This window comes from Chaetodon auriga, chromosome 6, assembly GCF_051107435.1.
Source record: "Chaetodon auriga isolate fChaAug3 chromosome 6, fChaAug3.hap1, whole genome shotgun sequence".
Classification (NCBI taxonomy): Eukaryota; Metazoa; Chordata; class Actinopteri; order Chaetodontiformes; family Chaetodontidae; genus Chaetodon; species Chaetodon auriga.
Genome location: NC_135079.1, coordinates 16567727 through 16851033, shown reverse-complemented (window position 1 = coordinate 16851033; position 283307 = coordinate 16567727). Strand labels below are relative to the sequence as shown.

The following is a 283307-nucleotide window of genomic DNA, read 5'->3' as shown; positions in this document are numbered from 1 at the left end:
GTTTCTGTGGGATACTGTGAGAATGTCAGTAACTCAACACCTCCTGCAATTCAGTTTTTTTAATCAGTTCATAGATGTCAGGAAGACTATGGTGGCTGAGCCATCAGCTAATGGGAATCGTAATGAAGAGCCAGAACACCGATCTAAATAGTGACAGGAAAGCCAATTGTGGCGCTGAGTGGTGACGCGAGGAAGGTTTATTCTTGTCCCAGTGTTCGGAGCCTCAAATGGGAGTGCAGGAGGGTTTATTTTGTTTTCAAATGGGAGGTGGACAGTAATTACATTTAGTCTCATTAGTCGTTCCCCCTTGACTGTGCATGGTCATCAAGGTAATGTATGTGGCCCTTCCTGTTTGGGCGAAAATGGATTTGTGCTGCATTAGCTGATGAGGCAGGTAAATTACATTATGTCCCCCAGTGTGATCTTAATGTCAGTGATTCAGGGATAGATCAGCCTTGTGGACAGTCGCAGACTTGTTAGCGCACTCCGTTTCAACGCTCCGTTTCTTTTTCTGCGATAACGGGGAATAAGAGAGACAGGGTTAGGCTGCTTATCCTTAAAATCCTCATTTCAGAGAACCTAGAGTTCTTGTCATTCTTTTTCAATTCTGACTTCATTTTGTGCCAAACAGGACTATTGATGAGGTATTACACAGGCAAAGAAATGACGGTCACTGAATTGCCCAGTAAAGCACTGGTTTTGAATGGTGTGACACAAAATGGGGGGAAAAAAGTCTTTCTAAAAGAGAACGAAAAGATGAAATCATCAGCTTTCATCAACCTGCAGGCTGTCGAAACCTTCCTGCGTCCCCTCACTACCTCTCACTGAAAATAGATTGAGGTTCGCTCTCCTACAGGCGTACTCTTTATATCTAACTAATGTTATTTTGTTTAGTGCCGTGTGTGAAGCATGTGCGTGTGTCTAATAGAGCTTTCCAAATGCAAAGACATGAAACAAAAGCATGTCACGTACAGCCACGCAGCCATATTCCCCTTTTTTGAAATCCTCTGTGGGAAAAAGTATCAACTAATTTTTAGCAAGCAGACTAACAGCAGCAGCTAATGGACTTTATTATTTGGCCTGACATTTATCAAGACACTGATCACTGCCCCATCTGTCAGAGCCGGGTGTTTGGGGTAATTTGGGGTTGAGCATTAACATTATTCAAGAGAGTGTGAGTCAGTGCGCTTGTGTGTCTATGCATGTGTGTGCAGTTACAGTGCAGTTGTGTTGTGCGATTAGCGTGCATGTACCCGACCAAAGACGCTAAATTGTTCATTTGGTTTGTGTTTGCCAATTTTAGCTATTGCCGTGTCACATTACCATAATCAATCATGGTCTGCAGTACAAATGCACTATGTATTCAGCAGAGATGTAGGGTGCTATAGGCTGTACTCAGCTGGTAGACCTAACATTTTAAAAGCAGAATTCAACATGCCATTAATCCACACTCGATTTTGTTGGTTTTTGTGTGAAAAGAAATCCATAGAAATGACTGCCTCTCCTAAAAAACTGAAGGCATGAACCTGGCTTCAGGCTTGGTGCAAGTCCAATACCGAGAATAGTGGAGTCCCAGTTGTACCAAGACTGAGTGAGGTCTTTTTCTTTTTCAGTTTCAGCTGATTTGTGAGTGTCTGTGAAAAAAGAATCACTCAGAGCAGTCTATCGGAGCGAAACGTGATAGAAGCTAAATAATGAGCAATTGAAACACTGGATTGACAATATTTGTTAAATACATTTCATTTTTTATTCCATACATTTTTATATTTTCTGTGTATTTTGCTTGTGTGGTATGTTCTTATCAGGTATTTTTGTTTATCTTTTATCATCTCTTGTACTTGCATTGTGCACTGCCTGGGACTACATGTACTTGTATGTATATACGACAAATAAAACCTCAAAGCTCTTGAACTTTGAATCATTTCTGAATAAGTGGGTGGTTTATGAATTGTCATTTCAAAACAAACTCCTCTAAATCAAAGTGAGTGCGGTGCACATGCTTGTTTCCAGGTTGACTACACACCTGGAAATTACAGCAACTCGTAATAAATTACTGACTTATTGGCTGCGTCCAGAATTATGCAGTATTTGACAGACTGGACTAGAACATAAAAAAACATCTAAAAATGAAAGAGTGCCCAGGCTGCTGCACACTAAAACAAGTCAGCGCAATAGGCCACACATATTTAGCACAAGCACACAGTGAACAATCTGACACATGACATCTAACAGAATCAAAACACCAAAAAGACATTCCCTCTCTGATGGTGACCAGAGGGGTCAACACGTCTGCTTTTACAGTGCACAGTATGAGAATTGCTATCTCTGCTTTTGTTTATTGGGTTTTTGATGCAGTAGTGAAAAAGACAGAACTATCAGAAATATATCAAAACACATATGCAGAAGAATATACTGTATGTTACTGTAATACTGTGGACATGTTAACGTGAAATCAGTATTTTAATGTGGTTGTTTGAGTTGGATATTGTATTCTGCAGGTAGTTTATTCAGTGTATAGCAATGCATTGTGTTTTAAATGCTCATTATGGGTTTTAATCTTTTTAAATCTTAAAATCAAGCAGTGGCTGGATAAACAGTGGAGTAAAACACTGAAATGCTCAATTACCTGCAAGTCCCTGTGAGCTGTGCTGTGTGTGTAACAGAAGTCTCCCAGCAGCCCGGTTAGTGAGTCGTATTCTCATATTAGTTAAGTCAGTTACTCTCCACCACAGGCATGCGGTAATTACAGCAAAAACACTGCTCCTTTCTGGCCTCTGGCTATTGAAGGTGTGCCCGGAAAGCACAGTTAACTGTTCGATTCTCACAAAAATCAAGCTGAGATATTCTAAAGCTTTGTGTTCTCCCAGGGGAACTATAATGTGTTTTGGCATCCTCGACTGTTTTGTTTGATTTACTTTCTGTTAGTTTCTCTTACCTTCTAGGGAAAAGATATGGGAGTGAGTAACTAGGCCAGCAAAAAGGAAAAAAAAAAATGGACTTAGTGCTTTGTTGAGACACAAAATTGTAATATATGAGACAAGACCACAGTTAATGTTTTGTTTCAGAGCCAAGGTCCTCAGGAGAAGCATGAGAAGCATAAACCCCAGAGCAAAAAGCCTGAACCAGCCTTTAAACTTACCTACCTGCCTGTACTGGGGAATGATTTCTTTCACTGAACACGTTCAGAAAACCCATCTACCCTTAGAAACAAGTCAAATATTGTAGAACTATGTGAAACTATTAGCTATAAGAGTTTTCTCCCAGACCCTCAAGGGATTACGATTGGTCCCAAAGCTTTCAGCCAGAGGTTTTCACAGCAAAAATGTACCAATTGGGACCAAACCAATGAAAACACCTGCTTGGGAAAAAGGTAATTCCTAGAGAAAATGGGACATGTAGCCGTGGGTGCTTCCACAATTCTTGAGCACTGGATGAGAAGCCAAAAATGCTGTAATTCACTAGAAGGTCGTAAACAACTCTATGAAGTAAAAACACACCGAGGAAAGAAGCAGAAGTTAAGATTTCACTAGTTCTCAAAGAAACACTGTCAACAACAGCACGAAAGCAAGCGAGCATGAGACCAATATGTGCAGACACAATGTCAATACTGATATAACCTTTGGGTTATGGTTACATAAATGATAGTAAAATCCTCTCGTGTTGACAGACAGACAGAAGCCCAATCCATTCTGATTCTTGCTGATTCGTGTTGATTCTGTTTGTCACCCACCACTCGCCATATGCATCAGCTATCAATAACACCCCATTGAGCTCTATGTGGAGCAGCAACGACAGCTATATAGAAGCCACCAGTTTGGCACACTGGAAGCTGGGTTGAGTTAAAAAGAATGACATAAATTACTGTGACATGGACCAGACCTGTAAAGTGCTGCTGTTGGCTGAAAAATACATTTTGCTATGATGAAGAGAGGCTGCCCAAGGCTTGTCCAAACCTCCAGCAGGCCCTGGCTGAGCTGTGGTGCAGGCTATAATTTTATTAAGAAAAACTATGGCTTATTACAAGCTGGATTTAGCTTTTGTTGCAGGGGACATTGGTGTGATAACAATGTACTAACCAAAGAAATTTCTGAGACATTCAAACGTAGCAGCATTGCTTATGGTAGGTCCAACAGGGCAACAAACACGAGCAGTCACATAATCATGCAAACCAAAGTGATCTTTAAATGCACAACAATCAACCCGTCAAATATAGGTTAGATTGATCTGAGTCTTTCAATGTAGGCCTGCTGTAGGCTTAGCATGCACTAACTACCAGGCTAGGACTGCATGACTCAAACTGAGATTGAATAATTAGATGACACATCCCATTTTCCTATAAATATTACTGTCATGTGTGTCTGAATTGTACATACCATCAATTAATTTGTGACTCCTATAGAACGTTGTGGAGTTGCATAACGCTGACACCATTTGTGCCTCCCACAGATGTACAACAATAGGTTAATTATACAGATGTCACTTCTTCCCCACTTACATGCTATGTTTTGAATGTTTGCTGTCATCATGTATAATTGCTGACAATACGTTCAGAAAATTATGGACCAAAATTGACGGTGAGTCATAATGCTGATAAAAAGACTGGGTCACATTTTTCAACAGAACACGGAGGTCTGACCAAAAACTGCTGAGGACAACGCACAACAGATCAATCTGTGAGCAGCTATCACGCGGTTCAGGGCCTTTTCAGAGACTGACAGTCTATGTGTGTATGTGTGAGAGGGGAAGACTTCAGTCATAAACAACAGCCTAGTGTGCACCTAACACCAGAGCAGCTGACGTAGCCTACTGACTGATGTATTTTGACGTGTACTTGATGACATAAAAATGCTGTGTGTATTTGTCTGTCACTTTAAGATCAGAGTGAATCTCAGTGTATTCTTTAAACTGATGCCATCAGACCACTAGACCAGACACTTTGTGCAGAGCTGCACCCTGTACCATTCAACCTGTGTTTTTCATCTGATAATGAGAGGATTAAATCTTGTGTGAAATAACTTTAACAAAAAAAAAAAAAAATATGAATGGTTCTGCTTAGACTGGCTGACATGTTCAATGTAATCTAATGACCAAAAAGACTAAGGACTAAGACTGAACTAGAAGAGTGCACTCAGTGCAGTGCAGGTCTTCTTTGAAGCACAGGGGTATTCAATTAAAATTCAAAGAGGTCCATTGAGAGAACATTTCCTCAAGCAAAGGTCTCCAACATCATAATGTCTGACTGGCATTATGATTCTGTGCCATATATATCACAGTAGTCTGGTAATTGTATCAACCTCCGTATGTCGTCAACAACTGACTGTCAAATCAAATTAAAAAAAAGTATAATTCAATTATATTCTAACAGTATTTACTGTCAATTTTCCCATTGAACTGGAGGGATTATAAATAAGTACTCAAATAATAAATATATCTTCTTTCCTCAACTAAATGTAAAGGGCTGTATTTAAGAATAAAATACATAAGAGACCTTTGAAAAATGTGCATCTTGAAATAAAGTGTATAAATTGACATTTCACGTTCTTTTTTCTTCTTTTTTTTTAAACTCCCTTTCACATCTTACTTTAACCAGCTCAACACGTTACCAATGGAACAGCTGTAACACTTTTTCTTTCCCTCTTATATGTCTTGTCGTGGGGCGCCACACTTTTAATAACCGCCTCAGTCCTACATCTGAGACACACTGGTTTTGAACTGCCAGTGGGAAGAATGAACATGTAAGAGTCTGTTCTTCTTGAAAAGCCTTCTTAAAGCACGGCATGACTTTTCTCTGAGTCACTGATTCCTCAGACTCTTGTCTCACGTTTCATCTCTCTCTTGTGTGTGTGTGTGTGTGTGTGTGTGTGTGTTTGCGTGTGTTTATAGCTGTATTTCCATCAATGTATTTTTATGCTAACTTTGCTAAATTCAAAAAACTTTTTTGTCTCAAAAGAGTTCTTACGCTCGCTTGAAGTGGTTTTCGCCTTTTGTCACAAAAAGAGTTAATGCTCATAACCAAACTATCGTTCAAAAGATTACGTTATGAGCATAATCTCTCAAAATTGAATTCATCTTTTCAGTCATTTTACTTCACTGCGCCCCACACACTTCTGAAACCAAAGCTACAACCTTGGGCCTGAGTCAGATATCTTATGGCCACTAGAGGACCGTCTCACTTCAACGCAAACATTTCAGGATTTCCTGAAACAACTGATGCTGACAGACAGTCAGAGATTTAAGAGTAGATGTCTGTAGAGGCAGTGCTGTTTGAGCTGGTAGTGTTTTCATGTAGAGCAACCCTTGTCCCTCATCTCACTTTGACCTTCTGAAAGTACAGGAGAGTTTCACATCAAAGCCAAAATCAGCTGAATTAAGAACTTAGAAGTAAGCAAGCCATCTGTGCTGTAAAACCACTGTCGTTCATGTGGAAAAGAGGGAAGAAAACTAATGATCAAACACTGAAGCTCCAAGCTTTAAAAAGACAAACGGAGCATAGTAAGCATACAGGATCTAAAATTATATTGTTTGTCAAGTGCTCTCTGGAGTTGGCCACACTGAACTGCAGGTGCATGTGTCTCTCAGAAATGGACAGAAAAGAGCAGAAAAGTGTATTTTTCTTTCAAGTATTCAGTTCTGCTCTCTCTTCCTTTTCCAGCTCCAGCCAAAGGAGGAAACCGGCTAGTGCACACAGGAGGGCTGTAATGTGGTTTCAGTGTCTGGGCCCCTGTGGTACAGTACCCTCAGGTGGAAAACCTCTCAGACTGTGTTGGCACATCACTCCTCCAATTATCAACAGCAGGAGTGCCCTTTCATTTCTATTACATCTTTCTTCCTTTCTTCTTACTGCACCCTTCTTCTGCTTTGCCTGTGCTCTCTTCTCTGCCCCTGGCTCCTTCACCTCTCCTCACCCCCAACACTTTTTTTTTCTAATCTTCTGTCTCAACAATCATACCTTTTTCCCCCCACTCACCACTGCGTTGTACTGCACTGAAGGACCACCACTCTCACCAAAGAATTACTTTACTCGGCCCAGCCAGGAGCTGGCCGGGAAACATCGCGCCAAATGGAAGCACAATGGACTGTGGGGATGATGAGACTGGAGAGGATCTGATCATTCGACTCATCTCTCGCAGACTATCACTAAAACACTACAGTCCACAAGAGAACTGCACCATCACGTTTAAGTTGGGAGACTAATCAGAAGACGGGTCGTATTGATTTCCCTCTCCCTGCTGTCACATCACAAGAGTCTGCCTCTTCTATTCTTTCATTGATTATCATTTTTTCTTTTTTCTTTCATTCTGGTTACTTTTTATCACATTTTTCTCTTTTCTTTCTGCCCTTCATTCATCATCTGCAACTTCTTATCTTGTATTTATTTAATACAATAACATTTTAGAGCATGAGCTGTTTGGGTTACATCGCGTTTTTAGATAATTAGCAAAGTGATAGACTTTATCAATCTTTAAATCATTTACCTTATATTGAAGGTTCAGATACAAAATGTGGAATTTCACAGTGTCTACGCTGAAGATTTCATTTGTCAGTGAGTAGATTTTGCACTGATGGTGAATGTAACAGCGGACGGATCGTAAGGTAAGTATACAAATCAGACCTCTTGCTCCCATTTCTTGCTCCGCTAAATCAGATAGAATGATCAGCATTCACATTTGTTAGAAACATTTGCAGATTCTAGTAACTGAGTTATTGGAGCATCCCGTGGTGTGGTGAGGGCTATACCCTGGAATTACCTCTAGATGCCTGTGACCTTTGTTTCTATAACCACAGTTTCAAGGTGCCATTATCAACAAGCCACTGAGGTGGAATGGGAGGTCCCTCTACGATAAACTTTACGCTTCATGTTTTCTGATAAAGTCATGAAGATAGAGCAGTGCTATAATGATTTTAGAAGCTTATATCGTAATATGATATTATTGAAGGAATATTTCCACATTTCATCCATCAGCTTTCTCGACCAGAGTTAGTACCACTCTCATGCAGTTAAGTACAGAGCCATAGAACTAGGAGGTCATTAGCTTAGCTTAGTTTAGCTTAGCTTAAAGACTGGAAGCAGGTGGAAACAGCTAGCCAGGCTGTGTCTGTTTAAGAATGTGCAAATCAGGACTTCCAAAGCTTACAAATTAATGTGTTGTATCTTGCTGGCAACCCTGTCTCCTAGAAATGACATTTATATTTGACTAATTTCCATCTGAATCACATCGCAGGGAGGTGGTCGAGCCAGACTACTGTGTGTGGTTTGGTTTAGGCAATGAGCTCTTTGATTAAGGTTAGGGAAAGATCATGATTTTAGTTAAATGTTAATAAAAAATCTCAAGTCACTGCTGCCTTTTTCTGCATTAAGACAAATCCTAATCTTAACCAAGTGCTGCCAGTGCCGAAACATAACTGTAAAAAACCTGAATATGCTGGAGGCACTGCGAGTGGGTAGTGCACTTTAAGATTACTTATTTTCATGGAACACAAAAGAAATATATTGTCAGTGAACTTTTTTACAGATACATTCAGGATCCACATTTTTGTGATTTGCCAGATATGTTAATTGACAGCTTTTCCTCTTCATGTTAATAGAAAACAGAATTCCCTACATTTCCCTCAAAATGCATTAGCTGTTGCAGTCAGGGCTGCTTGTTGGTTGAATCCATGTACAGACAGAAATGTGAAGATGGCACTGTGATTTTAGGAGGAGTTTCGTGCTGCAGCTGTTTCTTGATTAATGACAGTTTATAGATCTGACCTGCGCTTCTCCGCTGGTGCCAACCCCCAGTAATGACTGGGAAAGTCACTGCACATACCTGTTGTCTACCAAGAAACAGCTACAGCACAACAGTGTAAAACCACAAACTGTCATTTTTACATTTAAGCTCTGGCTCCAGCTCCTCATGGGAGGAGCGTTTACCTTCTCACCACTGTCTGCAAGAGAGTGAATAAGCATATTTCCCAAAGTGTCAAACTATACATGTGAGTCCTCTTTAAAGAGACACTCCATAGTAAGTAAAACTTTGTGAATTTGGCCACACCAAAGTCCAGAAAATTGATTTCAACTTGTCCAATTGGAAGAAAGAAAAAGACATAAATGAAATAACATTCCTGGAGCAAACAGTTTACTGCTTTCCTTTTTCTTTTTTCTGAACATTTCCTTATTAAAAATTCAAGGAAGTGTTATAGGCGACAAAGATACGACCTCTTTAAACATGTTGGCAAATTCAAATGTGCCGTCTTGACCGTGATTCAACGTGTGTTTGCATTACAAATAAGTGCGCCTGCTCCAGCGCTCCACTCGGTCCAGTGTCATCATCAAAGTAAACACACTTTTGTCCTCTGCACTAAAGAAAACTTTGCTTGAGTTGGTTTTGTTTAGCAAACACAATTCATCATTTCAGTACCAAATGACTGCATGCTCAGAGCAGTGAGTGATAAAATAATGAACTCCTTGTAGCTGCGGAACTAAAAGACATGATTCATCATTTTGGTGATCCTACTATATTTCTCTTTACTTGCCCGCTGGGGAGACTTTGTCTTCCCATTATAATTAGCATCAAGTCTCCCTCTGTCTAGAAGCCAGCCAGCAAGGGCACTCAGGGATGGTTGAGTCAATATGTCTTCTCTGCACTTTTAATACAGAAGTGCAGACTGACTGACAAGTCATTTCAACAGGGCTTGATTCCCAGATTCCCATCCCTTCTCACAGTGCAGTATCTTATGGAGGTAACTGACTCAAAGCAGCTGCTTCAACCTTACCTTCAACACATTTTCAAGGACTGACAAAAACTTGCCAAAGTGCAGGGGAAAATATGCATCCTTTATAGTCACAGCACTGCGCATTAACAATATTACACTCAATTTTCCATGAGTTGCAGACAAATAAAATAGCTGAAAATGGGTGTAGAGATGTTGAAAAGTTACAGATGAAAAATTTGGACAAATAATTTCATCAGTGAGAAAAAATATATCTGAAGTGACTCACCATTCAATGTAAAGTGTGTAAAAAAGAAATGTGCACTACAAAATAAAAGAAAGATGATGATGACTGAGCAAAAATAAACAGGCTCCCCCAGAAAGCTTCAGCAAATGTTTGACACAAAGTAAAAAATATATTCTAAATTAGTGCACAATAGTCATGCCCTGCGCCAGGAGGTGGTGATTGATTGAACCATGCAATGGCCCCAGAAAGGCTAAATCACAACAAAATGAGGCTTTCGTTGCAGATTGCACTGACCATGGTTGTGAAGCAGCTAAGCAATAGTCACATGTATTTGGGATACACTAGTTTTGTTGTTTTTACTATTTTTCAATAGATACATAAAGCTGAAACAGAGACGGGCAACAGACCAGGCTAAGCTCTCTTAAGACCACTTGGCACGGGGCCCTCAATGGTACATAACTCTTAACCTTAAAGCTAAAATATAATAATAATAAAAGATATTGCTTGCAAAGCCTTTCAAAGCCAAAGGTCTGTGAATTGCAGCAGTACCAACATATCTCCTTTATAAAACTAGTTTATATAGCCTAAATTTGGTTTGCCATACATTTGGAGGTATTATAAATGTAATTGCTGCCTGGATTATGTTCAATGGCAATGTTTTATCCAGGGAGTCCAACGTTGTCAGGAGAAATTTGGGGATGGAGTGGGGGATTTAACTTTCAAAGCACAGAAAAACTTTGATACTGGAGAGCAGCGTCATCCTGCATGTTCAGAGATTTAGGCCTCTAAAACACTTTGTGACTGTTTGAGAGATAAATATCAGAAAGGCGAACATGATTAGAGATTAAACAGTTAGACAACCTTTTTACTTTGTCTCTTTACAAAGCAGTGGACACTCAGGCTCACATCCTGTGTGCTCTCGACCATGATAGCAGCGTGACTCTCATGGTTGGTCAGAGTAGAATCTATTGAATGGACTGTCATGACGCTTCCTAAAGACACTGGCGACGCCCTGACTTTTCCTCTGGTGCTGATGAGCACATGTTAGATGGTAACCAGCTAAACATCAGCATGTTAGCACGCTGAGCTTAGCATTTGGCTCAAATCACTGCTCACAGAGCCACTAGTGTCACTCTCCAGTCTTTTCTGGTTACATTTTGCAGTTCACTATAAAAGTTTCCTTGTTTCTGCTCTTTTATTGAGGGAATGAATATAATCCAGACAGCATGTCACACAAACAAATATGCATCTGGTTCATCAATAGTGAGAAAATCTTGCATTGTACAATTTTGTGTGGTATTGTTATTATCTGTATGGAATAAGGTAAGCTCTTATCACTACTAAAATACAAATAGGCCTAACATATCCAAACAAAACTTATATATGTTCTGCTTCACGACACCTGAAGCAGAATCCTTCTTTTATCATCGACAAACAGAATTTTCACAGGTTTCGCAAGCGTGTCCATGATGTTACAGGGTATTATCAAACAGCAAATATGGCTCCACCTCAGTGATATGAAATTCTGAGACATTGCTGGAGACCTGTTTCCCTGCCACCTTTACAAAGACAGAGAGTTCAGACAATCACTCAAAAAGTTAGAAGTGAAATGTTAGAAGTGATTGAAACTGAACACTTTGCCCTTTAGGAGACGAATGAGCCAAAATCATAGGAGAAAAAGCAGCTCACACTTTCTTCAAAGCCACCATTAGTGATAGAATTATTATGTAGACGTGTTGCCAGGAATGAGGCCATGCCCTGTGTATTTCAGCTATCCCGCATGCACTCCAAGCCTTCTTGGTGCTGTGCTGGGCCTCACAATGCAGCTACAGTGGTGGCCCATTCCCTTTTCCCTCCACTCTGTTTTTGTCCATCCTGCCACTGTAATGTATCTGAGACTATAATGAAAACAAATAACACAAAACAGCTACTTCGCTGGAGTTGAGTAATGAGAATGGGTATAAAGGATAGGTTGGTGTAGTTGTTTAAAGGTAACACAAGTGAAGCAGCTCTTTCTTTCCCTCTGAAGGTTACAGAACAACAAGATTAAAGGAGTGTCAGTCTGTAGCCTTAAATGGCTCCAAATGAAAGCATCTCTGCGAGGAAAATGAGAGAGCGACTGGGAGAGAAAATGGGAGGATGTGCGAGGGATAGTTGAAGAGGAGGAACAATGGAGTGAATAGTAGAGAGAGATATTGGGGGAGTTTGGTGAGACATTTAGGAGGAGACGACAGTGTGATGATGGGTGAGGAGGCAAGTGATGGATGAGACAGAGAGAGAGAGAGAGAGGGAGGGAGGGAAACAGGAAGAGAGAGGGAGGACGGGGGAGAGCAATTGTGCTGTTCTTTGACACCTCCACAGAAAACACCTTGGCAAGCTGTCAATCAGACTGGCTCGCTTGATTGATTTTCTCCTCTTTTCAATCAGCATTTCACTTTGCGTCCCTCTTTTCCTTCAGAATATGCCCTGATGCCAATGCTCTGCTTTTTTTACGTCCTTTATGCTGCACGCCAGGGCCTAACGGTGACTGTCACGTCAGGTGTCCCCAAGCAGCAGCATAAATTAGGTTAGAAATTATAAGTATGGCCTTGATGGAGCTAATCAGGGAGAATTTAAACTATTTTGTATGACATGAGCTATGTGCACCTGGGAAATACTGTACTAAATACTGGGATATTCAAACTGCAATGCAGCAATGCCCTGGCAGGAAGGTTTTCAGAGCATTTGGTGATAACTATATTCAGAGATAAGTAAAATGACTCTGGAGTGGTTTCGACAGTTTGAATTCTAAGCATAGCCTAAAGCACTGACAAACCTTTAAACCACGAGATACAGTGCATATGTAATATTCCATTAATACTATATGATATCCAAAAATTTGAGTTACCAAGGGACAGGAAAGGAACAAATCAGGAACTGCCAGTTTGGCATCATTGCCTTTCCAACAGTTCCATAGGTTAATCTGTTTTTACAGTGGTCCATACTCCTATGTTTACATTAATATGTTTATTTTTTTGGGTACGACTTTTGGTCTTCACCACTTCCTGAGAGAAATGTCTTTTTAACAGGTAGATGCTGCACTGTATTTACTAGATAGTTGCAAACTTTGCCTGTTAGCCGTTACAGTGGGTCTATGCTAATGAGGCTAAAAAACCAAAACAAAGATGCTAACACTCTGAAACACACAGCTGAGAACTGCAAAGTCAGGTGATGGTTATCTGTGGGTCCGTCATTACACGTGCCCCCCTTTACATACACATTTGAGTGTTAATTATTAAATTGTTTATCATAGCAGCTTTAAGGAACTATTTGTAGATTTCCTGCAGAAACTCAGAAGCTACATGATAGTTTGCCTGTGAAGTAAATAATCAGTATGATGCACCATCATCATCAAAATAGTAACTAAGATCTAAGCAATGAGCAATTAATGGGGAGAATTATGTTTGCTTTGAGAGTTAATAAGAAACACACCGACCACTCATTAAGAAAGCAATTGAAATATAGATTTGGAGCTATTTAAGATGTAATCATTTCACATTTTTTCATTAAGCAAACATCTTGAAGTGCAACTACAACCAAATACCCACATAATACTACCACATTATGCTCTTGCATAATATATCCTTTCAAAAAATCACCCACAAAATATACTGCTGAGCAACATTACAGCATGTTTTGCAGCAGCATGACAGCACCTCCTTTTGATGGCTTAGAGCGCAAGCAGATTGCATGTTAAGTGCACCTGCTTTGCCTCTGCAAATAAACATACAGGAGAGTGTACTTATAAATCAAAGGGGGGGAAACAATGAGCAGAGTAACCTTTTCATTGCCATCTAAAAGGTTAACAAGCAGCCAATAAAGCCTGGGGCAAAGCCACTAGTCTCATTTGGAAAGGAAGAAAGGCATGGACTGTGTTGTAGTAAGGGCTATACTGTATACCTGAAAAAGCTCTGTAAAACTTCACTGCAGCCAGTCTCTCTCAGGCCATCCCCTTCATACACAGATTGTTCTAATCTTATTTCACAGTACTATATCGGAGACTGGGGATTTTCTAAGTAATAATAGACTTTTACCTTTACATGTGCTATCATATCATTTGAATTTATGCAGAGGACAGTGTTTATTGCAACAGTGGGACTCGGCGTCCCTGCCGGTCCACTTTACACTTGTGCAGCTGACTCAGACGGTGGGAAGAATTGCTGTGGTAAAAAAAGTGGACAGTGGGGGTGTGTCTGAGAGACAGAGCCCATTGATTTCCATGCGGATGGATGAATAGATCAAATGCTTTTGCTTTTTCTCCTCAATTCCCCCCAGCATCCATGAAGGCCAAGGCCAATCAAATAGCCACCAATTGTTTTGGTTTTTCAGTGAAATAGTGGGGCAAGTGGGAGCAGGTTTTATATTAATCAGAGAGACAAATGGGAGAGGGCATGTGGGAGGCGTCTTGGGAGAGAAATTCCGCAGTTATTGCAAGCGAGTGGAGGTAAAAGCTGGCAAAAAAATAAGGAAGAAAGAGGATGGGTGAAATATAAAATGACTGCACATCACATGACAGGTGCAGGTTTTAATGTAAAGGACAACCTCCCCAAAAAGCTGCTTGCAGTGCTTGTATGAAAAAAAAAAAGAATAAGAGTGACTTATAGAGAAAATACATGCACGCATTGATTTGGGGGAAAAAAAGGAGAAGACAGAGAAGGTGCAAGCGGAGAAAACGGGATATTACTCAAGGACGAGTGATGTGCAAGCCAGCCACAACAACATAATAAGGTGATAAAATCAGACAGCTTTGCTTGTTACTTTAGTGATGACATCTATCCATCATTCAACATGCATCTTCACAGCTTACTGACGTGTCAATCACTCCGTCATTCTCACTTCCCACCAGTTCCAAGACTGTCCACAAAGTGAAATCAATTATCTTACGAGGCCTTTTTTTCCCCTGTGCTCTTGACCCTGTTGCTTTTTAGCATTTACCACGAATATGAAATTCATGATGTAGATTACATTCCTGATTACAGAACTGCCGTCTTCCTTTTGCAATGTGAATAGTAGGTGGATGTAATCGGGGCCTGGTGGCAAAGGGGTCCTTATTTAGTTTGTGAGTGGAGATAGCAACAGGGAAATGAAAAAGCCTGTCTCATTTCCTGTCTGCTACAGCAGCTATGAGGTTTCAAAGCACAAAATGTTCCTCTGGTGATACATATCGCTCAGCCCTTAGACTCCAATCGTAAACCAAACACAAAATTGCTTTTTTTCCATGTTCTCTGTAGGCCACCATGAAGCCTGAGCTGAGGAGGGCTTGTGAGGGACCCATTATGCAAGGTGCTATGCATTTCACAATTTCCTTTAGTCCTCAGCACACTGACCAGCCCTGGAAGTCTTATTCAACAGGGTCGCACTGATAGCCGTGACTCCGGGCCTAATTAGTCCAGAGGAAATATAGTAGCATTTATTGCATTTTATATCCTGCCTACAACAGATACAGGCTTCATAAATATTCTAAGTTCAAGATACCCAGACACCAGACAGTTATTAAAAATGAAAGAAATTCTTGACCTCCAAACGCACCATACATTGCCCAGCATTATGCCCTGCACTGTGCCTGTGAGGGGCCTCCCTGGGACGAGAAGGATGAGCGAACCTAGAAGAGCCTCAGCATCATGTCAAAGATCCCTTGCTCCTCATTTTGCTCCGACAGACACAAGTGTTGATTGTCCTGAGCCCGCAGAGAGCCACCAGGGAGAAAGGCCAGAGATTAAGGCTGACAAGTCAGCCCCCACTTGTGAGGGGAAACATGTTACAAACATACAGCAGTGTCACATTAGACCGACTCCCTGGTGAGAAAAGAGACAATGCTGAATTGCTGAATTGTAAGGCAGCCGTGCTGTTGTGTATTGCAGCAAGTTACTGGATGTCTCATGTTACTGAGCAGGAACATATCCATGTCACACCTGCCGCCAGCCATTTAATTCACCCTGACTGTATAAATGATTGAGAGTCATTGGGAAAAAATAGAAGAAACTGCAGAGACGCACATAAGACAAAAATGTGTTTGCCCACATGAAGCAATATGGAAGAGTCTCAAATGCTCAGCAGCAGAGGCACCCATGACATCAGGCTATTGTTGGACATATCAGTACGATATTTCTAGTTAAGGTGAATTAAAACAAAGTCTGTCTTTATACATAGTATCATATGTGATGATGGGTCTGTTTCTTTTTTGAAGTGGGTGTGAGGAAGGCAGTTACACCGAGCGAGAAGTTGCCGTGTGAGCCTAATTCAATTCTCTAATGGGAGCTGTCTGCTTTATTACCTCAGTATATTACCTGCTCTCACCCTTTTGCTGTAACATTCAATCTGGATTTCTATATAGGTGTTATCTCACAGTGGCACTATAGCAACAGGGATAGTCACTGGATACTATAGGCAAGTAACAATATGAACAGAACAGAAGTCTTTCAGTTAATTGTGAGCAGAAAAGCTCAGATTTAAGTTCCAGTGCAGCCTTTTCTATCTCATAACCTTCCAGCAGTGACACTGTTATGGTAATTTGAGTAGGTTGAGTGTGTTTGAGCCTTTGATCAGACCTGGATTACAAAGGCTTCATGCACATACCTCCAGCATTTCCTTCTGTCACCAAGCTCTTACAAATGAAAACTGTTCAATTAATCAGCGTCATGTGCAGACAAGACATTGCCTGATCAACAGTGTTGGTTACAATACAACAATGGTCTACATTTGTTACATATGATGCTTGTGAAACCTGTATTTATAAGTTAAAGTCAAGTTTCATCTCAGGACCTCTGCAGTTCTGCAGAGCTGCTTTCCAATGAGTCATCAGTTATATTTATATTCCATTCACTGACATTTTAATCCAACAGTGAACTGCTAAAAAAAAAAAATCCCTGGTTTGTATGGTTATCTGTGTGCTTTTTGGTCACGCTAGCAGCATCACTCTGGGAATGACAGTGCTCGTCTGCTGGTTGGTCCACCTGCTTTGGTCCGACTGATACAGCTCAACGACTGGATGGACTGCCATGAAATCTTACACATCCCCAGTGATCTCCTGAATTTTCCTCTAGCATCATCATAATGCTGACATTTGTCAGTTGTGGTGAAATGTGTTAACAACAATGGGCTGGATGGTGATAAAACTTGGTGCAGACACTCGTGCCCCCTTAGGATGAATTTTAATATTTGATGATCCCTCAAGTTTTCATCTAAAACCACCAGCAGGTCAAAATTTTAATTAGTCCAGTGCAAATACAACTGTACCCGCAAAAGATGTTTACTGATATTTAGCAAATTTTAGCATGATAACATGCAAAACTAAGCTAGTGAACATGTTCAGCATTGTACTTGCTAAACATCAGCATGTCAGCTGTGTCACTGTGAGCGCTGTTTGCTGTCTGATGCTAGCATTTAGGTTCCACTGTCCTCGGTCCAGCCTCACAGAGTCACCATCATGGCTATAGGCTCTTGTATTGTTTATGTTTTTTTGTTTGTTTCAGTTAAGAATGCACTGGTTACTATTAGGGGGTAAAAGAAGGATGCAGATCCTGATTGTAGCTTTGACTCACACCCCTTATATCAAGCGCACTGATTCTGAAAAATGCATTCATGCATGACTGCACAAGATCAAGGAAAGGTTGTGTCATATGTCACTGCAACAACTGCCATCTAATCTCCTTTGATCCATGTTAATGACCAAACCTTATGCTTCCTATATAAAGGTCAAGTTCATTAGAAAATACAAGCTGCAATGAAAAAACCTTATACCTTATAATCGTCTGGCAAGAGCAAGAAACAGCTATTTTTTTGCACCTGTAAAGTGCTGAATAAAATCACTACAGACATTGACTTGAACTTGAAATACCCTCCCTCTGCTGCTTTTCTCCCCACTGTCCCTGTCCCCGCCAGGATTCAAGCAGGTAAAGTAGAGATGAGGAGCAGTACAACCAAATTGAGTTTTCAGCAGCATACACGGAAGTATACAGTCTGTTTGTCCCCGTAAATCCCACTGATCCACCACAAAATCCAGTCTCAACCACAGAGAGGGCTCTGTCTGGGGCCCAAGGCAAGCCCTGACAGGTGGTGCCGTCCTGTGTGCTGGCAAGGTGACTGTCTGCCACAAAGGGACAGTGGAGGTAACTCCTAAAAATATTGCTCTAGACATCCAAAGCCACACTGAACCATGTTTCTCTCCCTGTTTTTCCTCTTCCTCTCCCTGTGTGCTCATGCACTGACATGATGCTTCACTATGTGTTTTTATAACTACTCCATTACATACTAACATAAATCAGATCTGCCTGCTCCTCAAAGGTGTGTTTTGATTGGATCCAGTGGAGAGGAAATCAAATCACACAAACCTTCTATGTTCACATACATAACAACAATAGTGAGAGGACGTATCCATGAATCACAGCCACCACAGTCCATTTATCTAAAGCCTTGAGTAACATGACAGGCCAGAAAGGTCCATTATGATAATAATGCAAAGCTCACTTACACCAGCAGGGCTTCTCCTCTATCTTCAAAGCTATGAAATGTACTTACTATTGCAGCTATTTTAGACCAATTGCTTGGCTGTCTTCCTCTGTTTGTCTAAGAAGTGAAAGCAAAGCCTAAGTTCCGCCTTAACAGACTCTCATACATCGAGTGTAGAGCTCCCTGCTCTCTGCCTCAGTCCTCACTGCTGGGAATGTGCATGCTCACACATGAACAGGGAGCATGTATGTGTGTCCAGGCCATGTGTCTGAATGTGTGCGTGTGTTCAGTGTTGCAGAAATTTGGTGGTCTGTGTGCAGCCGCCACCATAACTCATTAGTGCAGTGGGACCATGGATGAGGCTCACTGCCTCAGATGTGGTAACAGTGACACCCACAGGAGGAGAAATAAACTGTCCTCGCTGCCAGAGGGAAACAAATTCCAACTCCCTTCACTGATTATACCCTGGGTACAAGCAGTTCATGGAGACATATTGGGCAAGGGTAAAATAATAAAATATTAATGGCACCATTTTTTTTATCCCTATCTTAAATTGGCCAGGAGAAAACTTTCTCAGCTAGAGTATTACAAATGGCATGATGTGTTTTGCCCGGTGTGGCTGTTCACAGAGCTGTTTGTAACTTACAGTAGTCTGTTTCTCTCTGAAAAAGCAGATCTGTTCTTTCATTTGGCATCAGGGCACCGCTTGAAGAGGAAACTCCCACAGGATGATTCCTGTTATCTCTGTCATTGTTTTACATCTGACTCATTATCCTGGGAACTATTAAAATGATCATCAGCTATAAAATATTTTTGGCTTCCAGGGGAGCAAGTGGGACAGCAGTATGTGAGAAGTGTGTTTACTAATGTAAGCTGGAGCACGAGGCTGTAAAAGAGTTAAGCCAGATCCAAAAAAGCTGAAGGTTTTGGGATTGGTCCAAAAAAGGACAAACAAATGTTTCTCAACAAACGTGGTCTCTATGTGCTCTATACTCAGTAGATATTATAGATATATAGTCTTTTGATTATTTTAATGAGCACATCAGACCTCATTAATTGAGACATGAGACACATTTAGTGAAAACACATCATAGAATATTGTCATCATTTGCCTTTTTACCAAGTTTAAGATGTTACTTTATTCTCTGTTGACGACAGAAGATCAGTTCTAATTAATTAGGTCCTTTTTGCGTGGTTGGAAACCAACTAAATACTAAATAGACTACTGTCATTCTGTACTTGTACTATACTTGTATGAATCCTACATATTTCAATGGTGAATAACTGACTTTTTACTCCATTAACAGCTATTAGAAGTAATTACCTCGGTATTAAGATTAAAAAAATATATGCCATTTAAAATATGATGCATCACTTAACAGTAAACTAGTGCTTTTTGCACATTAATCTACCAGCAACAATATAATGATGTAACATTAAGTCTGCTGCATAATGAGTGCTTTTGATATTTTATGTACATTACTTTGCCTCGGTCAAATTTTAAGGGCATGGCTATTTCTGCTGAAGTAAATGAGCTGAATCCACTCTCTCATCACCACAAGTGCACCATGCCACTGTTCAGCATTTGTACTTGTTTGTCTGTGTTATTATAGATATCAGCAAAGGATCTGGGATAGGATTAGGCACATAACAGCAAAGAGAAGATGATGTAAAGTGAATCATCTGTCACTCTGGTTTCCATCTGCCCATGAAATGGACAAATTACTCTGCCCTTCATCCAGGCCTGAAATAACACCAGTCAGGTAACTTACACTCGCCTCTTCTGTCCTCAGTGCACACATTTAGGTTCTGTATGTCATCAAAAACATTGCTTTCTTACCTATTACCATGATCCTCATCAATTACCCATCTGGCTTAGCTTAAAGTTATTTTGTTGTGAATGTCCTGCGAATGCCAAATGTTGCCTGTACAATTTCAGCTGCGTGCTCTCCAGCTGCTGTCCACTTGGCAGTACATCGAGCTTAACTGGCTAAATGGCCATGTTGCTTGGGTGGTAAATATAGTCCTGCGACAAGCCAAGGCCCAGTGTTTCTCAGTGGCAGGAAATTTAGCTGCTGTGCGTTTTAGAAAAATATTCCAGCAGTTTCAGCCGGCCGTGGAGATGATTCTAATTATATCCACAGTGTCCTGTGTGCCAGAAAATTGACAACTGTAAAAAAAAATCTTGTTATTTTTCATATGCACAGTACATCTGCTTTTCAAGCACAACTTTATTATATTATGTTTGCTGCTTTTTATCAGTTTTCTCTGTTTGAAATGGTTCATGTTTGTGTGTGTATGGGTCAATTTGATCTGATCCAGAGGGACAGATATACATTATTGAAATATTGAGTGAATCTGGATCAGTGAAGGAACAAAGAGTCCTAACAGCTATGAACAGCTGTGCCAGATGGAGGCCCCGTGTCTCTCCTCTGTTTGATTTTCTCTCGCTCAGCCTTATCACCTGGGTGTTACTGTTGGTGCCCCACTAACAGTGCACCTGCACACAGCGGCGGGAGCAGTCAGGAGCTGGGGGTGCCCTTTTATCTCAATCCTCATCTCACCTGTTGGGGTAGCACCAACTGAAAGGCTGCGGTCACGGCCCTGACTTCTCTGCCACCACAGGCAGCAGCACCACCTGGGGGGGATCAGCCTATTTATCCCTGTAGAGTCACTTTCTCACACATACAAACAAAAACAGGAGCAGGCTAATGTCTGTCAGCATTGCAACATTGGGTGTAATCAAATCTGAATATCTAATAAATTAAATAGATATTTAGCAGCCTCTTTCTCAATAAAATGTGCTGCTTTGAATCAAAGCAAAGACAGTATGAATTCATACTGTCAGATGATCTTCAGCAATGTCTTTGTCCAATTCAGATGCAAATCATACATGAATAAAATACTCATCCTAAAACAAAATGTTGGCAAAGAAATGTGTGTAAGTGCAGAGAGATTTTCTTTTCTACTGCTCTGAAAGTTGAACATGACCCTGAAAAGGTCTTGTCCTTTTGGTCTTGCTCCACTGTGCCACCCACCAATTAAATGTGAGGTGACAGGAGCAGACATTAAACATGCATAGATCAGACTCAGTACGCAAATGTGAACACATTCGTAACGTCTGAAAGTAAAGTAAACCAACATGCGTGCTGGAAAATGTGTTCCGATTTTCTGCAGTATGAACTCAAACCAAATCTTGTCACGCATGCTTAGGTTCTCTTTCTAGCACAAACATTTCATTTATTTCCCCTTCTTCTCTGCTAAGCAACACAAATACATATGCTGTAGCCTACAGGCAAGCACACTTCCTGGTACATAAGAGAACAGCATCCCGAGAGTGGCACATAAAACTGATGACACAGAACAAAGCTGGTGCAACCTGTAGCTGGCTAAGAGAACAACTGAAGGATTCTAAATAATAAAAAAAAAGTCACTGCAAAGTCATATCATTTAAGAGGCGTTAACACACAAATCTAGCCCTTGCTACATTAAATTAGCTAACACACACTTTTTGCCATCGCATCCCAGGTTTCCAGCCTTTGTAAGCCATTTGTTGCTACAGAAAGCACAGAGACACAGACTGTAGCGACATGAAGTTAATTACAGTGCTGCATGTTCACCCAGTAGGCTACAAACACTGAAAAGCTGACAACTGTACCCAGCTAACACCTTCCCCCAAAACCACACACAAAAAAAAACCACACACACACACTCCTTTTCCCATGCTGCACACTTTTGAGCTTAGTTATTAAAGGACTGTGAAGACCAACCTTGAATAACTGACAAAAATGTATTAATTTAGAAATTGCCACAAAATTTTGCAAGAAAAGACTCTCAGGAAGGATATAGTGCACATTTGGTCTTGCACCTGAAGGAATTGTTGCGGGACAGTCTGAAAATGATCTTTACCATTTTGCTCCCTAAACTTGCATTTTCACCCAATGCATGTTAGTTTTTCTTGTCTTGCTTGTTTTCCAGAGAAAAGGTCTGCTCACCAGAAAGTGGCACAGGGAAATTAATCCATGCGTCTTCAGAAAAACGTGTGGTAATGGTTTTTTATGGAAGAGGGACAAAGCGCTAACGACCTTGCTAACTGCTTGCTAAATGTCACTTAGCAAGCTTGTTAGCTCGGTCGGGAAAAAAGTTCACACAGTTTATTCAAAAGACATATCTGTCCCGTCGACTCCTGTCCCATAACTGTCTACAAACCATTCCTCTTTTGTGGAGCAATTTATATTCCAGCAGGGGAAGATTAAATAACAATGGATGGTGCATCGCAGCTAATGCAGCTTCTATTTGGACTCTCCCCTCTCTCAAAGGTCAGCACCATCATCACTGGTTTGCTAAGATGCAAATTCAGGTGTCAAAGTTCACCAAAGTTTAACTCAACCAAACAATTCCAGAGCAGATTTACCTCATCCCTGAAAACAAATCCACTAATCACAGCAAGTCCATTGGAATTACTTGATTTTGGTGCAAAATTTCACCGTTTTATATGCTGGTGTGACCAGGCCTTATATCTTTTGAAAACTTTATTCTCAAAAGCATTCTCCCATTCATCTCGACTGGCTTTTGACAGACAGGTAAGTGGTGGACATATACATAACTGCAATGAACAAATGTATTTTTGACAGAAATGCATGAACTCAAAAAAATCAAAATGTAGATTCTCTCAGAGATGGACTGTTTTTTTGTGTGTGTTTTGTTTGTGCACGCACATAAAAAGGCAGATTTTTTACCAGAACTCTTCCTCAGCTACGTTATGCAGACATGAAACTTAGGAAAAGCAATAAAAACAGATGGATGGTGTATTTTCCAGCTACTTAGCATCATAATCTCATCATTTCATCAGAAACCTTTCTGGCTGCCAGGTTTCTTTATTCCCATCAGTTGTGACATTTTGTCTCTGTCCTCAGGACCCCTGGCAGTGAGGGTCAGTCACAGCTGTGTCAGGTGAGTCAGTGCAACATCATCCTCATCTTCCTGGTAGGACACCACTAACCAGCATATAACTGAATGACGAACAAAGGACATGTCATCCTGTTGTCTTCTCTCACTTGACAGGACACACAAAAGCACTATGGCAATACAATGTGTGCACAGAAATGTAAAGGCTTTCACCTCAAGTCACTCCAGGTAAACTGACATAGTAATGAATGCTGCCACCACAGGACACTTAATTGCATTCAGACAGGCACATGGTGAGATGTGGAAAGAAAACCATTAAGTCCTTTTCCAGCTTTTCCCATCCTCGTGCTGATGCTTCACTGACTCTGCCTGATTTGGAATGACAGCTTCTCGTACCTGCATGGCAAATCTGTTGTATTCCTTAAGATTAAAATAAGTACAGCATTACACTGCAAATGATCATCTCATTGGCTTTGTTTTGTGTGATCATCAAACGCAATTCAAGAGTGTGACAATCAAATTAGTGGAAATGAGAGCTGACTCGCTGTTCAATTAAAATCAGGCTCCAGTTGTTTCTGAAAGGCTTGCATGTCAATGTAATTGAATTGTATCGCCAGGAAATCATGCATGGAAACGATAATTTTGCAAAGTAATTATTTTACCTTCTCAAATTCTCAACCAATGGACGTCGCAAGCAGTACGTTTTATAAGCTTTAGGAGTGGAAAGCGGCAGAGTGCTAGCAGGCCTGCCAAACACAACACTTTTGTTTGACGCAATCTGTCTCTCAGCTCCACCCACAGCCTGAGCAAACAGCTCTGTCTCCCTAAAAGAAAACACAGGCTTCAGCCAGTACGGCTGCACTGAAATAGAATTCCATCAAAACGAAAGGCCTTATTAGTTGTGTCAAATGCTGATATTCACCATGGCAAAGTGCACAGAATACAGATACCATTACAGGAGCATACATCATGCCATCTCAACAACTCAAGGAAAAGGACCCCAGACAATAACTTGAGGGATGATGTGATGGCAGGCATATGAAAGGCGTCATAGATGACGTCTAATCTCTATTAAAAGACCTGGGCTGGCTGTAATAACCTCTCTGTCACTGTGCTAATGGAATCCAAAGGCAGATAACAGACACAAGAGAGCAAGAAGGGTCAAACACAGTGCAACATGCACACACACGCACACAAAAAAAAAAAAAAAAAAAAAAAAAGACAGAAAAAACGCTGATAACAGCAGGCAGACAAAAACATCACAGCAATTGTGAAGGCCAAGACGGACCAGGCTGAGGGGGAAGAGAACGGAGAGCAGGAGGCAACTGTCAAAGGCAGGCTAGGGTGTACAATTATGTACTCCCCTGTGTTCATAAAAGGGAATTTCAATCAATGTGAAGGAGCTGACACTATTGAATATTGACACTCTCCTCGTCCTGCTGCTTGCCCACTAACCCTTCCTCCTCCTCAGTTGGAAGTTGCAGACATGATGTAAATCACAAAAACCCCGATTCCAAAAAGGTTGGGACGCTGTGTAAAATGTAAATAAACACAGAAAGCAGTCATTTGCAAACAAACTTTAACAAGGCTGTTAAGATTTTCCTGCTCGCCAGTTAAATGCTGCTGCTGAGAGATGTCACTACATGACTATATCATTAATGGTAGTAAACATTCAGTCAAAAACTTAATTAAAACTCTATTGAAAGAGGCTTGTTGTTTCAAGCTGAAAAATGTACCTAAAGAGCAAAAAAGGCCCTTCTTGTCTCATTGTGTGAGACCATTCCTTTTTTACTGGCAGTCAGACGGGCTGGGAGTCATTTTAAAAGGCACCTGAGCTGGCACCGCTCCTAATGAAGTCATTAAATAAGCTAAATTAAGTAGAAAACACAGCACAGTACGGAGACTACAGGCATCTGATACAGTTACTATATATTGCTGAGAAATGTTAAGAGAAAACACTTCTCCAGCCCTGGCTTTTTCTGAGGTTTTTTTTCTTTTTTTGGGGCGGGGGTTTCAAGGGATCGACAGATTGACCGTCAGTTAGGGTTTAGCAGCTGCAGCAATGCACCACGAAGGTCCAGAGAGAGAGTTAAAGCACAAAGCACAGTGCTCCATCAGCACTGCTTACCTGTGAATGTGCCACAAGAAACTGAAATATGGTTGCTTTGCAAGGTGGTCTGCCTTAGTGCTTGTGACAGGATGAGGAGGCCACAGAGGAGGTGCACCAGGAGCTGCTTATTTGGAGGAGACCCAGGAAACACAGCAGTGCAGCTCCCTGCTGGAGCATCTCTGGAGAATCTCCTGCCACCTGGAGATTCCTGGAGGAAATTGGGGAAAGGGACATTTTGCCCTCTGTGGTAATATTGATGGATGGATAGATGCGTGGGTGGATTGTGTCATGATAAGCTCAGAGTATATGCACCTTTTCACCTTGAAGTATGAAGTGTATTGTGTTAGTCTCCCCTGCCTCTTGATGAGCTGTCTGCGTTAAAAATGGCTTCCAGGCTGCTGCATCCACAGAGCCACCCCAGGCAGAAGCACAGACAATACAATAACTTCTGCTCATGTTTATTTGGTTTCGCTGTTCTTTAAACTCTTCCAGCTTTCAATCACTTTGCTGGTTTATATGCACTTAATAACTAAGCTCAGTGCACATCACACCCACTGCAAAACAACCCCAAAATGTCCTGAACATCACAGACAAGACCGTTTCTGGCATCTTTAATAACTAAAGATTTGCATGTGCCAGACTAGACAATCAGCTGTTGACATGTTTTAGTCTTCAGGTAGCTCTGCACTACATGTTTGACACCCACAACCACAGATGGGGAGGTGGGAAATTGACAGGGGGGAGGAATTGGTAGGAATTAACAGAGTCGGGAAGGAGGGAAAAGTGTCAGACAGAGCAAACTCTGACATGCTCATCTACGTGTCTGAGTATCATGGGGCATCCCTCGCTCAGCACTGGTTGTCGTCCACCGTGTCACACTAAATGGAATATCATTGTTCCTGAATCTAATTTTTATTCTCAACACATCACCCATGTACCCACACAGCCACGTCTGTCAGCACGAGCCACTTTGGGCTGATATAGCCCAGATACATCCTTAGACATCTGCATGCAATATTCTAATTTGAGTAAATGTATTTGTTAATTTTTTTGTTGCTATTTTAAAAAATGTTATTAGACTGTGTGCACCACATGAGGAAATGTACAGGTGTAAGCACTGCTTATAATTTATTGAAATAAAACGCAACACCTAAAATCTAAATCTCCCCAAATAATCCAGACATTCTGATTCATGCAGATGCCAAATGCTGAGAAGCCATTGATTGTGTGGTAGAGAGGCAATTACAGGCCACTCAGTGTCACAGAGACACAGCCACTTTCCAGAACGCCTCCTTTCACTCTGGTTTTACGCTTACAGCAGCAAATTTATAATTACACATGCTAATCAAGGTGGGAGTTCACAGTAAGCCATTCTATTCTGTCAGCATCTCTGAGTGGCAACAGAGAGTCAACAGCCAAATCACTTCTGTTCCATTTGGCAGAGATTACAGAGACGACCCCCACCACTCCACAATCCTTGCCCGCCACTCCGCTGTGACATATAGTCAACATCAGATCACACACATGCTGTTGATTGAGCAGGTCTGCATTACGCAGAACACGCATGAGCTTAACACTCACAATGAATGAATATTGTCAGGCTTTAAGTCGGTGATCAAGGTTAGAGCTTTGGTGTGGAAGGTGCACTGAGAATAAAAAGCGAGTTGAGCTGCACCTTCAACGCTAACAGCAGGACAGCTATGCAATCTGCATGTTGATTATCCATAAAAATGGTAATACAGACTATTTAAAAGGAAATTACTTCCTTAATCACACACATTATATGCATTTAATATTATCTATATCCTACTAAATTAAAGGTTGACACATAAATGCCTCTCAAAGGCTCACTGAGGAACTGTCGCGTATACTTTCACAGATTCAGAAATATTTGACTTTTATTAAGTTTTTGATTCCCTTTTTCCACAAATTGTGAAAACTCAGTATGTGTAATTTACCATCAGAACCTCGATTAAAAGAACCATTCTCCGTGAAATAGCAGCGTGGCCGTATCAAAGCCTCATATCAATAAAGCATGGCAAAATTCAACCTCTCTAATTCCAGCATAATAAGGAAAAAGTGAAGATAAATTGATATTAATGAAGATCCATGAGCACAATTAAACAACCTTATTTTCAAATAACAAGAATGTCATTACTGTGATCTTATCAAAGAATACCTCCCTTAATATGCCAATCTGAATTCTGATAAGATAGATGAAAAAGGTTTGAGTGGAAACAGAAAATTCCTCAAAGGTGGGATATTACATGGGTTAAAAACTCACCTCAATACCTGTTGGTCAAAAAAAAAAAAAAAAAAAAAAAAACAACTGTACCAAGACTAAGAGTCTGCAGCCACACCAGCAGTTCTGTTAAACTGCACTTGCTTTGAGCTTGGTCAGCATGCTAACATGCTAGCATTGACAGTGCTGACATGCTGATGTTTTGCAGATATAATATTTACCATTGCCACCATCTAAGTTTAGCATGTAGCATCCTAACATTAGCATCAGATAGTACAGCTGAGGCTGATAGGTCTGACATTAGTTTTGCATTTGGTCTTCAAGTAAAGTTCAGATGAGATTAAAATTTTAAGAATCTAAAGTTATCATAATTTATCCTGCAGTACCATAAATGCAATCCATCCATTTGTTGTCTCTGGTGACTGTAGGACCACCACACTTACTCTTTAGTTTGGTCTGCACCAACTATTTAGTGCAATATGGGCTGTTTAGCTACTGAATGCTCCACTATGTTTACCAGCTAACTCCTAACTTTGTCCGTTTATATATGGTGCTGGGCAAGTAGTGAACAGTGGGTTTATCTGAGCTTTTTCACTGGAATACTGAACTAGAACATTAAAGCTGTGTGCCATAAAACTAAAACAAAGAAATGAAAGATGTGCTAATGCTCCGTAAGTTGGGTGATATTTCCTCCAAAGATAAAAATTGCACACACATTTTGGAAATGCAGAATATATCTGAATTACATTGCAAATATTTCCTTAGTAAATAGTAGCTCTATTATACCCTGTAAATAATACCTGGTGCAAAACCAGGACCTCCAGCATCGCCTCTGGCATTGTAGCATTAATCCCCACAGCTGCTACCTGTCAAACCAGCAGCACCATCATTCATTACAATAAGATAAGACTCTCAGTGAAAGAGAGCTGTATGAGAGGAATGTCTTTCATCATAGTCTTATCGTACAGTGTACAGTGTCTAGCAGCCCATAAAATTTAATCATGATGATCAAGTGGTGTTATTGACTGTAGTTGTTACATTCAGTGTCCGATGCGTCTGGACAGTCAAGATCCCCTCATGCTGAACTGTTCTTTATGCTAAGGGATCTTGTGCTCACTCAACTGCCTTTTAATCTTAAAAATAATCAACGGCGTGATTAATTGGAAGCCAAATACGGGATCCTATCTGGGACCATCAGTTTCACAGAGCAGTTCACTGATGTATGGTATCGATCGCAACAGGGAGCCCTCTAATCAGAATCATGGTAAAATCAATAGCTGGCATTGCCTGAGGTCCTGTTCATGCTTCAGTGTACACATCTGAAGTAAACTCCCCTGCGCTGAAACAGTCTGGCCATTTGCTTAAAGAAAATCGAGAGTGACTGCAATGGGGAGGACAGCAGAGATAAACTGGAGGAGACAGACAGAGATAAAGGAGGAAAAGCACAGAGACAGGTGAAGGAGAGGAGGGGTTGTTCAGCGAGGGGATTCAGTGTGACTGAAAACTGTTCTGCAGGTTTTGTTCCTCAAAGCTTCAACCCATCAAGCTTCCAGGGTACAGCGGAGGATCAACAAGCCACTGACCTCAACCTGATCCACAGGCGAGATCCCGCCACCGAGCTGTCCTGCTGTTGTCACATCCCGCTCGCTCTGCACTCTGACCACTCTGTTCCTCTTCTGTCTCTTGATCCCTCCATCTCCCCCGGGAACGAGTTAAGTTGCAGGGCCGCAGTCATGTGTCTACTCGCGGTATTCCCTGTTGGGAGAAGGGAGAGGCAGGGTGAGGGCAGATCTGAGCTTATCAGCTTAAAACATGGCTTAAGGTTGCCTGTTCAACATATAACAGTCACAACCCATGAACTGTGACACTGTCCTGAAGATAGTGAAATGAAGCAGACCTGGAAGAGCTTAGAGGAGACATACAAAGACTCCAGGGTTTCCACCAGCATCTGGTCTGGTGCCAGGGTATCCGAGGCAGCCTGCACTCCTGGCATCCTGCCACATACCAAGGCAAGCAAACCTTTCTGCTCACCTACACAAAGAGGACAACAGAGGAGAAACACATTTGTGCAGCAGGGAATACAAGAAGAATAGGAGCAAGATGAAAGAAGACGAGGCATTTGGAACAAAGGGACAATGAGCATGGAAGGGGCACTGTGTATTCAACAACCATATTTCTTACAAAAGTCTCTTCTGTTTGAGTGATTTGCTTTGCCAAACTGTGTTTTTCAGGAAACACATCCTGCCTGGATTGTCTTAATTGACGGTGCTTTTTACAGTCCAGGATTTCAAACAGAAACATTAGTTTGAGGGTTGTCTGTGTCTTACATTACACATGCGAGTGCAAGTACAGAGGACATTGACATAAGAGATTGAGGTTTGTGTGACCCATTCCAACACATTATGCATAATATATTAGGTTTATATATTGTAAGAGTTGATGCATCCCATCTCATACTTCTAATATGGAAGTCCCCATTATCACCATTATTGCCATATTGCTTACAAATTAACCATGTTTGTTTGTTTAACCATAGTTCCATCACTGACCTGTAATTTGAAGACACATACTATGCCGGGTTTGTTTGTGTTTTGTATTATGTTTGGTTAACAATCATTTCTGGTTAAAGTAAAACACAGAAGTATTGAGTTTAGTTATGGATTTCTGGTTCAGCTCTGTGTTCCATAAGTTAATCATTTTCTTTCTTTGCTACTTACCAAGCACACCATGTGTTCTAGGGACAAAAGGAGACGGGTGCCTGAACACTTCCTGTATTTATACACTGGGTGGCATCCTCAGTGATGTCACTGGGATAGACCAAGTATGGGGGGGAGTAAATCAGGTTATGTGTTATTTATGTTGATTGTGATCTCTGTGTATGGTTGCAATTGTGTGTCATCTGGTAAACTATGTGAAGTGGTTCCACTTGGAGGTCAGTGAGATTGAATAACTTCATCCTCCTGTTGTCAGAAGAGGTTGTGCAGTCACCTGCATCATGTATGGCACAAACTAGATTGGCTCCTGCTGATGGAAGGGGCTATTTAAACAGTTGCTTCTTGGCTGTGATGGGGTGGTTGGATGTGTGTATGTGATGTTAAATTGTGTTACTATGAGTTGAGTTTTGTTCAGTTAAGACAAGCTGACTGTTCACTTGTGTCGTCTTTTTGTTCTGTGCATGTTTTTAGTGTCATGGTGTCACTCTTCTGTTGAAAAAAAAAAAAAGAAAAAAAGAAACCTGCCTGTGTTAAATCTGGACATCATCGCTCTGGTCAGGCTTCCCCACACCTATTAACACACCCAGCAAACATGGAGCAACATTGCCATTGTCATGGTCTAATAGTCACTCTTTTTTTTTTTCCTTTAGCTTTGTTTTAGTCTCCATTAAGTCCAAAAACATCTGTTTTTTAACTGCTAGATGCTCCACTATTGCTGTTTGGTGCTAGTCAGGTAGTGCACATTAAATGGTTTGTCAGCTGCCTGCTGTCACTGGAAAGAAGGTTGGTGAGACTAATGAGAGTGAACCAAAACATTAAAGCTGCAGGCTGTAAAAACAACAAGCTGAAGGATGCCAAAATGCTCCACAGAGCTGAGGGGAGCTGTGGCGTCAGGTGAAAACAAGCTGCGGCTTTGTCACTCCAAGCGACTCCTTTCATGTTACATAGTCATTTTTTCTTTGTTAATGCAAACATATTGATTAGTGGAACTTTAACCAAGTGTTCAAGTGTTTTCATTTCCTTTAACATAACCACAAAAACATTAATTAATGTTACTTTAAGCTGCAAGTTCCCAGGAGCAAATATTGTAGGAAAAACAAATCATAACAGAGTCTGTTTTGCCACACTGTGCTTTCAGTTGGCAGTGAACAGCGCTGTGCTGCAAAGAGCTGCATGAAGATACATTTAATAAAAATGTTTCCTCGTTATGTCAACAAATAGCATAAACTTGGGGGCATTAGGTTTTCTTACTAAATGAATTCACTAATGCAAATTAGCAGCATGCAAACATATCATTGTAGGGCACAGAGTTGGGATTTACAGTGTGAAGACAATGATTCTGACTGTAAAAACTGCAGTATTACAGATCACCTATCACCAGATGAAAGCCACCGTACCACAGCAATATGAACCAGTGAGGTGGAAGTGCCCCACTGGCACTCAGTACCAATCACCACAAGGGGAGCAATTACTGTAACATTAAATAGTGATAAACACCACTGCACAGTGATCGTCAGAACATCAGAGCTGTCACCGCATCATCCGTCAAAAGCACGCTTCAGGGTAGCAACAGTCAGGTAGTGATACATTACAAGGGACAGAAACAGGTGTTACCATAGATTCTAATTACTTTGTTCTATCAATTATGTACAAATCTTTGCATGGCCTGGGGTCTGCCACACACTGCTGTGCCTCCTACTCACTCTCTGCACCATCCCAGCTGCAGCTACGTATAGCAGGCAGTATACTTCTCAGCAGTGCTTTGTGTGGGTGCCTTGAGGTGACTGGAAAGGTTTATTTTTCCAAGACTGAATTCATATGTGTGGAGCAATGCTCAAAAAATAAAGGGAAGAAAAAAACCCATTCTGCATATCCCACTGACATTTGAATTCACATGTTATATCCTCTCTAGTAGGAAAAGTAAATTATTTTCTCTTCCACTCAGCCCTGTAAGCATCAGTTTAGACACACAGGTGCTCTGCTGTTTTGTGTTTTCAAGCTGCAACGGTCTTCCAGGCACTTGTGGTTTCTGCCTTTGTTTTGCACACTCCTCAAGTTTTCTCTCAGCCGCTCAGCGCACAAAAACATTATGCTAATGACTTGGTAGACATCTGCTTCCAGCTCAGTTTTTCACTCAGTGTTTAGACATGTGTGTGTGTGTGTCACCCATATAGGGGATCTGCTTTTACCTACAGGAGGTCAAATCTTTAAAATGGAGGCATATAGAGAGGAATTTCAGACTTAAGCAGAACATATTCATCATTGTTTTAGAATGATGTTTTGTCTCTCCTTTTTTTTACCCTCCCCTCATGAGGCAGCATCATGCTATGATAATGCATTAAGTTTAGTGTACTGTGTGAATTAATGGCTCACACTCCTGGTACAGCACGTCAGTTAGCACTGAAGGAGAGTGTTTATGGATAAGGCAGACTGCAACTAATAGCCATATTTGCTCAAATGCATATAGGGCTTTTTCAGTAAGCTATAAGAGCAGACTGACAGTGTGTAGAGGATCAGACCATTTTTGATGCCAAAAATAAGTAAACCCATGAGGGAAATGAGGAGGAAAAGGCAAATGTGAAGGCAAAGAACAAGGAAATAAGAGAACAGCAGACACATGAGAAAAAAAACTAAGCTTTTAGTTAATGCTACAGTATGCTACAACGCTGAAAATGTGCACGTCAGCTGCAGAACAGTAAATACTGTACACTTATGCAAAATTGGCATACTTACGGAAGAAAGTTTGAAAGGACACGCTCTTTCTCATGAAGCAGTGCTTGAATAAATATGTCTATTTTCACATTCGAAGTGGTCGCCCTTGACTTGTTTTTCAGAGTGGAGCATCAGTATATGCTTCCTCAAAATTAAACGCAAAGTTTGATCAGGCCCTTTGTGATTAAATAAGAGCTACAGCCTTGATGAACAAACTAGAACAAGTTCATTCATTACGAAATTTTAAGGAATTTCACATATTCAATTTTCAAATTAATGACGCAAGCTTATTAATAAACCTTAAGTTTAACTAAATGCAATTAAATGGCTGCATCAACATCAGTTAATACAACAACAACAGGCAGTTGAATAGGAGGATTTTTCCAAACATTGTTATTTATTTTTGTCACACAAAGTTAAAACTCTCACACTTAAGTTTGTGTGATCAACTGTGTAGCACAGAGAGCATACACACAGTGGCTTTTTATGTATTTCAACCTCATGACAAAAAATTCACATCAGAGGTGTGGCGAGAAAAAGAACAATTTGCACCACGTTGGGAAAATTCAAACATCTTGTCATCATGCATTTCCTCCACAATGCAGTTTCCCACTGTGGTTGTTATCGGGTTTAATCATTTATTATTACTGTATTGCTTTATTGAAGCCAGTTTTGGATGTGCATACCACAATTTATTGGTTCAATGTATAAATGCATTCCTTTACAAGAAAGCAATGTGGTAAAGCAGATCAAAAGTCCATCTAGCTTTTGAACTTGTTCAACTATTGGGGGGTATGAACTATGTCTGCACAGTTTTGACTTTCTGAAACTATACAACAGGTTAGACTTGTTCAAACAGACAAGAGTCTCACAATAGCCTGTTGCACCTTCTTTGGTATAACTGATATCCAGTGGCATCAATGAAGTGTCTCACTAAATGCATTCAGGCAGCACACCTGCCAGAAAGCAGCAGTCACAGACAGTTAACCTCAAGATCTGGAAGTGTTTGTGAGTCAACGAAGCTTCACAAACTCCATCGCCGTCTGCCTTCATCAAAGTTCAGCTACATAAAGAGCGATTTACGTTCATCTTTGTGACTGTATTTTCACACTTAAGTGGGTCAAGCACTGCTTCCTGGCCCTGGCCCAAAGGTAAGCAAACTATAAATTCTGATTCTAAATTAAGGGAAGAATTAACAGTTCTCAGGCTTTTTAAATCAGTATTCTGCTGCTGTTCTGTACGATAAGCTGCTGTGTAGAGTTCCCCCTGCTGACTGTAGACTGTAGACTGGACACACTGTACTGAAGTGACTCATACTGTCTTCAGCAGTATTAATGTTGCTGTTAAAGCTAATGAAATGACATACTATTGTCAGTCAGTTGAAGGGATGAAGGCACAGACTGACAGAACAAACTCTAATAGAGACATCATATCATCCAAATTACTTTAGTAATTTTGTTTTGATGCATCTTCCTTTCAGAGGTAGAACACACATCACCAATACCTGATGCACAATGCCCACGCTGTGCTATTGTCCAGTCGTTTCATAATGGTACTGACACAACAGAAAATATAACCGGTTTTTCCATGAAAATCATGCTGAGTACTGTCGTCTTGTAGGCATTTCCAGAAAGTTACTGACTCAGTGAAGCAGCTCCTGGAAGTGTTTGTTTGGGTCTCATGCTGCATTAGAGAGATAGAAGGATTGAACATGAAGTGTTGTTTGTGGCTCAAAATAATAAAGGGACCCCAAGAGGAGGTAATTTTCCTCACTTAATTGTGTGTGTAATTTTGTATTGTTGCTGACTTTTGATCTGATCCTGAAACACAGAGCTACTTTGGGCAGCATACAACATACAATACATATTTAACAATAGTAATAGTTACATAGTGGCATGTGCTCTCCATCCCTAAGATATAACATCTTGGCAAACTGAGTCTTTAAAAGTCCAGTTTACATTCCACGGTTTTTGTTATAAACTGTATTTTTATGTAACATTATAATAATAGCAATAATAATAATTAGCAGTAGAGGTAGTGGAGTATCTTTATTGTTATCATTATCATTCCTTTATTATACCATATATCTATATCATTACTGCCTAAATATTGGTAACCATTGTGATGTACATGCCACCTTTCAAAATTCAAAAGAGACAGAGAATGCCCTTGTTTACACAAATGTTTGGGGTCTGTGATGCATGATATAACTATGTGATTATGGTCCTCCAGATGTTACTGTGACAAACAGGAAGGAAAAAATTTAAACCCCCGAATGAAAACAATCAACAGGTGACTGACATATTGTGTTTGTGTGTTTATGTGCTGTTTTGACACAGGCACCTGCCAGAAAATGACCCTGCAGCCATTAAATCCAGTGAACTGTGCAAGCCTACTGCAGCCTGGCTGCTCTCTGCTGCAGCTGGATGGTGAAGTTCTCCTGTTTGGCCAGAAAGGCTGGCCCAAGCGCTCATGTCCAACAGGGGTATTTGGGATTCGGTTTAAACGTGGTGAGATGAAGTTGAAGGCCATCTCATTCTCCAATGACTCATGCTACCTTCCTCCATTACGTTGCCCTGCTGTTTGTCGCCTCGACCCCTACGACGGGCTTCCAGAGAGTTATCTCATCCATGGTGGCCGCACCCCAAATAATGAGATCTCATCCAGCTTGTATCTGCTCACCATGGATAGCCGTGGCTGCAATCGTAAACTGACCTTGTGCTGCAAAGAGAAAGAACTGGTGGGAGAAGTGCCAGGTGCCAGATATGGCCACACAATGAGCATGGTTCAAAGCCATGGGAAGATAGCTTGTGTGTTGTTTGGGGGTAGATCCTACATGCCTGCTGGAGAGCGGACCACAGAGACCTGGAACAGCGTTGTCGACTGTCCTCCTCAGGTGTTCCTGTTTGACTTGGAGTTTGGTTGCTCCTCTGCTCACACTTTACCTGAGCTCAGCGATGGACAGTCTTTCCATTTGGCCCTTGCCAGAGAAGACTGTGTCTACTTCATCGGCGGTCACTCACTCACATTGGACTCCCGCCCCCCTCGACTCTTTCGCCTGCGCGTTGAGCTTCTGCAGGGCAGCCCCTTGCTTTCCTGTGAGACTCTGGACACCGGCATATCCATCTCAAGTGCTATAATCAGTCGTACAGGTCCTACTCACAGATACATCATCTTAGGTGGGTATCAGTCAGACTCTAAGAAGAGGATGGAGTGTAGCACTGTGATTCTGGATGAGAAAGGGATCCAATTTGAGCACTTGGAACCACCTAATTGGATTCCAGATATCATTCATAGTCGTACTTGGTTTGGCGGCAGTGCCGGAGAGGGAAGCATCCTACTTGGTGTACCAACTGAGGGAAGGCCATCCCAACCAGATATGCATTACTTCTATCATGTGAGCTTCCAGACAGAGGGACAAGGCAAAGAGGAAGAGGGAATCCAGGGCTGCAGCCAGGAGTCAACAGATTATGATGACTCCACTCCTCTTGAGGACTCTGAGGAGCTCTACTTCGGTCGTGAGCCACATGAGCTGGAGGACAGCAGTGATGGAGAAGGGGATACCTACAATGAGGAGGATGAGGAGGACGAATCACAAACGGGCTATTGGATCAAATGCTGCCTGAGCTGTCAGGTGAACCCCAATACATGGGAGCCATACTACTCAACTGAGCTCCACCGGCCGGCCATGATCTTCTGCTCCAGAGGGGAGGAGGGACACTGGGTCCATGCACAGTGCATGGAGCTGTCTGAGACCCTGCTGCGCAGGCTCTCTCAGGGCAGCAAAAAGTATTTCTGCCTGGACCATGGAGGCCTACCCTACCAGGAGATGACCCCACCTCGAGAGGTCATGCCTCTAAAGCGTACCCCCATGAAAGTTAAAGACAGGAAAACCCCTCCTGCAATCAAGATATCCCCTGCCAAAAAAAGCTTTTTCAGAAGGCTATTTGACTGAATCCAGTTTTAATGATGACTCTGGTCACTGTTAAGAAGTATTTTGAGGAGATGTCTTGTTTATTATCAGTGAATAAATGATTGATGAAGAATATGCAAAGCTGATCTGCTCTCAATGTATAGAAATTTGTAAAGAGAATAAACAATTAAATTCCAACCTGATATTTCATGATTTTCATGTATTTTACACTGTTTGGCAAAGCATACATAACATTTCAGAAAGTCTACCCACAGTGTTTCTAGTTTGTGCTTTTACCAGCTGCATAACCATTGATTGTAATTTTGTGTTCTGTTAACTGCAACAAGTGTTTCATGGTCAAGTAGATCTGAATTATTTTCGGAATTCTTTCTGATATTTAAATGATGATTGTTAAATTAAAAATGGCCACTGTTAAGAATACCATGTATATTGATCAGATTCAGGCAATAAATTATTGATGACAAATACTTAATATGCTGATTTGTACTGAATGAAATCAACAATAAACTGCCTGCCTCATATTATGTGTCTTTCTTTGTATTGCCTTTTTTTCTAAATTGTTTTCACACATTTTTTATGTGACAGAAAATCTTAATGTTTAAGCACATCTCTCTGTAGTGCTTGCATTTTCATTACATTCTATTTATTCTATATAACAGTTCATTGTTATTTTGTCATCCAGGACCACAGTGAAAACCATCAGTTACAAATGCTGTCTTCCAGGACCAGCTGTTCCTGAACTCTATGTTACATTTTAATGCAACATTAAAAAACAAAATAAAATTAAAAAGAAAAAAGAAAGAAAAGATCAAGGTCAAGAAGATCAAGTCAGATTTTTATTTATTCTGTAGTGGAAACAAGGACAAAAAAGTACAAACTCCCTGCTCTGTAAACCCATCAGTGAAATTACAGCAGAAATATCTGAAAACTGCACAAATGTAAATAAGAAACCAGTGGAACTTTACTGTTACACTGTACTACTAAACATATCACCACTGAAAGTCTTCTGCAACCCCAGTAAACTGTTTATCTGATATTTAGTGTAATCTGGAAACCAGAAAGAAAAAAATATATATATATACATGGAAATACATGGTAAAATGTGAACAAGTGGAATTCAGCGAATCATCCATCATCCATTGCTTTGGAAATGCAGTTCATTATGGCAAAAAAAAAAAAAACAAATATGAGACAAGTTGCAATATAATGCTCTCTAAAACATGGTGTTATTGTAGGACTATGACAACTATCAAATGAAATGTGAATATTTCACAGCTGTCATGCGGTTAAACTTATGACAGTAAAATAAAATCAAACATTCAATCAAATAAGAAAACAAAATTGCCTGTCACAATTCAAAATTGGGAGGGCAGAAAGAGAAAATATAATCAATCAATCAAACAAATAAAGTTGCCAACAAATCAGTTTACATCAGGTCTCTCGAGCTCCCGCTCATCCCTCTCTTCTGTCAGCCATGGCAATGGAGAAACATCAGCTGAGAAAAAGAGGCAGGTTATATACAGAATTTAAGAAAAATCCCTGCCTGCTGGAGAGTCCATGGGGTATTAGGCTTTGTAATGGACCATACTGTATTTTTATGATATCAACAAAAAGGTCAGTATATGCTTTATTTTATGTGAAGAATTCGAATAAGTATCATCTATTCTCCACTGTGCAAAAACTAAAAGAGATAAAAATTGGTTGAAAGTGACCTGGTATCTATTCTGCCCCTCAGGGATCCCAAGATAAAGCACTAAAGTAATCTTTTTCAGAGGGCACTCATGAAACAAAGAACATTTGGGTGTCTGTGATTGCATTTTGCTTCAGCTCAAATGATATATTAATACAGTGGCCACAAATGTGGTCTTTTTAACACAATTTCCCTCCGTGACTTACAGCGCTTTCATCTGTTTCCATAAATATCCTCTCTATATAAATCCATAAATATGTCATATCCTTGCAATACAATAAACTGCTCCATATTTCACAGACAGTGGAGATAAAAAAGAACTTTCCTGCAAAGACCAAGAGAAAATAAAACTGTGTTACTTCTATATTCCTCTGCTGTCCCATCTTTGCACTGTAACAGCTAACAAACAAGGGCAAGGCAAATGTACACATATAGAATCTTTCAACAGCAAGGCAGTACAAGCAAAACACGTAATTAAAAACATGGTTGTGGTCAAACGATAACATTGCTTCTCTTTAAAATTTAAAAGTCAGTATGTTCAACTGCAAAAAATTGGTTATGTAATGATTAAGTCTTGTAAAATCCACCCCTAAACATTGATGTTTAAATTTGCAAAGTATTATGACACTGGCTCCTTTCCTGTAGTATTTTAAGTATCAATCAAACTTAAGAATTCATAAACAAGGTCTTATTACTGATCGAGGCAATCAAATCCATCCTGAAATCAATAAAATGTTAATGTTCACATTAAAAGACAAATCAAAAATCATTAACCTCCAGACACATATCCTCATCATCCTGATACTCTACTGGGTCAATGCTGGCTTGCAGAGCTTTGACAGAGTTTTTGTGAGCTTCCATAAACTTCTGCAAGTACTTGGAGGTGTAGAGCCAGTGATGTTTCAACACATCCTCCAGCTCAAAGGCCTTTGACTGACGTGCATTCATCTTCCGGAAGCGTCTGAACAGTTTGTTTGCGGACTCGTTCCCCTCGCTCGCCCAGGCTCCTATGGATCCATCTCTCTCTATGATTTCAGGCACATGGGCCAGGGTCTTGTGCATGTAATTGGGTATCTTTCCCTTGTACCTATATTTGAAAGTAGTGGAGAGGAGGTCAGCAAAGCGCTGGGAGTTAAAGCTATAGCGGCACAGCTGGTCAGGGCACTCCTTTGCTGGGCAGGTGGCACGCCACACAGGCTTCATCTGGAGGTAGAGCGTTATAAGCTCCCTCAGGGCCTCCCTCCTTGCCTCAGAGGGCACCAGCTCACACACTGCCTCCACAGTCTCCAGGGTCAGTAGCCGGCGGGCAAAGTTCCCATTCATTCTCATTACTGGTTTCAGCTTCACCTTCTTCCTCAGCTGTTTATCTAGGGCTGCCCTCCAGCTGCGCCGCTCCTCCCGGCTGGGGTTGACCTTTTGGTACATCTCCCCGATCTCATCCTGGAAGATTTTGTAGAACTCAGTAGCATTGCCTATGTCGCAATGTAATGCATCCATCGTGGGATGGGTCTCCATAAAGGGCTTGGAAGAGACCCCTTTGACTCTGTCTCGCAGCTCATCTGCGGACTCAGAAAAGGGGTTGGTTCTCCATATTTCATAACGTTCTAGGTTCTCTTCATGACTGCGAGTAATGGAGTGTAGTACCATGTTTTCAGAAGCTTCTGCCCGACCGGAGTCACAGAGAGTGCAGATATAGGTGGACCCTGAGGCCTCAAGGCCCTCCATCTCACGCACCATCTTCTCATCATATCCCGTGCCTCTGAAGTGAAAGCGGAAGGAGCGAAGCAGTCCACCAATGGATAGGATGAGCCTGCTCTCTTTCATTGCACTACGCTCTGCAACTACAGGCGACAGGATGGCTGTGAGTGTCTCATGGTCTGACTCATCCACAAATGTCAGGCAAAGGGGCTTACAGGACAATTCTGAGTTTGGCTTTGTCTCCGTGAAGATGGTAACCTCTTCCTCCTTGTCGGCTGCCAGGATGGAAACAGACATAATCGTGAAAGAGAAACGTACAGCCTTCTCAGGAACAACTGGTCCTCCACCGTGCTTCTCACTGACATCGCCCATGCCATCGCAAGATTCCTTGATCATGACACTGAAGCCTGAGGTGCAAGCGCTGTCTTCCAACCCACTCTCTCTCAGCCCCTCCATGATGTCCTCCTCCAGATCTTTTAATGCTGACACCAGTGCCACATCATAGCGAAACCGCCGAGTTATAGTGTCAGCCAGGGAGTCATCAACTGAGGAAGCCCATCCAGAGAGCCCATTAATAATGCCAACATTGCAAGATGTAGACACATTCTTGAGAGCAGGCTGCCATTCAAACTGGTGAAAGCCAGGGAGTAGCTCCTTCTCTGCAGCTCGCAGGGTGTGCAGGGGCTGAAAAATCTGCCGGCCACTGGTGGCTTTGACAGTCCGGTACATCTTGTGATACTGGCTGCAGCTCAGGAAAGTGTTGACCCGAATTGCCAAGCATACAGCAGGATGCAATCCAGAGCCTCTGCCTGCAGAGACAGAGAGAAAATGAAAAGAGAGAAAGTTTCAGACAGCAACAGAAAGATGCTAAATTTTAAAAAGTGAAGCAAGGAAAAAGGACTGAGACATGAAGAGAATTGTTGAACAGCAAACTGTGCAAGCCCATTTCTAGTACTTTGAAAAGAACTACAGTATCTAATATTTCCTCATTTGATATTCTGCATTTGGAGTCATTTATGTTATGAGACAAAGAGACTCGCAAATTTTACACCCAAATGTGAATGTATTGTTGTCAAAAGCCCACGAGCCCATGATTACAAAATCCAATATTTCCTAATTTACAAATGTTATAAGGGGACAGAGGGCGAACCGGTGAAGCTGGCAAAAGTGATGTATTGGCTGCAGATGAAAACAGACACCAGCTGGCTTCTATTCCCCAAAGAGGAGGATGGTGCTGTCTGTGTAATTTGCAGATACAAGAGCTGCTGATGTTGTTTTGATTCTAACAGCCCCTTCACAAGAGTTGTTATTGTGCATTACAGGGAGTGTGAGACTGAGGGACTGACAGACAAGCAGACTGAGAGAGAGAGCACAAGAGAATCAGGAGGGGTTGACCGTCTAACAGCAGTGGTTCAATAAATAGAGATGGCCAATAATGAAATGCTTTTCAATCAAAATCAAGGAAACTTTCTTCTTTCTCTTCAATGGTGAACTTTCAACTCATTGTTATTTATGAGATGGCTGTACTCCTCACAGCTAGGTGGAAATATTAAATGACCAAACACTATCATAATTTCCATTTGTTTGTGTCCCTTTTTCCTGGCTATGGAGGATTATGTTGACTGAACAAAAGCCTTATAATAGCCTCTTACCTTGCATCATGGCCTCCACCTCATCGGCCTGCCGATGTTCATTCTCAGATCTCAATGCAAGTAGAAACAGAGTCAAACACACGGACTTCAGGTCGCCACCTTCCTCCTTCTCTGCAAACACCTTCACCTGGTTCTTCAGATCCCTCAGCCGATGTTTCTGGGCACGACGGGTCAAGGATAGTAAGTGCTGACGGGGTCTTCCCCCTTTATTGGTTAGCAGGTAGTTGTCAAGTTCTGATGACTGCTTGTTTTCATCCTGATCATCTAGGTCATGGTTCAGACAATGACCTTTAAATGAGTCTAACTTTACCTGCTTGCCACAGCCACTTCTAGGGCAGAGCAGAGGCAGGGATTGCAGGGCTGATAAGAACGCTTTGGCAGGTGAGGTGAGGTCATCAGGGATACAGCGCAAGTTGCAGGCCGGGCAATGAGGTCCCAAAACGTAGCTATATTTTATGATACAGCTGCGGCAGAAGAGGTGCCCACAGGGGGACTGGACTGGATCAGAGAGCAGGTGGTCACAAACAAGGCAGGTGAAGGAAGAGAGGAAGTCTACGGGGAGCTTCTCGGAAATCAACTTAGTACTCAGGTGGTCTTTCTGGCAATGGGTGATGTTTCTCACCCATTGCTCTCTCTGTGTACTGGGTTTCCTCCAGGCCTTGAGCGCAGGACGCCTCAAAGCCCTCCTCTCACCAACACCAATGCTGTCACCTTGGTTCCACCTGGTCCTTTTTGCCAGTCTCTGGGCTCTGGGAATGGTTTTCCGCCTCTTTCTCCCAGTCCGCTGGAACAAGGGTTTCCTGGGGGAGCAAAGGTGGCAGAGGGAAGAGTGAGGTTTCCATTCAGGGACTCTTGTTCTGGAGAAGCTGCAGACACCCCCTCCTCGTATGGCAGCCATCCAGCAGCGATGGCAAAAGGAAAGAGGGTGAACAGATTCTGTATCCTCTGTCACGTCCACTTTGAAGACTTTGATGATGACCTCTGGCCAGCTTGTAAACTTGCATCCCATTTTCCGCAGGGCACCTTTGCTTGCCTCATCCAGATCCCCATGAACATCATGCACTGGTCCTTTGACTTTCCTCAGTGCCATTCCACAGAGTCGGCACAAGCATCTTTATAAAGGAAAAACAATGTTGTCAAAAACATTAACAACATTCTTAAAAAGAAATGCATATAATAAAGTGTAGTTTATATAGAATAGTGATATTTGATCACCTGAGGTGGTTCATGTGGGTGTCCATTTCCTGTAGCTTCATATCTACCCTCCGGCCTGGGCCCTCCACATTTTCCTTGCTTTTCCCCCCAAGGCACAATTTCATGACACTCCCTGGACCCACACCATCAAACTCTATATTCGGAGCTGTGGGAGGTGAGATCCCTATAAAGGCCCCTTTCTCAGGCTGTGTCTCACTGGGCAATGGTGCCTTCTCCATGGATCTCACCCTAAACAGTTTAAACTTCCACTGAGAGTACTGAGAATGGGGATGGTGGAGCTCAGCCGGCATGGATGATCTGGGGCCATCTGTCTCTGACCTGTCCTCCATCATGATGCAACTTAGACCTTACACCCTGGAGAAGAGAGGGGAGGAGAGGAGCGGTGAAAGGAGAGCTTAGTTTCATGTATCACAAAAGTATTAAAGAATATTTCAGCTGTCCATGAGAGGCACATTAATGGATGCAGAAACAAGATTTGGAGGTTGAAATGCTCAGATATCCCAAGTGCCTTCTCAGCATTGAGCCCATGACACAGTCTAACAGCTTTACTTGATTCCTGTTGAATTTATACACCAAGTATCCTGAAATCCCACTGAACAGAGGGTAGTGAGCCCTGACCTAGAGCGCTGTATTATACCATAAGTGGCATTTAGATCTTGTGTAAAATGCATGAGACAAGCATTGGGGGATCGATGCAGCACCAAAATCTTCATTTCTCTCATCTCCAATCCCATCACTCAGGGGAGCCATTGTGACTTTTTTCGTTTGACACAGCGAGTTTGCTAAATGGGCAACCCTATGCCTGCAAGGCTGTCAATCATTTATATTAGTCATTTTCTTGGCTGGAGAGAGAATTGGAGCCCTGGGAGCCTCAGACTGGCATTTCAAATGTGGGGAGAAAATCAGAGACACAGAAAACTTATTTCATAATACATAGATATTGACCAAACAGGACGGAAAAGAAAACAAGAAACCATCATATTGAATAAAGATCATAAAGAATTATTCCAAACACAACATTGTTCAATTCAGCAGCTATATTTCAACAGCCAAGTGCTCTCACAATATGGCACAGGTAAGATCAATGATACCACTGCACTGACAGACCTTATTTCATCTCCTCCCATACTATCTAGGTTCTATTACCAGTTCAGACAATAAAGCAGTCAAACAATCTTACCATTGCACACCTATAGCGCACACACTCTAACATCTTCCGTCTATCCATATTTCAGTGTTCTCGCTAGATTTTCTCCCTGGGAGGCTTGAGTCTGGCAGTCTCCTTCATTTCCTGGCTCTCCGTGTTCTTCACATGCTGAACTCTCCTTTGAGACAAACAGCTGAGCCTGTGTGCATGTGTGTCAGCTGAGTTCTTACCTTGTTTTTCAGTCTCAGCTGGCGTCAGCTCCCCTGGGGGTCTTCCTCGCATGGGAGCACAAGGGAAGCCCTGAAGCCAGGTCGTACACACTACGTACACTGTATATGTTTGAGTCTGTCACAGTCTTGGAGCATCTGTTACCAGGAGTGACTCCATACAGTGGGATTGCTCCTTTTGTCTTGTATTTATACCCTTCCTATGGTGGGATCCCAACAGTCAATTCCTGACACCTGATGCAGGCAGCTGATTTAAAAAAAAAAATAAAAAAAAAACAAGGTCAACCCCAAAGCACAGTTGCAAACATGTTTGTGTGTGTGTGTGTGTGTGTGTGTGTGTGTGTGTGTGTGTGTGTGTGCGTGTGTGTGTGTGTGTGTGTGTGTGTGTGTGTGTGTGTGTGTGCACAGAATCCAACAGCATAACCCAAACAAGCAACTTTCTACCACACCACACTGCTCCTCAGCTGGAAACACTTCTATGTCACCTTTATCTCCCCTCTCTCATATCCATCTGCCAGCTCACCTCATCCAGGTGGCCTCTCTCTGACAGAAAGACAGATACTGTTAAACTTATGAAAAGGCTACAAGTGCAGGGACACGCTGGAACATAGAATAAATGCATTTTCTTGTCACACAGACAAATAAAAGGTCCACCAAACATTGTATCACCAATAGTCTTAGAACGGTGACCTTGCAGGTTTAGAATTTGACCCAGATTTTACACAGAGACATGATAAATACATGCTCTTTGTTTAGTTGTTTGTAGTATGTGTCTGACTGTCAGTGTTGAGGTGCTCCCAAGATAAGATGTCTACAGATGATGCCAACATCAAGACAAAACAATTACAGTGATACATATGATACATCAACCAGAGAGGACCCAGATCAAGAAGCAGTAGACTTTAGTATATTAGAAATATAATTCAAGTGTAGAAATGTCATTACAAGTACACGTTTGCTGTCTGGGCTTAATTTAAAGTATGCTTGACATATATTTTTAAAAGTGTATTTCTAAATAGATGCCATTAAGTTCTACTTATGTGTGTTAAAAATTAATGTACTAATTCTGCAGTACTTAAAGAGGCATTTCAAAGTACTCATAAAAAGTGTGCTTTATTGTACATGTATTATAAATTGCACTTAAGTGTGCTTTTATAAAATGTACTAAATTACAAATACTTTCAACAGTAATAAAGTGTACTGAAGTGTATACTTACCTTCAAGCCCTTTGTTATACACTATACTTAATATTAATATTAAAGTGTACTTTAATTTCACTTTTTCCAACACACTGGTGATATGATACCTTTGTACTATAAGTGTGCTTTTTTGTGAATTGATGAGATTAATTGAGTTGTGGACTAATTATATGTTTTGCATGTGTCTGTAAGTGTGTGTGGAGGCAGCAGGTGTGACTTATAATGTGTCAAGGTGTGAACATATGATATATGAGAGAGACTGAGGTATGCTGAATGATGATTTATAAAGGGCAAAAATCAAAGAACAAAATAGAAAATAGCAGTAATTGTTTCAATAATAATGATAAAATGACTGTGTTGCCATTGTCATCCTAATTACTGTATCATTGGGACTTTTCCCCTTGCCACTTCACACACACATCTTTCAGCGTTTGTGAGTGATGCACCAGGAATTCAGGTGGTGACTGCTGTGAATCAAAATGACAAAGGCAGCGACGCAAGTGAGTCATATTAGGCTGAATACCAATTATCAGTGTTAGCTGTTAGAATCTCAGTGTTCGTCTGGCAATTAGCATTTTGATAAGTGAGTTTTCAAAGCAGCGTAAGGGAACTCACATAGATGTGCAGAGAGGCCACAGCCACTGCCTGGATTGTTCATGCAGGGGTCAAACAAACCGGAACATACCAAATTGTTCATTTTTATTCCGAGGTTCCAACTGCACTGTGTCACATGTACTGCGTGCCTCTCATCTTGTTTGCCTCTTGTGGTTCTTATCTGCAGTTCTTCTGTCTGTACAGCGTCAGCGCATTACATTAATTTCTCCAAATGCTGCCTCTCTGTCACCACTCACAATGAGTTTTAATGAGACAGCATCATTTGATGTAACGTCTCAGTAGGTACTGGGAGTATTTGCCCAAGATCATTCTTGTTTGTAATTATCCAGGGGATTAATCTGGTGTATTCACCACAGGAGCCTGTTGCTGTTGCGTTGGATTTGCCAGCCAAGTCATTAGATACACAGTCAGTGGGCACCAAACAACAGTTGGGTCTCTCCCACTCTTGTCAGCTTAACAGGGGAGGAGGATGAATACTGGCAGGCTTTGCTGCTGATATTTGGTGCGTATGGTCAAGTGTGACCTCAAACAGCAGTAGGGTTTTTTTCTTTGTTTCTTTGTGACAAGCATACTTAGTCACAAGAAATGCTGAAGAGCAAATGGTGGCAAAAACTGTTCGTTTCCAGGCCAATTCAAATCCATCAGACACAACTGGGAGATTTGCAGTATGCAATGCTTGATACATTACATATCCAAGAACAAGCAAATGATGGATTATAGCAAGATGCTCCAAGTCTATTTATAGTTGGTATTTAGATTTATGATAGCTAGCCAGCCACATGTTTCCAAGGTAAACGACACACCTAGCTCCGTGGCAGACAGGGACTGAGCTGCAGATGTCTGTCTGACAAACAAGCAGTGACCCCCTGAGACCCTCATCTCTCAGCGCCTGCTAATTGACTTGTTATTGATCAACTCAAAGACAGTCTGATTTATGGGGAAGAGGACTTGTAGAGACAGCCACCTGGCATGGAGCGGAGTGTTATGAATGTGTGGAGCACATCCTGGGGGACTAGAGGCTGCAGTTTAGGCGGACATACAGGAGTTTGCAATGCACCGGTGAACTGACACCCTGCGCTGTGTTTTTTCTAATGTGATGAATCCAAACAACATCAGAAAGCAGTGTGTGTGTGTGTGTGTGTGTGTGTGTGTGTGTGTGTGTGTGTATGAGCGTGTTGCAGGTGTGTGCAGTAGGAGGGAAGAGTGGGAATGTGGCAGGGGCATACATCTGTTTGGGGAGAGGGGAGGTGGAGCGAATAGTGGGTGGGAGGGGCTGCGTGTCTGTATTTGTGAGTCAGTGCCGGTGTGTGGATGAAGCCCAGGAAACTTCAGAATTTTTACTCTGGGGTCTGCGTGTGTGAAACAAAGAGACAGACATACAGAGAAAGGCAACAAGAGGGAAGGTGTGAGAGGTGAAAGGCGGAGAACGGGGATATAGTAGTGATCTTGTGTAAAGGAGTTGCACAGGATAACAGGCTTAGCTCAGAGTGGAGAACACAAAAGGGCTTAAGGCTGATTGCGGGCTGTGACAAGGAAAGGGGGGAAGAGATCAAGCCTTCCAGGCAGAACTATGTAAGCCAAAGGTCCAAAAAAGACCCTCTGACAGCTCAAGTCACATAGCAGCTTAAGGGAAAGTGTCAATAGCAGAAATGGGCAATGAATGAATTCCACAGCAGCGTCGGTATCTTCCTCACTGGGAATAAAATGTCAGCATCGTCCGCATTTGAATAGACCAACCAAAATTGCAGCATGATATTTCTAAATGTCATGAAGAATGTAGGCATCTTTGTGATTGTATTCAGGGTAAAGAGAGCAGTTCGCTCTCATATTTCCACTGAGTGTTAATGCAATATATTGAGCCTTCGGTATGCTAATTTTTAATTGCATTTTCATTGTACGTTCAACAACTTCTTCAGGCTCGCCCAGCCAATTCTCAGCGAGTCGCCTCCCACTGTCCACCTCTTCCATCCCTCATCCGGAAACATGATTTGGTAGATTAATGCTCAAAGAGGTAGGCTTCAATGCAGAGCTATTCGTCAAAGCCACCTGCCAGAATAAACCGCTTACTCCACTACTCAAATCCCCCCTCATACATCTCCCCCGTCTCCCCCTCTCAAAGTCTTGCTTCCCTCGTCTCGCCCCTCTCCTCTCACCCTCACCTCAGGTATTGTTAATAATCAATTATGTGATTATTCCAATGAGGTGATTAATTATTGGCTCTCCCTCCCTCTGCACCACCGGTTAGCGTGCTTATAATCACACAGTGACAGCCAGGGGACAGCTGAGTTGAGCGATGCTGTCTTGAGACCTTGCGTGACCCTGTATGACTCGGCTGCATTTGTTGTCGGCTCATCCTGACTGATGGAGCTTTAACAGAGAGCAGAGACACACCACAACATCACAGCTTCTACAAATAACACCCCCCCACAAGCTACTGACAGCCTGACACCACAATATCTTCCATGTCCAGCTATCCAAATATTCATTTTATTGGATAGTCTAGTCTTGGGACCGCATTAATTCGTTCCAAGTCTTGCATTATAACTCTCCCTGAGGCGCTGCAGAGTTATTTTGGTTTTGGATCGGTTCCATTCATCTCTTCTGTTCTGGTGAGTTAGACAATATGGAGAACAACTTAAGCTACAGCAACTGCAAGTATCCATTTTAAAGAGACTTTTTAAAAGACAGCAAATCCTATTACGGTAGCGAGATAGGCCACATAGGGGTCAGTAACATGCAGAGATTGCATAGTGTGATGGTGCTGGAGTTTACAGTATAGGCCTCCGAAAAAATAGCTAGACCTGCATCTGAGCAGACAATCCAGATGGATGTTGATCCACATGCAGTAGACCAAATGAAATTAAACCCTAAGCCGCGTTCAGGAGCACTAGAGTAGAGTGGGGAATCAAGACCACTGTCTTTAATCAAAATAACAATGCTCTTTAATTCTGTGTTAATTAAATGTAGATTTCCCTGATTGAGGAGCAGTCTCTTTGATGCCAGGGGACCTCCAGTCACATAAGCATCCACTCACTGGATTTGTGTTGTGTTTAACCATGTATTATGTACTTTCCCCGAAACTGTCTGGTGCTGGTTTACACAGAAGGTCTGTCAGCTGAGGGAAAGTAGCTTGCAAACAACTCCTCGAGATTTTCAGCCTCTTTGAAGGGAGGGTTTCTTGGCAAGTTGTTAAACACCTTAATAAGTGGCTTACACCCGCACCGTTCTCAAATGAAATGAGCGTAATAGTGAATTCTAAGAGCTAAATTTCAGACTATTTGTCTCTTGACTGGTCATTCTATGTCTTTCCCCTCCTCGCTCCCTCTCTCAGCCCCCCTCCATCAATGTAATGAGCAAATCATGGCCACTAGGGAGAGATGTAGAGAGAAAAATTGGCCCCATTATGTGTCAAGGAGTGTGAAAAGAGCAGCGCTGTTGTCTGTCAACTCTAACCCCCAACCGTCCCTGGTCTTAACTTCCCACCAAACACAAAGAGCTCTTTTCCCACACGTAGATCTGCTTATTATTTCCCTGTCTTTTAACTACAAAGTCCATTATAGGAAATGCCAGGACAGCCGTGCCCTTTTCTGCACTAGCTCTGCCAGAGCTCAGACAAGGGAACAATGGACACAGTAACACGCGGCGATTCATGCCTGATTTAGAGTGACTGGTCTTAAACCAGACTTATAGAGAATAGTAATTATAGGAAGTGAAGGGAGGGGCTGTGAAGGATGCTCTGGATAGGTGGGGGCTTGGGGAGGGAGATTGTTGTCATTTGGCAGCCAGTCCAGTTGGAGAGAGAAATTACTACTGGAGCCAGAGCCTGGGTGTTGGAGCATTTATCAACCAGTCATCGCAATGATTCACACGATCCAGTGGGGAGCCATTATTTTGCCACCCCGGTCTCTCACAGCAACCTGCTGGTGGCGAGGATGATGATAGCTATGAGCTTTATGAGTACAGGAGCAGACACATACAGTAATTGTTTGAGAACACTAGTTTTGGAAAGTCCCATCTCTTTTCAGAAATCACAGAGTCACATGTAGACTGCAGATTGGACTACACGGGGAACAGAATCGAACAGTTGAGCCCCTAACACAGGGGCATATGGCGTCTGCTCACCGCAGCAGAACACAGAGTTGCCTCAGGAAGGGACTGACAAACGTGCGGTCCCTGTTGTTGGAGGGGAGAGTAACCAGCACGGAATACATAAAGATCACAAATAAATACACCATCCACCTGCTTCGGCGAGTGCTTTGGGAAATCCAAAGGCATTGATACAGTTTTGCATTTTCTGGTCTGCCTGTACAAGCGAGTGTAACAGTCTCTGCATAAGCAAATGAATTCCTGACTGAATAGGGAATAATGAAAGAGGCAAGGGAGGCCTGTGATGGCCTTCTCATAATAACAATGATAAAAATGCTTTTCTTCTATTCATACTCCCCTCACTCTTCCTTTACCAACTTTCCCTTTTGGCTCTCGTGGGAGGCACATCATTCTAATATACACAGGTTTTCATCCCTTCCCTCTTTGTGAAAGACCTGCAGGAGAGACAGAGACAGGCAGAGGGAGAGAGATGGGGACTGTTTATTCAGTCAGATGGTCTAACGTGTGTGGAATAGATTTGAGCTGAGGAAGCTGTCTACACAATGGCAGTTGGCGTCAGTGAGTGACTGAATGGATCTGTGTCCAAAGACACTCGCTCGTTCACTCATTCACTTTATCGCCAGCACAAAATTGAGGATTTTGGACGCTTATGAATCATTATCATCGCTGACAGTGGTGTTGCATAATTGCAGTGATACATCTATTAAGGCAAAACGTTGCACTGTGGTGCATTTAGCAACTAAGATTCTACAGCCACGTTTGCAGCTCTGTGAGGCTGTGATTAAGCATAACTGTGCTTTGAGTTAAATGCTAACATCAGCATGCTAACATGCCCACAATGACAATGCTAACATGGTGATGTTTAACAGGTACGTTGTTTACCATGTTCACAATCTTATCTCAGTGTATTGGCATGCTAACATTTGCTAATTGTCACTAAATACAGACAGCTTTGAAGGTATTTAGTCGGAAAAGTATCGGATCATTTTTATTTTTGAACTGATGATGGTGGTAGATGAAAAGTCTGAGAATCACAAATATTACCAAAGTCACAGCAATCCATCCAGTAGTGGGATGTCCGCTCAAAATCTGTGCAAAACTTCATGCCAATCTAGCAAGCGGATGTTGAGATATTTCACAGGAGTGACCTGATGGCGCTAAATTCACAAGGATTCTGCAGACCAATCGATTGACAGACCGACATTATCATCCCTGGAGCCACAATGTCAGTGTGGCTAAAAAGTCGTGTATAAAAACATCATTCTTTGCTCCACGTGAGGGCAGTAAGATGTGCATGAATTTCACACTGAGAGTTCAAGTAAAAAGAAATATGGTGTACTAGGTACCAAAGAAGTGATTAAGTGAATGTTTTTGTCTTCTCATTTTCACTGATCTCCTCTGTGCTTTTTAGATTATTCACCCATGTAAAATCCTTTTCCCTCAATGACTGCAACCATGTCTCCATGTCCCTCTTTTAGACTCTTTTTTCCACAGCCTCCACTCGCTTCACTTCCTCGTGCCATTCACTGTCATTTTGAAAAGGTGTATGTGACTCTACTAGTAGAGCAGAGCCCATTATCGTAAATAGGCCAATAAGTAACTTCACACAACGTGTCTCCAAAGCAAGCACACTCTATATGCAAAGCAGAGGTGCACTGTTAAAGAAACTGGCGCCAAGTGATTATATTTGTAATTTAATTTCCTTGGTCACACAGAGATAAGAGAAGGAAGCGGCTACAGTTGGCTAGGGATGAATAGAGTGATGAGAATGGGACTACAGCTTCATTGTGTGGACTGAGATGTCCGAGACGACACCACTTACGAACAAGGGTACTGGCGGGCAGATATGGTACATACACAGAGAATGACAAGTCTAAACTCAAAGACACAAAAACAATGTTAGTACCAGAGACAGCAGAGAGAGTTCATCAACGCAAAACCTGAACTCTCAAATCGAATCCATGAATCTAAATGCAGCAAAATCAAGAAAGTCTTTTTCCCTGATGCAAGCTCTGTGTCCCCCCGTTGTGTCCTTCTCCTTCGCACTCCTTCGTGAATAAATGTAGTCAGCAGGTCAGTCTGTTTGGGATGTCAGTCACAATGACCAATGGCTCATTGCAAATTCTACAGGCGAGATGAACCGGGTCCCTGCAAGAAAGACGACTGAAGGACACAAGGTGTCCCTCTCCCCCCCGTCCTCTCTCTGGCTTCCCTCCCTCTGGCTGCTTTTTCTGAGATTGTGGGACTGCAGACATCAAATTTCCTGACTTTTCCATTTTCAAAGAGTGTCCACTTATACTGATGACAATGCAGTAGAGGGCACAATGCTGCAGTGGTCAAACTCTGATTTTGACTACATCAGAACATTCAGAGCTATGGAGAGCTGGTGGTGAGCGATGGGGAGGAAGAGGAAAGGTACAAAGTTCATCAAAATCCGCCACCACGCATTGCTGTACAGAATTCAGGGACAGTGTGAAACTATTTTGTGACATGTCAAATCCTCTCTCCCCCTTTGTTCTCTGTTCTCGCCTCCTCTCATCTTTATGTCAGTCTCTCCCCTGCTGCCTTGTCTTTCTGCGTATTTCCTCAGTGTCTTCACTTGAACCCAACAGCATTAACCTGTCAGGAAAGTTACAAATGTTCTGAGTGAATTATGTAAACCACAGAGAAATAAAACTGCAAAAAGCATGGAGTTCTCACTTTATTTCATAATTCATCATGCTCCCAGATCGGGCCAAATAAAACTTGACTTATTAAGTAGTCTGGCACATTCTGGCTCAAAATCCTCTGAAATATGCTTGAGAATATTAATCACTCTTTGTCTACCTCACAAATAAAAATCAAACACACACACACACACACACACACACACACACACACACACACACACACATATATGCATACATGCACAATTTTTTTGTGATTTCATTACTCATCAAATGGGAGCAGCGTCTCCCACATTTCAACAGATTCCACTGCAACAAGCAGAGCAATAGATGTTACACCAGCACCACCAAAAGGAAAAGCAAAAAACTGCAGCTTCTTTTTTTCTTTTCTTTTCTTTTTTTTTTGCTTTTTTTTGCTTGTCTTTTTCTCGTTTTCTTTGCCTCCAAACTTACAGTGCTGAAAATCAGATTAAGGATGCTTCGTCTTGGCAGGCAGCAAGTTTATTTATTTATCTCGATGAACACAACCACAGACACACAGGAGAGAGGAGAAACACACACTTTATACTGAGGGTTGGCGTAGTGGCAGTGCAGTGTAATTAGTGGGACATGGCTGTATAATTGGTCTCTAATTGATATGAAGAGCAGAGGTTTAGTGTCGTACACATGCTGCCAGCCGCAGGCAGGAAGCGCCGGCTCAATCTTGGTGCCATCTTCTGACTGATGTCTCTGTAGCAAATGCCCTTCAACAATCAGCACCCACAATCTCTCTGTGTCTATCAGGTCACCTGTCTATCTGTGTATAACATCTTCTACCATTCATCTGTCATTTCTTCCTTTGTGCCTAAACGCCTCACTATCTCTTTCTTTCTATCTCCACATTGATTTGGCCTGTCAGAGGCAATCTCAACCTTTGGTCTGTTTCTCTCAAGAAGGTGAAAGAGCAGCATTTGTGGTGTTGGAAAGTGAAAAGTGGAGGGTTTGTTTATGAGACACTGGCAGCCATAAAAGACTGCATGCTTTCAATGGCCCAGACAGCTCCTACCAGGGGAAATAAAAGCAACTTTAGGTGAAATCAATTTTAAAAGAACCTTTATTTACAAAAGAAAGTGGGTTACCTGCTCTCGCAGTTTAGCAAATGAGGTTTGAAGAGGCTTCTTTTAAAAATGAGAAAAGAACAATAATAGCAGTCACTGCTGAGAGGCACAGCTGGACGTGAGAGGTCAACACGCAGTGGATTGAATGGATTTGAAGTTTGGATGGGGAAGCTCTTTAGAACAATTCTGTTCATGGATCGTGTGCTGATGCAAGACGACCTTCAAGGACATTCCCCTCATTTACACAGCAATTAAGCACTACCCTGTTGGTAAATTGAAAAAGAGACAAAAATCCTCTGTGGATTTAATAACAAACTCATTACCAGGGCCCAACAGGGCGGAACTGCCTTTTAATTAGAGCAACACCTGATTAACGCCCAATTAACAGAGCCAGAGCCACTTAATTCTCCCCCACTTTGGCAGGTTGAGAGCATAAACATAAGCAGTCCAGGATCGGAGTGCTTCCTCTCCTCCAGGGAATGTGTGAGAGAAAAGTAAATAACGACTTTGGAGGCAGTCTGTTGTGTGGTGGTCCAAATGCTCTGCAGAGCTGGAAAATGCTCGAGGTAAGTGTTTCAAAAGGGAGACAGATGTAGGCCTGGATGGCAAAAACTGCTTCACTACACATCCACTCCTGGTGGGCTGATGTAGGACAACTGTCCGAGCAGTGAACCATCAAGCTGAGCCACAAAATACGAGTTCTTGTTCCTCTCGCTCTCAGATAATACCACACACTTTACCACACGCACAGTGTAGAGGATGCAAACTTAAAAGTTTTAGTGAGCTCTGGGAGGGTCTGGATGATCAGCACAGCACAATCAAACCAAGCTTATAGCTGAACATTCTGTAACTGCTGATCGGTACTAAACTCAGGGATGACTGGAAAAAGGATACCATTCATTACTCATCATCAGCAAACAGGACATTTTTTATAAGAAAACAACAAAGGAACACTGTGCATTTCCCATTAGTATTTGACAATAATCATGATGTCCCCATACATCATTCAGTAAACACTTTCCACAAATAAAACATCTATAAGTAACTGGTTTTCTTTTGTTGAGAACCGTCAAAGCGTTGCATGGTCATCACAAGGTGGCACAATTTAAACATCACTACATTACAGACTGAAGCTTTCAGCTAATGGTACAACAGACTGGGAAAGTGGTGGGATGCTCCAAAAACACCTGTTTGGAACATTTACATTTGACACAGAGATGCAACTCCAAAACTTTGTAAACACAGTTCTACACATCACGTTCATCAGAGAGCAGTTCTCAGCTTCCCAGCCAGCACTGTTGCTCCTTAGTGTGATTTAATTTCATTTCAGTCGATGCTGAAAATTAACCGCAGACTGGATACAGAAGCTTGAGCCTTCAGCCCCACTGAATCCAGCATTCAGGATCTTAATTCCTTTTTCCAACACTGGACTCCAAACACAGTAAATCATTTAGTCTGTTTAGATAAATAAAACAGTGAGAAATTGTTGGTTTCTCCGTCCGTGTAGGTAACATGTAACATACACATTCACATTCATCGTGTCTGTCATGTCCTTATGTCTGCACTCCACTCGAGGGCTGACATATAACTCTGTGGAGACATGTTGCTTTTGCTGTAACCAGAGTGATAGCTATCGCTGAAAGAGTGCTTAGCTGCCTTAAGTTGAGAGGAAATCCGCCATGACTCCACCGCCTTCTCTAAGTCTGGTAGGATGTCTGGCACAACAGCTTGTTCAGCTATAAAGACTATCGGCTCCACAACCAACAGCAGGACCCATCCTAAAGCCCCGAGCCAATAGGAGGAGCCGAGGCTGGAGAAGTCTTGACTGATATCTTCCCGGTGCTGATGGGTGAAAAGAGACCAGCTGAGGAGGAAGAAGAAACCTGTTCGACGAAGGAGAAAAACAAGTCAAATCAAGTATCGTTGAGAGGAAAAGAAAAAAGTCATTAAGGTCAATTATTACATGCCTGGAGCTTTAGAAAAGAGTTTGTATGATAATGAACTGCAATTCCGAGCAAAGTAAAAAGTCTCTTTAAAAACTGCTGCCCTGCAGGGAATGTAAATGAGGAGTACATAAAAGAATTTCTGGAGGTGAAGGTTTGACATGAACTACACAAACCAAAAGGCTACTTGCTGGTTAATTGGACACAGGGCTTTTTTTTTCTACTTTAATGAATATATTAAGACTCCCACAACAATAACAGGCTAATTGTTGTTGTGTGGCTCAGGCAAACAATTGTTTCACATAGTTTGAGACATGCAGCAGTGCTAACCTGTGGGGGCCGTGGTGAGCAGCAGCAGTGTGGTGGGGTAGAGCGCCTGTCCTGCCATGAGGAGGGAGCGAGTGTTGGAGTAGGAGCGCACCGTCTCTGATGTCCAGCAGAGGGCAAACACCAGACACAGAGCGCCAGTGCTCACTGCCATCAGGAAGGAAAGGACTGCAAACACTCTCTCTGCTTCCAAGGCTGGAAGACACAAAACAACAGACACATATTTACAGTGTCCACAGACAGGAAACTAGACTGACTTTGAACTGCCACAGTTACATTCAATTTGTACTCTAAGTGGCAGTGTTGGACCAAGTATTCAGGTAATTTACTCAAGTAAAAGTAGTAATACCACAAATTCTGCATTACAAGTCAAAAACACTTTGATTAAGTAAAAGTATGTCAGTATTATCAGCAATATGTACTTGAAACATGAAAAGTAAGAGCAGTCATTGTGCAGTAAAATGGTCCCTGTCAGTATTTTACTGATATATCTGATGTTTTTAGGAGTAATATTACAGCTGCTTGTGTATGTGTGCGTTGCATTTTACTGCTGTAGGTGTTAAAGGTTGAGCTAACTCTAACTACTTCATATACTTCTCCTAAATAGGTTATTTAGTTTGAGAGGTAGGAGGATTTTCTCGACCCGTAAAGGAACACTTGATCCTTCAGTTTATCATAAGAGTTAGAGATACATGGTTTTCACTGACAAGTACCTCAAACACGTACTTAAGCACAGTGCTTGAGTAAATGTACTGAGTTACATTATAGCACTGATAAGCAGTCAGCATGATGAAGGGAAACATGTTGACACATGCCCCTGACCACAAGTGAAACAAGAGTAAAAGCAAGAGTTCGTGTACTTTTCGGGTGGTTTTCAGGCACATGGAGCTAATTTTACACCACATTAGATTCAATCTGAAAGTGTGTTTGCATGCAAAAACGGCAGTGGGAAAACAACAAACTGACAGGGGGGCTAATGTCTTGTCTTGTCTTGATAAAACAGCCAAAGACAGGGTTCCAGCTGACCGGGATTTCAGCACATTTGCCTTCAGCTAAGTGTGAGAGCTACAAAGAATGCATTTCTCCAGAACAGGAGCGAGCTCCAACTTGTTTAGAAACTCATCTGCAACCCGCTGCATTTTCAAACGCTCCTCCTGATGTTGATGCCCTCCAGAGATTCAGAGGTGTAAAACAGTCTCCCTGAGGCTGACCTCTAGCAGAACCAACTGCCTTATCAGCACAGCGCAGCGCAGCAAAGTCATGTTTATTCCTCATTAAATATGCTGCTCTGCCTCATACATTTCGCTGTATGTCAGTCAAGCCTTTATCCTGACCCTGAGTGACAGCTTTAGAGGGATGATCTGCTGTCTGTGGAAAAATGTCGGAGGTGAATGCGGCTTGTTGCTCACCATTGAAGACGCCTTTGCGACTGGTCTGGTCACTCTTAGTGTTATTCCACTCTGTCCACAGTCCCCTCTCCTTCAGCCAGAACGGTGTCCAAACTGCGTAGCACACAAACAGGCAACCTGCCAACCCGACACAGGACTGAGAGAACCTGAAGCGACTGATGGAGTCCCCCAGCTCCAGCAACTTCATCTTTGTATACCACTGACAGAGAGAGAGAGGACAGAAGACACAGGAGGAAGCAGGTGTGTAATTAGAGTGTGTTGAAGCTGATTAACAGAAGCAAAATCTGTCTCTAAACTAACCTTGTTCAGTTCATATGAAGCAGCTTTAAGAAGGTAGAACTGGAATCTGTTGTCTTACCTTTGTTGTTGCAGAGAACAGAAAGGTGTCAGGAACAAAGCTGAGACATAAGTCTGCGTACACAAAGAAACAACGTTCAGACTACAGGCACGACTCGTGTTTGCTGCTGTACCACTTCAACTGCACAAACACTTTCATAACTTGTGCTACTCATAACCACACGCCCCCACTCGCCGATCAAACCCCTCAGCGTTACTCCGCCTCTGCTGCAATGGAAACTCCCCCAGCCGAGGGCTAAATTTCCCCGTGAATTCTCCACTGTGGTCCACCAGCTCACACTGTAGAGAAAGTGAAAGCGGCAGCAACGGCCATTCAGTGTTTAAGGAAGCAGAAGTTTGTTTGTCTAGCAGTAAGCGACGAGGAATAAAGATTAACTGCACGTTAAAGGGAAGTCAAAAAGTCTAAAATCCCCTGACAGTCCTGAGATACTCTGCAACCACTCTGACATTTGTTTATATCAAATGCAGAAACTGTGTGGGGGGTGTCAGCAGGTCATAGCATTTAAGGAAATCCCACTCTCAAGTCATCACAGTGGGGCACGATGTGTTGTGGTTGATGCCGTCTTCAACCTCAGATGTTGCTCCCCTTTCGTCACAAAACTACTCCCCCCTTCGCTTTCCTTTGCTGCAACGAAAGGGCGCCCACAGACCACCCCAAAGGAACTTTGAAAAATGTCACACTGAAATGCCTTCAGAGCACGCTGAATACAAAATAAGACAGACGACATCTTAAAAGAAACATGTACATAGAAGATAAGTCACGGTATTTATCACCGGCCGATTCAGATTTGCTCTAAAAGAAAGATTATAGCCAAACAAAGTCAGAATAATTCTTTCCTTTATTCACAGATCATTGGCTTTACAGAAAGTACACTACATTCTGATAAAATAAAGTGCATTATAATAATGTACAATTCAAATTAAGGGGAGACACTAAAGGCGAAGAGTAAAAAAAAATGTAACTAATAGATATCACCATGAAACTTGTTTACATATGCAACTGACAAACCTCCAGAACAGAAATCTAAATATTGGATCAAGGAAAGTTCAAATGTTTGGCTTCATTTTGTTCACATATTAAAGTCAAAGCTTTTTACATAGGGAATTTTGGATATCTCTTTTTATCACGCCGTAAATCAGAAAATACTGCCAACAGCCATAAAAAAAAAATCCATTTTCCCTTGTTTTTTGGACTACATTGTTTTCTAAATCAGACTATGAATGATATATGAACAAACCCTCCTGTAAAAACCTTAAGAATATAGACAGACATGGAAAGTTTGGTGCATTTAAGTGCTACTGAAGTCCTGAAGTCGAGATTTCTGGCTCAGAGGAGGAGAAACACACTTTTTTAAGACATGTCTTGTAAGATTCCAGACATTTTAAAGCAAGAAATAAGACACTACAAGTGAACAGGGTAAAGTAAAAGAAAAGACATATTATCATGAAGCTATTACTTATTTCAAGTCAATTCTTTCTTTATTCCAAGTTTTCTGAAATCTTAGGTTTGAATATGCAAAGGAGTCATTCACGATTAATAAGCACGAATTTGCATACATGTCCAGAAATCTGAACTAAAACAAACATCTAAGGTGTATTTTGTACATTTTCTTTCCACAAGTCTAAAGAAGACATGCTATGGGAGCAGAAGAGCCCAGATTCTCAAAATTGGCCAGTTGTCATAGTAATGTGTTGCCATTGTTCGTTTCTGCGAATGTTTCATATGTACCACATCAATGTTTTTACGTGACATAGTTCAGACTGCTGGTACACATGAGCTATGAGCTCATCAGAAGGAGGAGAGGATGGTGGTGGTGACGATGCGAGACGACTGCCACACAGCAGACCACGGTCTGAGCCATGTCTGCGGTGACAAAACTGGGTATTTTAAGCCAAAACATAATCTTTTTCTTACCCTGACTGAGAGTTTTTCATGCCTAAACCTGATCTAGACCTTAGCCACAGTGCTGTCACAACACAACATGGAAAACTGAAACAAAGAAACATCAAGTTTGAACATAAAGAAACATAAAGTTTCAACAGATCCTTGCTTTGTAGAAAAGGACAATGCCAACATTTCTTTTTGTGATTGAGCTGTTTCACCTGTATTGTCTCCCCTTAAGAGGCTTAATATGTCTATGAATAGAACATGGCTGATTTTGGTTCATTTACATTTGGCATTCACATAGAATTTGAGTAAGTAAACATAAAACTTTTGAGTCTGGATTAAAAAAAACCAAGGCCGTTTCCCTTAGCAGCTTAAAAATAAGGCTTCAAGATGCAGATAGCAAAGTTCTTCCATCCAAGCCTTGCCTGCATTACATTTCTTCTCCTCTCCTCTTCATCCTCTTCTCAGTTCTGTTTCCTCTTCACTCAGAAATAGGCATCAGATTTGACCTTGTGTCAGGTGTTTTTGTGTCAAGCTTCTCTCCATAAACTCAGGGAATAAGAGGGATGCTTGAAGTGCTGCCTCTTGAAATTTGGCAGCTCCGTTCGCACCAGTTTATCCTAAGCTTACTTTCTGGCTCTTTGCAGCAGGGCCTTAAATACATCAAGAATCTCTGGGTCCTCTCCGGCAGACAGCTCTGGAGTGTTTTTCTCCAGCCAATCAGAGGAGCGGATCTGGTGCCTGAGAGTCCCAATCAGAGAGTCCAGACCCTCTGCGGGCTTCGATGCTTGGCAGTCCAGCAACACAAACTCCTCAGTGGCCAGCAAGGCTGTGTCAGGAACAGGGCTATCCTTCTCTTTCAGCTGGTCGGATGACTTGCTCTGGGGTGATGATGTTGAATTGACAATCGCAGCATTGTCTGAATCTGCACTGTCCTCTTTCACTGCTTTTATGCCCTCCCTGCTGGTCTCTTTGATAGAGTGTGAATCAGGGCTGGTGCTTTTCTCTCCAATGTCTTTCAAAGCCTCCCTAATTCGCTTCAGGCCTGATAACACAAAACATCAACAGAACAAGTCAGTAACTATCATCCGATCGATACTTAGTTAAAGACACAAAGCAAGAGATGACCTGGAATAAAACAAACCATTGACTGAATAAATGTAATAATAGATATGATCTAATCAATGTCTTGTTTAATGTAGAAAATGGGAATTAAAGGAAATAACACACAATAGAGCACTAATGGAAAACCTTTTTTTTCAACATATAATTTTAAGATGGAGAGAAGCTGAACAATCGGGTGGACAGGAAGAGTTCAAAAGTATGACGTGTGCGTATATTACACCACATACTGACCCAGCTGTAGGTGGTGCTGTTGGACTGAGAAGACGATGCGAAACCAGCCAGGTGTGGAGCAGGAGAAGGCTTGACCACAGCTCAAAACCACCTTGTGTTTGAGGAAACACCTCCACAGAGACAGCTCCTCCTCAAATGACGACTCTCTGAGGTACTGCCGAAATGGAGAGACAGGGGTGACACATCAAGCCTATGGGAAGGCAAGTAAGCCCTGTGATATCAGCCCTGACATCTCAGTATCTCGGTACCTTTCTGAGGTCAGCCCAGACGTACAGTGCAGCAGGCCTGTCCAGGTAGGGGATGGCCATACCCTGCAGCTCTCCTGTCAGGTGACTGCGAGCAGCCTTCAGCCTGCATCTGTTCTCGGGCAAAAACTCCTCGTTGATCCACTCTAGAGCGTGACGGAGTGAGGTGACAACAGGCACGTGTAAATGAAATGTCACAAATCTTTGTGCGGCAGAGCCCCATGCTGTGCTGCTGTCATATCAGATGAGGCTTTAAAAAGGCACCTATCGAGAGCAGGGAAAACGCTTGGAAGCACATTTTTTGGATTGCTGAAAAGCTTGCATCCAAAATAATTTCCATCTTTGAATTTAAACCCAAAAAGCCTGCTTGCTTTGTACAAGGAGAACTGTTTGTATTAGCATGAATTCTGACTGATCTGAGGGTTATTTTCCCACTTGTGTTTACAAAAGCATGCTTGGATCAATACCTCTGTCCCGAAGCAGCTGCGCTATCTGGTGCTGGGTGGTTCCAGAGATACCATGGAATGAGCCCATCTGGGCCAAAGCCTCGACGAGGTCCCTGTTCTCAGTGTACAGGGTGCCTATTCTGATTCCTGCCATTGCAAAGTCCTAGAAACAACAAGATGATGCCAATGAAGAAGAACTGTGACAGCCAACACCCACTGAAAAGAAGTGAGATTCCACTGTTCTGTCAGCAGGATTATAAAAAGTCTCACAGCCTCACACTGTCACAGAGCTCAGCACAGTTCGTACCTTGCTCACCCCCCACATCACATGTGTCCTCTGAGGGTCGGGCAAACTGAAAATAAGAGCACATCGTTAGCAGTTAAGAGGCTGTCTTCGGCTTCGGCTGTTATGATTAAGGGTCTAATAGAGTAATCATGCAGAGGTTAGGTTCACCCACTACCTGTCTACACTGAGGACACTGTGAAAGGTGACAGATTCATCAAGGACCGTCAGCATGTACACTTCATCTACGATGGCGTGGAGCTCATTTCTAAATCGGGAAATGAAGGAAGAGAAAGTTAATGAATGTATACAGAACAGCGTTAATAAGCCTGGGCCTTATATTGCTAACGATTGTTAATGACAAAGAAAATGCAACATAAATATAAAATGCTTCCTTCAACGTCCTACATCAAGGGAAGAGCACCGTGGTTTATGGTTACAACAGCTCAGTGCCTCCAAGGGTCTTCGGAGGGAATTACTCTGGCAAGATCATTTAGAAAACAATAGATGATGCAGGAGACTCCTTGGCACATGGCTGCACTTGACAATATGCCGATGGTTAAGAGAGGTGATAAAACTCCATCAAGAGCGCTTGATATTCAACACGCAGGAGGGAGCTCTCAAGCGTAAAGTAAAAGAGTTCACACTAGGAAGTGGCAATGTGCTTAAAGGAGCCACAGGACTGCAGACCAGGAGGATTACAGTGTCAGGCCACAGAATGAGAAAGTAGTGGGGCAAACACACCTTTTGGCAAACTCCAGGAAGGCAAGCATCTCCTTTGGGGTGTAGATCTCAGCCAGAGGGTTGTGGGGGTTCATCAGAATAACAGCTCGGATGATCAAGCCCTAAAGAAGACGGACAGTTTCTAAGTAAATATAAAGTGATATACAGTATCTCCACAGCCTTTATGGAGATGAAGCTGAAAAACAAATCACTGAGAGAAACAGAGCAGCGAAGGCATTTATCTAAACTAAGACCTCTGCCAGAGCATTTTTGGAGTGGTTCGGTCTTTCTTTAAGTATTCATTAAGGGCAAGTGCTTCAGGAAAAAAATGCATTCATAAATTACCTCTTGCTTAGCCCTTTTCAGGCCTTCCTCTAGTTTCCCTACAGTGAGGTGGAAGGGTCGACTGTCTTTGCCATCGGCCTGTAAATAAATAATACAAGAAAAAAATACATCAGCATCCACACTGGACAACTGACACTGTGTGCGATCAAAAAAATGAGAGTGAATTTATACAATTAGTACATACTGAAGAAACATTTTAAACAAGCACTGCGAGTGAATCAGGCTCCGTGTTCCTACCTCACAGTCAAGAGGAACGTGAAAGAGTTTGACGTCGCTGTACAACTGTAGATCCTCAGTGATGACGCCGTAGAAAGGAGTAGGGATGAGAATGGCATCTGCAACATGAAAAACACAATGACCACATCGCATCTAAATACAAACACACGTACGTCATCTCCCTGCAAACTGTCACAACACATGAATCCTTGTGTACAAGTGCATACAAACCTACCATATATGTATTAATGGCCAATCCTCATTGACCAATATAAGCTACAATTTAGGTTATTAGTGGTTGTTTTCCGTGAGAAAAAACGGTAAATTTGAGAGGCATATTTGGACAAACGTAAGGTGACGTAAATGCATGAACATGGAGCTGCTGTTTGAGTCTGTCTAAATAATTTTGAAAAGGTGTTGTGTTTGAATAATTATGCTACAGCTTCCCCTCACTCTGTTATACTTTATATGAGGATCATTTTCAATACAAAACAGGCAAAAATGGGCAGATTTCCTGTTGCTATTGTACACACATTTGTTTTCATACAGAATAGATATGGATGTATTGTGTGTGTGTGTGTGTGTGTGTGTGTGTGTCAGTGCATTCTGAACCTACCTTTCGGGTCACAAATGACAGCAGCAATACATGAGAAGAGGGAACCACAACCATTCATCACCACAACCTGAACAAACACACACATCAACTGTGTTATGAAAGACCCTAATTAAGGCACCGAGGGAGGCCTGATAAATATGGAACAAATTCACCCACCCACTAAAAGAGCCATTCATTACATCTGCAAATTAAATTGCTTACCCTAAAAAAAGCTGCGTGAGTTCAGTTGCAACATTTGGCATCTTGATAATCATTACAAGGTTAATCAAATAAATGAATCGAATCCACCGCCTTCATTTCTGAAAATGAATGGCTGTAATCTGGAGTCTCTCCTGCAGCAGCACTATGGAACATTTTTAAAAGGCTTATTTGTTAGTACTTACACAATTTGCTGGACATCTGCATCAGTCATGAGAAGGGAAACTTCTTTACACAAATTACAGGAATCCACAGGAAAATCTACGCATTGTCGTGGAAAACGCATTTAACTTTAAATGTACTTGTATTCAGTGCTTTAAATTCATGAAGATTAATTACATCTTTTACCTGGTGGAAAATGTAACAACACACAATGACTCACACACTGTAGGCACAGTGTGTGAGTGTGTGTGTGTGTGTGTGTGTGTGTGCGCACAGTGAACAGTAACTGTGCCTACAGTGTGTGAGTAATTGTGTGTTAGTACATTTTCCACCTCTGCTGTTTATATGCTTTTCACACACTCTTTGCTTTTAATATATTACAAGCTAGACATTATTGTCACCCTCTCCATATACAATATTCAGTATTATATTATATTACATAGTATATTCAAATGACTGCACTTGGCTCACACATTCAGGGCAATAATCTTAACTCACGTTGTCAGCTTTCAGTGGGTTTGGAGAACGGCAGTAGAGAGTCAGGAACTTTGCAACCTCCTCTCTCAGGCTGGAAGAGAGCGAGGCAGAAAGGTTGGAAGACGGTTTGTGCTTGCTTGGTTGGACCTGGTTGAAATGTGACTTCACTACTTGACAAACGTGCCTCTCATTTCAAATGAAAATAAAAGCCCACTTTAATCTCTTACAATGTGTGTCCCCTCCAGTCTGAATACTGCAACAGAGATGGGTCGATATGCAGCATGTCAGGCTTGGTCAGCTGCAGCAGGAAGGAAAATGAAATTCATTTGAGAATGCAGGCACAATAATTTAGAATAATGTTACGCGGCAAACAGGTATTATAGGACACTACACTGCAGCCTTAAATCATTACCACCAGGATGTGATTGCATTAATCTTACCCGTTTATGAAGAAGGTCATAGCAAAGTTTGTTCTCACTGGTACCCATGTTAATTATACCCTGGGAGTGAGAAAAAGAGGAGGCCCTTATGAATAATCATTTTGGAGTCTGACAGATGGCTATTTACTACATGTCACGGACTCACATCAGGGTTATCTGTATCGTGGTATTTGTCCATTCCATATTGGATAAAGCCCTCCTGGAGAATGCCTTGCTGCTGTCGAATGCTGTTCCCACGGCTGGAGAGGTACAGGCTCGGGCCGGGAGCGTCTGCAGCTCTCACTGTTGCCAAAACATTCTGAGACATTTCGCAGGCTCTGGCAGATGTGGGCGGTGTAGACTTTGTTGTCTCCTGGGTGGAAGCGGCCTGCGCTGTGGGAGCTTCCGAGGGTGGCCGAGATAAAGATGACGAGGCGGAGGGGGCGGCCGTGGTCATCAGTGAAGCTGACAGATGAGCTCGGGGTGAGAAGGAGGGGTCGGCCGGCGTTGTCTCAGTGGTCGGGGCTCCCTGTCTGACAGCAACCAATGCTCCTGTGAGCATGCTGAACAGACGGAGCTCATGCTGGCGCTCCTGCTCAGCCCTCCTCTCCTCCTGCTGTTCCCTGCGCTCCTCGGCCTGCAACTCCCTCTCCAGTCTCGCCTCCTCCAGGGAGAGGAGACGCTCCTCTGCTGACTGCTGCCAGTCCAGGAAGCGGGCCAGGGCTTTATCCAGGCAGCCCTCACTGCCACATCTTGCACCCCCGTGGCCCCATGATGACTTTCCGCCCCGGCGACGCTTCCTCTGCCTCACAGAGGCTGGGGGATGACAGCCCTCCTTTCTGGGCTGCTCACATGCGTTCTGTGGCACAGGACCACCAGCAGCCTGGGCAGCTGCTGCAGCAGGACCAGAAATGTTCAGGTCACTGAAACCTGAGGACATGAAAAAGAGAAATAACTTTTCGATTCCCCCTCACTTTCCAACCTTATGTTAATGAATAATAGTAACAACAATAGTATTTGAATCGACAACCTGAAGGTGAGATTCTTGTATTTGTTGAGCTCTCTCCTCGCCCCAGAGTGTCCTCTGGCCCCAGTAGAGACTGCCCATCAGTTTCCTGCTCATCCCCAGATCCATAGTACATCTCTGGCGGTGCGACACCTGCATTCAGCATGCTCTCGTCAACATCTTCACATTTAATATCCAGCGGATCTCCAGTTTTTGGAGGCTGACCAAACAGAAAGCCACCTGAGGACACAGGACCAAAGGAGCCTGCTGGAGCTCCCTGCAGGTACGGGTCAGGCCCTCCGGGGCTCTGGAACACCTGTTGGGCTATGACAGCCCCGCCCAGGGAGGAGTAGGTGATGGCCGGTCGGTTCGCCAGCACCCTGTCCATCACATCATAGAACTTCCAAGACCTCATTTTGTGGTTGTCCTTAATGCGGCGGTACTCCAGCTTCATCTTTTTGATTTTCTCCCTGCACTGGTCACCTGTGCGGTAGATGCCCTTTTCGCGCAAGATGTGGGCTATGCGGTCAAACACACGCTGATTGCGCAGCGAGCTCTCCAGTTCGATCTGTACGGACTCATCGGACCACAGCTGGAGCAGCTCCACGATCTCCGGGTCGGTCCAGTTGCTGCCTCGCTCGTGCCTCCTGCCGCGAAAGTCCATCCTTTAAGTTATTCTGTAACACAGGATGATGAGAGGATGACACGAAGAAAGACTAGCAGCCGACCTGTGCCATCCTCACGGCAGAAACACAAAGGAACGTCGGTGCCTACAGGGCTCACGTGTATTGCTAATTGTCATACTTTATGTAAACAGTAAATATATGAGGGTTATTTTCCGCACTTGTGTTCTCTCACCGTGAATCAAAAGTGCAGCTCTTCGGAAACAGAGCTGTCACTAAGATGTGACATCCACGCAGGTCCACACATGTCACGGCTGGTTAACCCGGTTCGGACCGGTTTGGAATGGCAAGGCTTTGTCCAGCCGGTGCTAAAATATACAAATCATTCTTAACAGCAAATTTGTCATAACTTGGTGAGATGGTGAACAGGCGCGTACAAAATATCCACATCCGGGTTGACGGCACATGCGTGCTGTCCTTATTCCGGGATAACTTTGGTCCGTGTTAACGCGGAGGAGGGGGGGGGGCTACTGAAAGCGGGCTGGATTTCACTCATACCAGGCTGTAACGGGGTAGACAACCATGCGAGTCAGAGTCAAACCAAGAGCTTTGTGTTATGGCCCCCTCTACCGTACGGTGTGTTGTTTTGTCCATGTGTGTACGTTGAACACAGATCCACAAGATGGCGGTCACACACAGCGAAACAAATCAGCTACGTGGGGACTCAAGGATGCGTGTTTTTGAAATAGGCGTACCCCGGAATACATTTGTAACTATAAAATAACCATGACAGCGCTTGAAAGCAATGCAACAACCGCCCTTCTTACAAAGCGTGTTGCCTTAGCTTTTCTAACGCTATTAACTGACGTGCTGTTACTAAAGATAAGTTTCTTGATTGAATGGATACTTTTTACGGTAATTTAACATGGATATAGAAGTTTATGTCATGCCATAAATTAATCTGTTTCCTGCGTTAAAGAGGGTGAACTGTTACTGTGTAATAACAGGTGGATAAACGTGACTTTAGGTGAGGTTATTTCTGCTTCGCCCGACACATAAAACTGTGACCCGCCCCATTCAACGACGACGGTGTAATGAATCAAGCACACGCGACTGTGCTGTCGGTTCCCAACGTGACGTATTTCCTGGAGAAAAGGGTCTGTGGCAGTTTGTTGTCATCTCCATCCAGTAGTGAAACGTTATATTGTATTGGCACGTAGCCCTTCATTTTCCCTTTTGTCCATGTGTGTATTTTACTTTACGTATGTGAATTAATGTCGGCATACTTGAGCCAGCAGCCAAGCCACGAGAAATAACTAAAGAAATATCTGGGTGCGACGGTTGAAGTTAACTGGCAAAAAAAAAATATACGTTAACCATGGCGGTGGTGAAGGCAAGTTGGTGGCGGATGGCACGCAAGACGGGATAGTTGAATTCAGCGCTTCTGGAGGAGAATGGGTGTGTGCGGATAGCATTGTTATTCATCTCCCGGACCAAGTCGAGGACGTACAGCGTCAGGTTAGATGTAAAGTTGAAAGTCAAGCGCAGGAGAAAGGGGAGTCTCCACCCGGAGGGAGAAGAGGAGGCATGACGTCTCGAGTCTTGTTGGCATTGTAGTTTGTGTAAAAGCCACGAGTTAGATGTGTTCAAAGCGGGGAGGGGAGCCGTGGCAGAGTGGGTGGGAACAATGGGAGTATTTGCGGAAAGCATGAGGGCTATTTCAGCATAAAGTCTCTGCCGGCGCTGCCGACAGCTCTCGCCAGTCTCCCCAGTCAGGTAAATCCATCCCCAGTTTGGACAACAGGCTTTCTTCATCCTGTGTAGGTGGACCTTTTTTCCTTGTTGGAGGAGACATGACTTAGCCCGACATTTGACCAGCTTTGGTCCACCGCGCCTTCTCTCTGAAGTTTATTGTTGGTAAGATGACGGCATGTTTGTTGTTGTGTTTACACTGTTGTTTTCTGCAGCACGTCTCGTTGGACTCTGTATATACAGATTTATGCTCTGCTTCCCTCCTTCCCCTCTGTCTCCACTGCACCCACACTCTTACATCTTTCTTTCTTTCTTTCTTCCTTATTCACCCTGAAGCCTTCATAAACCCCTCATCAAGCGCTTTTATCTGGGTAAAGTGGGAATTGCTGTGATAAATTTCAGTTAATTCTGCTTCGGCGAGGCAGACATTCTTTAGATTTGGCTCCATTCCTGCTCACGCTGGCCTCAGGTATGTGTGTCTGTTTTCGGGAAAGCCAAGTGGTTTGAACCAACACGCAGGAAAACTAAACTTTAAGTGATCTAACTCGTACTGTCTTGTCCTCTGGTTGCCGTTGTTATGTTCCACCTTCTGTGCAACTCCCACTGGGATCTCAACGAGGGAGGAAGTCAAGGTCACCAGCTAGGCTGGAGGCTCACAGCAAGTTTCCTCCTGGATGGGATTACACTACCTCACCACAGCAAAGATTATCCCATGAAACTAATCTTTTGGATCCATATTTATTAGGCTTAAATCTTGCCTTGGCCAGTTAAGAGATCAAAGTTATTAAAAGGGTTGGTCCTGCGTTATGTTTATTATGGCTGTAACTAACGATTATTGACACAGTCAATTCATCTGTCAATGATTTTCTCAATTAATTAATCGTCTCTCAAGTTGATGTCCTTGAATATCTTATCCACAACCTAAAAATAACCAGTTTGCTCTCATAGAGGAGGAAAACGACAGAAAATATGCACACTGAAATAGCTGGAATGAGATCATTTTGACTGTTTTTTAATTACTCAAACCGATTATCAAATTAGTTGATTAATTTAATAGTGGACAACTTATCAATTAATCATTGTAGCTCTATTTGTTTTGTCTCCAGAGGCTGTCGGACCGAGCGCTCCACATACACACTTTGCCCTCGACACCACATTTCCAGCTCTGTTGATTCGTCACCAGTGCTGGGTTTAACAATACTGGTAATTCTTCAGCTGGCAGTGCACACATTTAATAAGAAGCATAAAGCAGAAATGCAGTGGAGGAGAGAGAAGTCGGTAGACAAACTTGTCAACAATATAACTCATCTATAAACTAGGGCAGAGAGTGTTGTGGATGAGAGGAGGTTTGACACAGGGAACAATGCCAAGATTCAGATGGCTGTGAAAAATTGGGTTGGATCTCTCTGTGGGACATTACTTACAGAATTGATTCTTTCTCCTGGACACATTGCTGCTGCCCTCGACAACATTTTATCAGGCTTTTCCATCTCCGCAGCTCATAGACAGCGGGAGCTAAGATGGATCGGGCTTTAGTGGTACTCGGTCACAGCGTTCTTGCTCACTTTACCGTGTGCCTCAAATGATGGCCGTACAGCTCATTTCCAGTGGTGTACCGCTGTCCTGACAGAGCACAACATGCCTGTGCAGTGCCTCTGGTCCTCCTGTCGCACTGTAACTTGGAGCAAATTTCCCTCTCAGGAGAGGATGCTTGGCTGTCAGTGGTACTTAACAAATGCTGCAGTTCTCTCCTGTGCCTTGTTTTTTTTTTTTTTTTTTTCTCTGAGAGGGCAGCCCAGAGCACATGGTGGGTGTTGATTTGGCTGGTGGGCAGCCTGAAATAGAGCTGGAGTGCTGCATATGGTCTGTCACAGCTTCGTGTGCTTGTCATTCGCAATGGAAATTGCCTGTTCATCGGCATCAAGAAAATATCTGTTATTATGTTTACCGCATATCTTGGGAGTGATACTTATGCCGAGAAAGTTAATTGAATGCACATGCTGTTTGTCAGATACCAAACATTTGCACAATTGGACATGTTCATGTAACTGTAGGCGTGTGCTGCTGTTCAGCAAGCAGCTTCTCTGGTGCTGCTGGGGGTCAAGTGGTTTCCAGAATATACACGTTTTCCACACGGGTAGGAAAATCAAACTGGCAGCTTTCTGGTCTCAAGTCCAGTTCTTTACAAGAGGTAGACCTAGTGCTGGGCTGTGCTTTTGAAATCAAATATTATGTGTTTGGCTCAGTGCCACGGTATTGATAACGTGGTAAGATTATTGGTGAAACTGATGGTGTTTTAATCAGCAGCGGAAAAGAGAGGCAGGCAGGTAGAGTCATTCATTAATCATTTCACTCAGCTACAACTGACAGATACTGGATATTTGAGGCCAATACCAATACGGGTGTTTCAGAGTGTTAGAAGAAGTAATGATATACTGACTGATCTTATTTTTTGTGTAAATTCCTTGGCGAACATCCCTCAGATTTGGTTATTAAAGCGTTATCAAAGATGTGTACTGAGGTCAAACATTTTACATTTGAGCCAGAAGCTTCATTATGTAAGATGGCAGTAACAGTAAATATAAAACTGAAGGTAAACATCATTGAAATGTAATTATTAAATTATAATGGATAACTATAAATTAAAATATGAATATTAATGAAATACAATTCAATTATCATAAAAACTAGAAGAGTGCACTAAGTAGAGTGCAGATCTCTGCAAGGCTTGAAGTCAAGATGGCAACCACTATAACAAAAATGAGGGTTTATTCATATACTGTAATGCCTAATTTAAGTGGATCACAACATATAAGGTATGGAATTAATCTGCAAATGCTCTGATTCAAGCCTTTTTATGAAGTCAGTTTCTGAGCCACGACACAGGCCAAAAGGTGGCCTGTGTTAGACTAGCTAAGCCTTGTTTTTAGCCTAGCCGACTGCCAGAAATGCCTCCTGCTGTTGTGTCTGTCAGGCTGTAGCTTTTGCTCACAATACGGTTCAAACCATTTTATCGTAGCTTGTAAGATCAGCAAAAGACAACATGTTGATCCAGAATTAATATTAGCGTATTGATATTACTGTATATCAATATTCCTCCCAGATCTTGCTAATCACTTTTCAGTTGTCTGACTCATAACAGATATGAAAAACTAGTGTTCTTCAAAGGCGCAAGCGGGTAGAATATCCAGCAGTGTCAAAGCTGTTGCCCAGGGGCTTATTGATGATATCAAGACAATAATGGATGCAGAGTGCTGACGCATTGCTGATCCATCTCCTCCTCTTCTCAGTGGAGTTGAATGGTGAGGGGGCGACACAAGACAGGAATCGCTCTGTGGTTAGTTTGTGCAACACAGTCTTGTTCTGCCGGCCACGGAGCAGCTCCACCGGAGCTGTTTGGGGGTGAACTGTGCTCCTCCAGGGCACCTCAGTTGTTGCGAGCCAGACGAGAGGATTGCTCGTTATGAAATCTCTAGACAGAACATCTAAGCAAAGTATTTTGATAGGAACAACCTGTTGTGGCTGCTACCGCTGTGCTGTTCCATCAGAGAGAGAGTGGTTTTTGAACAGGAATCTTTGATCACAATGTCTCACCATCCTAATCACCATGAGATACTGAACTACATTTGGGTGTCTGTCAATAGCTTGAAACACAAGGTGCTGAATTGGTAATCGATAGTTGTGTTATTTTAGCATACCTCAGGTCACTTTTCAACCCCTGCATATCCACTGGCACACTTACTGGAGCGTGGTACTAATGTTGAAAGAGGTTATGCAACTGGTTTTCTATTTTCATTGTAATTTAAGTTCTAAAGTGTTAAGTTCTGCCGTGGTTTGAAGGTTGGAGTTTCATCTCAGTTTTTCGCCTTTGATGTATATTGTAACAGTAAGCAGCCTCTTGTTAACTCCTCTCCAGGCTGCATTTTGAGAGGTGTTTTGGGTGTTGTGTGATTATGTGCTCGTTATTTCCCACAATGCTGTATGGTGGAGGGAAACCGCCCCTCTCTCTTTCTCTCTCTCAGTCTATTCCTTTCTCTTCTAGCCCTCTCGATGACAGCAGACCCTCTGCTCCTGTTTTTGTGACTCCAGCGTAGCATCTAATGAGCTCAGAAGAATTGCACCACGGGAAGAGTGACAGCCCCTGGTCATGTTTCCACCACCTCTCCCACTGTGCTCAAATCACACCCACTTCTAAATGTATCCGTGAAGCCACAGATGTATTCTGTGAGCTTCTCCTTTGAATAGTTTGGATGCACGTAACTCCCCAGAAGCACAGGATAATTGTTTGGGTGAATGGAGGGGAGGGCATCTTCTGTGTTGGTAAAAAGTTCCGAAACGCTTCCCTGTTTTGGATTTTAGGCAGAACTGAAAGTGAAAACAACAGCTTACCTGCAAACCAATTACAATGCAAATGCACATTGCCAATAGGTATTCTTTCCATTAGAATCAGTAGGTTTTATTTGCCAAGTCCACAAGAAAGGGACAGCTATTTAACAGGGCCCATTCTCTGTGGATAATGAATGGTAATGTGCTCACTAGAGGGAGAATTTTTTTTCTGTGAGAAGGTTAACACGATCTAACAATAAGCAGTTGTGACAGTCCTGCAGCCCGGTTTCACAAAACCTTCCCAAAAGACGTTTTTAGCTGTATTCTATGGCTGTGAAGATACTATACTTGGACAGTATCATGTTATCATCCCTAAACTGTTCCCTAGAGTGACTGGACTGTCTGTGTGGCCATGTGCCACCTTTTGTTGTTTTCAGCTGTAGTTACGTGCCATCTATATCACCAGTACAATAGTGTTGGGAGGCGAGCAGACTTCTGCTTTCAGACACTGCCACCTGCTGCCAAAATAACCACCACTTAATTGGAATGCACTGTGAAAATATTTTTTTTCCTCTCACCTTCAGAGTTTATGAAGAGTATAAACACACTCAGTCACAGTCAGTGGAACAGTCTGCTCCACTGCAGGTTTGCCTTACCTTGCAGAAGACATAGGCTTCTGTTGTTTTTCAAAAAGCCATTAACAAGACTGAAAGTCGGAAGCCTCATAGCAGCCCCTAAAGCTTGCGATGTTCATTATGCTCCCCAATTTGAAACTGTTTGACAGAATGAGCACCACACTAATGATTATGCTGCTCTCACAGCCTTAAGGGAGTGGGGACAAAATGTTAAATTTATCCTGAGGGTGGCCATCGGGGAGAGACCACATGGTCTGTAGAATGAAAAAGGGTTTATCTCCTTGGGAGCCTAAAACTGCTGAGCAAAGATCATGAGAGTCTGCCTGCTAGATCATGAGATATCTTGACAGCAGACAGTATAACAAAAGGTCGAAGCAAGTGAAAATTTCATTTAGTTCTCAAAGGAAAGGCACCATCTTACAGGGAGCATGGATCTGTTCAATCATTTTCATTGCCCATCAGTACTGATATATTCAGGCCTAACTTTGGCCTGGTGGTCACCCAAACATTAGGATTCAATAATCAATGAATATCAACAGCATTTAGGACACTAGATGATATTTTCTAGGGAGGCTTCATGGTTACCAATACTCAGCTGAACTAAATACCTGTGGCAGAGTTTGGGTGTGGTAGATAGTCCCATCCATCTCCGTCAGATTCAAGTCTTTGCCCAGGTACACTGACGTTATTCTAGAGACCTTACTAAGGGACTTCATGTTGTGTTTTTTCTTCTATTTCCACCATCTGTAGCTAGTAGTTGTCAAGATATGTTGTTCCATGGTAAGCTAGTGTTGGACAGACAGATGGACTGACTGATTGACTTACCATCATTGCCATGTTTAAAAAAAAACAAAAATGTCCAGAACATCCAGTCCCTGTGCTCGGTTATTTTCCTGCATTCTAATTTAGTTTCTGTTCCTGCTAAGAATGGTTCTACTTTCTCCAAGAAAAAAATAAAAAAGTCATAAATGAACATAGCAGGCTTGAATTTGTTCAGTTCAAAAAGGCTTAGTTGAGACACTTACAGTGACTTTTTTCACATCAGTTCATTTTGGAGCAGGGATTGATTCACTGGATGGCAGTTCGATGCAATGTTATTTGGATCAGCAGTGAGACTGGACAGCTATTTAAGCCTGCATCACCTCCCTCCTCTTCATCTTTCTTAGGATGAACTGATGTACTTAGCCGATTCCCACACCTTATCATCTTTCTTCTCACTCGGAGGTGGTTAACTTACCATGCTTCCTTTTTATGTGTGACTTAGAGCCTCCTTTCCTGCGACTCAAAGAGCTACAAATCAAAAACCCACAGAATGTTCCCGTGTGAAAATCTGTTTCATTTGAACTTTGCTCAAATAACGGTAGTTTTTATCACACTTATTTTTTACTCTTAAGCTACCATATGTTGCACGGTACCTTCTTAGACCTAATAAGGAGCTGGTTGAAGTAAAATTTTGGAATATCGCAAATTTAGAGCAGCATCTGAGTGAGCATTTAAATGTCCTCTCCCTCAGACGCCTTGCCACAAGTTGCTGTATATTGGTTTGCTTGGAGCTCGTCCTGTATTGCAGCAACATGCCTACCGTATATCATTATCATATATTACCATTTCAGGTCTGAAAAAGATGAGGGAGGATTGAAAAATAATTCCATTTTTGGCAGAGCTGTTGTCTTGTATTTTGACCTGATATTAATGCATTGCACATTTATGAAGACATTTTTTTTCTCTGGGTTTGACAGTTGACAGTGAGCTAAGTATGATGCATGATAAGGTCTGTGGGTGTGCTGTTTATTTTTGCTGCAGTTTTGGCTTTGTTTTCTGAACGCTATCTGCAGTAGGTAATTCAGGCCCAAGAGTGACCCAGTTAAGAAGGCCATGTTTGTGTTTATAGCTGGCTCTGTCCTCTCATCTCCAGGCCACTGTTCTACTTTGCTGCTGTAAGGTAGAGCAGCCCCACTCTGTCTGGGAGGCAGTGACAGACGGACGGATAGACTGCCCTGTGAAGTGTCCTCCTTTTCATGGATGCCAGGGTGGCGCTGCTGCACTTATGGACAGTCCTTGTCCTCCTGATAGCAGAACGGAAATGGATTGATGCTGCAGAGGTCTACACCAACGCTTGGGCTGTCCAGATTGATGGGGGGCCGGAGGAGGCTGACCGCATCGCCAGGGAACATGGTTTCATCAACCATGGCAATGTAAGTTCAGCTTACAGTATACTGTGTGTGTGTGTGTGTGTGTGTGTGTGTGTGTGTGTGTGTGTGTGTCTGAACGCATGAGTGTGCACACACTTAAGAGGTGTCTCTCAGACTCAACTATCTATATCACTCCACGTGAGACAGCTTGTAGGTGCACATCAATGTTACAAAACTGTTGTACATCAAAGCCGAGCATCAGAGAGCCTGGCATGACACCTCCAGGCAATCCTGTTTGTGCAGCTGATTGCAAAAGTGTGGCCTCCTCCACTTCTAGTAGCTTAAAGTGGGGCATGCACGACTTCCTAACACACTGGCAGACAGTTGTGTTTACTGAGAAGTGTTAGGAATAGACAGGAATAATAAGGCTGTTATTTCAGGGTCTCAAGGAAGGTTGTTATATTTAATTATCATGTAGGTAGTTTAATTTTATTGCTACCACTTTAGCTTCTGGGTTTTTGGGGGGGATTGGCAAGTCATTTTAATTAAATGGACTGTTGTGTCATGCAGTTTGCAGATAGGGCAAAGAAAAACAATAATCAGAATAGGAGGGGGGAGAGGGAGAAGTAGTAGTGACTTATTGTTCCTTCAGTGGTGTGTTAGGTCCCTTGAATAGCAAAATGCTTCAAAGGCTAAGCTTTTCCATATTTGTGCTCAGCAGTTGACAGTGAGTCGCTATTTGGTCCCCTCTTCCCCTGTTGCTCCACTTGAGACTTAACTTCATTTGCATGCGTCTTTGTGGAGCTGCCTGAGTGTTACACACGCCAGTGAACAGCCTTCTGGATTACTTCTTAGGAATATGCGTAGGAGGTTCTGCATATTCCCACCCCGCTTCCCCCCACCTCAAATAAAGAGGATTTTCTGAAAGAGAGGTTTGCAAAATTAATTCTGGCTTATCTTTGCTTTCTTTATTTTGTCAATGACGGAGCTTTGTCTGGAGTGCAAAGCCAGATGTTTTTAGACTCCCCGTTATCATAGTGAACAGTTGTCACATGGGTTTACGACAAACTGGACGATATTAGATGTGTGGCGTTATTAAATGCTGTTTATTGTCCACCCCATTATATTAAATTGCATCCATGTGACTCAACACAGAGCTTGTCTAAGGGACTTACATTCTACTTAACTCTGGAGTCCATTTAGTATTGATCTGGATTGCTGCAGTTGTTCCAACAGTCTAAAACTATTGTAGTGCGGAGTGAAAAAAAAAAAGCATACATTAAGCATAATGGCCCCTAACAGACTTTTACTCCTAATTGCTTTTGTGAATTCTACATAGTGAATCAATCGCTAGCCTTAGTGGTAAAATGAAATGTTCAATATTCTGCTCACAGAAAACACATATATATTCTAGACAATCACCCAGGGACACAGTGCTATGTAGCAAGGAAAAAAGTCTGTCTTCCTTCAGACAAGACAGTTCTTTCCCTCATATCCCCCATATGTGATCGCTTTCCTGGAAAAAAAAAACTTTTATGGCTTTCTTTCTCCTGTTTATCTCTCCTTCCCTCATTTCACCCAACCAGAGAAGACATCTTCAATCTCTATTCTCTCCATTAAACCGGTAGATTAATGGGGAGATGTATAGCTTTATTTTTCTTCTGTTAAATAGTGACTTTGTCAAAGGAGTAGAGCTTGAAGGAGTCACAAGGAGGAGTCCTTTATGATGGCTGTCTGTAACTGAATCTCTGATGCCGTATGACAACCTGTCATTTTAGTGCATGTGACATTAAGCCGTTCAGGTCCCGGAGCATGAAAGACGAGTTGTTGCCCCATTTCACTAGGTGGGTCCTGAAAGCACCCGCGTACTGTCCTGTGGTTCTGAGTGCACGACACCACGGCCTACAAGATGTCTGTCTCCTTTACAGATTGATTTGAGATGAGAAGTGGTGCTTCTTTTGGCAGTTTTGATGCGAGAGGCAGATCTTTCAGCGGTGGAGAAAGATGTTTAGAGAGCATAACAAAAAGAAAGTAGGAAAGAGAGTAGAAAGAATTGAGGTAATTGACAATTTCCAATTTCCCATTGGAGAAGGAGTAGAAGCGAGACATGTGGTGATAGCAAGATGGCTGTGAGGACGTGTGGGAGATACTACAAAAAAAAAAAAAAGAAAGGAAAGAGAAAAAAAAGGAAGATATTTAATGGAGTATGGTATTAGGAACCGAAAAGCATGAGTGCTGGATGACTGGGAGGGTGAAATTTAGTATTATCCACTGTCTGGAATTAGATTTTGTGGGAGTACATCTTCAGTCATTGTTTCACAGAGGCACCCAAATAAGTTTTATTTTCGTCTCTTTTCCCTGAGTGGGTGCAATGAGAGAAGAGTGATCCACAGTATGCGCTGTGCTCTGACAGTGCAGTGTGGGTTATGTGAGGGTACGTGTTAGGCGAGGGTTTGTAGGGCAGGGGGCTTACAGGGGGAATGACTCAGTCATCTTTCCATCATCCTTGGTGGTTGTGTACAGGGTGCTTGAAGAGAGCGAGGAGGCTGATGTATTATCAGGCAGTAATGGGATTTTGATCTCTAATGTGATTATGGGATCATCACCTAACTGATTATTTGTTCACTGCAGTGCTCAGAAATGCCTTATTGTCTTGGTCTGTCCTTATGTATTTGCAGATTCACTCATTATGTTTCAGCTTCATTTTATTTCAGTGGATGCGAGGGGAAGAAAGCATGCTTGGGCGGGTGTGTGTGTGTGTGTGTGTGTGTGTGTGTGTGTGTGTGTGTGTGTGTGTGTGTGTGTGTGTGTGTGTGTATTCAGCACCAGGGTTTAAGTGTAAATGTCATCAAGACTTCCGAGTGTTTATCAGCATTTTACAAGTTGTCACAAGGCGTTTTATATCTGTTTCTCTGTAATCTGTTCATGTTTTGTTTTTTCCAATAATGCTTTTGTGCCTGCGTGGGAGCACCAGACCAGGGTTTAGAGCTAAATGTCATGTTGTGTTGTTGGTGAGCAGAGTCACAATCATTGTTTTTATGTGGATGGGCAGGCTCTGTGGGCGTTGACAGACTGAATTACCCCGCTCCGTGGAATAGACGTCTAATGCCAGAGCCTCTCTGTGTCTCTACATCTTTCCATCTCTCTCGCTGCATCTCTCCATCTGGGTCTCTCGGTCTCTTTCTATTTATAGCTAATTCTCAAACTCAAATTCAAAATGTGGCTGTAGTGTAATGTGAAATAAACAGCATGCAGGTTTTGTTATCCAACTTCTCCGTCTGCTCCAGCAGCCTCTGCAGTGTTGGCAATGAACTTTTTGGATTGTGGATTCTATATTCTACCAGACACCATTTTGTAATCATACTATTTGTGTAAGTAACTTTTCTTTAACATTTATCGAAGTCTTGACTGGCAGTAGGACTGGTATCACTGGTATCTCTCCCGCTGGTGCCTTCAGGCGCACTACACTCAGATGATTGACTGGTAGTGGCAGCAAAGGTGATTTGTTGTCAACTCAGCCCAGCGGGATTTCTCCTGGTGCTCCCAATGGCCAGTACAACTATGCACCTGACAATTCAGTTGACTTTTTCACAGAATAATTCAGTCGTTTGTTAAATGTCCCCTTTGTTTACACACCACTATGACTGGTCGGTTGGTCAAATTCAGCCACCACTTCACAAATTCACTCTGCATTTGGCCGGAGGCAGTTGCTAATTTCCAACCCTGGGGCTCAACCTACTGCAGAAACTGCAGGAAGGCCCTCCACTGGCTTGTGTGTTGCAGAGGTAACAGGTCATTTCCAGGTCGTGAGCAAGTTTTTTATTGCAGTCATCTTGTGTCAGCTGATTGTGCTACAGTATTACTTCAAAATCCAATATTCCTGCTGCAATCGTTTTTTCCGACCACTGTTTCCCAATTTCATACCATCACAGCCCCAAACAAACACAAACACATACCCGCCCTCAGCTAGGTAGAATGTAATACACTCCGAGGCCATTGTCCATTACTCTGCACATGATACCTTGCCAACTATGTGATGCACCAGCCTACTGGCCAATTCCTCCTGTATCGCCATCTCTCTTGGCCAATTCAATTCAATTCAAATGAGCTGTGTTGGCATGAAATGTAACGAAATAAATACATGACCCACATCTTACTCCCGCTCGCTCCCTCTCTCTGTCTCCCTGGGCTATTTATCTGGTGGCTTTCTGAGATGATCACTGCACGTCAGGACTGACTTCTTGTTTTATTGCATAAGAAATGACGCATATGCTTTTAAGATTTTACATGGACAGTTTGCTCCGTGAGTGAGGAGAGTTTGATTATTTTATATTCGAATGTCATTTGTAAAGCAAGCTCTGTACGACTGATTATGTCACATTGTCATTGCTTTTATCTTGCTTCCATTTGGCTTCAATGCAATCGGAAGGCATTTGTGTTCCTCTCTTCGTTTGCTTGGCTTGCTGATGTTTTTGTCCTCATTTTAAGGTAATAGTTTGTTAAAAGGAACATCAAAGTATTGCTGGTTCTCAATTTCAGTCTCTAACTGTTGTTTTCTCTCCAGTGTATACCTGCACAGAGATGTTCATATCCTCACACTTCAGCACTCCAGTTCCACTCCTAAACCCATACTGCACTGTTCTGCAGCACACAGGCAGGCAGTGACTGCACCTGCAGTATTTTCTGTCTTCTATTTCCCACAGGACTTTCAATGGAAGGGAGTGTCTCTCTGAATAAATGCTGTGAAGTCTGCCGTTGGCACTAACGAATCTCAATAGAAAGAGTCTGCGGAGGTGCTAATATATTATAATGGTACCAGGAGATTATTGTAAGAAAGAGTAAAATTCTCTCACAGCAGAATCCTTAGCTTTTTTTTTTTTTTGCTCTGTCTCACTGTCGTCCCCAAGTAATTTACAGAACGATCTGCCTGTCTGTTTCCCTTTTGTTCTTTATTCATTATTTTATGGGTAAACACTTTGTCACCGCAATGAATATTTGCTTTGGAGATGTCAAAATTCTGTCTTTTTTAGATCTTCTAGAACTGATTCGTCTCACATTGTCTGATCTCCAATGTAAACAAGCATTCAAATTTCAAGTTCCTGACTGAGCATGGAATTCAAGCCAGTTAGAATAAATCTTTGACATCCTTTGTTATTTGTTTTAGATAACTTCTTCATGTCACTGAGTCAGACTGAGAGGATTGAAAAAACGAATCAAAACAAAATTGTGAAAAAAGTGGAGCCTTAGACAAAGTAGGACAAAGATGAGCGGTAAAGAGCTCAATTTGAAGTCACCTGTGACGATAAACTGACATATATGGACTCATAATCCCCCCCATAAGCAAACCTCTGCCGTAGATACTTGTTTGCACTCAAAACTATGTTATTAATCGATATAAGATTACGACAATTTCACTGAACATCATTCTTCTTTTCTCTTATTTCCAAAGTGGTGTTGATCGATTCTTCACAGAATCTTGGAAACAAATGCCGTGTATCCTGTGGTTTTGCTGGGTGCTGGGCTCTGAGGAAAATGGCAAGCAAACCTGTTGTCAGCAACAATAGCACTTGGAAACGCTGGCGGGTAGTAACCTAGGCTTGCAAAGGGTCAGAAAATTTCTTCTTCAGAAAAATTAAGTCAGGAATTTTGCAGATTTTACACAAATTTAACAAAAAAAAATACACCTTTTAACAGTGAACCTTTTGAGGGGGAAATGCACATGACATGTATTGGTTGTTTTTGGTTGTTTTCATGATTGAATTATAACCATTTTCGGCATTCGGCAGCACACTCTTCCATCACATGTACAGATAACTATTCAGCATCTTATTAAATAGGAATTTAGTAAAATTGCAACCCCCTGCTTGCACAGTGCATTCTTCCATCACATGTACAGCCCACACTACTGCCAACACGACTGCACTGTCTGAGCCAAACGACTACAGGCTTTCAATCAAAACTTGATTATTTACTGGACTGAATATATTTGATTTTTTTTTCTGATATTTCAGTGAACCAACAGATAATAGCCTAAAGCAAAATACACAGTTTCTAACTTGTGAACACCTTCTGCCCCTTTTTGCTAGCTAGCTGTTACCATGTGGGATGTAGCTTGATTGAGCATGCTAATTGAGTTTGCAGGAGTACACATGTATACATGTATTTCTCTACATTCTTGTTCAGTGAGTCCACTTATTTAATTTAAGTTCAACTCAACTAAATTGTTGTTTCTTTATTTCTTTTTGATGGGTTTTCAATAATGTCTGCTTATGATATGGTGAAAGGTGTGTTTCTGTCTCCATATTACATGTGAAATACAGCCTCAGCAAAAAGTCCCTGTAGTTCCATTTTATTCCTGTTTCCCACAAATTCCCATAAACAAAAATGAATATTTCTGGAATTTTGTAACCCTAAGTGGAGCTAAGAAATGTGCAATATGCAGCGTTGCTCTGAGTGTGACTGTGTTTACATTTTCAGCTTGTTGGGTAATATACTGTTAGTGTGTTTGTCATTATTAATTCAAAGCATTAATATTTATACGGATTGATTGACAAACATTGCCCTGATTCACTTCCTGATTCACATCTTTTTTCTTTCGTACTCCTTTTTTTCTCGCTCTGGTAGTCATTTCTCACCCAAAACACAGTCCATTTAATAGTAGCATCACTTGCATGTGCTTTATTGTACCACACAACTGAATCTGAATCTGTGAATACTGTGTCAAATTGAAATGGCAGTGAACTTGAATGCTCATTTTAGTCAGAACTTGAATTTTGTAATTTCAGTCTTGTGTTGAAAAAGCTGCAGAGCCTTGTTTGTAAATCAATAGTGGAAAAATGCATGAACTGTTGATATCTGTGTCCGGTGAGAATTTTGAACAAAAAGTTCTCTTTTATTATTTATGCACAGCTTTTTCTTCACGGCCAGATGCTGCCTCATTCTCAGTCTTTTCAAGAAATTTGAATTATCAGATTCGAAAGATCGAGCAGAAGTTGTGAATGTGTATCACCCTGAGATGTAATGCTTTTTAATCCCCTTTCAACATGCAGACATTAACATGGAAGTAATACTTTTCTTGAAAGGACTGGTTCAGAATCTATTTACCATTTATTTGACATTTTCAAATGAGTGGCAAGGCGCCTTGATAAGTGTTGAACACAGCATGTAATGCACAGTTAATTTCTTTCACCTCACATCTTCTTTGGTTGTTGCTTCTGTCTCTCTCTCTCTCTCTCTCTCTCTCTCTCTCTCTCTCTCTCTCTCTCTCTCTCCCTCTCTCTCTTCCCTTCTGTCTCTCTGTATTTATTTTTGTGATGGTTAGTTATCTAAGAATTTGGTGGAACCTTCTGCTCCTGCCCACTGACTCAGAGACATTCTGTGAAGCCCTTGTGACTGTCTGCCTGCTGGCACACCAATCTACAGCTTGTTCTGGCATTAGGTTGCCATGGAGAAAATTGCCAGCATATTATTTCCAGTAGATTGACTACAGGGTTGGGAGAAGGGGTTATTTTTTGTTGGCAATACAACATCATGCATTTTCCTACATCTCAAGGCGACTTGGCATTTAAAAAATAAAGTGAAGTTTGCCTTCTTTCTTTCTTTTGTCGCAGGTATATAATGTGTTTTATACCTACATTATTCTCACTACCACAATCCAATAAAACCCACTGAGAAATGTTACAATCTTCTCATTTCCCTTTGTTCCTCCCTGCCATTTTGACCTCCTACCCTCCGTAATCTCTTCCTCTCTTAAAACTTCCAATATTTGCAGGTCTAGTCTCTCGTCAGTATCTCTTCTTCTCCTCCCAACTTTCTTTCCTCTGTGCTCTCTTTCCCCTCTTTTAGTTGTTCTTCTCCCGTTCCTCATCCTCTAGCTTCTACTTTATTTCAGTGTTTACTGATCTAAGTGAAGTGTACCTCCTCGTCCCAGAGCTGTCTCTCATTTAAATGCACCACTTCATTATATGGAGCCTGCAGCCACAGACCTTTTAGCTGTTTCCAAAAATGTCTCCTAGAAATGGGTTGGTGCTCTGCCAGAGATCTGGAGAAATCATTACTCAAAAGGTACTCAAAAATATGTCTTGTAACTAAAAAAAATCTTTGACCTATAAAACTCTGACTCTGGTTACACCTGCTGCAGCCCATTGAAGTTTGCAGTCGGCCTTTGGACCGGAAAAGAAAGAAGGTTAAAAAGAGGGATGTTGTTTGCATAGAAAGGATGGTCGAATGACTCAAAGGCCAGATGGTATAGATCAAGTCTGTGGAAAAGGATAAAGTCTATCAGACTGCTCTCTGTTCCTCTGAGATACGGAGTTAGCCATGTGTGTGCATTGTCTGCTTTCATTCAAGTCTCTTTTCTTCAGGGGGTCTTTTTAAAGACTACTCAGATTCATAATCTGCCCATTATTGACTCTGGATGGCTTTGAGTGAATTGAGGATGGGACTTTCCTTTTGTGAGGCATTGACTTTTGGGAAGAATGTAGCTACAATGTAATTCAGCCTCGGCTACAATAGCCATCCCTTTGTGAGTTTGTGTTCCTCTTCAGCTACAATATTTCACTCTCACAACCGACCTGTGTGAGATATATGTCCAGTTGTACATACTGTCGTGACTTGTGACTAGATGAACATACCATTGTGATGTGTAAGACCAGTTGGAGGTTTTTGTCTGTTTATTGTTTGCTTGCATGTCTGTTCATTCGCTCAGGCGTGTTTTTATTCACACACTTGCGTCAGCATATACAAATATGCAATAATTGTGCTTGTAGCTGTTGGCCCTTGGGGAAATTACGAGAGAGTAAAAACACCAAAACATTTAATTCCAGCTCATTAGCAGGTATTATCGCAAGTGAAAATTAGCTTTGCTCCTGAGCTAGCAGGGCTTCTCAACTACTATTTTTATCAGAGACGCCAGACTTACTGACATACTACCAATATGGGACTGTGTTAATATCCGATCACTGTTATTTTTTTTACATTACAGTTGCTGCTGAGAATAACTGAATGTGTTTTCATGATCTTGTGACTTGTGTAAGGATCCAGTGTATCAAGCTCCTGAAGAGCTCTTTTTGTTGGTCAGTTGTTTGGCCCTCTTTGCAATGGGGGAGATTTCTTAGTATGTGAGCAGCATCAGAGGTGTAGCTCAGACTTAATATATGTGTGTGCAAGTCTAGTGTGAGACATTATTCATACAAATCTCTGTCTGTTGCACATTTGTACTTAGAGTAACTGTCATAGATTATTCAAATTATTCCGTAAAGTACACCTGAGTGCTGCCTGTACTGTACATGCAGCATTCAGGTGTACTTTATGCAGCATTCAGGTGTACTTTATATAAGAATAATTTTTGTAACAGCCAACATCAGCACGAACGGTTTAGTAGGCTGTGTGGCATGCAGTCAGATGTGTGCAGCTGCAGCATCTCAGGTTTGTCAGACATTAAAAGTATCTCTGTGAAACACTTGGAGAAGCACTAACTCTGAATTGCTCCTTTAGGTGTGTAATGATGCGTTCACTGCATTGAAGCATCAATTATGAATGATGCCAATTCAATGCATCGATCTGCTAAAAGAAATAATTAAATTACTTTGGCTTTAGAAACAATCAATGTAAAACGATTTAAACTGCAATAATCAAAATGAAATGAAATGCCAGGATTGAAAAACGGAAGCTGGAACAATCACTGCTACTGACATCACTGCTGCTACTAATGCTGCAGTGATGTAGACAGTAATCTAAAATGCTAAGACTACTGCCATTAGTGTCTAAGGTGACTTCTGCCACTGTCACAAATAGATGTACTGTAATTGCTCAGAGCAGAATGTGCACCAAACCCTGTTAAGGCAATCGTAAGTACACACATTTCTGTAATGTGTGCAACTGTTAGTTTATTCTATTTGTCGTCAGTACGGAAGAAACCGTTTTGGTTTCAATTTGTTTCCCAAAATTGAATTGAATCACTTCAAGAAAGAAAAATAATAATAATCTCTCTTGAAGCGAAATGAAAGTTTGACTTATTAAGTCAAATCGGTGTCAAGCCGCTAATCCACACACCTGCTAAGCGTTTTTTACTGCCACCATACTGTAGAGCTTAGGAGCTCATCCTTTATCCTGCCCATGAGTTAAAAAGAAAATCTATGCACAGACCTTGAGTCAGCCTTGGGCCCTCCACATGGCGAATAACTTCGAAGAATTCGGCGTGCCAAACAACAGGACTGTTCGAGCAGCGTTCAAGAGTTACTCACCGCTCAGCCGTGGATTTTTCCTTCTTAACACAGTACAATCAGTTGACATTTCTCTTCGCCTGCTTTCCTTTTTCCTGTGAGCATTCCAATCCTGGCTTTGAGAATTTTTTATTAGAAATGCAATATATCGGAGTATCAAGACGAGCATAACTGAAAAATAAGAATTAGAAATAAAACAATGAAGTTATATGTGAGGCGGAAATTGTTACCCAGAGGTGAGAGTGAGAGATCAGATCAGCGCTCAGCCAGTATTACATTCTGCTGGGAGAACCCCTGAACACCTCTTTTTATTCCTGCTCCACTAAAACATGAAACAGCTCCTCCAGTGCAATCTGAAGCCTACAAGAATACAAACAAGTAATTTGATTGTGACTGAGGACATGGGGCAAGTTATTAAGAAGTTATTAGTTTTTTCTGCACCAAATGTCTTGTGTCTGTGGATCACTCACAATGTTTTATTTTATTTGATAATTTAGTGTTTCATTTTTCATTTTTTAAACTTCATATCCTGTTTGGATGCCAGTGTATAATGCGTTGGACTTTTCTTGTTATTTTTTGACGTGCAACCAGTCAATTTGGCATGAATATTTTAAGACCCCATGAAATGTAAATCAGAGCTCAGCAGACAGTCCATGTTGATAAAAGGGAGCTCTGGACAGAATTTCAGCAGGGGTTCGCGGTGTGTCCACACTGCATTCATAACACTTGGCCTTGTCTTTTAATTTGAGTAGGTATTGATTAAAACCACACTAGTAGTGATGAAATATTGTAGAAGAATATACCCGTAGTTTCAGAAAAATACTGTGACCACTGGCTGTGAGTGAAGTTTATCCTATGTACTTACAAAGCACATATTTCTTTGGAACCCTCTTATGGTACATGCACATCAAACTCACTAGATAACACAAGAAGTCAGCTCAACTTGATGCATTAAAGCACCAAATGATTCTTTGTTCACAATTGCTTTTGAAGAGAAGTGGGCTTCGCATGTCAGGCCGTTTCAATTATGGATTTCCACCATGCGTGTTATTTCTGCTGCCTCTGATGTTCCACCAGAAACTGGTGCATCAGTTCAGACCCGCATGCCATCATTTTATTCTACTTCAGGGCATCTTTAATGTAAGAGAAGCAAAAAAGTCAGTCATTAAGTATTACTTTTCTCTGGGAGCAGACAAATGGCCATGTGTGCTGATCTCCCTGCTCTGCTCTGCTGTGTTTCAGGGATTGTGTGGGAGGAAAAATAATGCATTCATTTTGCCATTAATAAGTAAAAGACAAATCAAGCAAAACGCTAATCAGAAAATATCTACAATGATTCGTTGTCATACGTAGCCAGACCCGAGACCATGGTCCAAGAGTATCCCAAAGAGAAGCCTGACAAGCTGACGTGATGCCAGAAAAAGTTGCGCAGAGCAGCGTGTGCTTTGTGCTGCTGTAAGACAAAGTTAAAATATGACCTTTTTAGGAAAGCAGAATGAAGAAGTAAAAGGTCTACGAGGCAGGAGATATCAGACTCCTCTGTGAAGCGTGACACTCAGTCAGTTGCTGGCTGATGTGATTTTGCAGAGACAAGGCAGAGTGAGGGTGAAATAAGAAGGCAGCTGGGCCTCCCCGACGCAGCCTCTGTTTGTTATCAGGTAACTTCTTCCTGGAATTTCTGCAATTATAAACTCAAATATTCTGAGTTCTGTTAAGTCACTGTCTATCCCTGAATGGGGTAACACAGTGGTGATTGAGCCTATGACCCAATGATCAAAGTACTGCAATATTTATATACTTGCAGTATTACAAACTTGGTGTCTGTCTCGATGTTCCTGTAAAAATTGCTGCAGTAAATTAGTGGTAATGCTAGCCAGGGCTGTCAAAATTGGCCAAAAATGACACTTGAATATTCCCCCTAAAGAGAATCGCATCAGTTTGATCCATTCGAATATCTATTTTTGTGCATTATGTTCTTAAGAGGGAAAACCAATACAAGAGATATTCTACTTGTATGTTATTTCAACATAAACATCTTTTAAAGGACGTACATGTCTACACATTACAAAGCATGACTTGACTGTCATTTTGAAGTAGCTACTGCCATGTGTTTGCCACTGAACTTAGCACTTAGCGCTATCTGTCTACAAAACAATTCAACACTTACTTTCAGCATTTTTTGACTGCGGCTCAGTTTGAAATATTGCAGAGAGTAATGGAAGAAGGAGCAGCCACAGTGAGATGTTAGAAATAGAGCTGGAGGCAACAGGCTGCAAACCTCCAGCTACTCAGCAAGGAGACCAACTCTTTTCAGTTTCACTGTGTCATGCGCAGCGTAAAATCAGATCACACTTGCTCACAGAATGATGGAAATAGGCCATCATGGCCTGACTTCAACATTAGTACAACAGTAGTTTGTGTCGCCAATCAACCAGGACTGAAATCATTGCCACTTTTAATACAAGTTAAAGTTATTAGTTACCATGTGGCTTGAACAGACAGTGGGTGGTCCAATGAATAGACCTTTGTATTCTATATATATATATATATATATATCATTATATCCACACTACATATGGATTCTTTTCTAAAATGTATTTAAATCAAACTCTGAACATCTGTGTAATTAGTGGCTACTGATCCATGTGGAGCCATTACAGAGTTCTTATGTATGGGTGGATGGGTGCTATCGTGCAGCTCCTCACCCACAGATGGGACTTGTGTGTAGTAATACAGCCAGATCACTCTCAGCCTGAAAAATGTAAAAAGAATGCCTGCCATGTGGATTGAATACTCTTCACAGTAGTGGATAAATGCAGAATACTTTCGAAGCGTTCGTTCCATTTTCATTCTCCTTTTGAATCCTTTGTGGGCAAAGACCGAGTGTGCGGTGCCGCATGAGCAGTTCGCTCTAAAATTTAAACGATGCAGGGGTTCTTCAGATTGTGTTCTCTAAAATACAACTGACATGAAAGAATGGAGTAGTTGACCCAGAACATACCAGGGGCTTTCCGTCCAAATTGGCACTTGCAGCCTTCTGGCTCTTAGCTCTTGATAAAGAGTTTGTCTCAGATATACAGTAATTTAAGTTGGGACTGTGGAAAATGGGCTCTATAGGGCTCGTTTATTGAATGCAGAAGCTTCTGTCTGCGTTCACATGCAGTCCTTAACCAGCGATGCTCACCCCTCGTGACTCTAAACCTACTTTCTCTTCTGTACACAGAAGCCAGACTGCTTTCCTTTACTGAAAGACAATTTCCACACATTGTGATTTATGCTTCACACAAGTTTATTTATGTATACCATTTGGTCATAATAAGGAGTATTGCACCCACTACTTAAATGCCTCCTCATTAAGAGGTTGGGTAGAATAGGGAGCACTATAAAATTCAAGTCTGCATTATACTGTAATGGGAAAGATGACTGCATTATTTATGTCTACTTATACATCTACACTTGTAGCTTTTGTAAGTCCCCCTCCTCCCATCATTCATTTGTCCTCCATTTGTGCTCTAATATTACTACAATGGAGGCTGCAGGCCATATTATCTCAGATATTGTAGAATAGGACTGACTGGGAATATTGTGATACAGACCTCTTAGAGTACTTAGAGTAATGGCATGTCTGAACCCACATCTAAGCATAGATGGTGCAGAAAAAACGTCACTGTCATCGTAGCAGGCATGGCACCATGTGGCCACCCTTTTAAAGTGGCGCTGGGATGCAGTGAATTTAAATGAAAAAGATTTCTTATCAAGCTATTGACTGAATGTATCAAGAACGACTGCACCTCTTCTCCTCAGCTCTTCATCATAAACCTAATGACACTCTGCTACTAGCTCTATTGTTATTGTTTTTGTGTTATAGGAAGATGGGGGGGGGGGACCATGAACAGCACAGTGCACCAGGCGGTCTCAATCCAGCCTTCAGAAAATGTCTGCATCTTTGTTATGGCTGTGTAAGAGGAAATTGAAAAACAAAATGAGGTTTAAAAAAAAACATAAAGGTTCCCAGGATGTTAATCCCTTGTTCTGTTCTGCAGAAAGCCTTCTCAGCACGCTCCCGTCCTAAGCGTAAGAGACAAGGGTCCTAAAGGTGCTAGTCATATGATGTAGCTTTGCAGAATGCTCCAGTCATTTGTCATTGTTATGAAGGCTATCATGGGACCTTGCACAAAAGTCCTTTATAATAAGTGCTCTGTTCTCTCATATGCTCAGTGCTGCCACACAGATGCATACAGCCCACACAGCAAACATGAGTGGTAGTTTAGCCTTTCTGTTTGTGCTGCATTAGATTTACATGCCCTGCAGCAATAGGATATGTTTAAATTCTAAAATCAAGGAGAAAAAAGTACAATGGCTGCACTCTGTTTCCCCTTCTCACAGATAATTGTTTTCTAAATCACTTGCAATCATTTCAGTTTTCTTTCCTCTTTTCAGTCAGTAAGTCCTTGCTTGCATGCTAATGATCACACTGGGTTGTGTTGAGAAGAAATGGCTGCAAATGTCTTGCCCTTTACAGTGCAGGGATGTTTCGCCTTGAATAAAGCTATAAAAAGCCTACCTGCCATGGCTGACTACCACGGCAGAATTTTGATAGCTTAGTTCATTGTTTGTCGCTTAATACCTTGACCATGTGTGACAACAATACTGTCTGCCCCATGCCCGTGTTTATGCCTTGCTAACAGCAGATTGAACCACAGTGATCAAACGGTTAAGATCTTCCACTGCTCCAGTTCTGGTATGGGTGGGAGTTTCACACATGGATAAGCCTTGCTATAAATAAGAATGAAATGTATGTCTATGTAACAGTCATACTGTATCTACTATTTTGACAGCCTTTAAGGAAGTGTAAGCGCCTCCATGGCAGCGAACTTACAATAACACTGCACAATGATGATGTTATTCCTTTCAGCTGAAGATGGGTAATGTTTGGTCATGTCAGAAGTGTTTAAGTCTCTATTAGTATTTAATTAATCGTAGTACGTGTTCATGTGCTTACATGAATGAAGCATTTGCGCAGTGAATCATAGCGGTCCTGCAATTTGAACTGCTCCATCATCCCTTCAAGTGTAGCCGCAAAGCACCTTCCTCACAGAGGTTACTTCAGGTTCTCATCGAGTCCCAATACACAAAAATCCCAATTCTCCAACTCTTAAGACACCATGATTTGATGTCCTCAACTGTCTGCGCTTTTGTGGTTGAAGGAAGGGGCTTAATGTTCCATGAATTTAAACCAGGCCCGGTTCAAAGTCGCACACACCCCTCCACTCCTGCCCTGCTAGTTCCATGGCCGCTGCACAGTGTGTCCAGGGCCCCTCTCGGGAAACGAACAGAGGGAACTGCAGACTTGAGTCTTGTTCTTGATCTATGAGGCCACTGTGAAGGATCTACATTTTTTCTGGTGTATTGTATAGCTCTGTGGAGCTCTGTTTCATCGCTGCTGAGCTGAGCTGAGATACTTTGTCCTCTTTTTGCATCACATCCGTTTGTTTTTGTTATATTTCAAAGCACTGTTTTGTTGTATTATACATGATACGGAGAAATCACTTTAATGGCTCATACAAAATTCACGTGTTTCTGTGCCGACTAAGTCTCAAATATTGAATTGCTGTAATAAGGTTAACGGTTTAATGAATAAAGATAAACATCAGACTAGAATTGTGACAAAATCAGTGTAAAAACTGAACAGTGAATGTTAACAAATATTATATCAAACCAGTTATTAAAACCAGTGACATATCTTTGCTGGTCTTGTCCAGTAAACCCAGGACAACACGTGCGCTTACCCAGCAGCCTCTGAGGTAGCTCAGAGGGACACAGATGCTGCTGCTAATTTTGTGAGCTAAGGCGCAGCATATATTGCACACTCAAGTGAGCCACACCAGGGACACACATGGCAACAAAGTGGAATGAGAAAGGACCCATTATCATATATTGTCAGCAGGGGTGTCAGGAGTTTAAACGGTCCTGGCTAATCCTGACGATGAGGCAAGGAGCAAAGTAATATTGTCACATGGGAGGTGAAAAGTCGCAGGCGCTAATGTACTGTCGCCCAAATACGCTGCTAAGGTTAGATGATGTCTCTTAACCTTTTTTAAGAAAGTCTCTCTATGTACTTGTATTCATTTGGAATAACAGTAATCAGCACAATAACCTTGTTTGCTGTTGGAAGTAGCATTGTTCTGCTTCTGATTTATTGGATTTAAAATGATGATTGTGTTTTGTGGGATGTGTACTGTTTGAAGAAGACTCAGATTTTAATTATATCTCTGTCTTGTTGGCATTATTGGCATAATCTAAATCAAAATATGTTTCTTTCTTTGCAATTAGATATGTCTGCTGGTTGAAGAATGTATAATGAAAATGAAACAGGCACACAAATAAAAAAGGCCTTGTGTGCTTTTTGGAGAGGTTTATACAGCGTGTGCCTCCATCTATTAAAATGACAAAAGGACCAGAGAATAGAGAGGCGCCGTGAACGTAGTGCCGTTGACCTTATCTGAGCAGACAGGCAGCAGACAGCACTATCTTGACACTGAAATTGCAGTGCGCTGCTGGATTGCCAGTGACACACCTAACCTGCTGCACCCTTCGACCCACTGCAGTGCATGGCCAGTCACCAAAATGCTGAACTGTGCAGGCCAAGTAAAAAGCATCACAGCACCTCAGTAAAATGCTGCAAACATGGAATCCATAATATCCTGAAATACATGCTGTTCATTAAAGTGCGCTCTAGATAAATGTGATCATTTGCATTCACATGCAGTCTGAATCTGTCAGGTCTTCTTTCACAGTTGATAACTGAGGAGAAAACCTGAGCAGATAGGAAGACATGCATGATTTTTTAATAAGGGCCTCAACACGAGGAGAGCGATAAAATGTAAGCACTGAACGTGTCGGAAATGGAACTGGAACCTATTTACTTCAGTCCCCAACTAGGGTGACGGAGCCTGACAGAGGATGTTCTGGCACCAGGGAATTCAGCATAGGTGATGTGGAAAAGAGCAGCGGGCTGAGTTACACTCCTCAAATGAATAATCCAGCAGTCTTGCAGAATTCCGTCACTGTTAAGCAGGCCACCGTCTGAGGAGAGAGCCGGAGGGGACAGCTGGAGGCTGGGGTTGTCCTTTTTTTATTGACCTCATCACACACAGAGCGGAAGACAGATATAGAGGAGTGAGTGTGCGCGCAGGTGTTTCTTCATCTCCCCGTGATGTTTAAGTGAGAGTGTAATGTGGTTTTTCTCTCTCGGGTTTTGTTTTTTTCATGCAGCAGGGTTGCATCTTCTCGCTGTATGTCTGAAGGTGCTGACAGCTTCCATTTTCCTGAGCTGAGTCCTTGAAGTGAAGGGCACATACTAGGCAGAGGACGTTTCGCACATTTCCTTTTCAGCAGTCCATCACTGCTGTTGTACACCCACGGCGCCTCTTTCAGTGCTCATGCCTCCCCTCTTGCAACCATTGATAGATTGACTGATCTGTGTCTATGAAAAATCAATAGGACAACCCTTTGAGTGCTCCTCACATTGATTTTTCATGGACTGTAGTTACAGTACTAACAAGTAGCAGACTTCTCATTCCTTGGCAAAGTCTGCTGTTTCACGGCTCTGCGGACAACAGGTTGAAACAAAGTCACGATAGAGCACAAGGGTGCTATTAGCATAAATGAGTGGAAGGAGAAGGATTGTTTTTTTGCACGGCAGAGTCAAGTGCTGGTTGTGTGTGCTATTCACTTCAGATCAGAACTGCTTTTAAATTTTTATGACATGGCAATCAAGGTGACACGCTGCCTCCAGGCATAAACTAAAGGCCAAAAGCACTCAGGTTCTACATTTACAGCACAACACCTTTGAATACCAAACACTGTAACATGCTCAATATTTCAGAAGATTTCCAGTTGCAGCGAGGTTTTATTAATTCGCTTTCCAGCAATATTTTTGCCTCTCTCTCCATTTGCATAATGCTACGCTTTATTGCCTTAGCTCTTTGTCGGATGCACTCACCATGGTGGCACATTTGTTTCCGTAGCTTCTTTAGATCCAAAGAGCACTGATGCTGCTCATCTGCTCAAAATGCCTGCATACTGTATACTCTTCTCCTGAAGGCTTGAAAATTAACCCAGTTTGATCTCAATCCTTCGCTTTCTGCTTAAGTTGTTTTCATACATCATGAAGTCTGGTCCTGTTTTTCCTCATGGCAAGAGGAAGAGGCCCCTTGTGGGCCGGTTTTAGCAAAGATTGTGTTTACCAGTGTGTCTGAATTGGTGTTAATCTATCGCTCATCTTGTCTCTTCTGTTTTTCCTCCTCTCTGTTGTTCTCTGTCTCTTAGTTTTTGCTCAATGAATGGTAAAAGTAGCATGACATGGAGAGATACCGAGCTTCCTTTACCCCTCGGACAATGACAGACCATTGCTGATTACTGATATGACCAACACAAGGAGAAACTAGCCCCAGTGCTGTGCTGGCGCACTGCAAGAAGTAAATGGATCCAGCTCTCCCTTGACTCCATGAATATTCGACGCTCCAGTGAAGCATAGTTAAAGTTGGGTGTTTACTAATTTGGTTAGCACATTTCTCCGACCAAGGCAGGGATTTGAGACTTAAGAATCACCCCAGTGGGATAAATCTCCAATTAAAAAGGCAAGGAGCCATCTGAAATATTTAATATGTCTCTCTCTCACACACACACTCACACACTCCCTCACATGCAAGGTCTTTTTATCTGTCTCAGTCTCCCTTTCTCAAGGCTAAGGCTCTATGTGCGTGTGTGTGTGTGTGTGCGCGCGCCTGTGCCTGCATGCACATGTGTGAATTACTTTGAACACCAGCTTGTTTGTGAGTTCGAGATGCTGGCTGGATGGATCAGTGCCACTCTGAGCAAGGTTTGGCTGAGTGATGATGTACCTTTACTCCACGTGTACGCGCAGGTGTGTGTGTGTGTGTGTGTGTGTGTGTGTGTGTGTGTGTGTGTGTGTGTGTGTGTGTGTGTGTGTGTGTGTGGTTTTTGATAAGCACCCCTCTCCTTGCACTGTCCCTTATCTGTTCTCTGAGAAATCATACCACAGAGATAAGTTGCACCAGGAATGCTACTTTTTCAACATTTTTTTGTGTCTGCAGCAAATGCACAAGATTCATAAACTCTGCCTGTTTAATTTTCTGGTCTAATCTAACTCTAAACCGTTTGCATCAAGATGTTGGAGACACGGTGTAGATTCACCATGTTTTATTCAGGCATAGAGTCTCAGAGGGTGATACCATCATTGATAAGAATTACAAGGCAGTAGTCATTTACTGTGGCAGAACTGTATAAATTTAGTTTTATGGTAATAGCAGCCAAAGGTCAGGCATCAGTAGGGGCTATATATTTATGCTATCTTACTGTCTGTCGTGACGCATGCCTTTTGTAGCCATTTCCTACTTAGTGTTCCACCATCTCTGCACATCTAGTCTGCTGTGATGTATTTTTTTTTCCTGCCTCACTATCATTTCTCTCCTTTCTTTCATACTCTCACTGTTTTCAACTCTCCCAGAATAGGAATAGGTCTTGCCGGACACACCTTGATTTACAATCTCTTTACCTTCAAGGTCTTTGTGCTTTTCCCACAACTGCTCGAATAACCCTTCCTTAGTTTTGTTACAGAAGATTTATGCAATGGCCTAAATCAGTTTTCACACCTTTCACGCTGCTTGTCCTGTTTCTTCACCACCACTGCAGGTACGGTCTTCATAGGCATTTTGTTTAATCTTTGCAATTCAGCCGCATAATTAGCCAGAACAGTTTTTTGTGGCTCGGCTGTTTCCCAAGACAACAAGTCCCTTGAGCTGGCGAATGTGGCCGAGGCGGAACCATGCAGAATCAGAGCTAAGATGCAAACAAATAATTACCCTTCATTTGAAAACACTCAATTAGCCTCTATTTCAGAGAAAAATAATGAGCTACTCCCACTAAGCGGAACCCCAGAGTTTCAGCTGTAATTAGTCTAAAAGATGGCAACCCAGTGGCTCAGTGGACGATAATAACGTGACTGTTTTATTAGCCTAACAGCTAGTACCGCACTATACCACTGCTCAACACATTTGCTGTGTGTGTATATAAACTGTGAGCAACAAAGAAAGCACCCATTTCTGTAGGGTTTTGCCTTGATATGTGTTTTCTGTGAATAAGCAACATAAATAAAAGGAAAGGGGAAAGAAGAGAAAGGGTTGGTGGGCTGTGTGGCAATCAATGAGCTCTGCTGTGCCGCTGACATTTCTATCTCAGATGTGCAACAGAGGCTGCCCAGAGTGCCTTCCCACTGTACAGAGGAGTATTGTGCTTCACATTTATTGGTCTACTGTAGTATCTTCCGTCAATGTTAGTGGATTCATATATATCACAGGCTGTGAATTAAGGTGCTCAGTGTTTATAGAGAATTCCTGTTATTGCTGTGTCTCTAACTAACCATTGATTGCTAGTGTGTTTCCTTGAAAGATGGGACTGATTGATGCCATTTCCAATAAGGTGGATCTGCCTCTGTGCACTTTGCCCAAGCTTAAGGGAATACACTTAATATGGAACTCTGTCACAGTCAATAATAGCATGGTGGACCTTTAAGCTCCCATGCTGAATACTGGATATTTGTATTTCATTCCAATTCTGAGCACACGCACACTTATATTTCTGTCCTTGTGAGGACCATCATTGACATAATTATGACTAATAATAATAGTAATATTCCCTAGCCTCTTACCCTAACCTATGCCATCACAACTAAATGCCTATCCCTAACCTTTACTCTTACCTAAACCTAATTCTAACCTAATCTACCGTGTCTTAATCTTAAACAGCCTTATGATTTGTGGGCGATGTCCAAAACTGTCCCTACACTGCACAAAACTTGTTCCAGTCCTTACTTGTGTCTATGTAATACTTTTGGTGATGTTACCTAGACCTCCATCATTTCCTGACCCTAACCATAAGCCCTACTTGCATAACCCCAGCCTTGACCTTGCCCTAAATCTGACCTTAACCACTTAAGCTTTTTATCTATTTTGGGACACATCTTTTGTCCCCAGTTGGACAAGCTGTGCCCAATTAACTGGTCTTGACTCTGCAATGTGTCCCTCAAAACTAGCCTATGACAGAAACATGCACACTCACAGTGTGTCATTGCATTAGTCTGCTTGAATCCCTTCATATATACTCATTCTCTTCTGCCTCTACTCTGCCACTTCTCTGAGTACTGGAATTTTTTTGACTCTCCCTGTAGAATTTCAATTCGGTGATGAGAAAAATTAGATTCTATGACGTACCTTTTTCCATCACTTGAAAGAACCACATCATATCTAGCACAAATTTCAGGCACATTTATTTCCAAGTGTAGTGCATAATTGTATCCTTGCTAGATTAATGAGGGTGAACAGTCTGTAACGTTGGAGAGTTGCTGAAACACTTAAGTGCACATACACAGCAACGTGAAATAACATGAGGTCACAGCCCAGTGAAAGCTTGCCACATTTCTGTTTTCAGCACCACCGATCTGAAGCCAATCCCCTGTGGCCAATATTGACTTAACAAATGTGGCAGGAGGTCGCTAGAGACCAAGGCAGCCGCCATAGAAGAGACCAGGATAGGACACAGCAGAATATGGGATAGAAGAGACACACCGTGTCATTACTTGCAGTCACCTTGAAGTCTAACAGCCACTCTGACTGATAACGTTAGCAGATAGCTCAAATTCCCCAGTGCATTGTAGAAAGATGCAGTGCGAGTGACCTCTGATATGGAACATGCTGTGGTAAACACCATTTTTAACTTTTATTGCCCCACAAAACAGGTAGGATAAAGGATTATTAGAGAAAAATCAAAAGTGAAACACTGCTATGGTGAGTGGGCTGAAGAAATTGTGAAAGTGCAGCCAGTTGGTGCCTCTTTGATGCTTCACATAGCTCTCGGACTGACAGAAAGCTTTTGATAAGCGATCTTAATGCCAGTTGCACTCACGCTCAGCCAACATGTAGACTCCCACATTTGTCTGTCTCATTCTTGTAAGTTCAAACTTGCTCAAATCACAGACTTGAAATACTTGACATTCACATCAGATGAACCCAATTAGGACAAATCTCAGTTCATAAATAATGTCTTTTTAAAAACAGTAACAGAATTCAAGTTCTTCATGCAGCTGAACCAGGGATTGCAACCAAGAGCAGACAAGGAGAAATATTTTTCCATGGTACATGCTGATTAGCGTCATGTAATAAAGGGTCCCGTCTTGGTGACCACACTTGCAGACTCACAGTGCACTGTAAGAGAGGGCTGTCCCATTGTGGAAGTTACAGTTGCATCAAGGCTTATGTGCAGTCTTTTTGTGCCTTGTAGTCACAATTATGACCAGCGCAGATGAGCCTCTTTCTCTTTTTAAAGATTTACTGCAATAAACCAAACCTTTAGGCCTTCAATCATCCTGGCAAAAAAAAAAAAGATAATTTTGTTGCCTTAGTATCAGTTGACACAAAATACATTGCTGTGACAAAAGCAGTTAGGGCATTATTGTAAATATTTATTACTCTTTATTGTAAGTATTTACAGCAAGAAGTATTTCATGTCATATTTCATGCTGCTGATATCTTGTTATTAGTTTTAGTTCAGATTAGATAGATGTGTTAGTTCAGAAAAAGTCTGATTCTCAGTCAACACAGAACAGAGAGAGACCTCAGCAGAATCTCAGTAGATTTTAGGATGTAAATGCAAAGTTCGCCTATGGACGACTTTAAAGCTCAGGTGTTTCAAAGACAGGAAAAAAAGTAAATTACTGTGCCCCATATACTATATCTGAGAATACATAAGAAGGGCTACTTTCACTGGAGTTTAAAAGGACATTTTTACTGTACACACTGTCTACTGCTTTTAGTATCCAAGAACATAAACTCTAAAGAAATATTCATTTGGATGAAGTGAAAAGGGTATGATATATGTTTCTTTGAAATCTCAATACAGTATAAGTGAACCTCTTATTCAACATTATACACCTGTGATCTGAATATAAGTCCACCCTAGTCTCCAAAGCCCACCAAGATTCTATTAAAATTCGAGTGAGATATGTAAATAGCTGCTATCAGCTTGTTGGTTTGTACTTTATTCACATATAATAGGTTACTGTGTGCGTTTAGTAGAGTGCAACATTCCTGCTGATGTCAGCGGTGCTCTCTTTTGTCCCTTTTATACTTGCTCTTCTTACGCACATGCAGTTAGAGATTGAATGGTTCAAGTCTATAATGTGCAGATTTGGATTTAGCCTGAGGGAAACCTCTGGGCACGTCTGAAAAATATAAATTTGCTGCAGCTCCCCTCTGTTCTCCCTTTTCATGAATGTAGCAATCGTCTGTGTAGATACATATTTTAAATCATAAGATCATGTGCTATAGCATATATGCACATACTAAACCTATGCATGCGCAATAATCTTAATTACTGCAGCAAAGGAGGTTATGTTTCAGTCCAGTTTGTTGGTTTGTTTGTCTGTCAGCAGGATTACAGAGAAACTGTTGATTTTCATGAAATTTAGTGGGAGGGTGTAGCACAGGCCTAGGAAGAACCCAAATTTTGAAGCAGATCTAAATCGCAAGGCAAAGACACAAGGACATTTGGCCCTGGCGGAATAAATGCAGTACGTCTGGAGATCCAGTAGATGGTTTGGTTTTTGCTATTGACGGTTCAGTTGTGAGAAAACATAGCAAATAGAAATACAGTGACTCCATATCACATTCCACATTTACGGATGCCAGTAATCCTCTGCAGTAGCTTCCACATGTAGCTGCTCAAACGTCATACAAAAGCAGTCGTTATGGAGCAGTGGTTTCATGGGAGAGCTGGTACAGTTGTGACATTTCCTGGCAGTTGTGGCTATGGAAACGTACATACGCATTTATCATGCAACTAGTTTTACTCTTACTCACATCCAAATTGTCTGCAGTAAAATCCACCAAAGATATTAAGGAAAAGTATTCAACCTGTACACTTCACAAGCGGTTAGATTGACCGAGTTTGTGTTTGCACTCTTGTTTATCATAGAAGAGTGGACTATTGGCCTTGGCAGAGGTCTGCACGCTGCCCTTCTAGTTTAGATTCTGAATTATTCGGACTTGTGTTTATTGTAAAAGGATTATCTAGTGCTGACTTCTGGTAAAGATTTACCTCAAGGCTACATGAAGGTATAGGCAGGATGGAGATGGGCGTGAAACAACTAAAGTAAGAAGCACCTGAGAAAGCAACTTCTGGCACTGCCCAGTGGGGAGTGTAAAGGGCAGTATGCCTCTAATGCAGACTCAGAGCATAGTGGCAGGGTGACTAATGACCCTCAGTGCTCTCAATTATTATCGCTGGCACGCATGCACGCACACACACACACACACACACACACCATATGATTCATTCTGGTTCAGACTGTAGAGAGCCATGACTCAGCCACACTCATGGGGAGCTACACCAACATTTCAATCTTCGTCTCAATTTCCCAAGACCCATAGACTCTTGGTCTAAATGAGGACATCAGCACTCTAGGAAATAGGTTTGTCCCACAGAAAAGCCACCCCGGTGTAACACAAATTAGCTTTTTGCCCTGCTGCAATCAATGTGAGAGTGGGTCTCATTAATTTCTTAGGTCCCACCTCAATCTTGCATCATTCAGAGGCCATTTTCTTTTGCATGGCTTTGACGTTCTTTTTCGAGACGACGTGCCTGTCAGGTCAGTCTCTGATTGTCTAATTTACTGAAGATGTCAGCGTCAACTGAGGACTTTGATCAACAGAGTCCCCAAGGAGGCTATCCTATACTCACATAAATTGACCTTTTTGTCCAGTACTACTAACTGAATTACTTCAATCAATAGTATATAGCCTATTTGACATGTTTCCATCTGCTTGATCTGTGAGTTTAATGATAATTATCATCATTAGCTTGACTTGAAGACATAAACTATTTTACCTACGTCTATGTAAGTTTAAATGCAAGAAATCTTGGCGACATTTTCTCTTGCACTTGTCACATTTTTAATCATCATCATCCAAAGCTGTCTTCTCACAAAAGCATATTCGTCTATTCGACACATAATTAATAATAATTGTGCGCAGTGTGAACTGCAGAGGGAAGAAAGAAGAAGACACTGAGTGATTTAAGGCTGATGGTTACTCGGGTTTATGTTGAAATTATCACACTGAGATTTTAAAATCAAGTCTTAATTACAAATCTTTGACAAATGAAGTCAAATTGGCGAGCACCAGGCTGCCAGACGAGGCCTCTGAGCTCCATCCTCCAGTCTGGTTGGTTCGCAGACAGCCAGCCGGCAGAATCAGCCTGCAGCCCCAGGAGAGCCTTCCATCCTGCTGCGTCTGCTCTTCTCCTCCTCACAAACATCCATCCTGCCTGGTCGGTCTGTCAAACCCCCACCCACCCTCGCCCATCCCTTCGTCAACCCCCCCTCCTCCTCCTCTTCCTCCGCTCCACTGGGCTTGTGAAGGTGAGCCAGTCCCCAGTGGCACTACTGTACAGATTGCAACGCTTCCTCTTCAAATGGAAGCTGCTCTCATGTGAATACCCACGAAAAGAGTGGCTACGCTGTTCTTCATGTTCCTCTTCCTCCACTTTTTGTTTGGTTATTTTGGTCTTTTACTGCACATTTATCTCTGCATCTTTGTATTATTTAGTCTCTGTCTTGCTCGCAGGTCAGCTGTCCTTGACCATGACTAGGGGAAGTACAGGCTGCTTCATGTGTCATTTCTGAGCAAGGCTGACAAAAAGGAAGCGCTCCCTGGGGCTTTAGGCCAGTTTGGTGACAGCTGTCAGACAATTGCTCGTCCTTAAACGCTCTTTTACGAGCAGGATGTGTGAAGGAACAATGACGGCAGAATGAATGCTTCAGTGTAGCTCTTAAGGGACTCTACTTCTAATGGATGCGTCTAATAATTTTTCATAGATAGTGTCCATCTGCAGTTGTATAACGGATGTCTAGCTATTGCCGCACTTGTGTGTGTGTCTGTCTGACATTTCTCTCGTCTGCAGAGAGCTTAAGTTCTGTTCACCCCACGTCCGGAGTGCTTCTCTTCCTCTGGGTTTTGTTGCTCAGTGGAACAGACGGGTTCTTTTATCATTCTCTCTGAAAAGCTGAAACATGAATCTGGGGTCTGTTCAAATCCCAAGATGAACAGATATCTAACACTGTACTGGCGAGTGACAATTTAACACCTCATTTAAACAAGAAGAGACCCATTTTGTGAGCATTCAATGACTACAACTCTCATGTGGCTTTTACGGAGCGCCTGTGGCAAAAACCCATGCCGTGTGTTATGGGTGCTAATAAAATAATGGTTGTATTATCTGTGATAAAGTGAAGACATGCTCACATTTCTGCTAGCCAGTGAGGTAACAGATAGTCACTTAGCTTTGAATATTGACAGAAAACAGCAGGCTCCGATGTCCAAGTGGACTGTTTCATGCCACTTGAAATGAACGCTATCAGTACGTTTGCTCATGTGTGCACATGAATGCCTTCACAAGCTTGGAGCGTTATCTGACCGTCCTGTTGCTGCAGGTGAAATCATTGCCTTTCCCTTTGTGTTTGTGCAGGTTTTTGGAGATTATTATCACTTCAGGCATCACGCCGTGGAGAAGAGGGCTTTGTCTGGCCACAGGGGGATGCACATCAGACTGCAAAAAGAACCACAGGTAAGACTGGTGTCAGCTCTCACACAGCTCATTGCAGCACTCCATGTTGGCAACACAAGGCCAAAAGACAGATTGGATTACACACTGAGATTGTGTATATCGCAAGAGAAAAGGATGCCATCATCAATGACAGCTTGTCAAACTCCGTATTCTTTTCAGTTCACACCGGTCCTTCCATCTGTCCCTCTGACCCAATCCGATGTGCCACAGAGCTGTAAATATGCAGCATAAACTCTCCCAAACAGCACAACAGCTGGGAGTGTCTCTGTGTTTGCCCTTCTTTTTTCTCCAGTCTTTTTTGCACCTGAATGTTAACTAGAGAGGAAAATCGGCATTTATCAGTCTAACATCTAAACACAGAACATTTTCCATCCCTGAATTATCTTCATTTGGATGTCTGATTCTGAATTTGCACGCATTCCAACCACCAATTTATACCTGACATACTGTAGCTCTGCAGAATCCTCAGTTTCTGTGTATACCAGATGTAGTTGAGTCAGCATGGAAATGCCAACGTAGTGGAGGGAAGGTTGTTTTTTTTTTTTTTTACTTACAAGGGATTAAGAGATAAGCAGTCTCGCATTGCCAGACCTATATCTGTACCATGTTTGCACAGTTCCTGCACAGAAGAAAAATCTGAAAGTATCCACCGTCAGTATATTGTAGGGGAAAAAAAACAGCCTGTATTGATTTTATTTTTTTAAACCGGAGAGAATTAAACTCTTGTCAGATTTTGGAAAACTTGCTTTTTCTTTCGCTTTTTCAAATGACAGTGGATGCCAGAAGAGAGAGTGGAGCAGGGCAGAGAGCACTTCTGTCCTGCTGTGAATCAGCCTTTATGAATAACAAGCACCTTTTTCTCTATTTAGAAAGTTTCTTTGGTTTCTTTAAATATAGTTCCTGTTGGTTGTTGGTTAACATTCTTCATACTGATTAAATTCACATTAAACACATTAGTCTTGAATCCTTCTTACAAGTAAACACACAAAATCCAGTATCGAAACATGTCAACCTGAGCCCCCTCACACTGAAGGGAGAAAAATCCTCAAGGAAACACAAGATATGATCTTTAACAGGAGACATTTCATGAACATAACAATGGTAAAAAGATGTAAAATTTAGATGTAGTTTTTTCACTGTTGTCTTGTGACGGCAACAGGAGTTAGTATCAGGCCTATAGGAAAAATGTAATTTTACTCGATGTCCAAAGCTCACATTATTTGGGAAGCATACAGTATATTATCTAATCAACAGTACACAGAAGCAATGTAGGACAACGAAGCAAAAACACTCTTCGGATGAACTTCCTACCTCTTCATTTCGTGTGCGTGCATGTGGGGGGGAGCAAGAACCGTAACAAATAAAAAGGTTAATATTAGAAGAATGTCATAACCTTTTGCAAGCTGTGTTATGGGCTTTACTGCTTTTATTCACACCTGAGCTGTTGAGGGAGGAAATGTTATTCGGACCTGACTGGGCAAAATGCCACACAAGTCTCAGTAACAAAAACAGGGATACTCCACAAACCTCACTGTGAACGGTTTTCTCTGATTTCTAGTAAATAATGAAAATAGTTCTGTCCACAGTGTTGGTTTTCTATTGTAATGTTTTCAGGTGTTGCAAAGAAAATGCTCTTCACCTCCACTGAGTGAATTCTCAGTGGCATGGTATGACTGTCTCAGGAACACCGTCAGGGAATGTCTTCAGACTTGGCTCAAATTAAACTGATTAGATTTTAGTGGTCGTCAGTGGTCAAGGTCACTGTGACCTCTGTCTCATTCTCATGAACGCAAAATCATACGAATGTCGTGAAGGAATTTCTTCAAATTTGGCACAAACGTTCACTTGGACTCAAGGATGTACTGATTAGAATTCGGTGGTCAAAGGTCATCTTCACTGTGACATCATAATGTTCTGCAAAAACACTTCCCTGGCCGTTATCCAATGCCTTAACTCAGGAACAGAAGGTGAGCTTGTGACTGTATTTCACGTTTGGTCGTAAACTGAATTAGTGACATTAATCTTGGGTGCCCATCTTGACACTGCGGTGATTGTATAGATCTGTGCTGCCTGGTTGAAGATGTCTGTGAGTCATCCATGTTTTATAATTTGTAGCTTCTTCGCAGTGACATCCACATTTGAAGCATTGTAGTCCTCCGCAAGTGTGTTGTTGCTCTATGTGATGAAGCTCTGTATCAGTCCTCTGTCAAAATAGTCTCTAAGTGAAGACAAAATGTTTCTTACTGGAAATTATTCACTGGAATCTTACGTCCATATAGTAATAACTTCTGTTTCACCAAAAAATGCACCTAAAACTGTTTATTAAATTCTGTCAAAATCTTCTCTCCTTATATTACATCGTCTGGACAGAAATGGATGTAAACTACAACTTGACTGGTTGTTGAAGGTAAACAACTGTGGTGCAGTAATTGTAGCACTTAGAGCATTACGAAGCAGTTCACCTTATTTGATACAGTTAATGTACTTGCACAATTCTTGCAATTTGTGGGTTTTATCCACATAATTCAACGCACTTACTGTAAGGTGCATTTGATAGAAGCATCAGCTAAATGAATGTAATGTAGTTTGGTTAGTTAAAATCATCACAAAAAAATCAGTTACCCTGAAAAAGTTTCCCATTGATGTCAGACTGATCGGCTAACTAGTTGAACAATTGTCAACCCTAACCTTAAGCGCCACATGGTTCACACAGAAGCATGTGGGAAGTTGTCCTTGGAAACAGTTGGGAAAAGGGCAGGCACTTAAAAAAAAATACTTGGCAGGTGATTGAATGAACCATCTGTCTATCACCATCTGTCACGGATTAACTTCAACCTATAAGATCAAAGAACCATATGACTTTGGAGGAGAACAAAATTCTTGGCCATCAGGATGAGCGGATGAGCCTTCAGTGCCGTTCTTAGCTCTTCTTTCACTGAAGAAACTCTCCAATTCTGATATACGTAAATATTGCCACAGCAGCATCTACACTAATCTCCTTAGGAGCCACTATTATTGCTTTGGAAGACAGAGTTGTGCTGTTGCGCCTACCCTAGATGCCAGTAGTTCTTCATAGCACACTGAGTGGTCTGAAGTGTATAACATGAAGCCTGGCAAGAATCTTGTATGATCTCATGATATGGCAAAACCAGCTACCTGCCAAAGTAGTGTCAACCCAGGAAGCAGCAGCAAATAGCTATATGTGCACACAAATGTGGTATGCACCCTCTCTGTCAGTGCTGCTGCCGCCTGACTCAGCAACAAGCTGATGGCATGTTTACATTGAAAACACTGGAAGCAGCAATGGTTACTGCTGCTATTTAAAAGCATCTTAAGAGGTACCTGACTGGTGTTAAATGGGGGCAGTTAAGAAGTGAGAACAGACTCGGGCCATCTGTAGCAAGGTAGGCCTGCCAAGTAGAGTCCAAGGACTACTGTCTAGTTTTCCCTGAGCTCAGCTCAAGCTGGCTAAGGAGAGGACTGATGTACTCTGACAAGCTCTGTGGCCCTGAGAAATAATTAGTGAGATATGGTGACATTCACTGAGGCCAGTGGTGTCAGGGGTCAAGCAAAATGGACATTAACAAGGCTCTGAGGGCATATGGGTTCAGAGGTGTCTGCCTTGGAGAGTAGTCTGGCACTAAAATGGTTATAAGCTTTGATGTGAGATCTGTAAAATCAACAACAAATGAGATTTGGTATTGAGATTAATTGTTACTGAGGAGGATTTAATGATGTGCAATACTGGTTTTAGAGTTGTGTATAATGGTAAGACATAAAATGCAGAATGAACTGTTGGCAAATCCGCAGGACTAATAAGAAACAGACACTCGAAAGTTAATGTGCTCCTTAGTGGCCGACAAGGACCAGAATTAATCTGGAAGATGGAAAGTGAGGTTTACTGTGCAGCTAGATTGCCTATTTCCTTTATACTGTGTTTGTCATTTGGAAATTCGAGGTGAGAGAGAAAGCATCTTGAATTTAAAACTGGAGTCCAAACAGCAGAGCCGTGAAGATGAAGATGTATCTACTATGAAGACATTTTGACAGAAGAGAATCCATCTCAGGGGTTCATCTCAGTCAGTAGTTCAAGTTAACACCGTGTTTGAACCCCCGGCTATTCAGGGCATCGGGTTTCTAGCTAAGGAGCAACAGTTTGTCCCGAGGTCACCCACCCACCTACACAACCAGAAACAGACCAAACCTCAGGCAAAGCATGACCGCTGCCAAAACACATCACTGCACAAGTGAGTGGGCTTGTGTGTTTATTAATGTGCTTTTGTAAATTCATATGTGTGTGAGACCATCTGATCTCTTGAAAAGGGGAAAGAAAAGGTTCTGCTTCACCTGGTTCAAAGAAAACACATTTAAAAGGCAGTGAAAACACAATGGTTGGATTTGGATTAGTCAATGCTAAGCTTTAAGCTTGTTACAGTGTTTCCTCTCTGTAATCTGGCTGCTGTCTTTCACATTACCCTCATTGTCTGTTTTCCTCTGCTCTGTGGTGCTAACATGCCGCTTATCATCATCCCCTTTGAATAATCACACAGTGGCGAGATGACATTGGCAGCTGCATAAGCTTTTACCATTATGCTTGCGAGGGTTGTTTGTCATCTCCTCTCCACACCCCACACCTTCTCTACGAGGGAAAGAATCAATTTGTTTTGGGGTGGCTGCTGTTGATTTTGCACAAACTGCAGTGTAAAGGTAGAATACTGCATGCTGTGTTTTAGAGGGACCTTTCCCTACAGTCCATCTCTCTCTTGCTCTCAATTTTTCCGTCAGTTTTTCTACAGTATTGGTCTCTGAGTTGTATCTTGACTGTGCCGAGGCCTTACTGTAAGTATGGCTGACAATACTCAATGTTTTCATTATTGTCAACAAATCACATGAAAATACCAAATTCAACTGATTTCCACTCATGGACTGAAGACATAAATATTTAAATATGAATGGCAGGAGGAAATAATCTATTTGCTGGGGAGCATTTTCAGCAGTAAATGTAGTGCACTGCCACCCCTGGCCCTGGCTTGTGGGCAGTTCAACTGAAGACTGATCAGATTGTTGTATTTTTAGAGGCCCGAAGAAATAAAATTATCCAGTAATGTACAAGAAAAGAAATTACAGGAATGTCAGAAAAGTAAACATAGGTTTGTGTAGCAGAAATCTGTGTGTCTGTTTTTCCATTCTCTTTCATCTCATGGCTGGGAAATACTGATTCACAGTACCAGAGCAGTGTATGTGGGATCTACTCAAAATAAACCACTGTGCCCATGTTCATCATCGTTTGTGTCTCACTGATGGGTTTTTAATAATCTTTGGACAACAATGGAGATATATGGCACAGCGGAATAAGATACATCAGGCCGTGGATACACAGACAATGCTTGTTAATAAGATCAATTCATTGTTTTTTTTTCATGGGATTTGTTGATAACTACAATAAGATGGAAAGTCACCAGGCTTATCCTTAAGCATCTCTTCTTTCTCCATAAACTGTGAGAACACGGATCTGTAGATCAAAGCACAGGCTGTCTCTCTACCAGTGTCTCTGTGTTACAAACAATACCAGCATGGCTTCTCCTGAGTCATCAGACAGGAAAAGCCCTCAGGACACTGTGCAAGAGATGGAACAAATAGTTTATTGCTCAAGTGGATTACGGACCTAGGCCATGCAGAGACCTCTTTCTTGTCTCATGATTGCTTCTTTGTGTGGTTGTATTTACTCTTTGTCCTTGTCCCCGACCTCATTGTACTGCTTCTACTGTACCTCTTCTTAATAGTTCTCCATTGTTGTCTTGTTCTTCGGGAATATATCGATTAGACCTTATTTTTCTCAGACATTAAAGGGATTGTTCAGGTCTTTTTGAATAGGGTTGTAGGAGGGACTTATTGATAGTCAGTGCATTACCTACAGCTTGAAGAAGCAGACAGGAGTCCAGCACAGAAGATAAGCAATGAACTGCAGCAGCAAAGTGTGTTTCATGTACATAAAAGAAAGCCCACCTAAAATCATCAATACCAGTTTAAGTGTAAACCGCACTTTGAATATTTTCAATGCTTAACCTTGCCATCAGACAGTCCTCTGCCTTGGCAGTATATTTTCTCAACCATAAAAAACACTCCACGCACTACTACCACGTAAGCCCATTAGACACGTTCTGGATTAATTTCCAGTTTCAAGTTTCCACAGTAGTCCCTCCTTTCTCTCTTTCACCCCATTCGTTCTCCATCTCCAAAGGTTCTTCTGTATCAGGGCTTCTCAAAGTCAGGACCTCGTTCCGCATCCCGACCAAAAAGCAAGTCGATCCGGACACAGCCCATATCGTCAACTGGCAGCCTGCCTTTCACATCCAGCCCACCACGTTCCCATCCAGCCCACAGAATTGTTAATTAATTCAGAAAAAAACACGCATCCAACTTTACTCACCAGTGGAAGATATCCAGTCCATCCTGAAAGTGATGCTCGATCAGTTTGGCAACCCCTGGTAAGGAGCCAGAAAGTCTGTATTTCAGTTCACCTGATCTATGGACAAAGAATCACAAAGCTTGTCTATTAGATGCAAAAGATCTAGGAGATCATTCACACCGATCCTATCCCCCAGATAAATGTGGTTTGGATGTAGTTTATTATCTTATCATTGACATCATTGTCATGGTGACCTTAACTGCTGCTTCACACATTAATGTTGCACCAGAGAATTTACAATCAGCTCCTAAATCACAGATACGGAATTTCTCTTCTTTTCTCCAGGACACAATTTCTACTACTACTGTAAATGTACAGACTAACAGTTTGAGCCTTATCTGCCTCAGTTGGCCAAATCACAAGAGATGTGACATTAATTAATTGATTAAAAGTTATTTTGTTATCACCAGTCGTTCTCTGGTGATCCATGGCATAATACAGTGAACAGCATGCGCCAAATACAGACGTTCTATGGTTGAGAAAATGTAATGTTCATAATATAGTTTACAGTTAAACTGATACTGTGCCAGTACAACTCTGCCGACAGCCATCTACTGTTCCAATACACTCCTTAATATCTCATATGACCTCACTTGTTACATTCCACATTTTGTCATGTCAGCATTCCTAAGCTGATGTTATATAAGTATGCTGTGAGTTGAATGTGCTAGCATTTGCGTTAATTGGCTGTATAAAGGAAACTGCATGTCTTACAGTAGATTGCTGTATCCACCTTATCTGATTCCCTCATCTGTTGTAATTTTGCTCTGATAATAATGTGGTGTGCACTGGGCAGCGGTGCAGAGGTCAGCCATGTGCAGTTATAAATGTAATGAAATGAGATAAATGTTAATTAGTCTAGGGTCACTTGAATAAGGTTAATGGCTTCATTCTCTGAGGCAAAGTTATCAACTGGGTTAGGAGCCACAGCAACCTCGGTAGCTTTGCTGAGTACGTTTCCATTCAGATTATGTGCTTTATAAAGGATAAGAGGATGTTAGCATGAAATCAAGCAAATAGAGACGCCTCACGATTATGAACAACTCATACAGCAACAAGCAAGAGGGAAAAAACTGACTGAAAAGAGCTTGAATTCCAAGTCACACTTTCAGAATATGCCGGCCATTGTATGGGAAATTCACAAGTTTAGACACGCTTTGCTTGAGTCTTGTGGAACCGCTTTAGCTTTGTCATCTTCAGCAAAAAATCAGCAATGGATACATTCATCACTGACAATAGAAATGCACAACAGCATCTGCTGAAACTGCTGTAGAAGTAAAAGTATCTCTACTGTAGTTCCACTCCATCTGTGCAGATGCCCTCAGCTATAGTCTTCGTTCAGACCAAGTTAGTTTTTAAATATTATTTCAGTGTTGCTCCATAATTTACAAATGCAAGAAGAACAGCAGCGTTGTTTTTGTTTAATTAGAACAAAATATAGTGTTTGATAAAGCAGTGGGAATTTGATGCCCTTTCAAACCTCTTCTTCTTGGGGCTGTTCCCCATCAGGGATCGCCACAGCGGATTATCCATCTTCCATTTTTCTGGCAAAACGGCCCTGACCAGCCTGGCATGGAAATCTGATTTTTATGATCCGCATATTTTATTTGGCATAGGCTTTTTACACCGAATGCCCTTCCCGGTGCAGCCCTCCCCATTAATCTGGGCTTGGGACCGGCAATTAGGAATTCACTGGCTTGTGCATCCCCAGTGACTGGGGAGCATGTGCTTTCAAACCTCACTTCAGATGCTGTCTTTATTAACGAGCAGCAGACAGGTGTTTCTCAAACTTCAGTTCCTGAAGGTTGCAAAGTGCCAGCCTTTATCTTATTATGCCTCACAGTTTGGATATGAAATGCTCAGTTATCAGTGCACATGGTGAAATTACCTGTTTGGGGGGGCTGCTGCTTACAGGAATGTTGAAGGAAAAAGCGACCGCTGCCACATCTGGAGGAGGCACTGCTAGCTTTCACCCATAGGTTTGCCAATGTAACATGAAAAAAGCTGAAACAGAATTTTTTTTAATCATCATGAATGTTTGGAAGTAGTTTTTTTTTTTTTGTTTTTTTTTTGGCCACTTATTGTTTCTGTTGTTGCAAAACAACAGAAGCAATAAAATGACATTCACTACGTGTGATATTAACAATTATTGTCAGTCACCCCTACCAATCCTCTGCGAACCCCAGCAGCCTCCAGGACTTCAAAGGCCCCGACTCCGGCTCGCTGTACAGTAGCCACTTTCCCTCTGTATCTCAGGAATGAAATAAATTAGATTTGCTTCACATCTCTGCCTCTCTTTGTACTTATTACTTTTTGAACACAGCTGAGGCCATGTTTTTCCACGTCTACAGTCTGTGGGACCTGGCAACACTCTGAAATTAGAACACTGGTGATGACAGAAAAGCATGTGAGGACAACTGTGTAAATTGTGAATTTTCTGTGTGTGTGTGTGTGTGTGTGTGTGTCTCTTGGCACCCCAGGTCCTGTGGGCAGAGCAGCAAGTGGTGAAAAAAAGGAAGAAGAGGGATGTCTATGAAGATCCAACAGACCCTGATTTCATGAAGCAGTGGTATCTGGTGTGTGATTGTCTCTTACCTCTAAAGCCTAGACCTCATTAGTCTGTCATGAGGACAAATATGTTAAAAATGTCAAACATTCATTTCATGTGCATGATTTGTGAGATGGCCTACGTAGTGCAATCTGCAGCAGCATGATTATTGTTGACTAAAAGATACGTCCGTGTAGTATTACCAACAATGAAATTCAAGTAGATTCAGTCGGTAGAATTTAGAATGATTTTTCATCTGTTTGTATTCCACTCTTTAAGATTTCAAAGCTACAGAGGAGGCCTTTCTCTGCATTCAGATTAGTAAATACCAAACTGTTCTGCTGAACCTTTTTTCAGTTTTTGCTATGTAATTATTTCTCATTAAACGCGGAAGGCCACCTCATTCAGCCCTCTTCTGAGCAGCACAGCACTCAGTATTTTCAGCTCTGCAGAAGCTTGTGAGGTTACCTGATTTAAAGATGTATTCATTATCGCAGTGGCAGAAGTTATTAATTCCCCTATGGTCACTCAGATAAGCATAAATTGAATTGCTGTCTTTTGGACTAACCCTGAAGGGCTTAGTTACATCAGCATCACAAACAACACTAGGTTTCCTCAGTGAAATGGATAATACAACTAATCCCAGGATGCTGAGTTGAATGTAAAATGAAATGTCAGGACAGATCGACTACTAAGCTGCATCACCTGTGAAACATTGATAGAAAATGTTCCTGGCTCTGTGTCTGTTTCGTTACTCACAGCTTTTCTCAGAGATGCTTCAATTTGCTCTAATCTCCCCTTTTTCCCTTTTTTATATGCACAAAACCCCTGTCACTGCAACGGATTAATGACAACATTTACTATCCCAGACATAAATCACCAGTGAATAGAAGTTGTGAAACCACCTCTGCCATTTAGCATTAGACCTCTAATCGTCTGAGGACTTAAACCCTTTTTCTCTGTTCTACACAGCTCTGACTGGAAAACGGAACAAAGGTGGTTTATGGACTCAGATTTGTGTCAGTATAATCAAACAAAACTCCTTAAATATCAAACAAAGGAGAGAATAAAACTCACCAAAGCAAGAAAATGTCATCTCAGAATTAAAATGTTTTTGATAATGCTATTCGCCACAAGTTTTGTCCAGCTTGTGGCAAACGTGACTTAAAAATATGTATTGAATGCTCTTTGTGGCAGTCGAAAGTAAATTTAAGCTTACTACAGTATCTGAGCATGCTCACAGAGGTGCACATGCAGCAGTTGTGCCCTGTGGAGAAAAATCAGCAGGAGACAAAGGAGGGGGCAGTGAAGGTTGTCTGTGATGTTTTTCCATTAGTCCATCCACTTGATGTGTTTATCCGGAACCATCTCTCACCTCCAGCGCTCACTTCTCTTCATACTCCTCACAGTATGAATCTTCATCCAAATCATGCTTTACCGCTCTGTATTCCCTATTCGTCTCCCTCCTCCCTCTCCTCATAGCTTCCGAACAACTATTTCCTCTGCGAGAGGCAAATGCTCTCACCAAGATTTCTGACCTGCAACAGGTTGTCTGTCTTCTTCCTGACAGCGTAACTGCAGCGGGATGCTCACACCGGGCAGCTCAGCCTGAGGAGGCAGACGTGTCGGGGTGATGCATTAGAATTAGATTTTAAATGTTCATGAACCACCTCTGAGCTTTCCTTTTATGTCGTGTTTATTTTTGTATTGAGCATTTCTGTTCATATTAAAGGTCTTTGCAGATGATTTAAGCTCCTCTCATGCTTATAGATAGGTTCGTCGGGGAAGTGTCAGTCACAGCAGATTGACAGCTGAGCAAAGGTCTTGTGTGTCTTCCAGTCCACCCCAACACATCAAGACCTGAATACCAAAGTAGCCTGGGCTCAAGGCTATACAGGAAGAGGTGTCGTGGTGACTATCCTAGACGATGGCATTGAGAAGGACCATCCTGACCTCATCAGCAACTATGTAAGTTAAAAACACAAAGAAGTGCAAAGTAGCCTCTGCTGTTTGTAAACCTCTTTTTCCAGAAAAATGACAGCACAGTTAAGTGAGAGCTTGACAGCAAACTGACATCCAAACATTTTTCGTGTCTCTTCTAGGATGCTGAGGCCAGCTATGACGTTAATGATGGAGATGCTGACCCCCAACCAAGATACACACAGCGAAATGAGAACAGGTAACTCGGCAAAAGCATCAATCTGGCAACACTATGACTATGAGCTGCTTCAAAATGAGCTCTCAGACTTTATGGAAGTTTGGCAAAGAGGCACAGACATGATTAATCTCATTACAAAAGTGGGCAAGTGAGCCGCAAAAGTGAGAAAAAAAAAATAATTTGGACTGGGATTTTCTTTTCTACCAAGCAACACTTGTCCAAACCTTGTTGTGTTTGACTCTGCTCTAGCTTCCTACAGATGTTAGTTGACAGGGAGTGATGCTGGTGAGAAGCACTGAGTCGATACAGCTTTTGGTCCAGTGCTTTTGGCTGAAGCTTTTTACGTTTAGAAGCCAATTATCTAAAGTTTGAAAGCAGTGATGTAGTCGTTTTGCAAAGTCTTGAAAGATTGTTCTCCTCTTCTTGCTTCAGTTCACAAGCCAAGCTGCTGTAGCTGCCTTTCAAGGTTCAGCCCGTAGAGCCCCGCAGCCACTTTGGCACTTATTTCTTGCTAATATCTTAGTTGTTTACTTGCCCTCGGTGATTCTTGCCTTTTCCTTCCAGTCTTCATGATCGCATTAAAACATGCTCGCCCCAATTTGATGATGGAACGCTAAAGCTTCAGTGAGGGCGAATCCTAAACCTTCATCCCCTCCCCACTCCCCGTTTCTCCAAACACCATGGTCCTCCGCCTTAGTCCAATCCCCTTGGAGCAGATGAGAAGCTACATCCCGCCTCTGAAATGCACAGAAGGATTTGTCTCAAATCTCTCTCTTTTCTTGGACAACTGCCACTGTGTCTTTTTTGCAGCTGTTTGTTGTTTGTTTTTTGTTCTTTATTTCGGTTACAATGCGCCGCATCCGCTTGCAGTCGGTCAGAGGGAGAAGCTAAGCAAGCTTAACAAGTTTTCATGAGACTGCAGAAACTACTGTGTGAGAATGGAATCATTTCTGCACAGTTCTGAATTGAACTCTCACACTGTTTATCTCTCCAAACCGCCTCTGTTGTACAGGTTGTGTCCTCATCTGAAATGTGATCTATTCATCTACAGCATTTACTCATCTTGAAAGAGGGTAGCGTCAGCAGGTTTTTCAGCGGAGGCCTTGTTTCTTGTCCTTGCCGACAGCTCGAGCAGCCATGTGGAGTGACCCCGGTCCCTTCTGTCAGTGTGAAGTAGATCCCACTCTGTCCTGCTGATGGAACAAAGCACCAGTGGAGGAGATTACTCCCTGCCTCTGGCTCACTTCAGCTCCCCAACTGCACTGTGCTATAACTGCACTCATACATACACACGTAATAAAAAACACACACGTCGGTGGAATCGCTGAAGCAATTATCTTAGATAGGATCAATTTATGGGTATGAAAGGAAAAGCATGGGTGTGTCTGTGTGTGTGCAAGTGTGGAGCTGCAGTGTTTGGAGTGACCTGTGGACAAATTATATCCAATGAGTTATGTAAATCACCACAGTGTAATACAGGCCGACAGTGAGTAATGCGCACAGCCCCCTCACACTCGGATTATATGAATATATTCATAGGACAACAAAAAGCAAGGGAGAGTTGGAGGCGGGCATCTTTCATATCCGTGAAGGCCAGTTCATTTGTACTGATGACACGCAAGGCTGATTTTTGAATTTTCATTTATGGGTTTTCCCATAGAGATGCTCTGTACTATTGAGTTGGCAACTCTAGCAGATATTGTTGAAGTGGGTCCAGGCTAACTTGAAGGCTGGTTGAAGCCTGGCCAAGCAGGTATTCCATTGGTGCTCCATCACGACAGTGTCTTTTTTTTCCCCCTATTTTCCCCCACTTTTCCTCCATTACATCAGTGTGATAATGGTGTAGAGGGTGGGGCTAGAGCAGGATTGATTTCACCTCCTTTGCACAGCCTGTCAGTACAGCAGAGCACTCAACAAAACCTCAAAGAGTGACAAGAGCAGCGGTGCAGCACAGGCATTATCATCACGATTTCCTTTCTCACAGGTTGTCTGTAGCAGCCTATGTTCATCTCCAAAAAGAATACAGGCGAATACAGAAAGTGGTTTGAACTTCATGAAGCACATATGGATAACCAAGCACTTTCCCCTCTTCTTCAAATGTATTCAGCCACGCTCACTGTCTCTGTCCCTCTAATGTCCCTGTGGAGGGCCACATTAATTGACCCACATGTCCTGAGCATAGGATTGTGTAGAGACGGCCGTTATTAGAAAATTATCGGCGTGCTACACAGCCGTGTGCGTCCTTCGTTCCAAACTAATCCATCAGCACCTGAATACTAAAGTGACATAAACTCGAGGCTAGGAAGATGAAGGAAGAGGTGCGGTCGGCTAATATAGAGGATGGCATTGAGAAAGAACCAGAGACTTATTTGCACACTTCTCTTGCCCTGTCAAATTGCTTTGTCCTTGCTGGTGCATGGCTATTTGTTTCTCTGACCATGAAAGTGCTTCTTCAGCAGAAAGGCACTGGCTAGGAAAAGTGGAACACCTGCACCAGTCGCAGCAGAAGACACACGTCTTGAGTTTAATTTCTTTAATCTTTCAACTTCTTATGACATTAGTCGAGGTCTAGCAGGCATCCCCTGTTCTAGATAGTTGGGGAAGCCCTGCAGTTATTAAAAGAATGGTTGGTGACTTTAAGTAGGGTTTTTTTTTAAGTATTCTTAATATAATCCAATGAAATGTTTTTGAAAGGTTTTACTGTTTGAAAAGTTTGCACTGATGGAGTAGTTTCTGTACTTAGTGGAAGGAAAAGAAGCCTCAATCCAATTTGAAGTCAGGCTGCAACATCAGAAAGAGGCAAAATGGCAACACGGTTAAATACTATCTGTGGGCACGGTGCCTTTGGCCAAAGTGTCAGACACGTTGCTTCTAAGGCCTGAAACGTTCCCTATTTCAGAACCCGAATGCAAATGGAAACACCCGTCCTGGTTTCTGCAAAAACACAGCCCTGCTCTTAATATGCTGCATGCATATCTAAGTCTGTGTTGAGGTAATAAACCTGAGTCATCAAGGGGGTGATACAGGACAAGCCAGACTGGAGGAGAGCCCAAATCAAAGAAGACAGCTTCCTCCTGCGTCCTTCGCTTTAGCGCCTCTGTTGCAGTGTTTGACACAGCAGGTCGCACCTGCACGGTGTTGGCTTTGCTGATGACACATTTTAGAACACAACATTGTGTTGAATTGACAGTCCCCGAGCATCCACATTCACGCTCGTATGCCAAGTCTGTTTTTTACTCAGTGGTTTAAGGAGCAGAAGAGGTTTTTAAATAGACAAATGTTTTTCACTACATTACCTGTGCGGCTCAATCGTGGCAGTTGTGTCTCAATTTAGTTATAAGTAAAAAGTGAACATGATTCTGTGAAAAGGAAGCTTACCTAAGCCCTGTTATGAGACTTCATTTGTCACTCTGAGGCTGACGCTTGACAGTTTGACAAAAGGCTTCTCAGACTCTTCCTTTGACTGCTAGCATTGTTGGTGGAGGAAAGAGCAGGGAATCCGCACACAAAGCATCTTTTTTCTCTTTACGCTGGCCCTTCCGCGCTGTAGATAAATGCCCTCCACTGTTTACACTGAGTTTATCAATTATTGTTTACAAAGCTGTCACCTTTGTCAAGCCTGAATACTGTAATTCTGCTTCCCCTCGTCCTGTTTTCTCTGCTGGAGACGCTTGTTTGCTTTCCAGACAGCCAGACAGACTTTTTCGAAGCTGCTGTTGGCAGAGACCTAATTCTAAAACTTGATTCCTCCGGCTTTCTGACTTGTTTCCCTGCTATTTTTTTTTGCCAAGCAAAATGATTGAAAGCTGCCATTTTCCTAAAGAGTTCAACAAGGCATAGCTCGTGGTGCTTGGATTCAGCAGTCCTAAACCAAACCCATCTCTACAAGACATGACCCATCACCTGGAGCCAGTCATTATTAGCCTGCTGTGTTGACTGTTGCTGTTGAATATGATGTTAAAGCAGCTGTGTCTGTAGAAATGGTTGGTGGACTTCAGCAATTGTTTTTCTTTTCCCATTAAGTTATTTGATTGACTTTCAGCCATTTGAAACGATCTAAAGACACAGACTGTTTGTTTTCAGTAACCCACGCTGTGCATCTCCTTGTTTTCATTCATGTCCTTTTCAGATACCTCACCATCTGGCAATGGTCATTTTAACCAGAGTAGCCCCATTAAAAGAGTTTATTTCCTCTCCTACCACAGTGCTCCATATAGCAGAGTAATAATACATTTTATTCACAGAGTAGCACGGGTGTTACTGTGGCCCCTCTTCTTTGTGAAGTTAGATTTATTTCCCTCCACATCCTCATGACTTTCCTCCCACATATGATTATGTAATTCAGATGTATTGGAGGGCCCCAAATTGCCTACAGGTATGAACAGTCATGACAGATGATGGACTTTGTGTTTTGAAAGTGTGCTGCCTTTCGCCCATTGTCGAGTACCAAAAAGAGTTGTCAGCGTACGTAGGCAGAAATGATCTAATGTATATGGTTTTCTCAAGCCCAAGACATTCAGATCTGGAGTCTGAAACAAACTCATCTGATCATCTTTACAAGGCTGGAGACAGCACCTCTGTGTTCGGCCACACAATGAAGAGATCTCCACTTCACACTCCAGTGTAACCATTCGAACAGACCTGCCTGAGGCCACAGCTGAGCTGAGCAGAGAGGAAAATAGCCTAATCCTTTTGGCAGCTCCGATAAACGGACCCTATTCAGTCCCTCCAAAAACAGATAAACCAACAAAGCAAAGCCAAGATACTGATCCTACAGTTAAGCCAGGCATGGGTTAGACATCAGTCACACTCGGTGATGCATATTTCAACACACATGGTCTATACAGGGCAACACAAACACTGCGTGAATGTGTACGTGTGGTCACATTTGCCTCCCATCTGTGACCACAAATGCTTGAATACATACAATGCTTATGTTTCTGTCTCAGCACTGTATGAGAAAGTCTTCGCGGAGAAATGATCTGCTTTTCTTGCTCACCTTCTGTTAGTAATACCTTCAGAACTTTCAGACTTTTGATGATTCATTTGGGTTCACTGCACAGATTGTTACACCTGAAGTTGAGTTTACTCATCATGAAGAGTACTACTCAGCCTGTAAAACAGTTGGATCAGGTCTTTGAGCTTTTTTTGAAGTTGACATCCCAGTTTTGGCTTCTTTTTTTAAAGTTCCATATATTATGGAAATGTGGATTTTGAAATAAGTGTGTATTTAGGAGATGGGGAGACGAATGAAAGAGGCTGTCAAGTTGCATTATGGGGAGTGTAGGATCCGTTGTTTTTGGTGATGGACGCACACCGAGGACTAAAAGTCGGCCTCCACTGTGTGATTTTGACTGATATGGCGTTTTTTTTAAATCGGTCTCTTGTGACTCCCCCAGCTGTATGGAAGAGCAGTGCTAAATCACTGTAGAATGCCATTAAGGTGGATTTATAGTGTTGTGTTACAAATGTAGCTCCACCGAAGGCACTGGCCTCCTCAAAAGTGTGACTACACATTAGTGCTACAGGGATACTGTGTGGAGACAAGAACCGGGATCAGTCAGTATGGTTGCTTATGTTCTCCCTCCGGTCCCATATCCCAAGATTATTGAGAGCAAAGACAGAATGAGAAATGTGAAGAAATACTGCTATTGGCTCCTTTTCAGAAAACCAGCTCCCTGTCACAGTGAATGAAAGAATGTAAACACTGTCACTACTTGGAAATAGTCTTATATTCAGTAATGAGACAAGGCGAACCTTCCCACCATCACTCATGTCAGAAAGTAAGTGAAAGAATGCAAACACAGCGAGGAGTATAATTAAACCACGGCACAGCCTGACCAAATACAATACGTCTGACTCACGCTGCCATGGTGATATCAACTGGTGAAATCTGACACAGGCCTAAGAATCAAAACGTGAGTATCTGCAGCACAACTCACATTAACCCCTTGTGTCAAGCTCTCATCTTTGTGCGTGTGGGTGAATGAGAGAGAGATGTTGTAAAGCACTTTGTTAAGGTAGAAAAGCGCTACATAAATTCAGTCCACTCCATATTTGTATTGACTCTGCACAGTCTGCAGTTACATCACATCAGTGCAGAGATATTGTGTCGGGTGACATGTCTACATTCTCCAGTAAATGGCAGGGCGGCGACTTGACCAAATATGGCGCTTTGTCCTGAGGAGGAGAGATAAAAGCATTACCTCACTCTGTCCCTTTGCTCCTTCTGATAAGATAAGGGAAAGGTCACATTGGCTGTGTGAACAGAGCGTGTGTAGATCAGCAGCCTTTTTTATCTGAGCTTTTCTTCAGGTCTTTTCTGCACAGCTTGTCCTTTGGACAAAGCGTGTAGCTTTTGCCATCCTGTGGTTCACACACTAATGATTTATGTTCTGCGATTGTCTTTCTCTGAGACGAGGCCGCCCGCCCTACTTTTAAAGCCTGTTGTTGTTGTTGTTTTCCCACGTCTCATCATGGCGTAAACGTTTGACTTTTCAAACTATACACTTACTCCTGACCCCACGAGTCATTGCCTGCGTGACACCTCTTCCGATCTATTTTAAATGGATATAGAATGGAGGCATTCAGTAAAGTGTCTCAGAAATCATTTAATTTCATGGACATTTGACAGATAAAATTGTGGCTTCGTCTCAAACCCTTTTGTTCGCTCTGGCACATCTGAGCCTCCCTGGATATATTAAACTGTCTGGCTGTTGTAGCTGAATTCAATCCAGGCCACTCACTGGTTCGCACACATACACACACACATGCATGTGCACATGCAGATAGTATTCAAAACAGCTGCATCTCGGTGTGTACGGCCTCTCTATAAATGTCTTCCCAGGCCTCTGGCTTTGTGTTCTCTCTGCCCGTCCTGGCTGAATCCTCTGCCTGGCATCACATCTGTGGCCACGGCTCCTTGGTCTGAGGATATGTGCTGTTTGGAGCACAAAAGCCTGTTTTACGATGCTGTGGATGGAACAATAACTGTAGGTGCAGATAGTTGCAGCTGAAGGAATTGCAGACCTCGTGTCAAACTACTGACCATCACGGACATCCATCTGAGTTTTAAAAACATCATAACTCGTTTTTTTTGGGTTGAGCTGTGATTGTTTGCTTAAGTAACAACATCGCTAATCAGATCCAGAAAAAAAAAAGACTTATTTATTTCCAGACAGAAATTCAGAGCATCTTTGTTTCAAAAGGCAAAGCTGTGAGCCAGGCTCTTCCTTTATTTGTTTGTTTTTAAATAAAAGTCACTGACAGTTAACACTGCTATTTGCAGTGCAATTCAGCTGCAAATTTCTGCACAGTGCAAGCATGTAGTATTTTGGGCCAAGCCATCTGGCCGGCCCTGGTGCTGCTGACTATGTGTGCTTTTGGCCAGTGTGGATGGTTACAAGCTCTGTGGCCTGTGTATTACAAGAGAGCGAAAGAATATGTTCCCATTAGAAATGAGGGTTTCTTCTGTGTTTACTCAGTAGTGCTCCACCGCAAGGAAATTAACCACACTGTGAAAGAAAATGTGACGTGTAAATTGCTTTAAAATGGAGCTTAACTTCAACCTAAAACAAACAAGTGCAAGCAGTGGATTCATACACATTAATAACAGACTGGTGTGCACCATGACCCGCTGCTGCATTAATTTACTAAGGAAGCACTTAGTGTCTTGTAAGTCTTCAAATAGATCCCGTCTAGGTTTATTTTTATGTTAAGCAGGTGCATTGAATTATAAAAATGCAGTAGGTTAAATTATGCCAGGTCTGAGTACCACTGAAAATGAGAGAAAGAATATAACTTACATGGTAGTCGCTCGCCATCAGACAAGTGGTCTTATAGCTACCTTTGTTTCTGCCTTGAAATGACTGACAGTCACCATTCAGCCCCCACTCTGCAGTGTTTCAGCGCATAATAACATGACTGATTTGTGTGGACGAGCTTGCAGAGTCAGTCAGACAGACACTGTCAGGCGCGCAGTGGTGAGCTAAAAAGTAATGAGTGGGCAGGCCCGCTCCTCTCTAGTGCTCTGATTAAACAATAGATACTCACTAAAAGGTCCACTCGCCACTTAGCATGCAGACAGAGATGTCCTGCTGTACAGAGGTTAATACATATGGAATCTGAATAAGTGAGGCTCGTACAGTCATGCTCGCCTCAAGCTTTTTCATGCACTTGATTTTTCTTTAATAACCAGATGAATGTACTGATTTGTGTATATGAATTGTAATGATTCTCTGATCACGCTGCAGTTTTTCACACAAAAGTGCTGCTGCTGCTGCTGCATAGCGCCGCTAAAAAAGAAGAAGAAAATTGGCCTTGACATATGAGAAGTCTCAATTTCACCCAAGTACAGGAACTGTTCTCGAGGGAGCCGTCAACTCTCCATCGACTGCTGCCATTTGTACGATGTGAAATAAGCTAGTTAGCAGTAAAACAACGTAGTTTAACCTCTTGATAGCTGTGATAACATTTTAATTGCATTTGTGATGTATTACACCCTGCCATATGTTGCGCCGAGGTCCATGTGTAAGGACATATCCGTCAGTGAAAAATAGGCCCTGTCAGCGGTTGATTACTTGTTTAAAAATTACTTTAATGCTTGTAGTAGTCGACAGCCTGGGTCATGAAATAAATGATTTGTTAGGAGGCCAGATTCAACTGCAGCATTGTTTTGTTTTGTTTTTTTCCACACTATCAGTATTTTGTTGTGTTTTCTTTGACTTTGTACAGCCTCAGATGATGAAAGAAAGCGAGAAAGATGAAGAATTAGAAAAGAACACAGCAATGATCCTCCGCTAAAATGTGTTAGAGAGAATTAGCGGGTGGCTAATATATCACAGAGCTACACAGAGTCTAATCAGGATCCCAGCTGGAGGCGTAGCTGTGCTCTGACCCTTTGAAACGACTTTGTCCTCTGCCTCATCATCAGGGAGGTTGGCGGATCAAAAAGAAAGTCATTTTTGGCTCTTTGAAAACACTACCGTGGTCATAATTAGCTTTGTTCTGATAACATTCACACAGTTTGTCACAGAGATGAGTGTGAAACTCAGCACCTCCTAATCAGATATGTGCTCTGTAATCAGGAGACAATCATAATGACCTGTGCTAAATGCTGCTCCATTATTTTTCTGCTCTGGAATGATGCAGATCTGGAACATTTTCAATTTAGACTTTTCATCGTCTTTTGTGAGACCGGATCTGCAGTTGATAAAGTGCGTTTTCGGGGCGGGAGTGGTTTTTATCTGTGAAGTGTTTTTGTATTTGACATCTAGACATCAGTCTATGGGGAACCTGTCTGTTCTCTGAAACTCAAGAATGGTTTAAGGTATTAATGAGGGACTCTGTGAATAATTCATGTGCATCGATAACATTTCATATCTCATTTGGATGGCCTGTGGCCAGTGATTGCCGTGGTAAAGTTAGTTTTAGACAGGCCTTTGTAATTGTCCTCAGGTTCCACATCACTTATTTTTGATGGGAAGAGCCTGTAGCCTGTCCGACACAAGATTTCAGAACAGAAGAGATTTCCAATATTTTTTTCAGAGAAACAGAGTAGAGATGAGAAGAGGGGCTCTGTGAAGCAGCTACTGTATATCGACTGTATTCGCTGTTGTGCTCACAGCCACATAGATCTCAAACTTTGTACAAGCGGTGATATAGTACAGAGCAGAAGTACGGTCAGCGGTGGAAATGCATATGAACACTTGTTTAGAAGAACGCTGCTTAAAACTTGTTTCGTAATCCTCCGTATTTCTCTGTAACATGGAATATTCACTTACAAAAAGTCCTTAATTATTATTTATTGAGAATGTAACACTCAAAACCTCAGCAAAATCTGTGACTGTGTGGGTGTGTTTGGTCAGATTTGATTGACAGTGCTGGCAGCAGAAGCAAGCAACCCTACAACTGTCATCAGATCTTCATCCAAATGTTCCTAATCTCTGATTGGTCCGCAGAAGTACATAACATCACCTTTTTTTTCCCAACTGTAAAACTATATGCAGTAACTGTATAAGTATAACTACAGGACAAAAACACAAATATGGAAATCTTTGATGTGAAATAGCCGAAACTGCTCAGACTTTGGCTGAAGATCGTGTGTTACTGTGGGACCCTGTCACTCACTGTAAGAAGCTTATTAAGAAAATGTGTTTTCGGGGCCTTTAAGCATTAACATTTTCCTCATCTGCTCATCAAGGTGCAGTTTCACTCGCTCTGCACAGTTCTAATACTCCACGTTTTTCTTCTGTGTGTGTGTGATTGTGGTATTACATGTTTGATGCATCAGTCGCACGGTGCAGTGACGTTTTTCCACCTGAATGTGAATGCTGATGCTTATTGTGCACCTTTCTCTAACTGCACCTCATGTTCTCCACAAAGCCTGTGAAAGCACTCTGTGTTATTCTAATTAAGCCTTGAATTCTGAAGCTCTTCAAATGAATGGCCCTTTAATTCAGAAGGCATATCAGGCTTTCTGGCACTTATTGCTTCAACTCTAACGTGAGTAGGTTGCAGTTACAGAAGGGCCTCTGAGGCTTTTTTTTTGTTTGGGGGGGGGGGGGGGGGGGGGGGCGTTGCTTCTCTTTGGCCTGTGGTGTATATTTAGCAACCCCTCGGTTACAGTTTTGTTAAATAGCAGAGCTCAGTTGAAGGAGTTACAAACAATTGCTGCTCTTTTACCGTCAGTCTTTAGCTGCGTTATTGTGATGCTCCTGCTCGACGGGTGAACTGCTTCTTTGTATTCTTCCTCCTTATTTTGTTGCTCTCCTTTGTGACTTTTGTGTTTTGGACCATTTTCTCTTCACAGACACGGAACTCGATGTGCAGGAGAAGTTGCCGCTGCAGCCAACAACGGCGTGTGTGGTGTGGGTGTGGCCTATAATGCTAAAATTGGAGGTGAGTGAAGCATACTGTTTTTTAATTGGGTACAGTGTTTCATTAGAGGTAATGGTGGTATTTTAATTAGAAATGATATGCACAATAATGTTCATATTTAAAGGTGGAAGTGGATTTCTTTCAGCGAGGCTCCCTTTTGTCTGGGGCCTGAATCAGAATCACATTTAGCTGTGTCTTCACATTTCATTATAGAGCCGGTAATGGATTTTAAAGATGAAATCCGAGATGGACCGTTGACGATCTTTGACCAACTGATTGACTCCCCGTTGTTTAGATGCACAAGTGAAACTGTCCTGCAGAGATGATTATCTTTGATCTGTTGCCACTGAGCAGAGGAAGAATCATTTTGGATTGTTTTCTACTGATTTTTTCCCTCTGGAAATGAGCAGGCCATGGCTTCGTTAGGGCTGCTGGGTGCTTGTAAAACAAATTAAAGCCTCAGTCTCATGACTCTCATCTCTGAGTCTGACCAGCAAATATTAAAAGTCACCCCACCTTAATTTGGCACTTGGCACTTCAACTGCAGTCCTTTTTCCACCAATTAGATAGAAAGCAAATTCAATTTTTTAAGTGTTTTGTTCAGTCCTTTGTGATGAGGGAACAACCTAAGTTCAGTATTATGTTGATGCCAGGGAAGCTGAGTTCACAACACAGTGGACCTCTTTTCATACCACTGTGTAAATCACCTGCCTAAAAAGCCAGTCCAAATAAGGCTCTTAGGGCAGCCTCTTGTTTAAACAGTAATAAAGCTGTCAGCGTGTCCAGATATGCATTAAGAAAGAAGATATTCAGACAAGTCTGTGTAAATGCAATCTGTGATCACAAATTAAGTCTGAAAGGATTTTTTTTGTGTGTGTGTGTGTGTGTGTGTGTGTGTGTCCTGAAAATGTTTTGCATTTGATAAAGTATTCCAAGGAGGCTTTTAGTAACTTTTGTCACCAAACAATCTGTCAATGACATGACGGCAGCCAACAAGACTCAGCGGAGCCTTTGGAGCCCTGAGCAGTCCTGTTCACAGATGTTACTCATAACTCTCCTTCTTTGTCTTCATTACCATTCATCTCTCGACGGAGCGGCGCGTTGGCCCCGCTCTCATAAATTACTCCTCTGTGAATCTGTTCACGTCACGGGGTCAGCGGATTGTTTATAAACAGCTGTGATTTGCTCCCAAATACCAGTTTTGTGTGTGTGTGTGTGTGTGTGTGTGTGTGTGTGTACAAGCAGTCGTGTTCGTGGGGCGGCATAAGTGTGCGTATCCTTCGTGAGCAATGATTAGTGATTAGTGTTTGAAACCTGTAATTGACCCCACTTGGCTCACTTGGTGTTTTCTTCCACCTACTGTACCTGTTTTCCCAACACACAAACACACAAACACACACACACACACACCTCCGTAGCCGCCTTCCTTCCTGCTACCTCTGACTCACTGGAGCTGCAGGGAACACGCACATCAGTGTCTTAATAAGGAATCGTCGAGCCGCAGGAAGTTGATGAGGACTGTTACGACAGTTATTACCATTACTGCTGCAGTACCGCCCGTGCATAATAATCACCTAGCAAACATTGTGCTTTGTGTCACACGTGCAGCTCGGTAAAGTTTTTTTTTTTTTTTTCCCATGCTATTCAGTATTCGCACTTGTGTTATGGCGAACCCCCCGCCAACAGAGTAATTACGGCTTTGGCTCCATCCCTACTGGCATGTGTTTGCGCCTGCAGGACCAGGCTGGTTGTCTAGAATAGATTATTGAAGTCTTAATGTGGACGTCATCGGTCGTTGTGTTGCCTCTGAGGTCCGGGGTTCCTCTCCCAGTAATGGACCTTATTTGAGGGTGGTTCATTTCACGCCTCTCTACAGCCATTAATGTTCAGAGGGGTGATCTGAGGCTGCTCACTTCAAAGGCTCAGACAAGGTTGCGTTCAGGTATGATGAAAGGTGGCATTTGGTGCTACCCTGTGGACACGGCAGTCTGTTGAAGGCTCTGTAAACTCTCTGCTCATCTATATCTGGGTGAGTGTGCGTGTGTGGCTTTCTCTCCTCTGCAGCCTGTGAGATTCGTCTCCTCTGTGGCTTCGGCGAGGTCAGGAAACGGCCTTTCTTGGTTTAAAAACCAGCAGGGTTTTTGTTTGTGTGGTAGTGAAATTGTGTGGTGTCTGTCGGAGTCAGCATCTGTGGGTGAGGCTTTGTACGCTTACTCATTAAAAACTGGAACTCTGTGAAGTCTTTTGTTTCGCCTGTTTTTCTGTTTTGTTTGTTTGGTTGTTTTTTTTTATTTCTGGCAGGAGATAAAATGGGAATTAGAGGTCCGACCGATTTCTTTCAGTCACATCATGACAAGTTTTCTCTTCTTTCTCATCTCATGCTGTGTTTTTTTTCCCCCCTCAGGTTTTGTAACCTCTCCACCATCTGAAGCTACAATTCATACGCTCGCTAGCTCTTTTCCATCTGTCATTCTGCCACTCTTTCTGCAGCACTTTTCATGTCTCTAGCTTGGTAACTGAATCTTCACTGCATTGCGTGTTCATTTTTTTTTTTTTACAGGAGTTCGCATGTTGGATGGGGAGGTGACAGATGTGGTGGAGGCCCACTCTCTTAGTCTCAACCCTCAGCATATCCACATTTATAGTGCCAGCTGGGGCCCAGAGGACGATGGCAAGTCACTGGACGGCCCTGCCAAGCTGGCCAAAGAGGCTTTCCTCCAGGGAATCACCAAGGTCAGTCAGAACATAAGCTGGGACTTTTAATCAACTAACATCTACCCCATTTTTTACTTCAAGCTTCACTATCAAACTCACATCAGCTCTTAAAAGGTTTGACGTAACCTTTGTCCATTTCTTGCTGAGGAATGAACAAGAAGATCAATACCACTCTCATGTCTGTATGGAAATATGACGCTGAAGCCATCTGACAGATAATTTATCTGTAAAACTTGAAATCATCTCACAAAAGTAGCAAAATCCACCTACCAGCACCTCTAAAGATAGCTAATGTGAACATCTCATCCATTCAAAAACCAAAGCACATAGGAGCAATTCGCCGTGTTACAGGGATTATATGCTTTTCTCATGTCAAGGTCAGTTTTCTTTCAAACAGTGTTTCCCACACTGCTGCCCTCCGTAGCTGGGGTTAGGAGAAATTATGGTTAGACACCACAGAGATAGATGTGAGGTTGAATTGAAGTTAAGCATTGCAGAGCATGACTGGAGTTAAAGCAGATACAAGGAATTTTTAACTGGTTATCAAACAATCTGCAAGAAGATTGGCTATTTCTATTCAGATATTCTTAATGCCCGTCCTGATGTCCGGGCTGATGCCCTCCATAATCAGGCTGCAGATTGACTGCAGACCGGAAAAGCTATTCTTTATGTTTACATTTTTCCAGCTATTTTTTGTGACCATTACTGATATGGAGGCAGGCTGAGCAGAGAGAAAAAGGACTGAATTGACTGAAGAACAAAATAAAGCTAGAAGGGACAATGACAGAGCACCAGCAAAAACACCAGTCGAGCTTGGTCGGCCATTCAAGAGATGGAGAGAATTGGAGGATTTGAAAGGTTTCAGTAGTGATCCTGAATTGGCCCTTGTCCTCCTACTCAGATGTGTAATATGTACATGTGATATTACAAGGGACTGTTGTTCATTTCAGCTTTTTCATCAAGTTACCAAGCAACAGAGCCTGTTAGTTGGAGGCTTATATGTAAACTAAATGTCCAAACAGTACTTAATGAAGTTAGCTTTGTTTCACCAAGGTCATATTACAGTTATTAATCTGACATGACCACAAATAGATGCATTTTCTCATCACTGTGTTTTAAAAACATTGCATGTTTCTTTCATTCACTTCCAAAACAAATGGCATACTAGGCATGGTGCTCATGGGAAATGCAGACCTCATTCTGGGAGACGCTACCACTTTTGTTGAGAGGCTGCCAAAATCAACACAAAATGAAAGTTTCTCGTAGCTGCTGTAAGGTAGATAAGACTTTATTGATCCCACACCAAGAATGAAAAGGAGAGGTAGAAAAAGAACAAACAGAAAACAATAAGCAATAAAAACATACTAAATGAAGTCAGCTATAGAGGCTATGTACACCATATGCAAAAGAGTATGGAAAATATCGCCTGGTGAGGAACGGCTCTGTTTCATAGTAGAAAGGGGAAAAATAAAACAATATAGAAAGACTCTTCCACATGGCACCAGGACTAGTAACTCCCTGTAGTCTAATGGTAACCTGGCAACTGGTCCCAACCAAGAAATGTTGTGGCACAGAAGCCTCAGTATCATCAACTTTTAAAATTCATCTTTTGTGCTGATTAAACGAGCAACATATAACTTTTAATCACTGAGCTGAGGATGTTGTCACGTTTGGACAAAGCTAGGCTGGGTGTCCATCTGTTTCCAGTCTAATGCTAAGCTAAGCTAATGTCAGTAACAAAAGGCTGTTGGAGATCTGAGGTCTCAGCATTTTTTCCATCTGTACAGTTCAAACTGTATAGATATTTGATAGAAGCTATCTCTCTCTGAGGTGTACTGCAGAAAAGGACAAACTCAAGGTGAGTTTGTTAATTGTCCTTTAGGGTCGAGTGGACTACGACATTAAAGAGTATGACATAGTGTCTAAGGCTAATGTCATCATTTCTCATCTGTCAGCGTGCTACATCAAAAGACATTCGCAGAGCCGCTAAATGATAAATGTGAGATGTGAGAAAATAGAAACGGAGCAGCAGGCACTGATGCAGAACAATACTTAGATTCAAAGACGGCAGTAATTAGCGTATAAATGAATGAAACTGCAAATTTTCCTTGGAAAAGAATGAGTCATATGTCACATCACAAAATGTGAAATGCTCCACACACCACCACGGTGTGTTAGCGAGGAAAAATCGCCTGACAGCAGCACAACAGGACCTTTCTGGTTTAGCCTGTGTTCTGGCACTGAGATAACCCCTGGCACTGAAGCGTTATCGTCTGGCCTCTGTAACCCGCAGCAAAGGCAGCATCAGGTCATAAGTTCTGCTGGAAGGTTCAGGAGTATCAGCCAGAGTTTTTAGACTCTTAGTACTTGAATGCAGTACGATTCAGACAGCATTTGTGAGGTGGAGATGTGGGAATCCATGAAGAAAATGAAATAAATAATCCCAAATATATATTTAAAAAGCTCAAGTCTGCGTTCAGGTCAAATTGAGGTCCCTTTGTACACTTAGTATTTGATTAACCGTGCCGTACAACGGTGATGAGGACGCAGAAATTCCAGTGTCTGTGTGTTTGTCAGGACTGTGAAGCCAAAAAAGTGGAACTGATGATGTGACAGGACTCAAGCAGGCAGAGAGCAGAACAGACAGACAATCACGATCTTTAACAAGAGGAGTAGAAAAACAGTCCTGCAGCTTTTTCCATCAAACACTGACTGACAACAACAAATTTTTACCTTCCTTTCTTGTATTGTTTTGTGTATCTGTGGGTGAACCAGAAGCTGGAAGTAAGAAATGCTTTACATCTGTTTTCTCTCTCCGTATTAATTTCTTGCTTGCCACCAACTGTTTCACTGCACTCTGCACGTGGGATGTCAGAGGGGTCCTTCCACTTTCTTCTATCTGTTTCCTTCATCATATGCATTTCTTAGCGTTTTGTTTTGTTCTCCAAAATGAATTTGTTATCCTCCCACGTGGTTCAAGCTGTAGGTGGAAGAAGAAAAGTTTTCTTTGTTGTCTCGGTTTTACTCTGAATGTCACGCTGTCTGTGCTGCTGCTTTCGCACTTTGATGAAGAATTTTGCCTGAATTGTTTAATTACCTTTTGAATGACAGGGTGTGATTAATCCTGAATAGAAATGCGAGTTGTTAGTAACTTATGATAATAATCTTTGTTTACTTTTTTTTTCTTTCAAAAAAACACTTAGAAAGTGCCTCACACAGGCATAAATCAAAGACACAGAGATAACAAGGTCCAACAAAGGAGAAGACTTGCTAAATGCATATTTTTGGAAGAAGAAAAGCATAATTAAACATGACAACAAAAGTAAAACTAATTAAAAACCCATTTGAAAAATTTGTCTGTAAGACATTTACAAAAAGGACACTGAGGTCGTTCTCCGCCCGGAGGCTGTTTCAGAGCTGTGTGACTGCAGATGCCCAGTGCCCTCTGTCTCCAGCCTGGCCCCGGGGACAGTCAGCCAAAACTGGTCAGCAGACCTCAGGCTACTGCAAGCTATGTATTGAGAGAAAGAAGGTCAGCAGAGTAGGAAGGGGGCAAACCAACCTTTGCCTTAGAAATAAGGAGCAGAACTTAAAAATCGATGCTGAAGGCCATACGTAGCCGGTGCAGGGAGGTCAAAATTGAGAAAATGTGCAGAGATTCTCCACAACTTCTGATGTCCCTGGCAGCTGTGTTTTGCACAAGCTGAAGGCGGTCCATCGATTTCTGGGGCATTCCAGAGAATAAAGAGTTGCAGTAGTGTAATCAGCTGGAGACGAATGCAGAAAAAAAGCATTTGCATGTCTTGGAGCAAAAGGAACAATCTAATCTTAGAGATGTTCCTGGGCTGGCAAAGGACGCCCCTTTTGTTACTTTGCTAAAATGTTTAGTGAAATGTGAGTCAGAGAAACCAGCCGGAGATTTTCCAGCCTCCTGGACTAAATGTATGTCTCATGTACTGTGTGTATTTTAGGCGCACACAATCTCACTGCCAGATATCCTGTTGTCATTTATCAGGTCGCTAAATTGTATTCAGCTTGAGTAGATTTTGTAATTACATTTCTTCTGTTTGCTATCGGATGTTCTGCTGCAGTAAGTCGCCTGACATTATGATGTATTAATAAGAGTTGTGCCCAAAGCGGTTCAGTGTTTCTGAACGAGAGCACGGAAGTGGCAAAGCATTTAAGCAGTGAGACAAACGCCTTTGTCAAATGCAGTTTTTCACACTTCGACCGGCTCTTGTTAGTCTCTTTCTCTTGACCTATTCCACGCGTGTCTGTTTGTCTGTTTAGCACCACTCTATGAGCATCTATATGTTTCTATACCACAGGGACGCGGCAGACTGGGCTCCATCTTTGTGTGGGCTTCAGGGAACGGTGGCCGGGAGCAGGACAGCTGTAACTGTGACGGCTACACCAACAGCATTTACACCCTGTCCATCAGCAGCACCACGCAGTCCGGCAACGTGCCGTGGTACAGCGAGCCCTGCTCTTCCACTCTCGCTACCACCTTCAGCTCTGGAAACCTGGGGGAGAAACAGATAGTGGGTGTAAACACACACACACACACACACACTCACACTTTGTACATCTCAGATATTGTGTAGGTTGTTTCTACACTTCACATCTTTAGCACACTGTAAATGTCAGCCTTGCAAAAATAACCGTACATCTCATACCTTGCGTCGGCCTGATCAGTCAGCCAAAAGTTGGCGCAAGCACATCCAAAACGGACCCTTTTTGAGTGTGCGTACACATTAATCTTGTCTTCCTCAAATCAAGAATAGGCATCAAACTGTCAAAACCAGAATGACACACAGCGAGCTAACACTGAGAGATGCCCCATGCTTCCTTCAAGCTGCTTGTCAGCTGAAGAAAGACTTGCCTCAGGGACATGGAAAACATAAAACAACCGTAAATCTGCCATTCCCTCCAAAATACACCAGAGCTATGCCGCAGGCAAGTGAACACAACTCATCAAACAGATGAAATTGAAGTCATTTTACAATGTGCCGCATCCGTTGCTTTGTATTGTTGCTTTGTACTGTCGCTCTGTCAGAAGCTGTCATTTGCTTATTGGTGACTTCATACAGCTTTATTTTGTTCAAAACTAGTATTTATGGTCAATTTGTAGGATTTTGTGCAGTGTTTGTGTCTAGACAGTCAAATTACAAGGAGACCAGCACGGAGTCACAAATAGTTCATTTAGTGGACAGATTTGGTCACCTGACATCTCCTGAGTTACTGGGTATGTGTCGCTCAGTGTGTAGAGACTGAAACTGAAAATAGTTTTAGAATGTGTTTGCATAAATAAAAACATAATCAGTGCAGGGCTGATTATGGTAAATGGACTGTATTTGTATAGCGCTTTTTTAGTCTGACGACCACTCAAAGCACTTTTACAACACAAGCCTGCATTCACCCGTTTGCACACACATTCGCACGGCGGCTAAGCCACCTGCTCATGACGAGCGTTACCATGTACTATTCAGTCAAATCAGTCAATAAAATCAAAAACCAGCTCATGAAATATGACAGTGTTTCAGTGTTGTTTTATCCAATCCGCAGACACATGCCATCCCTTTGTTTGCTCCTCTGACTCGTTCTTTGTACAGATATCGGTCATTAGTGCCACAATCTGTCAGGCCAAAAGTTGCAAACCAAGAATCTGCTCCTAACCTTCACAGCTCGCCTTGCCCTCTGGCTTCTTGTCATTTCTGACGTGTCCCATCGTGACCCAGACAGGCCTCATTAGCTTTCTGGCGCTGCCGGAGACCGGAGCGCTAGCATACTTTGTCTCACCACCACCAACCAATCTGGCTGGGCTGATTTGGCTGACATTCACTGCCCGGGCTGTGACCCTTTGGCAGGGATCCACAGACCTGAGACTGAACCTACCTGCTCATTCTCTCCTCCTCCTCCTCCTCCTCCATCTCCTTCCCATCTCTGATCGCTACAGGCAGAGCTCCCATTGTTCCGGCCTTTCCCTGTCTAACCCTCAACCTCTCTCACCATGAACTTGACTCACGCTGAGGTGGGAAGCTCAATGTGTCATATTAACTGTGTTTCTCCCTCTGTATTTCTGCCTCCTCTCCTGTCTCCAAGGTGACCACAGACCTGAGGCAAAAATGCACAGACTCTCACACAGGGACGTCCGCTTCAGCCCCACTGGCTGCTGGGATCATCGCTCTGGCTCTGGAGGCCAAGTGAGTGAGAACGACACAGCCTCGTCCTGTAACCATAGAGCTATTTTAGTAGTCAACCCTGTAGCTAATACGCTCTAACAGTGGAAAAATCAAGAAAATAAGACAACGCTTTTTAAATTTAATTTCATTCTAAGCTTCATTCGTCACGCTCTACTGTGCAGCCGTGGTCGGTGTATGTGCCTGCGCTCGCATCTGGAAGTGTGCATGCGCATCTCGGAGTCGGCGTTGGCCTAAATCCCAGCCCAGAAATTCTTTCCTCAGCAAATTAAGCTTTTGATAATCAGTTAATTAGCAAGACAAATCAGCAGCTGCAGCCCACACAGACATCTGAATACCTGTAGGGCCAGTGCTGAAGATTTTAAACTGGAGAACGTCTCTCATTATCGCTCACTTAGGACTCCAGGTGTCAGAATCCAAGTTTCTGTCAGCCGCTCTAATGTGTTCTCCATTATGTTCGTATCTTCAGTCTCATCTTGTGCGTTAGTCCTGTTATCAGTCAGCAGTCCTCCGCTCGCGCGTAATTTCTCTTCACTCCCACATTAGCGATTGCCTGACAGGTGTCAAATCAAATCCAGTATTACCTCACAGTCCAGTTTCAGTCCAGGTTTCCATCCTCAGCGTCACGGGTTTATCTCTGCACTGTCGCCTCTGATGTCATAGCAGCTGACTGACAGATAAGCTGTACACCATGTAGAGTATCTCACTTTCAACGCCAAACTGCAGTCAGTGTTTGTCAGTGAACCTCCCCACCACCACCTCCTGACAGGCAGCAGTAATAACTGGGTTGCTAGTTTATCAGACTGGGACCACACTGGAATTCACAGAGATGGAATCATTTAATAGGCAGAGTGTTTGGCTTTCTGGTGTTTTATTATTTTCCTCTTAGCTCTCGGCTGAGGTGACATTGAGTAGATGGGGGATCTTGTCCATTAATAACACATGAGAGGATGTGAGATGTGACTGCTGATGCGGAGGTGATGCGCCACAGTGCAAGTCTGTGTTTCTATTTCTGTCAGCTGTGGTGTTGCACCAGCGTGATTCATGGTTTGATTATCTTAAGCCATGGAGCAGTGTTTTTCTCATTGGTGACTCAAAGGCTTCTTCTCGGAATGCTTTTCTGCTGCTTCTTAGAAAAATGTATTGTATATATATATAGAAAAAAAAAACTTTTTTATTGAGCATCTACTGTGCGGAAGGTGACCCCATCTCTGAAATCCCAGACCTCATTAGAAACTATCATTACAGAGTGCTCCAGACAGTCCTCCATGGTATTGTACCCATTGTGTTCCCTGACCTTTCAGCACAGTAGGTTATGATGTACCTTTAATACTGGTGTTCTGCTCCGCTGTTAAAACCATAATGTGAGCCCTTGCCTTTGTTATGGTTGACTGACACACCCCTCAGGGCTTCCTGTACGTCTCAGTGTAAGGTTTCCGAAATGTATGACTGTTCTCAGTGTATATGCTCAGCTGGATCACATTTCAGGTGTGTCCATAGACTCCTGACCTTTTCCATACCCCACAGCTCCTCACATTTCCTCTGCTGTATTGTCGTTCAGCTAAGGTCAGCGAAACCTGGCTTTTTTCATAATGTGCATAATGTAGAAAGTAATACCTTCAGCTCTTACATGACAGGAAGTCAAGTTTGGTTTCCTCTGCTTTCCTTCCTGCGTCTGTGCAGCATGAACCTGACCTGGAGGGATATGCAGCACCTGGTGGTGAGGACATCCCAGCCCGGGCACCTCAGCGCCGTGGACTGGAAGACCAACGGAGTGGGACGCAGAGGTAGAGGCTGGCTCATTCGAATGAAGCGCAGATGGCATTATGTGGCACTGTGTTTGTGTCTCTGTCCTTAGCACACAGTGGACCATTTTGAGCACAGAAAAAGGATTTTTTAGAAGCACATAAATCATATTTGGTAGAGTTCATTTTCAAACAATTATTTCATTTAAGCAAAACATGAATCTATTCTGCGCACAGTAAATTATTTTTGTGTCTCCTGTTATGCACACATACATTATGCAACCTCTCATTTATCACATGCTTCAAGCTCCGTGCTCTGTGCACTCCCAAATCCTTGGAGACGTGCTCTCTGATCTGTGCGCTCTCCGGTTTGCCTGCAGTCTGACAGTATGTCACAATTTCAGCCAATCAAATATTTGGGGTGAAATGTTTAAATAGCTTGTGACTGGCCTTCGCTCCGTAGGATTATCCGTCTTTAGGGAAATTGGGAAGCACTGGGAGAGTGATAAGTAGGCACACCACTGTAAGTGGTCTGTACCGGTTTGGCTACGTACCTAGATTTCTGAACCTTACTGAAAATCTTCTTGGAAGTTTGCCTTCGTGGTTGGAGCTAAGCTAGTAGCGACTGGTACTTGCCAGCCCTACTGAAATGCAGTTGCATGTTTTTTCATCTGCCACAGCAAACAAATCCTCTCTGTAAATGACTCATTCTGTGTCGTCCTTTGAACCAGAAGGGAGAAATTTATATTTCACATTTTTTGGTTTCATGATGGCGGCCCTAGTATTCTTGCATCATTTCATCAGAATGCCGCTAATTCTCCATGCACACAGACGAAAAATGTGTTTCCATGCCGCCATTGAAATTCGCTTCATTTTAAACCATATTTGCACAAAGCAGTTACATCAGCTTTCTATCACAGGCAGACAGTCACACTGACTAACAGCCAGACAGCAGCCAGCTACACACACACACACACACACACACACATACACATACACACATAAGAGGCACAGACCTTGAAAAACAAACCACAGATCCTTTCCTGCTGAAGTTTCCTTCTTGCCTAACCTACAAACATGAGCACGTCCTGTCCTTTGCCACCAAGCAAGCAAAGACAAGAAGAGGGGAAGAGTGCACCGCTAATGTCATTTTCCAGGCTAGTGAGCTAATTAGCTGCTCAGCTGCAGCGCATTAAACAGCATGTAAACTTACCTGCAAATATCACTTTAGTCCATTTAGATTCCGGTGTGGTCCTTCCTCTCCGGTGCGCCTGCTAACAGCACGCTGTCTGCCCAGGGCCTGTACACTACAGCACAAGATTGTTTACTTTGTCTCTAGTTCAGAATCATATTTTTTTTGCCAAGTAGGTTTTCAGAGACAAGGAATTTGCGTTGGTATTTTGGTGCATGAAAACAAACAAAGAGAATAGAATAAGAGAGTAAAAAAGTACTGCACAAGTCAACAAACAAATAGAAAGAAGGAAGATTTCTGAAGGAAATGCAGTGATGCTTGTGGGCTCAGGCCTGAGGAGCAAATATAACACCAACATAGTTACTGTAAACAAGTAGATAGCTGACTGACTGTAATTTCTATATCTGGGATGTAATCTCATTGGCATCACCCACCAACCCACCACTCTCTCTCTCTCTGTCTCATCGTTTTTTCTCCACAGTGAGTCATTCGTACGGTTATGGGCTCCTGGATGCAGGTGCTATGGTGGCTTTGGCACAGAACTGGACCACAGTGGGGCCACAGCATCAGTGTGTTCACACCATGCTCACAGAACCAAGGTTAGAAGTGTGTGTGTGTCTAAACTGCAGTGAGTTTTTGCCCCATTATGAGCACTTGCTGTTCTGTCATCCAGCTCAGCCTGATAGATGTCAGCGTATTCCGCTCGGAGCTGGGACGGCCGCGTAGATTTGCAGCACAGCGCGATTGTCTGTGTCCATTTCTGCAGCCGCACAACATTAAACACTCTACCCTCCACTTGTCAAACCTGCAGAGACATCGGGAACAAGCTGGTGTTCAGCAAGAGCGTGGATGCCTGCTGGGGACGACCGGAGTATGTCAACTCTCTGGAACACGTTCAGGCTCGCCTCACTCTGTCCCACAACCAGAGAGGAAAATTGGGCATTCATCTCATCAGCCCACTGGGCACACGCTCCACCCTGCTGTTCCCCAGGTACGCTGCAAAGCACCCCACTGTGTATACCAACAGCCAGGCCCTGACATAAAGCTCTCTTTGCCTGCGTCTCTTTCACTCACAAACACAGTGTGTATGTATGTGTGTGTACCTCAGCTTCATCACAGACTCCCACAGGCATACTCTCCAGGAAAAAAAAAAAAAACACTTTCTGCTTTTTTCTGCTTGCCACAGAAAAAAAAAATAACACAAACACCTTCACCTCTCCCCATTTCTCTCAGGCCCAATGACTTCTCCTCAGAGGGATTCAACGACTGGGCCTTCATGACCACCCACGCATGGGACGAGGATCCTCAGGGGGAATGGACCCTGGAAATAGAGAACATGGCAGCTAATGGACGTGACTATGGTAACCCCACTCATGGCCATCGATTGTTCATTCTGGTCACATCACATGAAACCCATCTTCATGCCATCATTAACTGCCCCCTCATCAACTCAAGTCATCTTGCATATTCTTCATGCCTCTCTAAATAGCCTCTCCTCAGTCACTCTTCTCTTCTGTCCCTCTCTAATGATTCAGTTCGCACCGTGTTTTTCTGTACCGGGGGAGCAGAGTGCGGATGGCAACCCTTTGATTATCAGCTTTCGTATCTTGAGAATATTTTTTTTTTTTTTTTTTAGCTACTGTCAGGCTGCATTTTCTTTGAAAAGGCAAACGGCAGCACATTGTCCAGAAGAGTTACCTCGTTAAGTCCTAGAGCTTTCCCGTGGTTTTGTTTACTCTGAGCAGCCAGGGAAATGAGATATGAGCGCGTCTCTGTCCTCTGCTGATGTTGATCCTCCTCCAGTGTCACGTTTGCTCCGCTCCGTTTCCTTCCCCTCCATCTACTGCTCAGCCAGCTCACACTGTCCCCCCTCTGAGAAGTGTTGCATTGATATTCTTGTCCACATCTTCACCCCTCTCTCTCCCCCCTTCTCTCTCAGGTGTGTTGAGTCAGTTCACCCTCATCCTTTGGGGTACTGGACCCAGCGTCGTCAACCCCTCATCATCTGACTTCCCGCGGCCGTCCAACAACAGCTGCAAGACCTTTGACGCCCAGCAGATCTGTATCGGTGAGATCATTTGGGCTTCCGCCGACACACAAACTTCAAACAGGAGCCAATTACATTGAATGGGCTTGTATGTATTAGCATTGGCACAAAGTCATTGTTACTGAACAGGCTTTTGGTCAGACCGTGCTGGATATTCCAACTTGTGAAAAGCGAGTGTTGTGAATGCAGATTGGCCATTTGCAAGCCTCTCGTGCATCTGTTTACGCCGCACTCTGAATATGCACACTGCCATATGTCATATTAGTTTAAATCAGAGTGTGGGACGTATGGAGAAGCAGCAGGGGAGATTAAAACTGCGTCAGTGCAAGAGGTGCTACGTTGTCAACAACTGTTGAGGAGGATGACTCCCTCATTGAAAGGCAGATGAGGTCGGAAGCTTCATTCTGTTTCCAAGCATTCAGGCGCTTTCTTCTTAATCATTCCAGGCTTTGCCATAATTTAGTGAGAATCTGCATTTCAATAGTTACTGCTTACACTTTATTTTGCAGGGCCTCAGTTGCCTGATAGGTTATCTACCCCAGAAATGAACTGCAAGGTTCCTGGGAGGGAAAAGTTTGTCTTTCTGTGTGATAGCAAATTAGAGGCGTGCTTACAATTCAACAAATATTAAGAATCCTTTTATTCACCCTAAAACAAACATTTGATACTTCCAGCATTTCAGATGTGACAATTTGTTGGTTTTCCTTGTCTTACACTACTGTAGAATCAAAGATTTGGGGGTTTGGGACTGTTGGTCTGACAAAAAAAGCAACTGAAGGCACCGCTTTGAGCTCTGGGAAATTGTGATGGCCATTCTTCACTGTTTTCTGACCTTTTACAGAGCAAATGATGAATCAATGAACCAAGAAAACAAACAGCAGATGATGAAAAAAATGTGTTGCTGCGCCCTAAACTGTACACGCTGCAGTTCTTTCCAGTCACCTTCCAAGGATATTGTGAAGACATTATGAGACCAGTTATTTGCAGATGCCATTTTCATTGTGTTTTATTGCATCTCATGAGAGTTGTTTTCATCTCCCACGCTCCATCCAGAGTGCAGCCCCGGCTTCTCCCTCTTCCTCCAGGGTTGTGTGAAGCTGTGTCCGCCGGGCTTCACCTCGGGCCCGCAGCTCCTCAACCTCTCCCTGGAGAACTGGGTGGACTTGTCCTCCGTCCAGGCCTGCCTGCCCTGCAACCCCGCCTGCCTCACCTGCTCTGGCACCGGACCGACAGACTGCCTGTCCTGCCCGCCTCACAGCCACCTGGTCCTCACGTCCTGCCTGCACCAGAACCAGGTCCAGCGTAAATCCCCGCTTGCTGGGGGAGTCCAGGGTCACGGAGCCCAGCTGGAGGGGGGGATCCCAGCAGCAGCAGACGACGACGGCGGAGAAGGCGAGGAACCTCCGGGGCTCAGCGTAGCTCCGTCCACTCAGCTGCCCGCCGTCGTGGCCGTGCTCAGCTGTGCCTTCATCCTGGCTGCCTTCATCGGGGTCTTCCTCTCACTGCAGATGCGCTCAGGCGGTGCCTCTTTGGGCTGGAGGACCAGACTGCCCTGTGCGTATTCAGAGACGAGGGGGGTGCGGGTGGGCTTTGGTTTTGGATTCGGCCAAGGACGGGAGAGGAAGGCACGGATATGCTACAAAGGGATCCCCACTGTGTGGGGGGACGAGGACATGATCGCCTACCAGTCTGAATCAGACAGCGAGGAAGTGGACGGTCACAGCGAGAGGACAGCTTTTATCAAGACGCAGAGCTCGATCTAGCCGAAGCGGCATCTGCTGTAGTGGTGTCTGACACCACAACATCCTGCATCAGAATTAGATGTGACTGTATGGAGTGGGCACACGAAGGAGAATCACACAGGCTCAGAAAAACCACAAAGCGTAGGCCTTACCGTCCCATCAGCACCCCGTCCAAACGCATCAAGGAGTCAGTCTTCTCTTTTTCCATGTATTTATTTACATTTGTTAATTTATCTGAATTGATTAATATTCTGATGTCAGATGTATTCATGATGCATCTGACTCTTCATCACCAATTTGAGGTGTTATGCAACTGCTTATTTTTACTTCAGCGACCTTCCTGACCTTATTCTGTCCCATTTTAGGGGTTTTTAGGAGTATTTCAGAAATCTTGTTCTGCTCTCCCAGAAGTTTGGGGGCCTACAAGAGGCAGAAAGGTCAACATCAAAGCAGCAGATTGTGAGCCATCATGACTGCTGCTCCCAAGTGTAGGTCCAAGACCCAAAAACCCTGAATCCTACATTTCCAACTCAGTAGCATGAAGTGTTAGAGCCCCCCTGTGGGTAAACATCTTTGAAGCACCACAGCCCCAGTTTCTGGGAGAAAATGTAGTCTCCAAGCCCAACAACCATTCAGAGCTCAGAATAATCCTCAAAATATCTTTGTTGTTATTTTCTTGTCAAAGCTCCTTCAGAACTAAAGAAGATATTAGACGGGCTGAGCAGTGCTCTCTGTGATGAGTAAGCTGAACTTGATGTGTAAAATGAGCAGAGTCTAAACCAGTGAAGTGCATTACTTTTCCAAATATGCATTGATTTGCCCCCAACGCAAACATCTGGCACATCAGCACAGGCAGAGTTTTATGAAATTGCCGTTATATTTGATCAGATTCCTGGCAGATTGCGGGCCAGGGGTCGTGAAGTCGACATGCTGTTCATTAATAGTAAGAAAACTTTAAATTGAGGATTTCTGCAGCGTACTGGGACAGCATAATAAAACATCCCGCAGGCTGTTTGATAAGCGGGAAACTGTGGAGGATGCTCTGTTTTCAATCAAGGCACAGTGGGAATTGCCACGGCAGCATAGACATATCAGATATATCAGTCACAAAATCTCATTGACTTGTAGAAGCAATCCTGTTTTTGAATTAAATTAAAAAGAAAAAAAAAACACTTTGCCAAAAGCTTCTTGGCTGACCTTTACAACATTTTTCTACTTGGTTGCAGCTGGTAAGAAATAAGATCATTTTCTCTTCATTTTCCCCACAGAGCACATATTGATTTTGGGGCTTCTCTCCCAGAACGTCTTCATCAGTTGTAAAGCTCTTTCCCTTTCTGTTGCGAGTGCCATACATTGAAAGACAAATACCTGCTTTATTTCCCATCTACAATACTGAAACCTTGCCGCCATACAAGCTGAATCAAAGCCTTTAGATCTAAAGGCCAGGATGGCAACAATGATTAAGAAATGAAGAGATCTTGTCTCGCATTTTCTATGTTTGTTTTATATCCTTTTTTTATTTAACTGACAGTGGATGTTAATATTGTGGAGATCAGTTTCATGCTGGAATAAAATGACTTTGGCTGTTGCATAGATACTGTAGACTCTGTGTGCCTTTACTGCCAGATTGGTAAACCTTTAGGGTTTTATGCATCTTAAATGCAGCCTCTGACATGCCAGCACAGATGGCTCATCACTTCTTCATAGCCATACATCATTGTTGCAAGCGTGTTTACTCCAGGCGTTCGCTTTAACAGGGCGCCAGCATTCTCCCTCCTATCCAGTTGCAGCGAGCGCGCTGCCAGAAAGCCTCCAAGAAGCTGTTTTGTCAAGCTTCAATGTGGTCGCCCCTTAAAGTTTAAATTAATATAAATGGAACAGGTTTGTTTGCATGCAGGAAAACAATGCCCTCCGGCAGCAGCTTTGTTCATTAGCAGCTTTCCACTGTAACGCTCTACAGAGGCAGGTAACTGGGTTCATGGGTGAAGGTACATTCATTCTGTGGCCCATAATTAGATCTGCCGGGAGAACTCGCTGCACAAATTCAGAGCTCCTCAGATGCGTCATGCTTTGCATTATGAATGTGCGTGTGTGAAAGTAAAGGTGTGTGTGGATAAGCTCAAGTAGTTCAAAAAAAAAAAATAGTGGATGAGCTTGAAAAGCTTTTATCTCCTCACTCACATCTTCATTAGACGTGGAGCCGTGCTCAGTTTCTGTGCCTTCTTTTCCTCTACGCCCTTTAGCTCGTATTAATAAGCTGCCATGTTCTGTACGATGCCGCCTGCTAACTAGGCTTGGCAGGAAGAAATATTAGATTAATTACAACAACAAATCAGCTCCCCATTAGTCGATTTCACATTCAGATCAATTGGACACTGAGGTTCCAGTCTCATTATTCCAGCTGGTCAAACATTATGCGTGTGTTTGGTGCTGAATCTGGCAGCAGCAGAGCGTCAGTTCTCCCTCTCTTCCAGCACAGAAAGGTTGAGAAACACAGTTGGCAGTCTGGAGTAAAATGCAGAGGCTGAGTTTCCCCAGGGTGCCTCCTCAGGCACCCCCCCACACACACACACACACACACACAGCCACAGCCACTCCTCTCTCCTCCACACATGCAGTGCAGAGTGCAGTGATCACTCTCAGCCGTCCTCACTTTTTCTCCCTCTGCGCCCCTGATCCATCTTTATGTAGCGTAAACAAAGAAACGCTTCCTCTTCACGTTCAGCGCCTGATCACCACTGTCAACACCTTTCCCTCACACGGGAATAAACATGGGTGAAAACACGCTGCTGTTAATTACATGTGATTTCAAGTGAGAGTTTCTCTCAGTTTAATGTCAGGGTGAGTCCTTAGCAGCCAATCACGGACAGGTGCAGCACTGGACAATCTGAAAGGATGTCTAAGACTGACAGCATCTGAAGATACGGACTGTACCGCTGCTCTGACTCAATGTTGCCCCCTACTGACATAAAATTGATCAAGCTCTTAGAGCAAAAAAACAGCATGACAACAACAGTACAGTAGATGATACAGTCAGCAGTGCATTAAAGAGACAGAAGAGATCCAGTTCATTTCAGATGAAGTGAAGCTTTTTTTTTTTTAGAAAGACAATCTTTATATTTTGATTATTTCCTTCCCATCTCTCCTTTCCTACTGCAGCTTTAACCCATCATGAATAAACAAATACACACAAGACCATGCCTTCATATATTACCTCTGAACAAACAGAAACAGCGCTACAACACGTGTCACATTTAGAAAAGAAGAGACATTTATACAGAAACCCGGACGCAACGTTGACACAGCGGGAGACAAGGTTATGACAAGGTGAGAAAGACGACAGGAGAAGTGCAGATTCAAGATGCAGTGAAGTCTGGCCTTACAGAAATGTTAATCACAGCTGGGGGGGGGGGTCTGCAGGGCTCACAGTGAGAGGGACGGCAGGATGTACTGAGGTATGGCAGACCAGACATCAGGACGGAGGAGGGGAGCAACAAAGCAGCAGAGCTGCTGTGGAAAATGGGACACAGTGGGACAGCGTGAGGTGGCAGCGCAGGACAAAGTGGAACACAGGTGGGCTGTGAGATGTCCGGCCTCAGCTTTGGACACAGATGACAACATCCTCCACGGCCTCTGTGGAGGCGGATACACACCAGAACAGGCCGAGTGCCTCGAGACTGCCCCGGGATAAGAAGCAAGGAAGCACTGTGGAGCTGAAATTTAAAAAAAAAAAAAAAACTGCAGCTCTTTCGAAGAAACTTATTTTCTTCTGCATTAAGCTTTGATACAACTTCTTCTTAAAGGGTTAGTTCACCCAAAAATGACAAAAACATACATATTCTCTCTCTGAAGTCCACTCACTCAGTGGCATGTTGACATGCAGACAGTTTTGGTTTTGGTCACACAGTTAATTGCTTTGTCCCCTTTCCATCCAGTTAGATATACTATATACCAATCTTTAGTGTTACCGGACATGTAGTTACTGTAAATTTACATATTTTATGGTTTTATACAAGCAGGAAATTATGCAATCTGTGCACCTGCAAAGGCAATGAACCTTTTTTCTGGTTTTGCTGGAGCTGTTTTAATTCTTCCATTTCCTTTCTGAGCTCACTAAAAAAAAATCAAGCATTTTTTTAGATGCATTCTGTTTATTTCATCTCATCACTTTTCCAGTGTGAACACACTCAAAGCCTGCCTAGCATTAGCCTGTGGTGTGGAACTGGTCCCTTCTTAGACGTCACAGCGAGGTCTGAGGATGATCCACAATGAAGGGAACTCTTTTCCAAAAAAGACCACTTGCTGTCCTTTTTTTTTTTTTTTTCCTTTTAATGAAACATTTTAACGCATCAAACACCAAAAATGAAATTCCATTCGGCTTCATTGTACTAAGGTGATAGCAGATATCTCAGAGACAGATAAAGTGCTGTAATGTTCAAAAGAAAATGAAACTGAGAACAATTATATTTCATCCACCCTCAGGTATCATTTACCAAGTTAACATGGAAAATATTCTTTGATTCAGCCTCTGGAATGAATAATGTGCTGCTTTTAAAATCTTTAATATATCTGGGCTTTGAGTTGCTCTTTACACAAAACAAGTGATTAAAAAGATGGAACCTTGGGCTCTGGGGAACTGTAATGAGCTTTTTTTCACAGTTTTTGACATTTACGATGGTTACTCAGTAAACGATTTATCGTAGCAGTTCCACACTGAGATCTCCAAAATAAATCTGTCCGCATCGCCAGACACCGCTGGAGCCAACCTCACTATTTTTGTAATTTGGGTGAACTACCCCTTTCTGTTTCTGTCCTGGTCTTCATTGGGATGCTCCCTTTGTCCTGCCGTGATATGACCCGCTGCTCAACGCAGACACACAAACAGATCGATGACACCTAACGTACTATGAATGGTCCCTGATAGTACACATTGTTACCTCAATACACCCCCAAAAACCCCTCAAGTATTCAACATACGCTACATACGGACACACACTCACACTGATATATCTGCCGTACGGTACATACGAGGTATAGTCTTTGTCTAGTCTTCTACTGCATACAGCATGGTAAACAACACTACCACCTCAGCAGTGAAGTCCAAGCACAGGAATGATGGACAGGGGCTTTCAGATGCGCAAACCTTCCACCGTTTGCTCATCAGCACGTGGGAAGCCAAGCGAGGGGGAGAAGAAGCGAAGCAAAGAAAGCCTTCCCACCATCCACGAGCAAAAACAGCAAACAGAAGGTAGACGTTCATCTGACTCGGATTAACGATCACATTGGCGTGAAGTGGCTGACGTGGGACTCTCGGCCTCATCGCTAAAGAGGGCTGCAGAGTTTGAAATGAGGAGGCCGCACATTCGCTTTGCTGCATTCGAGTCTGTCGCAAAAATGAAACGAAGTGCGGTCGACGTCACATTGACAGGTACAAAAACAAAACGGCTGTGATGCGTGTCTTCTCCGCTGCGCACATTAAAAAAATGAAAAACCCAGACATCAAATAAAGCTTTGTAAATTGCACTCTGATGTGGCACGAGTCCCAGCCCCCCCCCCCGCCCCCCCCATCATTTGGGATATTTACATTCAGTAGTTCAGTCCACGATGGAGCAAAGATAGAAAAAGACATGAGGTCTTACAAAGCAGAACTAAATGACATTTCATTTTCGATTACAGAGACGAACAGATACCCGGCTGTGTCTGATGAGCGGTTCTGGCAGTCTTTCTAGTTGTGGAACAGCTGCGAGTTCATCCGGGGTTTGCTGCTCTCGGAGACGTCCACAGTAACAGCTATCGTCTGCCCCTCTTGCCGTGCAGTCAGTCCTGTTACAGTGGACCCTTCCTCTCCGAGCTGTAGTGTTTGTGGTTCTGCTTGACAAAACAGAGAGACCCAGAACCCTCTGCTGCCAGTCTGTGGCCCGGCGTGGGGCCTGGTTCTTGGTCCAAGGAGTTTGGTGGGTTTTGATTGCCTCTCTTAGTCCGGACGGCTGTTAGCGCAATTTGAGCTTGAAGGCGGAGATCTCCATGGGATCCAGGCTGATGGAGGAGTCGTTGGCCAGAGGCGTGCTGGAGTGCATCAGAGTCAGGGACATGGGCTGGAGCAGCTGCAGGTCCAGGTTCTTGAACAGTCCCGACACATTCAGCTGCAGAGAGGCAGAGAAGGGCGTCAGAAACAAACACAGATACAAGTCAGGCTGCAGATACTGTGTAGGGAATTGGAAAGTCTAGCTTAGAGTGGGAAGAAAACAAGAGAAAAGAAGTTTTCAAATCATTTACTGAAGTAGTAAAAACACTTTGAACAATTCTCCAGTAGAGGAAAAACACCTGTCCAACGTCCAAACAGATCGGGGGCAGCACATCATCAGAGTCAGTACTAAATGCTGCCCACTGTACGCTTTGCTGGAGCTATCTTTGGCTATTAGCTGCTTTTAGCTAGTTAGCACAGTTAGCCATGCAGCTAATGGCCCCATTAGCTGACTTGAGTCTGCCCGAAGCGGGAGCACCAGGGAATAGTTGGTGTTCACACCACAGGCAACAGAACCGGCTCAGGAACCAGGACCAATCACAGCCATCGAGGAGGTCAGTTTGATGAAAGGCAAAAAATGGTGCTGAGGTGATTTACTGTCTTCACATTCTGTTGGTAATGTTTCAGACTGAAATTCAGGCCATATCTTACACATCACACAGCTTTAAGAAGTAAAGGTGTATTAGCAACTAAATGTGCTTAAAGTATCAACAGTAAAAGTTCTGATTAAGCCCCTGACAGCGCTGTATTATCATATCATCAGGTTATCGCTGCTGCATTAACAGCTGCACTGTAATGTTAGCCGCTTTATACACTGTCTGAGTCTAATCTGGAATAAGGCGTCCTATTCACAATCATTCCTTCTGGAATGTCGTGGAGTAGAAGGATAGAAAGTAGCCTTGAACAGATACACGTAATTAAAATACTGTACTTATGCACAGTGGCTGAGTTAATGTACTTCAAATGTATTTCACAACCGAACAAATCTGTGCTCATGAAAAAAAGGATTCAGAGTTTAGTAGCAAATACAGCTGGGTTTTTTGTTTTCTTAGCATGTGTGTGCGTGTCTACCCTCACCTGTCCCTGTGTGGTGGTGCAGTTGAATCCCAGGTTCTGAGCCTCCAGGCCACAGTCCAGCGCCAGACGGTGAAGAAGCAAGGCTGTGTACGGCGACGGAGAGTGGGGGTCCTGCTGCTCACACACACACACACACACACACAGAATCAAGTCAAATCAACACACAGAATATCTAAAACCAAAGTTAGCGTGTGTGTGTGTGTGTGTGTGTGTGTGTGTGCGTGTGTGCGTGCGTGCGTTTTGCTGTTTGCTCTTGTCCTGTCACCTGGCTCTGGATGCTGCGCAGGTTGAGCAGGTGGAAGTCGCACGGCAGGATGGACTTGAGAGGGGCGAAGGTTTGCAGAGGAGGGATGCCGCGTCGTTTGGGGAGGACGGGCAGCGCCAAGACCTCGTGGTTCAGGAAGGTGTTGGTCATGTGACTGAGTATCGACGGGAAGCTATTTGTTGCACTGTCCATCATCTGTAGAGGGGGGGCAAAGACAAATTTAAGCCACAGCGTTAAGTGACACCGTTACTATTACAGCATCAGTGAGTCATTAATTTGCTATGACTGCACTACATGAGGAACAGGCTCTAATTACTCTGTTGGAGTACGAGGTACATTTCTAATTCCAGTCCAGACGCAGCACAAATCGATCTACGCTGGGTTTCTTACAGCCACAGCGCTGTGATGTCAATTTGATATTAATGGCATTCTACTGTTTCAAAGATGATCTTTGATGTTTTGTGGTAACTTCATCCAGAGCACCTTCAGCAGTTGCACCACAGAGCTGGATGATAAAACTGCAACCAAGGCCTCGAATTCTCTGCCAATGTGTCTTCATTTACTTGATAAATGGCATCATTTGTTACTTTGAATGGCGCTGTCGTAAAGATGGACCGGCTTGGCATCAGCTATGAGGTGAAGGGAAGCAGGAAAAAAAAAGGAACTGGAGCTACAGCGCAGACTATGATGCGGGCTAACAAGCATCCTCACTGTTGCCACGGCAACATTACCTCTTGAACTCCGTCACTCAACATTTTGGAGAGGAGAGAATGAAACAAGGAGGAGAGTTTGGCGAAGGCGCCATCATGCTGAAGGCAATGAAGCGGACCAAGAAGAGAAGGAAAAGAAAGTTAGAGCGAGGAGAGGACGACAGAGAGGGACAGACGGGGATCTGAAACGTATGAAGAAAGGAGTCAATGAACACAGAGTGAAGGGCGCAGCACTCTTAGATTCCACAGCCCTGCACAGAGCTTATACAGTGTCATTCAGCACCGCACAGATCAGATGTGCTACACGGGAATTTCAAGAGCACTCAGCCAGCCTCCGCACCCGCCTCCGCCGTCATCTTACTGACCTTGTTGCCCGTGGATCTCCTCTCCAGCAGCAGCCGGAAGCGGTTACCCGTCTTCTTGTTGTCCTTCAGGCCCTGACCCAGCCCACGATTATCATCCTGCATCAGCCGCCGGTCCATAATCACTTCAAGCTGGCCTGAGGGAGAGGGAGGAGGAGGAGGAGGAGCGGGGACAGCATTCATACCAAGCCCGAGTACCGAACTTCCAGACATCAGTCAATGAAGACAAACACTATTAGCTGTTCGTCCTTTACGAACGCCGCCATTACTCACAGAGCGATGATAAAAGGATTAGCTCAGTACATTAACGTTAGAGCGTGAGCTGCTTTGCTCTCTGAAAACCTCTTGATGGACAAGAGGGAGAGATGCTCGGTGTGCTTCAATACGACACCGGTCCATAAAAGGCTGGAGGCGGTGACAGGAATAGCTTTCATTAAAATAATGAAATAATGACATTAAATAGAACGTAATGAAATACAGACCACTCTCCAGGCTGCTGACACCCAGAGACTGAGCTGTGTGCAGCGTGAGGCGGTGATGGCTGTCCTGGATGTACGCCTGGCTGGGCATGGGATAGAAGTTGGCCTGCAGGGGGAGCTTTAGGTAGTGGCGACGAGGCTGCATCTACAAGAGGAGATCCGACGCAAGATGTCAAAGACAGAGCGCGAGGAAAGACGGAGATGTGTGTGGATGTGTTCTGACGGCATAGAAAGAAACAGAAGTTAACTCTTCTCTGCTGCAGCGGGTGACGGGACTGACCTGGAAGCCATTGAGATCCGTGTAGAAGACGTCACCACTGTGGATGTCAGTGACCAGTCTCATGGCCAGCTCCTTATTGGTCTGATCTCTGATGTCCACCATGGTGGTCATGTCTATAGACAACCCGTCCACCCCTGAAAATATAAAACCATGAAGAACAAAACTCAGGCTGCACAGATGGGAAGTGACTGGAAAATGTGATCTGCAAATGCACTTGCAAATAGCACTTTGCATGTGCCTGCTTAAAAGTAAAAAATAGGCAGCTGATGGGGAAAAAGTCCCAAATTTAATTATAAAATGCAATTTTGCTGAACTTATTTTCCCTAGTTGTAGTGTACCATCTGGTGCCTTTAACTAAGCATAAAAAGCTTCTGCAAAAAGCCATTTGAACTCATTCCATTGTGCAGTTTTGTGGCTTTATTACCTGGCACATTGTGGATGCGAATGGTCTGCTGGAAGTGCTGGTAGTGTGCCACCACCTCCGAGAAGAGAGGTCCCTCCACGACGCGCACCACCGGGGGCTCTTTCTGGTTGTAGGGCTGAAAGCAGGAAGAGAGAAAGAAGAGTCATGAGCAGAATATGTGCTAAAAAAAAATGACTGAGAGAGAAGTCGAAGGAGCCACCAACAGAATAACTGATTGAGTACAGTGCGGGATTTGAAATCTTACACTGACTTTAAAATCAAGGAAAAGATGAAGCGGCACCCAGTCTGCCTGCCTTCTGCCCCGAGCAACCCAGCATGATACAGCGACACAACACACGAGGGAGAACTATCAAAGCCTTCTGAGAGGCAAGTAAACATCTGAGATACAACAACTGAGAGAATACCTTTGCTTTCCCATCAGGGAGGAAGAGATAAGCTCCACTTTTGTCTTTCGAGGGACGAGTGCCGTAGACCATGAACTGCATCTGAACCTTCACTTCCTGAGGATCATCCTTGCGCTTGATACTCTGCAGAGGAAGAAAAAAAAAACTGAATTAGAAAAAAAGGAGATGAAAGGCTGTTTGAGTAGCAACAAGACATGCCATGTTCACTTTGATCACACAGGCAGGGTTTATAGAGAAATCAAGATCACGGTTTTCTCGCCCCACCAGGAGATCAAAGTTAAAACAGATGAGCGGATCCTGAGTTCTGATGTTAAGTCAACATGAAGTAAGAGTCGATAAAAGGCAAACCTCCAGCAGCCCGGTGGTTCCGGAGAAGCCCAGTGTGAGAGACTGACTGCTGATGTAGAAGGTCTGAGGGTCGGACTGCTGCGAGCGGACCGGAAGCGGGTCCACGGCACGGGCGGTGGCGCCCCGGCCGGACAGCCTGAGCAGGGTGTCAGAGCGCAGCGTCATGGGCGAGTCTTGAGAGTCGTAGAGATGGAACACGGCCAGACCCAGCGGCGGGAGGCGAACCATGAACGTCGCCTGGACGGAGGGCGGAGGAATGGTTGGATGTGGACAAACACAGAAAGCTGCTGGCTTCAGTCTTTGTTAATGTGGATGCTGCTGTTGACCATTAAAAGCTAAAAGCATTCACACATTAGCAACAGTGCTGTAATTACAACGCAATGAGGGATGATGTTAATGGGGCCGTTTTCTCAGTTACACTTAAACTCATTACTTTCTGTGGGTGGAGAGTGTTTCACTTGGCTGCAGTGAATCCACCTGCACAGTGGTGCCGAAGCAAATGTTGTTTTTTTTTTGTTGTAGCCCAGCAGATTCATCCCTAGTCCACATGTATTCAGGCATTTGTCAAAATGTACCAGTAAATGCTTTTTTTCAGGCTTCTGATTGGCCAGCATGGCTTTGGGGTTAGGGTTATATCGCCATCTGTTGGTCTCACATGATCTTGACAGTGGTTCAACTGTGTTTGTGCATTTTAATATGGACTTTTATTTTTTATTTTTTTGGGAACAAAGGAGAAAACCCACATTTCATAAAATACCAGTATACATGTGGGCTCGGCACCTATATACAGTCTGAGCTGCTTCAGTGGGTTTAGTGCTAGCTTGCATGTAAACATCAAAGGACAGAGAAACCGGACAGCTCTGACGCCTTTTTGTTCCAAATTCTGTTCTGTTTTGTGAGCTTTTAATTTTATTCATATATTATGCCTCATACATTCTCTTGGCAAACACTTTTCTCTAAAGCAATTTCACCCACCCACACGCACGTGCACGGGCGCACGCACACACACACACACACACAGGAATTTGGTCTTTAGTATCTGGCTCAAGGACTCTTTGCGTTTGGACATCAGGAGTCGGGGGTCAAACCACCAGCGTCATGACTCCAACTCTGAGTCAACAGTTTGTGTCCTGAAGAGGGAAACGTGCAGCGAACTCACTCCTTTCTAACTCCTCATCCTCTGATTTTTTTTTTTTTTTTTTTTTACATTTTCAAACTTGCAGCCTTCAGCCCCGACAGACGCTGACTCAAGCGACATCACTTGAGGCAATTTATCAGACTCTGCACAGCTCCCTCTGGAGCCACAAGGCTTCATCCAACTTTTTAAATATATGCAGTAATACTCCCCAAGAACGTTTCAAGTTTGTTTTTCTCCAAGTTGAGCTCGTAACTATACTGACTTTGTGCTGGGCTGTGAGCGCTGTCAGAACGCTTTAAGAGCACAGCAGCTCTCTGACTGAACAGATCCAGTGCAGACTCTGCTGTGCAGACACTAATGAATTTAGTCTCTTACCTCAAACACCTCTGCACTCATTTGACTGGCAGAGCTCCACTGAGCACTCAGCTGCACCGGGAGGGTCTGTCCATCCTCAGTCAGAACCCGCACCCTCACCGTGTTGACCAACACCGTCACCACGCACAGCCGCTCCTGCTCGATGGGGTTGAACAAAACCAGGTACCTGGCAGAGGGAAGGAAAAAGCAATCAGAAGCACAGGACGGTGGAGGGGGGAGTGGGGTGGGGGGGGGGGCAGAGGAGATGTAAAGAGCGAGAGGATGCTGATAATACCTCGGCCCTGCTGGGTCCAGCTCGATTAGAGTGCGCTGAGGCAGAGAGTCTTGAGTAGCACGTCTGTCGTCCTTCAAAATGAAAAACATAACAAGGAAAACACAATAAATACTTACACAGGGAACAAAACATGCAGGCTTTTCAAACAATTACAGAGCGGCAGTACTGTCCCTCCTTGCCTCCTCTTACCGTCTCCAGGAAGGGCTCCGTTTGATAAAAACGATAAAACTCTTTGTTCTTCATCACGAGGAAATGAGCAGCATTGATGATTACTCTCTTCAGACCGATGAGTGAACGCAGTAATCTGGGGAGGAGGAGGGAGAATCAATGGCTCGCTGCAGCAGTCACAGCACACGCCTTGTTATTTCACTTCAAAGTATTGAACGTGTTGGTATGAAATAGCCACAGTGAGAGGAGGTTCAGCTCTTCTATTTCATGTAAATACTATTTTTTTTTTTTTAAATTCAATCTATCCAATCCACACCGTCATTTCTTCCTAAACCCTCAGATTCTCACTTGGTGCCGTAGTCGATGACAACATTCTCCTTCGCGGTGCCGGTGATGGCATCATGATGCTGGAAGAGGCCAACAGACCGCCTCGCGTCCACCAGCAGGGCATAATCTGAGACCGGGTAGCGGCCTTCCATGCCAGCATGCCGAGCGTTCGCAACCGCCAGGCTGTAGAGGATCTCTGCCCCCCTGGAAGTAGATTAACAGAGAGCAGCTTCGTTAGCTAGCCGAAGGTGGGTTCAAGTTATACGTATCGAAAAATGTCCTTTCAGCATTCTTATTTCATTCTTAAACTTTGAGACATTACATATGATTAAAAATCAGGTTATTTGCTATGTTCCAGCAAACAGCTCTGAAATCTCCCTCATATGGATACACTCTGTAATGTAAAAGGATGCATGTCAAGAAGGACGAGCAAATGATCCCATTCTGCTTTATTTACGTTTTACACAGCGGACTCGAGGTTGTAGAACTCACTCACATCAACAGCTACAGTATCATTAATACCCTGCAGATTGAGGGTGTAAGGCATCAGTGAGTTGCGATTAAATCTGCCCTACCTGAGGTGTGACTCCATTACACGGTCCAGGCTCTTGTAAAAGGGCCGAGAGGTGAAATAGCCAGTCCAGTAGTGGTCTTCACGGTCTGCGTAGGCAAAGAAATCTCCACTCAGCACCGGGTAGTCCGGCGGTCTGGATCCCTGGGCCACTCCATGCGCTTTGAATACGGCGTTGAAGTAGTCTGTGAGAGTCCCAAACTGAGCCTGGAGGAGCCAGACAGACGACACGAAACACAGCTCAACAGAAGAGAAAAGGAGAAGTTCTCATTATTATGCATGCGCCTTTCATCTTACATGGCGTCTCCTGAACCAAACATCGAGCCGCGACAGATTCTTTGTTCTGTCAGCAAGTTAAAACGCCGCTGCATGATTCATTATCACAAGAAAGGTTGTACACGGAGATAGTTGGAACACGGCGCACTGAGAAGCGCAAAAACAATGAAAGAGGCGACGCCGTTTGTGACAGTTGACAAAATTATTCTCTCACTTGCACGTGCAACTCTGGATGAGAATTCATGTAGTCAAACAGCTTCTGGTAGTTGATGTACTGCTGATCCCACTCCAGAGCCTTGTCGTAGCGGAAGTCATCTCCCAGAGGGACGAGAAGTACCTTGCTGCGGTACAGTTTGGACTTCTTACGGTACTGATCCAGGAGCAGGTGTGCCCTGATTGAGAGAGAGGAAGAGAGGGAGGGGAGGAATAACTGAGAGGACACATTTCTTGGCATCCAAACTGGCCGGCTTTGCGTACGCCAGTTTTGGAGGAAATCACTACGACCTTGGAAAGAGCAGGACCAAATTAAGCCTGGGGGTATTTTCCATTAGCCACTGAAATATGTCCTCTGGAAAATTCTTTAGGTCCTCTTATGGCAGCTTAACGAGACTGCAAGACTATCTGCAGTCTATGTCAGTTCATCCACCTTCGCTGGCTGCTGTCATTGGCACGAGTTCAAGTTTAGTTTATTTGTACAGATAACGGAGTTTTAACAGCAGCGACCAAACTGCTGTGCATGAGTCTGTGTCACTGGAACCAAATTTTGCTTGCATAAACATGTCACAAACAACTATGTTTAATTAGGATCCCTGAACTTTGGTTATTCAATACTAGACTAAGAGACATACTGAGCAGGACATTTTACAGTTGAACCATAACTCTGTCAGGCGGTGGACAAACTATGTGATGGAAACCCTGTTTTTAAATGACCTCATACATTTTTTTTTGCATGTCTGTGCTGACATTTCTTGCTATTTAATCAGCCAAAATATACACTGCAGCTGTAACTAACAATCATTTCATTATCAACCAATTCTAAATTGATGTCTGATGTCTTCAAATGTCTCATCACATCATTATAACATCACATAAGACAAATAAAACCAGCAATTCTTCCCCTCTCAGAAGCTGGGACGACAGAATATTTGGCACTTTTACTTGATGAGTGACTTAAAAGATAATCAAAATAGTGGCAGATTAACTTTGTGACAATCGATTTATAAGCTCTAACTTACACCAACACGGACATATCTGCGATAATCAAATTTCAGCCCAGCCGACAGATTAGTCCAGCTCTAATACTACAACATGTTCTCTCGGAGAAAGTCAGGAAAGACCTTCAGCAGTCACCCCCACATGTCTCACCTCTCTGCTACATTGGCCTCCACCACAGTTTTTGGTGGCACCTTCCAGGGACAGTTTATCCGACCACCTGGTAACCGCTTGAAATCGAACTGGCAGCAGATCTTCGGGTCGGGCCCACAGGTGTGAGGCACGTCGTAGCTGTAGAATGGCATCATGTGGCAGAAGATGTCTGTGCTCGAGCCAGAGTCTGTCGAGGCAGCAAAGCAACAATAAAAACATGGGCTTAGGAGCAGGGACGCAAAATCCCAGGAATATTCAAGGTGGAATCTTTCAAATAGAACACTTCAAACAGAAAGAGATGCTGAAAAATTATCTGTAAGTGTGTCAGAAGAGTGCAGAAACAACAATTCAATTAACCAAAACATGCCATAAGACCCAGCACTGCTTTTTTATGAGCATGCCCCCCCCCAAAGAAGTTCCTAAAATGGAACATTTTTATATTGCAATGTGCAAAATTTTCCAAAATTCCCAGCTTAATTTTTCTTGGAAATTTACCCGAAATGTACAGACCCATTGCAACCCTACTCAAGAGACATCTATTGTAGACAACTGGCTTTGAAGAGCAGAATGAAACAGACCAATATAGCATGTTCTGCTCTGACTAAGGACGGTATTTGTGATCATAGACAGACAAAATGTGTTGCTGACTTAAGTTCACACCCACAGTGTTCTCTGCAGACTGTCAGAAGTCATTGTGGATGAAGAAGCAAAAAGTAAATGACAACACTGCATCACAGAATGAATCTCCAAAAGAGCCATCACAAATCAAACAGTGTAATATCAGAGGATTTTTCCCATTAGGAACAAATGGACAGTAAATCTTTAGCAGATGTCCAGTTCATTAAGAAATAATAATGAAGATTGGTCCTCTGAGGCTATAACGCACCATGACAAGTGGCATGACTCACTCTGCAATGAGCTTAACAAAGACGAGCACATGAATCAGACAACATCGTTTGGCCCTGGTCCACTCACCCCAGGCCTGCCTCCACATAAACTCCAGGCTGCGCGTGGAGGCAAAGTGTTTTTTGATGGAGTAGTGGACCCTCTGGATGAGCATGCTGGTCAGGTTGGCCCGCTTCAGCAGATAGGGCATCGTGGCACTGTGACCAAAAGGGTCTACCGCCCACCCACTGCGGGGAGTTATACCTATGACAGCAAGCAGGAAGCAAGCAGTTCAGGTTTATGCTCAGAGAGAGGAAGGGGTGCATCTTTTAGAAAATCATTCTCCTCAGCAGGGAGCACTGAAAGTAGCACAAAGTACTTTATCACCCACTGAGTGAGAGGCCACAGCTGCTGCATGTGGGATGACAAGCTCAGATTTTACCATCAACAACTGAGAGAGCCAGTATCATTTCAACTTCAGACATAGATGTAGTGAAAAGAACTGGAGTGAAGGCAAAAGTCCTGAGACTTCATGGAGAGAAGAGAGCGTCTTAAACATTTTATCATCATTTGACTGAAAAGGCTGGAGAAAGGAGTCATTTGTGATTGGTGAAGTACCTAGATTCCTCTCCAGCCACTGATGTCCTTCAATGAGCTGGTCTATCATGGCAAAGTAGTGAACATTGGCTTCATCCGTCATCACCCAGCCTCCTGTCACAATCTCCAGCTGCCCTCCAAGGATCAGCCTGTTGAACAGAGAGGATTAGGAAAGCAAGGTGAGGATAATCCACCCCTACAGAGGGAGAGTCACATTAACCAGATAACAAGCTATTTTTAGAGAAACCACAATCTGCCAGCAGATACGATCTATTGTGTAAAACACCGCACTTAAGGCCAGTAGGCATCAAAGAAATCTCGACAAATTCTCCGACTTATGTGGGGAAATTCAACTAAGCCGTGACTCACTTGCGCATAGCATCCTGCTTGTGTATGTCTGCAGTCTCCCACCATTTGGAGAAGAATGAAATCTCAGACCAGATGAACTTCCTGCGAGGATCCTCGGCCAGCTTCACCACCATGTTGTTTAAAATGTGCTGCGTCTGGTCTGTGAAGTACTTGTCAAAAGTCTTGATCCAACCTAACAAGACAAGGAGTTAAATATGTGCAATCTGTAAAACAGTTGGCAAACAGACTGTCCACTACAAATTGGACTGTCTCTGAAACAATACACCTCTGTACAGCCTCCCCCCCTCCCATTTATCCAGCCGCCTGACACAAAGCCAAGAAGCCCGGCCAGGTAAGAGACTCAACTCTGTGGAAGAAGTGCTGCAACGGATCAAAAAATAAAACTCATATTTTATTCAAGCAGAGCTGTTCCCCTCAGAAAGCTATTTAGCAGAGTGGTTTCAAAGAAAGTGACTAAAAAGCATCTTCTATGCACTTTGCAGTGTGCAACAGTGTAGAATAGCACAGCCCAGAAATGTCCTGTCAAATATTTAGCTCACATATTGTAGACTAATATGTTTCATCGAGATCAAAGTTCCACATAATCCTGCAGTTCAGTCAGAAGCGATGACACTGAAGTGGCGATAGCAGAGTGAAGTACAGCTCACAGACAGTTGTGGGGGACAGGACTATTTACTGGAGTCTCTTTCAGGCTGTGTTACTCACTGTTTGACCTGCTTACCTGTAGTTCACCGAAACCTTTAAAATCCCTTCTTTGCATTTAAGGAAATGAGCCGATTACCAGTGAACCTGCTTTCATGCGTCTTCAGTGTGAGCTGACAATATGACTTCTGGCTGCAAAGCCCTCCTACCATCTAGAAGCCCCTGACACTGACTGCTGCATAAATGATTGCTGAAGAAAACTTTGCAGCAGAGTTTAATCAAATGCAGCTCCAAATGAAGCCTCTTTCCTATTGTTGATGGACAAAATTTGCAGGTCTCTGCAGCCTGTCCACATATCAATAACTGTCAAGTTAGCAAGCATGCGGCAGGCTGGTAAACAAGTTTAATGGAAATGTCAGTCCAGAATAAAATCTCAGTCAATCCGACCTATAAATAGCTCAACTTTCCGTTGCCAATATCTTTGTAATTCCATTGTTTGTGGCTAAGCCGTCAATCATGTCAGCATTATGCTAATAATAAGCAGGACAAATGAGTCAAATTTTGAATGATTTCCGTGTCCCCATCACGAGCTCCTGCTCAGGTAAGGCCTCACGGCTGCTCGTCTGCAGACAACATGTCATTTTTAAGCTGCTTTCAGCTGAGTCTCAATTTGCAGTTTGATCGGACGGACTTTTAAACTCGCACAGAGAAATGTACAACTTTTAACAAAGCTTTGCTGCGTGTGTGTTATGCCCACTCAATTCACCTGGATCATTGTGGGAGTGGGGGACCACAAACACTTGCAGTGGTTCATTGTCCCACTCGTCTGGGTCAAAAGTAATGTCGAAGCCCTGTTTCCACACGCCGCCATCAGGGTTGTCAAACTTGAGGAGGGAGTATACGTCCAGCATCTAAGATGAAACATCAACTCGTCATTTGCTCACCAGACACAAAAATCAATTAGCTACTTAGCATTTAATCTAAGAGAACAACGACCAGCAGTACAGTAAGCTCACCTGAACATCTGCTTGACCACGGCTGCCTGCAGCAAACTGGCAATCCTGGGGCTTGACGGTGAGGAAAGTGGGGCGGCCGTCAAAGGGCAGGACCCAGGAACCATTGGCACTTCTGAATGGCAGGTGGCCGCTGGGAGACACAGCTCCTGTGTCTGTGAGCTCCATCACAGAGTCCTTTATGTGGCTGATGATTTGGTGGTTTTCTTCCAGAAGCTGCTCCAGCTGCTCTATCCGGTTCTGCAGAACTGAGATTTGGCTCTAAAACGCACACAGAAATAATAAATCACACAGCTGTACAGCATCACAAAACATCTGTTAACCAAGCCCACATTCTTCTTCTCTGTTACTGCGAACAGACTTTAGTTTGAAGACTGAGAAATTAGATGACCTGTGATGAAAAATCTTCTGATTCAGCCAAGGTAACAAATAGTGGTATGAGATCAATCGGCCTTAAAAACATCAACACAACAATAGCTACGTGATGGACGGGTCTATTTACACTTCAATATTCAAAAATAAAGAATACATATGAAGCATTGTGTTACAGCATGTAAGAAATCTAACTAATGTTATCAGCAATTGGGCAAATCTCTATGTTCATTTGTGCTTTCATTAAACTTCTGATGCATCCCGACAAAACATGCAAAAAGATGAGCAACAAAAATAACTGCAGAGAGGGGTCACACGTCACACCGTATGCACCACCACCACAGCAATGATTCTTACCCGTGGAAAGTTCCCGCCATTCTGTCGCCTTGCAGGGTCATGTTGGACTCGATCCAACATCAGATACAGTGAGAATACAGCCACACAGAATATGGCCCCTCCACACACTGTCACCTGCTTCCTCAGCTTCATCTTCCTCTGGAGCGGTCTTCTTTCTGGGGGCTGGAATTTTTTAAATGACCTTGACTGTGGTGTTTTGTCCGGCACAGAGGAAAAAAGAAGTCCTTGAAAACTTGGATGCAATCCCTCGCAGTGCAGGGAAAATGAAAGTAACCAGCTACACCAGTATTGACGGTTCAGTTACACTCCTGCGATGCCTCCAGCCTCCACTCACCATACTGGAGGGCTACAGCAGTGGTAGCAGTGGACAAGGGTACTAAATCAGCAATAGCTGGCAAGCCGTCTGTCAGCTTTGGCCAAACCACAGCCACCGGTGGGCTCCTTCAAAGTAGCCCTTGTGTTCAACCATCCAAAACGATGAGACTGCAGGAAAAGAAAAAAAAAAAAAAAAAAAAAAAAGCAAGCGCCACACAGAAGGGGCTCAAACAGGGACCCTAGTGTCCCTTCAGCATGATCTGTGTCGCTGTGGGCCTGCTCTCCTGGTCCAGTCCCCACTCCCACGGCACAGTCTAATCGTCCAGTACAGCCCTTTTGCTTAGTTGGCCTCCAGTGCCATAACAGTTTGCACACGAGGCTGCGACGGTGCAAAGAATTGGGCTGAGAAAAAAAGACCAACTTGGCTTAGAGCAGCAACTTTTGAAGCAAGCCTCAACTCTGCCCGAAGCAGCTCCAGGAATTAAAATGAGACAAATGTCATTCTTCTCTCAGCAGCATAGTGACAGCATATCTACTGTGGCAGCATGGGCAGCGCGTCTGTCCTTCATCACAAGCAGCAAGAAATCACATCAGAGGGTCTTCTTCAGCTGTTAGGAAAGGTTTTGATTAATGGAGCATGCAAAAATATGTATTCAGCCTTCCAGACATGGACCGTCACTGACAAGAAGCACAAGTGAAAGGAAGTATGTGGGAGAATGAGAGATCTTTTCTTTGCTTTTTTTGAGCGCAGTGGCCTGTGTTTCCTCACAGCACTAATAGGTGTTCCTGTTTCCCCTCTGTGCGTAAATCCAACACCACCATAATCCGCTCACTTCTCAGGCTGGGACTCTCTTTGCATTACACAGTGTTGGGATATTATCCTGGCACTTACATCTGCTCAGCCTGAAAAATAGCCTCGCTGTCAATAGGAAGACTATTATTTCTCAGACCTTCTGGACGAGATGAATATATATCCAACAAGAAAGGCTTTGTTAGTCGGGATGCCTGACAGAGATAATGATTACAGTTCTGCATTTATGGGACAGACTGTGAATGCACCACAGAGTCCAAGCTGCTCACATGATGGCATGTTAGCATCAACGAAAACATTCCTCAGTGTTCATAATCTCTTATGCGAGCTACCCGATCCCCGTGAGCAGTATTCTTCGACTCGGGAGTGGCACCTCTGATAAGTTTATTTATTTTTAACTTGGGTGACTTTTGGTCAGATATCGCTGGGCAGCTAGCCAGGCAACACCGCGTTGCTTCAAACTTAAAAGCACTAAAATACCTGCATTTGGACATTATCCTGTGTAAGCTCAAATACAGTCAGCTAGTTCATACGTGTAGCTCGTCAAGCCATGAGTTACATTAACGCACTACATCGAAGTTTAATAATCTCGGTTAGTTTAATATTAACTAGATATCACGAATATGCAGCTAAACAAGCTAACGCTAGCTACCAGATGTTCCGTTAATAAGTTAACCACATCAACTCGACAGGTTTGCGTGCTAGCTTCTGGAGTCGGACAACGTTACTATAAGGATTGTCTTTTACTGATAAATCCAGGTGGATGACAGTCACAGCTGTCTTTCTGCATCCGTGGAAAGCCTGAGCTGCAGGGCATATTTACTGTACGTCTAACGTTACAGACGATAGCAAGTATTGTCTTGATAAGATTAAGACAATACGTGACCTGGCTAACGTTCACCGTCCACTTTCCATCTAAACACCAGCTAACATTCAGTTACGACCTCGGCCCCCTGTCTCTTAGTGAACAAAATGAAAAAAATCTGACGTTACCCATCAAAGGAGAGTAATCCGGAAGAGTGCAGAGCCGAGCAGTGTGCGTGCTTTTAGCTTCAGGCTGACAGATTACCAACTGAACCTGCTAGCTTAGCAGCTAGCACCACTGAGCTGCAGCAAAGGCTTATGGGAAGACAGGAGCTGCGCATCAGTCGATGATTGGCCAACAGCTTCAGCGGATTGTAAAATAAATGCACCAACCTTCAATTCTACACTATTGTTGAATAATTATTGTATGAATGTAACGATTTAACGCACAGGGTGATTGCAATCAGTCAGAGTATCCTGCTTGTTTTGAATTCTGAAACAGATAACAACATGATTACAAATGCACAGTGCATGCAAGAATATAATCATTTAGAGGACAGTAAACAAACACTTATGATCACTCGAGACATGTACTGTACGTACACACTTTATAAAACTCAGCCCATTTAAAACACTTTGTCACTTATACTGACCTTGTGTCTAACATAACCCAGTTACCAAAAATAGTTATTGCTAGTTTATTATTGTAGTATTTAGAACAATCCACTCAGCAGTTCAGAGGCAGAATAGTGTCATAGAGTAATGATACATATTACTGTTAATGCAAGGGCTATGAATCTTTAAAAGAAAAAAAAAAAAAAAGAAGCCCTGAACTGAATTTACAATGGGGTTTGTAAATCATCCTGACTAACTGGTACAGCGTGTTTGGAAAGACACTCTAAAAACTTAAAAATATTGTATGTGGGTGGCTGTTTTTGTTTCCAGTGCAGAATTATCCGTCTATGAGTGAGAAGAATCACATGGCCCATTACTGCGTGGGATGTACCTGTGATAGTAGGTCACAACTGCATCTGGTTTGATCATCTGCTTTGTTACACCAGACAGAGTCTAAAATACACAAATACAAAAATTAGATAACCTGGGCCATAAACAAGCATTTGTCCTTGGAAGGCAAGTACTTCTTTCTTGTTACTAGGAGAAAAGCAGGAAAGCCACATGCTGTAGTAAGTCATTTGCAGGTTTTGCTACCCTAAAAAAAAAACTGATATATACAAGCTCTGCTAACAAGTCTACATTTTCTCAAAAAAACAAACTAATATGCCTTTTGAAGTAAAGAACTTTCTTATTAATATATATTTATACACAATATATACGTGTGTGTGTGTGTGTGTGTGTATATATATATATAATAGAATATTTCTCAACCCTTGTGCACTGAGTGGGCTATTGCAATGGCAGCTTTTGAGAGGCAAAAAATAATGTTTTAATTTAATTTTTGAGGAAAAATGTGGATAACAATTTCTGCAATCCAATGAACTGTATACTGAATATGTCCAAATGAGAGTGGGATAATACCTTGTTTAAACCACAATGGAGGTCAATTACTGTATGTATCTCTTAGGCACCACTAACTTTCCCATCCTAGATACGGAGCTTTAAAAAATGGATGTAGTGTGTGCTTTTTGAGGCTCATGTAAAGTCACTACACCACATAGGGACTACTGTGACCCCTGGACTGGCTAGCTTCCTGTTTGAGCCATATGCCTTCAGACAGAGGGGCTCAAGCAGAGCTGCGTATATCATCACCGGGAAGCTGAATACCAGCCTGACCACAAGTGAACTCCATTGTGCAGGTAAACGACACCTGAGAAGCCCAGTGAGGAACGTGGAATAATCCCTTGCTGGTGAGTTGTGTTCTTTTAATGGATCACTCAGAAACTCTATGTGTTTATGGAAACAGGAACTTCGCTGACACTTCAATAATTAATAGTGTGGGCTATGACAGGAACAGATGGTGTTGTTTTGGTTTCGGCTCTAACCAGCAGAGACTGTTAACCTTTCGTGGGATCCACAAAACTATTCAAAATGTGTTATTTCTAGACTTAAAAATAGGTTTAGCACCAAAAAGTACACCAGCAACAATAGAATTCTTTTCTGAAAGTATAATCCCTCACACTACAAAGATGAGGAACAAATGTTTGCACAGCTGGTTTTGATTTTGATTACAGAGTGAGGCTCTTCTCTTTAGAGTCCCTGGTGCTGTCACTGAGCCTCGTGGATCGCCTGTGGATCTGGTATGTATGAGATCTCACAACAAGCCCAGGCCTTAGGAAAGATACACCAACTGCCCGTGCTAGATATTCTTTTAAAGTCACAAAGCTGCCCTGGTAATATGAGAGCCTTAATGGGGGCACCTGAGCGCAAAGTCCTGAGGGAACCACCTTGTCTCCACAGCAACAGAGGAAATACAATAATGGCGCTTTGCTGTCCTGGTAAACGATTGTTCCCAGGTGAATGATGCAGGAAATACCATACCAGGGCACTTCCTTTTGTAGTTTTGACCTGAAAGGAGATACTGTTGTGAATGCATATTTTGAAACTCATATGTCAAGACTCAAAATGCACTGTGTCATTTTCAGTTTTGCTCCAAAAGTGACAGAAATTTACTTTTTTTGTTTGTCACCATTCATAAGAAATGAATCCACCCCCTGTAAATTTACCTATGTGTACATTAGTATGATTTTGATGTAGGGACTGCATTAAAACATTTGCATTTTGTTCCACCTTATATTCTACTGTACTGCATTTCAGAAGCAAATATTTGTGGTTTTCACTCTGCTGTACGTGTCTGACATTGTAGCGAGTTACTTTAACATACGTACGACCTGCCGTATTGGTCAGTCTAGGTTTGTATTAAATGTACGTGAAATTGGTGGATTTATGTTTTTATTGTATTAGTGTTGTATGTTTGTAGTACTGTATGATTGTATATTTTATCCAGTAAAATCAAGTCTTGTGCAGACAGTCCAGTTGTATGTAGTCTTTTTAGCCTCAGAAACCATAAATGGGACCACTTTTTTGTGATACTTTACAGCTTAACTATAAATTATTGATACGAACAACTGTTGAATTACAAAGTTGTGTTAAAAAAAAAATCCTTTGAACAGAATTTATTCTTTCTGTTAACAATGCTGATGGCAATCCATCAATAGATGAGTTTTTCAGTTTCTAATGAGCCATCAGTGTCATTAACGAAGTGTTTTTCATTCATCAAGTCTGCAGTTGTAAATGTTAAAAATGTTGTTAATGAATGGATTTTGCTCCAAGTAAATGGTAGCACTAAGCGTTCTAAACACTAAGCAATTAGACCACATGAAACATTAAAATACTTTCCATGGCTGAATGCATCAGAAACTTGCATTACAGGGTTTGAGCACCCCTCTTCTTTCATTATTAAAGCAGTTGGATAAAACTCTGCGTCTGTGTGGACTGAAGAAAGCCACAGAATGAAAATGTAACCAAATAAAGCAGAGATGGAAACAGAGATGCTCTGTCGCCTCTCTTCCTTATATGGTAATAGAGCGTGGGGAGAGGGGCGGGGCTGTTGCTTCAACGTCATCAACGTGCACCGGACACCCGGAAGCGGAGCGAGATCTAACATGTTTGGCTGAAGTTAGCAGCGTTTGTGACCAAGTAGAATAGTATTACTACATATTCACTGTATAAAGCAACGTTGTATTGTTTGAAGCACCTTCAGGATGAGCGTGAGCGAAAAGGAAAAGGTAAGGTAACAGCAGGTAGCTCCATAGCCTTTTTAACTTTGCAGATTGCATCCAAATACATGTACTTGCAGCCTGTCGTCCTGAGCCCATGTTGCCAACCTTTTCTCTTTAACCCAGGACCCTGCAGCCCTGAAGGAGGAGGGGAACGCCCTTTTCAAGGCAGGAGACATGCAGGGCGCTGTGTGCTGTTACACCAAAGCGATAAAGCTGAGTGACAAACAAGCAGACAGTGCCGTCCTGTACCGCAACCGCTCTGCCTGCTACCTGAAACTCGAGGACTACAGCAAGGCAGAGGCAGATGCCTCCAAAGGTGGGATGAGTCGCAGTCAAGGAAGTTTAAAGTTCAAAGATCACTTAGTACAGATATACGTAGTTTGAAACCTAAAACATCACCTAAATATACAATTAAGCCCGCTTTTAGCTTGATTGCAGTCTGTCCATCAAGATAGATTTACTGTCTCCTGCTGAGGTTTGGACATATGGCCTGTAATTTATCCCAAACCAGGATCCTGACTGACATTTAGTCTGGGGTGCTTACAGTAACTCAACAGCAGCTTTTTTCCACACACAACAGAAGTAGTCATGATGATCTATAGACCCTTTGGTTAATAGTTTGGTTGAGAACCACTTTCAACACATGTACATCCACCAACCGTCTTATCTTTGATGACAGAAACTGTTTACAGCTATTAGAAGATGGTACCATTCACATTTCAGGTCAAAGTAAAATCTTTGTACTGTACTGCTGCATGAATTATCACTATACATGAATTAAGATTTAAGGATGTATGTACACAGTTATATTGAACGTGTCATGTCTGTCACTCGTCAGCTCTTGATAATGACCCGGGTGATGTGAAAGCCAGGTTTCGCAGAGCTCAGGCTTTCCAGAAACTTGGCCGGCTTGACCAGGCCTTTCTGGACACTCAGAGGTGTGCCCAGCTGGAGCCCAAAAACAAAGCCTTCCAGGATCTGCTCAGACAGTTGGGAGCACAGATCCAGCAGAAGGTGACGTGTTTTGTTTTAATTATGTGGATGAAGATCATTGAAGTTTGTTTTTTATTTAAAACAGGAACCTGATGAAACTGTTGCTAATTACATTTTTTTTTCTTTACTGTGTAGTCAATGCAACTAAACTCCACAGATGCTCGGGTGCAGCAAATGTTCTCCCTCCTCTTAGATGCATCTGCAAATGACTCGGATCGACAAAAGGTAAGGGTGGCTCAGAAGGCAGGCAGACAAAGTGCTGAAATTCACTGCATGTGTTTAATTGTTAGTCATTGCATTTTCTGTAAAGTTGTCTTGCACCAAAATAACATGGTCCACTGTTCAACTCCAGGCTGCTCAGAATCTGGTGGTATTATCTCGAGAAGATGCCGGAGCTGAGCAGATCTTCCGTAATGACGGAGTGAAGCTGATTCAGAAACTTCTTCAGTCAAAGCAGGAGGATGTTGTTCTTTCTGCCCTGAGGACCCTGGTTGGGTTGTGCACTGGGCATCAGTCCAGAGTAAGTGTGAAGATTCCCTCTGAAGTAGCCTTTGCATTGTCTTTAAAGCCCCTTTTTTAACTGGCATACAAACTTGTGTTTTCTTTCTTAGACAACAGTTATTAAAAATTCTTTTCATTTCTGCGCATTTGTGTTTCCACTCATTGTTGAGTGCTGTAGCACAGTTTATCAGCAGATGTTGCCGTATATTTACATCCTTGTCTGTCAAGAGACTGTGTTCACGATGCAAGTAACTCTCATCAGCTGCTTTTCTGCTTTTTACTGCTGACATTTACTGTTTAATTCCCAGACTATGGCTATAGTGAATGAGTTGGGAATGGAGCAGCTGTGTGCAGTAATGGGATCAGGAGCCTCCACTGTGTCTCTGGCTGCCTGCCACCTGCTGCAGGTGATGTTTGAGGCTCTGACGGAGGGCATGAAAAGAGAGATCAGAGGGAAAGATGAAGCCATACTTCCCGGTGAGTTTGGACAATGATCATATTTATATTTGGAGTTGGCTCCACATGAAAGTTGACCTATAACAAATGATTTTTGTTTGTGTATCAACTTTCTGCCCTGTGCTTTCAACGCTAATTAACTGTATGAATTTGACTCAGAACCCTCCAAGGAGCTACGCTCAATGATGCGCCACCTCTTGGAAATGATGCCAGCGTCTAATGTGTCGGGGCCGGGCAGAGACAGCGCCATCAACCTCCTGGTCAAACAAGTTCCCCGCAAGTCCTTGAAAAACCCAGACAACTCCCTCACATTATGGGTGATAGACCAGGGTATGAAACACATCTGCACACAGAATTTCTCACATTCCTCTGCTATGATGGATACCACAGAGACAGAGACCTGCCAAGCATACCTGTTTCAGTTTTTCATTATAGTTGCACTACCATGGGCAGGAGAAGGAGGTGCTTACTCTATGTTTTCAATGTCAAATGGAATGTTCCTGTGGCCTCTGTCACCAGTTTTATCTGCCACTGCTGCAGACAGATTAATCAACTCCTTGTCCTCCCGCAGGACTGAAGAAAATCCTGGAGGTGGCCGGGACAGTCCCTGAGCTCTCAGAGGGACCGCCTCTTACAGAGAACTCTCACATGAGCTGCTCTGTCTTGCTTAGCAAACTTTACGATGACCTAAAGAGCGACAAAGAGAGGGAGAACTTCAACAAACTGTGTGAAGAATATGTACAGTGAGTTAACCACCAAAACTTTTTGTCATTCGAGCTGCAATAACTGTAACTCATTACAGGCCATGAGTCTAATAGTAGCATTCTTTCACTAATGTTCTAGCTGATGTTTTTCTGGTTAGGCAACACTTTAGCCGATCTGGCCTCGACGCCAAGCTGCGAGCCATCCAGACGGTATCAGTGCTCCTTCAAGGACCGAGCGACGTGGGTAACAGAACTCTGGAAATGTCAGGGATGATTGATGCGGTGATTTCCCTGTGCGCCTCCGAAGATGTAATTCACCAGCAGGTAGCGGTGGAGGCTCTCATCCATGCTGCAGGCAAGGCCAAGAGAGCCTCTTTCATCACAGCCAATGGCGTGGCACTTCTGAAGGACCTTTACAAGAAGAGCGAGAATGACAGGATACGTGTGAGAGCCCTGGTGGTAAGCGCTGCAGCAAAAGCAAGTGTATCTATTTTGGACAGCTGGAGAAGAGAGCATCTCTAAATAAAGATGAATGAACTGCGGTTTCTGATGGTTATTACACAGGGTTTGTGCAAGCTTGGATCAGCAGGAGGGACAGATTTCAGCATGAAGCAGTTTGCAGAGGGATCCACGCTGAAGCTCTCCAAGCAGTGCAGAAAGTATGTTTGCCTGTGTTGAGGCCTGGAGCCGCAGACAGATTAAGAGAAATGTGTCATTCCTAATCCACATTGTTGCATAACTTAATTAAAAACAAAAGATGAGGAGTGGTTTCTTGGATTTGAAATACGAAGAAAGCTGTGTCTCTTCCTCTTTTAGGTGGCTGTGTAATGAGTCCCTGCCCCCAGCCTCCCGCCGGTGGTCTGTGGAAGGCCTCGCCTACCTCACCTTTGATGCTGATGTGAAGGAAGACTTAGTGGAGGATAAGAACGCTCTCCTGGCAATGTGCCAACTGGCAAAGGTTTGACTGATTGTAACTGAAGGTTTTTTGTAGTGGTTGACTTGGATTGCTCTGACAGCCTTGTTTTTTGGGGATTTCCTTTTGTGCGCCTGCAGTCGGAGGATAAGACAGTACTTTTTGCTGTGGGCTCCACATTAGTGAATTGCACCAACAGCTATGACGTGGAGAAGCCAGACCCTCAGATGGTGGAGCTGGCCAAGTATGCAAAGCAGCATGTGCCTGAGGAGCACCCCAAGGTACCGTTTAAATGCTGACATCAGCTAACATCACACAATATCTTTTTTTAATATTGCACAGTAGCTCTACCACTGCAGATTTACATGAACCTGTGTGTCTTTTTGTGCGTCAGGATGCACCTTCCTATGTGGAGAAAAGACTGGTGAAGCTGCTGGAGGCTGGGGTGGTGTCTGCGTTGGTGTGTATGGTCAAACAGGAGAGTCCTGCCCTCACCCAGTCCTGCAGGGAGTCTATCGCCAGGTAGGAAAGTGACAGTAAGTCTTTCCCACTCACTGTTCTTTCTACAGATCTTCTATTAATGCCATTTCTCACGGCAGGGTCTTCTTGGCTTTGGTAGAACGGCAGGAAGACAGAGGCACAGTGGTGGCACAGGGTGGAGGAAAGGTAGAGCACGATGATAAATATAGTTAGTTTAGTCTGCGCACTGATTGAAATACCTTGCTTTAGGAGATTTGCATGACCTATGTTTACGGTTCTCCTACGCAGGCTTTGATCCCACTGGCATCCGACAACACAGATGTAGGTAAAATCAAAGCAGCACAAGCCCTGGCAAAAATAACCATCACATCTAACCCCGAGATTGCCTTCCCAGGAGAAAGGGTGAGAAGTGCATCTTGTAAAAAGCCTCTTCAGTTGAAAAAAAAAATCGAAGTATTTTTATTGTTTAACCTTGTCTCACTTTTTGTTGTCAGATCTACGAGACGGTGCGCCCCCTCGTCAGCCTTCTGAGTCTTGAGTGCACCCTGCTGCAGAACTTCGAGGCACTCATGGCTCTCACCAACCTGGCCGGCATCAGTGAGAGACTCAGGTTGGCCACTAGGGGGAAATCTCTCCCAAGAATACACGTACAAAACAGTCAGTTGTGGTGGGACATGATACAAGTATTGGAACTTGTTTGCAGAAACCAGACCGCAGTTTAATTCTTTTGTTTTTCTTCTGTACATTTGTTAAATCTGCTTTCTTCATATGAAGGAACAACATGTCAGAATTGTAGTACCTGATTTTCCTGGTTAAACGTAGGGGATATTATAAGGGAGGCAGGTCCAGTATTAAAGAATTTCAAAGTGTACTGCATTTTAAATGACATTTTTCAAAGCTGTCACGGTGTTAATACTGCTCTTAAATAGCTGAGACAGCGTCCCCTCAGTGTATAGGCAAACATCTTGGTGTTATTTTATTCATGTTTTTTATCGTTCTTGGATTATAAGGTCAAAGCTTCACACTTGACTGTGTCTGCTCTCGAGTCTACTTCCTTATATAATGCATCTTTTAGTCTAACATCACAGTTTTGTATCAGTGTTCAGAGTGCCTGCTTGTGTTGATGTTCTTTCACAGACAAAAGATCATAAAGGAGAAGGCGGTCCCAAAAATCGAAGGCTATATGTTTGAGGAGCACGACCTGGTCCGAGCCTCTGCCACAGAGTGCATGTGTAATTTGGTTTTAAGCACGGAGGTAAGACACATATTCACAGATGATTGTATGGCACGAATATGTTGAAAAGTTAACTTTAAAAGCATTTGTTGTTTGGTGTGTCCTCAGGTGCAGAAGCTGTATCTGGCCACAGGGAATGATCGCCTGAAGCTGCTTGTGCTCTACAGTGGAGAGGAGGACGAGAGGCTGCGGAAAGCTGCTGCAGGAACTCTGGCCATGCTGACCGCCGAGCAGCCTGAGCTCTGCTCACGAATCCCTGGAACAGTAAGCACACACCCATCAGCTCAGCACTGACACACACAACAGTGAGTCATTTTTCTATTTTAACTCACATGACTCCTTGTTGTCCCCTCTTCTCAGACGACCCACTGGCTAGAGATTGTTCAGGCACTGTTGCTCAGTGAAATATCTGACCTGCGTCACCGCGGAGTGGTCATAGTTCAGAACATGATGCAGGCGGAGAAGAGTCTGGCTGAGACGCTGATGGAGAGTGAAGCTCTGGAGATTCTGTCCGTCTTGGCGAAAGGAGGAGAGGGCACACCGGAAGCTGTTTCTAGGGTTGCTCAGAACTGTCTGGACAAGGCCGTGGAGTACGGCATCATCAAGACCAGGGAAGGGAGGGAAAAGGGCAAAGGAACTGAACCCTGAAAACACAGCCGCAGCGTGTGGACCTGCCTCCTGGCAATGTCAAAGTGCTTCAAGTGTTATGTGGGACCAGTGAAGTCATTTCATTTTTGCAGGAAATCAGTCTGGGTCTGGATGTGTACAAGCTGGTCCTGAAATGCTTGTGTCCAAACCAAAAACTGAAAAGCAATAATAAAAAAAAAATTGAAGCTCAAAGCCAGGTATTAAACAAATACCAGCTGATACTCACAGAGGTGTTTTGTGACAAGTGAGCTTTGCGTTTCCACTGATTGTATTTATCTTAATTATACTCTCTGTTCCACAATAAGGCCACTCTATACATTCTTTGTTAAAGATTGTCATTCCTTGAGTTTTGCAAATGTTTCTATTTGTCACCATTATTCCTCACAATAATTTGTCTTTATTTTCCTTTTTATACACTACTGTATTCATTCTTCTTATATTTTTGCCCTAATCTACAGCAAACACAAAACACAAACATGCCAGTCACATCATTGTGTGATTTTTATTTTTAATGTTTATCGTCACTATTATCGTCACTGCACTGCATTCCCAGTGTCTTAATTGTATGGATGGTCGTTTCCTATTTTTGACTGAACACATGGGCAGAAAAATAAAACCTGTACCCGAATTAGATTGTCGCCTCTGCTGAGTTCACTCTCCTTCACTGTCAAGTCATTGTGCTGCAGTACTGCTGCGCATGCGCAGTGCACCTTAACGCTAACGCTCCACCAGTGTTAAAACTTTGCGGATAACTGCGTCGCAAGGCTTAGCAACGCTTTCATGAGACACTACACAGAGGTTTGGACTTTCCAATGCGGTGGTTCGGGTTTGGCTTCAACGCGTTTGGACAGATATACGTCCATGAGAAGTTAATTAAAGGAAAAGAGAGTAGCGACGCTGCGCAGGACGTCAAAGTGATTAGCCCCACAGAGCTAGCTAGACGCGACTGCTGCTTGAAGAGAGACAGTCAAATTAGAGCAAGTTGGAGTCGAAGAGCATCTTTGCATTTGGATGGTAAGTTTATCAGAAATGAAACGGTAACATCTCTGCTTCTACAGCCTTATTAGTCGCAATATAAGTAGATATCACAGTCTTTATTTAGCTGTTAACTCGTGTATTTCTCTTGGTGTCCCTCTGTCAGGTGACAGCTGTGTGTGCCTGGCAGGTTTCGGGGCAGCCAGTGAGCCCTGTGGTATTTCTATGAAAGAGAGCCGTGGCTGTAAAGACGCCGTCATCAGTGAATCGTACTTGACCCTCGCCTTCCCAGACAGAATTGAGACCTGGGATCTGCAGAAGGAAGAGAAGACTCCATCATGGAGCATGGAAATAAAAGCAGAGAGCTCTGGTAATGTACGTCTACTAGAGAATAGCTAATGGAATTATGTTGCGATAACTGGCTAATTGGCTAAAATGATTGCTTTCCAGGACCCCCTTTGAATCTCCCCCTGGTCCCAGGGGGTCACATAACCTCAAAAGCACCCTTCTACCGCTCCTTATCACCACACCTGAAAGCCAAGAGTCTGGCGCTGGGTGCAGAGCATGCCATCCTTCTCAGTGCCTCTGGAGCTGTGTACACCTGGGGACTGGGCAGGTAGATCTAATACTCACACATATGACTTCACTGAGAATGTGTGCAATAACACCCTCATGCATGTCTTGATTGTTTGCATTGTGTTCATTTGGCAGCCATGGTCAGTTGGGGCACGGAGGACTCACCTCCGAGGAGGAGCCCAGGGCAGTGGAGGCGCTCTGGGGGATGCCCATGAGCTGTGTAGCTACAGGAGGCTGGCACTCTGCCTGCATTAGTGGTAAATGTCATACAAGATGTTGGCAGTGAAAAGGGTTATATCCTCAACTTGAGGAAGAAAAAAAACATTGAGCTGAAGTGACCTTTTCTTCAGACGGGGGTGACCTTTATGTATGGGGCTGGAATGAAAGTGGCCAGCTTGGACTTCCATCACGAGGGCTGAGGAAAGAACACAAGCAGGAACGTCGCGAACAAGCCGGTAAGTCTGTTTTTTTTTTTTTAAATCAGACCTTTTGAGAGGGACAGTAAAGGGACATTTCTGCACATTCAGACTCATACAATGTGTAATTAGCTGATGTGGACTTCACCCCTAACTACATTGTTCTTTCTGTGGTATATGTGATAGTTAACACTCTGCATGCTTCAATATAAACATTTCCACAGCATCTGTAAAGGACACTTAGTCCACAGGACTAATGTTCACTTAGACCTTACCATTAGGACTTGACTGTACCTGTAAAGAATGCATTTCTGACACTTTTGAGTACAATAAACTAAATGCTCAAGCTCTATTGTACTGGGTGAGCTAAGAGTGATATTTCAAAGTATTTCCAATGTCACACACTATTTAAATGGACATGCAAAAACCTTTAAATTATTCATGGTTGAACCATACCCTAACTGTAATTTGATAAATCAGGTATGCTGCTCATAGACGTTATTTACAGGACCAGTGTGTAGGATTTAGAGGAATCTAATGGTAAGTTTGCAGATTGCAGCCAGCTGAAAATAACACTACTATTCCTGTTTTCATGTCATTATACATTCATGAAAACCTAACTGCGAATATCATATTACATTTCTGCCAACTGATCCCCTAAATCCTACACACTGGACCTTTAAGATGTAGTTAGTAGTATTAACTGCAACACTGATTCCAATGAACAGGAGTGCCTTGTCAAGATGCCAACACATTTCACACTGCAGAGCCACAAGCGGGAGAGAAACATGAAGAGGTGTTCATATCGATCCAGGCATTCCCGGCTCTGCTGGATATCACTCCATCATGTGAAATCAGGACAGTAAGCTGTGGCTCCCGCCACACTGCTGCAGTAACAAGTAAGAAACATCACTTGAGTTTAGGTGGATGTTGATGCACGTCAATGACACTGTCATCTCACATTGTCGCTTTTCAGCCACAGGTGACCTCTACACTTGGGGCTGGGGTAAGTTAGAATTTGTAGTTTGATCTGTTGTAAATGTGTTACTGTAAATCTCTGTTAACCAGTAAACCTAGAGCACAAATTAAACATTGAAGTTACCCTTCTGTTTCCACCTCAGGTGACTATGGCCAACTTGGACACCAGACCTTTATCAGCTCAGACGAGCCCCAACATGTGGAGTTCTTCAGGGAGCAGCAGATGCGTGTGATTGATGTAGTGTGTGGAGCGTGGAACACTTTTGCTGCTGTCGTCAAGGAGGAAGTAGCTTAAAAAAACACTATAGAATACTAAACGTGGACACTGAACTTTGGACACCGTACCAGGAAGTGTAAATTATCCCAACAAATACAAGACTTTGAATTAAAGGACGACTGGCTTAAGTGCAATATGATATCCTTAAATATGTTTTCATTGGTGTGTGATCAAATGAAAAATAAGGTAAGTTATGCACCGCCATGTTTCTACAGTAGCCCAGAAGAGACCAACTAATCACTGGCTGTGGAGAGTATCATTCCATTTTTAGCAGCAACAATAGGTTTTCCTACATGTCTGAAAAGGGAAGGGTGAGGTGAAGGGTCTTCAGTTGTTTGCAGTCAGCACCCTCACTGCTACATGCCACTAAATCCCACACACTGGTCCTTTAAATGTATTTAGTAATATTTACATATGTAAGTTCTTCTTTATCTGTATAAAAAAGACACATTATAAATGAGTAGTTTTTGGAAATATTTTTAATTTTATGTACAGAAATAAAAAAATTCACAGGTTTTATATTTCACAAACGACAAAAGAGTTAAGGCAGAATCCACAGGTTAATATAATTTAAGGCAAATATCTAAAATTGTGATTAAAAATTAAACACCATCATGAGAGTTAAAGGGTGGTGCATTTCCACAGCCCACTAGAGGTCTTCACAGCACAATCTTGAAAGAACTGTGGAGGAATCAAAACATGATAGAAGCAGTTAGGGTGAGGAAAACTGGGTTGAGTAAAGTACATATTGGTGATAGCGGCAGTTAGATTTCTACTCACCTGACAAAATCTGGCGACCTTGAGATGACATGCTGAAACTCTGAGAGGTTGACGGTTCCATCCTTGTCGATGTCTGACTCTTCGAGAATCTACAGAACAAAAGGAACAAGTGTTAAGCCAGCTGACTCACCAGTGTACCAACCTGCAACCACAAGCTGTTTTAACCATCCAGTGTTTCTCCCTCCAAAGAGCCAACATCTCAGTGAACTCACGTTGTTGATGAGCTGTCTCATTTCTTCAGCTGTTAGTCTTGTGTCATCCGTCTCACCAGTCAGGCAGTTAACCAGCTTCTCCAGATCACCGCAATCAAGAGTTCCATCATCGTCAAAGTCTGAAAACATCAATATGATTAAATAACACAGACTGGTAGCCTTACATGTATAGTTTATAACCAGCTCATTTTTTTACTAACTTATTTACCAAATATACGGAATGCATAGTGGGATTTGATTTCCAGAGTAGCAGAGTCGCTGAAGGCACTCAAGAGGTCCAGAAAGTCCTCAAATGTGAGGCTTCCATCTTTCTGTTCAGAGGTTGAGAATACTTGGCAGATTCTTTCCCTGAAAGGGTTGGACTGAGACAGGAACAAGGACAAGGGTCAGTACAGATAATCAGTACCTGAAGCACTTCCTCAAGAACACACAATAAAGGGCAATCCTGGTCACACAGTGAGAACATGCACTGTGCAGTCCACATAACACCACATTTCCTCTGATTAGCTATCAAGTAGCTTTTCACCTTGAGCTCCGGCAGAGTCAGAATCTTCTCCATTGGTACTCTGGTATTTGGGAGGTCTTTCTCGTCTCTCGTGAGCAGTTCAGAGAATCTCTTATGAGCACTAAACAAACAAAAAAAGCTTAACCATGGATCACAATAAGCAGTGCTGGATGATCAAAATGCTTCTTTTAAAACTAGTAATGTTTGTAATGTGGCATGCAGCTGATCACTCACAGAAGAATTTCTTGTTTTGTCAAGAATGTCAGCTCCTGAAAGTAAATGAGCATTATTAGAATGACAACAGTTGCCTGAAACAACTGTTTTCCACACTGAAGAACTTTTAAGAGTTTGACTTTCTACAATTCATCAGTGATTTAACTCATGGCATTAAAACATTAGCTTTCGGTATCTTCTCAAACGTCTTGTCAAACAACAAGTGGTAGCTCAACGAAGCTGCCATTAACATTACGATTAGTTTAACGTACAGGAAATACTACAAACACGGACAACCACTTCTGTTGACAAGGTTTAATAGTTTTATTTTGCCTTAAAAAAGTAGGCTAAAATAGCTATTATGTTATCCTTGGTTATTACGGGGCGTAACAACTACGCTCTCAACTTTAGCCACTTAGTTAACGATACAGCTAATATTTACTTTTCTTTGCTTTGACTTTTGGCACTTACTTGGTATTCTGAGAGCAAATCCTTCCCAAGTTGACTTGCCGTGGCGCCCATTTTGAAACTTTCGTCTCTTAAAAATACTTTGGTTTCGACAAACAGTCATCCACCGAACTTCAAGACAACCAACTATTGTTGCTTTAGCATCGCCTACTTCCGGTATCTAGCTGATACATTCCATTTCCTGCTTTTGGCTACGTAACGGTTACCATAGTGACGCACATGCAAACGGCGACAACCAACAGACCAGCTGTCCACTTTTTTGCCGCAGTTTACAGTAACTAAAAAATAAATAAATAAATAAAGAAATAAAACTACTACTAATAATAATAATAATAATAATAATAATGAAGCCTGAGTCCTGTACTTTGGTGTTTGTTTCCAGTTTGCTCATCCTAGTAAGATAGAAAGTTGTTCTTTGAATACTTTTCAAAAGTCTTTTTGGGACATTTTTCTTTGCTTTATTCGAGATTAAAATGTGGCAGGAAACCAGGGGGAAGAAAGTGGCCATGCAGCAAACGGTATGGAATCGAACTGGGGGTGTTATAATCACAACAGTTTTAACCAAATGGTGTCACCTCATCCAACTCCTTCAGTATACCATGGTATGAAAAGGTTGCAGCAAAAGTAAAGATGTTGCATTAAAAAGAAAAAAAATGCCAGAAATATAAAAAAAAAAAAAAATTAAATTATTTAAGTACCAGGAGTACTCTATTGGCTGTGCTAAATCAATTATTTTGTTAATAGTATATATCTTCCCATACAAATCACAAAACTGTAATTACCATCTTCTATAAAGTATAAGTCCTTAGTATGGCTTACTAGTATACAAACATATGAAAAAGAAATATAAATCTAAAAAAAAAAAAAAAAAAACAGTTTCAGGGAATTAACTACCAAACTAATTAACTGATTTTTCTGAATATCAGTGGATGAAGATGAGAAATAGATGAGGATCATGACAGGAAGATCAGGAGATGATTGACTAAGCTCCTGGATTTGTCTCCCAGTCTCTTGTATCTGAAATGAGCAGAAACAAACAATTTCCATGAACAAAAACAGTATTCCTCTTAATGCAAGAAATAGACTAATGAACAAAGTGTAAAGTTTAAGTGTTTAATATATCAAATCCTTCTCCTAAATCTTTTTTACATCCTACTAGGCACTAATCTCATCACACCATTTTTTTTGTTCCTGTTAAATATAATAACTCTTATGTGTTCACAGACTGTACCTGTCATTTTAGTTCCCTCTTTGGTCTCAGCTGGAACACCAATCCCATACTCATTTTCAGCAGTGACTCTGAAGAAATAGATTCCTCCCTCCTCTAGGTCAGACACCTTGTAGGACAGTCGACGGCATTTGTCTGTGAGTCTTGTCCAACCTTTTCTGCTGAGGTCCCGTATGTCTACAACATAGGTCTTGACAGGGGCTCCTCCCTCATTCTCAGGGATGTCCCAGGAAACTGTGGCTGAGTTCTTGGTCACATCTTTAACTGCGATGTGAGTTGGTGGACCAGGTGAATCTAAAACTCTCACATTCAGTGTCAGAGAGGCCGATCCAGCAACGTTTTGCAGTTTGACTACATATTTTCCAGAGTCATCGCGTGTTGCTCCTTCCACTGTGATAGAGGCAACGGAGCTGCTGTTGTTGATCATTCCTCTGACTCTCAGATCTACATCTGCTTTGTCCCATGTCACACTGGGAACAGGTTTGCCTGTGAAAGGTAAAGTCAAAGTGAAAGATCCACCCTCTTTAACAAGCAGGGTCTTCCTCATCTCGGTGGAAATATTGAACCTGGGCTCTTCCTCTCTCTCCACGGCCACTTGAGGATCTGTTTCAGGACTGGGCTCACTGATGCCAATCTTGTTTATGGATCTGACAATAAACACATATTCCACCCCTGATGTGAGTCCAGTAACTGTAAGCTCTCTTTTATCTGTGTTGTGGACACCAACAGTCCACTCTTCCTCTGCTGATTTTTTTAATTCAACTTTGTATCCAGTGACGACTGCTCCACCATCAAACAGTGGCTTGTTCCATGACAGAGTTATAGAGGACTTGGATGAATCGACTATGGTGGGTTTTGCAGGAGGGGAAGGAAGAAACTTTGGATCCTCTGCCAGAGTTAGTGCGCATGGGAGACTGGGTTCACTTAGCCCAGCAGAATTCTCAGCAAAAACTCTGAATTCATACTCACATCCTTCATGCAGGCAAGAGGCTTTGACTCGTAGGTCATAGACTGGTTTCTTATTGACACGAACCCAGCGAACACCCTGCTTCTCCCTCTTCTCTATAATGTAACCACTGATGCGGCTACCACCATCGGTGGCAGGTCTCTTCCAACAGATAGTCATTGTGTCGCTGGTTGCACTCGTGACCTCAACATCTGTCGGAGCGGAAGGGATAGTAAAGGGATCCATGGCCTTGGTAGGCTCACTTTCCAAAGTCTCACCTTCCCCATACTTGTTCACTGCCCTTACCCTGAACAGGTATTCATTTCCTTTGAGCAGTTTGGTTATTTTACAAGTAGTTGCCATCATGTCTCCGTACACAACGATCCAAGCTACACGACTGGTTTCACACTTCTCAACAATGTAGTACAGGATTTCAGCACCACCAGTCTCATGAGGGGGTCCCCATGACAGGGTGCATTTCTCTGCTGAGAGTCCAGACACTTCCAGAGGTCCAGCAGGTGAGCCTGGCCTGTCCAGGACCTTGCAGGTGATAGCCTTAGATGTGGTTCCACCTGTATTCTGTAGGGTCAGAGTGTATTGTCCAGAGTCTTTCCTAACACTTTCTTTGATAAGCAGAGTGGTATGCGTCTTTGTTGCAGTTATCTCAGCCCTTCCCTTGGTGCCAATATTTCTCCCATTCTTCAACCAAAACACTGTAGGGTTGGGGCGGCCAGAGATGTCAGCATCTATTCTTAGGAGATCTCCTGCTTTGACGACCACCACATGTCTAAATTTGTCCTCCAAGATAATTTTGGGTGGTTCTACGTCATGCTGTACTGTAACAGGTCCTGTGGTTTCTGAGGGTGCACTGAAGAGCTCAGCAGCATTTTTTGCAATCACACGAAAATCATACTGTTCCCCCTCTGTGAGGCCAGTCACTTCCAAGAAGGTGTCCAGTAAGTTGGTGAAGTTGCACTTAAGCCAGTAACTATCTGGCAGCTCTTTACGCTCAACAATGTACCCAGTTATTTTAGCCCCACCATCATATTCTGGTTTGTCCCATGAGAGGGAAATTGAGTTGTTAGTTATATTGGTGACTGTGAGGTTGCGTGGGGGATCACACTGGTCTCTCGCTGCCACAGGCTCAGATGTCTTACTACATGGTCCAACACCAGCCATATTCTCAGCACAGACCCTGAACTCATAAATCAGGCCTTCTTCAACAGTTGTTGCCTTGAACTGGTTATCAGTAACTGGGCTTTTGTTTAACTTTGTCCACAAAATACTGCTTTGATCTTTGCATTCAATGTAATAACCAATAACAGGGCTGCCACCATCACTGTCTGGCTTCCTCCATGCAACCACCATGACGGACTTTGAGGCACTCACAACTCGGAGATTGGTTGGTGGACCAGGGGGCTTAAAGGGATACTGGGCAACAACAGGTTCAGACTCAACAAAGTGGCTTTTGCCATAGCGATTCTCTGCAGCAATACGAAACTGATATTCACTGCCCTGTGTCAGACGGGAAATTTTGATTGATGTTCTGGCAACTGTGGCTGACACAGTCTGCCATATTGTGCTGCCTGTATCTCTTTTCTCAACAACATAATTACTAATTTGACATCCACCAGTATATTGTGGGGGCTGCCATGACAAAGACATATAGTCAGCACTCACTTCATCCACACTGAGGTCACATGGTGGTCCAGGTCTCTCAAAAACATTGACTAAGATTTCAGCAGATGTGGTTCCGACCGAGTTGGTCAGGGTCACTTCATATGTGCCAGCGTCTATTCTGGTTGCATCTTTGATAATGATCTGAGATGATGTGTCAGATGTGTGCACATTTACCCTGCTTGTCTCTTTCAGCAAGTTGCCCTCTTTCTTCCACGCTACTGTTGGCATTGGTATACCCTTAAATGGAACATCAATCTTTAAATCGTATCCTGCCTTCACACTAAATGTGTTGGACAGCAAGTTAATAATGGGCTCAGCACTACTATCATTTACTGTAACAGGTGCCAAAAGGTACTTTGGTTCACTTTTTCCCTTTTCATTCACAGCACTCACTCTAAAGGAATACTCCTTTCCTTTAGACAGCCCGTTAATAGTAACTTCCAGTGCTTTACTATGTGAACATATTGCCCATGTGTCATCTCCCTTCACCTGCATTTCTACAATATAAGATGTGATTTTGCTTCCTCCATCGTGGTCAGGCTTCTCCCAGGAGAGTCTTCCACTATTGCAAGTAATGTCACTGACAGTGATTTTGCCAGGAGGCAGAGGAGCCTCAGACACTTTAACAGGATCACTGGTCTCCGCTGGCAGTCCAGCACCAAACTCATTCACAGCCAGGACACGGAAATAATAGAAGCATCCCTCCTGGAGATTGTCAATCTTGTATGAGTTTCTCACACAATTGCTACAGATGCTTGTAAATGCCTTCCTGGCCTCCTCTCGCTTCTCTATGATGTAGTGTGAAATCTTTGCTCCTCCGTCAATGAGAGGTGGTTCCCAGGAGATGGACACAGAGTCTTTCTTTACATCCTTTACCTCTAAGTTTGTTGGTGCAGTGGGAGAGTCCAATACTCTGACATTGATGAATGCTGATTTAGAACCACTGTAGTTCTCAGCAGTCAACACATATTTTCCAGTGTCATTTCTATTGACATTCTCAATCATTAACACTGTGTAGGAACTTGATACCTCAATTTGAGCACGTTCACTGAGAGTGCCACCTTCCTTTGACCATTTAACCTCAGGCTCTGGCCTTCCTTTGATGGTGACCATCAGACTTAATGTGGAACAGGCCCGAACGCTGACAATCTTCCTCAAGGTAGCGTCCAACTCAATCTCAGGTGCCTCCAGTTTTTCAGCAGCTACCACAGACCCAGGTACATCCACATGCTCTCCTACTCCAGCGGCATTCATTGCACGTATACGAAAATTGTACTCTCCATTTTCTCTCAGCCTCTTCACAATGTAGTTTGTGTCTTCCACACCTGTGCTTGGCGAGCATGTGATCCACTCATCCTCTGCTGCTTCTTTCATCTCAACTACAAATGCGCTGATGGCTGCTCCACCATCATAGATGGGCTTTGACCAGGTAAGAGACACAGTACTGCTAGAATAGTCCACTACTTTGGGGTTGGTAGGGGGACCAGGTGGGTAAGTAGCTTCACATACTTTGATATATTCACTTGGCTCACTGGGTGCACCCACACCACCAGCATTCTCTGCCAGAACTCTAAACTGATAGTAATGTCCCTCAGTGAGCCCTGTGCATCGGAAACGCAACTCATTTAGTCTTCTCTTGTTACATTTAGTCCACCTGACACCCTCTTTGTCCCGTTTCTCCAGGATGTAGCCATCAATCTCTGAGCCTCCATCTGTATCAGGCCTTTCCCATGTCAGCACTACAGAATCGCCAGTCACGGTGCTGGCTGTGGGGGTAGAGGGTGCACTAGGTGTTGTAAAAGGGTTTTGGGCAATGAAGGGGTCTGATTCCAGGAATTCACCAACACCATATTTGTTAACGGCAGCAATTCTGAATATGTATTCTTTACCAGGCACTAGTTTTGTCACCTTATAACTGACAGCTTCAACGTGAGGCTCCACCCCGGTCCATGTAACACGGCTGGTCTCCCTTTTTTCAATGATGTAGTGGGAAACACTGGCACCGCCATCATTTACAGGGGGGTTCCAGTGAAGATTACACTTCTCTGCACTGACAACTTTCACCTTCAGAGGTCCATCTGGAGGACCAGGTCTATCCAGAACCTTCACATTAACTGGGATAGATGTAGTTCCACCAGTGTTACTGAGGGTCAAGACAAAGTGTCCTCCATCCACTCGTGTGCAATCCCTGACAGTCAGAGTTGTGTGAGTGAGGGTAGTTTTGACCTCCATTCTTGGTGTAACTTTGTCAATTTCTTTTCCATCCTTCAGCCATGTTACTACAGGGAGGGGCTTCCCGAAGTAATCAGCGTCAATAATGAATATCTCACCAGCCTGAACAACGACAGTATTCTTGAACTTCGGGTCAATGAATGCTGTGGGTCCTTCAATAACATCCTGAACAATGATGGTTACACTTTCCGAAGGCTTGCTCCAAACGCCAGCACCATTCTTAGCAGTAACTCTAAATTCATAACTTTCGCCTCCTGTCAGACCTGTGACTGTGAACTGATTCTCAATAACATTGGTGAAGTTTGCCTTCATCCATCTGCCATCTGGGAGCTCCTTCTTTTCAACAACGTAGCCTGTAATGGTACTCCCACCATCATATCTTGGCTTTGCCCACTGAAGTGTGACATTTTCTCGAGTAATGACAACAGTTTCAGGTTTACCAGGTGGATCACAGGGGTCTCTTGCCACATAACTTTCAGATATCTTGCTAGACGGACTGATTCCAGCAATATTTTCAGCAAAGACTCTGAATTCATACTCAATACCCTCCTCCAGTCCACTCGTTTTGAAGCGAGCATCGGGTATAACAAGTTTGTTGAGCTTGGTCCATAAAATGCTATTTTTCTCTTTGCGTTCAAGATGATAGCCAATGATAGGGCTGCCTCCATCTTTGGCTGGTGGCTCCCATTCAACCACCATGCTATACTTTGTCACTGTGGATGTAAAGGGTGTGCCAGGGGCACCGGGCACACTGAAAGGATATTGTGCAGTTACAATAGGAGAGGTGATTGCAGTACTCTTTCCATACCTATTTTCTGCAAACACTCTGAATTGGTATTCACTTCCTGTCTTCAGTTTGGTGACTTTGATTGTGGTTCTTACTGTCGTTGCTGACACAGTCTGCCATTCTGTACTTGCAGTTTCCCGTTTCTCCACTATGTAGTTGTCTAGCTCACAGCCTCCTGTGTATTGTGGTGGCTCCCAAGAGATGGTAACATAGTCGGAACTGACCTCATCAATCCTCACAGGCCCTGTGGGTGGGTCCGGCTTTTCAAGAACAACCACAGTGATTTCTCCGGTATATTTTCCAGCGCTGTTGCTTGCTGTGATAGAGTATTGACCAGAGTGCTCTCTGGCTCCATGTCTGATATGAAGAACTGTTAATGATGATGTATTTGAAACCTCTAGCCTTGATGTCTCTTTGACAGCCTGACCATCTCTTTGCCATTCAATCTTTGGTGCTGGGTGTCCAACCACTGGGATCTCTACTTTCAGATCTCCACCATTCTTGACAGTAAATGTGTTAAAGGTTATCTGGAGTTTTGGCTTAATGGCATTTTCTATTTCTGTGACAGGGTCAGGTTGGACCTCAGGGTTGTGTTCTCTGTTGTCTGCAGAAGTGGCAAGCTGGTCTGGTATGAGGGAAAAAAAGGATCAAATAAGCAGGACATTAGATGAGATCACTGTGCTGAGTAAAACTAATTACACAAGTTTCATATTGTACTTAATGAGTCAAATAAATTTTTGACTTTTTAAATGCATTTCAGTAAACTTAATCTGTTGAATGAATCCATGTTAATATATGAATCAATTATTTCATTTGTTTTGCATGTATTTTAATTTATTGTGAAGTTTTGGTTTCCAAGAAAAAATCTATATCATGACATACTGTATGTTAAGTAGGTCATAGCAAAATATGTCTGAGTCAATACCTTTAATATAGATCTATCTGAGCATGAATTAATTCTAGATGTTTGGTAACGATTTATGTAACAAATTACTCCAAACTCAAAGTTCTATATACAATCTATTCAGAGCTTCAAACTTTATTTCACTAAAACACAACACAACCAGGAGCAGTTGTTATGAAGTGCAGGTCTGAACTTTCTGTTGCACTTTAACTGCAAGTTTTATAGTGTATTTCTCATAGGTATGATTATAGTATTTATTTTCCATTTTTCTAACTTTTCTGAACATTTAACAATTCATTTAAGTTTAAAGGAAAATTAATATTCACTATCTAGACCAAACTGAGACAGGATGAATGCATGACATACCTTGGACAATGACTTCGCAAGGCGGCTGGGAATCCTTTGCTGTGAGCCCTGCACCAGTGTCCGGTGTCATATTTATATTTAGAGCGTGAGCTTTATCTTCTGCTTTTTGTCCCACCTAGAGAAGAGAATGGCACAAAACTGTCAGAGATAATGAAGTAAAAATCAAGCAAATACAATGATGGCAATATGTTTCTTTTTTCCCTTTTTATCTGAGAGTGTTGTGTTGTCAGGTGGTTTGGAAGAAGACTGCACCTTCATGACGACAACAACAACAACAACAAATTCCATACATATTCAAGTATAATACGATTATGACTAAATTAACTTTGCTTTTTTAGACAAGCTAACATGTTGGCTGTCTTAGTGAGTGTGATGTGTTGGTAATAGAAACTCTCGATGGTGTTTAAAATAACTACAGGCATGGCAGACCAGGCTGCCATCTGCTCTACCAAACAGATAAAACTCATATCTTAAAAACTCTTATCTTGCTCATTTTTTAAGTTCCCATAAGATTTAAACCATTTTATTCTAGCAAAAAACACAAGAAGGAAAAATATGTTTTAACTTTTGTATTATATTTTGATAACTTTAAAGATATTATTGTTAAGTATCACATTTCCAAACACAACTCTACTTACTTCATTGTTGCTCGCTTCCATGATTTCTCTTACTTGTCCTTATATATATTAATATCTTAGTTAAGATGCATCGACCGTGGTGAGCTCCAAACTCTGTGGTAGACATACACAGTTCTGCCAATCACTGCTTGCTTTATCTCCAAAACATGCAGGGACTGAAATAACCATGATGCCTGATTGGCCAGCTGCTCATTCTTTCAAAGTTAGTTGAGCCAACATGGGTCAGCTGGGAAAAACGGGAAAGTTGCTCAGTCAAATATTGCATACGTGCCATTCTAGTTACAAGGGGTTTTACCACATGGATTTACAATTTGTCATCTGAACATCCTTGTGTGTATGTCCTTTTGGGGTTGGTTGGGTTATAATAGAGCACATATTAAGTATTAAGCCTGCTATCTCTACAACTGCTACCACTACCAAAATATCAAGAGGCAGATAAATGCATAAATAAAACAGAATGGAAATGAAATTACAGTTACAATTTTTAATGAGGTGTCCCCGAGATTATGCAAATAAATTATTATATAGGTGTATTTATTTTGAAAAATTAAACCGGAAATACGGTAATAAATACTGACGAAGAAGAACACGTGTAACGAGGAAGTAAGGTCGCGTAGCAAGCCGGCGAGTGGTGGTAACTGTAGTTAGTCGTGCCTTTTAAAAGGCGATTAATCTGCAGTTTTTTTTTTCCAGACGCTGAATTTGACACCGTGAAATAGAGTCCAGATAAAAAGGTGAGTTCACTGTGAAAACAAATCAACCCGTCATTGTGTCAAATAACCAGTGGAACAAGCGTGAGTGCAAAAAACCCTGTCATTTCTGTATGTTTGTGTCGATGTGTCTGGACTGCTTTTTGTGTACGTTGTAGACTTGCCTTTGAGTTTCTGTCACACGCTTTGTGTGTGTGAAGGTGGTTCATTTCGTGTTGCTGCTGCCTCTGTCTGTACACCTGAAATCATACATTTAATTTAACGTTTCCTTCGGCTTCGAAAACAGGGATATTGTCTGGTTTTGTTGTCTTCTATGATAGGAAACATTACTATTATTGGATTTTAGGGCATTGTTCATTTTGAATATGTCAACCTGGGCTTTGGGAAATTGTGATGAGCATTTTTTTTTTTTTTTTTTTTAACCAATCAATAAAATAATGGACAGACTAATTGATAATCATTATTTGCTGCCTTAATGTTCACAGGCTCCATGTGTAACTGAACTTTCTGTCTGATGGTTCAGCAGGACGACACCTGACAGCGATGACATGATGACTCCCATAAATAGCGTTTGTTCATACAACCCTGTGTTGTAAGATCATGAATGAATGCACCTTCCTAACTGTCCTCTCATCGTGAACCCTACTGTCACATCTCATGCCTCACTGTTCACCAGCAGATCCAACCATGGCACTCCAGTTTGTGTATAGCAACCAGGACTTTGTCACAGATGTGCGTAGGACCAGTGGAAATGATCTCGGGATGGGGTCAACATTAGCAAAGTTTGACACAACTATCCAAGGGGGCTGGACAGACAGGATGGGCAGGGGGCTCTTTCGCTACCATCTGGGTGACTTACAAACACGCATCCTGCCGGGCCCGCATGGCTACGTAGCCCAGCTGAACATTCAAAGAGGAACCGAGAGAAGAAAGCCTCAGGAGATATTGAGCATCCAGCAGGAGTTCAGTGCAGAGCAGTTTAACTTTAACAAAATCAATCCAGAAGAAATCATATTTGATATGATAAAGGACACAGAGGGAGGGAATGAAAGGGAACAGTTGCATCAACCCTGCAGGATTGTTGTGCTGGTCAATGTCAGCCCTTTGGAGTTTGGACATTGTCTCTTTGTTCCAGATCCTTCACGATGTTTCCCACAGATCCTGACGGGGTTCGCTGTCCAGGCCGGCATTGAATCCGTGCTCCTGAGCTCCGATCCTGGCTTCCGTGTGGGGTTCAATAGTCTTGGAGCATTTGCGTCTGTCAATCACTTACACCTGCACGGGTACTACCTGGACCAGGAGCTCAAGATAGAATCTGCGCCGGTCAAGCCACTGGTTCCTGAAAAGGGGTTTTATCGCTTGCTGGACTTTCCTGGAGGCTTTTTATTTTACACTGAATCAGAGTGGGTGGAGAAAGTTGCCAGAGCCATCTGTCAAGTCACAGACTTCCTCGTGGATGCTAATATTGCCCACAACCTGTTCTTGACTAGAGGATGCCCACCCTGTGATCACACACAGAGCAGAGAGGACCGAGGTTTAAGAAAAGGCATTCGCATTGCGGTGTGGCCCAGAAAATCATGTTTCGGCGCCAAGGGGGAGTCTGCCTTCAATGTCGCTCTTTGTGAGCTGGCTGGACATTTACCATTTAAGAACAAGAAGGACTATGACCTCACTACTGAGAAAGATGTAATGGACATCATCCAGAGGTACCTTCTGCCTGATGCAGAGTTCCACACGTTGGAACAGCAGCTCACTCGTCATTTGGTGGATTGATAAAGTACCAACGTCAAAGCTAAATTGAAGCTACACATTCTTTATTATCAGTGACATCAGTTTAGAAAATAAGGAGAGTCTCTTCACACTGAATTATACTTTGTGAGCTGGGCTGAATGCCCTTCCCTCCATCTGGCCTAAATATAACATTGGATGTGCTCAAGAATCGCAATATGTTTATCAACGAGAATATATTTATTGGACTAATGGATGTGTTGTATTAAAACTGGTTTCAAATAAAATGCCAGAATCATTTCATCTAAAAACATGCTGTTGTTTTTGTGTTTATTTTGTGAGTTCCAGCTTAGTTGTGTGTTTGTGAAAGGTCTTTTTGACTTGTCAAAGCAGGAGAAGCACCAGCATGATTAATAACTGTAGATGTGGCTGCATTCCAACTCTGTGCTCCACCTTAAGGGCTTTGGCTGTTCATGCTGGCTCGCTGACAGTGAAGGAAATAGAACAGAGCCATTGTTTGTGTTAGTTCTTACACCTGTGCTTTCCCTCTCAGAGCAAGTCAGATTATCTGTTATGAGAAAGGCCTATAATGCAGTGTTTATTGATAAAGTAGCAAAAGGAAAATGGGGGTACTTCTTTCCAAGGCAACGTTAGTTCTGTTGATGGTGGACATCTGACAATACACAAGGAATAGCATGAGGTATTAAAAACTTGAAATATGTTGTCTTCAGGCTATTCTCTTGTAGCAACAGGAAACAGGCGCAAGAGTGGAGTCTTTCAACAGAGGAGTTGTGTAAACTGCAAATCACTGATGATGCTGACAACAGTGTGTGTGTGAGATTGAGCCTGGGAGCTAAAGAAGAAAAGAAGATTCATGGTATGTGTTCTAGAGTCCAAAAGCACTCCATATTTGCTGCCCAGCGCACAATTTTTCACTCTCCGACTTATTAAGTGTGAGCTGCTGCCAAGCAAGCAGTCTGTACACGCCCACATAGTCCTACATCCTGCATAGTCGAGGTTTAATCGGCTCCAATAATTGAAATCACCTGACTGGTGCACTATGAGCTACAATAGATGTCTTTCATGGGAAATCATTTTGACATGTCACAGTAGAAAAGGCCCAGGCGTTAATAATAAATTGAATGAATGCTGTTATTTCCTGCTGTAACAAGTCAAAATGACTGCTGTGAAAAAGGCCTACGAATCCAGCCTGTTCAGACTTCACTCACTGTATAAACACTGTGCAGATACACTGTTTGTTCCTGTCGGGATGTGTCAGTGTCATCACCATGTTTCTTTACTATTCATAAGCACTTGTAAACATTCAAATTGTGTACAAGACATTTGTGTGTCAGGGGTGGGGGCCTGAAGGTTAGAAAAGTGGGCCTGTGATTGGCACAATACCCATTCGGGTGGGGACAGTGGAGAAATAGCACTTGGCCCTCCAGTGAAAAAGCCTGACAGTGATCCTCAGATCAAGGAGGGATCGACTCTACTCATCCCTGCAGAGCACATCATCTGCCAGAATTACATCACCAAGGCAGCAGCATTAAGCCAAGCAGTAAGATCAATGAACACAGGTACCTGCTCACTCGCGTTTTTAATGAGGCTCCTCGTTGTGGCACACAATCAGTGCTTTGATATGTATGTTTAGCTGCTGACCTGCCAGTTTTTCCTAGTGAGATAATGATTTAACCAAACTGTGCTAACTGTTTGTTAATTGCACTGATTTTTGATGCAGCGCTGTGTAAAGGAGATTTGACCAGCAGAGCACAGAAACACATACAGTTTACAACAAGTTTACAAAATGTGCAGCAACAACAGTAAAAACTGTCTGTAGGACTGTATGTAACTTGGTGGTTTGTGCAATTTATGTCTCGATAATGCTGACTTTGAACAGTTGAAATATTTTGTAGACAGCTTGTAGTTCTTCATTTTCTGCCTGGATAAGCTTAAGACAAGCGGTTTAAAGGGTTGAAATGGGATTATTCACTGACATTAAATATTTGAACTTTTTTTTATGTGTGAGGCAGCACATGAGGTTTACTGATGTCTCATGACATGATTTCTGGGTATTAAAGTTCAGACTGATGCACATCACATTTATTTTGGTGGAGCAAAGGTAAATAAGATAATTACATTTGAGTTGCATATCAGAATTGTCTATATAGTGTATATGCAATAATGAGTTTATTTGTCTTGATTAACAGTATTCAACACAATAACTGGAGTGTTTAAGGTACATGTTTAACACGGCTGGTTTAAGGCTGTTTTGTCCACTTGTCATCACACTCCCACCAGAGGATATGTTGGAAACGTGCATGACATTTAGGAGCTGCTGCAGTATTTTCTGACGTCGTGTATTTGACCTTGCCAACACAACAAACAAGAGCAGGGCAGGTACGCCTGGATCATCTTTACTATTTACATTTGGCATTTCGTGTGTGTACATTCACCATTTTCCAGTCAGTGTTACGTAATGCACAATGGACTGAGACAGTGTAGTGTGGCGGGTACATCCCCGTTTTTAAGACTGACAAACTGTTGAAAGTGAGAGTTGTGATCAGTCAGGCAGGAACTGCAGAGAAGCCAGTGTGTGTGTCTGTGTGTGTATCTGAACAGAGATATTATTCACACAGAAACATCACTTGCGTTCAAGTTGTTATTGTGAAAGGAATAGTTTGACATTTTGGCAAATACACTTATTTGCTTTCTTTCTGACAGTCAGATGATAAGATTGATTCCACGCTCACAGCTGCCAGTTTCCTTAGCTTAGCATTAAAACTGGAAACAGCTGGCATCCACTGCTTGCCTGGCAAGGGCTCCTGGCCAAGAAATAGTCCAGCACAACTGCACTTTTTACTTAACTACAGCTTTATTAGCCATTGTATGTGTGCACATACAAAGAATTTGTTAAGTAGTGTAATAAAGGATGTATGCAAAGAAACCAATAAATCATGGTGTACTACTATGGCTTAAGCTACCCAGTATACAGAGAAGTTGAAAGTAGCTCCAGCTTTGCTTTGCTCACTAATTATAATGCAGTGATATAACGCTTTTCTTTTCTGAAATGGCATAATGATGGAGCCATAATGGACAGAATGAGTACTTTTACTTTACACTGTAGTATTGCTACTTTTACTTCAGTAAAATATCTGAGTACTTCTTCCACCACTGTTGTATGGATTGAACAAATGAGATGTAGCGTATTATTTTGTGAGCTTTTGCAATGCTGGTGTTTCCATGTTTCCGGTCTTAATGCTAAGCTAAGCTAACCAGCGACTGGTTCTATTGACATAGTGATTGTACAGACATGAAAGTGACATGAGTCTGAAGAGTCCTTATCAAAATGTTGAAGTATTCCTTTAAAGATGACTACACACTCCCACATGAAGCCTCTATCTGTGGTTTCATGTGGTTTGCATGATTTTATCATGTTCAGCATCTTAACCTGCTGAATCACATAGATACTGAAATCTGTTGTCCATGATGCAGAATGTGATGAGTTGCCGTTTACAACAGCACTCTTGACTTCCCACCATAATGTACATTTTTACAAGAGACTGTATTTTCATATTTTACTGAACTGCACAGTTTAAATTAGTCCAGTCTGTGTTTCAATTTTTTATTTTACACAAATGCTCTCTCTTCTTTGAGCACTTAAACTCAAGAAAAGGTTTAAATATCCAAGGAAATTGATTATTTTACAATATTTCTGTACAACAGCACAGAGAGAAGCTTGACTTAAGTGAAAGGAAAAAAAAAATTGGAGTCTTGTCTCAACCTTGAACCCTCAGGCTGTAATGGTTGACTCACTTAAACCTGTTGTGCATCTTTCTAATGGGGCCCAGCATGGATACTCATTATTTACAGTTAATGCTTCACAGCATCAGCCCTGTACAGAGGAGATGAGAGTGTCCCCACCCTCTGACCGGCAGAAGCCTGTCTGTATATTTAGCTAAAGGACAAACTTCACATGTACAAAAACATCTCTTTCTGACACGCAAACAGTGTTTGTGTTAAGGACGGAGGTTCAAGAAAACTTGAAACATGCTTCTTAATCCAGTTGTTAGCTGCATTACAACCCAGAATGACCTAACCAGACTAGTATAGCTGACACAATCTGTGATGTCCTAGTAAATATCTTTCTCCTGTTTAAAATCAAGACATGACGTCTGTTATTTGTCCTTCACCACAAAACTTCAGTGAAACTCTATGTTGTGCGTTAGCATTTTTACATTGTGTGATAATTTGGATCATATTGTCCACACAAAGTGTTCATAAAAATGTGTTGAATTAATATAAAGCACGATGAATCAAGTGATGGAGTTAACAGAAAAGTGTGTCTAGTCCATGTGCAGTAGTGGAGGGAGTGACTGTGGGAGGGTCCTCATGTTAAAGCAAACACCCATCTATGCTCATCTTCACTCGTGCACAGGATGCTCATGGCCTTTAAATGTCTTTTGCAGAAGACAGCTCACTTATAATAATTCAGCGGTTTAACACTTCTTACACCTTTAAAAAAGAAGGGAAAAAAAAACTAAAAAAGAGATCAAAACTAACCAAAAACGATGGGCTGCGTTCAAAGCTTCAGGGAATTGTGTGACCGTACAAAGAATACTAATGTCCGTCTCAGTCTTCCAGCAGTTTGCTTTGTGTGGCAAACAGCCATGATCATCTTGTTTGGGGTTTTTATTCGTTACAATGAAGAATCGGATCCACACTGGATAGAGCACAGGAAAGCCAAAAATATATCAAGTGACATTGAGAACGACTTCTACTTCAGATATCCAAGTAAGTGACTTCATTTTCCGCCTTTCTCAATATATAATATGTCAGTCATCGCTTTTATTTGGTTAATTTGTTAACTTAGCAACCCTTAAATCTTTACACACTTGTTATAAACTATAAAAACACTATAAACTAAGTATATCTTTATGCTTTATATCCAATTCTCTGCTCATTTATTCTTTTTTCCTTTGTCACTTTATCCATATTTGGCTTTAAATTGTGTGTTTTCATTGCAGTAAAATATATTTTTACTTTGTTGGTGATGGCTCTTAGACTGTGTTGATGAGATTATTCCTGCGTTGCTGACAAGGATCTCACCCCCCTCAGGTGCACACTTCCTCTGGGGTTTGACTCCCCTCAGGATTTTCTTTCCAGTTTAACTGAAGCGGACATGTCAGTGCTCTGTGTATGGATAAAGACATATTTATTTTGGTCATATACACAGTACAAAGCTTGCCTGCAACTTGTGGTGTGCATGTGTGTCTTGGATGGGTGTGGTTGTACTGTGCACATCCCCAGCAACCCAAGGGGGCAGTATCAGACTATCATGAAGCCATCAGATCTGGTGTTGGATGTCAGATGATAAATGTATGTTCAGACACTGTTTGCTGTGAAGGACCGAACATTTTGGACCTCATCCAAAAGTCACAGGACCTTCTTTTCCAGTGTGACGCCCACTGTTAGCCTGCGATGTCTGAAGCCTTTTGTGTTTGATTGGCTGTTAAAATGTCTGATGGGATGTAGAATTTGGGCTGGTCCTCACAAATTCTTCCATGCCAGCTATAATGTTTCCCATGGCAGTGGGAACCTATTGTGCCCTGAGGTGTGTCGGGCGTCACAGTGTTTAGTTGTAAATGATACCGGCTGGTTTATGCTGGTATCTTGTTGTTTGCTGGTCCCAGCAGATATTTACTGTCTCACAGAGAAGAGCCACCTGTTCCCGAAATGATTCAAACATTTTCATTTCCAACAATAGACTTGTCTCTTTGTTTCCACTCTGTTTTGTGTGCGTGTGCATTTGTGTTTATTATGTTTATTATTATCATATTGGAGCATGAGGGTTCATCATTGACCTTGGAAACAGCAGCCTGACTGAGTAACTCTCAGCAAATGCTCACTTTTGTTTTCTTTGTTTTGTCTCATGAACTTCTTCAGCAGATGAGAATACTGTCGTTATCAATGAGGCATCACATTTATTTTTTTTTCACCTTTAATTTTTTCCTTCTAGTATTTGATTTGTACATTATTATACATACATCTTTCTGTCTGTATACTTCAATTATGTAGATGTACTATGCACAATGACAAAAACTAAAGAATTAAAAAACTCTGTCCTCTGTCATTGATTTTCCATGTCCAAATGTTGTTTGGTAGATATTTTTGGTTCCTGTAAGCCACAGAGAATGCTACCTGTCTGCATACATTAATATAGTTCTGTGTCATCATAACATATCACCCTCTAATCAGCAAGCAACAGTAAATACTACGTGCCTCTCAGCCATCTTCACCTGAATTCCCCTTCTTATCTAATAAGTCCTGATGTGCCCTTGCACTGTAAGCAAACTCTCCATGTACGCTGGCATATCAGTTCATTCAGTATGCATCATTATTTATTTAGCACTCATAATTATATAAACAATGATAAGTTATAATATATATAGTCATATATATTAATACAATATATATGATTGGATGCAGTTATCAAATGAAATCATATTCCACAGAGCCGTGATAAGCCAAGAATGTATATAGATCGTATGGTAAAGTGAACATCTCAGTGAGACAGAGGAACAACACAATTCGTGAACACTGACAGACATTATTCACCTTGATACCTAATTTTGCAGAATTCTTGTTTCCTTCCTTCGTTCTCTGATGATGCATCACCTCCTTTATGTTTGGATGTGGACCTCCATGGTGTAAGCAATCCCCAGTTGAGAGACCTTTCAATCTCACCTTCTCTTCCCTCATTTACTGCTCTCATATAGTAATTTTTTTTCTTCATCAGCATGATTGGTATTCATTCTCACAAGAGGTCTATCGTAACAGAAGGAGCCACACTGCAATGAGGGACATTAGTAATGGTGATCACTGAGCCACCATGCTGCCCCGACTGGGCCAGTTCCTATCATCCTGCTCACCTCTCCCCTCTTCATCCTGTAGGTTTCCAGGATGTCCACGTGATGATCTTTGTTGGATTTGGCTTTCTGATGACATTTCTTAAGCGGTACAGCTTTGGTGCAGTGGGCTTCAACTTCCTCATCGCAGCCTTTGGCCTTCAATGGGCGCTGCTGATGCAAGGCTGGTTCCACTCGCTGGACTACACTGATGGAAAGATCAAAATCGGAGTTGAAAAGTAATAAATCAGTTTTATTTTCAATGACTTAAAAGGATCTCTGCTTCTGATTCTATTTAATTTTGATGGAAGTATTCAACCACCAATAGAATCCCATGGCTCAATAATAATATATGAAAGGACGCAGCTGTGAGCATCTAAAGCAAGTGGTTTTATCACCAAGCCAAAATAAATATTGTCTGATATTTGACAAGTACAGATGTTAAATTTTGTCGTTTTGCCATGTTTGCCCACATGTTTGTCCCCCCCCCCCCCCTCAGCCTGATCAATGCTGACTTCTGTGTGGCGGGCTGCTTAATTGCCTATGGAGCAGTGCTTGGTAAAGTCAGCCCGGTCCAGCTGATGGTTCTGACTCTGTTTGGGATCACATTGTTTGCTGTGGAGGAATATATTATCCTGGATCTCATACATGTAAGTTAATACTTTCTTTGTTTTTGGTATCATTCTTTAAATACAGTTGCATTGAATGAAACAGGAGAGGTCCTGTCATGGTGTAGCCGATGATGTTAGCACAACTCACACACACCAGCTTCACCAGTTTAGATTTGTGTGTTCGTGGTAGATGGGTGCATTGTTTTGTCTCATTCTTGCCTTGCTCAATCCCTGTCATCAGCTCCAGGACCAGTAACCCCTCCTGCAATAAAGTACAACTAATGCTAATATTTTCCTACCTGAAGGCCAGAGATGCTGGAGGCTCTATGGTGATCCACACATTTGGAGGTTATTACGGTCTCTCCATCTCGTGGATGCTCTATCGGCCAAACCTGGACCAGAGCAGTCGTCTGCAGGGCTCTGTGTACCACTCAGATGTCTTTGCTATGATTGGTGGGTGTGATTTGATTACCTAATGATTTTTTTTACTTTCATAAAACGTCCCATTGTTCTGGAGGTGCTATGGATTTTAAGGTCTGCACTGATTTCTGCTTAGGAACCCTCTTCCTGTGGATGTTCTGGCCCAGCTTCAACTCGGCCATCACGGACCACGGGGACGGGCAGCACAGAGCAGCCATCAACACCTACCTGGCTTTGGCCTCAACTGTGCTCACTACTGTGGCCATCTCGAGCCTCTTCCAGAAACATGGAAAACTAGACATGGTAACAACCTGTCACAAACACTGTCATCATATATTAAAATAGTATGTATGATAATGGGAGTGTGTATTTGTCAATTCGAAAGTATTTTCTCAAATATCATCACTCAGTAAAGACAAGTCAAGCTGATATAAAGTTTCTTCCACAACTAACAGATACATTTTTTTTTCCGCACGTCTCTCAGGTCCACATCCAGAACTCCACTCTTGCCGGAGGCGTTGCAGTGGGAACTGCAGCAGAGTTCATGCTGATGCCCTATGGGTCTCTGATTGTGGGATTCTGCTGTGGTATCGTCTCTACACTGGGATACATCTACCTCACAGTACGCTGCTTCTCTGGCTATTATGAGATAAGCTTCAGTTCACTTTTTGAAAGCATTCATTAGTCATTCCAGGCGATTGGCTGCAGAAATGCACCAATGATTAAAATACAAAACACTCTTTTATATAATTTCTTATTTGCTGTTTAATTCAAACTTTTTGTTGGGTTAGAGTCAACTAGATATACCACCTTTAGTACAGAAGGTGTTTTTTTCCAAGCTAAGCTGTTAAGATTGTTTATTAACTGGTGTGTTCTCAGCCATTCATGGAGAAGCACCTGAAGATCCAAGACACATGTGGAATCCATAACCTGCATGCCATGCCAGGAGTCATAGGTGGCATCGTGGGAGCCATTACTGCCGCAGCTGCATCAGAGTCCGTTTATGGCACCGAAGGGTGAGTGGTCCTCGCTCACAGAGGGGAAGCCAGCAGCCAGAGGTCGTGGTAGATTTCACTTTCTTAATGAAATGGATAAGATGATCAAACAGTAAGGGATCAGAAAAAGAAAGCGGTACTATTGTATTCTTGTGGCCAACAATGGTCTTCTGTTCTGAAACAATAATGTGACATCCCCCTTTCTTTGTATTAAAGGCTGATTAACACCTTTGATTTTGAGGGCTCCTTCAAAAACATGGTGCCCACACGGCAGGGTGGTCATCAGGCTGCAGGCCTCTGTGTGGCCATCTGCTTTGGCGTGGGTGGAGGCATCATTGTGGGTAAGGAATAACTACTGCAACCACCCTTCAGTTTAACCGTAACACTGAAAACACACAGGATGTATGTAAATAACTGTGTTTGAATAAGGTGGGTGTGCTAACACACAGTAGATGGTGGTCTGCATGTTTTGGGATAATGACTTTATTCGTATTCTTCTCAGGTTGTATCTTAAGGTTACCCATCTGGGGAGACGCTGCAGATGACAACTGTTTTGACGATGAGCCCTACTGGGAGGTGAGAGACGATTCGTTACAGCCACGAGGAGGATTTTACAGTTTGAAACAGGGATGTCAAAATCAAATCACAGTTCAGTCAGTCGTTCAGCTCACAGAACAAACACCACATATCTCCCAGATTACATCTGTATTGATGATTTCACATGTTTTGGTAATGTTTGACATTTGCACTTCAGTTAAAATGCAATTTACTGAAGATAGTTTGGAGACGTAACCTCACCTCATGGTTTTTAAATTCATCTGGTCCACTCTGAACTGAAATCAGTTTCTTTACTGTGAAGAGCCAATCAGGACCAAGTCCAGCCGTGCTGCATCGTAACAGATGCTCAAACTATTGTATGTGTATATAAATATGGAAACAGACTCATATAGACAGGCTGGATGTGCTTTTAGTGTGTTACGCATTTTTTAACATTTCACTGCTTTGTGTTTCTCACCCTGAGGCTGTTTTTCCACTCATTGTGTATGTTAGTGAACAGGCTACTGTCCTTTTCTATTTACAAAGACAGAGTTCATAATTTCCCTTTTTATGACATCAAACATTGCGTGTACCTTCATATGATTGGTTGCTGGTTCATCATGTGGTTACTTTTCCCTCCCTGAATTGTCCACAGCTACCTGAGGATGAAGAGAGCATCCCACCAATCCTTCAGTACAACAACCACATGCACAACAAAGACATGTAAGTGTCCTCTTAGTTTATCTGACAGCAGTGTTCCGGGTCATGCAGATATGCTCTTCTCACACCAAACAAACCATGCAGGCAGCGTCTTTGTTGCGTTGAAATGTGTTGCATTCAGTGTCCTCTTGGTGGCAGCAGATCCAAATGTGCCGAGACTACACGGGGCTCGTGGTATTTCCTGCTCTTTGTTGGGAACATCTGTTCATGGTGTTGAATACAGTATGAACACATGATCAGGATGGGGCTGTAGACAGCATGGCAGCACTGCCACAGAGGCCAGCGCCGTCCCCATCGCTCGGCGTGGGCTCAGTGTGAAACGCTGTGCTCTGTGCTTCCAGGTGACACTCACCTGTGCTGTTTGTTGATAGGGGTTTGTCACAGCACAGCTCCACACGTGCATCACTTCAAAGTGACCTTGAAGTTGTGCAACAGAAGTCATATTTACTGTACAAGTGAAAATGATACTGTTTGAACAAAACATCAACAGACCAAATCTCAATAAATAAAAATGTGGGTTTTTTTTTTAATGCAGGCCCTAACAGAAAGCACATTCATCAAATCCTTGACACAACACAGTACTTTAAATTTGAGCTGATGTTAATTCCATGTATGGTTTAAGATGCAGCTGTGAAGTGTTTCTCATGAATTGTGCAATGCTGTTTTTTTCCAGAGTGGAGTCAAATTTCACCATGGAGCAGAACTGACACTAGGCCTCGATCCTGATGGATCTCTTTACCACACATGGCTTGTTTGATCCTCTTGCTCTCCTGCTGGACAGAAATATTCATTTCATACGATCATTCCACACCGATCGAAACCTGATCAATTCTTCACACAGTGGATTTGTGTCTCTTAATTGGGTGTTTAGCCTGAAATTTAATCTTTAAAGCTTTTTCTTTGTTTGAAGGGGAAAATCTGCTGGTGGAAAAAGATCTTCTCTGTTTTCCAAGATATTTATTTTCAGTTTAAACTGCCCACTATTCAATCAAATATTTATACTAAATATTCTATCAAATGAGTGACATTATCTTGGTAACAGTGAAGTGAATTGCCTCGTTTTAACGTTGAGAAGACAGATGAATTTACTGCAAAATTTTTCTCTTAAAATTTACTTGACGTGACTGTGAGACAAATATTGAAAACCATAGTTTGTATTATGTTCGCTTTGCAGCTACTTGAGTTGCCCTATGAGGATTTTCTGCTGGAGCTTTCACGTCGTTTTCCTGATTAAATGTTTTCTCAGTTGAGATGAACATACATTAGATGCACGCAGATGATTTTGTGTGTCTTCATGGATAACTTACAGACTGAGAGTTATGCATCCTGTTATTGATTATAGATTTTAAGAGCAGTTATGTTTGTTTTGAATGATGTTATGTTGTGACATAAGGGATCTGGTAACATGTTACTGACCCCCCCCCCCACATAACATTTATGAACAGTATATAAACACTTTATTAATGGTTTATAAGATACTATAATGTAGCTGTAAGCACAAAAACAGATATTTTATAAGTTTAAATGTGTAGTATTTGTCAACAATTATAACTTCTCCTATGAATACGTATTCTATATCAACTGTGATGATAAATACTGATATAAACTCACAACCTGGTTCCAGTCTACTACAAACCAGTTACTGAATATTTCCATACTGGTTTTAAAAGTTAAATGAAGAGGCTTAAAGTGGGTTTTTTTTATCCACGTTACTGATTTGAAAATGAATGATTTTGTCAAAAGCTGATATTTGTACCTTTACACACTGTGCACAGCAGAATATTCATGTCATGCTGTTTTAAAATGTTTTTTAATGGAAATGTAATTTTGAAAATTAATAAAGAATTATTAATTAAGTGTCGTAATTGCATATATGTTGTGCCCACTTTTTTGAATTCAACAAATTAAGGTGTTTTCTTTTTTCTTTTTTTTTTGTTAGTATCTAAGTACATTTAAATACTTAAATGAGGGCTTATTTAACAATAACGAGCCTTAGAAGTAATGTGTTTCCCTTATTTTGTTTCCTCTCAAGTGGGGTCAGGCTGAGGGTGAAGGTCACACCCTTATTGCTCTCTCGGGACACTGCAGTGACCAAAAACAAGCCTCATCATCATGTCCTCAGGTCAAAGGGTGGCAAAAGGGCAAGGTCACTAACAGGGCTGCACACATATGCTGGAGTCAATCATATGAGACTGACTGATGGAGAGAATTCCTGTGAGTTCCTGCACTAAATACTGGTGCTGTTTCCTGCACAGGAGTAGATTTGTGAAAGAATCAATAAATAGAAGACGATATCTGGTTTGCCTATAGATACTAAAAAAAACCTGTAATTTCACTACGCAGTTTATTTTTGCATCCGGCAAACAGCCCTTCTGTCCATCATTTTCTGATGACGGCTGTAATTTCCATGTGTGCTCTGCCTTCTGTCCACCTGGCTGCGGCATTTCAGCGGCCGGAGGCGGCGGCGGCGGCGGCGGCAGCAGCAGCAGCAGCAGCAGCTCACGGTGGGAATGCGGATGATTCCCACACATGTGGAGCTGTGAGGAATCCATCTCCTCGTCCAGTCTCCTCGCTAACAAAGGCAGGCTTAGTGCTGTTTTCTTTTGTCATCAGTAACGTGTTTGAGTAAAGGAGGTAATGGTGCCACAAGTGCTCCAATTAAACGAGATGCAGCCCTGCTGGGAAGAAAGGCTCCCCCATTGCCCTCAATACCCCCCACCCCCCAATACACACACACACACACACACACACACACACAAACCGGGCCTCTTCTCATCCTACCCCCATGCAGTTCCCGCCCCAGCTCTGCTCATGTTTATTCATCAGCCACTTAAAGGGCAAATGCAGAGGCCTGTTAAAACTAAATCAGACTTATTTATTAATGATAGCAGGCCTTCCCCTCTGAGGTTGAGGGAGTCAGGCCTTATGGCATCCTGACAGCCATGTTTGAAGAAGTTTACCCTCCTTTGGACAGATGCTGACCACAGATGTGACTTCCACAGGGGAAAACACAAACTGTACAGGGACAGCAGGGGAGGAGATGTTGGGGGGCGGGGGACCGAGAGGCCACATAGAAGGTGAGGTGGAAAAACTTCGGGAGGCAAGGGGGCATGAAAAATGGGGGAGGGACAGACAGAGAACGAGGCCTCACTTTCATTGCCGATGACTGACTGCCTGCCATCCGGGCTCAATCATGATCTGTGATTGACAGGTCGAGGGGAGGAGAGGGTGGGAAAGAGGGTGCAGGACCAGGGCTTAGAATGGGAGCTGCACAAAACATACACCCATACGGGGGGCTGTAGAGACGCTCATTAATGATAAAGAACATACCAGGAAAAGCATGTTTTCTCTGCATGCCAGCGATGTTGTTTGTAGGTTGAGATTAGTTTGTAATCTCCTATACATGGTGATGTAAAATGTCCAGAACACTGCAGGACTAAGGACAACGTGGGAGGTCGCGTTTTCGTTTCCTTACTTTTCACCATTATTCTAAGAAAACAACCTAATATGTCTAATTGTGATTGTGTTGCATGCCAGTACATTCACCTAATTGTTTTAATCTTGCATTTTACGGATGCGTGTCAGTCACTGCAGTAAAACTCCAGTGAATTCACTTTACAGTTACGAGGATTTACAGCAGTTAGAGGGGCATTCAGGGATCCATGTTCACTCCCTTATAAAGAGAGCAGTAAAGGCTTCTATTGAAAGCAACCACAAGTCCATAGAGCTGTTCATAAACTATTCAAGTCCTTACTCTTTTCTCTCTCTGCAGCTTCAGAGTCCCTGAAAGGTTACTTCTCAGCAGGTGCATCTGACTTCCAAAACCTCTCTGACCATTTAGATCTGGACTGGTGTTTTTTGATGACCAATCCGGGAATTTATTGAGTGCCATAATTTCCCACCATCAGCCCCATCCTCATCACACAGCACTGGAAAGTAATCGTGGTGAAAGTTTTACATTAAAAACAATGATAGTCTCCTAAAACACAGCGTATGGCCTCCCAACTTTTTCGGCTAGTGACCAGAGGAGGTGTCCAGGTGGGCCCCTCGTCACAATCTGGATATCTATGAGTTGTATGAGACTGATTCCCATCTAAACATCTCAGATCGCTTTATTTTAATACTTGCTCGACGTCCAAAGACATAAAATGATCGATTAGATCATAACAGCAAAGATTAGAGAAAAGTTCAGAAAAAAATTCATATAAATTTGTGTAGCACATACTTTTTCTTCACATTTATTCTGTGTCCCACTGTGGTGGAAAGTAGATTAGCACATTTACACAAGCACTGCACTTGATAGTTACTGTGCTACATTTCAGAGGGAAATATTGCACTTTATGCACACTACATTTGATAACATAGAAGAAGAAGTAGAAGCAGTACTTTAGGCCTTGATTTCAGGACTTTTGCTTGTGTTGCAGTATTTCTATATTTTTTGAGCGCTGCCTCTTCCACCACTGCCCATCTCCTCTGTTTGCAACCTGCTGATGAACCTCCCCGCTCTGCCCGCCCCAGGTATCCACAGGCCTCCCCACACCACTGACTGTCAACAGAGGCTGCTTAAGTGTCCCTATCGGACCACAGTGGAGAGGAACAGCAGATTAACCATGATCCTATCCGCTCACCACTAGCCCCTTCATACGCTCCGTTACACCAGCATTTAAAAGGAGGAGGGGACGCCATTCAGGCCCCTGATATGAATCCCAGACGTAGGGACAAGAACGGAGCTTTCACCCCGTTTCACAGAAAAGACCCCTTTTCTGGCACCCTCTAATTCTGGTTGCTACGGGCTTCTGGGTTCAATGGTGGACTCCCGTTGTGAGGGGACAAAGCCCCTCAGTCATCCGGCGATGGTTGCTAGGGGAGGCAGAATGTATGGGGAGGGACGGGCTGCCGTTGTCCCAGACGAAATGTCTCTCTTAAGGCGACCAAGATCTGGTGATTGACAGGTGGCTACACGCTCCACTGCAGATCACCCGGGAGGTCTGGGGGGCCTTATATCTGTGACCGTGTGTGTGTGTGTGTGTGTGTGTGTGTTTGTGTGTGTGGATAAGTGCGTGCATGTGTCTGTGGCAGGTTATGTTGGTTGGCAAAGTGAACATGGGGGTTGGGGCCATGTAGCCTCGTGGGTTTCTGCTATTGTGAAAGTGGCACCGTTTATTACCTGTAGAGGGAGCTGCTTCAAGTAGAAGTTAAATCACCCTGTAACACTCTGCTATGTGGGTGTCGTGGCTGCCAGTGGTGCAAGAAGTACTCAGATGCTTTAATTACGTAAAAGCACCGGTACAGCTCAACATACTGCATTCAAAGCCCCTCTGAAAGCACCCCTACAGTCCAAAAACACGTTTTTCTTATTGTTGCTTTTCACATTCAGCTGCTTCAGTTTGTCCATGCTCACCTTAAATCTCATGTAGGTGCGAGCAGGATCTTGTGACATCATGACTAGTCTGAAAGCCAATCGCGGTCCAGTATACAACTAACACAGGTGTGCTGTGGAAGCGTGAAGCCACTGAGACTCTACAGTGAAGCAGTTGAATTCAGCATTTAAACTTTTGAAATGACACTTTTTTTATTTTCATTTTATTTCATTTTTGATGTAATCGTAAGAGTTTTTAATCTGGTGATTGGTGTGTGCAGGGGATCTTTAAGTAAAAGTACAGACAGAATTTCAGCAGTTCAGTCTTATTATATTCCTGATACTGATGCATCAGTGCATGAGCAGTAGCTGGTGGTGACAATCTGGTACAGTTTGGTTGTTTAGTTCGGTGGGTTTCAACGTGGTGACAGGGCCCCTCTAAAGGGTCACATGATAAATCTGAGGGGTTGTGATGTGATTAATGTGGTAAAGAAAGAAATCTTTCCAAAATCTGTATTAAGGTTTTAACGTTTTTTTGTAAGGGATCACAAGCCCTCCTTTCGAACCCAGTGTCCCTCCAATAAATCTGAATCTTAAATCTTAAAAATTGTAGAATATTTTCCAAATACAATTTAGCAGATTACACATTATGTTGGATATTTGGAAATCTTAAATGGACATCACTTGATAAATGGATAGAAATTGAAATATGAATTAAAAAGGAAACTAGAACGATACTCCAGTGATAAATTTAGGCAGTTATAGAGCCTTGCAATATGCTGTACATGGTTAGTGCAAGTCCAGTATATCCTGTTTATTGTCTTGCATCGATGTGTTTTGGATTTGCACAAGTGAATATTGAGAATAAAAATTGTGAATAACTATACAGTGAATTTATATATACACACAGTAAGGTAAAATAATGTATGTGTAAATATGTTAAATGTGGGTAAATATACTGCAGAGATCAATAGTAAGATATTGGCTAATAATAATTACATTAATAAACAAAAATGAACAGCTGTGGTTATAGTTCGTCCTGGTTTAAGTAAAAAAGAAGAGCCTCACGGCAGACGTACAGATACTGAGACAGAGATCAGATTGTAAATTAAAAGAGGAGTTTAGGGCTGTGGGTTTGTGTTTATCTGAAGGATTAGGGATATTCAAATTTGCTCCTCTCTTCCTCCAGCCTGGGAACCATTACCCCGCCGCTACTCTAGACATCAGCAGCCCCTGTTTCCCCCTCCAGGGCCACGGAGGTGAGTGGGAACAGACAGGGTAGGACGACCGTCTCCCCTCAGATAGATGTCTGGGACTGTCTGGGTTCTGCACTCCCAGACAGGGAGCCCTTGCACCCGTCAGATGCTCCCCACGCCCCATCCCCATCCCCCTTCCCCTTGACCTTGACTCTCTGTCACCGTGGCCCTCCAGACAGTCTGGGGTCAAAGGCTAACACAGCAGCCACACATCAGACACGGTTCAAGTCCCCTGTGTCCATATGAATGCTGAATGGTAAATCACCCTAAAATCAGCCTGTTGGAATGTGGCTTTGAATTCCTGCAGAGATGGACCCAAAGACCTCAGGGAGACCGTTAGAAATCACTGTGACAAGATATGAAGACCATAAAAACAAATGGCCAGATTTTATTGCATTTATTGCTTCTCTCCACCTTGTTCCACAGAAAATGGCTTTAAAGTAAAATAAAATTGCAGTCCCAATACAGGTTTTTTCCTGTTTAAACAGTGCTTCCCAATGCACATCTGTGATCGCATTTTATTCATAAAGAGAAGCAGCTCTCAGCCGCAGGAAGCACCATTTCCCAGCAGCCATGCTCCCGTTTACCTTTCACCTTTGACTGCTGATCCGCGGCGCCTTCAGCCAATCACAGCCGAGCACCCAGCATGTCACGGCAGATTGGTGGGAGAAGCGAACGGCCGCATCCTCACGTGGCTTTTTGAAAAACGCCAACCCTCACAGTATGAAGCTCTGAGGAGCCTGTCCGCGCCTCATGTGAGCATGCGCACAGTGCACAGTGCGCCTCAACATGGGCTCGTCCCTCTTTACCGTGCCATCACTCTGTTTATTCCCTCCCTTTTCTTTTTGAAACAGACATGCATTTCCGTTTTCTTTATCAAAACTAATATGCTTAGATTGCTTCTTTGAGTTCACCCTCGATCTTTTCCCCCCTGCTCTGATGTAAATTTGTAAACCAGTTATTTCCTTTGGAGGACATTTTACATTCTAATAAGCCGATTTATGTGATGTTTCTAAAGACTCTGTGGATGTAAACCAGATTCTGTGGAGTGAAGGGCAGCACGCATGCAGGACAGGACAGGACAGAGGGTTGATCTCACACTGAATGCTGTGCCCAGATATGCAGTAGGTATGGACAGTGATGTGACAGAAAGCCCATTAAAGAGTCACCCACACATAAAGCTTCCTCTCTCCACTCACACACTCAGCAGGTGTGCACTGGACACAGAACACACGAGTAAAAGGCTTCAGTGCTTCAGATGGAGAGTGTCTTTGTCTGTGCAGCACCAAAACCCTCAACCTGCAGATTATCAACTGATTCCACCTGATTTTATCCCTTTGTCTCCTTAAAAAGTCTAGACGACATTATGAATGTAGATGTTTGTATTGAGTTATCTGTAAATGAAAAATCGAGGAAATAAAGCAATACGCACAAAAAGTCAAGTATTGTTGAAAGTAATAAAATGATAAATAAGGTAGTATATTTGTTTCTTTCATTTGAATCTCAAACGGTTTTTTGTTTATTTGTTTGTATGTTTTTTGTTTGTTTGTTTGTTTTTTGTACCTATGTGAGAATCAATTGACTGACCGCTGTCCTTTATGTTACAGCTGATTTCCTGTGCTGTCAAATTGCCATTGGCATTGTCCTGCACTTTACAAGGCTGCATCTGATTTATGACCACTTTCGTTCGAGCGCGTTACGAAAACCAACTCAGACAATGTGGTAAATAATGACAGAAAAATCTTTTCTTTTTTTCTCCAAACTGTTCTAACGAAAATCGAAGCGCTGCAGGCTGAAGGCGTCCCGCTGCTCGGTTATTTGGGGAGAAAAAAACTATATTTTCACGCACATATAGGCCTGTTGAACATAAACGTTACTGTACCTTTTATCCACCAGTGATTGGTCACACATTCTAAACTGAGTTTCACATTATTTTTCATCATTATTATTATTATCATTATTATTATTATTTACAACCCGTTTGTAGCCCTTCTCTGCATGGTGTGGCCCCCCAAAATGAAAACTTTAGAAAATCCTATTTATCGGTGTCTCTTTATTTTGAATTCACATTTTAAAGCCCAGCAGAGAGTCCGTTAGTGCCACGCGGCATGTAATAGAGGACTGTGAGCGCTTGCACTGGTTGGCTGTGCCCGTTTGTCCATGAACTGTGTGACTGTGTCACAGGCCGGGAGCGAGCTGCTGCGAGAGGCGGTGCGCGCCGCGCGGATGCGATTACGCACCAATCAAAGGAGACACTTTGGCTGCTAACACTGATGTAAAGTCACAATTTAAACAAAGGTGTAAATTACCATCCAGTCATCTAAAACAACTTCTTACATCGACAAAAAATTGAGTATATTTTGTGATTAGTTTGAGTCATTTTTCCTCCTCAAAAGGGAACAGAAATCCATTTGATCACTGAAATATAGAATGTGCGTCATTTTAACCGTTTAAGGATAATTGATTTGCTTGCTGTGCGCCCATTGAGATGCTTTAACAGTGTTCAGTTTGTATATTATTCAGTCATATGGCTGAAACCTCAAACCAGAGCACCACTGAAGCTGACACGGTATTATTTTACTGAATGAAAGCGTTTTTACAGCAGACCTTAATTCACTTTGAGCCTTTTGTGGTGATTTTATGTGAGGTTTTAAGCTCGGGAATGACGTGTAATGCCGTGACGTGTTCATTTCGAGATGATGGTGTGTGTGTGTGTGTGTGTGTGTGTGTGTGTGTGTGTGTGTGTGTGTGTGAGAGAGAGAGAGAGAGAGAGAGAGAGAGAGAGAGAGAGAGAGAGATTTTTCTTCTGTTCCAGGATCAGTTGGCGCTGTCCCTTCAGCACTATACGCTCCTGTATTTCTACAGAGAATTCCTTATGGGTCTCAAAGCTGCATATAAACTCCAAAACAACTTAGTGCATTGAAAATAAATGTAAACAATTTGCCTGTATCATGTGAGAACACAAAACGATGCATTCTGCTGGATCCTTTCACATGTTAGATATGATTTCTTACATATTTCCAACCTCCACGCTTTAATCATTTGAGAAAGCCACAGAAGCCTGCATTAAGCGTCAGCTCCTGAGGGGAGGAACCGATTGATTAGAAAGAGACCCAGACTCTATGGAAGGAGAAAGGGCCCCCTGTTGTTTCAAACCAGCTCCTCTAACTTGCCAAAGTGCAGGGGCCCAGAGGCAGGGCTGGAGTGTGTGTACCTCCAGTGAGCGGCTGCAGAGCCACTCCGCTGAAGCAGCAGCAGTGGGGTGGGTGGTGAGGAAGGACTTGTAGGACACATTAAATCAGCCTGATTGGGAGTTTAGGCGAGGGCAAGCCTCAGGTCCGGCTGAAAGGCTGCCGGCAGCCCTTGAGTGATACTATTCACATCCTGGGAGAAGGTCAGTGTCAGAGGAGTTCACAGGCCCCATGTCCATTCTTATGCTAAAGGATCATACACACATAGGCTCACTGAGTGGCTGCAAAGGCATGAACAGCTTTTAGCGACTTTCCCTCCAAAATGTTTGGATTCCTCCACTTGAGCTCTGAGGTCCCTGCTTCTCTCTCTCTTTCTCTCGTGTTGCTCCTGAATATTGAACTGGAAGTCGTCCATCAATGTGCATCTACTCATGTGTGTCAAAAAAAAAAAAAAATGAATACAGGAATTGATATATATGATTTTATTTTTGTGCAAACATGCATTTATGTGGAGATCTGTCCTCTCAGAGCAAAACAATATTTTGAAAGTGGATTCTGGTTTTATTTCCTTCAGGTTTCTGGTGAGCCTGCTGTTGTTTCCCCTTTATCTCACATGATGCTCCAGTGGACAAAGTTTTTCTTGCTTTTATTAACCTCCAGTGAATAGACTTCACACATCTTCCTGTCTGTCTCTGAGTGCAGCGGTCACTAGGGAATAGCAGGAAATAGCCACTTAATTAGCGGCCCTTGACCTCTGGCTGTGGCTCAGAGGCCTTCTGACCTCAGCATTTCTCCAGCCTGTTTATTGTCCTCCAGGGGACTGTCCACATCGTGACCCCCTGACCCCTGCTGACCTGTAGGGACTTCACCAACAGGTCCCTGACCAGCTGCCTCGCCTCACAAGACATTCATCAAAAAGCGATATTTAAGCCCAGGAGTTGATTCAAGGGAGGACCTCTGCAGGACACGGACGCCGAAGCTGTCCTGGTTGTTCCTGGAGCTCTCCAACATTTGTTTGCAGAGAGAGACCTAAAGCACACATTTGCAGAGCATATAGCATAAAGTCAACAGAATATGATTTTTTTTTCTTCTAATGATGAAAATCACACCAGTGTAACAGTTTTTACAAAATCATTTCAACATTTTAGGCTTTCGTTCCATCCAGACTCTACAGAGGCTGATTTCACTAATTGGTTTCCATTCATCCAGAGAGGGGAACTAATCACAGAAATCAGATGCTGCAGTGTTTGGATGGATTGAAAACATGCTGACTGCTGCATGAGATCTCCATGAGTGAGACCTCCACTGTTACATGAGTATGGTTTCAGATGTGAAAGCACACTGTTTTTACACAGTTAACACTGAAGTGATGTCTTTAATTGCATTTTTTTTTTTTTTTACTGCAACTTCCTTCTCCGTTTGTGATTATTTTTGTCTCTTTATTTTTTCAGTGTTTCATTCATGCAGTAGGCATCCATTATTCTGGTTTCTAGCTGCTCCATTTACAAGCAGATACTCATGTACACAGTGCTGTAGTTTTTATCTTCATGCACCTGTTCTTGTTCTTCTGTGACACCTCATTTCCCCTGCATGGGATCAATAAAGTTCCTGTTGTTGGTGTTAATTTCTGTCTCATGAGGAGACTGTGATGCATTCACACTTTACTGATGTTTAATGCAAAAGTGGGGAAAATGTTTGCTGTAGATTTAAAGTGAACGTCATCGTTGATATTTTAATTATTATAACTGAATAAAATGCTATACTTCACCTTATAAATGATCCCATTATAATAACACTTTTTAGTTTTTTATAAATATGAAATGTCTAAAATATAAGCTAATAAAGGAAAAACTGAACCACTTAAATTGAACAAAGTGCGTTAACCTGTCTCAGTATTTACCTGCGCCACGTGATCAAACGTGGCTCGTTTTAAAAGAGGCGAAACGTCTAATTCTGGATTGAGCTGAGCTAATATATCGGATTTTTTTTTTTATTTTATTTTTTTTTTTTGTCTCTTTTAAGCCTTTCGCTTGTCTCCACGTGGCCTGGTGAGACGGAAATAATCCCCTGTTGACCCTGCGCGTGTCCATCTGTTGTTTGACTCCGGACACAGATCAGTCGAACACTGATTGAGGTCCGATTGACACCAAACAGCCTGTAATCCCCAAACCTGATTAATCGTGCAGACTGGGTCCTGGTGGGCCGTGGTGCACTTGGATTTAAAGTAAAAAGTAAAAAAAAAAAAAAAAAAAGAAAGAAAGCATCTTTTTAGCCACATTTCTAACTTTTTCTAACATCTCTATGTCATCAGTTGAGCTTTTTCATTTTTCGCAAGGAGCAGCAAAAATATCTGCAGTGTGATTGCATAAATTTCGCGTTTAAATTTTCCTGCTAAATAAAATATGGAGGGAATGAACAAAAGCTTGTTACATATTTGAATAGCGGGCAGGGTCATTTGGCCCTGTGAGTTTTGTGGCTGATGAACTTTTCTTTCCCACACTGATTCCACACACGTCCCTCAGTCTGCTGCTCCTAATTAAAACTTAATGCGGGGTCACTCAAACACTTTCTCACACGATCCTCACACACACATTACCATGTGAATCCGAGAGAGAGAGAGAGAGAGAGAGAGAGAGAGAGAGAGAGAGAGAGAGGAGGAGATGTCCTTTGACTGCTAAACACACTGGCGCTTAGACTTATTTTATTTTGTTTTTTTAAGATTAAAGACAAAACGTTGTTGGAAATATTCGATATATAAACGCAGATTCTTTCGCGTGTCAGCAGTGAAATAACCACATTGTTTGATCACCAGAGTAAAACACCCTATTGCTCAAAAACAAGACTCTAACACAGAGATAATATTCATTATTTTTATTTTTTTTTTCAGTGTCACTGACAGCAGTAAACAATAAACTTAATCCATATTTCTATCCTATTAATTACTATTTATATTTAAACATGCGACAACAAATTCATTAATAAGTGGATGAATTAAATCATGCATTAGCTATGAAAACTCACACATTGTGGATTTTTTATTTGCAAGTTTTAAAACAATAGATTTGTGTAAGCAACGACACACACTTTATCATTCATGCACTCTGTTAAAATAAGCTTGAGTTAAAGACGCATCTGGAGTTCAGGCGTCCACAGCATCTCTTCCTACAGTCATTTCACTTGACGCTCTTCTTGCAGGGTTCAGGTGACTGATGATCAGCGTGGTGTCGTCTGATGACGACATTTGGTTGAGTTTGGGCCACGATCTCCTCAAGCCAAAGCAGGTTCCTGCAGAGGGCAGGAGGGCTCGCAGGATCCTGTCTCATCCTGAGGATAAAGGACGTGAGGAATCATTAGCATGACAATCAAACCTCCATCAACTTACTCCACTCTGCAAGGACAGTGTAATAATATTTCACATTTTGGGTAGAAAGAAAGAAACAAACGAAAGAAAGAAAGAAAGAAAGAAAGAAAGATTTCATAGCATTGAAGTAAATTAGTTTTGTCAAGAACTGGTACATTAGACACTCATAATGACAATTAAAAGCCTCATTTGTAAAGCATTTTTCAAAGTGCTGCACAATTAAAAAAAACATGTACAAGAGAGATAAAGAGGAGAAAACAAAGGGCCGCAGGGTGAAACAACACATAAAAAGAGTCAACAAGCTCCCACATAAAGGTACTGTCATATGAAAGCGAGTTTATGGAGATACAAATTAAGAGCAAGTATACAAAAGGCAGCGATGACTGCGCAGAGCTAAGATCTTTGGTTAAGGCTGATCGGTGTGTTTTGACGAGACTCAATCTATTGTTGTGCCTGATTTTTCTTTTTCTTTTTTTTTTTTTGTCTTGTACATCAGAAATTGTAGGCGGCGTTTCAGAAAAACAAACTTCCTTTTCATGCCCAGTGAAAAAAACAGGCCCCTGCGCTCTGCATGTTGTTCTTCTCTCTCATTTTCAGGCTGTATGCATGGAGGGATCTTAAGGCTTTTATCCCCACAGGGAACCAGCCCGAACTCTTTCTCTGTCAATTTTCGCCCACTCCCCAATTCAGACGAGCCCTTTCTCCCACCAACCCCACAATGAAGGATTTGTCCTCGTTCTCTTTGTCCACCTCTGACATCTTTTTTTTGACTGCTCCCTCTCCTGCAGGCAGCATGCAGCGTATGCAAATACACACTCTTTTATTCCTGAGACCCCTCCCCTGAATGAATGCAACCTTAAATGAGGACACACTTGCACACATTTGCAGAGGGGGCATGGAAACACGCACGTATTACAATCAGCGGTTATGCATGCCCTCAATGGCATGCGGTCACTCAAACATGGCTGGCGATTTTGAAAGGAGCTGACAGAAATGCATGGCTCGCGGATGACACAGATTATTTCATCGATATGTCTGTACATGTGCAGTAGTTTATGGAGACAGATGGACTGCAGGACAGATAACACAAGAATGCAGGTGTGGGCCATTCATTTACTTTTTATTGTTCAAAACAGATTAGAGTGTATTATGTGCAATTTGTTCCTAAACACGGATGGCCTGCTGGTGTCGGGTACAAACTCAAATTGCGCACACGTCTAAAAGCAGCTATAGTGCAGAAGCTCATGTGAAGCAGGATCGAAGTCAAAGATCTTGATGTGCACGGACACATCGAGTACTCTGCCATTCGCCACAGAAACAGCTCTTTTGTCCTCTTATCCTGTTTTATAATTTGAATGAGACTGAATACAAAGTTCATGTTACGTTTCATTGCTCTTTATATGACAATGTACAGGCAACGCTTTTTCAGTAAAATGTCCTTCATCTCTGCTGATTCTGGCTGAAAAGAGTTATGTTTTAGTTGTGAAGCCCTATTTGTGGCTTTTATTTGGAGAACTTGAAGAATGAGACAAAGCTCTTTGTTTGTGATGTAAAAAGTCATTTTATTTTCTGACAGGTGTTGTTTCACCACAGTAATGGTATATTTAGTGTTGCATAAACCTACAGCGCTCGCGCACGCACACACACACACACACACACACACACACACACACACACACACACAATGGGTGTTCAGACGTGTAGGGTGAGCCTGAAAAAAGAGCCAACACAATAGCGGCGATGCACTGAGGAAGAGGTGCAGACTGGTAATGTGTAGCTCTTAAGCCCGGGTGAATTATAACGGTGTCTGATGAACATAAAGCGTTCTGTTGCTGCTAACATTCCCAAGCTGGCCCGTGCCATCTGTGAGTATGTGTGAATGGGTTCGAGTTAGTGTGTGTGTGTGTGTGTGTGTGTGTGTGTGTGTGTGTGTGTGTGTGTGTGGTGGGGGGTTGACGTCTGCTGGACAGCTCTGACAGTTCGGCCTTTTCAGACGTACATTACTGAGCTGGCCGGCCTCTTTCCCATAGCAACCCTAACAGAGGTCAAAGGCTATGTACCCCCAAATCCACCCACCCTCCACCACCTCCTCCTCCTCCTCCTCCTCCTCCTCCTCCTCTTGTACACCAGGGTGGCCACAGACCCTCTCCGACTGGATGCAGACAGAGCGAGTGCACCCATGAACTTGAACTTGACTTGATTTCTGATGATGGAGTCGTGCGTCCATCCACTGACACGAGAATATACTCTGGAAGATTTCCCTTTTTTAAAATGAACGTTTCCTCATTTCTAACCTTTACCCTGGTATCAAATTCACCTACTGTACCCGCAGAGTGAAAAACATGTATAAACGAGGTCACACCAAGGATTCCCCCTAATTCTCCTCACCCTAGAACCTCATCTCCCCCTGATATGATTACAAAGGGCCACTGTATTAAAGGCTCAGTCACCTAATTCTCCTCTGCTTTCATTGGAGCATACAGGACCCCTACTCACAGACGCCACGGCCAACAGACGTAATCTGAAAAGCCTGGGATGTAGAAACTTCTCTCCATCTTCCTGTAAGATACTTAATGTCAGGCTTTGTGCTAGATTAGTCTCGGCCAAAGTTGCATTAAAAAAGCCCGATGAGCCTCGCTTGACCCACATTGGACCTCATCCAAGACTATGGGCGGCCCGCAAGCTGGGCTTTATATATCACAGCAGAGCCGTTAAAACATTAATAGTGTCCACGCATAGTGAGGAGAATCCGAAGAGGTAACCCAGGAGCTATATGGTATTAACATTTTATCGCTACTATGGCTACGCTGCCTCACTCGTACAGAATTGGAAGTGAGCACCAGCTACTGTCACTTCATCATGTCACACATTATAATTTCCTTGCGCTGAAAACTCCACGTAGCAAAAGCACTACATAGTTAATAATGAATTACAGAGGAAAAGAGAGAAGAAAGAAAAGGTAATCATCTATATTCTGCCATTTTCTGGAGGGGAAATACTTTTTTTTTTTTTAGGTTATGTACAAGAAGGAATTGAAGAATGAATATTTAAGTCATCCGCCATCGTGGATCCACAGTGTGCAGAGGAAGATTCAGAGACGCTCACATCCTAAATCCTCCTGACACGGTGACCTCACTGCTCAGCCGCTCTGGTTTCAGTTCAGATGATTGAAACTCTCTTTGTCTCAGAGCAGATTAAACGCAGCCTCTTAAGCAGTTCCACCAAAGTGTTTGTAAGACATATTAAAATCAAGACGAGCTCACCTTGATGGCGTATTTTAATTCTGCGTTCACTCCCTGCCGCTCATTTCACGTTATGTCAACCTGCGTGCTGCAATTAGTCAGAATTACCGACAGCCGTCATTACAGGAATAAATATTCTGCACGCGTGTCACTCATTCTCACATCCTCCAAACACGAGAACAAGTGGCTGCTCTTCTTGCAGGCACAGTGAGGATGAATTCATCTCCCTGACAAATGTGCTTCAGTCACCGCCTCTCTTTGACCACGCTGTCTCTGTCGACTGCCGCAGCTATCGCACACAGTTGCACACACGCCCTCACACACACCAGTCCTCCATGTCCAGCTCCTCGCGGCTGCAAATTGCTTTAGCGTGGCACTGCTGCACAAGCTAGCACCAGCTAGCAACTTCATCAGCAAACGCAGAGGTAACACTGGTGGCTCAAACATGGCTGCCCATGTGCTACACCTGCCTCTGGTGCCTCCTTTACATACAGCCATACATTGTCTCCGCCATCTTTAACCCTTCCTTGATGAGCCAGCCTTTTAGTTGTACTTTTCAAAAACAACAATTTTGCCAAGTCCCCCTCTCCCGCTCCTCTGTTTTCTCCAACATAACGTGGAGATCTGCGACAGCAATGGAGCAAGCTACAGTATCTCAAGATTAATTTCTCGCCTCCACCGTTGCTTTCTCTCTTCTGTCAAATCTGCCCGAAGCAATGCGCCGTATATCACAGATGAGCAGCGCAAATGCAATTATAAAGACAGCTCTGAGTCTTTTATATGAATAAGGAGAGGGAATAAGCTTTTGACACGTGGGCTGCACATGCCTTACATATCTTGTGGAGGCGCACGTACAGTATGAAGCTCATTAATAATCATTATCCGCAGGTTACATCATTCAGCTTGTTAGGCACACCCATCGCCTTAGCTGAGTCATTCTCGATGACACGCCGTGCAACCCACTGTCTTGTGAGATTTTCATGATGTCTGTCTTTGCATCGCCTGAGAGCGATACATAATATGCAGATTCTGTTTGCGCGAAGGACAAATCATATCCAGCTGGTTAACTGAGCAAAGACGAAGGAGTGCATGGTTGATGACGGGCAACCTGCACGGAATGAAATCACATCCCCAATGTTAAAAACATAAACATGCATATTTGTGGTTGTTGAAATATCATTGCGTTACACCTCTGATGGCGCACCGTGATGTGCTGTGTGACAGGGTGCAGGCCTGAGTGTATGCACCCACATGCATATCATGTATGAATGCATCTCTAATGCCAGTGAAATCCTCATTTAGCAGAAAAAAACAGCATCTCCATGCCTCTCAGACATGCAGAGGAGGCTGAATAGACTAATGAACAGTCAGGTGGCACTCCAGGGTCTGGACTGCTACCCCCCCATCACACACATATCAAACACACATACACTTGCACACGCATTAAGACTCAGCGGCTCACCCGACCCCAGTGATCCGCACGACAGTCTAATGTCTCAGGCATCTGCTCATGTCTAGTCTGGAGGGTCTTTCCCACCCTGCCCCCCAGCCCAGGCCCGCCGCAGCACCAACTCCCACAATGGTGGGAAAGCAGGCCTTTACGGAGGGTGGAGGAGGGGTGGGGTGGGGGGACTAAACAGAGAGTGGGGCTGAATGATAATGTGAAAACGCACTGCACTGTTCATTAACACACAAGCACTGCAGCTGCACATGTTGGCCCTGAACACACATGCTCACGTGTCCCTTTTCTGCTCCAGGTCGCTGCCAGAGCCACCGGGGGTACTGAGCAGCTCTACACCACGACCTGTGTGTGTGTGTGTGTGTGTGTGTGTGTGTGTGTGTGTGTGTGTGTGTGTGTGTGAGGTTACAGGGATGGCACTGGTAAAGATTTGGAGCTTTGATATTTGGCGGTCGCTGTTTCCCCCTGTCACATTTTTGAAGAATGTGACATTTTTACATGAGTGATGTCTGACATTTTTAGTTTGTGGGAGTCAAATAAAGTTCTTGCCTGCGTGCAGCAGCAGAGTTTTATTGCACATATGCTGAGAGTTGTAATCATTATGAAATGTTTGGGACTAAATGCTTAAGAAGATATGAGATCCAACATGCAAGCAGTCCTGTGAAGCCTTTCAAAAACATCATTTGAGACACTTCAGACGCTCTGATGAACATCATTATATAAAGCAAAGATCCTCATTGATGCACTGTTGGTGTTGCCTCTTTCTTTCTGAGACTGTTGGGAAAGTAAGCCTTAGCACGAAGCTAAATGCTAGTAACATATGAGCTGTATGTAGCGGCGTGCCTGTTCAGTTCATCTGTGTGTGTGTTGCACAGAAACAAAAATGGCAGCAGAAAAAGCCGCTAACATTCAGTGCTGAACTGCTCAACAAGCCAAAAAATCCTTGTTCATGTAGTGAATTCAATCTCAGACGTGATGGTTCCACTTTTAAAAACAATAATGTGATTTCCCAAATAGGAAATTACCACCCCCTCCTCAAGAAAATTCACCTGAGGGGTTCAGCACATTAAGATACTGTACTAAATAAATTTCATAACAGAAGCAGTTTTGCATGAATTAATCTGCGCGGTTTGTCGGGTGGAAACGCGCCGCGCACACACGCCTGGTGTGCATCAGGGAGTAAAGAAGCACCATGACAAGAGAGGATGGCAGGTTTCCTTCAACCGGTGCCAGCTCATTAATTTTGTTTGCTACCCAGCCCGCACCCCACCCCCTTCACCACCAACCACCACCACCACCACCACCCTTCCTCACCCACCACCCCCCTCGCATCACCCTTTAACTGCTAATTAGCAGCAGCAGAAGATAGAAGAGAAAAGGGAGAGGGCATGTGTGACTGGGGAGGAAATGGGAAACTCTTCTTCTTTCCCTCGTCCGTCCTCCTGCCCCCATCCCCCATCAAACACGCACAATCACACACACACTCCCCCCACCTCCTGCCCACCACCATCACCACTGGTACCCAACAGAAAACCATGATGCAGCTCACCTCGTATGCCAGCCCAGCCATTTTAGGTGTTGCAGCAACATCTCCCAAGATGGCTCCTCTGAGCGCGCCCATACTCCAAGGATCCAGCAGGGTCTTTGTCCGCCTCCTGGCACGGGCAAAGCGTCCCCCGTTGGCAGTGCAGATGGCATTAGAGGCTCTTGGGCAAAAAGGGTGAGGAGTGGGAGGAGGGGGGAGGAGGAGGAGGAGGAGGTGGCAATTCCGGACCGACCGTTTTTCTCTCCTCGTTTTTCTTTTAATTATGGCTCTACCCTCTTTTCAGGAATCCCAGATCATTGAATGCAGTTAATCGGAGGCCTGTAACAAGAGCGGGCGGAAGAGAGAAAACAGAGGAATAAAACATGAAAAGCACATTTTATATCAGCATGGCTAAACACGGCCCTTTGATCGTCGGCTCTTAATTAAATAACTGATTCAGTTTTTCTTTAAACCAGCAGCACTTTGCAAAGTTATCAGAACTTTGTAACGTCAGACTCAGTTAAACAGCAATCCTATTTTTTTCAAGCATCAGTGTGAATTCCCGCTCCAATAAAAACACAAAAAGAAACATTTGCATCATACATGCACACAGGTTGACACAAGGACGCCTTCCCATAAATAAAGCCTCAAGCGTTTTTATTCCCTTTCATGAAGGAGGCGCGCCATGTTGACATGCTACCAGGCCAAGCTCAGGGAAAGACTTGGACCACTGCCTTTTCACATATCCAATATCTCGCTGTGGAAAGAAGCAATTAGCCCGGTTTGACAGCGAGCTCTTCTGCAATAGGTAGTTAACAGAGTGAATGAAAACTCATCTCACTTTAGTGCTCTTTAGGCTTTAGCTGCATTCTCCGGGCTGAGCGTATGCACCGCACAGCGCTGAAGTACCAAGTTGAAAAGTTCAGCTCCTGTCTACAGGATGGCCCTGGCCTTCTCATTGAGGCAAGACACAATGTATCCCAAAGGTCCCAAGATCCTCTACAGCTCTAAATACAGACGCCAAGTGTTTTTTTTAACCCTGTGTGTGCGTGTCGGGTGCTACACCACTCAACTGCATTATCAGCGGTCGTGGAGACAATAGTGGCTGGACAAAGCGTTAGCCTCCGCTTTCTTTCCTCTGTAAACAGAGTCTCACCGGTTCATTGCAAAATGTGTGTTTTTTTAATACATGGAAAATACTCAAGGAAAAGATAAAACTAAATGAATTAAACTGTGAAATGCAACAGATGAATCAGGCAGATCTGCTTTGGGAAAATATGAGCATTGGCTGGGGAGGGCATGGCAACACACCAGCGTGTGCCAAAGCAGAGAAACCCTGCAGGACTTCAGCTTCACTGTTTTCTCTCACTTGCTGCAGGTGAGCAGGAGGGATCAGAGGCCTGACTCTGACCTGGCACAGTAGGAGAAGCACAGGTGTAAATAATAAAATGAATGATGGACCAGTCAAAGCATCTGCTGTGAAAAAGGTCCATTGTGACCCGCTTTTGCCTCCCTGCCTACATTATTTTTTTCCCCAACACGATAAAAACAGAATTCTTCTCAGCTGATGTTAACAAATCTCAGGTCTCGTGCATATATACATTTGGAAACCCCCCGAAATGGAGAAAGTTTGGGAGTTCTTGTTTCACACTGTTCTCCTCCACCCACTGGTTAAACACCAGCACCACCCTGCAGAGGACCTGAATGCACAGCAGCCCTCACACACGGCTCCTTATTGACTGCAGGCCCTGAGTCAATTCATGCAGTGAGATGAAAAAATCAGATGTTTAGGCTTAAATGTGAAACTCTGTAAAGTCTTCCCTCAATAAGAAGCTGAGTGAACCTTATCTGTCCTCCATGAGACTGAAAAAAAGTTGTGAGGAAGGCATTTTTGTGTAGTTATCTTTTCTGTCTTTCAGGGTAATGAACAGAATTAATAAATAAACATTTTCCTCTGCAGACTATTATAATGCATATAAATCCCCACTATGCTTACAAAATAAATAACTCACACGGCCTATTATTCCACATATGTAATTTTCACACCACGTGACTACACCCACTTTATGCACGCGCCATTTGGAATTATTTGTAGGCGAATTTTCCTTAATAAACATCAAGCAAATCACACAAAGCAAAACTACTTTCTTACCTTCGTGAGGTGGAGATCAGCACGGCAGCGAACACAACGTTACGGAAGTCATTTCTACTTTCGGTTATCTAGCTTTATGACAGGCATTTAACACTCATACAGCTAGATAACCAAAGACAGAAACAGACCTCCTGTCACACGCTGGATGCTGGCGAGGAGGCATCGGTGGGCCTGAAATGTTCAGAAACACATTCCCAGTTTAAATCAGAGCTGAGGGAGAGGATCAGATGTGTTGAGTGTGTGATCTAAAGCTGCCGTCAAACACTCCTGTCGTGATCTATGAGGCGTCTGCTTGAAGGCCTACTCACACGCATACTTTGCATCTCTGTGCATTTCATTTTAAATTAAAGTTGGATTCAAAAATATTACATCACTGTCGGTTTTCGTGAGAAAATAAAAAAATCAGGTTTTATATTTAGAGGTAAATAGGCTGTGTGTGGTGGCTGCAGCATTAGCATCAATTGCACTGTGTTTCTGTTACATAATTCACAGAGCAGAGTGTTTATTCTGATCAACTCCGGAGAGACTTAAAAAAAATCTAGTTTAATGTGATGCATTTGAGAAACACTTCATTTCACATCCACGCACACTGAAACACATTCAGATGTGCAGGACAGGCCTGTATTCTGCAGAGCTGGTCTCTCCCTCATACACGAGGTATCTGTCACATATTTTACACAACTTCAGGACATCTGCACGCTCATCATGACTGACTGCTGGCATTTAACAACGGCATAAAGCTGACATATTGTTGTAAAGTCATAAAGATTCATGCCGTGGAACTTAAAGTCTGCATCTACACATGTTGGCTGGTAAAACCCTCCGAAGCGACGTGTTCATAGGAGCCTGTTTTGTCTCACTGGATCGTTGAAAGTAAAGGGCGGCCTGAAAGCATGACCATGAACCTGAGACAGCCTCGCGGCTCTTTGGTGCAGCAGAGATCAACAGCTTTTTTTTTTTTTTTTTTAAACAATCTCCTAATTGTGGATGGAGCTTGGTTTTAAGATGATTTAATTTGGCTCTTTAGTGCTCCTTCGGGCAACGGAACCCTACTTTTAATGAGAGTTGCTATTGGCCCACTTCTTCTTAAAACTAGACTGTTTCACATTTGATACTGATCATAATAATAGGCCGAGGCGCGTGCTGTAATATTGTTCCACTTTAAAGAAGAAGGGTCTTTTTTTTTTTTTTTTGCGTCTGTTTATGGGCCAAACAGCTATACGTTTTCCCCTCGGTTTGAATGAAACGCCGGGGCGTTTCTTAGGGCTGAAAAATGTTACCACACGTCAAAATTTTAACTAAAGGGTAAACTGTGCGTGCATCTTCTGTGGCCCTAAATAATCTGCATAAGACACATGGACAAGTCATGAGAACAGATTCAAAGCTGGTGAAATGTATCGCTGTACGTGCAAATCCCGTCTGTTTCCAGGCGTTTTTCTTACCTGTTTGAGAAGCGGGGCAGACTCTGGACGGAAATGTCCTCAACTTCAGCTCGTAGTGAATTTTCCACATGATTTTTTCTGCCTTCACATCGGGCCCTTGTGCAGCGTGTCAGCGCCGAAGCTCTCAGGTGAGTCCGGGTCCATCCTCAGTCCTCCAGCCTCTGCCTCTCCTCCGCTCTGCGCGCTTCCTCTACTCGCTCCCGCACTGACGTCATACCAGGACCAGGGCAGCGTGTTGACCAATCACAGAGTCCGCCGGTAACAAAGAACGTCCGAGTTCAGCAAGACGTCTCACTCCTAGCAGTTTTCCCTTGCTTTTCATTGATTTCCTCATTTATACTACTACTATTAGGCTCCTGCTACTATTACCACTACTAATAATATAAACATGACCAAACAATGCACATACCCTTGTTTTCTGTTGTCAAAAAAACATTTTTCACCCCAAGATCCTTTTTGCAACTTTTCTAGCGATTTTGCTCGTTTGTTCAGGTGTTATGAAAATTGTAGACGTTCACATTTCCATTTTATTCTGAGCACGTTGAGGATTTTTCAAAAAAAGTTTCAAAGAAAGTTGATTGAAAGTTCACCCTTGATTTTGGAGACAGAATTTGGCAAAGAGTCACCTCAAGGTCCATTCAGTCCTCTGGCTGTATTTTATTTTTGTCTTTTTTGTCCTGATTGAGCTATATGCCTTTGTTTAATATGCAAGTACATTGAGTGCAATGTTTAATCGGAGCCAAATTCCTTGTATTAGAACACATACTTGGCCAATAAAGCCAATTCTGACTGATAATTTCACATCATCTTCACCAGTAGACTTAATCTTATATAAGTGAATATATATTTAGCATTTATTTGAAATAGGCTAGTTAAGTCAGATTGTGATCTATATTTCCAGTTAAAAGTTTATGATAATAATTTCAATGGTTCCCTAATCCTTTTGAGAGGTTTTTAGTGCTATAATTTATGTGAGAATCCAGCTCCACTTTATATGCGTCTGTCAGTCTTCCACATGTTAGCTGTTGTGCCCTCTCAACATTTTCTCACCTGATTTACATTAGTAAAGCCTAAAGTTGTTCTTTTGCCATGGTATGTCCCCACATGTTTAAAATTCAAACAATTTCAACTACTGGCACAGCAAACAAAAATGTGGCTTTTGTGACTGCAGCTCAAGCCAACATAAAGCAAACCTGGTGACCACAGGCAGCCAAATTGTGCTACATATGAGTTAAGCATTCATTTTAGCTCTGGAGGTTTCTTCATAGCATACCAGATGGCTATTGTATGTTTAAACAAGTGAGCAAGAAAGAAAGGAAAGACAGCTACTTCCCGCCCAACACGGTTCACATGGTTTCACAGATTGGACACAGGAGTGAGACCTCTTTACAAATTAAAGATCTTTGAAGTCCGAAGCGTTTGTATGGGAGCACCGGGGCCACGGCCAAGAGTGGTGTGAGCGGTTCCCTCCAAATCTGTACGGCCAGAAGAAAATGTTTTCTAAAGCGCTGTAAATGGTAATTATACTGGAAATAAATTAAAGGACGTTAAGGTTCTTTCAAATGTGTCTTTCAGCCATGTTTACTGCAAATAATGGCAGAATGTTAGACATTAAATTGTCATAATGAATATAGTTTTACACAGTCATTGTCTCTCAGTATTGAACAGAGCTCTCAGTGCTTGGTTATTTAATTATTTAATCATAATTAAGTGTAATCTTTTTGAAACTTCCACTGCATTGCTGTTTAAGAATGGGCTGCAATACTACCTTAAATAAAATAGCAAATTTGGTAGTTGGCAGGTGTAGAACAGGCAATTTAAGTTTGGAATCACAGATGAATGGAAAAAAATATACTTTTGAGTTAGACTGCAACCTGCAGTACACAAATTAAGATTTCTAAAATTCAGTTTCTCATAGAATAAAAATTCCCACCAAAAATCTGTAAGCTAAAAAGTTTCAACTGATCTGAGCTGTATAGGATTTTAAGTTATGTTTGAATCATTTTCAAATAATTTTGGCTCTTTTTTTTGTTCAGTTTTCATGACAGTCGTGATTCCCATGCTTTTTGTGTGGTTTGTGTGCTTTTCCTCATTTATTCATCATGCCGTGCATTGAAGCACAACGTGTAGGCCTACTGCAGATTACAAATGTTTCCATTTTCATCAAACTTTAATGGTAATTTGTTAGTTCACACATAATTAATGCTTAACACAGTCTCAGAGGTGCCATCAGTATTTCCTGTTCAAACGTTTGGAGGTTTTGTGAAACAATTTCAATCAAACACTGGAGACACGGTGTGCCACTTCATCACTCCATCTGAAACATATAAAATCTTTTCTTTCCCCAATAAAGCCAACTTTCTGGAGGGGTGCTGATGCCACTTTAGGGCTTCTACATCAGATTTAGCCCTGGGTTTTCTACTGCAGGTCATGGAGCCCTGTTAGCAAACAAGTTTACCGCAGAGACAGAAGAAGATCACAATCTAACCTTGCGTATGAGCTGCTTGAAAACTAGCTTTTTACTGCTTTTAAGTCAATAATCCAATGAGCAGGAATGAATGTATAATGCTCTTATCTTTTATTGACATAACAGCCAGAGTGAAGTGAACAGTCTGCAGCGTAAGGCATGCACAGGGCACACAGCCGTTCAAGTTGATGCAGTTTGTGTAAACTTTAGAGACGAGGCAGCTCTCATCTCTCTCCCTCCTCCTCCTCCTCCTCCTCTCTCTTGTCCACACAAGCACAGCAGAGTGGCTACATGGGTGCAGGAGGGTCCTCTTCATAGCATCCCAAAGATGATGTCTGGCTGGAAGAGGAGAAATTATTGGTGAGTTTATGTTCAGCTCTAATGCTCGCTGACACGCTAAATGCTGCCGTCAGTCACTCACACGCTGCAGGAGGTGCTGTCCTGTGAAAGAGCTGGTGTCTGGAGGCCTGCCGTCCTCTCCCACCGCCTTGCAGCGAAGGTAACCATAGAGATTAGCCACTTGGAGGGAAATACTAGCTACCACAAGCGACTGGGGAAGACAGACAAATGCATTTAAGTATGATATGGAGCTCTAAAGCAGAGCATGCACACAAGCAACATGTGTCTCACCAGCCATTTGATCTTCAGGGAGAAAAGGGAGGTGAAGAAGAAGAATGTCCATATGAGAGGACAGATAATGAGGCCGAGCCAGAAAATCCTTGCCTCTGCCTCTGTCCCAATGTTATTGCCCCTGGAGGTCTGCACACACATAGCAATAATGCAGTGTTTAGTAACCTCAAAATGCTCTTCCACACTAAAATTGACACACAATAATGACTTACTTTTTTGGCCTCAAACACCCAGAGGCTCTTTCCGTCCTCGTCGATCTGATTCCACCACCGCAGCCCCACCAACAGCCTGCCGGTTACATTCTGCAACACAGGACAAATGCGAGCGATCACAGCCAGTCAGGTGAAAGAAAGGGATTAAACTACTGAAGTGCTGCAGTGAGCAGCAGACCTAGCTGACCTCTCACCTTGACAGACCAGAAGTCAAAAGAGAGCAGAGTGATGATCAGGACAAAACACGAAGCAAAGCTCTCGCTGAACCAGTCACACAGCAAATAGGTGACTATGGCAACCACCCGGAAGAACAGGTGGAAAAAGGAGGCGAGAGGGTGTCTGAAATCACAGGATTAGAAATGATGAGGAGCCTAAAAATGCCAATGAAGCAAGTGCAGTTAAAGCAGGCAGAGAAAATTCATTTTCCAGCACTGGAGACTTCCCCTGATGATGTATGTAGATAAAATCAGATTTTATATAACTGAACTGAAAATCAGCCTTATATATGACAGAGCAATACATGGAACTTGTTGAGATTTGTTTAAAACGTTTCATGTTATTTATAGTACAAATTATGACAAGTTGAACAATCCTTCAACTGGACAACATCCCCATTGATTTTACAGTAACAAACGCAAAAGACTGTGTAAGACCATTGGGTTTGTGTTATAATAAACATCTCCTGCAGTGCACCTTAAGACTGCGCTTCTCCGCGCCCTCTCCTGCTCGTCAGCAGCAAAGTCCAGCTCCACATCCTCCGTGTCATCCGCCATCGTCTGGCAAGAAGCAAATACAAAACACAACAGGATGAATCACGGCATGTCCTCTCCGCTGATACAACACAAAGAAACACAGCACATTAGAGGCAGAGGGAAAAAAATCCATGATCATGATCATAGATGCGTGATGCAAAACCGAAGTACCATTTGTGCAAAGCGTGGCTGTACCACAGGGCTGAGAATAAACCAGGTGTTACAGTGAAATAGTACCGACACTGCCTTGTCAGTCACCACTTTCACATCCACATCAGGAAGCAAAGAATAAAATCATTTCGCAGTAATGCGAGTTTAAATTGCCATGATAGTCATGACCGACGTCGTATGGCAGCATAATCAGGCAAATGTCGATATGGGATATGTATGATGCTGAAGGAGAACGACACAGTCGACCTCAATCCCAGGGTTTCAAAAAGACGACCGCGGCAGGACTCGAACCTGCAATCTTCTGATCCGAAGTCAGACGCCTTATCCATTAGGCCACGCGGCCCGTATGTGAATGTCTTGGGAAACCTGTCATATTGTCACCACATCATGTCTTGAGGCGGCGTGATTGTCTTAGAGATGTGGGTGTTTTATTGCGCCAGGCGTTGTGGACAACTCACGTTTGTCAAATGTACAAAACAATGGCTACACCGTGGTGTTCATACAACCATTTATATGTACTGTTAAAAACAGATGCAGTCATCCGAACCGCTTGGTGTCGCTAACGCTTTATCTTGCTATGACCCTAATTCTGCGGGTAGACATGCGAAGCTAACGTTGACAAGCACATTAGCTGCGGAGCGATTTTAAACATATTTTGGTTGATTACTTTAACGTTATAAACGAGAACACAACTCAGGTGAGGCGCCTGTTTTTGCTTTAGCGATATTCCAGGTAACAAACGTATCGAGCAAAAGATTAAACAGTTATTTTGTGATTGCTCAGATATTAGCAGCAGTCCCCTTAGGGGTGAGCGTGGGTCTGATGTTAGTAAACATACCTTAACGTAAATGTTAAAGTTGGTGGTAACAAGTTAACCTTATCTGTGTTAAAGTGTTTTCACTCCGTTCCTCGTCCTCAGTAGTATCAAAGACAAAGAAAATCACTAACGTTAGTGAGATATAATTTAATCAAGACCAGTAAAATTTAAGCCATCCTAGAAAAAAAAATCACACCATGATATACAGTCAGGCATTACTGATCGGTATCTTTCTGAGACCTACATATATAGCTGTGTATAGCACCTCACATTACATGAGAGACAAACCGAGGCTAAGCTCTATCACGTCATAATGCTGATGTATCAATGTCTTCCAGCTTCAGTGTGAAGTCCTCATGAGGTGATGCTGCATGTGCTGCGCTGTCCTCTGCAGAGGACTTTCATCTCTCTACAATGGACGCGTCTGCGCTCCCTCTACTCCACCAAACCTCAGTCCCTTCAGGGCAAAGACTCCACAGACACCCGTATGAACCCCCTTAACATTCAGATGCTGTCAGGGAACCTCCACAAGCAGATCTTTAGAGGACTGGAACCAGAGTACAGAGAGGACGATGTGGAGCGCAGCATTCAGCACCTGAAGAAGCACAAGCTGTGGGGGAAAGAAACGTCACTGTTGCCCGATGTGGAGCTGGAGCTTCCTAAAATGTATGGCCAAAATATTGATGAGCACTTTCGCATCTTGGCCGAGAAGCAGAGTCTGCCTTACCTTGAGGCTGCCAACAAGCTGCAGCTGGCTGAGCTCCCTCCCATGCCACAGGAATGGAGCTGGGAGGTTGGCTGGACACGCTACGGACCCAACGGGCAGAGTCAGAAGGTTGATTTCCCAGAGGAGTCGGCCCTGGTGTTTGATGTGGAGGTGTGCCTAACGGAGGGACAGTGTCCCACGCTGGCTGTTGCTGTGTCTCCCACTAACTGGTGAGCAGAATACATGAAACTGCTTATTGGAAGGATTGATTAGCTTCATTGTGGTTTTGTGTTATGGGTCAACTTGTTTTGTTTAATAGGCAAAATTGCAACATGTTTTTATGCATGAAAGATAGAAATAGGCAACAGTTAGTTTTCATTTTCCCAATGTGTATATTTCTCACCTGCTAGGTACTCCTGGTGCAGTAAGCGTCTGATTGAAGAGCGGTACTCCTGGTCAAACCAGCTGATCCTCGCTGACCTCATCCCGCTGGAGACATCTGTCAATGCTGCCCGCCCGCCAAGGAGTCAGTGGAAGGAGAGGCTCATTGTGGGCCACAATGTCAGCTTTGATCGATCTTACATTAAGGAGCAATACTTACTAAAGGTCAGTATTCAGGCGGTAGTTTGTTCTTTCTAGCACTCCTCTCCTTTTTCTTTGTTTTGTTTGCATCTTTATTTTCAATCCTGATTGTCACACTAGTAAATGTACTGAGTGTCCTGTATTTGCCTCTGTATGACATAAAAGTTCATGTCCAGGACAAAAATGTGTTTTCTATCCTAAAGGGTTCTAAGGTACGCTTCATGGACACCATGAGCCTTCACATGGCCATCTCTGGGCTGACTGGGTTCCAGCGCACACTGTGGATGGCCAGTAAACGGGGTAAAAATCGGGGTCTTCAGGAGGTCAAGGAACATATGAAGAAAACTGGACAGAAAAGGGATGGCCCAATGGTTGGTGCACTCTATTCACCGTATTTCAGCTGCAGCAGTGTTAGTGTTAATGTTGCAGCTTGTCTTTTGTTGAAAGTGTCAGGATCTTTTCCTTAGGTTTGGTACTTGACTTTTTTCATCAACAAAACCCAAAGTGGGACCATGTTTTTGTGTATAGATTGGCTCCTGGGACTGGGTGGATATCAGCAGCACGAATAACCTGGCTGATGTCCATGATCTGTATGTGGGAGGGCCGCCACTGCAGAAAGAGGCCAGAGACATTTTTGTGAAGGGCAACATGATGGATGTCAGGAACAACTTCCAGGTCAGAGATTCATGATAAATCCCATGTCCCATTGTCAGTACTCACAGGCCAAATGTATTCATAATACAAGGTCCTTAAATGAATTGTGCTCATCATGAAAAACAGGCAAATAATTTGGGCTTTGCTGACCTCTACAGGAGTTAATGCAGTATTGCGCCATGGATGTCGAGGCCACGCATCAAGTCTTCACAGAACAGCTACCCCTCTTCATGGAGAGGTCAGTCAATTCCAAGCCACAAGCATGAACTCTTATATGGAATGATTGTCAAGCCAATTTATGATATTGTTTGGTTGACAGTTCTGTAAACTAACACCATCTCTTTTATCTTTTACAAGGTGTCCTCATCCAGTGACGTTTGCAGGAATGCTGGAGATGGGTGTGAGCTACCTTCCTGTCAACCAAAACTGGGGCCGTTACCTGGAGGACTCTCAGGACATTTACGAAGAGCTCCAGCGAGAGATGAAGAAATCTCTGATGGCACTCGCGGACGATGCCTGCCAGCTGCTGCAGGATGACAGGTGAAGAGATGCCTGTTTATCACCACGTTTCTGACTGTAGCGCATCGTCTAACTTAAAAGTATGGGATAAGGTTGAAATACATACAGATTTATGCATAATCAGTGTATGTGTCTTGTGTTTTTTCTTCAATTTAAGGTACAAAGAAGACCCCTGGCTTTGGGATCTGGAGTGGGATGTGCAGGAGTTCAAACAGAAGAAAGCAACGGCCAGCAAGAAGAAAAGGTCCAAAAAAGCAGCTGAAACGAAGGTTGCCACTCCTCTCCCAGACTGGGAGGAAGGTATAAGCTTTGCTGTTTTTAGTACGAATATTATAACAACAATGCAAAAAGAGGTTGAAAATGAAACAGATGAGAAGATTCAGTTGAACCCTTGTGGTATTAGACCCAGGTCCACCCTCTGAAGAGGAGATGGCAAGCCCCAGCCCCAGCAGGCTGGCTGTGGAGAAGCTGAAGGAAACAGTGAGTCGACTTCCGAAGAGAAGGCAGCATCTGCCGGGGCATCCGGGGTAAGATCGCCGTCATACACCACAGACTTACCCAGTTTTTACTATCTATCGACTTCCACTTCCATTTGTCAAGTCAGTCCTTCTACTCACTCACTGTGTCCATCAGGTGGTATCGTAAGCTGTGTGAGAAGATGTCAGGGGAGGGCAGCTGGTCACCTGGAGCCAGCCTCATCAGTCTACAGATGAGAGTGACACCTAAGCTGATGGGCCTGACGTGGGATGGTTTCCCCCTGCATTACACAGAGAAACATGGCTGGGGCTACCTGGTACCTGGACGCAGGGATAACCTGGTATCTCAGGAGGACAATGCCGGGCCTGTGTGCCCACACAGGTGCTGAACACACTGTGCTCACATCATGAAGACACACGAAGAGCTGTTGATTATTTAGTCTGAAGCCTTATTTAGTCCGTTCCTGGACATTTCAGGGTTTGACTGAAAGCGGCTTTAGATTTTTTTGCACAGCACAAGATTTGTGTTCATTTCTGAAGGGGTTGTTTTGTCCCACAGAGCTATTGAGGATGTGCACAGAGAGTATTGTGAGCAGAACAGCAAGGAGCAGCCTGAATACCTGGACAGCAGTCCTTCAGAGGACCTCATCTGGACAGACAGCACAGTGTGGTCAAAGGTACACGCACTCATGATGTAATTTACTTTATTTTTTATTGTGTCTTGGTTTAATCAGCACTACTTTGGATCACTGATCAGGCAGAATCATAGAATATGGGACAGATTTGTGTTTCTTAACTCCATCTCCAGGTGGAGGAGTTAGGTTCCCTGGAAAGTCTGACAGAAGAAAATGGAGTCAGAGTGACAAAAAACGGGGAGAGGAAGACAAACGGGGTGAGTGAAATTGTGGTCATTTGTGTCATCATGAACAATTTTTAATGCTGCGCTGTGCTGTTAAATGGAACTGGGACCGCCTGGTCTGGTCTACATTGCAACATCACTGCAATTTGTTGTGTAACAGTTTTGGTTTCTGTATCATCAGCAGTACAAAGATCCAGATTACATCCCAGAGGAGAGTCAGTGTCATTATCACCATGGAATCGGCCCCTACAACGATGTGGATATCCCAGGGTGCTGGTTTTTCAAGTTACCTCATAAGGTGAAGAGAGTCCTGAATAACTAGCACGTTGTCACTTCAGTCATCACTCCAGTGGTCTCACTGAATGTGTGTGTTTCAGGATGGTAATGACAACAATGTCGGCAGTCCGTTTTCAAAAGACTTCCTGGCTAAGATGGAAGACGGTACTCTCAGTGCAGGACGGGGTGGAACGAACGCTACGCGAGCTCTGGAGATCAACAAAATGATATCCTTCTGGAGGAATGCCCATAAACGTATAAGGTAGCACCCCCATGAAGCTGTTTGTCTTTTTTTGGATGATCACAGTCAGCTTTGTCTGTCATAAAAATGGTGAAAACGTGATTTCACTCTGTCTCCTCATAGCTCTCAGATGGTGCTGTGGCTGCGAAAGATAGAGCTTCCTCATACTGTCAGCAGGTTTGTCCGGTCTATCAGTAGCTATCCTGTATGTATTGATCTGCCAGGAAGTGGGGAGAAGTCATTACTGTATATAACATCCTTCCTTTCTCCTGAAGACACGAAGATTTTGATGAAGAGGCTCAGTATGGTGCCATATTACCTCAGGTCGTCACTGCTGGAACGGTGACGCGTCGGGCTGTGGAGCCAACATGGCTGACAGCCAGTAACGCTCGGGTGAGAGTCAGAGCCGACAAAGACAAGTTCACCAGTAGCCAGTCGAGGAATTTTGTTCATATTGACTGTTGTATGTTTCGTGTCCACAGCGGGATCGCGTGGGCAGTGAGCTGAAGGCCATGGTGCAGGTACCACCCGGATATCACCTGGTGGGAGCAGATGTAGACTCTCAAGAGCTGTGGATCGCCGCTGTGCTCGGAGAGGCTCACTTTGCCAACATGCACGGTGAGATTTGTCTTGTATGCTCCTGATTTACACCTCGACACTAACACTATGTGCTTAACGTTGCGGAAGGCAGTACATTTGTTATCTGTCAAAGAACAAACAGCATCTGTTAACACAACTGTTCATCTCCAGGTTGTACAGCGTTTGGATGGATGACCCTACAGGGAAAGAAGAGTCAGGGCACCGACCTGCACAGCCGCACTGCTGACACTGTGGGCATCAGCCGAGAGCATGCCAAGGTGTTCAACTACGGACGTATTTACGGCGCAGGACAACCCTTCGCTGAGAGGCTGCTGATGCAGTTCAACCACCGCCTCAGTCAGGAAGGAGCCTCCCATAAAGCCAAGCAGATGTACGCCTTAACAAAGGGCATACGCAGGTACGTTTAACAAGCTGAATAATTGTGCGTTTTATGTTAAGATTTGAGTTGTTTGTGCAAAGATGATTAAGTTAGTGCTGCATGTTTGTGTTTGTATGTTTTGTTAGATACCAGCTGACTGAGGAGGGTGAGTGGCTTGTCAGTAAACTGGATATCGAGGTGCAGAGGGATGAAAATGGAAGCATCTCCCTGCAGGAGTTGCGGAGGATCAGTAGACTGGCCTCACAGTGGCGACAGAGCAAGTAACACATCACACAAACATCCACAAGCACTTGTCAGGAGCCTTTTAGTGTCACAGTATCCTCACAGCTCCGCCCCTTCATTTCCCTCTGTCTCTGTTAGTCATCCTTCCTCTCGGCGGAAGAGGTGGGATATGGTCAGCAAACGCGTGTGGTCCGGGGGCACGGAGTCCGACATGTTCAATAAGCTGGAGAGCATTGCTCATTCAGCCCAGCCGGCCACTCCCGTCCTCGGCTGCAGGATCAGCAGAGCGCTGGAACCCAAGACCGTTAAGGATGAGGTGAGGCAGTGCTGACCAGCGTGCTGGTATTCAAGTAGCATGAGCAGTCTACATCCAGAGCCAGAAGCCTTTTTGTCTTTTGTATAATTTTGGAGATTCATTTTAAGAGATGCTTATCGCCTTTTGCCAGTGTCTACTTTGTCATTAAGATGAATGAATGAATGATGTCACTCACAAGCCCGAACTGGATGAGGTCCATTGTTACTGGTCATGGGGGCTCTGAGAGTAAGATGTCTTCATGTCTTGTCAGTTTATCACAAGCAGGGTTAACTGGGTGGTCCAGAGCTCTGCAGTGGACTACCTACACCTGATACTGGTGGCCATGAAGTGGCTCTGTGAGGAGTACAACATCGATGCCCGTTTCTGCATCAGCATCCACGATGAGGTGCGGTACCTGGTCAGCAGTAAAGACCGTTACCGGGCAGCACTGGCACTTCAGATCACAAACCTGCTCACGAGGTCTGCTCACAGCTTTTTATTTATTGTTCCCCATCAAAATATCCACAAGAAACCGGACAGCTTTTCTGACTGTGTGCTTTTGTCCGCTTACAGGAGCATGTTCGCTCATGCGTTAGGCATGCAGGACCTTCCCCAGTCAGTAGCTTTCTTCAGTTCAGTTGACATTGACCACTGTCTGAGGAAGGAGGTCACCATGGACTGCGTGACCCCCTCCAACCCCACAGGTCTGGAACGAAGATATGGCCTACCACCTGGTGAGTTCTGCACACCATCATCATCATCAGCCTTTGTTATTTGTATCTGTTGTGTGAGGCATATTATATTCATGGTACAAATACGTGATATGAAAGTGTACAAATTGTTCCTTTGAGGGCACCTAAAAGACGTGAATTAACCCATAAAATCTTGCTAGAAGCCCAAGTATATTCACGTTTCAGTCCAAAATCAAAATAAAGCTAAATCAAAGCTAGGAAGCCATTTTACAGTCAGTCACCTGTCAGTTTATTTGCCAGAAAAGAGTAAAAGTGAGTACTGAAATACTGCAGTCAGTAATTTGAAGGAAAGGATTACAAATGTGTGCACACAAAGTCTAACATATAATACAGAGACTATAAAACAGTGCAAATAAAGTGCAGAAGACAGAAAATAATATTTATTTTAAAACAAAACAGACTGAAAGTCTCTTCAGGATTCATGTCTGCTGGAAACCACCTCTTCTCTCAAGGACTCATGAAGCAGAGCCACCTGTGTGCAGTTACACCTGTGCAATCTTTAAATTAAGAGCCGAGGCCTGAAGTCATCCTGATGAACTGATTAGACCTTCAGTGTAAAATAGAAACGTGTTTAGAAATACATGTCAAAATCCATATTTTGATTTAGATTAAGTGAACTATAGGAACACAACCAGACTGTTAAACAATGTGTGCAAACTGTCCACAGGTGAGGCCTTGGACATCTACCAAATCATCGACATCACCAAAGGCTCTCTGAACAAAGGAAGATAGCACTTTGTGGGCCAAGCGGCTGCCAATCAGAGCAGAATATCAAACACACACAACTGCCTGGAGGTCGTTCAGCAGCTGCTGGCGTTCAAGATCAGTGAGGAATGTGTGCATCAGAGAGAGGAGTCTTGGCTCACTGTTTCCTCCTCTTCTGTTTGGGTTCTTCTGTCTCCTCTACATCCTGTGACTCTGTGGTCTGAAAGGGATGGAAGAAGAAGAAGAAGAAGAAGAAAAAGAAAAAGAAGAAGAAAAAGAAGAAGAAGAAGAAGACATTGAGATCTCACCCAGCAGGAATAGAAACTGTTCATTTCAGCAATCAGCTAAAGAGGGAGCTGCTAGTTCAATGTGACATTCACCTCCTGACTGTCGTCCTGCTCCTGCAGGGCTGCGTCCAGGGTAGCAGCGTTGATGCGGAAATCTCTTGAGGTGCTCAGCTTCATGTACTGCATCAGATTTACCTGGACAAACACAGTGTCGACAGTGTTCAGGGAGCTTTCTGTGTTTCCAAGTCTCTTTATGTCAGAATCAGATTTTGCCAACAGTCTCTAACAATCCAGTTTACTCGTACCTTTGATTTCTTTGAGAGTGCGATGAGGTATTTCTCATACTGCTCGATGCTGAAGATCAAGTTCGGGATGGCCTTTGTCTCACGCAGAAGTTTTGCCTGCCAAGATGAAAAGAAAGAACAGAGCTACAGATTTGTTTGAGGCTCGGTGGTTGTATAGCATATCTGTATATTTGTATCTATACATTTGCTATAAAGATAAACAAAATGTAAACGTTCAGTCACACTAATCTTTCTAATTATATGATTAGAGGAGAGAAATGTTCTTACAGAGGCAGCAGTGTTCACTTCATTCCTTTTCTTTTTCTTCTTGTCATCTGCACCTCCACCACTGAATTCTCCACTCTAACAGAGGAAACACATTCGTAATGACAGCGCCGTCGTAGTTGGAGACCATTTGTGTGAAAACGTGGGGCTTTGGCAGGGGCTCGTTTATAAACCTGGAGTTGTACCTGTGCGTATGTGATGAAAGAGTAGCACTGTGGCGTCAGGTGGGAGCCGGACAGTTTGACCTACACAGAAAACTCGAGATTAGCATGAAAGTACGAGAAGATACAATCAGAGGAACAAGACCGCAGACTCACCAGCTTCTCAAAGCGTGCAGGCAGCACACCGTGCTGGCTGGCACACACCTGGATGTACTAAAACGACACAGAGAAAAGAAATGAACGTCACACCGGCCAAACGGAAATATTCAAACCAAGATCGCACATTAGCCGAATACGCACATATTTGACCAGGGTGGTGAGGATGCTGTATGTGCGAGTCAGTTCTCTCAGCAGTGTGACGGTACAGGTGCCGGGCAGCAGGGCCGTCTGGACCAGCTCATTTAATGCCGTCAAAAGAGTCCCGAGCTGCAGTGTCACCGCTTTCTCCACTGGGTCCTGCTGGCCTGCAGTCTGGGTGGCCTCACCTGCACGTAGGGAACAGAAGTTTTAATACCTCTCCTGAAAGAGACGCATTTCTCCCCCCCATCCCCTCTCAACTCCACCTGAGCATCAGTGTAAAGAGGTTTCTTACCAGAGTCCGATTTGTCAGAGGCCGTCAGGCTTTTCTTTCTGGCAATCAGCCAGTCCACTTCATCGAGCACTCTGCCAACCTGCGACAGGACCAGCAGCTGCGGCAGGAGATTAAAAATGAGATAAAGCACAAACAGATTCTGACTGTCACAGCCAATCAGAAGCCTCCCATTATAAGAAAGAGAAAAAAAAAACACTCACTGCTGCTGTGGTTGCAGTCTTCATGTTGACAATAGCAAAGTTAGACTGTTTTTCCACCTCGACATCCTGATCAAACAGAAAGAAAAGGCAGAAATGACTTAACTTTCAAATCTTAACTGATTTTAAATCATTTAAATTATTTCAGAGTGGCGATTTCCAGGGACTTTAATCTCACAGAAACTCATGTGAATTCAAGAAAAAACAAACATTGAGGCGGATTGTGGTTGGCAGCTTGTTGTGTGTGCTCTGTTTTGTAAATCAGGGACACTCCAATCCAGACGGTAACATTAAGATTGTATCTGTAAACTCCTCATGTTACAAGATCATTTGGGCAGATAATCTGTTCAGACCAGCCTCAAACCAAGAATACCTCTGTGATGGTCAGGAGGAGCCAATCTGACCAGGAATTTGCCCACTTATCCTCTAACGTGAGGCTAGCTTAAGTAACAGTTGTGTGCTGCTGATTTTAGAAAATATTGGAGGAAACTCTAAAATGTAGCACTGTTACCTACGACAGAATAAGTAAATGCTCTAACACAGCCAGTATCCCAGTATAATTTGGGATGGTCTGAGACGAGGATCAAAGGTTGGATTTGAAACAAGGACAAAGAGTTGTCAATGGAAAGAAAGCGGCTGCATTTAACAAACTGTGCAATGTAAAAAATGTACAACAGCACAAACTGTAGTTAACTAAGTGGCAAAATTAAATTACTATAAAATGATGTCACCTCTTGCCTTGCAGTTGGTTTGAGGTGTAATGCCAAATTGCTTGTGCTCTGAACACTGTAAAGTTCATTTGTGTGTACCTGATCGATATCTCCCAGTTGGCTGTGGATGTCTTGGCAGAGTTCGAGCAGCAGGCTTACAGGACTCTTATAGAGAACATGCAGGTTGAAGAGAAGAGAGAGCAGGCCTTTGCAGAAAGCCGAATCCTCTGAAAGAGAGAAATAAAGGGACCTCAGAGCACATCTTACTGTGCCTCACATGGACACAAAGATTAACTAAACTGTCACCTACCAAAACTGGTCTCTTTGCAGATTTTCACAGTCCACGTGATCGTCTGAACAAACTGCGGATGTAGATGTGTGTTAGTGGAGCAAGTACGATAGAATTCGTCCTGTGAAGTGCATTTAAGAGTACGCCTACCTGTTGGGAGGAGGGCTTCAGCTGGCGGGAGAGCACGCTCAAGATGCTGACCAGCAGCTGAGCCTCCTTGCTGTTAAAATCCTCCTCACCTCCACTTAACTGTGTGAACAGCGCCCTCTGTTGACAGAAAAAGAAAACTGGGCTTTAGAGTAGACGCTCAGATGGGGGTGAACTGTCTGCTGTCTGATAAAGTCAAGTAGGTTTATATTGGACATATTAAAATAATTCCTGGCACGTTCTGTCAGATAACTGAGTACAGAAATATATGAAGCCAGATTTCTGAACCAGAAGCAATAGAAAGTGACTGTTTGGATGGATTTCTGCGTAGACGGACCTGAAACTGTCGGATGTAAAAGAAGTTCATCTCTGTAACATTGCCATCATCTGGTTCGGCATCGTCCTCTGAGATGTCTGTGAGAAACAGAAAATGTGATGAATTCCTGCGTGCCGTTCAGGTGTAAAGCCTACACTTCACTGTTTTTCCAGTTTAAAGAGTGTGCATGTCTGACCCATGGTGGAGAGGAGCTGGGCCATCCTGTCTGGATAGCGCTGCTGGCAGGTTGTGAAGATCCTGAGCAGACCTTCCAGACACAGATGGGACAGGCTGGAGCGCTTCTCCTTCTTCCCTGCCTCCTCCACGACGCTGGGGATGTTGGTGTAACGCCACATCAGCACACTGCGATGACAGTGACACAAAGACGGATCTCTCATTGGTCAGAAAACAAAATCAGGAACCAAGCCTGACTAAATGCTGTTATGTCGGCCAATAGAGTCCCACCTCGTCATGTCACAGAGGAAGCGGAAAGTTTTGTCTGTGTTCTGTCCATCGGGGCCGTCTGTGTGTCCAGTTTCCTCCAGCTGCTGGATCTTCTGCACTGCCACACTCACAGCATAACGCACAAATTCTCCACTTGAGCGAAGCACTGAGAGAGCCTCCTCTCTGCTCTGACTGCTGTCTCTGAAAATGAAAGACAAGTGTTCAGCAGTTAGTGGCAACGTTTGGCTGTCAATACTACTCTTGATTCAACGCACACCGGTCAACTTTTAGCTCTTCAAGTTCAGTCAGTACTTGTAATTACTGATAGATGCTAACCAGCATGAACTTTTGCACTGACTAGAAATAAATGCACACGACATACAGTCCAGTCAAGACGTGCAAACTAAAGTGAGTGCATTCCCCGATGAATACTACAGTATTTATGAAGGCTGTTTTCAGGTATCATGATGTAATTTCATAAAATGTGATCTTTATATTCAGATGGATCCAGTAGGTGTAACAGTAATCCAAGTAAAGAAGTCACTGAAAGCATTTACCTGAAGAGCACAGTGAGGAGAGTTGATATGAAGCCTGAAGAGAGTAAACTGCGAGGGGTCTTGTGCGAGGGCACGCGACCTTTTCCAGATTTCTCCTTCAGGATCTCAGACAGCTTGTGGTAGCGGTTGAACAGCTCCATGAGCTCCTCGAAGCAGCTTTTACTGCCACACATAGAGACAAGTGCACAAATTAAAAACAACATTTACGTCACAGGAAGTCCTGACCACCTAAAAAGAGGTGGCTGTTACCTGTAGTTGGCTTTGATGAAGTTGTACTCCATAAGGACCTCATACACCCCCATCACCAGCACAGCGTAGATGTTATTCTTCACCCCAACACCGGATCCCATGGAGAACTCAGCTGACTTGTCCTGATGAACACAGACAGCATATATGGCTTAAGATGATGCTTCCAGTGCCGCAACATTGATAACTGGTAAGGGAAGAGGCATGGAAGCTGAGGAACACTGGAAATACAGTACCAGTAGTGTACAATTCAATAAAAAAACCAAAATGTTCATCAGCTCATTCTTAGGGATGGATGCTCACTTGTTTTATGAAAATCATCTCACAGCCTTTTGCAGGTCTAAAACACAGTGAAATGTTACTGATGCAGCGAGCGATGACCGAGCTGAACCTTTGAGAGCCATACAGTGCTGTTCAGTGTACACTTTTGCTGTGCGTGCTCCTGTCTTGAAGGCATACCAGTTCAAAGTCCTCCAGTTCACTCTTGATCATGCGTCTGGTCATGCTCTCTAGGATTGTCTGAAGTTCAGACTGGTATCCCTCTTCCTCCTCCTCATCATCATCGCTGTCATCAGCATTGGCGTTGGCTGATTGGCGCATGTTCTGCAGCCACCGCAGGCAGTGTACAGTACAGCTCACCAGATGGGCCTGGAGGGGAACAAACACTATTTAGAGCAGACCTTAACAAAACAAAACACAGTCACAAAAATGCTACAAGGCAGATGCCAGTACCAGTGGCTCCTGGAGGTAGACTTGGTCTCCAAGAGCTGTGATGCACGGCTCTAGTTTCACCGGGGGCAGGAGGTCTTGTTCAGGCTCGTAGTAACGCTTCAGCTAAGGACACGAAGACAAACAGTACTCCATGTTATAGATAACACATCATCGTATCGAACACAGTATGCACATAATACACACACACACACCTGTGAGAAGAGGGTCTGCATGATGGAGCTTGCCAGTTGAGAGTTGCGGCGGAGAACATCATAGAAGCCCTGAAAAAGGTGTGAATTTGTTTTCTCAGTACAAAACATGTTGTTAGTAACTGTAACACCAAGCAGCAAAATTAAAATCCTAATAATAATGGCTAAATTACAGAGACCTCTTACCTCGTAGAGCATGAGGCGCACATCAGCCTGCTGGCCAAGGCAGCGACGCAGACTGCTGAGGATTTCCAGACAGAACGCCTCGTTGGCAGCAGAGTTGTAGCGAGAATGAACATCCACTTGGATCTATTCAGGGGTTCAGGCAGACAGTTACCATACATACATATTTCCACAGCTGCACATGCTTTGCAGCACCCTTGAAGCGCATGCATCTTTGCATCAGGACTGCATGCACTCTGACTGGAATTGTACCTGGCTGGAGGAGACTGCCTGGCTGCACTGACTCGACGCCAAGCTGCCCAACACTTTGAAGTTCTTCAGCAGCAACAAGAAGCCGGTCACTGCGGACTTCCTGCCATCCAGTTGGCTAGTAGAGAGTCGTATGTGAGGGGGGAAGTGTTTTCAGCTAAACTATCGAATGTGTGAACCAAAGCACGAGTTTGATTATCTGTATGGATCTGATTAAGAGCAAAGCAGTACACACCTGGAAAACATGGCCTTGCGGAGAACTAGAATCAAAGCGTCTTTCAAGGACATACTGACTTTGAGCAGGGGCTGGAGATGAAGCACAGAAGAAGAATTACACAACAGAAGCCTCTTTAATGTGAGTGTGTGTGTGTGTGTGTGTGTGTGTGTGTGTGTGTGTGTGTGTGTGTGTGTGTGCGTGTTTAGGTACCTGGACAGCTTTTAGTAGACCCTGAACAGTGGCCAAGGGCAGGTACGACAGGTGGTCAAATGTCTCTGTGACCTTGGAGGATGACTCCAGGAGGATCATGGGAGCAGAGACCACAATGTCAGAGAAAAGGTCTGACGATAAAGAAACAAAAACAAAAAATGAAGGCAGGTCAAGTCAAAACCTAGTTTCTAACCAGACTGATCAGACACTGGTGTACATCTGAGAGCCGGGACAAACATCTAAAGGTTTTGTTACCTAGGTAATGACTGACAGGTGAGGCTGTCTTTGTGACCAGTCGATTCAACACCTGCTCCAGTATCTCGCCTCTGATAGGCTCATGTATCTGTTGCAGAAGTAACACACATCCTCCACTTAGAAAATACAGAACAAACATCTAGTCAACTATCAGCCATTTACATTGTGATGATTCTATAAAACAAAAAAAATAAATAAAATGTTACCTTAAAGCCCTTCAAGAGCACCTGTCCTCCCAGCTTACATGCCTGCTGAGCGGGGGTCCGGGCTATGGCAGCAGACCCATCTGTGGTCTTGCCAAACGGTCCAGGTTTTGGTCCAAATGTATCCATAAGGAAGAAACCCAGCTGCACAAGCCCCTGGGTCACATGATCCCAACCAAACACACTGCACGGGTGGAAGAGTAGAATTTCATGTACTTACAAATACAAATAATGTTATTGTAGAAAAACTTAGCTTTGTTGTGATTTGATTGTTCTGATGGTCTGACCTGTTCTTGACTGTGTCCAGGATCATCTGAGCCACACTGCTGTGTCCAGGCAGCAGGTCCTGCAGGAACTTTGACCCCTGCTGCAGCTGCTCATCCTTGAAACTCTTGATGATTGCCCCCTTCAAAATGTCAAACACCTACCAGGAAAACCAGGAAACAGAGAGGAAAATGAAAGTGAGCAGAAAGATAAAGGAAGACTGACATGAGTACAGGCAAAGTCTCTCACCTGCTCCTCATAACGCTGGATCCGTGCCACTGAGAGCAACAGGGCGACACTGAAAGGGCACAGGTCCCCATAAGATGTCTGCAGAAATACAATTCAAGATTTATGGCACACTCTGCATTACAAAAGTAATCAAAAATAACTCCAATAACAGATGGATGAGTGATGCATAACCTTCAAGCCTTTGAGGAACTCTCTCCCGAGTTCATGGTCGAGTCGTATCGCAAAGACGATGTGGAGGATAGCAGTGCCCTCCACGTACCGTAACTGGTCCTGTGGAATGGACTGAACCTCCAGATCCAAGCTCCTGAGGAAGGAACAGTGAAAAACAACCAGCAGTAAATGGAAAGTAGGCAATGAGATTTAGGGTGGATTCAGTTTATGACACTTGGAGCGGATGAGTCACTCACTCTCCGTGTTTCTGCTCCTCTTCCTGGTGAATATCTTGCTCCTTAAAATAACTGATGATTCCATCCAAGACCTGCCTCTTACAACCCTGACAGACACAGTGCAGCGCAGGCATTTAGATCATTAAAAGAAAGACTTAGAAAATGAAAATCAACAATTTCACACACACACACACACACACACCTTTGCAGATAAAAGCAGCAGCTGATAAACCAGTGGTGGGATCTCCTGCAGATCCAGTTTGGTGAACATCCTCAGTATTTTTTCCACCAAAAACCGAAGCTCCTCCGATGACAAGGGCACATCTCTAAAATGAGGCAGCAGAAGAAGAAAGATAGTAGCAGCACCAGAAGAAGGAAAACATACTGCCTGCGAATGTGATGGTCTGATACTCAAAGGTGTTACCTGAACATGGTCGTCAGGTGGATAACACACTGCGGATCCCATCTGCGTCAAAAGAAAATAAATACATTGTACGACTACCATCACTGCTTGTTAATGACAAACATCTAAGGGTTTGGGCTTCGATATTTCATCTCAGTAAGGGGAGTCCATGTGTCATTATCACATATGCTTTATCTTTAAAAACTACGTGTTGCACCTCACCTGCTTGAGCAGAGGCTGTTGATCAGCTGTTTCTTGAACTCCTCACCACTGAGTTCACCTGAAGTTATGACAAAATAAAAATCAGACAGAAATTCATCCTCTTTTTTCTTCTGCACCTTGTAGACAACAGGACTCAGTAAGACACTGACATCTGTGAGGTGACATAAAATAAGAGAGTTACTGAGGCTCGTGGTTTGCACCTACCTTTTCCATAAGACACGGCTTCACAGGCTGAAAGGGCAGTCAGCACAGTAGGAAATAGCTCCAGGGATTTCCCAGTGCCCATTTTCCCCACCTTAATGGCTTCAACAAACAGGGACGCCAGTTGTGCGAGCGACGGTCCGGACAGTGCGTGAGTCTGTGTGTGTATCATTAAAGAGGCAAAGTGGTAATTAGACTGATGCATATTATGCCGTACTGGACATGTGATGAAAGGAAAGGGGGACACAATATGCAAAAGACAGGTCTGCAACCACTTTTTATTACCTCCAGCATCAGCAGTCCAATGATATCAGCTGCCACCTCAGTCTGAAGATCCCCAGACTCACACAGAGGGACGCAGTGCTGATAAACAAGAAGTCTGCGGTTTGATCCTTCAGTCGAATTGGGTGGAGAGCCTTCACAACAGAGTACACACCTTACTGTTACTGCACAGGATACTATGATATGATACTATGATACTATGACAGGATACTACAATGATTCTGACTGGAGGTATGACTGCGAGCCTGTGTTACGATCTTAAACTCGACAGTAATGTGTTGACGCCGTGGATTTACCTTTAAATATGCCTTTAATCATGGTCCCGACCTTCTTACCCTTCAGTGCACCATTTGTAAGCACAGTGATGAGCTAGAAAGCAGATAATAGCGAGGGAGGGATTTCATTAGCTTTTTGGACAGTGACGCAGCTTTAATCATCTAAACGCTAAATTGACAAAATAACGTTACCTGCTCATTTGTAAGGGAGGACAGGTACTGCTGAAGTTCGGCAGTATTGTCTCCATCTGACAACGTGACGATTTTATCCATTTCAGCCCTCATGATTGACCTGCGAAGAGACACAAGTGGCAGGTAAACACAGAGATACCAAGAAATCCCGGTTCGTTAACCTAAACAAGCTTGTTGTTTCTGTAACTTAAAAGTTAAATTCGATAAACGACGTGCATGAATGAAAGGTTTACCTGTGCTTATCGTAAATGTAATATTGGACATTTAGTTTAATTCAGTCAATTATTCCGTAAAAACGCGACCTTTCAGTATCTTTGGTAACGCTTTCATAATAGGAAACGAATTTCCCGCCAGCGCGCACTTCCTGTTTTGCTTCGTGGTTGCCAGATTTGACTTGACGCATCCCGCATTACATTATTTGATATCCATTTCAACACAATATTCCATTGTACAGTAAAATACGTGGAATAATTGGATGGTGTATATTTTAGTTTAGAATAAAATCAACCACCAACATATCGCCACATCCATATAATGGCATTTAAAAGATACTATCAGTAGAAAAACTTGATATCTACGGACGTGTCAACCCTGCGTACAGGACACGCCTACGGAGCGCACTTTGCTGGGTTGCCATTTATCCAGGCTCCTAAAAACAACCAATCCGGGTTTGGTTATTCTCGTTTTGGGGGCTACACTTCGTGTTAGTATGCTTTCATCGTTTATCAATAACGTAAATCTCATTTAGGGGGAAGTCGCCGGCTTCTGTCGGTGTTCTGTGTATCTGACATTTGTCTGCTCTCTGACAGTGTTTAATAATTACTTAGATAAAAGTAACTATGGCTGTGTTATTCCTCATATGATGTGATATTTTTTTTTACTGTGTATGCAAAAGTAAATCGCAGAAATGACCCTCATGCTCCCGTGGTCCTGTTGTAGTGAGGCACTTGAACTGAACTGGAATTTGGAGGAAAATGCCTCCAGTGGTGGAATGTAACTAAATACATTTACTCAAGTACTGTACTTGGGTACAAATTCAAGGTACTTGTGCTTTATTTGAGAATTTCCATTTCATGCAACCTTTACACTTCTGCTCCATTTCACCTCAGAGCCAAATATTGTACTTTTTACTCCATTTGATTTTATGTATAGTGCTTAAACCACACAGACAGTATTTCTATCTGCTTTAGTTTTCTAAAGCACAATTTATATCATAATATCATATTTGCAAAAAATATGGAATGTTTAATCATTTTCTTTTAATGAATTGTGTTCACACACACACACACACACACACACACACACACACACACACACACACACACACACACAACGTGCCATGTCTCTACAGTTACTGCTCTCTTCCATCAGACCCACAGAACACAAACTCAAATCAACTCATTCTGGCCTCAGTTTTCATTTTCACCTTTTCTGTCCATCTTAAGCTTAACAGCAAACACCAACACTAAAGTGCTGTCTACATAGTAAGGCTTTTTATGATATATCTATATAATAATTGTTAGTTCAGACACTTGCAGTATATTTGCGATTCAGTCATTAATTTACAGAACAAAATATAAACTGATTTCTTTTTATTTCATTTATTTTATTTTCACATCAGTTCACAAAATTCCTCTGATACTGCAGCTACAGTAGCTCTACTTGCTGAATTAGGTCTTGGAATCAGTTTTGGTTCCTGCGAGATGCTACAAAATTAACTCTGTTCCAAGAAGACCCAGCTGGTCATATGACAATCATTATCTCTTTTCCTCAATTGTTGCCTCCTGTCTGTCTCTTATCATGATGTCCTAAAAATACCTCCATCCCTGGATTACTCTAATCCAGAGTCTCCCTGTGTGTGTGTGTGTGTGTGTGTGTGTGTGTGTGTGTGTGTGTGTGTGCGTGTGTGTGTGTGTGTGTGTGTGTGTGTGTGTGCGCGCGTGCCATGTACCATGGCATGGCCTGGCATGTCTTTCATTTCGGCAGCAGACTAAAGGTGAGTCACTAATGCTGCAGGAGAGCAACACTGTAGCGTAGCCTTCTTCCTCTTTCTGATAAAATGAAATATTATTTTACTAATTTACCCCAAATGTCTCATTCCCTGACTCTTAATGCAGTGACAATAAATCAATCAGTCCACTGGTAAGTCATCAGTGTTTACACCTGATTTTGGCCAGAGGAGGTGGCAGTGTTTCTCACCACGCTGAGATTAGTGTAAAACAGAGTAGTAGCACAGTGATATGAAGTACAATGAAACAGTTGAGACAATAGCAATTAAACAGTCATTAGTGTAAGAGATTAGTGAGGAGATCCATTCACTTCCACACCCAATCTAATCTAATGACACCACTCATTCTGCTGTATTACCAGTGGTGGTCAGAGGGGGGGGGGTTGTGTGTGTGTGTGTGTGTGTGTGTGTGTGTGTGTGTGTGTGTGTGTGTGTGTGTGTGTGTGTGTGTATTACTCACATTGTGGGGATATAAATCTGTTTTACACTGTCACATTGGGAGGATTAGCCTTCCTTGAGGAGACAAAACACAAATCCCCACATTGTAAATGATTAAATTTTAGGATGAAGTCTTGGGTTAGGGTTAGTGTCAGGGGTACACAGGTAATGGTGATGGTTGGAGTAAGGGTAAGTCCCCAGGAAAATTAATGCAAGTCTTCCTCATTTGCCCAAAAGTGACGGAAAAACACCTGTGTGTGTGTGTGTGTGTGTGTGTGTGTGTGTGTGTGTGTGTGATTGTGTGTGTGCCATGCTGATAATCCATTGGTTGGTAATGCATCTGAGAATGACAGATGGCCCGTGCAGCCTATACACTGTTGGACCTGTGTGCTCAGTTTAAAGGCAGTTTTAGCAACCAGGAAGTTCAGGATTCGGTTTGTGTGTGTGTGTGCGTGCGTGTGTGTGTGTGTGTGTGTGTGTGTGTCCTTGTCTCCTCCCTGTTGGGGATTCTCCCTAAAGAGCTTTGATGCCTTCCTTGCATCACTACACGGTCTAATCACTCGTACCAGCTGTCAGTGTGTTGGCCTCCCTCCTTCCCCTCTCTGCGTCCACTGGCACCACTTAACCTCACATCGTCTGCAGGCGGCCATAATGGACACTCACAACGTTCATACTGAAACATGATGAACAGATATCAGCCGCTGATCGAACTGACCGCTCAGTCTCACCAAACAAGCACAGACACCGTGCCTCCACTCATATGTTTTGTCATTGTTTGAATCCGCACCTTTCTGAAAATTGCTGCTAATTCATGGTAATAACTGACACAGATTTTCCTCTTGTGTATTTCTCATCTATCATCCATTATCCCTCCTTTTTCTCTCTCTTTATTTTCACACTTCCATACCCAAATCATAAGGCTCTTAATAATCATGTGTTGATTATGTGCAAGTGGCAAATTTAAACTCGTCCTCAGGTTTTTAAAACCCACAAATTCCCTGAAACACCACCGAGGATGTAGCCTTCGTGTCCTATGGTAGCTACAGTATACACCCCCCCTAATATACAGTAGGTTTGATAAATGTTACTGCAGCACAAAGAGCAGGAGTTTATCGTGATGCATTTTCCAGATTGTCTGTGGTGTTTAATGGTTTGACGCAGCACTAACATCACTTATGACGAACCTCTGCAGCACCACGACTCAGACCTTTCATGACTGAGCAGGATCAGGTTGCACCATAAGCTGAGCTAGCTGCTGCTAACACCAACACTGACGATGTACAAGGCCTTCAGCTGCAGGTTTCACAGTCAAACACATGAACATCATTGATTTATTGATCGGGGCAGATGATCGTCAGCTTGGTTCTAAATGGCCTGTGTATGGATTTATGGATCGTGGTCAAAAGTCTCCCATGGTTCATACCTTTAGCGAGATCATCTTGGCCAAGATGACCCAGAGGGGACATCATACATCTGAGGGGGGGGACAGGCAGGACTTTCTTCCCGGACTTTCTGTATGTGGCTTCTTCTGTGCTTTTTTTTTCTTCTACACTTCTTGCATCTTCGCAGTTTCTATGGTGTTCTGAGACTGCAAGTACGCTCAGGGGGGATGATCACTTTGAACCCCTCACTGCCCCACCTGCAGTCACTCACACACCTGGCAACCACGCCCTCACCTTAAACCTGCCACCTGTGACCTCTTGTAAAACCCAGGCCTGTACTGGTGCAACCAGGTCGCCAAAATAAATGTTGCCATTGTACGTTTCTGCAAACCACAGATATGCTGACACTGCTTTTTTTTGGCTTAAAATACCAGGTTTTGTCACTGAAAACACAGCTCAAACTGTGGTCTGTTACATGGCAGTCATCTCGTCATCACCATTTCCTGATGAGAGATTCATCTCATATACATGTACCAGTAATCCAAAGCACATCACTTTGATACCTATTGTAGAAATGTTGATATGATGCTTATGAAACGTGTGTATTTGACATATCGGTGGTTTGCAGAAACATGCAATGGCAACATTTGATTTCGGTTACTGGGCTATCTGGAGAATACGATGACCTGTCTAGCACACGCTCCTCCTCCAACATAAAATAATCCTCTTCCTCTGGTGAGTCCTGGGATGGCGGAGGGCGGGTGAAAGCTCTCAGTCAGTTGTTGGCAAGTCTAGAACCACCGGATCCTTCCAGCCCACCAGAGTGAGTTCTACCATTGCCAAACACTGCGGGAGAGTCGCGGCCACCAGATCTGTGTGACGAACAGGGTTCGGGTTACACGGGGCAGCGTCTCAGAGATAGGGTACAAGCCTCCATGGTAACCAGTGATATCTGAGAGGGGCGGCACAATCGATCAGATTCATAGCTCATCCTGCCCATTGCTCCCCCTCCTCTCTCCACAGTATGTTTCTCTCACACAAACAGAACAGAAAAACGCAGGAGATGCCAGAATATGTATGAACAGCTGAGTGTCTCTCTTGTCCCATATTGGCACTACACATGATTGCTCAAACTACGAGACACAAAGCAAAAATGTGCTAGTGCCAAAACAGGCAAAGAGGCTGGTAAATTCCACTGTCTGCTGGTTTCACCTTTAAAGCTAAAGCAGATGAGGACACGGGCAGTGTGGTTCTGTCTCTACTCTGTTTATGGCCCTATGGTAATTCACTGATAGTGTGCTGTGACAGTGAATTCTACCAGTGCCATACACAGAACAGGAGGAGATATACTGTAGGTGTAGCCCCACGTTAATGCTAACAGCTATAGAGCTGTCTTAAAGCCTGACCATCTGTGAAGCCTGTCAGCCTGTCTTCTGCTTCATGCTTCCAAGTTTATGTAAAACCTCTGCAGACCTCTGGAAAGGTTGGAGAGTCTTGTCTTTACAGTCCTGTGCAGAGTGGAAATAAGCAGACTGTATCAGAGTCAGTTGTGTCCTTCCCTCATTTCTATTTGTAAAGTAAATCCAGCAATGCCATCTGCTCCACGGGCCTGTAGAGCTTACTCCTCAACCAGTTTTTTGAGAAAATATTTCCAGAAATTAGCATGTATTTATACCCTTCTAAAAGTTATCATATGATTGTTGCTGGCTTTAGTATTTTGAGGGAATTTCTGGCCTCCATGTGATTCCCTCCTGGTGCTGGTGGAGGAGCAGGTCTGCTGCTCAGATTGATTCTGGCTGTAGGGAATGATGGGCTAAGTGATTTTTGAGATGCTCCAAATAGGTCCCAAAGCAGGGCTCATCTTCCCGTTTCCGGGAGAGATCAATAGAGTAAAAAGCTTGAGAGAGAGAGAGAGAGAGAGAGAGAGAGAGAGAGAGAGAGAGAGAGAGAGAGAGAGAGCATAAACAGAATTCTCCTGAAGTTGCTGCGTTCACTTGCATGGTTTTAGCTGCTCCTCACGTCTTGGTTGCTCTTCCTACTGAGTGACAGTCACATTGTCTGTGATGATAATTTGTCCACACATGGGTAAGAAAGTGCGTGTGGCACTTCATTGATAGTTCAGCAGCAGAACATTATTACTCACCTCTTTCAGTAATGTCATTTCCTGTTAGAATCAAGGCTGCAGTGGAGACAAATCCACCCCGCCTTGTGTAATCACTTCTTCCTCTGCATGAACTCTTCAAAAATATTCACATTATAAAAGCAGAATTCAAAAGCATTAACTCATCATTTTCAAAGAGCAACTATTATTTTTTGTATTTGTTTGCTTTGTGCTCGTCATCAGTATGGCTAGAGGTGATAAATATCGACTTTTAACACACATTCATTATAATAACATGCTATAATAAGAGTCTGCCTGATTATTGTCATTTTGGAAGTTACACAGGATCTTGCCACACATATCACGGAGGTCTGTGGATTTTATTGAGATACCCAGCGTTGGGCTGATTCTTACCTTATAAAATGATCCAATATCCTCAATGCACACAACACTTTAGTAATAAACACAAAACGAGAACTTATTTGTTGAACCTCCAGAAGCATCCAGCCGTAAAATATCCTCACAACCAGGCGGCCTTTTAATCACATCAAAGTCGAGAAAACAGCCTAGCTATGGTCTTCAGCTGGATGAACTGGGCCAGTCGGGGGAAAACGGACTTTTATTTTGGTATTTCTTCAGTCCGCTGGTCCACACTGTGCCAGTTCGCTCTCCATCTCTCCGTCCATCACGGCTCCCCGCTTGTTTTACGGCTGTATGACGAGGGATTTCAGTGGACAGGTAATTAGTTGGTAAGCATCTTAAGCCACTGGCAGTATAGTAATCCACGCCGCCCTCCACCCTCTCCTTCTGCTGCTTCAATACGCAGGCCTACAGTACATTTCCTCTGCGCCTTTTACGCACAGGACGCGCGATGCAGTGGCGACGATGAGGGATTCTGGAAAACCGGTTGGCTGCTAATTTCATGCTGCTCAAATTAGTTTGGCTCGCTTCACACAAAATAAAGTTGATTTAATACAACACTAGCCATGCGAGCCTGAAATAACATAGATTTATGCCACTCACAATGATGTAAGACTCTTCAAGCTTACTATCGTTAAGTTCTATGGTTTGTCAGAGGCAACAAAGAAAAGTAAACTCGTTGCTCCATTTCTAATCCTCTGTCAGAGTCACTCAACTCTTCACATGCTACATAATAAAAGACTGATGTTTACCACCAGACAGCAGACCTACCAGCATCCACCGGGTGTGGCACCCTGCCGCCGCCAGGCCTGAAGCTCCGCTCCGTCTCATCCCTGCACGGGACCACCAAGTTCCTCCGAGCACAGGCCTCCTCTGCCCCTCGTTATATACGGGCACCCAGAGGTCCGTCCAGGGCTCATTTACCTGCTGTCGGTGATTATTAGACAGATTGCAGGTGGAAAAAGAGGCATCATCCTTTCAGCTGATGTGAGCCCGTCAGAGTGGGACAGGACAGGTTTGGGTTACGGCTCTTTCAAAGTTGACGCTGAAATCCACCCGTGCAGCCTTTGTCCTCTCCATACATTATGAAGGAGGCGCAGCCGGCCAGCAGCGTCTCCGCACAGCGCGGCTGCTGCTGCCGCTGGCCTTACTCTCAAATAACTTCACTGTACACGCTTCTCTATTTATCACTTTTGAAACTAGTCGCTTTTTCCGACTATGCAGTTGCTGATCTCCTTAAAAAGTAGCTCCAGCCTCCAGATATAACCCCAAAATGTAACTCCCCGTCACATTAAAAATATCTTTACCTCATCCACTAATGGCTGCTTTAATTTTCTCAATTTCTTCTTCTAATCTGATCCGAACAGAAAGGGACATGTGTGTAAATCCCACGCAGAGGCTGCTAATCTGATGTTTTTTGATCTATCATATCAATACTGTTTCATTCAGACTACTTCTCGGCCCTATAAATAATGAGTTTCTGGAGAAAATAATCACAATGGTGGAAATCCTAATCTGCGAGTGTGTTGTTACCCTCCAGGCAAATTAAACTGATGCTGAAACAGGAAACCTGAATGTGTTCAGAGAGAGGCTGCATGGCCACGCAACGATGAATATTTCATAAGATCATTATGAGCTACTGCGTGTCTGATGAGGAGCGTCATGCTCCAGCACCCCAACATGCAGGACCACCATCATTCACTTATTTAAGATGACCCATCTGAAATTTATTAAAATGAGAGAATAGCATTGAGATAACCTCACCCGCTCGTCGCTTAGGCCCTCTGGGACATTTTCTGTCAGGTAAAAAAAACAAATGCTCATGGTTAAGTCACAGTTATGAGACGGTATATCTAAATCATGAGATAAAAAGTGAGAAATATGAAATTATGAGAAAGTAAATGATCATTTTGTCAAAAATTTGACTTCCCATGAGCTTTTGTAATCTTCTATCTTTAGATCATTTTTTTTCTTTTCCTTGTGGAAATGGACTCCTGCTTATTCAGCTCTCACCAACAGGTTTTTTTCACAGCACACATTTTGACTTTGTCACTGTGCTTTAAATGAAGCAGACGCTGGCTCTGCTCAAGTGTCACAGCTGAGTCATGACATGAGGCAGAACCCAGGACCTGAAACTAAAGCAGCTGAATGGAATTCAGCTGTCATTAATTTCATTACTTATACATGCATTTTCAATACTGTGACATGTCAAAAGGCCTGTCCACAGACACAAAACACTTTAATACACTAATACTCTAGTTTAATACTCTAATACACGATCTGTATCCATTATTATTGACAAAACAACAAAACATGATGACTGATATTAATATATCACTTCTGACAAAAATGGGTCATGTAAAACATTTTGGTCATGTGACGTGATAGATGGGGGGGGGGGGTTATATACATGTTTAAATAACAAAGCTGGAGGTCTTCAAATAAATGAATACAAACAAAAAACTATAAATTAAGGTTGATCCAGGACTCAAACTTCAGCTGTGGAGTTGATAGACCTCTACAGTCTATGTACCAGATAAGACTGCCACCTAGTGGACAGAGGAGAGAAGCACGTTGACGTTCATTCAGTGTGTGTGAATTTACCCAGAGTAGACATTCTTAGACTGACTGCATTAGAAATATAAATATTAAGCCCTGTGAAAATTAGGTTCAGCAAGAAAGACAATTTGAATAACTTATTTGAATGAAATAGATATCTATTAATAAATGGCAAAGGCCTCAACACACAGACATAAATCAATCATTTTTTGTTGTTTATTTCTTTCTTCAAGTTACAAGGGAAGCACATTTATTTATTTTTTGCTTTTTAAAAATCAAAGATATCTGGACTTGTGTCCTGGACATAGGGCTTAAAAGACAAAAATAAAGACGTTCAAACAAATTATAGGCATCAAATATGTCTCACTAACAAAAAAAAAACAAAAACATAATACACTGATGAATCCAGACAATGACAAACAACAAGGCTGGACAGTGGTTTGTTTTTTGTTGCAAATGACAACAGACTGTGATATCATGTAGTACTAAGACCTACACTAACATATATTTGGTTACCTGGCTAATTACAGCCATTTGAACTAGGTTATTAAAGAAATACATTTTTTATGCCGTTTAAAAAAGCAAACTGTGACATGCTAGTTTTACCAGCCAAAGTTAATCCTCAAACAACGGTCAACCCTCTCTGAGGACACCACAGAAAAGATCCTGATGTCATTTTAAAAAATGCTAAAGGGATTATTTATTTTGATTTGGATCCTTTTTTGGTCCAAGCAAGAGGACAGTCCATTCTGAGGGCGATAAGGTCAGACTGTAATTTTTGTTTCCTTTCCAGAAATAACACACAATACAAAGTGATCTGCAATGCGATGAGTACATGTTCCAAACACGTATCAGGCTTCAAGCCTGTGCTATGACACAGACCAGCAAACCATCGTGACATTTAACAGTAAACTGTTACTGCTCTGGTAAACCTCCACTGCACAGGCGCCAGCAGGAACAGGAATCTTTTCATGGGTAAATCAGGATCAAAGCTTTTAAACTTTCCTCAGAAGAAGAAAAAGAAGAAGAAGAAGAAGAAACCTGAATTTAAGTCTGAACTAATCCGAGACAGCCACTCCAGAGTAGGGATGCACGTTTATTTCTGTCAATACTGATAATCAATAATTACCTGCTTCTCATACCAATAACTGTTGATTTCTACTTTTGTATTCCAAAAGGAAGTTCATCACCTGTTGTTTATGCACAGCTGAGGACGAGGAAGGCTAAGATGTATTAAGCAAAGGTGGACGACTGAACGTTCCATAGCTCTGGTCTAACCAAACCAAAGCTGACTTCACTTTAGGAGATCTGTTGTGTTAAATCTCTCTTCCCCTCTGAACCCTTTCAGAAGATGCACTGCAAACTGCACTCATGTCATCTTCCTCTGAAACTCTAAAAAGCTTCCACACCACTGACAACATGTTCGGCCCTCTAGTCCGCACTGTGTGGCTCTTCTCAGGTGCAGCAGTTTGACATCATGAGTTGTTTTTCATCACTTGTTCTTCTCCTCCTCATCCTCCTCTGTTTAATGCCGAATCGCAAACCAACTTCAAAGGCTCAACAGTGATTTCATCATTGGAATAATACTAATAATTTATCAGCCTGATAAATATTGTGCATCTCTACTCAAGAGTTCAACACTTTGAGGAGCATCATTCGTTTATCTTTCCATTTAACCTCAGCCTAAACTCCTTCCTTGTCTTTTTTGGGGGGAATATTTATGTAAGTGAGCTTGCAGATTCATCACATTTTGGTCCCACCGTTTTGGAAAACAAAAGGCCATCAACATCATGAAAAAGTAAATGTGACCAGGTTGAATGGCTGAAACGAAGAGCACTTCTGTCTGACAACGTAAATTATCTTTTGCACATTTGCATATAAGAAGCGGGTGCAGGGGTGCAACATGTCGTCAGAGGACTTGATTCAACAAAGAGTCATCCCACAGAAAAAGATTTATTAACTCTCCTCATCTTTACAGGACAATGAGTCTTTAAACCAGTGTGTTATATAAGTATTAAACCATACATTATGATAGGATTAACCACCCGCGAAAAAACTAACTATCCCTACGCAAGTCAAACACCTATTATAGTTCAACACAAGCAATAGGCAAAGTAGGCAAAGTTCAATAATTCAACAAGGACCTGGATAAATCCCACCAAACCTCACCTGCACACAGGCGTCCTCCCCATGCCTACAGCGTTACAGCTCCACAAAGCCCTACACAAATGTACTTCTGTGTCATGCCACAATATACAAAGATACTCAGAATGACGAACACTTTCCTAAAACGGAGAGGAGGAGGAGGAGGAGGAGGAGGAGGAGGAGGAGGAGGAGGGGGAGGAGATGGGTGTTGAAGAGGAGAAGGATCAGACCGTGAACATGATTTCTGCTGAGCATCAGGAGCCAGTATAAGACAGGTTAGCTGTACGCCATGATTCTCCCTGGGTTACATTCATGCATGCACTCTCACTCGCACGCACACTCGCACACTCACTCACGCACGCACGCACGCACGCACGCACGCACGCACGCACGCACGCACACGCACACGGTGACGTTGTTGCGGTTGATACATTGGTTGTCTGATGGTGTGTGTGTGATGTGTCAGCAGGTTTGGACGGTCCTGTCACAGAGGCCGTCACCTGTCCTGTCTGTGCACAATGAACCCACGACCGCGCTCTGGCCTGCTGGTCTTCAGCTCCTCCGATTGTAATGGCGACTCCTCGGGGGGGGAGGGGGGTCAGCAGTGTCAAAAACTTCAACAAAAATGTGACTCCGTGCTCGTTTGAAGCTGAGACCTCTCGAATATGGTGGATTGTCATGCTGTCCTCGCTCTGTCTGTGAGGCAAAGATGCCTGAAGATGCAGGAAAATGTCAAATTAAGACAAGAAAAAAAAACTTGAGCTGTGTTAGAACTGAAGAGGCTTGTGGAACCAAAAGGGAAAGTGTAAACGGGTTTGTTTGGGTGACATTTCCCCTGCCTCCTGCCGGTCTCACTGCTCACAGCAGCGTGAAGGCCTGAAGACTGAAGCCACTAAAGATCATGGAAATGAATGATGCACTCCTTTCTGACCTGAACAGGCTCTCCTGGACAAAGAGGACGGGGACAGCAGGTGGTCATGAATTCCTAAATAGGGGTTAATATTCTGCAATATCATACTGCAAATCCTTGTGTAGCAATAAAAATCCTTGTGTCGCTGTAAAAAAATTGTCTTGTTTAAATATGAATATAGTACTGAGTTTCTGCTCTTTAGGAAATGACAGTCTGTTGTGAGGTGAAAGGGATGAGATCTCCCCCCTTCACTACAACTCCATGTCCTGAGCCTCGTCCTCCGAAAAGTCTGACATGGAGCTCTCGGAAGAGGAGTCACCTCCCCCCTCCTCCTGCTCCTTTAGAGCCTCCTCTGTGGCGTACCTTTGGATGTACTCTGGAAAAGACGCACAAGGAGGGAGAAAGAGTGCATGTGACATCCACGGCAACACTTCACACTACAATAATCATATACGTCACATCTCATTGATCATTTCAGACTCTCATTCTAAGTCGCTGGGGCTCTACCTTTTATCTTGTGTTTATAATCCTCTGGTCGGTGCAGGTACATGGCGGCTGCGTCCCCATTCAGAGGATCGATGGGGTTGGGGTAGGCGAGCAGCTGAGGGAGGAACGACTCAAAGATGTTGGTGAGGTCTAGTGGATGTGGGGAGAAAAACGAGTGAGTACAGAGAAATGGATGAGCCCTCATTACTTCAACATTGAATCATCCCATCGTGTGCAGTTACAACGTGATCCACAAGAGGTCTCTCTCGCAATGAAACGCTCACTTTAAACAGCTGCCTGCCTGATCAGTTTCATTGTTCTGTAGTCAGGCATCATCATCCTGAGCACTTTAAACTTTTGCGTGAAAATTGGTTTGGAGGTTCTACAACACAGATCCCAAAAAACTGGGATGCTGAGAAAAACAGAAATAAAAAGAGAATCCAATTATTTGCGAACAAACTGTGTTCACCGACAACAGTTTAACAAAGTGTTCCTGAGCCCATGTATGAATATCCTTCATACAATCATGTGTTCACAAAGTGGTGAACCTCACTCCACCCTCACTTGTGAACACAGCTCCCCACTTTTTTGGAATCTGGGTTGTAAAAGTTACTACACTCAATACTACGATGTTGAGGTTTCAGTTACATCTTCAAAAAGTCCCAGTGCTACTTCAACCAAGGTTCAGAAAAGGTTACTGACTCCATTCTTCCATTTGTTCAACAATTAGTCATCACAGCTAAATATTGTCATCTGTGCTAACTGCTCATCACGCCGGTGTCACGCCGCCCACGTAAAATGCACAAATACTTATATCAGGGTGTTGTCACGTACACAACAGATGTCTGAAAACAAACAAAGCTGTGGATCAAAAGCAGACTGAAAAACAAATAAACTCAGTCGTCTCTCAGCTGTGATACAATCTAAGACACTCTTATCTCACTTTCTGTAAAACACAGGTGGTTTTAAATTTGGGAACAAATACACCCTTTTCCATCAGGTCCACAACATACACAGCTTTTTCTTTAAAAAACAAAACAAAACAAAACAGTGAAGTTCTGTTGAGATAAACAATATGAGTCACAACTTGATCAAATGAACTATAAGTTAATGCATCTATTGCACACAAAGACCAGAAGAATTATGATTTTGGCTTCCAACCATGATGAAAACAAGATAATCAGGATAAATAAATATTGCAATGATGCTCTCCGTTTCTCTTGTGCTTTCCTCCACAGCGGTGTGCGTTGAAATCCACTGTTGATGTGATGTGTCCAAAAATTTAAAAAGTCAACTGAGCGGCCCCGACAGATGTTTTGTGCTCATTGTAACAATAACTTCAACAACAGACCCAAAGTGAGAAGAACCCCCTCCAGGTGAGTGAGTTCGCACAAACTCTCCGCCTCAGGACCTTCTTATCTGTCACTCTCAATGCATGACCTCAATACAGGCAGCAGTTATCACTGAAGTGTAAGCTGATTAAACCGAGATGCTCTGCCTGAAGCTGCACTGTAGAGGCGTAAGCTGCTTGCTTTGTTTGTTTGTTTGTTTACCACTGTTTATTACCGTCGGTCAGTTTAACTGAGTGACCAATGAACTCCATTAAGCTGTCACACAATGAGAGCCGTGGCCTACCGTAGAGAGCCGTCCACGTCTGGTTTATGACATCTAAACACACCGTCCCTGACCTGAAAGAGACAAAAACCTGTGAGGACAACACAGCAGCCGAGCAGAGCGTCTCAAAGCAGAGTTATCCTGAATCCCGTCAATCACTTCGTTATGTAAAACTTGAGGATGGGCTTCAGACAATAACAACTGTGCAAATATAAAGTTTGTGCAATAGAAATCCCTTCACTCTTTGCCATGTTGACAGGTGAAATAAGAACCACTGCAGTGATGAAGTGTCGTTGGTCTACTTACGCTTCATCAATGTTGGGATGAAAGATTTTGTTCATGAATCCTGTTAAAGAAGAAGAAGAAGAAGAAGAAGAAGAAGAAGAAGAAGAAGAAGAAGAAGAAGCATGTTTTAATCACTGTAGAAAAGGGTTTAATAAGGAGATTTCAAGGCTTCACTGTGGCACTTTCAGATATATTGTTTACCTATTGATGGTGATTTGAAGGGGTATTTATCTGGGAGGTCCACCCGCACCTTCCACACACCTCCTTCATACGCCGCTGCGAAGAAAAGATGGATCAATGGGCTGAAACACATTCCCAGACTTAACAGTATCACACAAAACAAAACAGCACCATCCACTACGTTCCAACTGTTTTAACTCACAAGGAGCGCAGACTCGATGCTGATTAATTTCACAGTACACTGGTGAAATGCTGATCAATGAGACGGAGAATAAATGTGAAAATCAGTCAATTTCAGGTGGTTCTTACTTCCAGGGGGTCCATGGAACTTGACCACAAACTCATTGAGTCCACTGAGGATGGTGACCTCGTGCTTGCTCTCGATGCTGACAGCTGGTTAAGGAAAAGGTAACAACAGAAACACTGGCAGCAGGAGAGGCTTCGAACAATACCAAACACACGTTCAACAAAAATAACACGACTGTGTGGACATGTGAGGTTCGTCATACTGCCTCTTTCTCTTTCTGTGTGTGTGTGTGTGTGTGTGTGTGTGTGTGTGTGAACTTGTCTGGGCAGAGGTCAAACAGGATCAGTAACATGAGCCATGGCAGCGAGATCAACAATACAGCGACAGACAAACTCAACAGACACGAGATCTCCTAAACAACAAAACAAGCTCACAGTCAGCACAGATGTTGACGGTCACACTTTGTACAGGAAGAAACAAACTTCAGCTGTCCAACTGAAGGCAAACTTCATGACAGTGCTTTTTCACCACAGATTCTTATTCCCTCTGAGCACACTCCAACAGGAAAACAATGCTGACGGCATGGACACCAGTGAAGGGTCCACAAACTACCACACATAAAGAGGCTCAGCGTATTCAGCAGAAATCTCCGGCCAGTTCACTGACTGATGGGAACTCTGATTTGTTTTGCAGGTGTCTTCAGCTGCAGCAAATGGAAGGTGACTTGGGTGAGGCGGATGTGTCATAATCACAGAGTGTGGTGACAGCAGAAAGGTCGAGCGTATTCAATCAAAGACGGCGCGAGCCTGATGCGATGACAGATGGAGAGAAAAAAACCCACAAAACCCTCAAAAGGAACTGTCACGCCCGGTTTCATCATCCCGTCATAAATCCTTCTGTCATCTCCAGCCCAGCGATCCAACCAAGGTAACACAAGGACGCTAATTTAGCCACGCTGCTGAGCACAAACAACAGCGCTACATGGCGTGATAACATACTGTAACTGTCAGGAGGCAAGAGAACTGGGAACATCCACCAGAGAGGACGGTTTAAAGAGCTCAGTCACTCAACAGGAAAAGGTTTGCAAAGCACAGACCAAGAAGACACGGTCGCTCTGAATGTGATCTGAGGTAATGGCTCCTATAAATAAAACCAGTTATAGACTTGAGCTGAAAAAATGTGCATTTCTTTCTTATGCCTTCCCTGAGGGTAGTCCATAGAAACCCAAGCAAACCCAAGCAGCACTCTCTTCTAACACAAGCTTTTTCTTTTTAACCAATTTGTTAAGTCTAGTTCTCATGACATTGAGTTTGTCTGATCTAATCCCATCTGTGCCATTAAACTACACATTTAAAAGACTAAATCCACTGACCTGCAGTCAGAACTTATGGCAAAACATTTATGTACACTGGTGTTTGTGTCCATCTGCAAGCACAGTGAAAAAATGTGACAGCAGCAGTGGCAGCAGGCCAGAATCAACTGTGCTCTGTCACAGTGGCTCAATCTAACATCTTTGATTTAAAGCCACAACATGAAGCCATGTATGGCATCTCCTGTTAAAACAGTGGTGCTTCACTCAGGACTGGGATCTGCTGAAAGAACTGATGGGTCCCACAATGCTTTTTCTGAATGACTCTCACTATGTATTCTTGGATTCCTTATCCATATTTTACAATGTCAAAGAAAAACAACAGTCATAATAACACTAAGCTTATCTGGGATTTTTCCAGCATTCGCAGGTTCGTTATATGTCCATGATTGTGCTTGAGGTAAAAACTTACTATGTTACTATCGCCATCCATTCCAGGAATAAAGGGCTTTGTTAAATGATCAAATTCATATGAGTGATTCATGAGTCAACATGGATTAAGTCTCATCAAGCCCTTCCAAATACGTGTTTGGGTGCTTTAGGTCAAAGTTTCTATTTTCAAACTGATCGTGTCATTCGTGCGTGTCTGTTCAACTGTGAACTTTGCTTCAGTTATGACAAAACTATTTTGACGATCAGGTTGTCTGTGATGACTGCTCACCTGACAAATGTGTCTGAGTCAATTCAACTTTAAACTGGACTTCTGTCCTCTCGTTGCACTCCCTGTCATTAGACTGCTTTGTTTTGCATGCTGACCAGATGTGTCATCGTCCCTCTCCTTAGGAAGTCATAAGTTGTCCTATCCTGTTGCTGTTGTTCTCTGTGTTGTCCAGATGTGTCGTTTGCTTGTGTTGCTCTGCATGTCCTCCTGCTGCATCATTCAGTGTTGTTGAATGTTGTAGTAGTCCAACCTTAAGCCTACTTCAATATGTTTTTTTTTGTTGTTGTAAGCCATGTTCACCAATCTGTAAAGGCTACCTCAAGTTTGGATTTCTTTGCTTTTTCTAGCCTAAATGAATACAAGTGTTGGAAATAGTCAGTTAGTTTACCTGCATCCTCACTGCAAAACATGCCTCATGACTCTGCTTGGGTTGTTTAATTTCTCATTTCCTTTAAAAAATGTGAGGCTTTTTTGATTTTAAGGGGTGTAAGAAAACCTTTATAAAAATATACAGTACGCCAGTATCGCAGCAGTTTGATTCATTTCTGTGAAGAAAACGAGTGAAATTGTAATTCTAAAGTTTAGATTATTTTTTTAAGATATTAACTTGAAGAAATCTCATGAACGAGGACAAAGTGACGATGTCAACAGAAGTTGTTTTCACAGAGCCTTCATTCTCTGCTAAATAGTGTCGCCTTGCCTTGAAAAATGTGCAATTAAAATAAACAAAGAACTAATGTCCAAGGCTCTGGGAGAAGACAACACTGAATTTGTCATAAAAGGAAGCCAATTAGCGACATATAACTGTTAAAAATGTATAAAATGCATAATACAGACATAGAACTATATAAATAAAGTTCCTTAAATTAACAGGAAAATTGATCTCTGATGACCTCACATTTCAATGATCAATCATCGAGTTTGTTTCTGCATTAGTTGTCTGTTTGTCCTACAAACGCCAGCCTGTAGACACATGTCCGTCCAGCCCTGTCCCTGCCATGGACTGGATGTTCCCAGCCCCCCTCCCTGCATGTGCCCCGTACAGCACGCTTGTTGTTCCTCGATCAGCTGTGTGTGAAGCCCCGCCTTCTACCATGTTCCGGATGGTAACAGGCTGACCAATCAGAGAGCAGCATCTAGCTGCAGGACAAAAACAAAACAATTCACCTCACGCTGTCAGATATCCTTTCATGCAAACTTCAGCGGATAACTACAAATAATTAGCAATAACACACAAATATCCATTCGACGATTACTTACGACAAGAAGACATCACCAACCAGCAGTAAACAAATGAAACATAACATCATGTGACACAACACCTCAAAGAGAGAGATGTTAATGAGAAAAATAATAATAATTAAAAGGATAACACATCCATTCGCTTTTCTCTGAATTGAGATCAACTTGTATTTTGGCTTCATATTTTTTTAATTATATAATTTGTGGAAAACACGCCAGCCTGACTTATCTACTACGATCACAATTTAGATTTTGTTTATCTTCAATTTGCATTGTATTTGGGCAACAATTGAAAAAGCACAACCGGTCAAACTCCGGTTTCTCTCTTCTCTAACGTTAATGATTGCAGTTATCTGTCGACTTCGTGTTTGTCGTTAGTCAAATGTCGTGTCTGTTACATCGACTCTATTTGTTCTCCCATGGTGCAACACAGCTACACAGCTAGCTACCCTGACGTTAACGTTACAAAAAAAATGACTAAAAAATAAACGTGCCTTTCCTAAGACGCGCCTTCAAAATGTGAAAAACTCCTCACTAACCCTTAACACTGTGTTGTCAGTCAGGTGGGACCACATTTTAATGGCTAAGAGGCTAACTTATCGCTTCCGAGCTAATGTTAGCAATGTTCAGAGCGAGCACAGAGTTAACAGCCAACGTTAGATTGCGACAGATTCGATGCTAATTCTCGACAAACAAGAAGAGCATTGCTAATGTATTAGCAAGCTAATGCTGGCTAACAGGCAAGTGAGTCCACACAAATGACGTGAGCTAAATGTTGTACTTAGCCTCCTTGCCATTCTGCCAAGTTAACAGTGAGCTAGCTCACCGCAGAATCTAACGTTTCACACAGGTCTCCACATTCACCCCGGAGTGAACACTTTTCACCAAATCTATTAACCTCACATAGCGACTAGCAACATACATCCTTATAGCAGGCATCGGTAATAGACTGTAACTGGTCAACACTACAGAGCTGACAATTGTTATAAAACAAAATATTTGATGTGGCTATGCAGGCTTGTTGTTTATGTTCTGGAAAGGATACAGTTTCACCACGTCGGTATCCATTCGCCTCTTGCCCGGACTTGGAGACGACATTTTTGTATTCCTTTCAGAAGTGATCTAAAAATACTGCGGCGATGAGGTTACCTCAACCTTTCAGCTTGAAAATACCTACAAGCCCGCTGGACTGTATCAACAGCCTTCCCGAAATGTCCATAAACAAAATCCTAGCTGCAACATCGCCCACTTTTTCTCCTCTCTGTGGATCCTCACTGCTTCCCTGACCAGCTCTGCCTAGTTGCGTCCTGTCCTGAAGACTCTCTGCCAGTGACATCAACCTCCAGCGACCAGGCTGGGGAGAGGAGGAGCTCCGGTATAGAAATACACTCCAAAGAACAGAACTGCACGGCGTGCTGTATGCTGTATGTCGTTTATGGCAGTGAATAAAAGTGCCGCGATCATTCCCGATAAGACACAAGTCGACATTTGAATATAAATTTGACTTCTGACTTGTTTAATTTCCAAGGCTGGTCAAAGCGTGCTCAAAGAAAAAGTGCGTGCCTGTCTGTCATACCTACATCTATATTGAAATTAGTTCATTGGTGGGCTGAGACGAGCACTTCAGGCCAAACTTGTTTTTTTCACTCTCGTGTCCAACGATTATTTATGAATTATAAATATAAATAGTTAATGAGAAATTTTAGCCTCTTGTCTCACACATTATTTTGTTCAATATTAATCAAACAGGTGAATAAATAGCATATCCTGTACGGTCAGTACAAGATTATACAGTTGCCACTTTATTAGGTACACCTAAAATTAACACAGTCGAATACAACAGTCACAAATAAAGCAATAAATCCTACTTTGATGAAGGTTAGACTGTTATTTAGAAAAAATACTGTTAATTTATGCCCTTGCTAATGTTTCTCCCCTTTCCTCCCCTTTTCTTCAAATCAAAGTTTAAAATCAGAGGGTGTTATATTGTACAGTCTGTAAAGCCCTTTGAGGCATATATACATTTCATGCATGTGAAAACACATTTAACATGTGCGGAAAAAGTCACTTTCTTCACATAAGCCTTGAGAGGCAGACATTGTATGACTCCTCAGGTCATGAGACTCTTGCTCGTCACAAGATGACCGTACCAGACTTTGTTCACGTGTATTTTAGAAGTCGTATCAATCAGCACATTTTATCTCAAAACTGTATCTGTCAAAACTTCCTCCAGCCACATGGAGCCTAGAGGACACCCATGGATGTGACTAAAACAAAATGTCTGTTGTTGAATGCTGAAATTATCTGTGTGTGTGTGTGTGTGTGTGTGTGTGTGTGTGTGTGTGTGTGTGTGTGTGTAAATCTCTCTGTTCATGTGGTGTCTTTGAAATGGCATCACCATTGTTAACGTCTATGCAACACCTGTACAACTGTACAGACATGACAGGTCTCAGCTAATGGAACTGTGCACAGAGTCAAACTGTAGTTCAAGTCATGTAACTTGACTCCAAACCTGTGCATATAAAGGCACTGACAATCTGTTGCATTACAGTCTCTGTGCCTAAAGGTTTGATTTAAAGGTGTACATGTTGTGATGAGATCCTGTCTCATGGAAGTTTATAACAGACACAAAACAAACTCAGCTTGTGCAAGTAAAAATCAGGGAGTGTGCAAGCAGCAACAGATTTGTGCAGTACTTGTTTTGAGTGCAGAACTTTGATTTTGTGTGCAAATGCTGCTTTAAAGGCTTCTGGTGAAATCGTCTCAGAGCTGAATTGAAACGTACTCAAAGGCTGTTGAATGTTGACTTCCAGAAGAGGTCTGCTGGCCTCACACGTCTTTAGCTTAATACCAAACAATACAACACACCTGTGAAGCCTATTATACATGGCAGATTCACTGTGGTGAAAGAGGTTTTCAGATCCATTGCGTAAGTGAAAATACTAATGCTGCACTACTTCAAAAACAGTATGTCAATATTATCAGCAAATTGTACTAAAAGTATGAAAAGTAAAAGTACTCACTGTGCAGTAAAATGGTCCCTGTCAGTGTTTTACTATTATATCTGATGCTTTTTAGATTAATATCAGAGCTGCATTAATGTGTAAGGTGCATTTTACTACTTTATATACTGTTGGGTACTTTCATAAGCTCAGAAAATCAGTTCTGTTTTCACCTTCTGAAATGTAGTGGAGACACAGTATGAAGTAGTATAATATGGATATAGTAATGTGCAAGTACCTCAAATTTGTACTGAAGTACAGTACTTGAGCAGATGTACTTCGTTACATTAGACCACGTTAGAATGGATGACGGTATCAAGTCCTGACCTCCATGAATCTATGAGTATATCACTGGATGGAACGAAAAGCTGGCGACTCGTCTCCTGTCTAATCTCATCAACACAGCTGCAGCTCATTGTTCAGGAATGTCTTACTGTCAGTGACACTTAATACAGTGGTTTCATTTCCTACTTGCAGTCAATCTACTGAGGAATTATTTGGAGAGGAAAAGCAAAATGAACTGACCAACTGAGGCTGGAATTCTTTCTGATGACAAACAACCTGTGTAAACCTCGGGTTAGCATTTTAGCCACCTGGTAAAGTGAAGTCTCAAGTCAACTTGGGAAGTGATATGATGACCCCTGTAAAACAATATGCATCCCAAATTGATTGATTAACCACAAAAACTTACTTTATTGTAACAACTTTAGGGTCTTGGCAGACAGCAAGGGCCTTAAATGTTAAACATTAACATGATAGCATGTACACAGTAAAAAGCACTTCTGCTGTAAAGTGTCTTTGGTGTGATGTTAAGAGTGTGACCTGCAGAGAAAAGCAGACAAATGATCCAACCTTTTCATGAGCATTATCTGCTCTGTAGTCACTGATTACTGTGCTTAACTATACTATGTTTATTTTCACACAGTCTATGTGGAAAAAAAAAGCCAGAGCAGCCTCTCATGGAACTGGTCTCTTTGTTCTGTTTTGCTCCTTCAGCCTTTCCCAGTGAGCTTCAAATCCAGATTACCACATGTCAGCAAAGCAGCCCCAGAAGATCTGGGGTAAAGGTTGACTGTTGGTTCAGTTGATCAAAAGAAGTCAGCCCAACCACTTGTTTGTTTCTAAGTAAATAAACAGCTGTTCATCATTTAAGATGCATCGTAAATCTCATTTGTACCTCGCATACAATTGATTAAGTGATTTTATCTTCCTTTTGTCAGGTTATACGTCACTATCAGTAGACATATTACTGTTAGAAAGGTCATGTGGAATTAAAGTTAATGGTGAAATATTAACTTCAAGGCTTTTCATGTGACAACACATTAGCTCTGCCGCTGATCTTTGATGCCTAAATTTCATTTCAGGGTTGTTTAATTAAAGGATATCCCTCATACCTTCAACAAGTTTAGTTTAGCAAAAGTTATTATTGAGTTGAACAACACCAGATGCAGTTTGGCCCAGTTATCTGATAGAAGATAGATGTAAAATCAACACATCACTGTTAATCAATTAATTGTTTGGGTCTTTTTTTTTTTTTTGCAGGAATACCAAACATTCATTGGTTTCAGCCTCTCATTTGTGAGAATTTGTTGTTGTTTGCTGTTGTTTGTCTGATGAGATTGCAAATTTAATATCTTTGTGTTTTTGACTGTTGATTGGACAAAACAAGCAAATTGAAAAAGTCACATTGGCCTTTAGGAAACTGTGGTGGCCATTTTCACTGTTCTCTGGCATTTGATCTGTCAATTAAGCCATCATCCTTTTGGATACAACCTCAGTTTTGCTAAAAAGACTTCATTGATTCTAAGTGGAATTGTAGTATTTTTTTTATACTTCTGTCTGTACTTGTAGTACAAGTCTGCAGTAACTGAAGGTTTTGTATTCTTACTAACCACATAAACAATGTGAAGCCCTTTAAGTGCTGCTGTTTCGCCTGCTCTTTACATAGATTGCACATACTATATTTCAACATTTAGGGCCACTGCAGCTTTTCAAAACCAAAAACACCTCCACGTGACACCTCCGTGTCATGTGACACTTGCGTGTGACTCTTGAACGCGACGTGAGGGGTCCCCTCTCCTCTGATTGGTCAGTGCAGGCCAGCTGGCTGTGACGCTGCAGGCAGCAGCAGGTGTGGACGCCCGCTCGTGTTATTCCTTTATTTTGGTGTGATCGCTGCAGCTCGCAGTCTCATGCCACTGCGTTTGGTCGAACTGCAGCGGGTCCGTGTGCAGGTCTGGGTCTGTGTGGTTCCCTGTCGAGATGTCGTCGGCCGAACACGACGGAACCTTCAGTCAGCTCAATAAGTTTGAGAAGCTGTCGTGGAGGCCCTTCATCCGCGACTCAGGTTTGTAAACAAAACCGGCCGATCTGCAAGAACAAGCAGCCAGACGCAAATCCTCCAGTGAGCTAAAGGTTAATTTAGGTGATGTTACTCGTCACTGATCGTGTCGTTGCGTCCTCCTGGATCATCGTTTGTCTCTGTTAGCGATGTGGTGCATCACCGCTGCAGCACACAGGCCACAGCTAGCTAAAGTTGCTACGGAAGCCAGCAGAAATTGTGGGGTGAATGAGCACTCAGCAGGCATCTGCAGCGCGATTATTACTGCTGTTTGATTGAAATATTGATTTACGTATGAGAGGCTCGCTGCAACATTCTGCCCTTCTGAGAGGCAGAGAGGAGACCTCACTGATAGAGTCTGGAAAACATCCATTACCTGCAAATAATAGCAAGATCAATCATGTATAATGTGTTAAAGGGCCTTCAGTTCCACCACGTGTGCCACGACAGAAATAATATTTGGGATAACCATTAACAGCATTACATATTTGTGTTTGTGTGTGTGTGTGTGTGTGTGTGTGTGTGTGTTTTTCTACTTGTTGTGTGGTGACTGATTGACAGGCTCCAAGAAGAGGGCACGGTGGCTTCAGGCCCGGCGCATCTTCTCCCCTTCCTGCTCCAACCTGCGGATCCCCAACAGATTCCTGAGAGAAGGTGCTGAAAGTGCACGAGCTGCCCATCACTGTTTGACCACAGAGAAGGAGAGCGGTGTCAGATCAACTGAGCAATCCTGCTCTTGTGAAAGGCACACTGCATGCTGTAATGTTAAGGAAGTCAAGCTCACCTAGTGCGGTGTCTTTCACGTGCACTTTGATCCCTGTTGTATAAACGTTGATATGAGCCGCATGAAATACGCAGCTTTAACGTATCCACGGTGTGCAGAAATGTACAATCCCAACATTTTATTCTGTCGACTGGGCTGCTAATACTTCTGCAGAATGTTCTGACATCTCAAAAATTCTGTGTACCTTGAATGTCCCACAGGACACTGCGTCCCCCCTGCTCGGAGCGGACACCGCTGTGTTGCAGACAGCGCCAACCTGTATGTGTTCGGAGGCTACAACCCAGACTTTGAGGAGGCAGGCGGCTCAGAGAATGAAGACTACCCTCTTTTCAGGGAGCTTTGGCGGTTTCATTTCGCCACAGCGACCTGGCAGCAGGTCCGCACCGAGGGTTACATGCCCACCGAGCTGGCCTCGATGTCAGGTGAGGACTGACGCACCACCCTTCATTTGATCAGAGTCACATCTCCTGCACACAGCTGCTTGTTCCACTGGTTTAAAGGTGCCCTGTTGACCACTAGTGGGTCTATGGAGCAATGTTTGTATGAGTGAGCCCCCATTTTGTTTGCTCTCCTGAGCCCAGTCCAGAGACCCTATGCCCTGAATCTTCATGGAGTGGGAGTGTGAGAGGCTGCAAGGGCCCAGGATGGTTTAAATGGGAATGGGAGAGCACTTTGTGATGTTTGGACTTTTTATTTTACACTTTTTACTGATGTTAACGTCTTCCAGATTCTTACAGAGTGGAAGAGGGGTTAGAGTAGCAGCACACACAAAGCAAACTTAAATGACACAAATGCATATGAAGAACATAAAATGAAAATATTAAAAGACTGTCAGAGGTTTCAGGGAAAAAAGTTCCATCATGTATGAAAAGCTCACGACTTTTGTGGTTTTAGGAGAGAATTCAGTTCTAGGAGAGAAGTTGAGATCTCGATAACGATTTAGAGAATTTCTGTTTGTGAATCACAAACTTTTGCATGTAGAATAATGAAATAACAGAAATTTCAGAGCAGCATCGCTGACAGTGAGACAGACATTTAGCCCTCACAGACTCAAAGGGAACGTGACTCAGAGTCAGTGAGTGTGGACTTTGGAATCAGTTCTTCTGATCTGCAGGTGGCAGTAATGCACCAAGAAACACTGCAGCGCTCCAACAAAAACACATAATGCCTAATGTTGGTTTGCACTCAGTGTACTTCATGAAACATTTGCAAAACTTTTTTTTTAATGTTTTGTCTACATAAACTTGAGGTCTTTGTCTCTACTCATGTTTACCTTTTGCAATGTGCGTTATCATCTTCAACTGTTCATATCCATAACCGCCCTCTGCAAACAGCAGAGATCACCCTCAGGCTAGTGGCGCGTTTGCATCATGTACGCGTACGTGAACTACAAACAACATGGGAGCCCAGTCAGTATCAATACATTGTTCACCAGTGGCCCACGCTGACTTTTATTTATTGATTTAGTTACCTATCTCATGCATTTTATTTGTGAAGCTGCAATTCAAAGCTCCAGAGAGTGAGATCGTCCCGTGGGGAGACTTGAGCCAACCTCATTGGCTGTTGAAGAGGCTCATTGTGCTGATTTCTCTGTCTCTGTCTTTCAGCTGTTTTACACGGCAACAACCTGCTTGTGTTTGGTGGCACTGGGATTCCATTTGGTGAAAACAACGGCAATGACGTCCATGTTTGTAATGTTCAGTACAAACGATGGAACCTGCTCAGCTGCAGAGGGAAGAAACCCAACAAGATCTATGGACAGGTACCAGTGTTTGTCTCCTTTGTGGCTGCTTTACATTTACAGCTGAAGTCGTCATCTAATCTTTGACTGCTAAATGTAGTTGTTCATTCCACCAACAAACATTTATCAGCACTTTCTATTTCCAGGCGATGACCATCATAAATGGCTACCTGTATGTGTTTGGAGGGACAACGGGCTACCTTTACAGTACCGACCTGCACAGGCTGGACCTGACCACCAGAGAGTGGAGCCACCTCAAACCCAACAACGCACCCTCAGATCTACCTGAGGAGAGGTCAGGAAGCAGAGAGTTTCAACAGATGCAGTGTGTTTGACTGATAATGAATGCCCAGAATATTCATTAGCATGGGTGGTTTTACAGGTACAGACATGAACTGGCTCAGGATGGACAGAGGATATACATTTTAGGAGGTGGGACCTCCTGGACGTCATATCCCCTTGACAAGGTGACAACGAGCACACAGAGAAAATCGGACAGAAAAACAGTGTGTTACTCAGTGATTTGATCTATTTGATTCCATTTGTCTTCAGATTCACGCGTATAACTTGGAGACAAATTACTGGGAGGAAATAGTCACTAAGCCTCATGAAAAAATAGGTTTGTGGTCCATCTTTAGCTTTTATTTTTGTTTTTTGGCTCAATAATGGATTTGAAGACCGCACATTGAACTCACTTCTTTTGTCACTGTCATGTCAGGGTATCCTGCTGCCCGCCGGTGTCACAGCTGTGTGCAGGTCAAAGATGGTAAGGAGTATTTCTCATGGTGTCACCTGGACACACCTGTCTGAAATGTTTTGTTTTTAACAACACATCTCGCTCTGTGTCTACCTCCAGAGGTGTTTATATGCGGGGGCTATAACGGAGAGCTGATCCTATCTGACCTGTGGAAAATCAACCTGCAGACTTTTCAGTGGTCTAAGCTGCCCGCTGTCATGCCAGAGCCAGCCTACTTCCACTGTGCTGCAGTCACTCCGGTTAGTTAAATATAATATGCATACGACTGCCTCTAAATCAGCAGATTTTTCTTCTGCACTGGGTGAGACATCTACATGCAGATAGACACCAATTTAATTTTTGGTAGTGCTTCGACTAATCATTGATATTCATTTTACATTGATATAGAGAAAAGCAGCAAGTCCCCTGCTGAAACCAGAGAATATGTTTTATACAAAGCGATTTGATTTGTGCACCTGTTCCCCTCCTTCAGGCTGGCTGTATGTACGTCCACGGCGGTGTCGTCAACATGTCTGGGAACAGGAGGACGGGCTCTCTGTACAAAGTGTGGTTGGTGGTGCCCAGCCTGCTGGAACTGACCTGGGAGAAACTGCTGAAAACTTTCCCTCACGTAGCCCAGCTGTCCACCCTTCAGCTGCTCAGCCTGGGACTGACACACACACTAATTCAGCGGCTCAAATAGACGCAGGTACAGAGACCGAAGGAAGCGGTACGTGACGCGACGGCACTGACTCTGAAAATGCCGATCGCCTGGCAAAAACGCTCTTGAGAGGACAAAGAGAAATCTGATGATGTCAGACAGCTACAAAACCACTTTGAATGCCTTTTAACATTAGTCTTCTGTAAATGCTTTTTATGGAAAAAAAGTGCAGTGTTTTGAGTTTCTGACATGTGACATGTCAGAAATGTGACATGTGAACACGTCCGATTCGAGTTTGCACACGTCCATCAGAAGCCTGATTTCCACTCCCGGGTACTCGCTCTCGTCGTTTTGGATCCACTATATTGTGCACGCCTCTTTTTTTTTTTTCTGTATCAATACCCCTGTCAGAAACTTGAGCAGCATGAGCATGAATAGTTAAATGTTCCAAAGACCACTTGTCGATATGCACAATGAATGTTACTTCTGTGAGCTTGTTTCTCTGTAGCTGAAGTGACATCATGTCGCACACTGCTGCCATCTTTGACACAGTTTCAGTCAGCTGCTGCTTCGCTCACTGTGACATAAGTTAGATCCAATATGACTCAAACAGAGCTGGTGTAATTTCCCCTTAGTCGGTTAGATTCTTTCTGAAAATAGGCACGCTGCTGATAAACCTCTGGACTATATAATTAGGTCAATGATTTCCTGACTCCTGTTTTAGCCTCATGGACTTCCTGGCTGCATGCTGATCCTGAGCTGTGATCATAACTCTGCTGTTCAAATTGAAAAATGTTCCCCTCACATTAGGCCTTGTAATGGGATCTTGAGAACATCTGCGACATGGCATCACTGTGAATCTTCTTGTGCCTCCTCCATCATTCTTCCTCTTTTTGGAGAACAGATGTCAGAAATGAGTTTTTACACCTGTAGCTCCGCAGCGGTTCCCGAGCCTTTTTTATTTATTCATTCGGTGCCTTCTGAATTTCCAAAAGGTCACGCGCGATGTTTTTATATTTATGTTAATCTGTCTTTTTTTAAAGAGTTTTATTTGTTCATGACTCTCTGAACTGTGTACATGTAGCCTTTTCTCTCCCCGTGCGACTTGCCCGGTGCTTTCCACATGAGCCTTTTGTTGCTGAACCTTGTTGCTCATGATTAATCAGGAGGTGCCCCTTGCAGCTAAAAACCTTAAATCCACAGAGATATTTTTTACCTATTTATTTTAATCGGTGTGCTGCTGTTTTTGTTGTATCCCAGAACTTTGAATTGTAGCAGAATCTGTTGCTGCATTTCTTTTTTTTCACCTGCTTTGTCATTTCAGTTCCCACTTTATGCCTTTAATGCCATTTATACTGTAACATAGGCTGTATTATCATTATTACTATCTTCCTTTTTTTTTTACTTTTGGTCTTGTTTTCCTGGAGAAGTAATGCTGTGGTACTTTGAAGAATAAGTGGCATGGGACTTCTGTAACTACTAACAAGGTTGAGTCGGTAAGGCGTACTCAGGATGTTAAATACTGTGATCAGACTCATTTTTGTGAACCCAGATTTAGGTACACTGAGATGAGTGATGAAATGAAATCTTTTGCGGTTCCTGTGGACTGTTAAGCTCAGATAGTATAGTAATGCTCCCAGCTGCGTTTGCGTCTTTTTTTCCTCCTATATTGTCAACTCTCTCTGACTATCTGCTGCATTTTATTTCACACGTTCACTGTCAACTAATCCAACCAATATCAAGCTAAGTCATCGAACACCTACTGTATCATAATGCCTCTTTCACATTCAAAACTCCACCTCAGTTCCTTTTTGTCAGGTTACGGCCTTTATTTATATCTTACTGTGAAGCAGCAGTCTGCTTCAGCACATGCTCGGACTTGGTAAATGTACTGCCTTGCTTAAGATTGAGATGTTTTCTATTTGCATCATTTTTGATGTTGAAATGATCTCTCTTGCATGTCGGCATGGTGTGCATGTCACTTTACATAATCCCTCGGGAGAAAACGTGAATGTCTCCTCAATGGCAGTTACGGCTGTAATGTACAATGATGTTTTGTAATTCCTGTTTGTACAAACAATAAAAACACGGGCAGCCAGTTTTTCAAAATGTTGTATTGACAGATATCATCATTGTTCTCGTGAAGCACAGCCAGCCATGCCACATTTTCAAACTATATGATGCCAGTTTATTAAAATAATATCACATCTATCATGAACTCTGACAGAAATGCACCTTTTTTGAAAGTATACAAAATGTGTTACAGCAGTACCTTTAAACAAAATAGTATTAGTGCAGATACTTGACATCATAATATCCATCTGAATTGTAAAAATACTGCTTTTCTTTCTGTCACCACAGTTTACAAAAACCATTAGAAGTTGTTAGTCTATGGACACGTCGTTCAACATGTTATCTTACAAACTATACACTTTACAGCCGTAGGAGTGATAAGTACCAACCTGAGATTAAAGTAGTCAGTTTTGTCTTTTGTATAGTTTTGGAAACAGCATAAGAATATTTAATAAAAGGCCCGTGTCAGGATTCACACATGAGCATTTCATCATAATCCAGTCAGGGTAAAACCGCGTCAACAGGGAGTGGTATTAAATTTACACTTTGAGTCCTTAAAAAAAATGTAACTTAAAAGCATCAGTACCACAGTCAGCAGCCTGCTGGAGATGGAGCAAAGTAATACAGAGCCAGCAGAATAAGGTAGATGACCACCAGAGCCGTGCCTAAGAGGAAAAAACGAGAGGAAATGATGCTGATCATAAGACTGACATGTCAATGAGGTAACAAGAATCAGAGATCCCTCATGTTCTAAGATGGTTTTCTATCAAACCACCGTACTGGATTATATACGCATCAATTCTTACAGCTAACTATATTAAGTACACGGCAGTAACATTTCAGTCAGCGTTGATATTTTGTAATTATAATGAAATTGACTGTTGTGGCAACTCCTGCAGTATGTTGTGGCAGGATGGTCCATCTCTAATGATGCCGTAAAAATCCTAAAATACTCTAAACTTACCCTGAAAATAATCAGACTTGCCATCCATGAAGATGTAGTTGACGAGAATAAGACTGAAGATACTGGCCCACAGGTGCAAATCACTGAATAACAGCACAAATCCCACATCCTATGCACGATAGAGATGGTGTTTGATTATAGAAACTATAAAACAGCCAACAGTAGGTCTTGGCAAGAATGAATCACTGATGGAAATGAAGAAAGGGGTCTTACATAGAAGGCATTAAATAAGACCAGAATCGGAATCTGTAGCATGCAGACCTGAACGGCAATACAGATTCCCACCTCCAAGCTGAAGAAAAGACAAATACTTTAGCATACAGATATCACTTCATCAAAACAAGAAGCTTTTTAATAAATGCAGGATTTACCTGAGACTGATGTTGTTTTGGAGTGCAAACTGGATCCCGTTAACAATCTCTGGGATCTCAGGGACCATGGCGAGAACTGTCACCCCAATGAAATACTGGAGGAGGACAAAATGTTAGCACAGCCGCACAGAACGAACATCTGAGTGCACTAAGATGCGTGTCCTGACCTGAGACATGTTGGGCTGGTTCAGTATGGGCTGGATGTGCTCGGTGACAAGGTCAGCACAAGCAGACGTCAGCACGGTGGCCATGATGAGGATGACCAGAGACCTCCACCGTGACCAGTGGACCACTGCTCCATGGTGGCCAGTCACTGCACAAACACAGAAATTACGGAGTGCTATGTTAGCATTAGAAGACCACACCCTCAGTGTACTGCAGTGTAATAATGTACAGTACTGATTCGCCAGAGGGAGACTCGTACCCTGTCCTTCTCCAACATGGATGTCATAAATGTGGGAGTGCGTCTTCAGTGTGAATATCAGACCAATGATATAAGCGACTGGCAAGAGGGCAGACACTGTGTACACCAGCGGCCTGATGACAAGAACACCCACAATGAATGAGAGGGAAGAAAAATAATATAGGAGGTTATAACAGCTCACTGGACTCTATTACAAACAAAAAAAGACTTTCCAAAGTCTAAAAATGAGTCAGTATATAAATGAAAAACAGAAATTCTTACTCAACGTGGTTGTGGAACAGTGTACCGTTGTTCTGTTGAAAAAACAATAGAAAAATCACATTAGATATCCTGCAGTGTATGTAAGTCGTGTACTGTTTGTTATAAAGTGCCTGTTAGAAGGAGACTCAGAGGTTTGGAGCTCCTCCCGCTTCATGCTGCTGACCAGCTCATAGTGGCAGTTGTGGCAGACAAAAGGCCCACTGCTGTTGCTCGTGCTGTTTCCTCCAGTGGAGTTGGTGCAGGCGTCGCACACCAGATTTCCATAAGCCTTGGAGAACAGCGTGGGGGCAAACACACCTGCCAGTGACAGGCAGATGAATCACTGAATTACAGTCTGGTAATGCTTTTATATTGCACTTGATTTCCACGTTGGCAGACAGAGATAGAGTAACAGCTGATTCTGTGTTTCATGGCAGGTTGATATTGCTGGAGCTGCATGAACTTTGACACTGAGATCATCGACACTCTTTATTGGTAGAATATCTCATATCATGTGACTTTCTGTTCTTCAGACAATTACTTCGCTGAGGGTCAAGTGTCTACAAAAACGTCTGTGTTAAGCCAGATGCACTGACACAGCAAGGGAACTAGTTTTTGACTGAAGCAGCTAACATTTGCTGTTTTATAGCCACTCACTGTACTGTTTTTTGTTTTTTTTTTAGGATTATTTCATATCTACAGGAGATTAATGTGACACAACTGTGTCACAAACACAATCTTTGTTTTGGTCTCAGGAGGCACTAACGTGTTTGCTCCCAGGGTAGCCACTACTCTTCCTGGAGTCCGCATGTGAAAATATAACATCAACATAACATGAACACTGAACAGCACCTTCCCTCACACTCCTCTTCATGATTCATTATTGGGTTAGTTTTTTACCTGTGCATGCTTGTCAGCCACAGTCTGTAAAATCTCCAAGAATACGTCCAGTGTCAGGTCTGTGTCTCTCACTGCACATACTGTCCCACTGCAGCTTCAACACACCATTAATATTTTTTTCTTTACAAAAGGATTCGTGAGGTCTTTGCAGCACAGGCCCTGGCCCAGCTTTTGGTACTTCAGTGTTTCAAGCTTTAGCCATTATAGTGTGATCCCTGAAACCAGCAGGGGTGGATATGGCCTCAGAGCAGAGTTCACTGGTATTGGTTTAAATATGGTCAATACATGAGGCAGATATGACTCCACACGTTAGAGCTCACCCTGGTGGGCATGTTCGTGATCGGAGTTAAACTTCATTTGTGCATTCATTACAACTAGACAGTACATCTCTCAGTCTGCATCTGTAGCTTTCGGACATGTAGCACATACCGTATATCATCACTGTATTGTATATTAGAGCTTAGGGGTCTCTAACACCGATAAGTACTGGTTTGATGTAAGGAGGGTGAATTTGAAGCCAACTGGATTCATCTGATGTTTTCTGACCTTGGCTGGGTTTTTCATTCATACCCTCAGCTGTTTATTCTGTATATAATGTCTCACTTTTGCCATTATTTGTATTTACACATGCACTCTATTTCTTTTTGTTCATGCTGTATGTATCTATTCATATCTACCCCTGACTGTTTATTCTATTATACATGTATGTACAACCCTAACCCTAATAAAAAGAACTTTTTGTTTGCAAAATGTATAGTTAGGTGATACATACAGCACGTGTATTGGTTTACTTGCCCCCTACAGAGATGAAAAGCAGCGCAGAGCTCACTCCTGTCGAGCGACTGTTGAATGTTTGCTCGCTGTGTCTCAGCCCTCCGATTATCATGCAGATGCCCTGAGAAAAAGACAAAGCAGGAGCATCACTCACGCTGCATGTGCTGTAACTGATTCACTGGTTTAACTCGATTCCTTACTGAGTCTAGAGTCTGAAATGAAGTTCATTAAAACTGACTCTAGTTTTCAGAGTTCGAATGTTTTTTCTCAGTGCTAAAAGCTGTAACATGGGACATAAATGCAGGCTGGCTCACAGGGATGAAGAGGATGCACCCGAGCAGCGTGCCAGTCAGCGCTGCTTTGACGACCTCCTGCAGACACGGTTTGGCTGCCTGGTGACCTCTGAGCAGGGCTGTGATGTAAAAGGTCAGCTCTGTGATGGAGCCGAAGCTGGCGTTCACCACTGCACCCACAGCAAAGTTACTCTGGGCTGAGATACTGCAGGCGGCAAAATGGAGGACGATTAACATCAGAAGCACAAATCTGTAACTCTTTCAACAACACAAAGTCCATTTCTTTAATTTCCACTGAAGTCACTGTGCAGGTGTGTTTTAAGGCAGTGAAAGCAGCTCACCTGGCGATGCCCATGCCAATATAATAAGACAGAGGTATGATGGAACCGATTGCTATGGCGAACTTGACCTCAGAGCTGGCATACTGGTTTTTCCTGTCAATATATCCAATTACCATGGCAACTATTACTAGAGGGAGGAGGTCTGAGATGGGGGTCAAAGATGACAACGGGTCTTCATATGACACACTGACACACACTTACTTCACATACGCAGGTAAAGGATACTGACAGCGAACACATTGATCCCATCCACAGTGTACTTGTAGTAGTACCAGTTTACAGCATGGTAGCAGCACAGCAGTGCTCTGGTCTCATAGCCTTGATGCTAAGGGTCAAAGTACAAAATAATAAAAATGACACGGGTGCATGAGCATAAAACCATCACAGAATCATCACTCCAGGTTTATGTGCTGTGGGTGATAAATATTAAATCTCTCTCCTGCCTTCCTCTGTGAGCAGGTGGAGACAGAGACATCCTCAGGAGCCAAGAGAAGAATGACGGCCAGGGTCCGTGCGTTCATCTTGGAAACAGGGATGGTGAAGACCAGGATCCAGGAGAAGAAACAGGCCAGGGAGTGGATGACCACCAGAGGGGGATATCCCAGCAGCAGCCATACGTAGGTGGAGAAACGATACTACACAACAAGAACAGCACAAAACAAATATCCTATGACTGAGCCACCATGGAGCAGAAATGAGTTACACACAGTATATGTAAAGGTACTTGTGTATTATTTCTATGTATATTTTAAGTGAGGACAGTTACCCAGTAGGGAGTGCGCAGAGGTCGTCCCGGCAGCTCTGGGATGGGGACCTCTGTGGGTGAAGGCAGCAGAACTGGCGAGTTATCGTCCGTTCCCTCTATGTTACACTCACAGTCGGGTGCTTGTTCACAACATCTCCTCAATGTATTTCCAATCTGGAGAAACACAACCAGATTAGAGTGTCATTTCTGGCTGGTGGACCAGACCAAACGTCAAAGCACATCTTCACATACTGAACCAAGCTGCAGTTTACATCCATGTCTGTCCAGACTCATTTAATATATATGTAGTGAAGACTTTGAAGGAAAGTTCAGAAATGTGGGATGTTTTTTTGTAAGCCATCTAACATGTAATATCAACAGGTCAAAATCTGAGCCACACCAGGACATCGGTGTCATTGGGTTTCACAGGAAGATGCAGTTGTGCATCCTATATATGATATATCTTTTAATATCACCGCATGGGAATATATACAAAGTAACAGGGCCTAAAATTGAACCTTGATGAATGCCACAAGTGACATTTGCAGGACAGGAAGTAGCTTTAAAAATGTACCTACGACACCTACTGACTTCTATTAGAAATCCATGAAGCACCTCAGTGTAACAGACTCCCATTCTTACAACAGAGATGACAGGCAAATATAAACATTGTACTAAAGTGGCTGTACAGGGGTGTGATACAAAGTACTACTATAATGATACTGCGACACAATAAAAAGTACCGTTGCAGATTAAAGGAGAACTATTTCCCTACACCTGCTCACACTTCTGCCCTCCAACACTGAGAAACTGAAAATGTAAGTAGCGACAGAGCAGACGCACACCGTGCTGTATGTATTGTGCAGTGTTGCGCACTTGTGGTGTAAGACCTCAGCTTTCATGACCACAAGTCAGTGAGAGATGATGAGGAAACTACAAGATTTGCCATGCATCTTCCTCATTTCAGTTGGCAGAAAGAGGAAAAGAGACAGCAGGAAGAACATCCCAAACATCAACTGAACCCAGACAGTACCTCATGGATTGATTTGCCAAATGGCCACAGGAAGTAGCAGGACAACTTCCAGCAAAGCTTGCCTGAAGAGTGAGAGAAAAAAAAATTAATGAGGACAATATCTGATCTTAAACGTTATCATTAATCTCTGCTGATTGGCTAACCTACCATACGGTACACCAGCGATAGTGATGAACATGAGTATGCCGATCAGGAAATATGCCAGACAGACCCACCAACCGAAGAGAAACACATAGGCTACATTTCCACATGTGATGAGACGACCTGCCAGCAAGAAGACAGAACCTTTAGTGAAAGACTGACAAGTTTTCCTGCAGCCACAGTAACAATCTGCCTCCATGTATTTTATTATCCCTTTGTATATAAGGGATAATGCTGGTCTATTACAACTTGGGACTTGGCCGAACTGTCGGCTTGTTTACGGCCTGTATGACTGTCTCACTGATCATTTCTTGCCCCGTCAAATATTGCTGTACCTATGTTACAGTACTCTCGCATCGCAGTGATTACTTTGGTGAGCATGATCGCAACAAAGACAAGGACAGGCCACATCTACAAAATTAAGGCCCAAGCTGTAACAGACCTGAATTAACTTTCAACAATAACCTGCACCTGAATGTGGTTTCATGACGTTCAGCTCAGAGTAGAGCTCTTTCACAACCTCCGACCTGACTTCAAACGGACGCTCTGTCACATGGCTCTTCCATTTTCTGAAACCAAACTGACACACACACACACACACACACACACACACACACACACACACAGTTTGAGGGATGAACTGTCCTGCCTTTTGTGCTGCAAGACTTGCACAGGGAAACCTCTGCCTTGGACGTCTTACCCTGTAGTTGTTGACCAGTTTGTTAGCCTCCACTTCGTTCTCTGCTCTGATGGTTCTCTTGCTTTGGATCTCCACCCAGCTGTCGTCAGGGGCGTGATGGTTGGGACCTGCAATGACAAGCAACAAGAGGACAAATAAGTGTTTGACATCAACTCTGCCGTCAAAAAATATCTAAATATGTTGGTGCCCTGTACTCACATGTGTGTGCAGATATGCATTTTGTTGTGCACAGTGTTGGACATATGGAGTGATGTAAAGATGGAGTGCCTGTTGAATTAGGCTGTGGACCTCCGCACAGTCCGTCATTGATCTGTTCATGACTGTGATCTGCTTGAGGATCAGACTCCCACGGATGATCTGCAACACCAAGCAAGAAGTAAATTAGCAGCTGAAATACTGATCAACGTGATGATTGGATCATTACAGGAGACAGTCTTTTAATGAAAAGCACAAAGACGGTATGTACGAAAACAATAGTGTCCTACTGAAAACACAGATCATAAGTTTACTGTACTGTTTTTGGACAAAAAGGTTTCATTTCTTCATTAAACACTCTTAAAACTATATTGACTTATTCTCCCTCAATAAAAAACAACTTATACATTCATAATCTATATATCCATATCACCGTGTCTGGTATCTCTCTGCCATCGATGTGTGAGTGTGTGTGTGTGTGTGTGTGTGTGTGTGTGACTGATAAGCCAAATTTTTAAGCGCTCAGGATTAAAGTCAGTTGCCATTTAAACTGCATATTGGACCACAACTGGCCTCCAAACTCACTGCAACCTCTCATTCTCCTGTGTGAAATACATACACATACGTGTTAAACTCAGATTTAACATGAGCGCACGAAAGAGGGGGACTTTAAACATTTAAAGGAAACATAATAAGAGATCTGAGGAGGTCTTTGTCTTGAGAACAACGTCCACGTGCACTGACTTGATGCTGGTCTGTGTCAGTCACAGACTGTATCTGCACTGCAGTTCCTTCTATACAGAGCTGAGTCAGAAAGGCTGAGTCAAAGTACTGGCCAGCATAGTTTACTGTAGTGCCCAGAGTCAAATCATTACACCCCACCTTCCCCCGACCTGATGCACGCACAACATCACATGACCCCGGGCCTATAACCGTCAACCTTTCACAGTGCTTCAAGGACTTTAAACTTTTACCTGGAGACATATACTTGTTAACGTCTTGAGGCACAGACACAATACACTGCAAAAACAACCCTCCCTCCCCTTGGGGTCAAAAAGCATTTGTATGCATTGATCTGTCCTTGGGCCGATTACTGCCTCTGACAACATCTAAATTTGTTCTGCTGGAAAAACCAGAGGCATGACTGCAATTAAGTATTGGCTAAAAAACATCTTGAGTTATTCATTCACTCATTTCAAGGGTTTGTCTCTCACGAGATACAGCCTTGATGAACAAATCAGTCCCGACAAACCACTGGTATCATGGGACAAACGAGCAAAATAATTGTGACTTCCCTTTTTGAAACAGCTCAAAACCATGGCCCCACACACTGGGCTGGGTAGAGTCTTGTTTTGTTTCCTCTTTCTGTTTTTGTGTTTGCTTCCTGAAATAAGCACAACCTTCAAAGATTCTTCTGAGTGTCAGTGATTGTGCACTGACAGCTCGAGCTCAATTCATGACTCACTGCTTGTTACCTGGATTAAGATGACTGTAAATCAAAGAAAATTCAGGAAGTGATGACATCATGCACAGACTTGCACTCACCTACATTGGACTCTTCCAGATTTGGAAATGTTATAATTGGATATATTGCGGCAATGGAGGGATGAAGAAAGTCTGGACTAAGGCTCAAACTATTATTCCATTAATCAATTAGCTGAGCAACTTACTGTTGTATTTATACTGACTGATCATTTGCGTCAGTAATCAAGGGAAAAAAATGACAAAAGTCCCTGCATGCAGCACAGTTTGTTACTTTTCACAGTTTCATATTATTGTTTTGGTTTGGTTTTGGACTATTTCTTGGACAGAACAAGCAATTTGAAGATGTCACCGTGGACTGTGGGAAAGAGTGAAGATCTATATTTCACTATTTTCTGACATTTTATTGACTGATTGAAAAACAAATTCACAGATTAATCAATAACACAAGGAATCATTAGCTGCAGACACATGCTGCATAGGAAGCGTCTGTTTCATGAACCGACGCATGTTGCAGCAAACCAAAACAAACAAGAGAGATTTCCAATGCCCCAGTGCACTTTTACAAAGGATACGCACGCGCACGCACGCACGCAGGGGGAAAACCTCGTCGTAATCAACACGGCGTGACTGTCCGATGGTAAGCAGTCCTGTCCACACCGAGCTGACCGCCTGCACCCATTACTCATGCCATGGCGTTTAGAAACACTAACACAGCACGCTGACAGGCTTAAAATGGAGAACGCACTGGCTGTGGCGTAAGGACACAACCGGTTTGTTCACGTACAAATAAAGTTTTTATTTCATTCCTCCAGGGTACACATGAGCTTCAGCCGCTCACCTCGTGTGTGCTCAGCCGGCCTCCTCCTCCGGCTGCTCGTGTCTGGGCTCTGTGTGGATGACAGGGACATCTCCGCCAGCAGAACCACTCCTCGCTGTATCAGCTGGTCTGAGCCGCTCGAGTCCTCAGTGAACGGACAGACGCTCCGCTCCTGCGAAGAAGACGACGCGCCGAATGACACCGCTTGGAATTGTGGGAAACGTAGGCCACCATGCTCGCGCTTCTTAAAGGGAAAACCCACTCCAAAATCGAAGTAAACATACACTGCGCTGTTAAAAGTATTCAGATCCTTTATTTCAGCAAAAAGAGAAACGCTGGCATGGAAAAATAAAGGTCATGCATTCAAAATTGTTCTTCAGTAGAAGTAGCCACAAAAGTACTCATTGTGCTGAATGTTATGTTATTTTGTTATATTATGGCATTACTTATGTACTAATGTATAAGTGACTTTTAAATACTGTACCTGCATGTAGAGCTAATTTAAACTACTCTCTATACTGCTAGGTGGTTTATTCTATTGCAAGGCATAAACTAAGCAAATGTTTTGTATGTAAAATGTAAATCTGCTGTCAAGTACATGTAGTGGAATAAAAATTACATTTCCTTCTGAAATGAAGTTGTAGTGCGTGGCATAAAAGTGAAATACTCAAGTAAAGCCCTTTCCACCCTACGGGTGACATCAGAGGAAAATGGCCACCATGTGACTTTGGTCAGAGTTGCTCTGTAACAAGATGACATTAAAGATGACATTACACATTAAAAACTGCACCAATGGTATGAAATGATAATTCACTTCTTGTCTAAGGAGCCCTGATGCCTTTCCATCCTATCCCCACTGGGCCTTTTTAACTTAGTGATCACTGATTACTGATGGACTATTGCTCCCATTGGAGCGAACAGACTCAGGACCTGCCAAGTCTTCTACAGGGGCATGTCAGTGGTGACACACACGTGACACCACTTTTTAGCATGTCACAAAGAGGCTCGTTATTTCACTGGCGTTATCACAAACATAAAACAAGTCCTTAAAGCATGTGACACAAGAAAATCTTAATATTGAAGGGGGATTCAATGTAATGATGCAGTTACTTGTGACCTCAAATATACCTCTTTAGCAAAGGTTACATAGTCTTCAAGTAGAGTTATAGAAAATAGTTCGAACTTATTTGTTTACACAAGCAAACCTTTTCAGGGGAGGTTTTCTGAAGACCATAACTTAAGTGAAGAAGGTTTGGCTTTCTGGTTTAGAAATATTTTGAGTTAGAAAATCATATTGGACCATTTGCACAGAATGTATCATTGAGTCAATGGCTTAGAGTAAAAAAAAAAAAAAAAAAAAGCTATTTTTCTAGAGGATTTGTTTAGAAGTGACCTCTTTTTGAGAAATATTTTACTCAAGAAAAAAAATTCTATTCTACTCAAGATACCAAATAACTCTTTCCTCTACAATACATTTTTTTTTTTTACACCTTATTAAACTTATTAAACCAGTAATAGTTGGAGAGATCTTTATTGGCAGGCATTCCAACATTAACCAGTGACATTTTTCTAATCAGGTAGTTTTGCAGCAGGCAAATTA

At 42.9% G+C, this 283307-nt stretch overlaps 17 protein-coding genes, 1 long non-coding RNA gene and 1 other non-coding gene across 28 annotated transcripts; 8 read left to right on the top strand and 11 right to left on the bottom strand.

Moving 5' to 3' along the window:
- Nucleotides 1-35466: 35466 nt before the first annotated feature.
- Nucleotides 35467-37068, top strand: rag2 (recombination activating gene 2). Its single transcript, XM_076733598.1, has one exon. The coding sequence runs from the start codon at nucleotides 35467-35469 to the stop codon at nucleotides 37066-37068; it is 1602 nt and encodes a 533-aa protein (XP_076589713.1).
- Nucleotides 37069-39376: 2308 nt separating this feature from the next.
- rag1 (recombination activating 1) lies at nucleotides 39377-43634 on the bottom strand. Its single transcript, XM_076733543.1, has 3 exons — nucleotides 43303-43634; nucleotides 42088-43199; nucleotides 39377-41244 (listed from the first exon to the last, which is right to left on the bottom strand). Exons 1-3 carry the CDS (start codon nucleotides 43632-43634, stop codon nucleotides 39497-39499), a joined length of 3192 nt encoding a protein of 1063 aa, XP_076589658.1. The 3' UTR covers nucleotides 39377-39496.
- Nucleotides 43635-53750: 10116 nt separating this feature from the next.
- On the bottom strand, nucleotides 53751-58559 carry LOC143322339 (uncharacterized). The gene is made up of 4 exons (XM_076733472.1): nucleotides 58398-58559; nucleotides 58040-58238; nucleotides 56634-56825; nucleotides 53751-56243 (listed from the first exon to the last, which is right to left on the bottom strand). Exons 2-4 carry the CDS (start codon nucleotides 58224-58226, stop codon nucleotides 55906-55908), a joined length of 717 nt encoding a protein of 238 aa, XP_076589587.1. The 5' UTR covers nucleotides 58227-58238; nucleotides 58398-58559; the 3' UTR covers nucleotides 53751-55905.
- Nucleotides 58560-59218: 659 nt separating this feature from the next.
- On the bottom strand, nucleotides 59219-67827 carry accs (1-aminocyclopropane-1-carboxylate synthase homolog (Arabidopsis)(non-functional)). Of its 3 annotated transcripts, none has more exons than XM_076733900.1 (16): nucleotides 67621-67827; nucleotides 66801-67453; nucleotides 65937-66700; nucleotides 65792-65851; nucleotides 65579-65649; nucleotides 65373-65442; nucleotides 64515-64581; nucleotides 63920-64017; nucleotides 63683-63760; nucleotides 63359-63459; nucleotides 62793-62882; nucleotides 62639-62684; nucleotides 62353-62494; nucleotides 61889-62031; nucleotides 61641-61794; nucleotides 59219-61329 (listed from the first exon to the last, which is right to left on the bottom strand). In XM_076733900.1, exons 2-16 carry the CDS (start codon nucleotides 67438-67440, stop codon nucleotides 60911-60913), a joined length of 2943 nt encoding a protein of 980 aa, XP_076590015.1. In that variant the 5' UTR covers nucleotides 67441-67453; nucleotides 67621-67827; the 3' UTR covers nucleotides 59219-60910. The 3 variants fall into 3 exon arrangements, with proteins under 3 accessions (XP_076590015.1, XP_076590012.1, XP_076590013.1); XM_076733897.1 differs by having other exon boundaries at nucleotides 67635-67827; XM_076733898.1 differs by having other exon boundaries at nucleotides 66801-67827.
- A 713-nt stretch (nucleotides 67828-68540) lies between these two features.
- furinb (furin (paired basic amino acid cleaving enzyme) b) lies at nucleotides 68541-142459 on the top strand. The gene is made up of 16 exons (XM_076734103.1): nucleotides 68541-69316; nucleotides 76028-76307; nucleotides 103070-103168; nucleotides 112118-112213; nucleotides 114025-114153; nucleotides 114288-114364; nucleotides 125154-125242; nucleotides 127782-127954; nucleotides 132265-132477; nucleotides 134039-134139; nucleotides 135820-135923; nucleotides 137555-137672; nucleotides 137885-138064; nucleotides 138307-138434; nucleotides 139013-139141; nucleotides 140174-142459. Exons 2-16 carry the CDS (start codon nucleotides 76131-76133, stop codon nucleotides 140881-140883), a joined length of 2523 nt encoding a protein of 840 aa, XP_076590218.1. The 5' UTR covers nucleotides 68541-69316; nucleotides 76028-76130; the 3' UTR covers nucleotides 140884-142459.
- A 2711-nt stretch (nucleotides 142460-145170) lies between these two features.
- Nucleotides 145171-162199, bottom strand: man2a2 (mannosidase, alpha, class 2A, member 2). 2 transcript variants are annotated; one of them, XM_076734100.1, is made up of 24 exons: nucleotides 162085-162199; nucleotides 159966-160888; nucleotides 159240-159497; nucleotides 158990-159134; nucleotides 157582-157753; nucleotides 157234-157361; nucleotides 156706-156879; nucleotides 155731-155917; nucleotides 154580-154757; nucleotides 154094-154296; nucleotides 153540-153722; nucleotides 153213-153327; nucleotides 153024-153094; nucleotides 152750-152915; nucleotides 151237-151473; nucleotides 150889-151011; nucleotides 150485-150599; nucleotides 150061-150194; nucleotides 149784-149925; nucleotides 149305-149438; nucleotides 148961-149038; nucleotides 148230-148424; nucleotides 147965-148078; nucleotides 145171-147005 (listed from the first exon to the last, which is right to left on the bottom strand). In XM_076734100.1, the coding sequence occupies exons 2-24, from the start codon at nucleotides 160095-160097 to the stop codon at nucleotides 146853-146855; spliced, it is 3537 nt and encodes a 1178-aa protein (XP_076590215.1). In that variant the 5' UTR covers nucleotides 160098-160888; nucleotides 162085-162199; the 3' UTR covers nucleotides 145171-146852. The 2 variants fall into 2 exon arrangements, with proteins under 2 accessions (XP_076590215.1, XP_076590216.1); XM_076734101.1 differs by lacking the exon at nucleotides 148961-149038.
- A 3271-nt stretch (nucleotides 162200-165470) lies between these two features.
- Nucleotides 165471-172192, top strand: unc45a (unc-45 myosin chaperone A). Its single transcript, XM_076733250.1, has 19 exons — nucleotides 165471-165638; nucleotides 165756-165948; nucleotides 166471-166646; nucleotides 166761-166850; nucleotides 166978-167145; nucleotides 167435-167603; nucleotides 167742-167912; nucleotides 168154-168325; nucleotides 168445-168745; nucleotides 168851-168945; nucleotides 169103-169244; nucleotides 169340-169480; nucleotides 169594-169721; nucleotides 169799-169865; nucleotides 169968-170081; nucleotides 170174-170289; nucleotides 170817-170934; nucleotides 171022-171177; nucleotides 171274-172192. The coding sequence occupies exons 1-19, from the start codon at nucleotides 165615-165617 to the stop codon at nucleotides 171559-171561; spliced, it is 2829 nt and encodes a 942-aa protein (XP_076589365.1). The 5' UTR covers nucleotides 165471-165614; the 3' UTR covers nucleotides 171562-172192.
- A 45-nt stretch (nucleotides 172193-172237) lies between these two features.
- rccd1 (RCC1 domain containing 1) lies at nucleotides 172238-174923 on the top strand. 2 transcript variants are annotated; one of them, XM_076733252.1, is made up of 8 exons: nucleotides 172238-172575; nucleotides 172703-172906; nucleotides 172987-173152; nucleotides 173248-173369; nucleotides 173463-173567; nucleotides 174296-174427; nucleotides 174505-174534; nucleotides 174650-174923. In XM_076733252.1, exons 1-8 carry the CDS (start codon nucleotides 172374-172376, stop codon nucleotides 174799-174801), a joined length of 1113 nt encoding a protein of 370 aa, XP_076589367.1. In that variant the 5' UTR covers nucleotides 172238-172373; the 3' UTR covers nucleotides 174802-174923. The 2 variants fall into 2 exon arrangements, with proteins under 2 accessions (XP_076589367.1, XP_076589366.1); XM_076733251.1 differs by having other exon boundaries at nucleotides 174257-174427.
- Nucleotides 174924-175244: 321 nt separating this feature from the next.
- On the bottom strand, nucleotides 175245-177141 carry cib1 (calcium and integrin binding 1 (calmyrin)). Its single transcript, XM_076733253.1, has 7 exons — nucleotides 176965-177141; nucleotides 176515-176549; nucleotides 176302-176401; nucleotides 175984-176137; nucleotides 175776-175894; nucleotides 175564-175652; nucleotides 175245-175464 (listed from the first exon to the last, which is right to left on the bottom strand). Exons 1-7 carry the CDS (start codon nucleotides 177013-177015, stop codon nucleotides 175443-175445), a joined length of 570 nt encoding a protein of 189 aa, XP_076589368.1. The 5' UTR covers nucleotides 177016-177141; the 3' UTR covers nucleotides 175245-175442.
- A 9185-nt stretch (nucleotides 177142-186326) lies between these two features.
- On the top strand, nucleotides 186327-188486 carry gdpgp1 (GDP-D-glucose phosphorylase 1). Of its 4 annotated transcripts, XM_076733360.1 has the most exons (3): nucleotides 186361-186476; nucleotides 186938-187044; nucleotides 187132-188467. In XM_076733360.1, the coding sequence occupies exon 3, from the start codon at nucleotides 187140-187142 to the stop codon at nucleotides 188223-188225; it is 1086 nt and encodes a 361-aa protein (XP_076589475.1). In that variant the 5' UTR covers nucleotides 186361-186476; nucleotides 186938-187044; nucleotides 187132-187139; the 3' UTR covers nucleotides 188226-188467. The 4 variants fall into 4 exon arrangements, with proteins under 4 accessions (XP_076589476.1, XP_076589474.1, XP_076589475.1 ...); XM_076733361.1 differs by having other exon boundaries at nucleotides 186327-186476; nucleotides 186976-188486; XM_076733359.1 differs by having other exon boundaries at nucleotides 186337-186476; nucleotides 186938-188486.
- A 4146-nt stretch (nucleotides 188487-192632) lies between these two features.
- Nucleotides 192633-200225, top strand: rhcgb (Rh family, C glycoprotein b). The gene is made up of 11 exons (XM_076733876.1): nucleotides 192633-192974; nucleotides 195135-195327; nucleotides 195588-195738; nucleotides 196005-196152; nucleotides 196256-196422; nucleotides 196604-196741; nucleotides 196999-197135; nucleotides 197331-197455; nucleotides 197617-197690; nucleotides 198307-198374; nucleotides 199045-200225. Exons 1-11 carry the CDS (start codon nucleotides 192752-192754, stop codon nucleotides 199076-199078), a joined length of 1458 nt encoding a protein of 485 aa, XP_076589991.1. The 5' UTR covers nucleotides 192633-192751; the 3' UTR covers nucleotides 199079-200225.
- Nucleotides 200226-211033: 10808 nt separating this feature from the next.
- Nucleotides 211034-221521, bottom strand: LOC143321764 (uncharacterized). The gene is made up of 4 exons (XR_013077247.1): nucleotides 221359-221521; nucleotides 219917-220087; nucleotides 217789-218103; nucleotides 211034-211501 (listed from the first exon to the last, which is right to left on the bottom strand). It is a non-coding gene; the product is annotated as an uncharacterized LOC143321764 (long non-coding RNA).
- A 1991-nt stretch (nucleotides 221522-223512) lies between these two features.
- LOC143321763 (Golgi apparatus membrane protein TVP23 homolog A-like) lies at nucleotides 223513-225916 on the bottom strand. Of its 2 annotated transcripts, none has more exons than XM_076732394.1 (7): nucleotides 225591-225916; nucleotides 225361-225443; nucleotides 224862-225006; nucleotides 224668-224757; nucleotides 224456-224584; nucleotides 224247-224375; nucleotides 223513-224164 (listed from the first exon to the last, which is right to left on the bottom strand). In XM_076732394.1, the coding sequence occupies exons 1-7, from the start codon at nucleotides 225591-225593 to the stop codon at nucleotides 224138-224140; spliced, it is 606 nt and encodes a 201-aa protein (XP_076588509.1). In that variant the 5' UTR covers nucleotides 225594-225916; the 3' UTR covers nucleotides 223513-224137. The 2 variants fall into 2 exon arrangements, with proteins under 2 accessions (XP_076588509.1, XP_076588508.1); XM_076732393.1 differs by having other exon boundaries at nucleotides 223582-224160; nucleotides 225591-225794.
- On the bottom strand, nucleotides 225861-225933 carry trnar-ucg (transfer RNA arginine (anticodon UCG)). Its single transcript has one exon. It is a non-coding gene; the product is annotated as a tRNA-Arg (tRNA).
- A 236-nt stretch (nucleotides 225934-226169) lies between these two features.
- Nucleotides 226170-234636, top strand: polg (polymerase (DNA directed), gamma). 2 transcript variants are annotated; one of them, XM_076732391.1, is made up of 23 exons: nucleotides 226170-226287; nucleotides 226746-227343; nucleotides 227524-227719; nucleotides 227899-228066; nucleotides 228224-228370; nucleotides 228508-228587; nucleotides 228707-228889; nucleotides 229026-229168; nucleotides 229272-229395; nucleotides 229502-229726; nucleotides 229904-230021; nucleotides 230153-230236; nucleotides 230388-230501; nucleotides 230581-230741; nucleotides 230844-230897; nucleotides 230996-231113; nucleotides 231203-231338; nucleotides 231471-231717; nucleotides 231825-231959; nucleotides 232060-232237; nucleotides 232488-232696; nucleotides 232790-232950; nucleotides 233636-234636. In XM_076732391.1, the coding sequence occupies exons 2-23, from the start codon at nucleotides 226772-226774 to the stop codon at nucleotides 233698-233700; spliced, it is 3618 nt and encodes a 1205-aa protein (XP_076588506.1). In that variant the 5' UTR covers nucleotides 226170-226287; nucleotides 226746-226771; the 3' UTR covers nucleotides 233701-234636. The 2 variants fall into 2 exon arrangements, with proteins under 2 accessions (XP_076588506.1, XP_076588505.1); XM_076732390.1 differs by having other exon boundaries at nucleotides 230385-230501.
- On the bottom strand, nucleotides 233327-248156 carry fanci (FA complementation group I). The gene is made up of 39 exons (XM_076732389.1): nucleotides 248134-248156; nucleotides 245912-246018; nucleotides 242900-242999; nucleotides 242729-242801; nucleotides 242436-242566; nucleotides 242154-242307; nucleotides 241950-242007; nucleotides 241749-241790; nucleotides 241527-241650; nucleotides 241346-241431; nucleotides 241110-241242; nucleotides 240939-241016; nucleotides 240713-240849; nucleotides 240429-240609; nucleotides 240223-240310; nucleotides 239968-240098; nucleotides 239776-239846; nucleotides 239544-239658; nucleotides 239295-239417; nucleotides 239112-239180; nucleotides 238921-239022; nucleotides 238648-238836; nucleotides 238192-238313; nucleotides 237943-238104; nucleotides 237407-237586; nucleotides 237138-237304; nucleotides 236963-237039; nucleotides 236629-236745; nucleotides 236500-236551; nucleotides 236289-236416; nucleotides 235483-235548; nucleotides 235283-235379; nucleotides 234991-235175; nucleotides 234847-234903; nucleotides 234715-234774; nucleotides 234533-234607; nucleotides 234266-234361; nucleotides 234054-234155; nucleotides 233327-233893 (listed from the first exon to the last, which is right to left on the bottom strand). Exons 1-39 carry the CDS (start codon nucleotides 248134-248136, stop codon nucleotides 233831-233833), a joined length of 4101 nt encoding a protein of 1366 aa, XP_076588504.1. The 5' UTR covers nucleotides 248137-248156; the 3' UTR covers nucleotides 233327-233830.
- A 3853-nt stretch (nucleotides 248157-252009) lies between these two features.
- LOC143322184 (ubiquitin-conjugating enzyme E2 H-like) lies at nucleotides 252010-262280 on the bottom strand. The gene is made up of 7 exons (XM_076733186.1): nucleotides 261992-262280; nucleotides 257737-257813; nucleotides 257449-257523; nucleotides 257269-257308; nucleotides 256984-257036; nucleotides 255370-255498; nucleotides 252010-255238 (listed from the first exon to the last, which is right to left on the bottom strand). Exons 1-7 carry the CDS (start codon nucleotides 262042-262044, stop codon nucleotides 255114-255116), a joined length of 552 nt encoding a protein of 183 aa, XP_076589301.1. The 5' UTR covers nucleotides 262045-262280; the 3' UTR covers nucleotides 252010-255113.
- A 3769-nt stretch (nucleotides 262281-266049) lies between these two features.
- LOC143322062 (kelch domain-containing protein 10-like) lies at nucleotides 266050-272317 on the top strand. The gene is made up of 10 exons (XM_076732954.1): nucleotides 266050-266295; nucleotides 266851-266943; nucleotides 267274-267495; nucleotides 268681-268835; nucleotides 268961-269109; nucleotides 269197-269281; nucleotides 269367-269433; nucleotides 269533-269580; nucleotides 269671-269810; nucleotides 270044-272317. The coding sequence occupies exons 1-10, from the start codon at nucleotides 266211-266213 to the stop codon at nucleotides 270251-270253; spliced, it is 1254 nt and encodes a 417-aa protein (XP_076589069.1). The 5' UTR covers nucleotides 266050-266210; the 3' UTR covers nucleotides 270254-272317.
- On the bottom strand, nucleotides 272307-281862 carry LOC143322061 (uncharacterized). Its single transcript, XM_076732953.1, has 20 exons — nucleotides 281729-281862; nucleotides 279409-279567; nucleotides 279211-279317; nucleotides 278982-279090; nucleotides 278517-278633; nucleotides 278370-278431; nucleotides 277358-277510; nucleotides 277035-277226; nucleotides 276817-276916; nucleotides 276592-276733; nucleotides 276272-276455; nucleotides 275979-276078; nucleotides 274468-274601; nucleotides 274305-274336; nucleotides 274044-274156; nucleotides 273787-273932; nucleotides 273620-273714; nucleotides 273462-273540; nucleotides 273249-273357; nucleotides 272307-272949 (listed from the first exon to the last, which is right to left on the bottom strand). Exons 1-20 carry the CDS (start codon nucleotides 281796-281798, stop codon nucleotides 272876-272878), a joined length of 2277 nt encoding a protein of 758 aa, XP_076589068.1. The 5' UTR covers nucleotides 281799-281862; the 3' UTR covers nucleotides 272307-272875.
- Nucleotides 281863-283307: the final 1445 nt, after the last annotated feature.

What these genes read in the sequence shown, in the direction of transcription:
- LOC143322184 (XM_076733186.1), bottom strand. Translation starts at nt 262,044, where the DNA reads ATGTCGTCTCCAAGTCCGGGCAAGAGGCGAATGGATACCGACGTGGTG. An exon ending in GATACCGACGTGGTGAAACT is followed by an intron (nt 257,814 to 261,991) that starts GTATCCTTTCCA and finishes ACCAGCTGTCAG; the next exon opens with CATCGAGAGCAAGCACGAGG. An exon ending in GACGTGGACGGCTCTCTACG is followed by an intron (nt 255,499 to 256,983) that starts GTAGGCCACGGC and finishes CACATCCACTAG; the next exon opens with ACCTCACCAACATCTTTGAG.
- rhcgb (XM_076733876.1), top strand. Translation starts at nt 192,752, where the DNA reads ATGGGCTGCGTTCAAAGCTTCAGGGAATTGTGTGACCGTACAAAGAAT. An exon ending in ATCAAAATCGGAGTTGAAAA is followed by an intron (nt 195,328 to 195,587) that starts GTAATAAATCAG and finishes CCCCCCCCTCAG; the next exon opens with CCTGATCAATGCTGACTTCT. An exon ending in TGGGATACATCTACCTCACA is followed by an intron (nt 196,742 to 196,998) that starts GTACGCTGCTTC and finishes GTGTGTTCTCAG; the next exon opens with CCATTCATGGAGAAGCACCT.
- rag1 (XM_076733543.1), bottom strand. Translation starts at nt 43,634, where the DNA reads ATGATGGAGGACAGGTCAGAGACAGATGGCCCCAGATCATCCATGCCG. An exon ending in ACCCACATGAACCACCTCAG is followed by an intron (nt 43,200 to 43,302) that starts GTGATCAAATAT and finishes TCCTTTATAAAG; the next exon opens with ATGCTTGTGCCGACTCTGTG. An exon ending in GGTGGAGGCCATGATGCAAG is followed by an intron (nt 41,245 to 42,087) that starts GTAAGAGGCTAT and finishes CTGTCTCTGCAG; the next exon opens with GCAGAGGCTCTGGATTGCAT.
- furinb (XM_076734103.1), top strand. Translation starts at nt 76,131, where the DNA reads ATGGATGCCAGGGTGGCGCTGCTGCACTTATGGACAGTCCTTGTCCTC. An exon ending in GCTCTGGCTCTGGAGGCCAA is followed by an intron (nt 134,140 to 135,819) that starts GTGAGTGAGAAC and finishes GCGTCTGTGCAG; the next exon opens with CATGAACCTGACCTGGAGGG. An exon ending in TCCACCCTGCTGTTCCCCAG is followed by an intron (nt 138,065 to 138,306) that starts GTACGCTGCAAA and finishes CATTTCTCTCAG; the next exon opens with GCCCAATGACTTCTCCTCAG.
- accs (XM_076733898.1), bottom strand. Translation starts at nt 67,440, where the DNA reads ATGGACTTTCGCGGCAGGAGGCACGAGCGAGGCAGCAACTGGACCGAC. An exon ending in ACCCACTGAAAGCTGACAAC is followed by an intron (nt 64,582 to 65,372) that starts GTGAGTTAAGAT and finishes GTGTTTGTTCAG; the next exon opens with GTTGTGGTGATGAATGGTTG. An exon ending in TCTGGGCTGACCTCAGAAAG is followed by an intron (nt 61,795 to 61,888) that starts GTACCGAGATAC and finishes CCATTTCGGCAG; the next exon opens with TACCTCAGAGAGTCGTCATT.
- cib1 (XM_076733253.1), bottom strand. Translation starts at nt 177,015, where the DNA reads ATGGGCGCCACGGCAAGTCAACTTGGGAAGGATTTGCTCTCAGAATAC. An exon ending in TGACTCTGCCGGAGCTCAAG is followed by an intron (nt 176,138 to 176,301) that starts GTGAAAAGCTAC and finishes TTCCTGTCTCAG; the next exon opens with TCCAACCCTTTCAGGGAAAG. An exon ending in AGGTCGCCAGATTTTGTCAG is followed by an intron (nt 175,465 to 175,563) that starts GTGAGTAGAAAT and finishes ATTCCTCCACAG; the next exon opens with TTCTTTCAAGATTGTGCTGT.
- LOC143322339 (XM_076733472.1), bottom strand. Translation starts at nt 58,226, where the DNA reads ATGAAGTTGCTGGAGCTGGGGGACTCCATCAGTCGCTTCAGGTTCTCT. An exon ending in TCGCAAAGGCGTCTTCAATG is followed by an intron (nt 56,826 to 58,039) that starts GTGAGCAACAAG and finishes TGTGTCTTCCAG; the next exon opens with CCTTGGAAGCAGAGAGAGTG. An exon ending in GCTCACCACGGCCCCCACAG is followed by an intron (nt 56,244 to 56,633) that starts GTTAGCACTGCT and finishes TTCGTCGAACAG; the next exon opens with GTTTCTTCTTCCTCCTCAGC.
- fanci (XM_076732389.1), bottom strand. An exon ending in CTGGACACAGTCAAGAACAG is followed by an intron (nt 240,610 to 240,712) that starts GTCAGACCATCA and finishes CCACCCGTGCAG; the next exon opens with TGTGTTTGGTTGGGATCATG. An exon ending in CTTTCATCACATACGCACAG is followed by an intron (nt 234,608 to 234,714) that starts GTACAACTCCAG and finishes TTCCTCTGTTAG; the next exon opens with AGTGGAGAATTCAGTGGTGG.
- unc45a (XM_076733250.1), top strand. Translation starts at nt 165,615, where the DNA reads ATGAGCGTGAGCGAAAAGGAAAAG. An exon ending in CTCTCCAAGCAGTGCAGAAA is followed by an intron (nt 168,946 to 169,102) that starts GTATGTTTGCCT and finishes TTCCTCTTTTAG; the next exon opens with GTGGCTGTGTAATGAGTCCC. An exon ending in ATTTGGTTTTAAGCACGGAG is followed by an intron (nt 170,935 to 171,021) that starts GTAAGACACATA and finishes GTGTGTCCTCAG; the next exon opens with GTGCAGAAGCTGTATCTGGC.
- LOC143321763 (XM_076732393.1), bottom strand. An exon ending in GGGTGTTTGAGGCCAAAAAA is followed by an intron (nt 224,585 to 224,667) that starts GTAAGTCATTAT and finishes ATGTGTGTGCAG; the next exon opens with ACCTCCAGGGGCAATAACAT. An exon ending in CCCTGAAGATCAAATGGCTG is followed by an intron (nt 224,376 to 224,455) that starts GTGAGACACATG and finishes TGTCTTCCCCAG; the next exon opens with TCGCTTGTGGTAGCTAGTAT.
- LOC143322062 (XM_076732954.1), top strand. Translation starts at nt 266,211, where the DNA reads ATGTCGTCGGCCGAACACGACGGAACCTTCAGTCAGCTCAATAAGTTT. An exon ending in CGAGCTGGCCTCGATGTCAG is followed by an intron (nt 267,496 to 268,680) that starts GTGAGGACTGAC and finishes TCTGTCTTTCAG; the next exon opens with CTGTTTTACACGGCAACAAC. An exon ending in CCAACAAGATCTATGGACAG is followed by an intron (nt 268,836 to 268,960) that starts GTACCAGTGTTT and finishes TTCTATTTCCAG; the next exon opens with GCGATGACCATCATAAATGG.
- rccd1 (XM_076733251.1), top strand. Translation starts at nt 172,374, where the DNA reads ATGCGGTGGTTCGGGTTTGGCTTCAACGCGTTTGGACAGATATACGTC. An exon ending in TACACCTGGGGACTGGGCAG is followed by an intron (nt 173,153 to 173,247) that starts GTAGATCTAATA and finishes TTCATTTGGCAG; the next exon opens with CCATGGTCAGTTGGGGCACG. An exon ending in CCACACTGCTGCAGTAACAA is followed by an intron (nt 174,428 to 174,504) that starts GTAAGAAACATC and finishes GTCGCTTTTCAG; the next exon opens with CCACAGGTGACCTCTACACT.
- gdpgp1 (XM_076733361.1), top strand. Translation starts at nt 187,110, where the DNA reads ATGCCTCACTGTTCACCAGCAGATCCAACCATGGCACTCCAGTTTGTG.
- polg (XM_076732390.1), top strand. Translation starts at nt 226,772, where the DNA reads ATGCTGCATGTGCTGCGCTGTCCTCTGCAGAGGACTTTCATCTCTCTA. An exon ending in CTACCCCTCTTCATGGAGAG is followed by an intron (nt 228,588 to 228,706) that starts GTCAGTCAATTC and finishes ATCTTTTACAAG; the next exon opens with GTGTCCTCATCCAGTGACGT. An exon ending in TCACTTTGCCAACATGCACG is followed by an intron (nt 231,339 to 231,470) that starts GTGAGATTTGTC and finishes GTTCATCTCCAG; the next exon opens with GTTGTACAGCGTTTGGATGG.
- LOC143322061 (XM_076732953.1), bottom strand. Translation starts at nt 281,798, where the DNA reads ATGTCCCTGTCATCCACACAGAGCCCAGACACGAGCAGCCGGAGGAGG. An exon ending in ATGCATATCTGCACACACAT is followed by an intron (nt 279,318 to 279,408) that starts GTGAGTACAGGG and finishes TTGTCATTGCAG; the next exon opens with GTCCCAACCATCACGCCCCT. An exon ending in TATCGCTGGTGTACCGTATG is followed by an intron (nt 278,432 to 278,516) that starts GTAGGTTAGCCA and finishes CTCACTCTTCAG; the next exon opens with GCAAGCTTTGCTGGAAGTTG.
- man2a2 (XM_076734100.1), bottom strand. Translation starts at nt 160,097, where the DNA reads ATGAAGCTGAGGAAGCAGGTGACAGTGTGTGGAGGGGCCATATTCTGT. An exon ending in GTGGCTGGAGAGGAATCTAG is followed by an intron (nt 156,880 to 157,233) that starts GTACTTCACCAA and finishes TTGCTGTCATAG; the next exon opens with GTATAACTCCCCGCAGTGGG. An exon ending in GAACCACCGGGCTGCTGGAG is followed by an intron (nt 151,012 to 151,236) that starts GTTTGCCTTTTA and finishes CTTCCTCTGCAG; the next exon opens with AGTATCAAGCGCAAGGATGA.
- rag2 (XM_076733598.1), top strand. Translation starts at nt 35,467, where the DNA reads ATGACCCTGCAGCCATTAAATCCAGTGAACTGTGCAAGCCTACTGCAG.